Here is a 263008-nt window from a genome sequence, read left to right on the forward strand (position 1 = left end):
TCTTAAATCTCCTAGTTGCATGTGTAACGTGTGGTGTTTATTGTTCCTTCTGGAAAATGATGTAGTATTTTAAGATGGAGATTTAATGTCACAGTGAGTTTTGTGAATATGTTAAGAGAAACAGTTCCAAAGAAAATTGCTATAATTTTCCTAATTAAATTTCTATGCTAAACTTGGGTTTAGGATCAATATATTCAGAAAAAAAAATATTATTTGATGGTGTAGGTTCCTCTGAAATACGGCAGTCCAGTTGCACCACTAGATGGTAGCCTTGCTTATTTCATGGTCACCTCTTGGCTGCTTTCCTCTGCAGCGAGAAACCATTTCTGAAGAGGTGGGATGATTGCAGACTTTAACTGTCCCCCTACATGGGCTAACACTCAAGTAAAAAGCTGGACTAGAGAAGAAATCAGGGGGAGAAACTATTAACTTATCCGCAGAGAGCTTTGAAGGGCACACTCGGTCCCGAAGCTGTCCTGAGGAAGGTCGGGTGCAGAGGGTGACTGGCTGGTTTCAGACTCCTATGGGCAGTCATTCCTTGTTGCTAAGTTGGGTGGACTTTGACCAAAATAAATTTGCAGTCATAGTTCAAACATAGAAACAGCAAGATGATGATGACATTGTTTTGGTATGTGCTGATAATATAGAAAGCCCTCTTTTTTTTTCCCCCTGTTCTGTTTATAAACACTGTTTCAGATGTTATGTCTTATGTACAGAGGCAGTTAAGTGCTCTGCATCAGTTCCTGAAGGGCACAACTGCAGGAACTATTTCATTGTACTTGGAAAGTTAACACATCGGATCTCTCTAAACCAAGAGATCTGTATTTGATGAGACTGGCTGAGCATATGCAAGCAGTACATCCACCTGGAAATGTTTCTGAGAAGTCTTGAGTGTATTGAGTGGCTCTCCATTTAGGATGTATATGAAATTCCTTATTTAGTTTCCCCAACACTTCATTTTTATGACTCTGTTTACTACACTGCAATCTAAAGTGCATTATATAGACTATGTAACTAAATATTAATCATAATTTTAACCGCATAGCAAAAACCACAATGCAGTGCTTTTACACTTCTCATCAAAGGAACATGAATGTAGGAGTATCTCACCTGGCCATTTCTGTCAGGGAAGTATATTAATAGGCTATTCACTAATAATCTTGGGTAACCTGATAGTTGTCTTGCATGTCTCCAATAGATAAAGTGCAAATTCCAGTGAGAGTTCTCCTCCAGTATATGATCCAAGCGTAAAAGCTTTCCCTCCTGCTGGATGATGTGCTTTGTTGAAGAGAGAAGCACCCTGATTTGCAAACGCTGGAATTCAATGAATCACCTTTGGATGTCTCAGAAGGTCCTTGGTCCTTTTGGAACTGAACGTGATGACACATTTCTATTAGAGATCATTAGAACTATTTAGAGGCTTTTTTTTGGAGCTTCATCGTAGTTCTGGATCTAAAAATATCAATTAAAATGTGAGTTTTAGCTTACAAAAGTGTTGCTCTTTTTAAACAAATCAGACAATTAAATGACATCCAATTTCAGGACAAATGGAAAAATGTGTGTTCCACCACAAACAAGAACAATACATTTAAGAGTAAGTTATTAAGTATTAAAGTGTAATTTTCAGGTACTTTGCTCTGAGTTATTACATCTTTGCCTAATTGTTGCTTCTTCTTGTTCATCACTGTTATAACTGCAATTTTTTTTTTCTGTTCTTTAGGCTGCGGGATGTCAATATGATCTTCTAAAACCTTAAATATGTCTAATTAAAGATGCTATATTCCTATTCATTTTAATGACCTCTTTAATTGTGCTCAGTTCATGAGCATTCTGCTGTTATCAGGAGCATAGTTGTAAAGCCAGGCAACAAAGTACTGAAGAAGGTTCTGGAATGCATAGGAAAAATCATCCCTTCCAAATAAACAGATTTGTCATTTTAAATGGTGCGATAAATTTTAAGTAAACTTGGGCACTTGAACAGGATTGCTAAATGTGGTTTTGTTTCTGAGAAAATGAGACTGGCTGTTTCATTATTGTAATAGTAGTCTTTCACCTTCTTGTGTCTTTGGTCGCTCCAATACAGCACTGTATTTTACTGCTGATTGTTTTGCATCAGTTGTTCTGTGAACTTTGGAAGATTGTTAAAAGGTGTAGGAGTAAAAGGTCCGTTGGCAGTTACATGCTTTCCCCCAAGCTACTATCCCATGTTAAATTTTTTGCTTTAGCAATGAGCAGTTTCTTCCCCTGTCAAAAGCCTGTCTTGGGAGAACAAAATCCCACAAATTTGGAAGACTTTAAGCAGAAGGAGCTTCCCATGGGTGCGTTCTTTTAACCCTCACTACTGTCTGGGATGTTGCTGTGATTCTCCAGTCATCCATCTCAAGACCTGCCTGAAGATTCACTCTCAACCTTGCTCTATGGTACTGCAATGGGGAGGTTTCCAGGGCCGGTCTCTTTACTTGTTGGTTTTTGAGAACACCCCCTGTATCTTTCCATCCATGCTGGCTACATAACTTTTGAGACCCACCGGAACACAGCTGCCTGGAGCGCTATACTCGCATTAAGCACCCCCAGTTAGCCCACAACTGGAGGGGTTCACTGATGTTCATCAGCCATCTGGGTGTTTAACCCACCCCCATGTTCCTACCGGAGGTCACATCCAATGTGAAAACCAACCCATCCCTGTGGTGGGCTCCCAAACCTGCTTGGCTATCTGCCTCTCTGGCTCTCCTCACTGCTGGAGGAGTGCTGGGATACAGCAGGTCGCATTTTGGGAACATAATTGCTACTGCCTCACCTTGATCAGGGTGCTATTACATTTGCCAACACGAGCCTGGCTCTTCCCCACCCCTCCCAAAGGAGAAAAAAACGATTTTTTTTTTTCCATTTTTTTCGAGGGTACACCTGCCTCCACGCATAAACCCTACCCCCCACGGAAGGAGATCTGTTCTGGGAGCTACCCACGAGCTGCTGACTAGAAGCCCCCCATGGCTGCAGCGCTGACGGGGCACCGGCCGCGGCCCGGGGCGGGAGCGCAGGCTGGGCCCGCACCTCGCACCTCGGCCTGGTGGCGGGCACACAACATGGCGGCGCCACGACCCCACCGTCGCCTCGCCTCGCCCCGCCCGGGCCCCTGCGGGCCGCGGTTCTGGGTGGCGGCCGGGGCGGAGGGAGAGGAGGGGCGGTGACGGCCGGCGGCCGGAATCGTTTCCTGGGTAAGCGCAGCGGGCTGGGAAGCGTTTCCGGAAGGCTGGCCGCATCCCGCAGCGGGCTTCGGGCGCCGCCGGAGCGGGAGTGAGCGGCGCGGCGGGCAGGTGCGCTCCGCGGCCGGGGAGGGAGGGAAGGAAGGGCGGGCAGAACGGCGCAGCGTGCCCGGCGGCGGGGCTCCCAATGCGCTGCCGCTTCGCCTTGCCGCCGCTGCTGCGGGCAGCCGGCCCGCTCGCTCGCTGCCGGGGGAAGAGTCCCGCTGCCCTTGCCCGGGGCGGCCCCGGCGCATCCCGGCCTCGGGCGTGCGGGGCCAGGGGCGGCCCGCGGCTGCCGGTGCGGCCGCCGCCCCGCTGCCGCTGCTTCCCCTCCGCCCCCGTCGCGCAGTGGTGCCGCGGTGCTGCCGCAGGGAGCCGGCCGGTGCGAGCGTGGGCTTTCCTCCCGCGGGTGGGAACGGCGGCGGGTGTTATGCTGGGAGTGGGGGGAGTGTAGGGTGAAAAAGCTTGAAAAGTGGCCGAAGTGCCTGTAGAAGTGGTCTTTTTTTTTCCATTGTTTTTTTTTGTGATTATTAGAGTGGGGTTTGCGAGTTCAGCTCTGCGATTAAATCCTACTTGAGGGTTGCACACGGGGATGCAAGCGGGAGTGTGTGGAAAATACAGCATTGGGAACAAAACGTGGACCCCATTTAACCCACTTGGAAGTTCTCAGGAATCCACTTGGGTCCCATGACAGCAACAGAGCCGCTTCTGGTTGTGGCTAGACAGAGAATGAGTTCTGACAGATAAATTGGAAGTCTAATGGTTTGTATTTGCTCTTCATTGCTTGTTTGCAATGTTTTATAATTCTTGGTTGGGCTCCTGCTTGCTAGGGAGGATAAGTACAGTTCTGTGCTTTAGACACAAAATAATAAAAACCAAGGCAAAAAAAAAACCAAAAACCAAACCCTGCACTGGTGATGGACTGGTAGGATTTGCATGTTGTGGATGCTGTTGGTCGCGGTACAGGATAACGTTATCTGCAGTAATTTGTGCAGGATAGCAGTATCTGCAGCAAGTTACAGTGGTTCGCCTGAGATCTGCTATGTTGCCCCAGAAGCTGAGGTACGCGTTGCTGCTGAGCTGCTGCAGGCTCGCTGTGTCCTCTGGCTCGCCGGTGTGTTTCTCCAATTAGTTCTAGATCTGGCATGTCACCATCCTGCCATCTCATGCTCTGGTACTTTCTGAAAGCTTCAACGAGTCATCTGTCTTGTGTTTAAAACTATTTTGTGCCCACATAAGTGTGTTTGGTCAAAATAAGTGTGCAGATGTCCTAGCACTTAAAGGGAGAGACATCCTTTTACAGTGACCTTGGGACAAAATCTTGGCTGATAAACTTCCTTCCCTGGAACAGCCATACTGAGTGTGGGTATTTTTGTTTTTCCTTTACAGTGGTGAGTGTTTGATGGAATACTTTCTGGCTTATATTTTTGATTTTTTTTGGCCACGTAAGGGAAATGGAGGTATGGAGAGGACTCTTCGGGGGGAAGAATAGTTTTATAGTGTGTTATGAGGAATACATGACTTGGTTGTAACAAGGAGGAAGATTCTTGGCCCTGAAGCAGAACGAGTGAATGTGCCCTTCCTGGTGAAGGAGGCTTCTAAGCAGTAGATCACAACAGTGTGGGAATCATTTCCTAGGAGAGGGGATGCGTGACTTTGGAAACCTGGATTATTTCTTTTGTTTTTCAGTTCTACAGCTATGCTGGGAACAGTGACAAAAATGGTTATTTTTGGTGGGACATTGGGTGGACTCTGCTGTGTGCTTGGTCAGGAGGGATGGTGACTTCCCTAGAAATAGCCTTAGGAGCTTAGAGAGGTCTGCTGCAGGGTTTGAGCTGAAGAGAGTGGTGACTTCAGGAGCTAGTTAGGAATGAATTTGAGGAATTGAGACTGCCTACTATAAGGATTTTTTTTTTTTTTTTTAGCAGAGGCTGTGAAAAACTAAAATGAATCCTGATAGTTGGTAGGTAATCAATTGATGACATCTCTGTTACCTGTTAGATGGCAGATCTAGGCACTATGGAAACTCTGACCTAGGATGTGCAGTCACACATGAACAAATCATCCGTGCTGAAAACGAACTATACCGTATGTATATCCCTTGCTAGTAGAAAATGAGGTCTAACCTTTGTTCCCAGCTGTGAGCAAGGAGCCCCACTGCTGGGAACAGCAGAGCAGGAGATGTGCTGGGTGCATTAGCTTGTCCTCAACCAAGCTGCTGCTGTCCTGCTGTCATGGAGAAAGTAAAGGTGATCGTGGAGTGTGTTAGGCCAGGATACTGGCAGGAGGGGTGGTGGGATGGGGAGTGCGAGGCACCATGCTGTGGGTGGGACAGGTGCAGAGAGGGCCTATGGGAAAGAAATGCCAATGTTTCCGGAGAAGACAAGGAAAACCTGGCTTGTTCAGCACTGCAAATGAGGCCTTAGAGAAGAAATGATTGCGATCTGCAAATACAGCAGGGATATAAACACTAGAAAGGGAGAGGAGCTATTTAAGCTAAAGAACAATGTTGGCACGAGAACAGACAGATGTAAACTAGCATGGATAAACTTAAGCTGGAATTCAGACAGTTTCTTCCCTAAATGGAGTGAGATTCCAGAACAACCTTCAAATGGGAGAAGTGGGAGCAAGCCCCCTAACTGGCTCTTGAGGATGTACAGAGGAAGTTAATATTGTGTGCTTGGCTGTGGCTGTCGGAGATGAGGCTTTGTGACTCAGGAAAAGCTTTTCCCTACATCTGAGTTAACTGAATATAGATTTTCTACACTAGTGTTTCTTATTTTTAAAATCTGACATTCAAAACTGGCGTAAAAATAAAATGCTTGCTTTACAATTTGTATCACTACTTAGAAAGGGTTGTGATGTGCTTAGTGGCTGCTTTCTGAAATATTTTGCAAGTTAGTTTTTTTCTCCTCCAAAACAATGTGTTGCCTTACAGCTGCGTCTAATTGTGTAGAAACTCCTTTTTCTCTAGGTCAAAACTGTGCAAAAGGAGACTATATGTTACTGTGAATGTGAGTTGTTTGAGCTTATTATCCTTCAGGTTAAAAAATGAACTGCAGAAAACCCTTTTTCTTTTTTTTTTCCCTCCTCTATTGAGGTAATTCATAAGTCCTCTCAAAAAAGGAGTTTTTGGGAGGCTGTACAGCAGACCCAGATGGTGTGAACAGAGACCAGTGCTCCAAGCTACACTGTGACTGGAGGGCTGGAGTAGAGGAAGTTTAAAGCAAATTTGAAAACAAGTTTAGTTGAGCTACTTGTGCAGAGGGTTTGTCTCATTTGCTGTTATGCAGAACAGCTGGGAGTTGTCTAGTGTGGTGGCTGCAGTAGTTGAACTCCTATGGAAGCCTGTAGTCAGTTCCAAAAATACTGTGTGGGCAACGCAGCACACAACCAGCCGCAGATGCTATGGAATGGGTCCTGTGACTGTCAACAGTACCTGACTGCTTCTGGGAGATGTAATAAGTATAGAAGTGAAAGAGCAGCTGTGATGAGCCAAAGAAAGGGTTCATCTCTGTAGCCCAGTTTGCCACACGGGACTTGAGCAAGCCACACGGCCGCTGGTTTCACCTCCAAGCAGCACCTTGGAGATGCGTCTAAGTTTGTGCATTGTTTCCTTGCCCTGTGACAGAAAGTGGTCCCTTGCTGTCAGGAGGGATGAGGAGCTCTTGCAAGCTGACTAATTGTTTAGGCTAATCTGTTGCCCACTGAAATCGAATGTGAGAAAACTGATAGAGGAGAGGTGAAAATGGATGCATTTATGATGTGCTTCATTGACTCTGTGACTCACATCCCTTTTGCAGGGAAAAGGAGACCTTGGGACATGCATATCTAACGCATGAGGCTACAGTTCCTCTTCTGGCTCCTCTAAAGTCTCTTCCTGAGCTTATGGGTGTTTTTTTTTTTTTTTTTTTTTTATTTTTAGCTTTCCTATCTGCCACGCTATGAAGGAATGGGATCTTCTTGCCTCCTCCCACCCCTGTCTGAACTGGCCACAGCTCCATGGGCTGATGGGCTCCAGACTTGATGGGCAGGATCCCAGCACCTCTCTGCCTGTTTCTCTTCCCTTGTCTCATTATGGAGCTGGGCAGAGGAGTAATTGCTGCTGTCCCCAGAGCTTTAAGGAGCAGAGGATGCTGTTGGGATGCTCCGTGTGGTGTCCTACTTTAGTTTCCTATTTTTTTTAACCCTTCACCTTCAGCCTGCTCCCCTTTTGATCTGTTGTCTTCTGCAACCTTTTTTTTTGTGTGTGTGTTTTTTTCCTCCCTCTCCTTGCAAGCAGATGCCCAAGGAAAAATAAGAACAGGATGACCTTATTCAAAACATCCCCTATAGATGCTCTCTGAGCATCTGGCTGTTCTCAGCTTGGGGTTCCAGAGCTAGATACAACCTTTCCCTCTTTCAAAATGTTTTGTAGCTTTTGGTTCCAAGTGCTAATCTGGTCTGTCCCCAGCCCCCTGGGACCTCATTGCACCCTCCACGGCCTTTGGCCAGGAGTGCTGCTTGTCTGTGTGTCTGCTTCTGGTTGTGTAAAGAATTCCCTCCTCCTGCTTGCGCTCAGCTGGCTTCCTTCATCTGGCAGAGACAGGTAGTGATCCTGCTTTATGCCACTCATGATTTTGTAGGCCTCTCTCTTCCTCATCAAGTTGGCTTTTGACCTGCCTGAAGAGTTTCCCAGCCAGATATTCTTTGTGCGGAAGCCATTCCTGACCGTGAGCATCCCTTTCCAGGAGTCTTTCCCAGTTGTACTTATCCTTTTATGATGGGAGGATCAAGGCCGTATACAGTTTTCAACATGCAGGTGAGCTTTGGGGCTATATAGTGGCATAACCATGGGGTTTTTTTTTCTTTTCTTAATGATTTGTAATGTTTGACTTCCTTTTTGGACTGCTAGTGAGTTAATTTCATGAATCTGTGAAACTGTAACGTCAAGATGTTGCTCAGGAGTATGGTCAGTTTTGAATCCCTCGGTTATGTGTAGCCATGGTTGTGTCTTTCCAATGTGCATCTTCTTACATTTCTTGTGTTTATTTGCATTAGCTTTCCTCTGCAGTGTTGTTGACTCAGTCTCCCGTGATTGTCTGGAATTCCTCACATCCTGGCCTTGCTACCACAATAGATTTTTTTTTAATCATCAGCAAACTTCCTCAACTTGCTGCTCATTCCCCTTTTGGTGGCTCTTTGACACGTTCATACGAGACAAAGTCTGAGCATGGGTCTCTGCCAGACTTCATTGGTGACTTCTGTTTGCTCCAAGAAGAGATAATTTCCTCTTATCCTTACCCTTTTTCTATTTTTCAACCACCTGTCTCTCCACATAGGACCTTTCCTCTTACCTCTGTCTGTCTAGTTTCCTTAAGAAAGCGCTTGGTTTTTGGTAAGGGACTTAGCTGAAGTCCTTTTGGAAATTTAGGTAGGTCAGAATGAATGGATGTACCTTGTCCATTTTTGGCACCTTTGAAGAACTCAGGTTTGTTAGGCAGGGTTTCTCTCCGTACAAACTGTATTGACTCTTCTGCAGCAGACTATTTATCCAGGTGATCACATTCTCTCCTTTTATCATTAGCATCAGTTAATTATTAGCCCTGTTAGGCTTTGCACCTCTATACTTCTCTGGATCCCTGCTGAGATTGTGGTCTCTTTTGCCACTTCCCATTCACCTTCTGCAGAGGATGCTTCCAGCGGGAGGTTGCAGAGCTCTGGCAGAAGAATTTGACCGAAGCGTTGCGGAGATTGCCCTGGGGATTGCTAACGGACGCTGGTTTAGCGGTGCCTTGTCTGAGAGGACCTGGTTGCGGAAGCCTGTTGCCAAGGGTAGAAGGGCAAACCCTGCGGCGGTGTGGCTGGAAATGAGTGTAGCAGTCCGCTCTGACCAAGACAGCGGGCACTTGGCCTCGCTGACCTCTAAGTTCTGTCTCCTACCGTTAAATGCATTTTCTTTTCTTTAACTAAAAAGTGCTGAGCTTCTGTCTTGCCTGAAGATGTGATATTTGTTTGGGTAAGCGTTTAGATGGTGATTTTCACTGCTGAACAAACTTTGCATCTGTGTATAACACTGATTAGTGCCTTTTAAAGTGGTCTGCATAACAATTAGGATGATTAACTAGATGCAGATTTCTGCCTTTATCGGTAAGTAGTCTGCGCTGTGTTTGGTACTGCACACTGATCTCGGATTAATGAAGTCAGTGCGGTTTACTCTAGGATATTCATAAATGTAAACTACTAACTTCAGTAGTAGTGCATTAGGAGTAATAACGTGTGACAGCAGGAAGGTTTGCTACAAAATAAAATACGTACATTTTTGCTTCTGATCTCAGTACGAGATAGCCAGTGTTTGTAATTCTGGTTTGTTTTACCTTATGAATAGTGCTGCTACTCTAAAGTACTTTAAGCAAGATTTATACTTGACAGTTTAATCTTTTGGACTTCACAATTTAAAATCCTTTGCTAAAATCTCCATGATGTCCTCCTGTAGCTATGTCAAAATAGAGTTGTAACCCTCCGATTTAGTCATCTAGTTCTTCTGGTTTGGCTGTCCTCTTTTTTTTTTTTTTCCTGCAGAAATCTAGCAGAAATCTTTCCATCTTTCCTTTGTCTTCCTTGCCGGATTATATTGCACTCCAGGTAATATATCCCGTCAGACAAGCATCAGCTCTGCCTGCCCTTGGGAAAACTCCCCTGGAAGCACTAGACATGCTTTGCTACCATATGCTTTTAAGCAGTTTTGCAACGTGTTTAGTTCTTTTGTTGAAGGTTGTTTTTTGTTTGTTTGTTTGTTTTGTGGTTTTGTTTTTTTTTTCCTTTGGTGAAGTGCAGTTTAATTTTCAAAGGCACCAAAATGAACATTTCTAAACTACTTCTGCAGATTTTAAGTGTAGAATATGTTTTAAAAAATCCTGTTGTTTTTGCTATCAGTGCTAAAATGTGTTTCGTGCAGGACTCTTAGTCACAACCCATTTATTTCTTATGTCTATTAGCTGATTATGGAGGGAGGTTTCCTGGTATAATTATTGTGTGTAAAGGACAAATTCCAAAGGGAAGGAAGCTGGCAGGCACTAAATGTTCCCTACCTTTATGAATTATCTTGTTTGAACAGAAGAAACTACCATAAAGTTTGCATACTTTGTTGTTGTTTGTTGGAGAAACATGTCATTCCTTTTCAGTGTTCTTGGGGTAGAAAGCCCACCGAACAGTTATTAAATGACAATAATTTGGTGTGACTAATATTGGCACAAATTAGTTAAGCCTTTATCGGAAGCCTCATAAGTATAATTTCTCAGGTGGGTTGGAGTGAGATGCTGCAGGGTGCTTACTGGCCGGCTGCCTAATTCAGCAAATGAGGAGCTTGACATTAAGCCATCCTATGTATTTAATATAGAATTTCACTATAAGGAACTGGAAGCAGTAGTTTGGGTAAATATGACAAGTAATTCATTGCTCCCATGCTTGCATTTGTCTTGTTAATTCTATTTGCAAAGAGGATTATTTTCAGGAAGGGATGTTTCCTAGCAAAGTATTGAACTGTGTGGCTATGGAGAAAGCTGTGCAGAGAACCAGCATGCAAGATGAAAGGGAATTGCAGGGAAGAGAAATAACGAGGAGGGTTGCTCTCACACGGAGAATTCAGCACTTGCTGGATTATATTGGGATTTAAATGCAGCATAATGGAAAGATAGTTTAATGAGGTTGTTTAAATGAGTTGAAGATATGTGTATATATAGGGCACAATCTATCCACTTAGGGAGAAATTGGTCTGGAAGTAAATACAGTAGGGAACCTGGGTTTTTGTGATACAAGTAGTGTTAAGGAAACCCTCAGCACAACGTGATGACCTTGTCTTGTTAGCATCCTGTGTGCCTTGTATGTGAGCAGGAGAGGCAGCATCTCCATGTCGTCATTTCTCTGATGCCCATCTGGGTGTAAAACAACACTCTTTGGGGAGTGTGTGGTCTCACCAGGCTGGGCACGCTGGGGGTGTCCCAGTGGTTTTGTCATGGGAAACTTCTGTTTGCCTGTGAAATGGCTGGCACTGGATCCGTGCTGTCTAAATTGCTGTAGTGATGCTGGTCAGCGGAAAGAGGCACAAGGGTAAAAAGTATTAAGATTGAGTTAAATTTTGGTAACTTCCCTCAATAGAAACATGTCAAGTATTTCAAAGGAATGAAGGTAATCTATGCTGAACTTTCTTGCTGTTTTTTTCTTCCCTCTTGAAAGCTTAAATGTCCCTTTTCCCTGGGTGTATAAAGCCATTTTCCTCTGACACAGGGAAATGTAGGAGATGGGCAACAGGCAAAGTCTGTGTTGCTGCACCAGGAAAGTTTGAGGTCTGTTGTAATGTCTTAAAACACTCGGGTAGAAGCCCTGCTGCTAGGATGGAGTGAGTACCTGATCTCTGGGGAGACAGAGGGGCTGTGTGGAGGTGATGTGGCTTGGAAAAGGAAATCCAGTGCTAGTAGGGGGATGGTACCATAGCACTAGCCCTCGTCCTGCCTTTGTCTCCTCCTTCTTGCTGCAGCTCTGCCCTCTCCTCTGCCATACTGCAGAGACCTGCATCCACTGGTGTTTACCACCCATAACGGTTCCGTGTTGCTTCAGTCTTGTTGCTAACGGAGAGTGCCACAGGCTGGGAGACCAGCGTTTGCCCCAGGTGTGGAGGAAGCCTGTTACAAATGTTGGTAGATGAAAACTCCATCTCGATGATCTATAATTTCACAAGATAGCAGTGTGCAGTGAGTGTGTGCTTGTGTAAAATGCCCAATATCCCACCCAGTTTTTCTGACTAACAAAACAGCATTGTACTCTCTGTTACTTACTCTTAAATTCTTATTATGGTGTGAAATTTTTAGAAGTTGAAATTATAAAAAAAACTTTACCCTTTACAAAATTAAGTTTACGCTGATATTATTTCTTCACAAACGTATAGATGTAAAAGCTTAAAAATACAGCAGAAATGGAATATATATGGATAGATAAAGAGAAAGGGAAAGGTTGTAAAGATAATTTCACTTGAATCTGAAAGATAGTGAGTGGGAAATAACTCTCATTTTTAGAGTCCTGTGGGAACTTGCTTGTCTCCCCCCGCCCCCAACCACACTTCAAGAAAACAGTGAAACAACATGAGAACCATCAGTAAAGAGAGTGGTTTAACTATGCAAAGCTACATGTATTCAGGCAAATAAGATTTTTTTTTTTAAAGATTTGTTAGCTTAAAAAGTTATCAAATGTAAGAAAAATGCTTGATGATACCTATACATATGAAAATAGAAGCAATAAGAAGAAAAATGTTTTTAACTATTTGATGTTTACTTCTCAGAAATGTTTGAGATTGGACTTACTGTTAGATTAATTTGTAGGCTGATGACTACCCAAGGATATTGAAATAACTTGGTGACAAAGCAATGCTGGTTTAAAATACATGCTGTTATTTAAGCATGTGCAAGAGCTGCTAGGAAACCATACTTGACTATACGAATGTGTTTTAAGCATATTTTTGTAATCTTTGCATGCTGTTACATCAGAATTCCTCTAACTACATTTTTTGCCAATTCTTGGCATGTCTAAACCTTTTCAGTAAAATACCCTATATGTGTTCCTTTGGTGCAAGTACAGATTTAAACTTGGATAAGCATAATGGTCAATAACAATATGCCAAAATATAGGAGGTTTTCTGGTAGAGGCATATGGGTGTTTAGGGACGAGTAAGTCTTTTCTGAAAACCAGTACAGATATGTCCTAATGTGAATAAAGATGGTGCTGTTTGTTGGGAAAGCTGTAGAAGTGGTCCCTGGGAAATGTGTCTTTGCAGCCTAACAGCATGTTGATAATAGTGATGCCCTTACACTGAAGTGTAACTCTAATGGAAGACCGCAGAAAACTCAGGTATTCTCGGTGAGGGGTCTGTGCGGGGAAGGGTCATCAAGAGGGACAATTGGGAGGCTGCCAGGGACATCGGTGAGGCTTGATGCCAAGGAAGTCCTGGAGTGATGGGACCCTCAGAACATCCTTAAAGGTTTGTACCTCAGGAGAGAGTCACGTTTCAGTTGTTTCCCAGGCTGCTTTGGGCTAAAAATAAGCCAACACTACTGCATGCTGGTTCTGAAACGCAGTCTCCACATTCTGGTTTTGGCCAGCCGGTGTGGAGCAACAGTTGCAATGGTGTGATGTAGTTTTACTTACTCATTTTGTAGCAGAAAAAGAGGAATCCCTCAGTACTTCCCCAGTCCAGCCAGCAAATCAGGAGGTGATGTTCTTTTTCCTCTCTGCTTTCTGACATGTGTGCACGTGCGGCCATGATGGGAATGACTGACAGGCAGGATATGGCAAGGTAGATCCCTACATTTGCAACAGACCTTGGTGCTAAGAATTGTATGAAAGTGTTTCCCTGGTAGCAGTGGCTCTGGTGACACCGTGAGCCCCAGAGATGCGGCAGCCAAGAGCTGCCTCCGTCCTTGCCTTGCAGTAACCTTTAATGAGCAGAGCTACCCTCCTAGTCTCTGAAGAGGCATGGGAGTTGGTGGCTGGCCGCTTGCCATCCTGCAGCACAGTGCTTCAGTCTGCTGCTGTTAAACCAGCAGGTAGGAGCACTAGCTGGGTGGAAAACATTTTGTGGGATTTATCCAAAATAAATAGCTGATTTTACATGGGCGAGGCTGAAATTCTTTGGCTGCACCTCCTTCCATGGTAGAAGAGAAACCTACCTTCCTCGCAATGCTTGTCCACGTTTTTGTGCATGTGCAGGGTAAAATAATCATTTTCCTAAACTGAAAAGCTTAGATCCTCCTTCTTTGAGTTCTCATGAATGTCTAGATCTATACTGCTTTGAAAACCCATGTGAAGACAGATAACCCAAACTTCTCTGAACCTTCCCCAAAAGGTTTATGTTGAGGCATTTGACCGTCTTCTCTGCTTCTGCTCTGTGCTTCTGCATAATCGTTGAAGTGTAAATATAGAGCTGGAAAAAATAACACTTGATCTGGTTGACTGTATTCCAGCTTGCACCAGTACTTAAGAAATATGAGCTTTGACTATAAATGAGAAATTTGAGTTTGAAACCTCTTAATTTTTGGCCCAATAAATCCTATTACTCCCAGAAAGCTGTTGAGGTTCATCTTTATAAGTCCTGAGGATGTTTTAAATCTGTGGATTATTTAAGTAACGCATGTGCCAAGGTTTAAAATAAGACTGCTAGCCCACACAACACGCCAGCGGTAAAACCAGGAGTGGACGATGTGGAGCTGATTCAGGAGATGCTGAGTGACTGATCCAACTTCAAACCTAACTAGTGTTGAGCTTTAGCTTCTGCTGCCTATGTTGCTTTTGCTGCTGTACAGGGATGGAAAATTCACAGGTGCTGATGTTTTCACTAGTATCATTAGTTCTCCCAAACTGATGGGGCACTGCAGCATTGGTATCTCATAGGGTGTTCTTGCTTGGCATGTTGTATTAGCACATCCCAAGTCTTCCCTGCTGCTGAATGTGAATGCTTGAGAACTTCCTCAAGCAGCCGGTGTTCACGCAGGGAACTGGGCTTTCCACTTTTTGGGGTTGCTCTTTGAACTGAGATTGCAAGCAAATGTTTTTGGCACGGGTAAATGCAGTGTGCTGTTATGGCAGGATATGAAGCCTCCTTGCAGATGGTGAGCTCAAAAGGAGGTGTTTAAATTCTAGATCTGTCGTGGTAGAGGATTGAGCTGAACTTGCTTAGATTTTTAAAACTGACAGAGGAGATGCTCTAAGGAGGGTAACGCACATACCCTGTGACTCACAATGAAGATACTGATGCTCCTAAAGGCTGGCTCAGGAAAGGCACTTGCTAGAGGGCTCAGGTGGAGGCAGGAGCTAGCACATAAATAGATCAAGAGAAATTTTAATTACACAGAGGAGTTAGATGATGAAATGGGCTGCAAAATGTAGTAGTAAAATAAGCCTAAATAATTTGCATGGAATTAGGCACTAACCTTGAAATAAAACTCCTCTGTGGAGCAGTGGGGAGGCATACTCTATACTAAGTCAATATAAACCCACTTAAAAATATTTTCTAGATTTCTTTCATTCCTCCCCTTGTCTGTTTTAAGGACAGGTCTGGATTTTCCCTAAAAGATTCTAGAAGTACCTAAATTGAGAATAAATGTGTTTTGTTTCACAGAAACTGAAGTTTGATACTAGGAGTTTCACACACAAGTTATGTTCTTTTGCATTTTCTTGGCCATGCCTAGTGTAGTAGTGTCTGTAACTTTTATTACTTCTAATTCAGAAGCATGAGCCAACTCACATGCTTTCACAGCACAACAGGAAGTTTTAAAAGGCCTTGAGAGACTCCGTGCAAAGCTGGTTGAATGGCCACAGCTGGTTGGTAAAAATGGACGATTAAAAATGACTATTTTCCAAAGGTGTGGCAGGCTCATGGATGAGCTGTGTTTCTGCCTCTATCAAAAGCTGTGGGTGAAAGAACGTTTTGTTCCAAGCAGAGCAGTGCACATGGATGCTTGGCTCTTCTGGAGGCTGGTGCAGTCTGAAGTAGAAAGTGCCTGCTGCATACCGTATGGAAAACCGTACAAAAATTATTAGTGCTTTTGAAACGGATGTTTTCATAGTTGTTAGCCATAACTAGAAAGTACCACAGTATCTTAAGCTCAGTAAAATTCCAAAACTTAAAGCAAAACAGTTCCTGTAAAAGACCCTCAATTGCAGAGAACCTCTCAGTTTTGCAAGGTGAGAGTAATGCAGCTGGAGCAGATCGGTTTTACTAAGTGGCTACTGAAGATTGACGGAGGCAAAGCATTGTAGTGAAAAAGATGTGGGTTTGATCCCTTCTGATGGGGAGCAGGTTGGTTTTTTTTTTTTTAATTTTTTCTTTTAAATATCTCTGTTGAGAAGTCTGACTCTAGCACTGTTATCTTAAGAGGCACCAGAGATGGCTTCAGAGATTGAACTGTTACTGTAGAAAGGAAGCTCATTGTAAGAATCCAGATCAGGAAACTTGCTTTCTTGCTTCTGAAGAAGGCTGGTCTTAGGAGACTTTTACGTGCTTATTTTCTTCGTGTGCTCATTGCTATTTCATGGTATAACAATTTCTGTGTTTAAAACCACCTTTTTCTTAAACCCAAAGATAAAAACTAGAGTATTTGTAATGTTAGCATGGAGCTGGCAGCTTTTAACTAGATGCTTTAAATACAAAGTTGAGAAATGGCATACTAATGGGAATTTTTAGATCTACTGGTTTTCCTGTTGTCACATGGATAACTCTATGTTAATCTGACTTTTGATAATTGCTGCCCTGACCCAGTTACTCTTTTTATACTGTCCTTTCCATATCAGGTCAGGCAAGCATAAACATCTCCTGTATGTTAGAAATGAGAAGTTATGTCTACGTGATGTCTTCAACTCCCTTGTCTCTTAAGGTGCCTCGTGCTGTCATGAGATAGCTGGCGTGTGATGTTAGACCTGCTCCTTGGCCTTGTAGGTGAAGTCATGCCGTCTGCTCTGGTGAGGAGGTGTCCTCAGGTGAGACCAAGGCTGGCTTTATGTCTGAGGAAACCCTGCATGAGAGGCGCAAAGGACAGGCAACGTGACAGGGAATGTCCCTCTAAAATAGTGATTCTGAGACGTGAATTTCTTTAACCGTATTAATTTTTTGAACTGAAAACTTTGGATGCAAGTTGCACATTGGTAATGATCATGTTGCCAGAGGAGACCTGTTGTTGTCACCATTCAGGCAAGCGGCATGTTTTCGATTTTACTGTTTTGAGATGGTGATTGACAGCTGGCCCGTGTTGTGAGGGCGGAAAAAGGTATTTCAGTGAAACCTGTGCTAGGCGTGTTTCAGCTGGGATGCCTGGCCTTTGGGGCATGGAAGTATGCAGCTTATTTGCTTCCATTAGTCTCTGATGCCCCTTCTGAAACAAAAGAATTGTCACCCAAGAATGATTTAAAAAGAAAAGTGAGAAATGCGATGTTTCCAGTTGTTGATTTCCCCCCCACATACCCCTTAAAAAGAAGACCGTTTTTTTTTTTAGTGAGGAATAATTACCATTTTCATTTTCTGAGTAGGGCCATTGATGATACAGAAATCACTAGTTAATTAGATTTTTTTTTTTTTTTTTTTTAGGATTAAAAGTAGGAGTAAGGAGTGATGATAGTATGCCAGACTCTTCTAGGTTGCTTTTATCAGAAGGGATCTGTTTGCCTGAGTATTCACTGGTAATCGTTATCTTTTAGGTTCTTCTGTCTTTTTCTCCAGAGGAAATAAATCCTACTTTTACCCTGCATCCTGATTTTGTATCAATCACTAATTGCTCTTCTGTTTCAGTTGGCTGTGACGAGCCACCACATTTGGGATCATAGTAGTATTGTTATTATTAAGGAACTCTATTGGCGTTTTAATTACATGTGCCATGCTTCTGAGCGGTATGAAAGAGATGTTACACACTGCCTGGGCATCCCAGTAGGCACAGGGAGAATAATACTTGGGATTTTTTTCTGTGAGTTTTTGAGTGACTGCTATTAAGACTGGCATGTGTAAGAAATAGCATGCAGAGCATTAGTGGCTGCTCCAAATGAACTTGGAATGTATAACCAGTACTGCTTTACTCCGCTAAATTCATTCTCATATGAAAATTGGCTTAAATGTGGTGGCTTAATTTCATGTCAGTGACCCCTTTGTACAAAGGTACCTTGCGTGACTCAGGACAGCTGCATGGGGTGCCTGAGGAAGAGCACTGCATGCCGCCAACCGAGCTGGAAGGTCTCTCGTGTCCCTTCCCTGGCACAGAGCGGCTTAACGCCTCCTCGCAAGGCTTGTGGCACAGTCGCGCTTCCCTGGAATTAGTCACTTGGCTAATTCTCAGCATTGGTGGGTGCTGGTGTTGATAACAGAGATAGAAATGCCATTGCTCTGGATAAGAGACTGTATAAAGAAGAGAAAATAACAGGTATATTTTGGTATGGAAAATGTGGGTTTTCTTGGGGTTGTTTTTCCTATTGGGAGGGAAAACCCAAACTTTGAAATGCTGTTTCTCAGCAGACTGCTCCTTCTTGGAGTGAGTGGACTAGAAGCTGTAGGAAAAGCTTTTATTTTCTTGGGTGATTAAATGTATTGTTTATTCTCCACATACGCATCAGACCTGTTTGTAATGAAAGAGAACTTCATGGGTTTTGAGGTGGGTTTGTTTTGTTGTGGTGTTTTTTTTTTTTTTTCTTTAAAAACAGATTTTAAACTTCTGCTCTGAGGAGTGTTTTCATTCTTTGCATATTTCTTGGGTTTGATTCTAAGAGAATATGAACATGTGCAAAAGTTACTTATTTTCCTAACTGGTAACAGCCCTGGTGTGTTTGAAGCACGGTGTTGTGTGTTTACAGAAGAAACAGTCAGTCTTTTGATATGTGAAGTTTTAAAACATATATTAAAGGAAAGAGTAATTAAAACCATGAATGGAAAATTGGACAAAATGCAGCATAAGTTTATCCGTACGTAGACTGTGCCAGAGTAAATGGCCCATTTTTTTTTTCCAGCTTAAAATGCAAGAGAAGATAGATATATTGATTTTTATCTAGTCTTTACTAAAACATTTATTATGGCATGAAGTGGGAAACTCTAAACTAGAGGAGCAGATCATTAGAGTTACAAAACAGTTAGTGGTCTGGCTAAAGGGGATGTCATAGAAGAGCAAAGGAGACCTATAGGCTGGAGAAGACTGGTGATGGGACATTGCCACAAAAACTTTGGCAACTAGAAGTTAGGAATGCGCAAAGGATGCGTTGATTTTGCTGGTATTAAATTAGATGTTGTAGACATGTAGATGTATCAAGCCATTAGGTAGTGCACTCCTTGCAGAGCCGCGTCGTAAATGAAGGCGGCTCTGTAAGTAGAGAGTGAAGATACTAGCGCAAGGATGAGGGATGGCCTCCCTAAATACTCTAGTGTATTTAAAATCTTCATGGCAGCAATTTGAGATTTTATGTATAAATCATTGGAGAACCTTTTATTCAAGTAGTAAGCTCTGTCCTATTTTAGACTCAAATAACAGTGTAGGAAATATGTTTTTCTTCTCTAAAAGAAGGCATTTGCCACCCTTGCTAATGATGTATGCTCCTTCTGAGTAACCCGTTGGAATTGGGGTGAGTAAGATCGACTGACTGTGAGGAGGAGTGCTAACCTTGGATCACTCAAGGTCAGCACTTAAATATAGCATTATGCATGCTTAATTCCATAAAAGATGTTGTTTCCAGCACCCTCAAAGACCTTTGGATCTGAATGGCTTGGGATGCTGCTATGAAGTTACGACAGGGATTTTGATGTTCTGGGAGAGCACTTTTACCTGCCAGAAAAATATTTGGTCCATTTTGCTTAGCAATGTCTGATTCTTCGGCTTTGCTTTTGGTTTTTTTAGTAGTACTTTAATGCCTGCTTAAACTTTGTTTTTGGCCCACTGATGCTGTTGGGACAGATGGACAGAAGTACTTCCCTCTGATGTAAGCGGCACCTGAATCGTGTTTGAAAGGCATGGCACTTTGTTCATATGAATTTATGCTGTCTCCCTCCCCAAATATCTTGCCATAGAGTTACTTGCTTCATGAAGAGCAGAAGCCAGACTCGTCTTTGTTTCTGCTTGAAGTATCTGGCTCTCAGCTGGTTTGGCTCTAGGCTGACAGCATCGAAGGATCAGCCAAGTTGGAGCGCATTTTTCATGCTCTTTCCTGGCAGACAGTGTGACCTTTCTACTTTTGGGATATTGTTTTTCAGATGTGCACCTTTAGTCCTAATGGTGCAGCTGGTACTCCTTTAAAATTGATAAATGTCCAAGAACCAAGAGAAACTACTTCTCTGATGAGAGGAAACTGAAGACTGAATGAGACTGGTGAAATGTTGAGATCAAGGTATTCTTTAGTTGAAAATATTCTCTCTTCACAAATAGCATGCCTTTATAGCAAGAATACAATTCTTACTATAAAGAAGCAGCAAAACGTGAGGCAAAATTACCCAAAGCTAAAGATTTATTGACTTTGCTATTTTTTTTTCTCTTCCCAAAGCAGATTGCAGTATGTTGTGAAGGAGGGTAGCTGTGTTTGGACTCAAAAGTGTTTAGCTGTTGCTTACTGACTGCAACGGGTTTGATACAGAGCAACGTTTAGAAAATGCATGGCTTTGTGTTGAAGGCAGGAGCATGGCAATGGAAGATTACTGATGGGGTTTGTACGTGATTAAGCGGGGGTAGAGGCAGGGAAGCTGTGGCACAGAGCAGAGGAGGTGTAAGCACGTGTGCTGTTTGGCCCTATTTCAGTCTGCCTTGGTGGACTGGGCCGTAAACATCTCTCCTCCTTCTCCCTTCGTGTGTTTTGCCAAGGAAAACGTAAACTTGCAGTGTTATTTAAGGTTTTTCTGTACAGGCATACCTTTTAACTGCAATCAGGACAGAACACTTCCCTCTGGTAACCTGTAGTAGCATTGCTTGTGTCCCGATGTGACCAGAAAATATAAAGAATAATATAACCTTTCCTGCTGTACAGCTTTTTCCTCCAAGTTCAAATGGATGGGAAAGTTCAACGTGGCAGCTGAGTTCAGATTTTTTTTTTTTCTTTTGTCAAAACAAATAATTAAAGGTTGCTGTTAATGTCTCATAATTTTTTTTATTTTTTTTTTTAAATACTCTGGTCATGTCAAATTGCCTGACTTCAGTAGTGGTTTTAGTGTTGTTTGGGAAAAGCATTATATTTAGAAAAACACTTTATTGTGGAACAGTTTTAACATTATATAGAAAAATAGTATTTAATGACCAGTAAGATGATTTATGTTGCTAAGGCAACCGTGTTGCAAGACATCAGAAGAAAGGAGTATGGGTATTGTGGATTTGTGCTGCAAAGGTGCCTGCCTTCAGTTCCCTACGTAGCCACATTGTTCTTAATCGCAAATGGATCTGTCTGCATTGGCAGCGCTGGGGAATTTAAGATGTGCTCTGATGTCTATTTATGTAAGGATCCCTGCATATATTAAATATTTGGTAACTGTCATAGTGTGTTTTGGGGGAAAAAGTGGAGGGAGGTGGCTTGAGTAATGTACAATTGACAGTAAAATAGATACGCATCAGTCTTTTCTAACTGAGTCATAGATTGGAGGCATAGGTGTCCCTGAGGCGTCACTTTCCACAGCCCCTGGGGAGGTTTCTCCACCTCGGTTGTTGGCTTTGAGGTTATGAGCTGTAAACCAGCTGCAAGCTAGTGTTTGGTCATGTAGATAGTAACTAATACGGTAGTTGCATCTGTAGAGATCGTGTGACATCCAGGAACTGGCACGAGGGAAATTCATCTCACTTGTTCGTTTACTTGTGGCTCAGCTCTTGTTTTATTATAGATGGTTAAGACAAGAAAAGACTTCATAAATGACCTCGAGTCAGTGCCAGGCTGTTTCTCCTTGAAAGACTAGCCAACAGATTGTTTAAAAACTTACAAACAACAAGAATTAGCAGCCTGGCAGCCTAAACTGGCACAGGCTTTGAATAGCACGTGCTTGGGAGCATTTCTCCTTTGTCTTGTCAGGATAGTAACATTCTATAAAGGACATAATGCTCCTGGCAGGATTTGCAAAGGCATCCAGTTGTGTTGGACTCCTGCTGCTGGGGTGTTTTGTTTTTCCAGAGTGCCTTTAGCTGCCTTCAACACCTTTTATCAATTTCACCTTACCACGGCATGGAAACTAGAAAGAGTTACATGGAAAGTAGCTGTCTAGACCCCGATTGAAGTTGCTTATGTATTTCCTCATCCTCTTCTCCCAGCAGGGACCTCTTTGGGCAGCAAGGAGGGGAAAGCCCACCAGCTCATCTGCAGCACGAGAGGTTGCGCTGTGCTGGAGAAGCATTCCTTGGTGCTGAGTGGGGGCTCTTTCAGTTGAAATGAGGAGACTTTCTTGAAAATGTAAGTTTCTGGGTATTACTGAGTAAAAAGAGATGATTTATTTTCTAAACTTACCTGATGCTCTGAAATATGCACAGTTAGAAGTTTAGTCAAAGTTGTAATACATCAGTACATTTAAATAAAAACCAACAAATGTTCATGGCTTTTTGTGAATTTCCTGTTCAGCTCTTTGAAAGAGTTAATATTGACATATTCTGTTCCAAACTCTTTCTTTTCCTTAATGTAGAAGTTCTTCTTTTTATACTGTGGTTTTTTGCGCCTTGAAAACTGCACTCTTAATTTTAAACTAACTTTCAGTAAGACAGGTCAAACCAAAAAGCTGAAAGCTTCCTTTCAGTGGTTTTTTTTTTTTTCCTGTTCCATTTTTTCCCAAACTTCCCCCCCGCTGCTTCTGAGGATTTAAGACAGAGAAGCTGGTGAAGGTTATAGAGTGAGGTTTGGGGATTAGCTGTAGGCATAGCCATTGCATCTGCAAGGATACAAGAAAGATGCTGCTGTGAGCTCTTGCACGAGCTAGTTGTTGAATCCAAAACAAGTGTGACTTGGAAACCTTCAAAGACTCCATTCAGGCTAAATGCAGTATGTAGTTTTGTGCTCATTTTCAGGAGCTTCAGGCCCACATCACTGAGAGCTAGCAGTACGAATACGTGGAGAAGTCAAATGAAGGATAATGTGCATCTTGCAGGAGCCAGTCGTGCTGTAACGTGGTGCTATTTCTTACCATTACAAAAGCAGTGTGTGGCAATCCTTGGTTGTAGAAGCTGGTTGTGGAGGAGGACTCTGTTCTGGTTAGTGTTTCTAATTGAGGACCCGCATATTTAATAGTTAAAAGAGTAATTTGGGAAAGGTGTCACTTATATGGTTTCGATATTGTGCAGTGTTGTGGCAGCTGTGTTTTATCTGTCTCTGACGTGAAGATGGTAATAGCCTTCTTAACTCAAGTAGAAGTTGTATAAATTAGTACTTCAGAAATTCTTATCAACTCTTAAGATAAAAGATACACTGTGGGTAATATGAATTACTGCTGAAGGAATAATGATGAGATGAAAAATGGAATATCAGACACTTTTAACTTAACAGCTGTGGTTTTTATGATAAAGACACGTAAATCCCTTCACATGAAACAAACTGCAGTTTAGGAATTCTTTTAAATATTTTAGCCTGTTTTGAATATATATTTATATTTTAAAATACTTTAAAATCTGAGAGGAAGTTTTCTTCAGGCTCTGTGAAATCCTTTGCGGAAGATGAGAGGGAGTGCTTAGAAAGCTATTTCTGACATTAAATGGCTTCTGAAAAGCTAAGCTGGTAACACCCTGAGTTTGGGTTTTGGGAGTTAGCATTCACAGGGTGGGAAAAGTTCTACTGAAAAGCGGCTGATTGCGCAGGGCCGGAGGTCAGCTGCTCTGGGGTGCCCTTTGGGCTCTGGCATCGGTCCCCAAGCGTGCTCTGCTGCTGGAGATGGGGCTGGCGGGATGCTGCCATCCCGGCTCGGGGCCAGCCACTCAGCAGGGCTGCTGGTGCTGCTGAAGCCCCTCCTCGGTGCCTCCCTCCTAACTAGCATGCCATGAAGCTGAACAAATTCCAGTGCTAGCCAAGCTTGTAATCAATTAGGCACAAGGTGAAAAGGATAAGGAAGAAAAACAGAAAACAATAGCTGGGTGTGAAACATCAGCAGGGCTTCATTAAGGGCCATGTGATTGACAGCTACTTGGCGTTTTCATTTGTGTGTACGCAAGCTGGACCAAACCTTCCACTGCATCTGCTGCAAAGGCTAACTTGATTGATTCCCCACGTCTAACCATTTTGACACATCTGAGGGTGTCCTCTGCTTCTAAAATAACTGATCCTGTATCACTGCCTTATCCAGTGTGGATACTTGCCTCCCCCTCGCCCCCAAAGAGCCTCTGGTCTAAACATTCAGACTAAACCTGACTTATTCAGGTCCTTTAACTTTGTTCTTATTTGGTTTATATCAGCAATTTTATACAGCTTTCTGAGGAGTTGTGAACTCTTCTCACAGTTTGTACTCAGCATGCCTTTTTTTCTTTTAAATAAGTTAATGCAAGGGACTTGAATCAGAGTTCAGAAACTCCTCCAGCCCTTGCTGTGGCTCAGTGTGAGAAGGGAAACCGAAGTCTGGAGGGAAAAACTGTTGTTACGGCAGAAGTAGTAATTTCTAATTAAGCCTTGCTATTCGGATGCTGCCTTCATGTTTCCTGTTTCAATCTCAAAAGAAGTCTGTGTATTATATGATGAATTAAATGGCTTTTTAATAAGTACGTAACTAGTATCTCCCAAACTCTGTAATTTAGGCACTTATGTGAATAATAGCACATAATATATAATAGCATGTTGCCTTCATTTTTCCAGACTGTAATAGAGAGGGCAGTGATGCACAAACGTATAACTAAATTAGGTCTTAATTTTTAGTACTTTGCAGCCGACTTTATATAGATATCTTTGTTTGTATTGCAGTGCAGTTGAATCACTGGAATAATACTCTGAGCAGTTAGGCTGCCCAATTATGATTGCAGTGAGTCTGCAGAGGTTAATAAATGAAACAACTCTAGATTTTAGTTTTCTTTCCATTGAGCAAAGTGTGCAAGAAGGCACAGTTAGGAAAAATCATCTGGTTTTAACTTACTGGGTTAATATACATTTGCATACTAACACCTAAAGCAATCTCTGCCTTTTAACCTTCTCTGATGGAGCCCTGCCTACACAACACAGCTCATGTCTGAAGGGAAGCATTGGCACCTGGTGTCTGCAGAAAACAACTGCCTCATGGCTGGGGCTTTCCTCTGAGAGGTTGGGCTCTGAGCATCTTCGTGCAAGGGAGCAAATGGTCCCAGTTCCTTCCACTTCCTGTGCCAGCACTGCCGCCACAGAGTTGTTGCGTGAAGGGGACTTTTATCCCTTTGTAATGGAGAGAGCAAGCTTCTGGAAAGGACTAACCAGGCACCTCCATGGAGTGTGTTTGGCCTGGGGTCTGTGAACATCTTGGGTCCTTGCAGTGGGTGGGATTTCAGGCAAGTCCAGATATTCTAATTTTCAGTACTTTTCCCCCCCTTTCTCCTTCTTCGTCCCACCTCCTGGCCCAGGATGCTGTCCACAGTTAAATGTTGAATATGATGATATACAGTTTGCTGTAGAAGTCAGGTACTTGTTTTCCCATTGGTGTCCTGCTCAGTTTGGCATCACCCCGATTCTTGCAGGAATGTCCTTTTGTTACAGCTGAAGTACAGCTTTTGTGCTTAGACTATGTCGTGCTTTCCCATCCTTAATTTCAGAGTACTTGTTCTTTGTTTCAGGCTATGTAAAAGTCCACAGACACCTGAATGACATCCTGAAAAATATGGACAGCTTTAGCTGTTCTGGAAGAATTGAAATTAAATTGGAAGGGTTACTATTTTCATCAGGAGACCACTAGTCTTAGGCTTACTTGACAAGCAACTCCATTGGTTTGTTTGAGTGTAGACAGCTGTTTTTGGGGAACTTGTCTTTTTATACATGCACTGTGCCCTTCAGGTATTTATTCTGCTCTGATCTTTGTAGGTCTTAAGTGGTCATCTTCAGTATATCTATGAAACTCTTAGATCTGGACAAGCTGTCTTTTTGTACAAGCGGTTGACTGAAGTGAGTTGGTGTACTAGAGAGTAAAACCTAAGGCAGCCCAGAGGTGAACGTAGACGGGAGCAGCAAGCAGTGAAACGTGATTTCTGTGACTGGAGTTGATGAGTTTCTAGGGGAAAAAGCAGAGGACTTTCAATTGCGTCTTCTTCACTGATGACAGTCATACCTTCCAACTAGACAGAGTTGTTAAGTGTTGGTAATTCACTATTCTGTGGGAAGAGGTAAGAAAGAAGGAAGGAAATTACAAACTACATCTCTAAGTATTTTACATTATGTGTATGCGCAGCTCAGTCGTTGATGTGGCACTACTGTAACACCTTTACTGAAATAATAATTGATGAGTTATTGTAACTACTGATATTCCATCCCTCACTGGGGGTTATCTGAGCATGGTTTGGTGGATAATTGGAAGGTGACCAATGAACTTTTTCCCAAGTGTAGAGTGACTTTCATTACATGTAAGGACTTAATTTCAATGATATTGGTATCAGGAGAGTGAGAAAACCTCGTCCTCATCTTCCATTTGGGAAGCAATGATGACTGAACCTTCAGTAGGGAGAGAAAGTGAATGGGCCCGCACAGACTAGAATGGGTTACATTACCTGGGCCTGTGTCTTAGGCCAGAGAGGCTTTTAAAAGGAAACCCTGTGGAGAAGATGGGATTTGGATGAGCTGGAAGAGATTACCCACTGGAGAATCTAACATCCTGGAAAAGCAATGACTTGTACAACAATTGGTGGATGAAAAGCTGGACATGAGCTGACAATGTGTGCTCGTAGCCTGGAAGGCTGACCATATCCTCGACTGCATGAAAGAAACGTGGCCAGCAGGTCGAGGGAGGTGATTCTGCCCCTCTATTCCACTCTTGTGAGACCCCACCTGGAGTACTGCGTCCAGTTCCGGAGCCCCCAACATAAGAAGGACATGGACCAGTTGGAGAAGGTCCAGAGGAGGGCCACAAAGATGATAAAAGGGCTGGAGCACCTCTCCTATGAAGAAAGGTTGAGAAAAGTAGGACTATTCAGCCTGGAGAAGAGGAGGCTCTGGAGAGATGTTATAGCGGTCTTCCAGTACCTCAAGGGGGCCTACAGGAAAGATGGGGAGAAACTCTTCAGTAGGGCCTGTTGTGACAGGACTAGGGGTAATGGTTTTAAAATAGAGGGAGGTAGATTTAGATTAGGTATTAGGAAAAAATTTTTTACACTGAGAGTCTTGGAAGACTGGAACAGGTTGCCCAGAGAGGTGGTGGATGCCCCATCCGTGGAAAAGTTCAAGGCCAGGCTGGATGAGGCTCTGAGCAACCTGATCTAGTTGAGGATGTCCCTGCTCCTTGCAGAGGAATTGGACTAGATGACCTTTAAAGGTCCCTTCCAACCCAAACTATTCTGTGATTTTATACTGGTTACTCTCCTAGCACAAAAAGGCAGATGACATGACAAATCTTGGTGGTCTGCAAAGACCACTTAAGTAACTCTGAACACAAAGAAATTGATCACTTTTGCTTGGCTTATGAAGTGCCAGAAAAAGACATAAAACTTATTTTTCTTCAGTTCAGAAGAAATTCTTCTGGGTTTGTCTTGAGGGCAGCAAGATGCTTTAATCTAAGGGCTATTGATTTATCTAAGCTTCAAGCCAGGGCATTAGTTCTCTGAGAAAATAGATCTTTGCCCACATATGACTCTAAATATATGCTTCCTGAGGTGAAGGGGTTGAAAAGGCTTTAGCAGCATGTGCAGTACTGAGAAAAATTATTATGGAATGTGTATGTTCCCAGATGCTGAGTATGCAATTTCTGAAACAATTTAAACTTTGCGCAATTTATGTAGAGACTCCTGTTGTGTCTGTTGTGTGTGGAGTGATGAGAGGAGGAGGAGAGCTTTGTGGCTGGGGTAGATGGCTTCCAAAAAGATCTGACAGATCTCCAGATGGAAAATGCACCAAAGTGTTGTCAGTGTTCTAGAGTGATGTAAGAAGTGGGTCTGAGATCAGTGAGTGTTCAAAGGAGAGGTTCTCTCTCTTCCTGAGTGGTAGCCAGCTCTGCAAAAGTCAAGCCTTTCCCTAGAGACCCTTGTGTACTGTTCATGTGGGGCTGCCATTCCCACTTGCATGAGGATCAGAGGCTCCGGTGTGCTGGGCCTTGTGACTGTCTGTATGGTCATCTTTCTGGATCTTGCATCTTTTTGGGTCTTGGTACTATGTGGTTGGTGCTTCCTTTTTTTTCTCAACCCAGGTGGCTTTGTGTGAGTGAGAGTCGGGAAAGGCAGAGATGAGATTATAGGGCAGGTAGAATCATGAAATCGTAGCATGGTTTGGATTAGATTGGAAGGGACCTTTAAAGATCATCTAGTCTAACAACCCCCCTACCGTGAGCAGGAGTATCTTTCACTAGATCAGGTTGCTTAAAGCTCCATTGAACTCTTCCAATGATGAGGCATCCACAGCTTCTCTAGGCAGCCTGTTCCAGTGTCTCACCACCCTCATCATAAAAATTTCTTCCTTATGTCCAGTCTAGGTCTACCCTCTTTCAGGTTAAAGCCTGGTCTAGTTTCAGCAAGTACTGCTACTCCTCTGCAGGGCTTTTTTTTTGCCAGGCCTGCTGTGGAGTGAGCTTCATCTGTGCCAGATAGATGGTGTGCTGCATGCTGTTTGAGACTGTGGGGATTGTCAGAGTGAATCAGACCCTGTGTCCCTCTCTTTCCAATGTCTTGTCTACAAGGTGTCAGTGCTGTATCTTTCCAGAGGAGACAGGAGGACCATCTCTGGTTTTTATAGGGTAATCTCTCCCATTGTTGTTTTATCGTGGTCTGTAATGGTTAGAGGTAGACCCACACCTTCAAGGTTGTTGATAAGTGAGTCTTAGTAATAAACCTTGTGTAGATGGAACAACGGTGCCTGGTCTCGGTCCTCACATAAAATGTGCCATGCTTTGCTTCCGTGACTTCCTGCAGGAATTAATTTTAGTTTGTGTTTATACACACACACATTCTTGTACAGGCAAACAGAAACTGCCAGACTTCCTTTTCCAAATAATTTTCTGTCTTATCATACTTGGGTGTATTTCAGCAGATTGGGATTGTTCAGGAAGACAGTCTGTTCTGAGGGGTTTCTGTTCCCAGGGCTAGGTATGTTACCTCTTTCTGAAACAGCTGTGACTCTGGCTGGTTTTGCAGCCTCTTTTAGGATGACGAGTACAGCATGTTATCTAGAGGAGTCTGCACTATTGTCTTCTAGAAGACGTGTTAGACTAACGTTATTCATCATCTCAATTCTGTTTGTGCAACACTATGGAATTCATGGTTCTGGTTTTGTGCTTTTTAAGCCATGGCTGTATCTTGAGCACAGACTTTGGCTCAGCTGTTCCAAGTCCCTTCCTAGAGCCTTTAATTAATGGTTTAATTAAAAATCCTTTGAGGTTTTATAACTAGCATAAAAGCTTGCATTCAGTATGCATTTGTTAACACTGAATTATGTTTTATATTTCTTGTCCATCCATGTCACTTATTTCTCTCTGCAGACTCCGCATGCTCCTGATCATCCTGATCACAGAATCATGTGGGTTGGAAGGGGCCTTAAAAACTGCCTAGTTCTAACTCCCTTGCCATGGGTTAGTGAAACTTTCCACTAGATCAGGTTGCTCAAAGCCCCATCCAACCTGCGCGTGAACACTTCCAAAGTTGGGGCATCCACAACTTCCCTGGCAACCTTTTCCAGTGTCTCACCATCCTCGTCATAAAAAAATATATTGCTTTACAGCAGAAATTGTAATCTGCTGATGTTCCTACTTTACATCTCCCCCTCCTGCAGCCTTCCTTTCCGTTTGTTGGACTATGAAATACTTTAAAACGCAAGGATGTGGGAGACAGGCTGCTGCTCATCTTTGCTGTTACGCACGCTGAGCCCTTATTCTCACCCTTGCTGTTGGTCTCCCAGCCAGGGTTTGGTACGTGTGCATTCCACCACCTGCCCATCACCTGCTTATCTCAGCAAGCAAGCCTGTGCTGCCCGGGGAAGTGCGCATGGCAGTCCTTTTTTCCCTCCTCCTTGGTTGGGTGGGCAACACAAGGCCTGCTTCATTCGAAAGTCTTCACAAACTACTGAATGTCAAAGCTGCTCTCAGACACTGGTGTGAGTGTCATGGTTGGCCGGGGTTACTTTGCATGGTGATTGGAGAAATTCAGGCTTGTGTGGGAGTTACTGGTGGCCTTCACACTGCAGTCTGATACGGGTTCTTTTCTGCATTGAATTCGTTTTGTAAAATACATCCACATTGATAGTCTTATGTGTGATGGACTTGTTTGAAGAATGAAGAGTAGTTTGAATGAATAAGACAGTGTCTTGCCTCAGTAATTACAGCGATTTAAGAATTAGGAAGAAAATTTAAAAATTTGCTTTGGCTGAAATTGTCTGAAGTATTTTCTTCATTGGCCAGTAAATGTCAGTTGCTTTAGAAGCATTAACAATTTGGATGTGTTCCAGCCTCATCTTCCAGCATTTCTTGTTCCTTTACCCTCCTTATTTAGCTTCATGCCAAGAAACACACCAGCTCTAATGACTCAGACAGGCGAACTCTATTTCCTTTCAGTTTTTTAGCCCACATGTATATTTTATATACACATGCATATCCTATTAACTTTTAAAAAGCCACTGTTTGGGATTAACGCTAAGCAGTAATGATGAAATTGGGTGTTTGATTCCACTGTGTAAAAACTTATAGTAGTTGAAACTTTTGGAAAGGGGGTTGTGTGTGCAGCGAGCTGTGGGTGCACAGCTGGGCAGCTGGCAGATGCTATTGAGCGTTCAGAACTATGAAAGGAGGGGGCTCATCTCAGGTTTCCAGCTGATTTCCACCACCTCACATCCAAAATTGATTGTTATGACTTTGGTTTCTCTGGGTACATGACCAAAAAGCATAAGCTTTGAAATACGGCTTTCCAGGTATTTTTCTGTAGGAGTCAAACTTTTTGTGAGCACTAAGGGGATAGTTCAGTATTAATTTTTAATGGCCCATGATGGCTTTTTAAAATCAAAATATGTAGTCCCTGTCCTGAGCTATTAAGGCTTTATCACTTTATTAAATAAAACATCACGCCAGAGTCCATGTACGTGGTAGACTTTGTGTAATGATGGTTAAAGTTCAATTTGATAACAGCACCCATTCATGTGTTGCTCTAGTTTTGCTGCACATGAACTTTAATTTTTAGAGATTCATATCTGTTCTGTATTCAAATGTTAAAAGAAATGTTGGGGTAGCTTCCGGCAATAAAACTAAACTGACCAGCTTTCCTGTGAAACTTCCAGTACTTCCTGCTTCTGTTCTGGCTTAAAAGTAATGGTGTTAAAAAACCACACTTTCTTCTGTCATTTCCACTTCGGATTTTAGCCAAAATGCGAAAGCAAGGAAGCGTTGTAACATAAAAATTTAGAAATTCATCGTGATCACTTTGTTTTCACATGACAACGGTCAGAGCTTGAGGTTTGTCATTGCTTTTATGTAAAAGATGCTTGTGTGCCTGCCTATACTTCCACGTATTAAGATCTCAGTGCGTGCATGTACAGATATATAGAGAGAGAGAGGAAAAAATGAATTTGTAGGAAAAAAACAAGCAGCCAAATAAAGACAAGTTCTCTGTAAAAATTGCTTGTCTTGAGGAACAATTGGAAGATTAGATGAGATAACGGCGTGTATGTTACTTTGGGGAAATTTATCAGGCAGCGTGTGAATGCTGCCTTGCTGTTCCTAATGGAAGCCCAGCTGCCAAGACCAAATGGTGACTGAGCGTTAGTCAATAATTCTATATGTGTGGGTCAAATATTTTCCAGCTCTTAATTGGTTTCTGTATATAGTGTGCTGATGGTACCCATTATTTCTCTTGTCCAAGATTGTAGCTGCTTTCTTCTTGTCTCTTTTTTTTTTTTTGTGACAAAAATGTCAATTACTTTAGAAGTATTGAGAGCTTGATGTGTTGCATCTAATTAATTGCGTCTTGTGTTTGTGATCCTCCCGTACATCTGAGGTGCAGAGGTGTTCAAGTGGTGTTCATTTAAGATAGTATAGTTATTTCTTTCCTTTATAGTGCTTGAGAAATTTGCCACATCACGTTTGGCATTTAGTGCTAGACTGCGGCGAAAATGAAGGTGTCTGGAAAAAGAGGATCGCTTCAATTTTGCGTTGTAATAGTATTTGCTAAATGAGAAAAAGTGGTGTCCTGCAAGCAAACCCTTGCTCTGCAGGATGTTTAGTCTGAATTTTCAGATCTGAAGTCCAGCTTGTGCTGTGCTCTTGAAAAGAAGTAGCTCAACTTCACCACACACAAGGCTACAATTTTATGGTAGGACACATTTCTATGAAACTGCAAGCAACTGGCAGCAGAAGCACGAGAATGGAAGAAATTTAAACCCAAGTTTTAACAGCAGTTAAGGAATAAGGAAAGGGTTAAAAAAAACAAAGTGGTCATTAGTATTGTCTATGTAAATGAGTATAGTATCTCAAATAGGTTTTATTTGTTGAGTTTAAAACTTGGAAGCAAGCTGACTTCAGACAGTGGTGTTTATGGCAAAGTAAAAATGCAATAATGCAAACAAATGGTTTTACTGACTGTTTTTAAATCTGGATACAAGCAAGCATAGCAATAATCCCCCTGAGTGAGATTATTACTGAGTTATACAACATTTCAAAATAGCATTTTGAATTTTACCCCACTGGAAGCAAGAACGATTACTCCAGTCCTGTGTCTGCATATTGTAGAAAAAAAAAAAATCCCTAATATCCAATCTAAATATACCTCGCTCTATTTTGAAACCGTTACCCCTTGTCCTGTCACGACAGGCCCTACAACAGCCTCTCCCCATCTTTCTTGTAGGCCCCCTTGAGGTACTGGAAGACCTCTGTAAGGTCTCCCTGGAGCCTCCTCTTCTCCAGGCTGAACAGCCCCAACTCTCTCAGCCTGTCCTCATAGGAAAGGTGCTCCAGCCCTTTTATCATCTTTGTGGCCCTCCTCTGGACCTTCTCCAACTGGTCCTTGTCCTTCTTATGTTGGGGGCTCCAGAACTGGACGCAGTACTCCAGGTGGGGTCTCACCAGGACAGAGTAGAGGGGGAGAATCACCTCCCTTGACCTGCTGGCCACGCTCCTCTTGATGCAGCCCAGGATGCGGTTGGCCTTCTGGGCCGCAAGGGCGCATTGCCTGCTCATGTTGAGCTTCTCGTCGAGCAGCACTCCCAAGTCCTTCTCCTCAGGGCTGCTCTCGATCCATTCTCCGCCCAGCCTGTATTTGTGCCTGGGATTGCCATGACCCAGGTGCAGGACCTTGCACTTGGCCTGGTTGAACTTCATGAGGTTGGCACGGGCCCACCTCTCCAGCCTGTCAAGGTCCCTCTGGATGGCATCAGATCATATGCCTGATCTGAGTCTGATCCAGTATCTTCTCTTGAGGTCAGGGTTTCAGGGAGCAGTTCTTCTGTTTCCTTTAAAGCTAGTGCTCTGGCAGGTGTTGTTTTAAAGGTTTTTTAAATGCAAGAATTGAAGAGCAGGGTGATGCAGTAAGTAGAGAACTAGGTTAGGACACTTGAGTTGGTGAAACCCTGTCTGTGCTTTACTGAATTCCAGCTGATTTCAGTGGAGTCAGGTTTTACCACGGGACTTCCACTCATGGTCAGCAATGCTGGGCAGGTGATGCTGCTTATATGATCTTTCTTCCTTTGCCTTGCTAAAGGATATGTTTTATTTAATGAAGCTGGTATACTGAACTAAGAATGAGGAATTTAGAACTTTCTTTTGCTGAAGTGATACCCAGTATCTCCCCAAGCAGAATGTTTCAGGTCAGCATTGCACATGCTACTTGACTGCTCTGTCTTGTTCAGTCAAGCTCTGGTGGAATTTAGTCCCCCTGCACTTGGTTATCATAGGAGGATTATCTGCATTGCACGTAAATGTGCTGTGGCTGCAGAGGAGATCTGGACTGGTCTCAGGCAATCTAGCTCGGGGCCAGAAGCAATGTGGTTCAGCTTGGGCAGCCTTGGCACTTTGGGCTGGTGCCACCTCAGGGATGGATCTCTGTGTTTTAGAATCAGCACCACTGGTGTTTCTTATGTGCTTTTGTACCTTAGTTGATGTAACTTGTGTTACTCTTGTTTTTACATTTGCAAGACTATATTTAAAGGAAAAGACTTTATAGGTTAAAAAAAAACCAAACCAACAGCTTGTTACAACAGTCATCTGTCCAGGCATTCTGGCCTTTGCATCTTTACTTTGTAATATGAATAAAGTTATAATATGTAAACAACACTTGGACTGTACTGTAATGCTATTTTATAGCACTGTAACTGAAAGTCTTTAAGCCTTACTGTTCTATAAATTGGCTTTGGGTTTCTGTGGGGAAAACAGTGCTGATGTATTCATCAAATTTAAGGGATTAAGATGAGGAGGCAGTTAAACACTGTGAAAAGTGTGTTTGAATTGCAGAAACACAAACAGAGTTGTATGAAAGATGTTAGGAAACAATCTGTTCTCTGTTACAGTTTTAGAGATCCACAGGGAAAGAGAGGACTTTTTTGTTTTTGCACACCCTGAGGAATGCGCTCTCTTGTAGGTGGGGTACCTTTGAATGCTTTTAACAGCCTAATCAACACATAAACAAAACCACCCCAAGGGCTGCTTTGTTAGTGGAAGAACTGTGCTTGTGCGGTATGCATTTCTGGCTGGATCCAAGTAGGGGTTTTTTGGAGGCCTTTTGCATTTTTTGTGGTAACCCTATGAACAAAATATTTGGAGAACGCACCCATGTGGTGTGTTCCTAGGTCTTCTCTCTTTTGTCACTGATCAATTGTTTGAAAACTGTGTTTAGAAAAAAAGTACCTGACTACCTTTTCAAACTGTATCTTTGACATATTTCTATGCTCTGCAGTTTTTAATATAAAGAAAAATACTACTGCAGTATGCTCTTAAGGTGCTGTTCAATGGCGGTGTAAGCCAGTGTAAGCTGGTAAGTTTGACAGTGATGCCTTTGTAGGCAAGCTTCAAGTATTAACGGTACGGGTTGCTGTGTAGTCGAACTTTTATATTAGAAGCAACTGGATGTGTTTCATGATTTCTAGAGAAAGTAAGCATTCAGTTCCCTGGGGTGAATTTCCTTGATTTTCTGTCAGACTCTTTCAAGTTTCCAAAAGGCAGCTTTTGTCTTGTAATAGAAAATAGTGCCTGACTGTTCAGGTTGGTGCTGAGAAGCAGGGAAGGCTCCCTGTTCCCCCTTGTGCCTTGAAGAGGCTGAGCACCTCGGATATGTGGCTTGTGCGGTGCTGCTGAGCGTCTTCTCCTCAGCTCAGTCTGCTTCCCTGAAGAGGACCAGACTGAGTGACTGGCCTTGGACTTGTCGCTGCATTTCCCAACTGGCCCTTCCCTGGTCATGGATATATATTTCTCTCTAGCTAGCTTATAGTACTGCAGGGATGCTGACAGAAGTAGTTCACAAAAGCAGAAGAGTAATGCTTTAAAGATAGTTCAAATTGTAGAAGAATTGAAATTTCCGTCATGCTAATATATAACTGTAGTACCTTCACTCTACCTTCAACTGATTGTTGGTTGGTTGGTTGTTTTTAAAGCCAGCCCAAGCACAGAGGGACCATTGCTGGTGTTCCGTTCCACTTTCATCAGGTTATATACGGCCTCAAAATGCAAACCCTTAGTGTAGAACAATACAGCAAAGCATTCTTATGCTCTTCCTTATGAATAGCTATGTTCATGTGGATTTTGGTTTTTTTATTGGTGTGGGGTTTTTTTTTTGTTTTGTTTTGGTTTTGGTGGTTTTTTTTTTTTTTCCTGTCCTAGTTCCAACCTGAGTTTTCTGTGGTTAATTAAATGTGGCTTTACTCCTTTTTCACTTACAGAAGCCTATCGTTTGTTAGCTGGGTCAGCTAAACTGTATGCACATGTGCTCTCCTTTCACTGTACCTGGAAACTAGATGTGTTTTTCTGCGGACTTTTTTGGCCTTTTGTGGTGTGGAGCCATTGGAACTGCACAGGGATTTTTGGTGTGTCTAATATAGTTTCTGTGCAGTTTAAGCAACTGATTGTCAGTGATACATTAACCCCATGTTAGAAGGAGTACTGAGCAGTTCAGATATCGAGTTGTTGGACTACTTGAGTGATCAGTAGAAACACCAACTTGATCACAACAAGCAAAAACGTTAGCTAAAATATGCTGCAAATGGAAGGAAAGGAAGCGAGTTGTTTTAAGGGACATAGTAGTTCTAGAAACATTTAGAGCAAAAGCCATCCAGAGTCCTCCCTCCTTGTTCCCGTGGTCTTCCAAGCATTTTCCTCTGCAGCTAGCTGTATTTCTTTCAGTAGCAGCCCCTGTGCTAGCTACCAGCATGGCAGAACTTCTCAAGGTGGACAGAATGGCAGCACTTCTGTTGTGCATGTGCAGTGTTTCCTTTCATGGACATCTCTGTTTCTGTACTGTAATATGTGGAAAGGAAGTATCATAGATCTGTGGTTTGATTCCTCTCCCCCACTCCCCCATTGCCTCTTGTGTTCAAAAGCAGTGCCCTTGCACAGGAGTATCACACAGAAAGTGTGATAGTGCGAACAGAAATGTGAGTGTATGAACAGAAATGAATTGGCGTTTTTCTGCCCTCTGTATGTATGTGACGATGGACTGCTAAAGGCACTTCACTGACACTCATGTCTTTCAGTTAGCAAGGGAAACTGGTCATGAAGACTGGAGCAAGGGCTGAAAGCAGGGAGATCCTGTCCTGGCTGTTGTGGTTGCTGATGGTGACCTTTATACTGCTGTGATTCTGGGAGACCCAGCAGCCATCTACAACTGGGTTAAGGCTGCTCTGCTTGATTGGAGCAAGACAGTGTTAACTTTCTTGGACCTACCCAGACAGCGTACCGTAGCTGAACAGTGTGCTATTTTGGGTAGGTACACTGAGAGGATGATTCGCCTTATCTGTTAATGGGAAGGGTGCTATTGCTCTGGAGGATTCTTGTCATTCTTGTGATAGAAGTTGGTCTGGGCTTTCACAAAACAGAGCCTTGATGTTTCTAGCAAAAAACCAAAGGTGTGAGGTACTAGTGTGGCCTCTTGTCCCACTGTGCAGTAGCTCTCCAAACTGCTTCTCTGGGTTATTGTCCTTGGGACTGTTGTTGCTGCAGTAATATATCAGCTGTCTAGAAGAAACTGCTTTCTACACTGTGGAGTGACTGCTGGCGTGTGCGTTTTGGATCAAAATATGATTAGACATTTGGATAGATCTCTTTCTTTTTTTAAAGCTGCTGGATGCCTCTTTCAGTTCTTCATCTCCCTGTTACTCCTGCCTTTTCTGAGCTCCAGCAGTGACAGTCTGGATCAAGCCATCAAGTATGGGGTGGGTAGATGACATTTTTCTTGAGGATGCTGTGGCCAAGGTTGGTGAGAGGCTGAGAATCACTCAGTGAGTGCAAAAAGGAGTTGACTGGATATAATGACTATCTCTCCCTACAGATGTTTGTCGAAGTATTTATAAAGTGCTTGTGAACTGAAGTTTGCTATTGCTTCAAAACCTTTGTCGGTGTGCAGCATGGTGAGTGCACAAGAGGTGCATTTTTAAGCTGGCATAACCGAGCAGAGAAGTAGTTTGAGTACAAGGAGGTGCCTCAGGGTAACCTCTCTGGAGGGATGCAGTAAAGTGTACCACCTAAATGGTGGATGATTGTGGTTCTTTCAGACATGACTTAACATGTCCAAGGGCGGGAGGAGTAAATATTTGAGTGTTGCAGTGTGCTTTTCAGAAGATAGTGTAGTTATTTCAGCAAAGCTCATTCTAGGTAGTTTCTAAGGAGAGATTTGCTATGAAGAGCATTCCAGGAGGCTTTGTTTGGTGGTGCAGAGGTGAACGTGCTGCAGGTTCGTTTGCAAGGAGCATGCCTCTGACTGACACACATCTGATGGTGGCCGTTTGTGATTTCTCCCTGTTTAAACAAGTTTAGTTGCATTAGATTGGCAGGGAGGAAGTTGAAGTACTCTGTTTTCCTTCGGTAATGTTGAAATTAATTGGATTTAAGACATCAAGGGAGGAATATAAGCCACACGTAGAAAAAATATTCTGGTTTTGCTGTATCTAACAAGCTTTTATTTTTCAAATTTATTACACTGTGTAATGTTATGCTTTACTAACCTGAAGTAAGCATTTTGGTGAAATTGAGTGCTCATTCACTGGCTTACCTATATCCCTTAAACTCAGTGCTTTGCAAGTGCTTTCTGTTCCACAGAATCTTTGTTTTCTTTATTTTTTTGGACTGTTGCCTAGTGTTGCCTTTTCATGCTCTTGCCCTAAAGTGGTGCGTTAAAACAGGACGGCTTTGTTCGTGCTCAGGCGCCGCCGTTTTGAGGGGAGGGAGTTGGTGGGAGGGAGTGGGTGGCTGGTGCTTATAGGCTCCTGGAGGAATCGGGCAAAATGGTGTCTATTCATGAAGCCCTAGTAGTAAAGTGTACCCTCCCTGGTGTTTCTCCACTGTTTTACTTGGCTCTGTGAATTGCCTGAGCCGCAAAGAGCTCCTGGCTCCGGGTACTCAAGGTTATTTTGGGTAGTTGAAGGTGGAGTGCCTCCGCCGTATTCTCTGTGGTCTCTGGGTACCAATGAGGGCATGGAGATCCTGTGCTGTGGGGCTGCTGATGAAGTCCTGCTTGTCCCGTTGCAAGTGTTGCTGAATTCAGCCTGACCCTCTGCTGATCAAGTTTTTGTGGTAGGAGTCTTGTGTCCAGTGGGAAATAGGTTTAGCAAAAGATGACTACTAAGACCGAGCGGTCCTTGGCCGTGACTCTAGGTAGGCACAGCACAGTTGCCTCAGCTGTCTTCTGCTGTGTCTCACTTCTGGGAAGGGGAACGTGGCAGTGGGGCTCTCTTTATGCTGCATTCAGTGTTTGCTTCCCTCTCGCTGTTTTTGGGCTGTCTCACTACTAAACCCCCAGTAGTCCTGCTGGAATGCGGTAGTTCTTGAAGTCCTGTGCAGTTTCACTTGGGAACTGTGGATGTATGATAAAAGTTGCAACAGATGGGAGGAGGATTTCCTCTCTCATTGACAAAAATAGTTTTTGGCTAAGGAGGAGTCACAGTTCCCAGAGACTTAACTTGAGCACTGGGCAAAAACTGACCTGTTGGGAAGCGCTTGCTGCGGACTTGCTCAGGAGGGTAGGTGTGTGATACCGTCTCTGACAGCCAAAAGGCTGAAAGGAGGGTGGCCGTATGTGGGATGTGGGAGAGGAATATTCCACAGAAATCAGTTGTCATTGGCTGTGGATTAATTTGTCTGAGAGTTTTGGAAAATAGTCTTGGATATTTGGAGCTGAAGACTATCTAACTGGAATCTGCGGCTGGTGTCCTCTTTAGAAATGAAGACTAGCAAAAGGAGGGAAGTGAGTACCGGAGATTACATGTATTTCTCATGTTAAAATGGATATATTTTGTACATAATGGAGGAGGTAGATTTTTGTTCTGCTTTGCTGTTCTCTCTTAAAAAAAAATAATTACACTTTCTTTAAACTCTGATTATGTGTTTGCAAAACTGAGCAATTATGTTGTTCTTTCTGATGTTGTATTATCTCAAAATGAGTCCAGAGACACGTATGTATGAGGACTTGATGGGAAAACCCATAAACAGGCAGTGTGGATGAGGGCGCTGGCACTGCTCACGCTAGCCCTGTAGTGTTTACAGCAAGCAGAAGTTGCAGTGGAACCAGCCCGGCTGTAGGCTGTTCTGGAGGGGTAGGGTGACTCTGTACTGCAGTATGCTATCTGATGCTCTTTTCAAATTAATTGATGGGGTTTGATAATGAACAATGCTTCCTCCTGTGGTAACAGTACCGTACCCATAGCACGTACTGATTGTCACAACATGTTTGGTCCCTGATTCCTTATGGGTCAGAGGGAAAACAAAATTGTCCCCGTTTCCTCTGTGCAAGTTGTATTTGACAGGTAAGATGATGTAACAGCAGAAACATAATTTTAACAAGTTTTGCCTCATGGGTAATGCATACCAGACTGGTCTTTTTACTAATTCACATTAAACAGGGTAACTTAAATGAATGTATTGCTGCTCTGTTGGAGAGGAACTCCATGTCAAGTTAATCAGTAGAGATGCGGTTCTGTTTAACTCAGTAATATGCTTGCTTATCGCTTCTTCGTACTTAAAAAAGAGTTGTAGTGATTCTACTGTTTCAGACCATGGAGAATTAAAATATTCAAAATATGAACTGTGGTCCTCTTACCAGTTGCCATAGAAATCTAAATAAAGAATGCTCTGCAAATAGTGTAAATATAGCGCTTAACTTTCACAGCTCTCACTTTCTTAAAAAGACATGCCATTGCTCAGATTTCTGTAGTAACTGATCAGTATGGGCTACTGCACATACTCTGAATAAAATTGCTGTAAAAGTGCTGTATTTACACTATTTGCAAAGTATTCTCAGTATCAGAGAACTTTTCCATTAATGATTTTTTTTTTTAACATCAACTTGTTGAGACTGTGTTAAATGAGACCAGAAAAAACTGCTTTGCATTCTTTATAAGAGCTGCAAAATGATCAAATTTTTATGGATTAGGAATGAGTTGCTTACAGAACTGTTTCCGCAGTTCCAGTGGGAAGTGAAGCCTAGTGACAGGCAGAAAAGCCAGCTTAAAGCTGTAGCTAGAAATTCAGGAAGCAAAAAGATATCTTGTCTGGAAACATGCCGCTCTTTTGGGGACCATGCAGACTCTCCTCTGGTCCAGACTTCTTGCTCGACTTGTTGCGTAGCCCAAGAATAGGGAATGGAGGCGATCTGGCTTTTGGGTGGCTTTGGCCTCTGCGAGTGGCATGGTCTGATGTACGGCAAATTGGTTTGTGACCTAGTATCTTTTTAGGAGCTGAGAGTTGTTGCAGAGTAAAGCTGCTCCAAGTTTCCCCAGCTGTCCTTAAGACCACATATTATGCATGTCTTATCTGGTGGGACCTGATGGTATGTTGACCACTTTTCATTGTTTTCAAAGTAAAAATTAAGGCTTTTTTTAAAAAAAAAAAAAAAAAGCAGTCACTGTGGTTTCATCAGTTTTCATCTGTTTCCAGTCATCTCCTATAATGTAAATCACTTTCATATTCTGTTGAATTTTTTATTCTTTTTTTTTTTCCTAGGGCTGTCTGGCTGGTAGTAGTAACCTCCTTGCAGAAAGAGAGCTAAGCATGTAAGAATTTTAAATAAGTTTCCATCTGGTGTTGGTTTTGGCTTGGTAACAGGAATAAAAATGTTTTGCATTTTTACAAAGTAGAGGATTTTTTTTTTCTCCTGGTAATTAAAAACGGAATCTAAAAAGCAAAATGGGAACGTACAGATTTCCAGAGCCAGGTCACTGAGCTGTGCCCTTAATCAGCACTCAGCTGAGGTAAATCAAAAAGCTTTTGCACTGTGTGATAGATGGGCAAACTCAGGATTTTTAGAGGCAAATCTGAGCTGGTATGGCTTCCCAACAGCTTTCTAAGCAATGTAGCTGTATTCCGGAGATGCTGTGTTCTTGGAATCTTCTAAGTTAACTCTACCAGTCATCTCTAGTTAAACCAAATACAGTCCCCGTGTCTAGCTCACGTTCAGGTAGTAGACTGGATAATTCTGTGCAGTACTTCTGTGGACATTAGGACTCCGATAGCTGCTTAACACCCTGGTGCAGGTTTGGAGAAAACCAGGCAGCAATTTTGGATGGAGAGGTTAATGCCATTTTCTTGAGTTGTTTTTTTTTTTTTTCCTCACTGCTCCCACTTCTCACCTTGCCCCAGTGGCTCTGGCTGGGTGAGGTGATTGGAACTCCTTGTGAGGGGAGCACTGAGGCTTTTGCAGATATTGTTGATTGTGCTGCATTTGTCCAGAAAACGCACTGGGTAATGTTGCATGAGGACAGTGTTGGGGCGTCTAGTTGTCTTTCTCATAACTGTGTTGTTATGTGGTGGGGTTGGTTCTAGTCTGTTACTGTCCATTGTCTCCGCCCTGTGCACACTGCAGAAATGGCCATGGAGGGTGCTTCACCTTTGTGTCCCACTAGTCTGATCTGCCCAACGTGCCCAGCTCGAGGTGCCTCCGTAGGGAAATCAGATCCCTTCCCCTGGAGGGCTGGTGCCTCAATGTACCTCTGAGAGCAAGGAGGCGTCGTTCACCATGGCCGAGACCATTTCTTTTTGAGGTCAAAAGGATCTGGGGGACATATTTATTATTTAAAGGATATTTGATGATTTTTCAAGTCTGTTTTCTTGATGTCCTGCCAAAAGAGAAATAGTTATTCCAGTAGCAATTTTACCAGACTTCTTTGATAAGAAACTGATCTGAACTCAAAGTGTTTTTTTTTATGGATTTGCAATTTTGCTCTGTTTTTTTTTTCTCCACGTCCCGCCTTCTAAAAAGCATACTCAGCAAATCTGACAACTATTGTATCAGTTGACTATTGGCTATGTTTTTAGATGCTTGCAAAAATAGTAGATGGAATTTTAGCTAAGCAATCCTCTTAGATCTGTGCTAATATGGTGTTGCATTTCTTTCCCTCCACTAAGTCATCAAAATTGAACGCAGTTCTCAGTAAGGCATAATACGATAAAGAAAAGTTGAGTTTAGATACAACACTGCCAAGTAATTGTAGTCTAGTGCACTAATATAAATGTAGCTTGGAATACACTTAGTTGCATTTGAAGCAATTTCAGGTGCAAACCGGTAGTGGTGAGTTTGGGGTTTTTTTTTCACTTCTGTTTTATACAATGTGTTTGGCTGTTTGTGGCAATTGCCTCTTTTTCTTTCTGTCCTCACAGTAAATATATAATTTAATATTTAATTATTTAATAAACTTGTCTGTTTTTCAGTTTCTTCTACAATCGAATGTTTGATTTAGGTCAAAGACTCTTCTGTGTTCACCTCTTCAAAGAACTGACATTCACAAAACAGCACAGAATTGTTAAACCAAAGCTTAGGAAATAAAAGTGAAAATTTTACAAGTCCCTGGTTTCTGACTTGAGTGACAGCCTGGAGGTCAATGCAAGATCTACCTGCAAAACTCATGAGCCATGTCCAGGTACAGCGCAGTGCTTTAGTGTAGCGATGAATGTGGAAGTGGTGTTCTGCTTTTAGAGACACAATACTGGGGGCTTTTTTCTGTATTTGTTTTTTTTTTTTAATGATCATAACTTGGAGTGCCAAGTGAAATCATCAAACTTTGCAGCCCCATGGTTTTAAGAACTGCATGTAGGTGTGTAAGTCATTCAGTTTTGAGTGCTGCAGAAATAAGAGCTTCAGCTGAATTGCTTCAGTTATCATTGAAACTGAGAGAGCATGAGTGCATATGGGTACAGGAGGTTTTCTCGGAGAGGAGTTCTCACAGAATGGAAAGCATCCTTTTAGCTAAATGGCTTTGAGTAGAAAGAGAATTAATATTACAGCTAAGCTACTGAGTTACTGCTGGGAGGGGCTATACTTCTTTTTTTTTTTCACACATTGGGTGATGTGGCCCTGCACCCTTGCTTTGGCCAGCTCTGAAGCTTTTTTATATCCATCACTGGGAGTTAAATACACCATCTGGATTCATCCTACTCCCTCTTGCCCCTTCCATGTTCTCCTGGGTTAATGCCCTGTATAGGCACCTGCCCAATTAAATGGGTGCCAGAATGGGCACAGGAGGATTGGGAGGTCTGTGAAGGGAGGTTCAGGGCATGCTGAACCCACCAGGTAAGTGGGAATACCGCTGAACAGGAGTGCTCTGGAAATCTAAGTTAAAGCATTTCTTGTGAAAGGAGAGAAGGACTTGTTGCAAAGAAGCAAAACTGTTGCAGAGTTCTGTCGTTTCACAGGACACAGTGGTGTTGGATTTTTGGGTGCTTTGGGTTTTAATTTTTCAGAAATTTCACAAGTTTCATGAGATGGGGAAAGGTGATCTGTCAGGGCTCTTGAAAACAGGAATTACTCGAATTGAACACAGACATTTAAATGCAGTGGGTATTCATCTCCATTCAGCTCTTTACAGTAGGCAAAAATACAGCTTTCTGCTCTTGAATCCTTGGTAACTTGCTGTATGTTGCTGTTGCTGCTGTTTCCTCATCAGCTGGTAATCCTGTTTGCTTCTTTTATGCCTGTGTTGCAGGTGTGAATTGCCAGAGGTTTTAGTCTCTTGAGTTTCCTTTCAGGTGTGATGAGGATGAGACTGGCCTCTGTTGCACGCTCACGAGAAGCAGCACTGTGAGAAATGGCGTCTTGCCTGTACAGAACCTGGCTTCTCCTCCAGCAGCAGAGCCGTTACCGAGCCTTTTTTACTCACCCTGTTTGTCTTCCTCTGACAAAGTAAATATACACCAATTATCATCTTGATTACATGGTGCAATTTCCTTGTTTATTTTAAATTGCAGCAGTTCTGTGACACTGCCAGCTTAAGGACCTTTGACACCAGTTTGGCCTTGAGTTTCGCAGACATCAGATGTGTACCATATACTGCAGTAATCTTCAGAAGAGAAAGTGCTGCAAAACATGAATGGATTTTAAGAATAAATGTTTCTAATACTTCTCTCGTGTAAGCATCGGCAGTAAAGAGCTTTTGTGCTGTGGAAAACTGCTGCAGCTGCTATCAGATTTAAATCACTCATTGTGTTTGACAGCTATTCTGGCCGCCAGTTTTCACAGTTGGGTATGCTGCCGTAGGATCATCTCTGGGGAGAGCTGAGATGTTGTGCAGGAGCTCAGGACTCTCACCATGGAAGATTTATCCTTTTGTGCAACTTTGTATCAGTGTTAGATGCCTTGGAAAAGCCTGTATAAGTGGACGCATTTTGATAATGTTATCTGATTTTTGTAGATGTTGTCCTGTAAGGGTCTGGTTATATCCTGTGAGACCCTGAGTGTCATAATCTGTTATTGCTAAGGAAAAAATGTAGTTCATGACATCTTAACAACTGAACAGTCTTGAGCTGTTTTTTACTGTTTCTTGATCTAAAGCAAAAAGGAGACTTAATTTGCTGCATGTTTGCTCACTACTCCACCATAGCACTGTAAAATGGATGAGGATCAAAACTACCCTGTATTGAGATGTCTTGCTGTTGGAAATTGCTTCTGTGGATTGCAGTGTTGATCACTAGTGAGCTGGTGCAGTAGTTACTCGAAAGATTAGTTCTGCTAGGGAGGCCATAGCTCCTTACATGCTCCAGTCACGGGCTCAGAGATTTACATTATCCCATAGCTTGTAAATTGTTCAGTCTCATATTTAATGTTGATCACAGTTGCATTCCAACATACAGAGGAACTAAATTGATTAATTTATAAGAAATTCTGTTGTGTCAGGACCATTTATAGACCATTGGGTTTTCTACAGGTTAAGATTAATCCAACAGTTAGCTTTGTGCTTCACTGAGATGTGGGTATTTATTACCTGTTTATTCATATCCCTTGGAAGGTTGAACTGATGCAGTAGATTTGTCTTGTTATTAGCTAGCCTAAATTGCTGCTTTGTCTATCGTGTAAAACAAATGATCTTTATATGGCTTGGTTTTGTTGTTGTTTTTGTTGTAAAGTGCCTTACCTTTATCTGAAATGAAGGAAACCGTAAGAGCACAAAATAACAGTATAGCTTAGATCTACTGATGATAATGTGTACTGGCATATTACATTTGGTCAGTGGCTCGGGAGATGTTTTGCAGACTTTCAGCAAGCCTCTACTGTCCTGAAAATTAGGAGTTAAGAATATCAGAAGATGTTAGATTCCAGGCAGCAAGTTGCATTACAGCAATAGGTGACAGTGGGCTCTTCACTCATCTTGCCTGCCTTGTGTGGGCAGGTTTGGCTGAATTCCTGAAGATCCATCTTACCTTGCAGGGGCTTTGGTGTAAGAATCATAGAATCATAGAATAGTTAGAGTTGGAAGGGACCTTCAACGGTCATCTAGTCCAACCCCCCTGCAAGAAGCAGGGACATCCCCGACTAGATCAGGTTGCTCAGAGCCTCATCCAGCCTGGCCTTGAACGATTCCAGGGATGGGGCATCCACCACCTCTCTGGGCAACCTGTTCCAGTGCTCTACAACTCTCATTGTAAAAAAATTTTTTTCTAATATCTAATCTAAACCTACCTCCTTCTAATTTAAACCCATTACCCCTTGTTCTATCACAACAGGCCCTACTGAACAGCTTCTCCCCATCTTTCCTGTAGGCCCCCTTGAGGTATTGGAAAACCGCTATCAGGTCTCCCCGGAGCCTCCTCTTCTCCAGGCTGAACAGCCCCAACTCTCTCAGCCTGTCCTCATAGGAGAGGTGCTCCAGCCCTCTTATCATCTTTGTGGCCCTCCTCTGGACGCTTTCCAACTGGTCCATGTCCTTCTTATGTTGGGGACTCCAGAACTGGACGCAGTACTCCAGGTGGGGTCTCACCAGGGCAGAGTAGAGGGGGAGAATCACCTCCCTCGACCTGCTGGCCACGCTTCTCTTGATGCAGCCCAGGATGCGGTTGGCCTTCTGGGCTGCAAGGGCGCATTGCCCACTCATGTTGAACCTCTCGTCTACCAACACTCCGAGGTCTTTCTCCTCAGGGCTGCAATGGTTAGTCTGAGTCTCCTCTGACTGTTGAGATATTCTTATTTGTAAGTAATATGCAACTTCAGTTTTGTATGGCTCTTATCATGCCTCATTTACTGGTTTATCACTTTCTTGTAGTTTGCTATCATTCTCTCATTTGGAATTTGTGGAGAGGAGAACTCCTCTGACTCTGTGTTTTGTGCACAGGATATACCTAAATGGAGGGACTCTAAGTAGTGTCAAAATGAGTTATTAATACACTTGTAAAGGATGTTACAGGTTATCTCTTCCACCTTATTTTAACACACCTGTCAAGAAGCCATGGGTACTACTTGTGGTGGTTGTTGTTTTTAGTAGGTTTGTAAACCATCCTACAGTGAGCTTAAGCAATGTGTACAAGGCTTCTCACTATTAATAGTAAAATCCTTGATCTTCCATTGTCTGAGCTGTCACTCTGTTTAGCCTCATCTGTGATTTTTCATTAGCTTAACATTTAAAGAAATCTTGTAAGCGATACTGCTTCGACTGATACCTTAAAAAGATTAAGTACAGATGCCTGTGAGTGCTAGATAAGAACTCACACAGCTGCATAGTTGCAAGTATTTATCTTTTATGGTACTTGAGAGGGTGGTTCAGCCTAAGGAAGTCTGAGGTTTACTGGAATTCCACGTGTGCTCTCTTACTGTGCAAATAAAGGAAACACTGTCCTTGGTAAACTGCATCTCTGAGGAAGAGATGGAGGCTTGAGAAACAAGTTTTAAGTGCAAAAGAAGAATCTGATCTTTTAGCACTATCAGATGAAATGAAATAGTTTGTTTAAAACCTCTATGGTGTCTGTCTTTTCTCAGACTGTAATCACTGTTCTTATGTTTCATTAGATCCAGTAATTGCCACCACTTTTTTTTTCTTTTTGCATAAAGCTTGATTGCCACCTTTACTCTGAACAGGGCCCTGTTGTATTTGTGTACGGGTGAATAAGCCACATTCTGTGTCTTGGGCAAGGTCTGCAGTGAAAAGGTATGTGTGTGATTTCTTTAGGTTCAATTTCTAGCTGTTCTTTAGTAAAATTTAGAGAAAGCTTTGCTTGTGTAATAGGTGACTTCGAAGAAAAGTGTTTTCAGCAGTTATTTTTAAAGGAGTTGCATTTGTTGTAAATATGAGAAGGCAGTACAGTATTTTAAACTTTTATGGTGCCTTGTATCTTCATCAGGAGAAGACAGGCTTTGTCTAAGTTGGGTTAAATCATACCGTCGGTCGTGTTTCGTGCATTGGAAAATTGACATTAATTTCAAAGCAACAGTTGTGCTTTTTAAAGGAAAAATTGTAAACAACAGAATTTTTGGTCACAGTTTAAAACCAAACTTTTCCTCACAGCTGGAGAGAAAATGCAGTGTATATTTGGAGAAGGCAGACTGCTATACTGTGTATTTACAGACAGATGCCCTCTGTTTCGGTGTGGTGTGTTGGTTAAACTCTAAGAATAAAGTTTGGAAGTAGTTTGTTAGATTATCTGGAGTATAAGCACAGTTTGACTCACAACTTGTTGATTGGCGCTGGAGTTCAGAAAAGGCAAGTGTGGCGCTGGCTGCAGCCTGGGCCGCTGGGGAGGCCTGGGGGCACCTCGGCCTAACAGGCCTCTGAGACGGTTTTGGGTTTGTGTGGCAAAGTTTTTGGATGTTTAAGAAGGGGAAAAAGCTGCTGTGCGACAGCGATTGTAGCTGGAGAGAGAAGTGAGAATATGTGAGAGAAACAACTCTGCAGACACCAGTGTCAGTGGAGGAGAAGGAGGAGGAGGTGGTCCAGGTGCTGGAGCAGGGATTCCCCTGCAGCCCGTGGTGCAGCCCATGGTGAAGCAGGCTGTGGCTCTCCCCCTGCAGCCCACGGAGGCCCATGGAGGAGCAGAGATCCACCTGCAGCCTGTGGAGGACCCCACATCAGAGCAGGTGCATGCCCAAAGGAGGCTGTGGCCCCATGGGAAGCTTGCAATGGAGCAGGCTCCTGGCAGGAGCCCACACTGGAGCAGGTTTGCTGGAAGGTCTTGTGACCTCATGGGGGACCCATGCTCTAGCAGTCTGTTCCTGAGGGACTACACCCCGTGGAAGGGACCCATGCTGTGGAGCAGTTTGTGAAGAACTGCAGCCCGTGGGAAGGAGTCACACTGGAGAAGTTAATGGAGGACTGTCCCCTGTGGGAGGGACTGGAGCGGGAATGAGAGCAAGTTGGAAGGAGGGGCAGATACGAGGTGTAATGGACTGACCACAACCCCCATTCCCATACTGCTGCATCACTTGGGAGGCATGAGGTAGAGAAACTGGGAAGAAAGTTGCGCCCGGGAAGAAGGGAGGGATGGGGAAAGGTGTTTTAAGATCTGGTTTTATTTCTTGTTATCCTGCTCTGATTGATTGTTAATAAATTAAACTAATTTCCCCAAGTTGAGTCTGTTTTGCCCATGAGTGTAACCGCTGAGTGATCTGCCTGTCCATAGCTCGACCCATGAGCCTTTCGTTATATCTTCTCTCCACTGCCCAGCTGAGGAGAGGAGTGATAGAGCGGCTTTGGTGGGCAGCACTTGGTGTCTAGCCAGGGTCAAAGCACCACAGTGACCTGGCTTTGGGAAAAAAAACATGCTAATTTGAAGGAAGGGAGGATTGTCATCATCTCTAAAAAATATCCCTTTGGGAGTCTTTTTGTCCATTTTAATATCGGTGAAGTTAGATGGCCTGGGGTAATTTTTTTTTTTTTTTTTTTACCTGCATACCCTCTTTTTTTTTTTTTTTTGAGAAGCATAAGCAATTACAATTAAGCTATCAGAACCTACATGGCAGAATTGAAATTACTTTAAAGTATTCTTTACCAAGAGGGGACCCTGGCAAGGAAATGCTGTCCCCAGTCTGGAAAGGTTGGTGTCTGTTGCAGTTGAGATGAGGGAAGATGCCAGATTACTTGGGTAGCATTTATTTCCTCTCTTGGAGTCCACTTTATTTAAGCCATCATAATAGAAATCTTTGCTTGGCTTATACAAAGCAGAGTCACTTCCTTTCCTGATTGTCAGGATTCACAGAATTAGCCTGGTTACATTTTTTTGAGGATTCATGGGATTTTTGAAAGCCTTGTGAAAAAGGCAGCAGCTGCCTGTGGGTTTTAAACTGTTCTCTTCTTCCTTATTGCCGATTTCTTCTACAGAAGTGGGACAAGAAGCTACTGCTGCTGCTTTTGGTCTGTCAGCCCTCTGGAAATGCCTTTTCAGGTTGTGTGGCCAATCTTCATTAGATCTGAGGTGGATTAACCCATTCTCAGCTAATGCAGCGCTGTAGGCACGTAATGTGCTCTCGCCATAACTTAACTACCTCAGGCCATTAGATTTGAAAGCTCTGCTTTTGCTGACTGTCCCAACCACACAGGGAGTAGTGTTAAATTTAAACATAAGTCTTCATGTGCCTGTGTGATGACCAACTCGGAAGGATGTAGTTTATAATCTAGTGGTCCATTGCCAGTTAGTGTCCCCCGCAGTGTATGTTTTGCATACAAATATCTCTAAGTGGGACTTTATCTTCTAGAGCAGTAGTTCATTAGGTATGGTGAGCTTTTAAAGGTATTACATATTTTCTGTTGGTTTGATACGATGATCTTGCAAAAAGGTGAGCAGCAAAGCTTGTCTCCTAGGAATAGTTACTGAATGGCAGTAACTGGGATTTTTAATAATACTCTGTGTTAAGATTTAAACACTAAATATGGACTTTTTTTTTCTTTGGTAACTAGAAATAGATTTGATTTTCCTTTCTTCCCCCCTCCCCCTCCCCCTCCCCCCTTTTTTTAATAGACTGTCTTTAGGTGAGTTCAAAAGGTGCTTCTTAGAAGTACACACAGAATCAGAATTAGTTGGGAAGGTGATCAGTAAACTGTAGGAGGTCAGGTGGCAGATGACGACTGGCACAAATGTGCTGAGAATTTTGAGATGTCCTCTCAAATCAGGTTTTTACACACACATCTGTTTTGGTATGTTATGTGGAAGATGTGTGATCGTTTAAAAAAAAATTATTGAATACATTGATTTATCTAAAGATTTGCTAGAGAGCTGGCCAAATGCATATGTAATTGAAAAGGTGTTAATTATGGAAACAGGGTGCAGAATCCTAGCCCCACTGATTAACTGGTAACAGCTTCTGTCTGCTAATTGCTGCTATGAACAAGGTTCTCCCCTCACACCAAAGTATTCTCCATTGATTTAAGACAATGCTTAAATTACTGTGACTGAAAGTACCTTTGCCTATGGCATTGTCTGTCTCCCTTAGGAAGAGATGCAGAAGGCTTCTCTGGTTTCTGTTACATTTTCTAAACTTAGGCTGCCTTTGAACTATAGCGTTGGTGCTTTCTCAAGCTTTTTTTTTTTTTTTTACTGTAATACTATTGTGACTTTGCATAAACTGTTTGACTTGCAGGAGCATTGGCATCTGTTTTTCAGGTAAATATTCCTCTGACCGGGTATCCAGTGTATAGGGACTCTCATGATGTAAATGAAACCCCATTGCTGCTTGTTGCACTCTGCCTCCTGCATCTGCTGAAGCTCACAGGGCTTCTGGGTATGGCCCAGCCTATCTGATTTTTCTGACAAAAAGCATCTCTTTAAAAATGCTTGTTACTGTGGGCAGTGTACACCAGATACCTCTAGATTATTTTGGGAGGCTTTTGCTTGACTGATAGCGGTTGGGGTTACCTTTCCCTTCCTTTCCCAGGTGGCAAAGAGTGAGCAGGGCTCTTCCTATGTCAACTTCTGCATCTTCTTTCTGGATTTCAGAGAAGGAGGAGGATCTATTTGTGCTGGAATTAGATCAGGCTCCCATCTGAAATTTTTACAAACCCACGTGTGGATTTCTGTAAGCTTCAGACAAGACCCCAGTGAGATGATATTTTTTTATTATTATTTTTTTTATTTTTATTTTTTTCCCAGTCCTATTTTTAAACAACACTGAAAACACAGAGTGGGCAGGATAAGAGTTGAGCACGCATGCTAAGGTTGTGTTTGTCATCTGAGCTGTTACTACTGGCGGTGCTCCTGGCATGTTGCATGTGCCAGATGTGACATCTTTCAGTGAAGTTTAAGAGTATGATGAAAGATTATGGGCATGGCCTCACATCACTTTGGACTGCTCCAAAATTACTGTTTTAAAAGCTGTTGGTGACAACAACTGTTAAAGGGTGTCTGTCCATCTTCTTCAAGCTGTTACAACGTACCTTTTCCTCCTCCCTCGTACCCTTGTGGTCCCCTGTCCAAGCTGATCATTTTGAGGACCCAGCTGAAAACTAACCCCTCAAAGAAGATGCACGCTTTTGACAGTGTCACCGACTGATCCAATCTAAAAGCCAACTGCTGCTGAAAGGGGCAGTTTGTTTAAATCAATGTAGACGCAAAACTCTTACCGTTACATTAAGCATTTCACTCTGCCAGCTGTGGAACAGCGACTTTTGACTTTTACTTTCTGCAGTTGAATGTACATCAAATGATTCCCTAAGCTGAGGTGAGCACTGCCTGTTCTTACTCAGAGTTTAACCTGTTGAGTCCAGGATACTCTATTCCATTTAATTTCTGCCTGCATGAAGTTAAAGACGGTTCCAGCTCGTTTATGCTTATTTCAAGTTTATAGTGTGCTTAATAGCAATACTAAATTTCACTGTTGCTTTTGACTGTGGGAGTAAGTTCCTCTTAAAAGAAGACTCTGAGTTGGTGGCCTTACAGGCATCTAAAATGTGTGCCTGTGTCCATCCACATGCATACTTACACAGACACACACACTCTGGTATCTCTAACGTGAAGTCTTGGAGCCACTAGTTCTCCCCCAGTAGCTCTGAGCACAGTCAGCTTCCTGGGTGGGTAAAGGGGAAAGAATGGGAATTCTTGCTCTTGGCTTCTGTGAACTTCAGCTGAGGTTGTAGGTCCTCGTTTCTCAGAGTGCTTTTTAGCAACTTCCGTCATCATTCGGTTTTGAGGGACCTGGTAGAGTTTCATTGTTTTGATTTTCAGGAGCTCTCACTTCAGCCATCTGTGTTCAGCATTGGTGTGACTGGTCGGGGATTTTGTTTCTGTAGAGTACAAGTGCAGAGCTGTAACTCTGCGCTTGTACTCTAACAGATTCTGAGACCTCTTGGAGTTGGCATGTGTGAGGAAAAAATACTGGTAAGCACTGAAAGAGTTTTGAATTTTATTTTTCAGTTGTGACAGACCTCAGTCTAGGTTCTGTGAAGTTAATGGCTGAATTCCCGTTGACTTACTCAGAGGCTTCCTTAAGACCTCTCTGTCACTACTTCAGCTCAGTTTGTTCTGTCATGTGCTTTGCTTCTTGTTGTACAGCACCTTCTTTTTAATTTTTTATTTCATAATATTTTGCATCCTTTGTTGCAGTTTGGCCAGAGAGGTTCAATACACAGCTCCAGAACTTTCCTCTCCAAGTCGGCATCGCTCTCATGCTTCTAGTCATTATCAGTATTCATTTAAGAAGCTCTTTTTTTTTTTTTTTTTTTTTTTTTAAATGTATTGATTAACCTAACTGTTTTGAGTAAATTTGACCAGCTCTGGTTACTCGCTGACCCTAAATTCCTGCAGTACCTCCAAGCAAAATGCTAAACATAGCTGGCATTCTTGGTACAACACGAGTGGGCGTGCTGGGAATTTGGGGGCGTTAGGACAAAACATTGCAGTGCGTATGCAGGGCAATCTTTTTTTTCCCCTTTTTCTCTCCCACCCGCCCCCTCCCCCCATACAATAAATATTGTATTTATTAGAATAAAACTGTAATACAGTTTTATTCTGTATTACATTCAGTTTAGGAGTGCAGTGTTGAGAGATGAGATCCCTCTCGCTGTGGTTATGTGTGATGTCCCTCTGTTTCTTACTAGTGTGGATGGTTCTGCATGAATTGGAAAAAATTCAGTGTGCTGTGAGGAAAAAAAAAAATCCATGTAATTCTCTGGAATTGAGGCCTTAGTTAAAACAGTGAGATGGCAGGAGGTTTTAATTTATAGCCGGAAGCAATACGGATGGATATAAGTGAGCTAGAGTGAGAGAACTTTATTAGGGTGAATTTTGTTGCATCCTTGTGGAGCATCTGGTAACAGCTACTGTCAGGTCTGCTCCGAGATTGTATTTCCTGTGTTTTAATGGAAGTGGCTGTAGCGGCGTACAGGATATTTCACTGTAGACTCGGCAATATTGTAGCAACGTACTAATTTCTGTAGTTTGGTTCTTTGGTATTGACATGAAATGTAAATATAATAATTTGGCAGTGTAATTAAGTATATTTGACATCCTGTAGGAAAATGTCCTTCCAGTTCAAGAGGAAATTAATTTAGAAACTTTTTTTATTTAATACAGACATAGCTGCCTCTAGTGTGTATGTGTGTGAGCTTATTTAAAAAAAAAGGGCACAACACTTGCTAATAAAAATCTGAGTCTTAAAACCTGAGAAATAGATAACTTAGAATCTATATGAGCATATTTTGAGCATAACAATATTAATTTTATTAAATTAATTAAAATATTAATTAATCTGCAGCCTTATTGTTGTTATTTTGTTAAATAAAACAATTTTAAAGTGATTGTATTTTGAAAGAGCTTCCTAATAGCAAGTTTATTTATTTATTTATTTTAAAATATTGGCTATTTATTTTATGAATAATTGCCACATTGGAGCATGTATTGTATTTCTTGTCTGCGTAATCGTACATGAGCAGAAGTTATTACTGAGAAATGCACAAGAAATGCACTCTTTTGTACAAAGTGGAAATAATGAGTACATCCTACAGTGTGTAGTTCTTCAGATGTGATGTTTTGTCTGCAATTTCAGAAAATATTTTTCAAATTAATCAAGCAACCATCCTTGGAGTCTGCTCTTCAGGTAGTGCATCTTGTGACCCTTCTGTAGCTGATGATTTTGTATCTTCCATCTTCCTAATTTCTCTTCTGTGGAAAGCATATTTTTTCCTGTTGTTGCTAGAATAGTTAATCAGGTAATAGGTAAGAGGTTTTAGCCTCATAGCAGATTTTATGACACAGTACGAAGATGTATGTTTGGTTTTTTGAAGATGATCAGAAAATTAATCTCATTCTTTTCATCAGGTTATTGCACCGTTAATAGATCTCCCTGTCAGAGGTAGGGAATTGGGAAAATACTGCATAACACTAGAACTGCAGTCTTAAGTTAAAAAAAATGGTCTAAATATCTTTCTTTTGGTGAGAATTGTGAGACCACAGATGCTGTATTTTTTCATCAGCTTTACTTCCTCAAGAGATCAACCCTAGATGGTGAGTCAGCTAGCCAGCAAAGATGATTAATAAAGGAATAAGCTAAATAAGGGTTTTCTTTATTAACTACTGGCCATTCTGAGCAAGAAATATTCCAAGTACTTGCTGACTCTGTTTTGTTAAAAAAAAACAGAAAACGAACCACCAAATTTAAAAAAACAAACAATTGTTATGTTTGAGGTGATGGAGGTGAGACAGGTCAGATCGTTACTTCTAACTGGTTCTGCTTTAATTCTACTCAACGTGTCTGTAATGATCAATTCGAAACTTTTCATAGGCTTGTATAAGGTCTTTTAGCGCAGGGAAAAAGTGTGCTGTAATAGTTTTTTAACTTTATTCCCTGCCCCCTCCCCCTGGACCAGAATGACAGGAGCTTGTACGGTAGAGGAGATAATCCCTTGTTACAGCTAAGCAGCTATCATGCAGAAAGTTCTGAGTATGTTGTCCCAGTGTGCAGAATCAGTATGATTTCTCTTAGTACATGTTGCCTAAGTTAAAGGTTTTTCATTGTCTTCTAGCTGGCTTTGAAGCGAAAATTATGAGGGCTTAAAAACAGCATCATTAAAATTGATCATGAGTGAAAATGGAGAGAGACTTGAGCCTTTCATTCTGCCTTTTTTTAGTGCACTCATTTTAAGCGTGCGGTCTGAGAGTCTGCTGGAGCTCTTATGAATGCAATTTGGTCTCCTGCAGAACAAATTTTCCTATATAGATTTTCTTGTGTAAATGAAAATAATGTAAAATAAATAGTATGAAGCAACGCAGATGCGAGACAAAGACACCCTTCTAATGGCATAATAAATCTGCAGTGCGAGTGGCTGCCTAGGCTAATGTGAAAGCAGTGTGAAGGCCAGCAGTGCTGGCAGAGTGGTTGGCTAAGCAGGATGCTGAACGGCAGAGTGCCGGGGAAGCCAAGCTGGCATCGCTGAGTGCCTTGTACCGTGATGCCGTAAGCTCTGTGCCCTGCCCTGGCATGGCGGGTATCAAGGATGCTCTAAGATGGAGCACCCTGTTGCAGCGTGAGCTGGAAAATACTGGAGAATATCAAGAGGATTGAGGAGAGTTGTACAGCGATAATAGTACTCAGAATAGGAATTAATAACTGAAGTCAGTTACTGGGAGAGTTTGTACTTAGAGCACAGGTGATAATGCCTTTTTAAAAAGGTGCTGACTCACAAATTCAGATTGCACTTCAGTTGTGCAGTGCACTTTTAATAACCTGCCTTCGTTCAGACAAGGTTACGAGCTAAGGCTGAGTGTGGCTCCATTTTAATTTATCCTGGTTTAGCTAATGCTTTGTGAAATTGTCTTAACGGTGGGAAAGTACATCTCTTTGGAAATATGAACAAAGGACTACCTTGTTGGGAAGACCATCTCTGGTTTGTGGAGCTCTTGAGTTAAGCAGATGATGTCATACTTTAACATCATCTTGTGAGAGGGTGTATTGTGTTTCTGTTTGTGTCCCTCTTTCTTGTGCAGCAAGTCAACAGGAGGTGGAGAGAAAATAACTAAAGAGCTTGCTTGCGTCCTGGAGGGGGAAGGATGACTTGAGCTAAAATGCTGCCTCCATATCCCATGGGTATATTATGTGGTAGAGTGACTGGATCTCCTGCATTATTCATTGCCACTGGCTTCTGCTGTGAGGTGGGTGTTTATCACATGAATAGTAGTGCTGTGGGTTGCTGCAGAAAAGGTGTGTGTGACCTGAATACTCATCGCTCACAGGTCTTTCTCTTAAGTGACAGATAAAACCTAGTCTCAAGTATGGTGTGTCTGCTAAGAAGTCATATCATTTGGAGATGTTTTTCTCTCAGACCACTTGCGGATGAGCATCTTTAGTTGCTTCTCACCCTCATGGTTGATCTCTGTCACATGTATCTGCGTGAATTCCCAGGCTTTCAATTCCTTCCTTAAAATTTGATGCCTGTGTGAAAGTAACTTTTATTCTTATATATTTGGGAAATTGTTCAGCTGGCAAAGTTGCACCCCATTGTGCTAAGAATAAGATTTTTTTTTAAGAGAAATTCCAGGCTGCCTTGTTTTCAAATATTGATTCAAGTACACTTTTAATTTTTTTAATTTTTTTTTTTTTAATTCAGCTGCTTGAGCGTTTTCAAAGCACGCTTGTTCTACTGCTGAAGTGCTAACTGCAAATTGCGCGTTGGGTTTTTGTGAGGTCCAAAGCTTGGGTCGGGAGGGATGAGCAAAAAGAATATACAACTTGATTGCCATCCACTGGGGGGAAAAGCATGCAGCAGTGGCATTCTGTGCTTGAAGAGTTGCTGTTACATACATATGTTGCATACATAACCCTATGTTGATTGTGCTGTGCTTTTGCCACAATAACCCAGAAACTATCAACCTCAACCCAGATGTTTGCTCAAACAGTTTCGTAACAGCAGCTACTTGTCTGGCTCTTGTTGCAAGTCATGATAGCAGTGATGCTGAAACCTGGAGAGAAGGGGTGAGCTTAGGGACAGCAAGGGAGGGACACAAAGTTGTGCTGCAAACTGCCTGCCCTGGAGTGTGGGAGCTGCGTTCAGGATGTTTCTGTGCTCTCCTCCTCTTCCATTGGCACATTGGATGGATGTGTGCTGAGACCTAGCACCAGAAAACCACCTGTCTGTCTGGAACAGCTCCTTGCCCTGGCTTGCTGAATTACTTGCTAGTGGAAATACCAGCTCCCTCAGGCTATAAGGGTGGGGTATTTCCATAGAAGTTTTTATTGGTAGGCTATTATGATTTATGGGTAACTGTAGAAGCAGAACTCAAATTGAAGCGGGGTTTTTGGGTTGCACAGTCTAACGGGACCAGGTGAGCTGGAGCCAGTGTTGTGCAGCGGGAAATGTCAGCCTCTCCAAGGCGGAAGATGAATTCTGCTTCAGTGTCAACCCAGCACTTTCTTCTGTTTTGGCGTCTGTGCAGCACAGCTCATTGAGAAAAGTAGTAAATCACACAGCCAGAGGACTAAAGTAACACCCTGCTGTTTGGGGAGGAGTCACTGGCAACATGGAGGTCTGTGTAAATGATTTAGGGGTTGTGGTGGGGAGAATTTGCTAAAATGAAAATACAGATTTGGTCTAGAGTGACGTGAAAGGGAAGTTTCTTAGATCTCCTCTTTGCCCTGCCCCTGTCCCCTTCTGTGCAAATATTGAAAAACAAAAAACACCTAAACACTTTCCATTATACACTTTTGGCATTTTCGATGAAAAAGAATCACAAAAATGAAGGAGACAGACTTGGGTATCATTCATAAATATCAAGACTTTCTCTCCTCGCAATCTCTTCCGTAGTCACCCTTTAGTGAGTGCGCATTGTGGGGAGGCATACAACCTATGCCCACATTCCGTCTTAGACAAAAGGAGGACCCAGCCCATCTTCTGCCCTTTCCAGGAAGGTGTCCAGAACATGTTTTTTAACCTGGAAGGGGAAGAGTGGAACTCCTGCTGCAAATAATGGGTAACTAAATCTTCTTGGTTTTGTTGGACTTCTCAGAGTTTATACATAAAACAGTGCCATGTGCATTTCAGTGTTTTAGCCACGAATTGTGAAAGAAATACTTCTTCCTGACCTTCAAAAAACTGTGCTTCAAAAATTTGGGAAGGTAAAATACCATTTAAGTGATGCTGTTTTCCTTTTGGCCCTCTAGGGCCCTAAGTGAATGAATGTGCAAGATCCTTCTTTCTCTGGATTTGGCAAAAACTTCTGTCAAAGAAGTTAAGGTGCAGACAAAGAAAGGCAGATGCTAAAAATGTCAGGAAATTCTTGAGGCAGTGACAGCAGCCTTCTCCCCCACCCCATCTTTGAGTCTTTTTTTATCCGTCATTATGTTATGAGAGTCCTCTATGGCTGTCAGATTGAAGTGCAACTTGTTAATACACCTGGCAGATTTATTTTTTTTTTTAAGAAAACCGGAATTTGTTTGTTTGATTTTGTTTTTTTCCTTTAAACTATTTCCAAACCAAGGCTGTTAGAAACCTCAGAACAACACTCAGCTCTTCCTTTTCTCCTCCTGTTGAAAACAAACCCTGTCAGCCTGGGTTCTCAGGGTGGGTTGCATGAGGCTCACCGGGAAACTATCTGATGGACTGGAGTTAGAAACTGGTAATGTGCTTTCTAGAAGGAAAGAGAAAAATTTATCCCTAAAATAGATGACCATGTTGTACTTATTAATTATTGATATTACACTGGTCGTCCTCTTTCTTCTGTTTTTAAGCAGGGGGAAGATGTAGAAATTTTAATGGAGGGGTAGGTGAGATCCTGTGACTCCTATTTAAAAGATAATTTAAGGCAGAGTCCCCAGTCTGATAATGTCACTGCAGTATGCCTGCCTGTCTGTGCGCACCTGGAGAAAACTGCAGTATGAAAACTGGCACCAGTTTGGTACAGTTATCAGTTCACTCATCTCTATATGATGAGTATGTCATCTCTGTATGATGAGTATGTAATAGCCTCAACCTCATGCATTAAGTTCATAGCTGTACTTCAATTCTAAAAGCACAGAAATTGGGAAATCTATGGTTATTTTCCCCAGAGCAACTAGACCTCTGCTAATTTGCATGTTAGTGATTTTACACCCTTCCATATTTCTGCCAAACGCAGGCAGGTTTGCAGTCTGTTAGCAATATAAAGAAGAAGATAAAGGAAGAGTGCTCCAGGGTGATGTAGTCCTTAGAAATTGTATTCCTTGGTGCAAATAGGTGGGTTTATTTTCCTACCAAACAAGGTTTTGAGGTGAACAAGTAGCAGGCTATCTGTTGCTCACCATGGAGAAACATGCCACCCCCAAGCCCAGGCTGGCTGCTCTCTGCTGAGGCCATCCAAGAAGCGACTGCCCAGCAAGGAAGGGGGAAGAGCTGGTGAATGGTTTTATATTTTGGTGTTTGTTTTTAGATTAAGTGGATTTATATCACAGTAGCTCAATTTAAGTCAACAGAATTACTTGAGAATCTCACTGGTGCAGGTTTTTTTTTTTTGTAATTTAAAGGCAAGAGTGAAAATGCAATGCTGTTGCTGAGGAACACACCATTTATACAGTGTGTGCTTCAGCAAAAAAGTTACTGAAGTATAAAACCTGTTTTGTTACCGAATGACTCCAGTTGAAATTTGGCAACTGGAAACCTGCCTCTTTTGACCTAAACTTTAAGGTTCCTTACCAGGAGCAAGGAGGTTGGAAAGGAGAGCAGTCCAACCTGCTAACCTTCTTAGCCCTTGGCAGGAAGCCACCAGGCGCGGGTGCAGTCTGCAGTGAAGAGGGAGCAGGAAAGCTGCAGTGATTCCTAGCTCAGTAAATTCCTGCTAAACCTCAGTAAAGTAGCTTTGGTCTGAGTTTAGACATTACAAATCGGTGGGGAATCTCTCTCAGGTAGATGTCTCTCTGTTCTGAGAGATCTACAAAAGTAAGTTTTGTTCTAGCATCTCAGCAGGGGCGGTAACTCCCAAATTTCTTCTTTGCTGGCTGATGTTTTCTGTACAGTTTTATTATTTCTAACTGAAATTCTGACATGTGCCCAAGATCACGTTGCATTCTGGCACCCGTGAGATCACTTTGTTCCTGAGTCTAGCTGAGGACTGGATCGCAGGTCTACGTCCCATGGAAATCCAAGTACGCAGGAGTATCTAATCCCATTTTATGTATATGTAGCTGTCGCCCAGTCTTTGCAAAAGAAGGAAATGGGGATTATTTAATTCTTTAAACTTGTACCTAGTATTACCTCAGCCAGCCAGTTGTTTATTTCATTAATTGTAACAGTATGTTCCTATTTTGTCATCTGTGGGCGTTAAACATTTGCTAATTCATTTTCTAAGAAGAAGGGTGTTAGCGTCTGCATGCTATCTGCCTTCCAATTTACTGTTTTCAGTGAAGTCCTAAATTAATTATTCTAGCTTGCATAGGTCTGGGAGACTGACCTTGCTGCACTGTTGGCTGGCTGAGCTTTTCTTTGAAATATTAAGATTTATAAACAAGAAAAAAAAATACATATCTTAATCCTTGACTTGCTGTTTTCAAGTCCGCCAATTTTCAAAGCAGGCAACATTGTAAAAATGTGGGTGGGGAGGTGGATGTGTTCAGCAGGATATAGAGAAAAGGGAACGACACACAGGGTGGGGAGGAGGTTCTCAAATGGGAAATACAGAATATTGGGTGTGCGGTAGCACAGTTTCAGGAATTTATGTCATCATTGGTAATATCCCTTTGCATCTGAGGTCAGATGTCTCTTGTTGAAACTTTGCTTTGCAATTTCCTAGCTGCTGTCTTGTTGAAGGGCTTGGTCATTCCTACCTTCAAGAGCTGTATTGTGTATTTCAGGCTTTTCTCTGATCTCAGAACGAGCAGCTGTCCCTGTCTTAGTTTGGATCAAAAAGTTGTCTTGTTCCAGACATGAAATGCTTTTTGAGCTGTTGCCTATTTCTTATGGAATTAACCGCTGTTTCTCTTGCAGTTACACTAGGCTTGGCCTAGAGCAAGTTAGGTTTCATATATCGGACAAAGAGGTTTAATTATAAAAATGCCCCTGCCGGCACAGGTGGATGCATCTGTTTGTTTATCTCAGGAAGAAAGCCCTTAAAATTATGTGGGGAAAAAAGCTGGCATGTATGCCCAGTCTCTGGAGGAGTTTGGGGTTTCAGCACCTCACCCAGGAAGTTTTGTTTGTATAAAACCTGTGAATCTCAAACAGAAGGAAATAGCGAGTTTCTTGGCTTTACTGGTATGAAGGTGTTAACACAACGTGCGTTTTCTTTCTCTCCCTCTTTTTTTTCTCTCTTGGATACTGATGTCTGATATAAAAGTCTTCAACTGTGCCTGATAAATTGGACTAGAATATTAGGTTAATGAGCATTGTTCTATTTTCTTCTTGTCCTCTTGAAAAGTTTTTTAAAACTGCAATTTCATTATTGAAATGAAAATGAGTATATTTTCTTGAATTCTTCAAAAAGCTTTAGATATTAAAATTATTTTTAATCTGGCTTATAAAAGGGTCCATTTTCAAGTTTTCAAATGACAAATACAATTTGTAATGAGAACATTTTTAGCTCTCTTAAAGTACTGAGACGGAACAGATAATTTCTAGGATTTTTAGTTCTTGGATTTTTGTTAGAACAAGGACAGGAAAAAATAAATCTCTTTTTAAAATGGGACATAATCTGACTTGATTTAGCCTGGCTTTTGCTTTAACAAAGAAAACAATTTTTTAAAGCTCTACAGCAGATGAGATTTGTGTATTTGGTCATGCATATTTCTTTTCCCAAAATAGGATAACAAATATAAAGTTGAATAATACCTTGAATCCAGAACATGGTTTGACTGACAGGTCTGCTGCCACTGACAGGGTATCTTTTGATGACGAGATGACCTCGCTTCTGTCACTGTGTGGCAACAATCTCAATGTATGTTTCAGTACCAAACCCCATAGCATTGATGTAATTATTTACCAGAGGGCAGAACGGTTGGGGACTGACTGTGATACAGCATATAGACTTTGCAAAAATAAGTTATATACTTGATGTCTACTGAACACAAGCGTAATTGAAAAGATGGTTTTTTACTTTAATTTCTAAATTAAGTTAGGAATGTGCTGTTTAGTGAGGACTTTTTGCTTTTTTTTCTAGCTTAGGGCTCATTTCTATCATCTAAATTAATTTTCTTTGCGATATTCAGTATTTGTGCATGGGGAGAACTGCAGGTCTGTAATGCAGTGCAGAGACAGAATTCAAAGCATGCTTTGCAGCTTCTCTCACGTGCCTGAGCTGTCGTACTCTGGCAGCAGCTTGCGACACCTGCCGGGTTTGAGAAGATCCCTGCACTGTAATATACGGATCCTCTGTTCTACTTCTCCTGCAAGTGTGTTGTGCAATGCAGATGGGTTTTAAGGATTTAAACTGAAGGTGGCTGTTTGGGTTATTCAGTCCCTTGTACTGCTTGTCTGATGCCCAGGCTCCCGCTGCCTTGCTGGCTTCCACTGCCAGGGAGAGGGGCTGTGTTGGTTTCTTCTGGTAACCTGCCTCTTTGCAAGCTCAGTACTTTTCATTAATACCCCCTTGACTCTTCATAAAACTCTAATATGTGACTTGATTTTGTATTGCAGCTTTCCTGATTTCTCCAGCGACCTGAGGGGCTGCTGGTGCCCAGGACTCCAGGACTTGGTGCTCTGGTGCAGGCTCTCCACCATTGAGCTGGGGAGAGTAAGTAACCTGCTCCGTGTCTGGGGATCCTCTGGGGCAGGGGGACTCTTCTGCACTTTTCTTGTTGCACATCTCAAACACTGAAGTCTCAGATGTCTCTCAGCACAGAGACCAGAGGTACATGTGTTTCTGTGCAGTATTTAGGTGATTCATCATTATGTTTGTTAACAAAGATGCTCCAGGTCTCCTAGTACTCCAGCAAGAGCAGTTCTTGGTTTGTCAGTTCTTGCAGATTAGCTGTATTTGTGCTGTGGCTTTCCCTAGTGTCTTGTAACTGTAGCACACAGGACGCTGGGCTAGTGATGCAATTTTTCTTTACAAGTTGTTTCTCTTTAGTATGTGTATCTACTTGACAGAGCCTCAATTCTTACATGGGAACCGAACAGTATTCTAAAACAGAGAGCTGGCATGCAAATTATTAATTTGTATCATATAGTAGGTAATTCTCATGTCGGTTTTCTTTTTTCTTTTTTTCTCTTGGTTCTCTCTCCATTTCACTAGAAGAGCCTGTAATTCCTCTTGCTGTCCTGAGTCATTTTATGTATCAGTAAGGAGGTTTTGTAGTTTCCCTTAAACAAGATTCCAGTCTTTTCCCTACTGAAGAAGCTATTTGGTTGAGCACCTTCACCTTAATAGGTGAACCTTCATCTTGCTTCTCGTTGCAGCCATGTCTAGTTTGCCAAGGGGCTGTCAATCAGAGCATTTTTAGGTGAACTGATCACTGTGTGATGCTTGGCTGGCCTCGGTTTTACTGTCGGGAAGCACTCTGCCAGGCCGTGGTGCAGCCCTTGGCCTGGCGTTAGCTAGATGTCTTGCAGGCAGCTTTGCGAGACCACCCGTGCTAATCTTTAATCAGCATTATGTGCTCCTCATGGCAGAATGCTTTGATGCCAAGCTGAGGGGACTAGCACTTCAGTCATTGTTTAATGCTGTTGAAACTCCTCACCCCAGCTGCTCAGGGAAGAGACAGCTTGCTAGATCCTAGCTTTTCAAATTAAAAGGAAAGCTTACTCATTTTGTCATAACTGTGGGGTTTGGAGGTAACGGAGTTGGTGTGGATTCATGTCTGAGCAACTATCACTGCTTTTCAGAGTCTTTTAGCAAGCCCTGCAGAAAAGGCATGAGTGTCATGCTCATAGTGGAGCTGGTACTCACCACATTGTCTCTGAGATCACAGATGCTGTAGTGTACACTGATTCTTTTCCAGACTTCACTGGATTAACACTTACATGTTTAACATGTCTACAGAATACATTTTAAAGGTGGAACTCCATAGAATCATAGAATGGTTAGGGTTGGAAGGGACCTTCAAAGGTCATCTAGTCCAACCCCCCTGCAAGGAGCAGGGACATCTCCAACTAGATCAGGTTGCTCAGAGCCTCATCCAGCCTGGCCTTGAACGTTTCCAGGGATGGGGCCTCCACCACCTTTCTGGGCAACCTGTTCCAGTGTTCTGTAACTCGCATCGTAAAATTTTTTTTCCTCATTTCCAATCTAAATCTACCCCCCTCTATTTTAAAACCATTACCTCTCGTCCTATTGCAACAGGCCCTACTAAACAGCCTTTCCCCATCTTTCTTGTAGGCCCCCTTGAGGTACTGGAAGACCGCTATCAGGTCTCCCTGGAGCCTCCTCTTCTCCAGGCTGAACAGCCCCGACTCTCTCAGCCTGTCCTCATAAGAGAGGTGCTCCAGCCCTTTTATCATCTTTGTGGCCCTCCTCTGGACCTTCTCCAACTGGTCCATGTCCTTCTTGCGTTGGGGGCTCCAGAACTGGACACAGTACTCCAGCTGGGGTCTCACCAGGGCAGAGTAGAGGGGGAGAATCACCTTCCTCGACCTGCTGGCCACGCTCCTCTTGATGCAGCCCAGGATGCGGTTGGCCTTCTGGGCCGCAAGGGCGCATTGCCTGCTCATGTTAAGCTTCTCATCCACCAGCACTCCCAAGTCCTTCTCCTCAGGACTGCTCTCGATCCATTTTCCGCCCAGCCTGTATTTGTGCCTGGGATTGCCATGACCCAGGTGCAGGACCTTGCATTTGGCCTGGTTGAACTTCATGAGGTTGGCACGGGCCCACCTCTCCAGCCTGTCAAGGTCCCTCTGGATGGCATCCCTCCCTTCCAGCGTGTCGACGGCACCACACAACTTGGTGTCATCGGCGAACTTGCTGAGGGTGCACTCTATCCTGCTGTCCATGTCGCCGACAAAGATGTTGAACAGGGCCGGGCCCAGCACGGACCCCTGAGGGATGCCACTCGTGACCGGTCTCCACATGGACATTGAGCCGTTGACCACCACTCTCTGAGTGCGGCCATTCAGCCAACTCCTTATCCACCGAGTGGTCTGTCCCTCAAACCCATGTCTCTCTAGTTTAGAGAGAAGGATGTCATGCGGGACAGTGTCAAAAGCTTTGCACAAGTCCAGGTAGATGATGTCCGTTGCTCGTCCCTTGTCCACCGATGCTGTCACCCCATCATAGAAGGCCACCAAATTGGTCAGGCACAATCTGCCCTTGATGAAGCCATGTTGGCTGTCACCAACCACCTCCTTGCTCTCCATGTGACTTAGCATGGTTTCCAGGAGAATCTGCTCCGTAACCTTGCCAGGCACAGAGGTGAGGCTGACCGGCCTGTAGTTACCCGGGTCTTCCTTATTCCCCTTTTTAAAAATTGGGGTTATGTTCCCTCTCTTCCAGTCATCGGGGACCTCACCGGACCGCCACGACTTCTCAAATACGATAGCCAGTGGCTTGGCAACTTCATCCGCCAGTTCCCTGAGGACCCGCAGATGCATCTCATCAGGTCCCATGGACTTGTGCACCTTTAGGTTCCTCAGATGATCCTGAACCTGCTCTTCGAGTACAATGGGCGGTTCTTCATCCATGCCAAGAGCAAACTCTTGTGCAGATGCAGCAGTAGCCCAGGATGTCCTTCAGGCCACATCCGCACCCCAGTGAGGTCTCTGCTGCTAATAACAAGAGTTCAGTTTTCACAGCTGTTCCAGTATTTCTGCTGAGACAGTAATTTCTGTAGTGTGTATGCCTCTCTGGTTCAACCTGTAACCTCTGTTAAGGGTTGAACCAGAATCAACAATTTGTTTCGTAGGCTAGTAGAAAATCCGTGGTTACTCTCACCTCAGCATGTGCTTGTATTGGTGACCCCTCTTTAGTTAAACAGTTTCTTACTAAGAGCCATTTAAAACTGTTGTCTACAAAGCAATGAGGCTGGTTGAACCTGAACTTTAGGTCCAAGTGTGTCCCAAAAGGGAGCCTGTAGAAGACGAGTTTATTGGGTCCCATTCTAATTGACTCAGGCTCAGTTCAGCCTCTTTTGGCACTCTCAGTAAAGGAGCTAAAATAATGTGAGATGATCTGTAGTACTCATTGCTTGGCAAATATGATTGCAGTGCCTCCATGGTAGTTCCCCAGTAGTGTGCTGCACACCCTCTTCTTTGGCTCAGCAGGGGCTATCAGAAAGTTCCTGCTACGTTATTGTCACTTAGGACTGGAGAGAATAACTGCTTGTTTGTGGAAGATGTTATTCACAAAATCAAGCTAATTCTCTGGTGCCTGATTTGGCCAATAATAGTAATGGGTTGTGAAGGAAACCCTGGGGGAACTTCTCAAATTGCAGCAGGTGAATGGAATAGCCTGTGCTTGTGCTCCCAGTGTTGTCATTCATCATCACCTTTTGCCACTGCTAACAGCAGCAAAAGATACAGTAGTGGGTAGTGCAGAACATGTTTCAGCCTTTTTTACTACCTTACTATATCATACTTTCAAAAAGAAATAAATTTCTTGTTATGTTGATAGCAATTGTCCTTGCAAACCAAGGACGCAGCTCTTGCCTTGGGGGAAGGTGTTGTGGAGAGGACAGAGCTGAGGAGAAATAATTGAATCTTAGCTGGTTGTTTGTCTTGGGTTGGTAGTCTATTGTCCCTAGACTCATCTTATTTGTCAAAAGAAAATGGAAAATGATACCATGAGGTAGGAATCAACTGTATTGTAGAAAATGTTAAATAAAATTGCTTTTTTAATGGAATATTGCAATATTTAATGTGATTATTCGTGGCTCAGATAGGATTAGGAAGCATCACTGACAACATGAAACTCTATTCTGGTTATTCTGACATGTTTAATTATTTAAAAAAATGTGGTTTTTTTCCTAAGAATAAGTTCTTCCATCAAAAAAGGTGGAACTCTTATGTGATAACTGCAGATAATGAGCCATATCTTGACTTGTGACTCAATTAATATTTTTTTCTTTTTGGATGCTGAGAATGCTTTCCACCCCATTGTTGCAGAAAAAAACATGGCACGTGGCATGTCAGCTTAGGAAAAATTTGTGCTGTGTTGCAGCATTTCTCAGTAAAATATCTAAAATATTGGTTGCGAATGGAGAGGGAAGGAGGTAGCCAGGCTTATGCTTATATTGTTCTAAATGCATGTTGTCAGTAGCTTTGAAGAAAGAATTGAAGAGCCCTCAATGAGAGCCTGTCTCACAACTACTCTTCTGTCTTTCGTGCAAGTAGTTTTGGTGACTGACACCAGTATAAAACTGCATTCAAATGCAGGGTGGATCATGTCCGTACATCATTCAACACCCAAGAAGGCTGACTAAAGTTTTGTCTCTGTATGCTAGACATGAGTTTCAAATACTCTTTTAGTTAAATTAAACCGCGAATCCTACTTTATTGGATTTGGCTGTCTCTTGTAGCCGTTATATTTGAGGGAGGGTGAGGCTAAACAAGTACTTTGACCAAAATTCCAATATGATTTTCAGTGTAATTACTACTTTGTTAACTTTTTCAGAAGTATTCCAGTACAGCACTGATACATTAATCATGAGGTTTTGTTATACAGCTGTAGAGGTGGTTTGTGTAGCTTCCTTCTAGAAAGACTTAAAAAACCCCTGGATTTTATTTCCTTATTTCGTTAACTGTTCTTAAAGTAATATTGTTTTCCTATGATGCTGCAGAAATTACTCTTTCCAACATTTCTTTATTTACTGAAATGCTGAGGGGTTTGTTATGGCTGGTGAAATGGTCGATAGAGGTGCAGTATGAGAGTTCTCTGTGTTGAATGACTGATGTAAAACCTCTCAAAACTGGAAACAAAGGAGAGAGAGGTTTGTGTACTTCGTTTAGCTATTACAGCATTGTTGTCCGTATGAGTTCCTCATGACTTTCAATTTATTTTTCCTTCGCATCCCTGTGGGTTAAAAAAACCAAACCAAAACAACAACAAAACAACCCCAGAGGGCTGAACTGTTTTTCTTGTCAAAACTATAAATGAGTTGCTTGCATCCTACTAAGACTCTAGTTCTTCCTTCAGTTCAGCAGCAAAAGAAATGTCCTGCTTTTGTTGCTAGAGCTGTAGCTGTTGTCCAGTTTACGGCAAGTTGAGACATTCAGGCATGTGCTGGGTAACGGCACCTAGAAAAAGGGGCTATTTAAGGGGGAGAAAAAAAAAAGGTGTAGAAATCAAAATCCTGAATCATGCATCAGAAATAGTTCATCTGCTTTCAGTTACTCCTGGTTTCAGCTGCTTCAGAGAAGTAAGAAAGCCAAGAAATTGCCCATAAGGCAAAGTGAAAAATCTGTTCACAAAGCCATCTTATCCTGTGAAGCTTGATACCCCAAATTCTAAATGTTTCTTGGGGTTTTTTACTGGTTTATTTACTTTGTTGTTGGTTTTTTTTTTTTTTTTTTTAAAAACCCCCACCTTATATTCTGTATATTCTTGTTATTCACTAACCATGCAGTTTTACAACCCTGCTGGATTTTTGTCCAGAGCTGGTTGCTTATATTCTCATTAACCTCTTGGTAAATTACACAGAAAATTTGTCAGTGCTCTTCTAATTAAAAAAAAAAAAATAAATCAGAGCAGAGTATCTCCCATTCAGATGATTAATCTCATCATATTACATGATTCATAACTTTTAAGGTGCTTCTGTTAGATGATTTTATACCCTTTTGGAAGGCTGTTCTTGGACCACCCTTCTCTGATGTTAGATATTTCCAGCCTAAATTTAGCAAAGACTGCTTTACCTGCACTTGTTTCTTGTGCCAACATTACACTTTAAAGTTTTTGTTGTTTCTTTTAGCCTTCATTTTGCTCTAAGCCAAACCCTTAATTTCCTTGTACAAGACAGAAATCTGGTATCTTGATTATCTTCCAATTTCCTGTGTTTTCCATTAATCCCTGGTGCGTGAGGGACCAGATGCTACCGGGTTGTTTCAGATGAGGTCTGGGCATTTTCTCGCATGATGGTGTCAGTGTTTTCCTAGCTCTGCAGCACAGGCTGTAACCAGAGAATGTGTTCGCCTTCGCCTTCCCTGTGTATGCATTGCACTGGAAGCTCAGAGGAGGTCAGTGCCCTGATGGTCATAGCTGGGTCTCTTTTCTCCGTCACTTCTAAACATTTGCATTCCAGCCCAACACTGACAGCAGAATTTCTTAGTCATTCCCTGAATGAATGACCTTGTGCTCTGTGTGACTTTACTTCATTACATTTCTACTATGCTCCTTCTCAGCATCTAGTTTTCCTTTTGGTGTTTTCATCTTTCTCCTTGCAGCAGAGCATCCAAATTTTGTGTCACCAGCAGATTTCACTAACGCTTTTTGTGACACTATCATTAATTATAATATTTGTTGCAATTTCCTTTTACCATCCAATATTTTCTACTGTTTTTGGTTAATTTGTATTTTCCCTTCTCCTCTTCTTGTGTCAAAAAAGAGAAGTTCCTAGTTTGCTCCCACTGAACCATTTATTTGGAGCTTTCTTTTTGTTCCCTCTTGTTAGCTCTGCTGAGGTAAACATTTCATGCTTCCCTCAGTGCATCAAAGCTCCTGAACAATAGCTTTGATAATTGTGTGTTCCCTAAGTCTTCCTGGGTTTACAGTCCCTGAAAAATACTCAAGGATGCTTGGGCTTGTCTGAGCTGCTGAAGATTGTATACTGTGTCTGAGATCAAAATCAAGCATGGAGGAAGCCTGTGTTAGTGTCTTACAGCCTTTCATTGCCACAGGTAAAATAACATTTTGTTAAAGTAACATTTTACTTCAGCATCGTTCCTCTGCTGTGAATTGTAAATTGTATTTTAGCTGTTTGCCCAGTGATCAGGAAGCAATTACACACACACACACAGAAAAATATATATAAAGCTTAATATATTTTTATAAAATATACATATTATACATTTATTTTAGAAATATTTTTGTATATATTAAAAAGTGATAAGGTTAACTTTTTTAGAAGAATCTCTACCTTGAAGTTTCAAAATACAACCCTCACTACATTTGTTACTGCATTTGCTGCCACCAGATCGCCAAGGAGCAGCAGCAGCTAAGGCTGTGACTGTTGCATTGCAGACTGGGGATATAATGTGCCTGGATTAAATAAAAATAGGAAACTGATGGCAGGAGGAATGAGTAATAAGATATGAACAGAATTGTTGTGATTTTGTTTTGGTATTTTCCTTTCAAGATAGAAAGAGTGGAGGTTGTTTGGGACAGTGATGAGGAAAGTCACAGAAGGTATCTGCTGGTGGTGGAACAACTGTTCCAGAAGGAACTGTTTGAAGAAATACCAGTGCAGGTGGTTTTGTATTGCTTTACAATTCTCCTGTCCTTGCACCCTGGAAACCAGCTGAGTTGAGCTTTATCTTATGCTCAGCTTGTCTTCTGAGGGCTTTCTAGTAACCATGGGAGTTAGAAACAGCCTTGGCTTGAAATCGTGGTCTTCTGGCAGTAGGTGGGTTCTGCTGTGCTCACTGCTCCTGTGGTCAAACACAGGGACTGCAGTTTAGATCATTTAAATGCAAATAGGCAAGATGGGTAAGCTGGGAATTTTTGTCTTGAATAATAAAATGAAGTAATTCTTTAAAATTTCATTTCAGTATTTAATGGAGGATACCAGCAAGATGAAGAAGGCGGTGGCTTTATTTTTGTTTTGCTATCTGAACAGTTGATGAACGTTTTTGGTTTAGCAGATACATCATTTTGGAGAAAGAAGCTGTAGCCCATCCCAGTAGTTGATTGAGAGCTGTGCAGCACAGGAATTATGACATTTTTCTGGAGTTTCTGGTTCTGTTTTGTTTTAGCTTCCAAGTTTTGCATCCGTTCTTGGAAGGACAGCAGCAACATTGTTTTCATTCCTACAAGATACAGAGGAGGAAAAGTGGAAAGTAGTGATGAAATGCTGTAACAGAAAACCTAGCTGTGCTTTAAAAGCTTCCCACAGAAAACGAAAGCACAGTGGCATCTTTAACTTCATAAGAAATAAGCACCTTCTTTAGAATTACTGCTGTTACCTGACAATCGGCTTTGAAGAATGCTTTTTGCTGATCTTGGTGTAAATGAGATCCAAAATGCATTACTGCAAACCAAAATGTCACCCTCTTGGTTTTGGCTTTATGGGAAGATCTGCGTTACTGGGCAGTGATTGCTTTGATCGTGTAACATCTTTGCACTCCAGCACAGCTCCGTGGCTTGCCAGGCTTCCCTCTGGCACGCAGCTCGACCTTGCTGCAACCCCAGCGGCTCGAAGCACGGCAATAGTCTTTCAGCCTTAACCCTGAACTTTTTTTTTTTTTTTTCCTCCCCCTTTATGCAACTTTACTTCTAACTTAACATATAGCCCCCAAAGAGCAAGTAAAATAGAAATCGCTAGCTGATATCAGTTCAGATAGTTGTACCAGAGCAAATGAAGTTGCCTTAGTTTATAACAATCTGCCAATATTATACACAGAGTTTTCATTTGTATTAAAATATATATGGACTGTATAGTTGCACATAAATTGTCCTGGTGCTTTCTTTTACAGTTTGTTGAACAAAATCTGCATTAAGAGAACTTAATGTAGAATAAATAAATAAATATAAAAAGCAGGTGTATTGAGAAAGTCTGTATCATCTGTGCAGAGGACTAGGGTCAGGGGACCATGAATGACTTGAATTCAGCTTGCTGTACATGATCTGGCTGCAAAACTACTGAGACGCGAAATTTCAGAAAAACACATTTTTGTTGAGTTGAGTCTGTGACAAAGCCTCAAATATGAATTAGGGACACCGTAGGAGTTACATCCAAGTGACTGACACTGATGATATCCCTCAGAACAGTGTGTGAAATCATAACATCCATCTTCACATGGCATATGGGAACCTCAACTAAGTGGGCAGGTGGCACAGTACCTGGAAAAGATGACCAAGAATAAGAAAAACCCTCATGAAGGACTTCTAAAAAATTGAGAAGAGGGAAAGCATCGGGATAGGTTAGGGGGGAAGTTAGAAGCACAAAGGCAGCCAAAAAGTTTACGACACAGAGAATTGCAAGCAAAAATTATTGCAAGAAACAAAGATTTGAGTACTGTGAATTTCTTGGAAGGAGAAATGGTGGAGTTGCCAGGCTTTTTGGGCAGGACAGGACTTTCCAGGTCTGTGAGCAGGTCTGGTATCTGGATTGTACTGAGTGCTATACAGGTCCATGGCGAGTGCAGCAGGACTGGAGTGCAGGCAGGACATCCTCTCAGCTGTGGGGTTGTGTTTGTCTTTCTGGCTCCCAGAAGGGCTTTGTCCTGTACCAATGAGCAGGGATGAGGGGAGCAAGTCCTTCGGTAAGCAGGGCAGCTTCCTGCCTCTTGGCAAAGCTGGCTGGTGGAAAAGTGTAACCTCCTGGATGCGAGCGATCTCAGTTAAAACTGGAAAGGTGGATAGGTCTCTTGGGTAAGAGAATACTTTGGGGGAGGGGGGGGGGAAATCCCTGAAATGAAAATACCTTTTTTAAAAAAGGTGGTAGTTATTAAATAAAGAATAATGGATATGAATCATTAATGAGCTCAGAAAAGGTCAGGTCACATGCACGGTGATGGAAGATATTTGGCTAGTAGACAACATTATACTTTCTCTAGTAGGCAGTTTGGCTTGAGAGATCTGTGTCTGATAGCTGTTCCCAGCACAGAAAATGAATGCGCTGTCTTTGTATGTGCCTCCAGAAATCGGCAGCACAATTTCCTAATGGCCTGGCTCCATTGTTTAGATTGTGTTTTGCTAATGTTGTCCTACAGGTGATGCTCCAAGCAGCTGCTTTGAATATAGACAAAGTGAGAAGTTTGTTGACTATGGGAAGCATATTTGCATTATATATGCAAATATGTACATACGTATATAAAATTTATATGTATATACAAGTACGCTTTCTTATGTCAAAATGAGCCATCCACTACCCTTACAGACTGGTGGTTTTATTTTTTTGTTTGTTTGTTTGGGTGGGGTTTTTTTGTTGTTGTTGTTTTTTTAAATTTTGTTTTTAAAATCTACCTCTTTCAGTGTCCGAACCCTTTGCTATAAGGGACCCATTGGCATAGGACCTGTGGCCCTGGTGTGTTTTTAAAACAATTAAGGCATTCCTTTTATCCATTCCCTAGCAGGGCTGTTTCCTGGTATTCAAAGCAGCACTTTAAAGGTGAGATTGTGTTGTTTGTCAGAATCTCACCCAGGGAGTACTGGAATGTATTTCTTGAGTAGGTGTCCCTTGAGAAACTTCATGCAGTAGCCTTTTTTTTTTCTCTGCACTGTGTATAGCTGTTCTTTGTGAGCACTGAATGATGTAGTCAGTCACACTTGGATGATTTCTGTAGGTAATTTGCAGTCATCTCTCTTTTTCATATCCTTTTTCTTGGGTGTGTGAGGATAGGTCTGCTGGCAATGCATTGTATGAGGTTATAGCAGGCAGTATGTATACACTTATATTTGTGTCTGAATGCACACATATTTATAGCAAAACGTTACTTGTAGAGAACCAGGGAAGGTCAAGGAGTCAGCTGGCCATTTAATACCCTCTTAAGCAGTAGCACACATGAACAAATAAATGTGGATGAAACCCAGAAAAGGTTTAATGTCCATTAGAAGATTGGAGGCTGGCCTATGAGTTGTTTGTCTTCAAACAAAAGATAATGGAATTAATTCAAGCAGACATGATCTTATGTGCCTGCTGTATCAACATAACTCTTGGTTTGACTCTCATTTAAAAAAAAAATTAAAAAAGGCACCAGAATTGAGGTTTTGTTTTTTTTTTTTTTTACTAGTGTCAAAAGATTAGTACAAGTAAAATGAAACTTATATGTAGCAGTTATAAAAACTAAGACCTGCAACAAAAGAAGCTCTGTAAAGAAAATAGCTTAGGAAGATGACAGCCTCAGCTGGAAGTTACGACAGGCCTCTCTGCAGGATGATTTATGCCCTCGTTATGTGTGATCTTGAGTAGCTTGTAGCTCTGTCACTACAGCTCCTAGAGAAGACTTGGCATGAGGTGATGTGGAGAGTGCTTTCAGGTGCTTCCCTGCGTGGCAGGTATGCAGTGATACTGCTCAGGTTCTGGTTTCTGTGGTTGTCTTTAACTGCTTGCGGTGTGGGCCTGGTCACCTGAAACAAATTAGGGAAGATCATCAAGAAAGGACATATATTTCTTAAAGGGAAACCATAAGGCTATATCTGTGTTTGTGTATATATAATTAATTTAACTATAAAGATGTAAAATCACTATAAAACATCTTTAAAGCAATTTTGCAGTAGAATAATAGTCAAAAACCGCAGAAAGCTGTTACAAAACACATTTGTTACAAAACAAATGTGAGTAAGGTTAAAAGCTAATACTAAGAAGACCTGGTCTGACATATTAGGTATGTTCAGGTTTAACTCGGATTCATGTGCAGTTGTGGCTTTCTTAAGTTGCATACATTTAAAAACAAAACAAAACCCAAACCTGTATGTACATTGTACTTGGATCTCTTGAAAGGAATATTTGAGACCTCCTTCTATTTTGTTTATTTTCCGTATACATCCATGAGAGTAGTAAGTGCTAGTTTTCAGAAGCTTTAGGTATGGCATTTGGATACGAACAAGGTCACTGACATTTCTGTGGGAATGTCCTGAGTTCTTAAAAAAAAAAAAAAAAGAAAACAAACAAACCCAAGTGGCATCTTCATTTGTCTTGATCTGAGTATGTCCCTGCTGGTACATACAATCTAGTATCACCATTGTTTTGCAGGGTAGTTTAACTTCACTTATTGTGCGGCACTTGCTTCTAAATTGGCTTCTGATAGTTACCTTTAATCCAGATTCTCATTTTACAGAGTAACTGATGAAACCTTTGCTGTAATGAGAATATATCTTTGTGTTGTCTTTTCCACTGAGATTTCTCGGGTTTTAAAATGTGGTATTTAACATGGTTGTACCTTTGGGTCCCTGCCTGTCTTTTCCTAAGGGTTGTTTATTCCCAGGGTGGACATACTTCTTTAGGAAAGCTGTATTCTAGTTTAATACAACTGTTTGAGAGTCTGTTAGGTGTTTTATTATGGTGTGGTGCAGAAGGCCCCCTCTAATGCTGTGCTGTTAGGAAGGGAAGGAATAGCATATCTCAAGTGTAGACATTTCATATAATTAGGGAGTGTTATGCCATAAGAACAGTGTACACCATCTAGAAATAGAAGAATGCGTTTATGAAAAATGAGTTATCTTGCAGCTCATACATACTGATCAAATTCTTTCACAAGCTGGGAAAAGAATTGTAAATACTGTCAGCTGGTTACAATTTTTTTTTTTTTTTAATGCTTGCACAGCTAAGGACTGTTCTGTTATATTCTGCTATGAATTATGAACTTTGTGCATAGGTGTTTGAGGGGAATAAGAATGTTAATGAATTTGAAGTGAGGGAGACTTAATTTTTTCTACTATTTTTTTTTTTTAATTCATATAGATCAGGAAAGGGGAAGCAGCCATCTGCAACATTTTCCTTGCCTTATGATGCATTGCATTAGTAGGCCACCACAGAAGTTTGAAAAGGTGTGTTCGGGCCATGGCCAGGAGTTGTTCCCTATTGTCCTGCAAAAAAAATGCAGTGTTTTTTTATCAAATGTTAATTTTGCTGTTTACCACTCACTTTTCATCTTGGCAGCCAGAATTCTCCTTTTTGTTGCAAGAGAGTACAGTCTCATTGATTCACTGAACCTTCTCTGTTGAGCAGAGCTGAACAGGACACGCTCTGCCAGCACTGATTTAGGAAATAATGGAGATCTTTACCTGTTTTTGGTACTGTCAGATATGCAGCCATGTAGATGTCTGTATTTCAGAAATAATCCACAGAGGCTGTAGCAATGTTATGTGATTGCATTTTAAGTCATTTTAAGCACAAGCTTAAAAGACTGTGCCATGCTAAAAGGCAGGCCATGGTCCTATTCTTTCCACTTGCCGTTGCTAGTTACTGATACCAGTGCAACCACCGTGAGGCAGTTCAGGAGCCCAATCTGGCTGAAAATACATCTTTATATGGAGTTTTCAGCTATCTTGGCTCCCAGACCAACTCAACAGAGAATTGCATGGATATCAATATAGGTAAGGCTTATCTATTTCAGGAGTTAGCTGGCATTCTGCTCAACCAGGGAACTGACGTATCTGAAGATTTGTGGAAATCTCCCGGTTTCCATGCAGTGCTATGTCATCTGTCCTGACATTTCTCTCTCTTTCCTGGATAGAACAAGCTTGTGCTTGTAGCTGCAGCCTGAGACAGTAAAAATCCATAATGAATTAGGAAAAACACTCCCCAGAATTCCTTGCTTTTTTGGCCCTTCCAGCAAGGCACAGAATGAAATAAAAGGAAATGTGTCTTTAAAAACTGTGTGGTTGACATGCAGTGTGTATTGGAAGACATCTGGGAACACGAAGGCTATTCAGATAGACCAAGAAAAAGATAAAGCTGAAAATCAGCTGAAAGCTGTGTTTTAGTGCAAAATCTTACACCGAAGAAAGGAACAGTGGGACTTGTTTTTAGATTAAAAGATTTTACACTAGTTATTTGACAGGTTCAGTAGCATTTCAGTTAAGATTTTGGATTTGTGATTTGTTATTCCAAACTGACAGTGAGATGTGCGATGCATTTCTTGTTTGCTTGGATTTTTTTGATACTTCAAGAAAACTGATACGCTGGTAAATAGCCTGCATTCCTGTAAAGACATTTTGGTTTTTAGGGACAGATTCAAAGCGATTAATGTTATATAGCATCGATAAGTTTTGCTTCTCTAGCAAACTGTTTGTAAACTTGTTGCTTAGTGATTGCTTCACAAAATTTAAGACAACATTGTTATTAAATGTCACTTCCTGACTAACTGTGTTTAAAGCCAAAAGCAAACTCTTTCTTGCAATGTTTGTTGTTCTGTCTGTATCATTGGGCCAAAAGAAGCTACTGTATGACCTGAGACTTCTTTGTGCCTTAATTTATGTAAGCTTATTAATGGAGGCCAACCACTACTAATAAATTTGTGCTGCGTATATAGCACAACAGTTCATCTCCTCTGACAACATGACTATGAATAATTTATAGATGTAGTTATCCTGAAATTTGTAGGAGTCATTAGCATTTTAATGAAAAAGATACAGCTGTTGTACTAAATCTTAATTTCTTTTTTTTTTTCCTTCTCCCTCAGTTAAGCATTTCGATCTGTACTTTGAAAGCAGCTGACAGCGTGCGGTAATGTGCTGACTGGCACTATGGGCAGGCGGTACCCAGGGGCTCACTATCGGCCAAGCAGCTCATGTATGTATGCAATTGCTCTAATTTATTTGTCGCTTTATTACTTTTGAAGGCTGCTAAGTTTATAAATTTTGAAATAGTGTTTATAAAGGATGCTGACATATTCTAATCGATGCCAGCTCTCCTGTGTGTGTGTACCCGAATGGTAAGTATATTGATTTGTGTTTAAACTGTAAAGGTGTTTTCTAGAACTTCAAAAAGTGTCTTGCGGTCTACTGCAGTGTGCTGTTTTGTGCTGTGTTTTGTGTTCAAGGTCTCCAACTTCATTTATTATAGGGTTCAAAAGTTTAGCTGCTATTCCTCTTTGCTCCCATTCCAAGTTTTTAGTGCTAGATACCTTCAAATTAACAAACTACTTAAGCTGATCCTAAAATGTCAGTGTGCACTATTGCTTTAATTACTTACAACTGCAACTAACATCTCGAGTCCAGATTATTTATATGCTTTTTTCTATATTATTCACATTGCTTTTTCTTCTGAATTATATCCTATTGGATTTTATTACATTATCTCTTACTGAAAGTTGTCATCTTTAAAAGTGCAAAGGCAACTCCTAAAATTTATCACCTGCACCTTCCATTGCGTAAGCAGACGTGTCTCATGCTAGTGCAGATGGCAGCCATCACACCACAGTGGTTTTGCAGTGCAGGCTGTATGAAATGAGCTGACATGACCTTCTCTGGAGAGCTGTGTGGAGTAGCACCCCGACCCCAGAAGGCTGCTGCCGGTCCTTGCGTGCTTTCTGTTGATCCCTCAGGCTGCTGAGGTGAAGCTGTGGTAGGTTAACTTCTGTGTTCTCTCTTCTTTCTGCTGTAGCAGAAGAACATGATCTCATGTGGCTTTTCTTGGCATCAAAACCAGCTTAAGAAGCTCTTAATTCTGTACCATTCTTTCTGTTCCTTTAAAGACCTCCTTAAAAGCCTTGAGTGTTTCAGGCATCCAACTCCACACATAGTGGCATGGGCTGATGCAAGTAGAGCTTACACCTGTGGCAGGAAAGGGACTTCCTACAGGTGGCTTTGTCATCAGACATGAGGAACTGCATGGTGAGGTCTTGTATTCAGAACTTGACTTTGTGGGGTTTTCCCTAACCCTGAGGCTAAATCCTAGGAAAGCAGTAAAGCATGTTTACTCTCTATTGCAGACTAGTCATAGATGTGAAGATGTGAATTAAAATTGTGCATTAGAGCCAACTTAGATACTGCTTTTCCAAAGAGTTTGTCTTGGGTGTTAATGTCAGAATAGTGTCAATAGAAGAATGGAGGAAATAAATCTTTGTTGCAGTTTTGACAGGTCTCTGGTGGTCGAGTGCTGAAGTACAGAATTGGACTGATTTGTTAGAATCACTTGATGTTAAATCTGGACATTAGCCTTCCAACATGTCTTTGACGTGCTGCAGGGCATGATATTCACATCTCGTGCCAAGGCTTGAAGCTCAGAGCTTTAAAATGATCTAGTGTAGAGGTAGGTAATCAAGTCTTTCCTGTTCCTTCCTACTTAGAGAGAACAAGTAATGGGCATTCAGTTCCTACCAGAAGAGCCTACGATGTTTTTTCTGTTGTTTAGTTGAGCAGTTGCAGACAATGAAGAAGTGGAATTGTTTGCTTGGGGAAACACTGAGGTTCCCATCGTCTGCCAGGGCTGAAACTTGTGTCAGAATCAATTGGCACCGGAACTTCCTCTGTTTGACGACAGAGATATCAAAATATCTACTTCATGATCGCTTTATGCTTTTGTTAAGCCAAGTTTTCCCTTTCCTTAACCTGACAGGGTTTCTAAGCCAGGAAACTTGCTTTAGTTTTTGATTTTGTTACTCTATGATTTGTGCAACTTCCCGGTGCCTGACATAATAAGTGCTTTGGACATCCAACAATAATGGCATTGAAATTACCCAGTCTTTGGGAAACACAAATCATAATGAAATCTCTGATAGCAGATTAGATCACAATGAAAGCACTGGTAAAATACATGATTTTGCTTTTGTTTTCTTTGCATAAATAATGAGTAATTGCACCATCTCAGCTGTTGTATTTCACATTCACAGTTGTTGCAGTCTTAATATTGTACCATTAAGGACTTGGTGCAGCCTGTAAGCCTTAGTACCTGACTTTTATCTTCTGTCTGTACATAGGTATATACCTAAATAAAGTCTGTGAAGGGAAAAATCAGGTCTGTGTGGAGTATGGCAGTTGTATTACTTCTTTGGTGGTTAGATAGTATTTCATCCGTTTATGACATGGACTGTTTTGTTGAATGATTTCATAAATGTAACGAGTACAATAGGGCATGGTCTTAGGAGAGTAACGAAAGGTTTTATATTCAAGGAAACTCATAACAATTTTCAAATAGGCAATCCAGTGGTAGGAAATTATTTGAAATACATGTGCTGAAGATACAAGAAACAGCAAGGTGTGTAAAATTGAAAGCTGTGACTTTGACAAATGCATGCTAGTTTTAGGCTTTTAAAAAAGTGTAATTAAAAAGCAACGATCTCTCTTGATTACTGACAATAAGCAAAGCAGTCTTGGGTGTATCCCTGGCTCTGTCTAGAACTGCTTGTCTGGATTTAACACTCCCTCGTGTGCTGTTTTGTTGGTTTTTATTTTTTACTTTCTGTGCTTTTCTTATGAAAAATACAGGCTAAAGATGTACGGTCCAGCTACTGAGAAGCTAGGTTTTGCAAAAAGACTTCTTTCATTAATTTCTGCTGGGCTTCATTTGTGTTTATATTTTTCTAATATTTGCTCATAAAACCCACTTTTCTGCATCAGCTGCAGCAGCTTTCCTGAAAACATGGTACTGTTCGTGGTGTTTAGACAGCCTCAGATTTTCTTTCATACTGAAATTTTTTTTTCTGTGCACAGAGTAAAAGGATTTTGTATATCTAGAAAAAACTTTAACAGATTGTCCATGCATATCCTGTCCCCAGCATAATATTTTTTTTTTAATTTTAGTTGTAGTGTTTTGCATAATATTGAAATCTGACCAAAGTGCTTTAGAGGAAGAGAAAATGGAACTGGTTCCAGTGCCATTCTACTGGCAATAAATGCTCAGGAAGGGTTTAGACAATAATAACAATAGTAATAAAATACACAGTTTTGTGAGAGTGCTTTTTAAAAACTAAAAGCCCTTTTTTTTCAGAAGACATTGTAAGTGAGGAAATGTAGGAATTTGTGGGTGGTAGTTTTTGACACTTGACCTTTGGAGTGTGCCAGGGCAGAGGTGCAGTGCTGTGGTGGCACGTCACCATTCACCAGGAGGAAGGGACCCACTTGCAGCTGGAGCTCCATGACCAGGCATCGCTGCCCACAGGAGATGGTGCCACATCTCCCATCCTTAAGTCACTCTCTTGATTTGTGGCAGGCAGAGGGTGACTTTTATTTCTTTTTTGAACTATTAGACATCTCTTATTTAAAAATGACTCAGACTAGGGCCCATGTGGAATGAATTATTTATATAATTCTGCCAATATAATTATTAGTGCTGACTGGAGTTTAATTTCAGAAACTTCTGATGGAGGGTGGGTTTTTTTGCAAGAAAACCTTTTTTGGGAAAATACTATTTTGGAGAAATGTTCATAAATCAAGGATGAAGATGACAGGAAATATCCCTCGCAGGAAGGCATTCCCCTGGGCTGCGCAGGGGAGAGGTTTGAGTCTCTGTTCTTCCTGATCGTCTCCTGTACTAGGTACTAGAGCTGCTCTTATAAATAATGCAATGTACTCGAGGGCAGAGAGAGCAGGGTTGGTTTTATAAACTTGGGATTTGATTTCACTCCAGGAACATTCAAATTCCTGCTCTGCTTGTGTCTCTTCAGCTTCTTAAGGAGTGCCCAGCTGTGACCACCTTTGTGCTGAGGCAATCCCGCACTGCTGGTCTTGCAAGGGGGCTGTTGCTTAGTAAAGCTGCTGGGAAGTCTTAGCTTCATTGCAGTGAAGTAAGGAAATGAATGGGAGAATGGTGACATTATAAATAACAGCAAAACCCTGAAAAAAATCCCCAAATATCCAGTCTTGCAGCCAGTGCCAGTAATTATATTGCTGTCGTTAACCCAAGATGAGTTGGTGTGAAAACATACTGTGGAGTGGGTCTGTGGGCTTGGCTTGGAGCCGCTTCCAGAGTAAAAGAAAACTCGCCCAAAGATGCACCCTGACTCCCAGGGAGGAGTATATCCACTGTGTAACTCCTGGTAAAAGCATCACAGTAAAATTATACATCTGCAAAATCCTGCCTTTTATCTCCTCATCTTTTCTTTCCAGAGAAAGATATTTTGGTGTAAATGAGACTCGAGCTTTAGCACGGCTCAGATCATGCTCAGGGGGGACAGTTTTCTGTAAAGTTGCTCAAAAGCTCCACCTAAACATTGCTTAGCTGAGGAAAAGGTGGGAATACAAAAGATTCATGGAGTGAAAATTACACAAGCACCCAAAGACACATAAGTTTTTCTCCCTGTTAAAGCCGCTCTTGTTTAGGCTTCTGCCTTTCCTAGGAAGCTATGTGGAGACTTGGACAGCACTTTCATTGAGGGCTTCTTGGGTGATACTAGTGAAGCCCCAAAACACATGCTGGTTTCCACAGAAAGGAGCTGACTCAGAGGCTGCAGATAAAAACTTTCTTTAAGAACTGTGTACTCTGAATGCGTATTGTCACTTCTGGTGTATTTCTTGGCATGGTTAAATAGTACCCCTATCCCAGGACCTTGACAGGTCCATTTCTTCTTCATGGTGAAACCAGAGGTAGAGCGCTTTGAAGCTGAAGGTTTCCTGGTAGCTCCACTTGGGGTTGTGTGTGTTCATGGAGAAACACCACGGTACTGGATTTGCATCACGTGTTTGTCCCGTTTCATAGGAACCCCAGCTCCTTTGGTGTTCAATTGTGAAGATCTATGTGTTTGCGGGTAAGAAAAAGGAGCAGATGATTTTGGTGAGCACACCAAGGACTTAAGACTCCTTGTTGAAATTCAGACCAGTAATACTGCTAGCTTGCTCTTTTCCGTTTATTCACTGTCTTCTACCAGCCAAGTTTGTTGCTTGTTGAAATGGAGCCCGCTGTTAGCCACACTTCAGTGTAATATAAATGCCAGTAAGTGCAGTCACTTTTTTGTTATGCTCTCCTTCCACTTTATTATGGATTGATCTGTTTAGTTTATGGGGACCATAAAGCAAATACGATAGTTTGATTTTATTTATGAGCATGTGGTTTTGTTTTATGTATGAGCACTAGGAGTAGAAGTTTCTTAGCGTAGTACAGCAGTGTTCTCAAGGAGCCCTGCTTGCTGCAGCAGGCCAAGATTAAGGTTATTCCTGTGTTCTGGTACCTTAGTTGGGAGATTTACTGTAGGGTATGGCCATTTTAGTCATCTCTCTGCATTCTGTCAGCTTAAGCAGTACTGCAACAGTTGGTTTATAAACTGTTTGTATGTTTTGAAGTATTTCTGATTTGTCCCATTAAAGTTTGGTTAAAGACAATATGTAGCTTTGCTGGCAACTTTCAGCCTTGCTGAGATGTAGCTCTGTGTAATGAACATTATTTTAGTTCAGCTTTTAGTGGAAAAATAGACTAGAAATCTGGAGACCTTTTATGGTTTGATGCATCCTTTGCTCTGAAACACATCCTGTACTGTTCCTGGGAGCAAGGGGTATGTGGGTAGGACATGTGAGTCAAACTTCAGGACAGTTTTAGCAGATGTTGTTAAAAGTGCACATGTAATAGCCTTACCTAGGTGAGATACAGAATGTTTTTAATGTATGTGGAACAGAAGCAATCTTGTCAATGTCAAAATCTTAATTTCCTCTTCTTGAGAGCCCTGATAGTCTCATTTTGCAAGACATGGCAATCAACCTGATACTCTGTTCTGTGACTAAGACTTGGACTTTTTAATTTTTGCTCACAGATCTTGACTTACTGTTGGAATTATTTGCAAACACTTACAGATTAATGAAATTAGAGGTTTTCATTCTTTATATTGAGACTTTTGATACACACATATTTTCATTCTTTATTTCTTTTCATATAGAGTTGTAGAGAGTCTACTGAAAGATTATTCCTTGTTTATTTAACTTTCAGATTTTTGTCTCTAGAGCCCAATTTGACACTAAGTACAGTGTTATAGTAAGTAACAAGAAAACAGTTTTGGTGTACCATGGTCTTTCAAATGCATTTTAAGATCTCAGCTATGAGTTAGTGATAATAGGTGGCTCAAAACTGTTACTACCGGTCTGGGTAATTTGAGGGTAAAACCATTTCTGGATAACCTTGATAAGAGCTTAATGTGTAACTAACCATAAGTTTATTATACGTAATTCAGAGGACAGATGAAGTTGTAGCAGGTGAAATCATGATGCCAGGCCGTCAGAAGTTTAACTGTTAAAATCTGTGAGTTTAAAAAGAGAAGCTGAAATGTCTGTATTTCTGTGCATGCCGTTAGTTATTCTCGGGGAAGGAGATTGTGCTCAGAAGTATGCAGTGTTGTTTCTAGGCTTTGCGGGAACAGTTGAGTGTTGCAAGCTGCACATAGCAGGGCCATGGACAAAGTGTGTGGGAGGTGGCTAATGGTAATTATCTATGTTTTTTTTTTTTTTCTTTGTCCAGCACAGATGCTGTGTTGGAACTTAACTCATCCATTGCTTCTGACAGGGGCTTACTTAACATTTTTGCACCTTCTGTTAATAATGCTGTGGCCTGTGCTTCATCTCTTTCCTACTTTTGCTGCCTGTGTCTGCTGATCAAAGAGCTTGGTATTGGGCTGGTGCCATTACGAACAGCTGGAAAGCTGGTGCTGGACCCTGCAGGTTTCTTTAACCCTGTTCAGCAATTGATCATCTTTTGAATCGTTCTACTTCCTGATTCAGGAGCTGTCACATGATCTAAGTTAAATTTATGTGGGGCTGAAAAATCCCTGCTCTGAACTCAGTCTGAATCTATCTAAGTCATTTTATGTGCCAAGTCCATGGCAATTGATTCCTTTCTATTGCTTTATTAAGCATAGGGATAGGCTGCCTGTCCTACAAAGCATTTTTTTTTTTCCCTGAGACAGCTTATCCTAGCTTTTTTTTTTATACAGCATCATGCTGTGATTTTGGTGATTCTGATCAGATTTGATTATACATTGTTTTCCTTCAGACTTGGTAAGAGTTATTTCTGGATGACACTTGAGATTGAAGTTGCAGGACATGGAAGAGCAAGTTCTCCTTGCTTTATTGGTCATCACAGTTAATTTAAGTTAAAATTTCTGAGTTTGTGTCTCTGTAAAAGAAAATTAAGTTAATGTTTGTGCCCTATATTAGCATGTGCATTTAAAGTAGAGTTTTTTATAATTAACAAATAAGTCTGAGGTGTGATCTTCATTGTAGAGATAAGTAATTTATACATAGGTTAAAAAACCTCACAAAGTTAAGACTCAGGTGTTTAATTTACACAAACAGATTAGATAAGAATGACTGAAGTTTACTTAACGAATGTTGCTGTGGATAGATCCCATGACAGAAGGTCTTACTATCTGTGCTTGCAAGTAGCCAATAGATAAAATACACTCCATCTTCTTGCCGTGACAACACTGTTTTTGCCTGGCAGACTGTTCTATTCCGCACAGAGGAGAAAATCTAATTAAAGAGAGAAAATTGAATTTGGAAAAGACTTAGTATGCTGTCTTAGTTATGATTGCATGTCATGGTTATGTCTTATGTAAATGAAAGAATTGCTCTTTATTTCTACAAGTGATCACTTGATTTAAGAATACTCTGGTAGCATAAGATGACCCAGGTTGTCTGCAAGATAAAGTTTCAGTCAGATGGTCAAATATACACTGATTATTTAGATGTATCTGTCTTAATAAAATTATAAATAAAGGAGCAATAGATTTAGTCTCTTTTTTTCACTTTTATTTTTATTGTTTTTCCTTTGTAGCTGTTAGAATCTCATTCTGAGAGCTGTCTTGTCTCTAGATTTTTGCTGGGTGAGAAATTTGACTGACTGTGTAAGAAGAGGGAGGTAAAAAATGGCAAATGGGAAGGCATATGCCACTTGAGTGACAGAACTCATTGCAGGATCTGAAGTTGTTTTTTCCTTAATAACATTATTTAAAGACAGATCAGCATTATTAATTTCCATTAATAAGACCAGAGACAGCACTGCTGCTAAGCTGTTGCAGTTGGTTGGCAGCATGTTTAGCTCCAAAAGGAAAAATGTCATTATTGTGGCAGCGGGAGCTGGCAGGCTGCCTCGCGGGGAAGGAGGAGCTAGGACAGAAAGCTGGTTACTGGATGGTCATTTCAGAACGAGTAGGTGAAGCAGAAATACCTGGAAATGGGAGAAGCTGCATTTAGCAAGCAGGTCGAAGTAGTGGTTTCCTTCTGATGTGAGGACATAGCCAAGGGGGAGTGGAGAGGGCAGCAGTGATTCACTGCTTGGACGGGGGGTTGGACTAGACGATCTGGAGGGGTCCTTCCCGTCCTCTGCAACTCTGAGATTTGCGTGGAGGAGTCTGCAGATGGGTTTGAGAGCGCATGTGCAAGCTGCTTGCAGCCCTGCTCCTTTCCTGCTCTTGCATTCCCAAAACTGCCATCGGAATTTGCTTTCCTGGCTCTGCTGAGCTTTCTCTCTCCAGTTTCCAAGCTCAGTCCAGCAGAGATGTTATTGCTGGAGGCAGTAGCGAGAAGAAAACCACTGTCTATAGGAATGTCACTGGTTTCTCTGATCTACCACAGAACTTCATTCAAGTGTTTTCCTTCTTTTTCCCTTCCGAAAGCATTTAGTGTCCCCTGGAATTTGTGTAGATAGGTAGGCAAGAAAGAGCATGATGACACTCAACACTAAGAAAGCTTCTGGTCTCAATTCTGATTTCAGCTACATTTATATAAATCTAGATTCTATTAGGATGCTTTTGGCTGACATGTGTTTCGCTATTACCATTTAGCTGGTCCTAGTTGAATAATGAATGCAGATGTGAGAAGACTGTGTTAGGCTTCTTAATTAAGAATTAATGTTTTAATATTGAAATTCACCCTTTGAAGCGGAAGGAGTTAGCTACTGTTGAGTTGCAATCATTGTGTAACAGAGGCATTCTCTCCACTTATTTGGGCTTTAACTGGGGCTGAAGGAACTGAGGCTGTAGCCCCATGGCATGAGTTTGTCATTAAACATTTTGTACTCTACAGATATCCTTGCAGAAAATAAATCTGCTTTATGAAAAGTTTATATTATTTCTTTCCTACGTTTCCTACATACAATCGCAGAAGTAGTCCTAAGTGCATAGAAATACCTTGGCTCCCAGTGTGTGTGTCATTCACATCCAAACCAGAGCCTTTAAGGCAAAATGGTTTACTTATGAGGAGATGGCCAGGAAAGGGTCCTGTACAGAAGCTTGCTGCCTAGTTTGCTTTTTATGATTCCCTCCTAAGGGATCAACCCTGCAGACTATGCTTCTTAGTTTCATATGCTGGATCTCATTCTGCAAATCTGAGCATGCCTTACTACTGTGTTTATTTTTACCAGTGCCGCTGTAGTTTCCTGAGTAAGCTGTAGTTGGGTAATTGGGGAAAAACTCAGATTTTCTGATGTCATGAGATTTTTGCTGCAGTAAGTTGGTTAAAACTGGAGAATATTGTTGAACTTGTGCTTCTAGTAAAGTATACATTAAGAAAAATGTCATAGTTATTTTTAATTGTTCTGGTTGCTGTAGACTAGCCTCTCCCCATACTTTAATGATTGTCAAATATCATTGAAAGCTCAAGAGATCCTCACTGTTATGTTTTGGGGTTTGTTTAGAATGCTTAATGTCTCTCAGGAACTTCTGAAATGTGGTATTTTTATTTTGTGTTCTCCTTTGGTTTTAATTTTTAAATGATCCCTCTTTTCAGATTTCAAATTATAATCTATTTCCTGATGCATTGCTGACGCCTCGTGAGCCATGTCAGAAGTACTTCCAGGTCAGATGTCCTTTAAAAGATTCTGCTATGCAAATATATGAAACTCTCTTCTTTTCCTCCTTCTTCTTCCCAGGCCCGTATTTTGCTTTCATTTTGCACTTAAACATGAAAAAAGCAAGCACTTTATTTTCTTTTTAACAGTGCCCTTTTGAATAAATTCTCTCTTCAGCTTTTTAAGAACTATTCCTATAGACAATACAATGCAAAAAAGTCTTTTTCGAGGCAAAGACAGATCAGTCATGCATTGTTTGCGATGGCATTTTCTCTCTCCTTCTTCTAGCTTTCTAAGTTTTATGACAAGATCAAAAAACATCAGTAAAAGCCATTCAAGCAGTAGCATTATTTATACTATACGATGCTTAGAAAACCGGGACTACTTTGTGTTAAACACATTATAATGTTGAAAGTCCATTAATCTGTACCTGTAGGTATGTTTCTAAATGTTAGAAGTATGCAACTGAGACTGTGATTTGTTTTAAAAAGCAAGCTAAAGTCATTAATAAATCGCTATGACAGATCTTCTGCCTGCTTAAGTGCTGTCTTTAAGCACCAACATTTTAATATGTTACTATTCCCAGTAATGATAACATCCTAATTATTCTTGGTTTTTCACCAGAGTCCAATAGTTTTTATTATAATATGCTATTTTTACTCACTTATAGCTTACCACTGTTCACCTGCTTTAGCTGAGATACACATACCGACTTAGTGATTGTGGGATTAGTCTGCTTGTCCGTTTATGTTTGCTTTTCAGTAGAAAGCAGAGGAGTTGAAAACAGGGTGCCCTGTGCCAGTAGCATTGTCCTTGCTGGTGAACAGGCAGCGCAAGGAGCTGCCCGAGCAGGGGGATGGGGCATGCCTGTGATGGGGTGCCTGGGGCACGACCCCTGGCACAGGGTGTTGGGTAGCTGGTGTGGGGCACAGCACCAGTGTACATTAGGTACTCCTGCGGCAAGGGAAGCAGGGCCGGTGAGAGAGACAAAATAAAAGATACGGGAAGTCAGCGACTGGAATTTCTGTCTTGAAATTACAGGCACAGGAAGAAGTTGCATTTCCTTGAAGTTTTTAATTAGAAAGTTGGGATGTGCTTCCTCTGGGGAGAAGTGACGTGTTTTGAGCATCACTGTGTCCTGTATAAAGGAGGAGGGACAGGCTATTGTTCTTCTTCCTTATGCTGTTCTGCTATGCAATCTAGCTTTTCTTCAGTGCACTTAAGCATTGCCTTGCATTCAGACGTTTTCCTGCACTTTACTTAGTCCTCATCTAGTAGCAACTTCTGCCCTTGAGGCGCAAGACCTACCTTTTCCCATCTGTATTTCTTATTCTCTTTTTTCCTCTTTTGTTGCTTCCCTTTTTCCCACCTTTACATCTTTTTCCAAGAATGAAGGGATGCCGGCTGCGCATATCCCGGAGCCTGACTGGGAGTGGAGGGTGATGGCCAGTGGGCACACGCCTGTCCTTTGAGAGGACAGCCTGTTCCTCTCTGCGTCTGCCTTGTGGTGCTTTTTGCATCTTCATTGATCATTTGATCATGATGATTTGATCAACGGATCATTTGAAAAGAGGGTCAGGAGGGGAGATGGTGTCTAGTGAAAGGTTCACTTCGACATTTTTCTGCTTATGATCATACAGTAACCCAACTTAGCACCCAGCTTTGAAACACTGCTTGGGTCACAAAGACTTTGGGAGGCTTTGGCTCAGTCGTTGAGCAATGTGTCAGTGTTCATCATAAATTAATGGGGGAGCTTCATCAAGTGTATTAGTGAAACATAATACATTTTGTTTCAGTGTTTCTATATGTTTATTCTTAAAATATTTTTGATAACTGAAATGCTAACGGCAGGATACTGGCTAGGGATAACCTGTCAGGCAGATACTTAAGCTTTATCTAGGAAGATTATTTTTTAAGAAATTTGTTCAGTGGTAAAAATAGTGGCAAACATTACATGAAGCAACTCATTTGTAACACAGGACACGAATAAATTTCAGTCTTCTTCCAGATTGTGGGAGTTGTGTTTCTTGATTAAAAAAAAAGAAGCTTGTTTTAATTTGCTGAAGCATAAAGTAAAATATAATCTAGTGAAATCCGTGGATACTGTGCGATTCCATAAATTCTAAAGGTCAGGCAGTGGGTTAAAATTATCCTGCCCTATTCATTTATTATTTTAATGTGACTTCCAGATTGTCAAACTTTTAACCAATTCAGAAAAAATTATAAAGCACTCAGTCCATAAACACAGGCCATTTCATGTTTTTAGATTAAAACATGTGCTTTGGTAACATGTAGAATCAGGTGTGACTTTGCTTTGCCTTGGACTTGGTTGTTTTTAGGCAAGATGCAGAAAGCAGCCTTTATTGATGTATTTATACCAGAAGGATATTTATGAAGTTTCTTTAAATTATGTGATGGTTGTGTTTTAGAAGTCTTTTGTGGCTAAAGCTGAAATTGTCTATAAGATTTTTGTTACCTAAGCTGATGGCTTTTACGCAGTGTGTGGGATGATCCATCTTCTGAAGAGTTCACAGTTGGTCTAGACTGACTGATTGCTGCTTGAGGAAATGGCAGACATGAAAATTCATAAAATTTACTTTAAATTCTGTTTTGAGCAAGTTTTAGAAGTTGTTCTATGTGAGTGATTCTGTGAACAAAGAGTATACTTGGTCTGCTTGGTTTTAAATGAACTGGAGTGATGGTTGAAAGTGTGCAGGTTTGACAGCACATCAAAGAGGAGGGAACACTAGCAACTGTGTGTATGTTTAGGTAATGTTGTGAAGTGCTCCTTTTCACTCTGTGTTTATGTATATGTTATTTTAAAACCCATGTATTTAATCTCCTGTAAATCTGTACAGCAGTCAGTTCTGTCATACATCAAACATACAAGGATGCAGCACAACTCAGCTGGAATGATCTGTCATCGGCTAGCTCAAATTATAGCTTTGCATTCCTGGATAAGCCCCAGACACATTTTTATGTGCAATATAAGGAGTCAGTGATATCTGAGAATTAGTAACAACAGAAAGGGTGGTTTATGCTGTGGCGGTGGGAGTGATTTGTTAATTGACCCCTAATTTGGTTGCCAGGTGTCAAACAACAGTGACTACTGCAGTACGCAAATTGAGGTGTTCATGGAGTATTTGTGAAGATTAGCAGGAGCCATAAATAGACAATACAGGAACAAATTACAGTTTTTAATAAATATTTTTTAATAATTTTTCATAGTCTAAAAATCTGTTCCCTCAACAAACTTAATATTTTTTTTCAAAATGTGAGCTTGCCCCTGGCTAGCAAAAACCAGAAACTTGTCTACAAGTAGACAAAAGAATGGCTTCATTTAACGGTGGAATACGGGTACTCTGCCCTAGGATGTACATTTTATCCCTAAGTTGGAACTTTGTGAGCTGTAGAAATAGTGAGCCATCTTAATCTCTGGAGCAGCCATTCTGAAAAAGAGTTTTTTAGTGAAAAAAAACCTGCCCTAAAACCGCCTTGTATAGGGTTAAGCTTTCTGCTTTTTCTCAGCTTTGTGGTCCTGATGATCTCTGTATTTTTTTCTGCCTCTGTTTTTCCTTATTTAATAAACTAAGCTTTTGTCTGTTCTCTTACCCACTTAAGTTGTGGGAATTTTCTTACTGTAAAACAATTATGTGAAGTGCCACATCCTTTTACCAGGAGCCCCAGCAAAATAGCGTATATAATGAATGTGTCTCATGATTGTGTCTTTTGCTTTTCTAGTCGATTCTGGCGTGGACGCGTTGGCAGTGTTTATGGCAAGCAGCAGTACGACGGACGTTGTGAACCGCAACAACCCCGCCACCCCACCGAACACCCTTAACCTGCGGTCCTCTCATAATGAACTTCTGAATGCGGAAATCAGGCACACGGAGACCAAAAGCAGCACTCCTCCGAAATGCAGGAAAAAATATGCGCTGACTAACATTCAGACAGCCATGGGTCTTTCCGACCCAGCAGCACAGCCCCTTCTGGGGAACAGCTCTGCCAATATAAAGCTGGTGAAGAATGGAGAAAACCAGCTCAGGAAAGCCGCTGAACAGGGACAGCAGGATCCCAACAGAAACCTCAGTACCACTGCGAGCATGAATGTAACTTCTGAGAAGTCTGAAGGCAAAGAGCCAATCCCGCAGGATTCCTCTGGCTGTGACATATTACCTTTGCAGCCAAGGAGGACCAAGAGCTTCCTAAATTACTATGCGGATCTAGAGACATCTACTAGAGAGCTAGAACAGAGTTTTGTTGCGATGGAAGACAAATCTGCACAAAGCAACAGCCAGGCTTCTGCTGTTATTGTCAATGGGGAAGTCTTGCCCCGGAAACAAAACAAGCAGTCAAGCCCAGAGGATGGCCAAGTTGCCACAGTGTCATCAAGCCCTGAGACTAAGAAAGACCACCCAAAAACTGGGGCCAAAACAGATTGTGCCCTCCATAGGATTCAAAACCTGGCCCCAAGCGATGAGGACTCCAGCTGGACTACTCTGTCCCAGGACAGCGCCTCGCCGAGCTCACCTGATGAAACAGGTACGCAAGTAAAGTCTGCTCGCTGCTGCTGTTTTAGAAACGTGTTGCTTAACTCCTCTCAGCTGCCGGTTGGAAGGAGAGAGATGATTTAGCCATGCTCTCGGTAGGGAAGTGGATTGCATTGAAACACAGGCAGTAGGCTTGCACACAGCTCCATGTCCATTTGGGAATGCTTGGCAGCCTCCTGCTCGGTCCTAGCAGCTTTACTGCTGCTTTAGGAAAGGCACTAGTAAGTGCTATAGGCAGGTCCTAAAAATATGCTAACTGCACCTTTTCCTAGTTTATAAATAATTGCTCTTCACTAATCAATGGGTGCATGTTATGAGAAGTACATGATTGTCTGCAGATGCTAAACTAGTGATAGGTACCTACACACAACAAACAAACTTCTCTGAGCAAAAATTTCTTGGTTCAGTAAAGATTTTTACTTTTCTGATTCACATCTTTGTGAGCGTCCCCCCTCTGGCCCCAGTAATTTGATTATATTCTTTTATTTTTAAAAAAGTCCTCCCAAACCTTGTCTCATTTAATTTCTGTGGTTTGTTTTCTTTGTGCAGCAGTTCCATACAGGAGCTCAGAGACTGAAACCATGGCATTTCATATGTTAGAAGCCTGAGTTCATTAATTATTTGAACAGTAATGATGAATTGTACACTGTCTCGGTTGTGATTTACATGTCTGTATTATTTCTAAAATTCTACAGATCTTATTTATTTTAGCTAATGGACTTTGTCTTTTTTTTTTTATATTCAAGCCAATGTAAAAAGGTACAACTTTGTCAAAATAAGGAGACACAATCTGATTCTTGGGGGTTACATGGGGCTAACAAAGTTCATTGTATAAGTTATTTCATGATTACAACCCAGAGATTATATACTGTTTGGAGGCCAGCATGGTCGAAATCCACAACTGTATTACATGTCAGTCGTGCATGATTACGTCAATAGTGATTTTTATTTTAATGTGTAGGGTTTTTTAAAATCACAACCAGAAAACCCCACTATGTGGCATATAATAATGGGTCTTCTGATCTTCTTTTTGATGTGTAACAAACATTTATTGTTAAGAGAGAAAATTTTTGTGAAGTCATCTCTTCACATGTGAAATGAAAAAGTTTCCAGTTTACTAAAATTGTTGTTTGAGTTAATATTATTTCTTGGTATACTTGATATAATGTGTGTGACATCGCTGATAACGCTTTCTGGAGATGCTATTAATAGAAGGTATTTAGATAACTTAATGCTGAGCTTGTTGGCTCCTTCTGTCTTTGTACTTGCCTCAGGTTTAGCAATGAGAAACCACGGGTAGACAATTTATGTTCATTGAAAACTAAATTAGAGTAATTCTACGTAGTCAGATTAAGTAAGGGTGGCCTGAGATGCTAAGAGCTAGCTAAGTTTTTATTTCTTTCTAAATAATATGTTTAAAATTTTCTTCCCACGTGTGTATAGCCGTTGTATGGTGTATGAGCTCTTTCAGCACTCGGGAACGGGAATTTTCTGAGCTGCCTTGAGGTGTCGGCAAGTTTGCTTATTTAAGTAATCAAGTGTTAGCTGAGAGGTGGTTTGTTTGCACTGTGGAAATAAAGGGGAACTTCTCCCTGTTGAGTATGGCAGATTTCCTTGTTTAGGTGTTGTTTTTATTTTTGTTGGGGTTTTTTTTTGTTTTTTGTTTTTTTTTTTGTTGGTTGGTTGTTTTTTTTTTTTAAATATTTAAAAATATCGATTAACAAAGCCCTCAGAGGTCACTCCTCTCCTAAAGCAGAATAAAGGACTTTTAAAAAAGTCTCTGCTACCTTTACCATAGTAGCAACCAATGTATTGTAAACAAACAGTTCTAGAAAAGCGGATATCCAGATATTGGAGTTCAGTCTCTATAAGAAGAGTTAAAAATAAACAGAAAGCCTTAGAAAACCTCAAAATTGCCTTTCAAAGTGGACGAGGTGTCTCTTCTCATCACATCAAAGTGGTAGAGGTGTTTCTTTCTCATCCCCGTGGTCATTGTCAGAGAGCATGGAGTAGGACATAGGACCTGTCAATACTGGATTGGATTGCTGGTTTTAAGACGCCTGTGTACGTAAGTATTAATGGACTCTAAAAACATTCAACTGTTGCAACTTGCAACTTATAGATATCTGTTTCTTAGGATGATAGGCTGTCTTGAATTTACCTCCTCTCTGGGAAAATTGTTTTAACTGTTTCCAGTTTCTTTCCAAACTGGACTATCAATTGATACAACAGAAGAGAGCTAAGAAATAAAATGTCCAGTTGCCGTGGATGCCAGGATGGCTTTTGGGCTTGATAAAACCGTCCGGTTTCTCAGGCTCCCCTGCAGCTCCTTCTGGGAGGCTGAAAAAGGGGATGCAAAAAACAATGGTGTTGGTGTAGAAAAAAAAAGCAGAAATTGCAACTGCTGCAAATATCTCCAGACTTACTCACGTGGGGGCAGATTTCCTGGTGTTCTCAAGGGGTTGCAGTCTTTTAGATTTCAGTGATGTGCCATCCCTAAGCAAGTTCATGTATCTCCAAGGATGTTTGAAGGGTACTAAAATAAGAGGTGAAATGAAAGTTGAGTAAATGAACTAAACTTCCTTTTTTGAGGCAAAGTCAAAAACGGTTCGGTGTTTTGCGTTGTAAGCACCTGTGCCTTCTCCATTTCCTTCCCAAGAGCTGCTTGAGTTACTGTGGTGCTGATCAACAAGCATTTGCCTGTCACCATGCCAGGTCAAGCTACTGGAGTTACCTCACTTGCCAGATAACTCGGGTGCTACAGCAGTGGGTGGAGTTGGAAGTGCTTAAGGAAATAAAGTAACACTTCTGCTTCCCGAAACCCCTTGTGCCCTTCTGCCGTTTTAGGGACAGAGAAGTAGTTTCCCACAAGCAGAAAATACATCCAATGCACTTATGTCAGTGATGGTTGACCAAAAAGCCAAGAGATTCCAAGGGAGCAGTATCTATCCCCTCTGAGGTCATGGAGTAGATGTGAGAGCCTACATTTAGAAGCAGGCAAGAAGAAGCAGCCTCAGAAAGCAAGGATTGGTGGTATCTCAACTCTCTTGTGATTGTCTGATCCAGTTTTAAACATCCCTTCAGTGGAAGTGTTGCCCCAACCTGCTCGGGCCGTCTGCTCCAGAGGCATGTGGTGCTTTCCCCTGCGGTAGATTTTTCCAGTCTTTTTAGTGTAATCTTTCATTCCTCATTGTCCCTATGTGCCAGCATGGGGAAAGGGAAGCCCTCCTGTCTGGGCAGTCGTGCAGTGAACCCCGATGGTGCCCACCCTGGAGGTCTGAGATTTTGGGGCACGGCCAGGGCTCCTCACTGCCACTGCATCTAGGTGGGAGGAGTGCATCATGTGGGGTCTTCACAGCTCAGTGCTCTCAAACTCTTGTGTTTATGCTCCAGTAAGTGTTAGGGACCAAAGGGAGGATGGCATCTGGGAGAAAAATAGGCAGAAGTAGACAGTTTTGGTCATATGACTTCTGGGAAGTAGGGGGAAAAAAAACCAGTTTTGAGAACAGTTAATCCTTTAAAGAGTGTAGTCCAGCAGATACCTGGAGAATTATTAATGTTCAATCCATAGATTATATTTAGCGCTTTAATATACTTAGGAATACGATAGAAATACTATTTTCCTGAGAGTACACTGTTGAAAATAAGTCTGCTTCTTTCAGGGCGTCTGAATTGTTTTGTCTTCCTCGTCCCTCTGTTAACACAATTCATTATTCAAATCCTGGAAAACTGAATTTTGTTTTGTGAGGGTTTGTTTGTTTTGTTTTGATGTATTTTGGACTTATGTAATTCAAAGACTCTCTTAATTACTTACTTACTTACTCTTAATTGTTTGCACTGAGGATGCATAATTATTTAGACAAAGTCTTTCTGAACTCTTCTTATAGCAGGATACTTTTACTTGTGGTCTAATGAGAAGGTGTTCTCAAGAGGCTTGACCCTCTCAATGAGGAGGCAAAAATAAGACAACCCAATTTAAAGATGCAAAACAACTGGCTGGTTATTAAACAGATGCAAATGTTACTGATTAGTAATGTTGCTAAACAAATATAATAGAGTACATTAATAATGGGGCACTGAACACCACAAGCACAGTACCGTGTAAGAATGGTTTTGAGGAAACTGTTATTTCTCCTCCAAATAAATTGTCTGTATCTGTTTCTTGACAAGAACTACATTGACTTGGACTTTCTGAGGATTTATGAGCACTTTTAGCTTTCTAACCTTCTTTCTGAGATTCAGTGCTTCAAAAAAGAAAGAGTCCAGGGTGATTTGAGAAGAAGAAAGGACTTATGGACAGCAAGCTACAGGGTGTTGTCGCTTAGCATGTGTCAAGCCATAATGGGTTTCAGGCAGCTGTTCCTGGAGGCAGGCAGGGGCTTGCTGCTGGAGCTGGCTGACACCCAGCACTACAGGTGGTCCTCTCCAAACAAGCAAGCTTGCCTCTGTTGGCCTCAGGCACTGCATCTTCTCTGGGACCTACTGCATCCATCCAGCTGAATCTTCTGTGTACCAAATGCCTGTCTGGTGCTGGTCCCTGAGCAAATCCAAGAGAGCAGTTTAATAGCTGGTTACGAAGAAACGGGTTCAACCCAGTGCAGAAATGACAGTGATGAGAATGGCCCTTAGGGATCAGGAGTGTCACTCTTGTAAATAGAGCCTGGTACTCTGAAATAACAGTATGTCTGGATAGAATTGCCCTCTAATACAATAAAAATTAGAGCAAATCATGAACTAGTCAGAAAGATTTATACCAATGATCAAGTTCTGCCTCTGATTTTAACCAGCATCTTTTACAAAATTAAAATGAATGTCCTTTTAAAAGCACTATTTTTCCTTTGCACTACCTATCTGATAAGACAGCAGGTATGTTATTTACTAGAGAACGTTTTCTCTGTTCCTGAGTGTGGAAAAAGATTTATGATAGTAGAAATACATTCAATTACATTGTGGATAAACACAAGTCCTGTAATACTAGAGAAATAATATATTATCATCTGTACAATTATAGGGTTCTAGGTAAACATCCAGTTTTCAGATCTTCAGGAATAAGAGTCTCAAGTTCACACCTGCTATACATCCTAACAGCCTGTCAACTTTTTATGTTAAGAGCTGCATTTTTTTAATCCTGCATGTTACTGATAGCCATGTATCAAGAACAGTGCACATTTTACCGTCTCAGACTTGACTTGACCATTTGCTGACTGCTTATAAAATAGGAAAAGTGACTGACAATTCCTGTTTATCCCCAGTGTCTGTGTGGGTAACATTCTGTATGTGGAGTGGCTAACTCCATGTTTATCTTCCTTTTAGGTACCCCTATAAGAGAATTTTAGGGAAGAAAAGTAAGCCAGTTTAAAAGAAATTAAACCTAAAAGGCCACGCAGTTACAGTGTTCACAGTAATGATCCAGCATTCAAGGTCTGCTGGTAGAATGCCGTAAAATAAATTGAACTTGATTGTAAATCGAACTTGAAAGGTGACTCTGGAGTGCACGCTACTGCTATCAGTTGCACAGGGAGGCCGCTTGCTGGGTTTGGGCAGTGAGGTTGGTTTTACCCTGTGGCTCTCAGCAGAGCTACCTAAGTCTATATCTTGATTGCTCAGAAGTGCTCTGACTTGAAATGCAAAGTTTCTTAATAAAAACAGGTATGTAAAAGTGAATTAACATGCTTAAGTTCAGGAATGAGAGGATGTATGCTTTATACAGTAGTGATTAGCATCCTCTCCCAAGCTCTGGTTTGACATTAGCAGAATTTGGGACTATAAAGAGTCTTTCCAGGACGTGTTGTATGGTCACAGTTGCAGTGTCATACTTACTGTTTACCAAAAAGATAAAGAATGATTCTTTATTTCATCAGAGTCCTTCATTTTCCTGCCTAGTGAGGGCTTGATTCAGCTGCCTGCCTGGTGTCCCTTGAGGTGCCTGGTGGTGTCCCAAGACAGGCAGCAGGCAGGAGGCAAAAACCAGGGCTTGTGTCCTGGAGGAGCAAACACAGGCTAAGCGGGACACACATCAGGTAACACTCACAAATGAATTCACCAGCTGGACAGAGCCTGCAATGTCTATCCTGCAGCACAGAAACAAAATTTATTACTTTTCTGGGTCTGACTTTGTCTTAAAAATCACTCCTTGGTTAATATCTGCTGTATTGTGCCTAAAGGGTCTGGGATGGTTTGTCATTCTCTTTCCAAACACAGTGCTCTCCCAGTGTGACATCTCTCCATCCCTGGGTGCTCAAGGGCTCAATGAGATCCAGTTCAAAGACAGTCACCTTCTAGTGACTGTGCTTGGATTACCAAAGCATTGCTGTGCCTAGCTCAGTGCTTTGGCTAAAGTAGTGTCAAATGTGTCCCTGTCCTACCTGACATATCTTCATTAATTTTGATGTTATTCCAGCTGAACTTCTGGCCACTTGATGGGAGTTTAACAAACGGCCTTATTTAGCCCTTGATATTTCATGTCTTGTTTGGTGCTTGTCTTTTCAGGGACACTTTCCTTGATAGCGTAATAAAGCATGTAATTCCTAATCCGGACAAAATCAGAGTGCTGCTTTGTTTAAGTGCAGTGTTATGATTTTGAGTGTTCTAAAAATGAGTATTTTCTACTCAGTAAAATGTATAGTTGTGCAGTAAACAAATGCCTGCAGGCCTGGCTGCTGGAACATGTGAAGTACTGGTGGGGGAAAGTGAAAGGCGTCAACAGGGAACAGAGGTTGTGGCGAGACAGCGCAGGAAAGTGGGTGTCAGTATTGTACTACTGCCTGAGTGGAAGCTATAGAGTAATTCACAGGATATTCAGAGCACCACCGCTTTTCTCTTAACTCCATAGTGCAGTTTACCTTGAGTGTCATGTTAAGTGATATTAGGATGTGCTTTTTATACAGGGCTTGTTTTGTGTTGTAGTAAAGTGGAAGACTCTTCTGAGCAGCTGTAGGTAAAATTCGAGTTTCAGAAGTGCTGAATAACTTACTCATGTCTGGTACTTAACTTGACAAGGTATTTCTGGAAGGTTTTCAAGCCTCTGTTGTTTCAGGGATGGACAGGTGTAATTCTGGATCCTGCATGTTGAATGCATCTTGATGAAAAAGCTCGTCTGTGCCTAGGTTTGTATGTCTTCACAGGTCTCTCCTGAGACCATGGAAAGAGTTCAGGTCCAGTCAGACACAGAAATAAGCAAAGAGGAAGGGAAAACAAACCACAGAGAGAAACCAGAGAAAGGTCATGGGGAAAAGTCAGGGTCCTGATAGCTCTTTCAGGGGAATGGTAAGGCAGGAAGTTGCACAGAAGAAAAGCTGTCGTCAACTAGCATCAGACTAAACGCCCCTCAAAAAAAAAAAAAAAAAAAAAAAAGAGTTCTCAGTTCTTCTTAAAGCTGTGCAAGTAATAACAAATTGCGAACAAAATTGATCCAGTAAACCTCTGCCTCAGCACTTTTGTGTGCTGCATAGAACTCAGGCCAAACTTCAATCCACCTAATTGATGCTTTGAAATGGGTATAGAAATCTCTGGGGAAGGGAAGGAAAAAACAATGTTACCTTTGGGAGGACTCCTAACCTGCAGGCCCCTGTTTGTTAAGGCAAGCTGAGAGCACGGGTATGTTCTGCTAAAGGGGTTCTTTGTGCTCTGGAGCTCTTTGCAGCCTGACTGGGTGTTTGTTTGTTGTCTTCTGTGCTCCTATAGCTCAGCTGCAGGAAGTGTTGAATTGCTGCTCAGGAGAATGAATCTCTAATCTTTACAGTGGCTCCTGAACTTCTGGAGGATCTAACGGTTGCTGGGGTAGCAGCAATTCACCTAGGTGTGCGATGCTGGGGATGGCTGGTACAGTTTTGGGAGTTTCCTGCTTGGAAGTGATTCCTGTCTCTTTGCAGCTGAATTCCCTGCAGAGTGGAAACCCGGAGCCTGGGCGACTGCCGTTGTTTCTCTAAGCATATGCAGCAGTAGAGGGGGCAGAGGAGAAAGCTTATAGGGGTAACAAGAAGAGTTGTGGGGTGGGGAGGAAGGTAGGAAGGGTTGGAAAATGGGAATGTGACCTGGAGGCTTGTTGAGAGGAGGGACCCACTGGACAGGGAAGCAAAACCAGAGTAACTTCAGCTCTGGAGATAGATGAGAAGTTGGCACAAACTGAGGGGAAGCTGGAATAAGCAGGAGCTATAAGTAAGCAGAGGTGTTCACAGTCGGTAGGTTAGGCAGGTGGGACTAGCACAAAGACAGTGACAATAAATACAGTGGACTAAGACTGAGAGTAAAGCAGAAGTGAGTATTGGGGAATTTGCATGTTCTTGATGCTGGGACATTATTTCACAGAGGTTCTGAAAACTTAAACAGGCAAAAACAGGGGAGCTCTGAATGAAAGTAAAATCCTAGCTCAGGACTGAATTAAGGCCCTGGTAGAAGGAGTTTGATGTGCAGTGAGGGGCACAGACCTAAATTCCCCTCAAGTTCCTGCCCTGGTAAGTTTGCATCTGTAGGTAGGTATTTCTTTTAATCTCCCCAAGTTAGCAGCTCCTTTAGACCCCAGTCCCTCAGTGCACTGATTCCTCATGTGCTTAACTCTCACACAAGTCAGCTTTAGCTGATTGAATTTTAATTCAGCTTTAATTAACAATAGAGGATTGGCTGTACTGGGGTCATGGGTCCCTTGAGTCACAACTGTGCTATTGCAAGCAGTGGTATTAAACACACAGAAGCCTATCGCGTGTAGCACCAAGACATGAACTAGATGGTGCCGCCTTGGGTTCGTTGCTGCTGCATCAAGAGAAGGTGGGCAGATTCAGGGCAGTACCAAGCCATCTCCGTGGGCCAGGAGAAGTCTTACGTGATGGGACTTGGCACACTGCAGAGACCTTGCTATGAACTCAGTCTTTGCTTGAGAGTGGATGCATGGTCTCTGCCTTAAGGGACGTGAAGCCTTTTTTAAGCAATCCCATGAAAGCACATACATTTGCCATTAAGGCTCAATTGCTTCATTTTGAGATGTATGGAGCCCCTGGGTACTAAGCATTAGGCCGTAAATGTCCAATATCAGGATGCCACAGAGCTCAAGATAATGACGTTAAGTGGGTTTCTTGTAGTGTCTAAAGCCTGGCAATGCGTGTCCTTAGGTTCGCACAGTAGATTTATCCATGATACTTCAGTGATGAGAAGTCCTTGGGGGAAGAGGGGGAGGACCAACTTCAAATTTGAAGCGTATATTTTTGTTCCCTGTTCATAGTGTCTCTGAGGCATTTTTATTGATTTTTGTATGATGTTGTGTTACAGGGATTGTTTTTAATTACCATTTGTTATGTTGATCACTTTACGTGTACATCATTTGATACACTGAACTAATTTATTACCAAATATGATTTTCAAGCAAAAGCCTTGAAGTAGTCACTCTCAGAACTATTCATGAAACTGTTTCTTAATGAAACTATTTTTTCATAAACAGTGACATAATTTAATATTAACTAAATCCATTTTTCCTGTTATTTTGGTTTTAATTGCTTTTCAGTTGAGATTCTGCAGGGCTAAATGTAAATATTAAACACTTCTTCAGTTATTAACTCAGAGATAGTTGCAGTGCTCTGAGAGATAGGTATAGTAGCACTGTCATAATGCTCAAGTAAAAGTTGTAACTCTGTAGAGCACGTTTCTTGTTTGTGCATAACTGATAAAATACTCTAAATCTAAGGTTACGGCTTCTTTTACTTTTTAGAAGTGGATTTTTGGCTCTTTCCTGAACCTGAGATGTTTTCAGTGAGGAACAAAGGAGCCTGTTCCTCCTCCTCTTCTCAAAATGAAAGCCAAAATGCACAACTCAGATTGGCCAAATTAATTTTTAAATTAGAATACATTCCCATTCAGACTTTAATTTAATTTTACTTCTACTCTGCAAGAAAAAGACAGTCAGTTATCCTGGTCATTTTGGCTGACATGATTCTTGGCTTTGCTTAAATTATTGATTATAGCAAGGGGAGGGACTTTGCGAGGGAGAACAGCGCTCTCACTAGTAGAAGCCTTCCACTAAATCAATTTTTACCATTGCTGCAGTGCACCTTCAGGGAGCCGGAGGTTAGCAGTCTTAAGAAGAATTTTGTCTTCGAAGAGTGGATCTTTGCCATACGTTTTTCTAAGCCTTTTATTTTTTATGTTTATACAGGTAGCTAAGGAGAAAAAAGACAACATAAATATATTTCCAGGGGTTTATTTGCAGGGTGAGGGGCTGTTCTGGTCCAAAGTTGAGCTGATTAAATCTTGATGTGATTGATATCTAAAGGCTTGTCGGCTGACAGTACTGTTTCAAAAGCTCGTCTCCTGAGCAGAGTCAGTCAGAAAATACATCAATGTTTTGCAAGCTGAAATCAGTTCAGTAGAGAATGCACTGTATGTACACGCTGCTGTAATTCCTGAATAGCCATCCCTCTCATTTTTTCCTGGCTTATTAGAAAACGCAGTCATTTATATGGTCAACATGGGGTGTTTCCTCTGCTACATCTATCAGCAGTTGAATAGGGGTGGCTTTTCTTTTCTCCCACCCAAAGCACCATTCCTCATTAGCCTAATTAAGTAAGTGTCCGTTTAAACATAGCAGTGTATTTCCTTTATTTGAGTTGGAGATACTACACAGAAGGAGAATATGAAGCTGTTGGGACACGTGTATAGCAAACTTAAAGGATGCTGGTAGCAGATCAGTACGTCTTGAACTATACAGGAGCATCTAGTAACTGTAAGTAACACTTTTCTATTTTATTGTTCCGTAGCTCTGGTTGACAATGTTGTTTAGCTCTGGATATTGAATAAAATTATTTTATCTGTTAAAAAGTCTGCTCAGTGGAAGATCAGCTGGTATCTGACAGCTTAAGTTTCAGAGTACATGGTATGCAGTTAGTAGTGTAAAGGTATCTTTCTGAATGCTCATCATTTCAGTAGTGAATTGACAAGCAGTCTTTTAGACTTGTGATCCTTAGAGCTTGAAGGTTTTTACACAGGTTTAAAATACATCATGAACTGGACTTGTAGTTTCTCCTTCACACGTCACATATTCCTCCCCTAGGAATGCTTTATTTTCCTTGCAGTCACAGGGAAGAAAGAAGTCTGTCTAATATAAGAGCAGTACTCCTAGTCATTCCCTGAAGTTTGAGGTAGAGCAACTTTTGATATACTGAGTGAGGTTTTGGAGGTTAGAAATGTGAGATAGTTTATAGCCAGTATTTGATTGGGATCTATCAAAGGATGGTGACTTGTATCTTGGACATTATTTTCTGCATTTTGTCAGCCCTAAATCAATCAGTTTGGCCAGGTCAGAAAAACGATCTTTTGTCAGAAAGCTAGTTCACACAAAACCTTTACAGAGCGTTTTGTCTTCATTTATGGGATTGTAATTAAATAGCACAACTGTATTTGCTCCTTACAAAAAAAAAAAAAAAAAAACTAGTAATAAGAAATAGTGATCTGGTTTGGCTTTTCTAAATTTTTTTTTGAAAATTAGTTTGTTTTCTTTTTGTTGTTGTGGGTTTTTTTGTTTGTTTGTTTTTTGGGTGGGTTTTTTTGTTTTGGTTTTTTTTTTTTTTTGTCTTTAGGCAAGCCAGCAGGATTTGTCACATTCTAGCTGTAGCAGACTTTCAAGATCACATTTGGTGTTAAACTCAAATTACCTTATTTTCTTCCATCCTTAACTAAACTGGAATAATGAGTCTCCCTTCTTGCCACTGGAGTCTGTCAGCATATTGACAAAAGAACTTTGTAGTCTCCTGACTCAATTAATCTCCCATAGTTAATTGTGCTGAAACACAGGCAACACTTTTTTAACAAAGAGATCTGAAAAGTAGGAAGACGACATTGGAAAAATAGAGATTTTTGGGCTAAGCTTCACTGGCATAGAATAGGAAGTTTATTTGATTTTTCATACAGAATTGTTTTTTTCCCCTAAAATGGGGGGGTGTTGGGCTTTGTAAGATTATATTGCCTATGCGTATTCAGGATACATATAAAAATAAGGCCCTTATGCAACTAGCAAAATGAATGTGTGGTCATTAACAGAAGATTGGTTTTCTGTATTTCTCTTAATTTCATGTCATAGTTGGATTCGCACTTTCACAGCTATACTCCAGATTTCTGTACTTTAAATACAGCAAGTGTACTTCTTTATGGCAAACTCCTCTTTCCTAAGATGATCTAATCCTACAATTACTTCACAGAGAAAATGCAGCTTCTTAAAATAAGCTGCTTTGGGAGTAGGGTGGACATGGAAGTTGCCTCATTCTCTGTTCCTCCCAGTGGCTTCTGTCCACATCCACTTTGTTTTTAGTTTCAGGGTGCTGGTCCAGAAAACAGTGGTGCATGGTCCAGAGTGCTTAACACTTCCCAGATGAAACCTGCCTTTTTGGGGTGGTCAGGTGTCTCTGATTTGAGAGAGACTGTTGTTAATCTGGGACGAGCTTCAGCTGTCCCAACATAAAACCGGTTGAGCAGTGACTCAGGAAGAGTTGTGGTTTTCCAGGAATGATGTGGAGGGGTGGATTGTCTCTCGGGTCTCTCTGCCAGAATTAGATAGAGATACTACCAGTGTTTCAGGTTCACTACTTCAAAATGTTACTAACATCAGTGCAATATTCGACAACTATTTGACAGTATTTTAAACAAACAAACAAACAAAACACCAAAAAAACAGACAGATAAAATCTACTGATATAAAAGTTGCTCTAGTAATAGTTATTACTGGTCATATTTTTTTAACTTTTCTTTTTATGTGACCAGGTATTCAACAGAAGCTTTACTATAGGAGAGGGAATATCTAGCATTCCCTCTACTGTAGGAGAGGGAAAATCTAGCATTTGCACAGTGGATCTCTTCTGTTTTCTTCTGCTAAACCACCCTGTCTGCAGATGGCGCAAGTGGACGGACTGAGCACTGGAAGCAGAAAGGCTCTTCAGAAGGGAGGGGAGGGAGTTTTCAGATGTCGCTCTTTTATTATTAACCCATTTGTTTTACATCCTCTTTAGTTACACAAGAATGCTTATAGATACCATGCATTTATAAAGCCTGTCATACTGATGAATAAGAATTAATGCTTCAGTTTACACCAAGAAACCAATTAAAAAATAAATGAAAACAAAGTTATAAATTTTTCTTTAAATAAATACACCTTGTCCCTAAATAGGCATCTAAAAAGAATGTATCTTCAAAAATAAGAATTAATTTTAGGTCATTGTTTATCTTTTAGAGTTACGCTTTCATTCTAATTATATTTTTTCAGCTTTTTTTTTGGAGAGGGAGACATGGGAGCTTCTGTAGATTGTAGTCAGAGGTTTTTTAATTGTTTCTTTTGTTTTGGTTTTTTTTTAATGGACAAGCTGCAGTTTTCTCATGCTTCCAGGAGCTAGGGATTTAAATAGTACCAGGCATCACAACACAAAATTATAAAAACCTCTGTCAAAAATGCTGAAAACAAGCATAAATTCACAAGAGTAGTATTTCATTTATTGAGTGTTTTAAAATAAACTTTTTGAAAGGAATGAGACTTGAAGCTTGAATTTTGCAGTGATGAAGAAATCTCCTACCTCATTTGGTAATACGCTAAAGGTCTTTTGGTGGGACATGCTTTGTTGTTTTATGACTTGGTGATGGGTAAGATGGTGGTCAAATTTTAGAAAAGAGAGAAAACTCTCTTTGTTTTCTTCTTCTGGTAACGTTATTGCAAAAGGTCAGTGTAAAGGCCACTAGATCAGGTTATTTCGACTTAGGTTTTTTTTCACTTATTTTATGACTTTACAGATACTATGTCAGGATTGTATGCTGTGCTGGCCACAGTCTTTTATCTGGGTTAATTCTGTTTTCAGAAGGTAGCAGGATTCACTGGGAATTCATTACCAGTGTAGAATCTGAATTTCTAACTAGCATCTTGCATCCAGTGTGTTGCTGTCATCTCTCCTTTCTATTTCTGAATTTTTCTGGAATGCAAATAATGTAAGGGAAGCAAGACTGTAAACATCTATTGACATAAGAGCTCTTTTGAACTGTAATAGTTGTTGTATGTAAAAGCCTGTAGTCTAAGCAGTGTTAATTACCTCTAAAGAGCAGTCGGCTCTGCAGTAATCACTAGATGAGATCTGCTTTCAGTTACTGCTCTTTGTGGTAGTTTGAATATGTTCCCCTTTCCTTATTCATAGAGATATTTAAGCCTGACCAATGTATTTGCCTATAAAGAATTTTTTTATCTTAGATGGCTCTGTAGAATTTAGTGTAACAGTAGTAACATCTTCCTTTTAGATATAAGTTAATATAAAATTGAAGGTGACAAATGTGTAAGGATAATAATATTCAATCCCATAACTCCTGCGTTGCTGTTGTCATATGAGGTTATTGTGTATCTCAGTGTAGGAAACTGTGTACCTTTGTACTTAGGAGAAGCAATTTATTGTAGATTTTCCTTCTGGGGATATACATATATATATATATATCTCCCTTAGAGGAAGGTTGGATATATCGGTTTGAGGGTTCTCAGGTCAGATGTGGCTTTTAAATCTGACCCAGTATAATTGTAGTTACTTTTATCAAAGTCTTTCAATAATGTTGTGAGATATGTTCACCTGATGCGTGTTAATGTGAAGCAATACTAGGGTTGCATGGTGCAATGTGACCCTCTTTGTATATGGAATCTTTAATTATCCTGTTTGTTCTTACATAGCCACAGGCTTAGGGGAAACAGGAAGATATGTACATAGTTCTATAAGTTTTGTTTAAAGTTATAAATGTATTTGGGAGGTTTATTTAAGTTATTAAAAATGTGTTTGGCAGGATTCACTCCTGCCTTAGTAGTTTGACATAATTAAGGATTTTACCTGCTTAACAGCGCTGTTTGCATAGGAAGGACACTTGACAATGGAGCGAACAAAAGGCGGGAAAGGCGGGCTGGGGGCTGATGACCACGGGCACCTAAACAACCCCAAATATGGGACCAGCCGCTTCTGTACTTTTAGCCAATTAACACCTGTGTAGAGGCTAGTGATACGCTCTTGGCCAATCAGTACCTGCCGCGAACGGTGTGAGTAACCAATGGAGTGTAGATTGTGAGCTCCCCCAAAAAAAGGAGACAGGCACGATGGGGGGGACCGGAGAGGTTATAAATACTGTAACTGTAAACAAAGGGGTGTCCGTCTTGGTGGAGCGCAGACTCCCTGCGCACCCAGCGCTGTTTGCTTGTTTCTATTCAATAAATTGGAAACTATAATTGGAATCCTGTTTTGGGACTCAACTAATTTATAACAATGTTAATTCCACTATTTCCAATGCAAACTAATATACTGACTGGAAGCTAAAGCTCACTTTTACAAGAGTTACAGAGGCTACAGTTCCATTTTTTTAACATCACCGGATAGTGCATCAACTTATAAGAATGGCTGTATCCAGCAGACCTTAGGCTCGTGCAGTTCCTTACAGGTTGCCTCTGACAGTGGTCAGTGGCAGAAACTTAAGAGAGCAATAAAAGCAAAAAAAAACAGGGCTAGCAAAAAGTGGTTCTCCCCCTATTATATATTTTTCATTTTCAGCCATTGGTGGTTTCAGGACTTTCAGACTTGGTATGTCATTCATGTTATCTTCTCTAATTGCTCTTGATAGACTTTTCTAACGTGAATTTGTTTAATAATTTTTGGTCTCATTTGTATTTCTGGCATCCACAGCATCCTGTTACCATGAGCCCTGTAATTTAATTATGTGTTGTATGAAAAAGTACTTCCCTTTGTTATAAAATTGCTCTCCAATAATTTCATTAGGTGTCCATTTCTTTTCTGTTATAGGAAGCAGTAAATAACAGTGAATTATCATTTCCTTTTCATCCTTCCCTTCTTCCCACCGTTCGTGATTTTATAGATTTCTATGACATCCTTCCCTCTTCCCTGTCATTTGTCTTCCAGGCTCAAGAGTCCTGCTACACTGAATGTCTCTGCCTGCAGAAGCAGTTTTATCTGTCTTTGTCTTTTCTAGTTCTGCTACATCCGTTTTTATAATAGGACACGTGGAAGCACACACACTAGTTCTGTGATAGTTCAACTCTACATTAAAACAGTATGGATAAGGATTTTTATCTTGATCTTAGTGCCTAACATAACTTTTTCAACTGCCATTGAAGCTGCTGTTTTCAAAGAACTCTGTGACCTTAATCCTTCCAGAGTGGCAAAAAGTAGTTAAATGCCTGCCATTGTACATGAGGATTTTAAGTAGCAGATCAGTAAAGTAACAGTAAAGGAACTTTAAGAAATTAATAAAAACCAGGAGGTGGACATCTGTGTGGTGAAGGAAACTGGAAAGGGAAGGCTTGCAGTAGAAAAAACAGCTTTTGAAACCGTATGTCCTAATCTTGCAGGCCCTATTTGCGGTCTTTTGTTTTTGCACAGCAGCAAAGGTAAACAGAAACCCAGAAAGAGAAATCTTCTCATTCTATGTAACTGCGGGTTTCCTGCTTCCCAAGACCAGCTGCAGCTCTTTGGCATGTCCACAAATTACAATGTTTTCACCAAATATTAGATACTGTTTTCAGCTGGACGAAGGACCATGCTGTTGCTTTTGCATCTCTTGTTTTACTCTTTGGAAGAACTTCTGATGACAATCAACTGTGTCTTTTCCATAGTGCTAATAGATCCTGATGGCTTATGGTACATCATATGCTGAAGATCTTCTGTGTATTGTCTTACTGTGCTTTGGCACGTTCACATTCTTACCAGGCAGGCGTTTGTTTTGAGGGAGATTCTAGCTCAGGTTTCACAATAAATGAATGTTTTGAAGTGTTATATTCTGGGCTTAGGCAGCTTTGAGGAGAGTTTGTCCTCAAGTTCTCAAAGCAAATAGCTATTTTGCTAATATGCTTCGAATTGAATGCGGTGCTAATTGCAGGTGGAATTCTGTTGCGGTTCTGCAGAATTGTGAAATTAATCCCTCCCTTTTTCTCTCTCAAATGCGTGCCTGGAATAGGACTGCAGTTGTTGTGTGTTAGGTCTATTTCTGACTACTGTTTGCTAAGTTAGACTTACCAGGATAATCAGTGATGTGGTTGTTTTTCTGAATTTTCTTCTAATTCTTGTTAGTGGTTATGTCAGAGATAGCATTTGTGTCGTCTTAGATGGAGATTTCGGTTCTTCAGTTATGTGTATGAATCAATCTCTGTGAAAAATAAATATAAATTTTTTAGTAGTGGAGTGCCATGAAGTACATATGAAAATAATGATATTTCTAATGCTGTATGGATGCTTTCAAAGATGGTGAACATCTCTGAGTTTCTTTAATACCAAAAGATATATGGATGGTATGAATAAAGATTTAATAGAAAGTTTATACCAATGTAGCAATGTGAAATACTTAACCTTCCAGGCTAAGAGAGCGAGCCCCCTGTGCACTACCCCTTGCCCATGGGGGGGTGAAATACAACCATCTCCCCTGATGCTTGTGTCTGCTGTCAGAAACCCCTGTTCATAAAGCCTTCCCATTGTAGATGCTATACGTTGCGTTTCATATATGGCTCTACGCATTGTGCAGGAGAAGACTTAGTTCAACTGAAGTGAAGCAAGATTGCTTTTGAAAAGGTTAAAGTTGTTTTTGTGGTTTTGTTTTGTTTTGTTTTGTTTTTAAAGAGTCTCAAAGCTTGAAGGTTGGGAGGTGGAATTGGGTTCACATCTTACAAGGCCTCAACTCAGCCTTTAGCTACCTGATGTGCCCAAGGTTCTCTCTTAACATCCTTTCTTTGCAAGCGACCTGTAGGCCCTGAGGGCCAGTGTGTTCCTTCCTATGCTTGTGCAATATTTCGTGCTTATGCACCTTTAGTGGTAAAAGGAGAGGATTTTTTTGCCACAGTAACTTCTCCCTTCCCTTCAGTACTATAGCAACATGAAATGAATTTGGAGGTGGGGAAACATCAGGTCTTCAGCTTCTGTCTTCAAAAAAAAAAGGAGCCTTCAGTTTGTTTTCTAATGCACGTTTGACTGCAGATTTAATGTGGCAAACTAATCCTTTATATAGATTATTAAAAGTAACATTCTGGCTTTTACTTATGGTACTAAGCTGACTACATGGAGTAGGATGGGGTAGGAATTATTTTTTTGCCACATCAGGAAGAGCAGCCCTTTGTGTGGGACAGGAGACTCCGGCACAGGGACACACCAGAGGACGATGGCTGATCTCTGTGTACCTTGGTCTGATTGTTGGTGTTTGGGTGCAGGATCCCTGCACGGTATCCCAGGGAGTATGCAGAGTCTGGGCATGACTCCGGGCAAGTTGTTTAATGCATCTCAGACCTCTCCTCCTACCTCTGCCCAGCTTTGTTTAAAACACAACTCACACTCTCCCACTGGACAAGGTTGATGTGAGGATAAAGTCCTTATTTTCATGGCATCCTAGAGCATCTGCCATGCTGTGTGTGGAGCCATGCATCCACATGGATTGAGGGATGAGCAGAACTTGCATCTGAGACGGGAAATGGCTTTCTTGCAGGTTTTGCTTTTTATTGAAGTACAACATTTAACTTTAGAGCATAACTCCGCTGTAATTCAATTTTATGTTCTATTTTCATTGAATCATTAAATTCAGAGAAAGGTTTTTCTAATGCATTCGCACAGTGCTGTAAATGAAACTGTCAAAGAAAAGCCATTTTAGTCAAGCTGCCATTTGAATTGTGTCTGTGCCACTGGCCAACTTCACTGGCTTTTAATTAACCAATCATATGCACAAAACTCACTAATGAGCACTGTAAAATTTCAGACTATATCAATATATTTATGCAGTATGTTCTCCAGAGAAGTACAGTCCTTCCTCTCTGCTTTGTTCTCTCCTGAAGTCAGGAGGTTTCATCTGATTTCAGATGGAGAAAATTATCATTTGCCCAGTACCTGACTTTTTATGCAAATTTCTTTTTTCTGAAGTTCCTGTTCTAAAGGGAGAAGAGAATAGTGCCTGCTGGTCAGATTCCTTCTTCTATGCTCGAGCTTACTGCTTCTGTCACTCAGATTAGAGACATTCACTAACGTCACCAAATTTAAACTATTGAGACTCTTTCTATTCCTCTGTTGAAACAAATCTGAAAGAAAGTGCGGAATCCAAGCCTGTTGCTTTGGATTAGTTCCTGGACTTTGACAGCAAGTGTATCGTAGCAAAATAGGGGAATAGGATCTGCCCATCTGTCTCTCATGGCGTGTGTCAGGTGAAGTAGCACCAGCTCCTGGCAAAGGTCTGAGGGAGATGGGACTCACTTGTGTCTACAGCCAGTCCCAGCAAAGCGGAGAGTTACAGATCGGGAGATATTGGCCCCTGTAATGTTTCATGCTGGTAAAACAGAGTTTTACTTGGAAATAAAGCATTATGGCACAGCAGTTCCTGCGTGGAGAGTTGAGGCGGTTGAGGTGACTGTGCTGCTATATGCTGTACATTGGCGCAGTGTCTTCTCCTGCTCTGCAGGCTTCTTGCATCTTGAAGTCAGAAAGAGATCTCTGTGTTTAGCTGCTTTTTGTGTCAGTATTTATAGACTGAATCATTCCGTTTTGTGTGATTATTCCAGATTATATTTGTTCATTGCCTGAAATGAAATCATTAACGATCTCTTCTGTGGGTGATTTGACACTGAAGTATCGATTTACTTTGAGGGGACAGGAGAGTCAGTCTCTATATTTTAGTAGAGAAATACATAAATTCAGAGCTGCCACCAAGTTGATTTTCCCTGTTTTTCTGCCAAATGGCTGGCTGCTGTTGCTGAGACAGATAAATTTTGTGGGGGTAAGGAAGGCTGGACCCTGCACATGTGCAGATTGCTTTTCCTGGGTGTGCTATGCAGTGTGCCTACTGGTGCAGCAGTGCACATGCAGGGTTTGCTGCGCGAGTCCAGCAGTCCCTTGGCTGAGTTTGCAGTTCAGTTTTATTCTTTAGACTAGATAAGACCCTCTTTCTAAAACAATACAAAGTAGTTAAATAGGATATGAACCCAGAACACAAGATCATGTGCCACAGTCCTGCTCTCTGTGAGGAAAGGCGTGGGAGGAAGAGATACTATGCCAAAAAATATCAGAAAAGCAAGTGCAGGTTGTTGCTGGACTGTTTGAGCCATGAAAGGAAACTCACAGGACCGCTTTTAGTGATTTGCTGGTGAGGAAGAAGATACTGCTGTAGATGAATTATTTGTTGCTTAGAGGCTCCATGCTGAGCAGATCCCTTGGGGTGCAGTCTCACAATGCGCAGTTACCGTAGATTTAGAGGTAGACTCTGTGTTAGATTATTGTTATTTTTAATTAAAAGCTTTTGCCACCTAGTGGAAAGAATAGGGAACTTGCATTTCAAATAAGCAAGAAACCCACTAGCACTGGTCTTATACGAAGTGTATGTGGAGTAACTCACTTGCTAGAATGGTAGCAAATTATTCTGATTTCCTGTGGAAGTTAGATGGTAGAAATCTTCCAAGGTAATGATGCATTTTGTTCACATAGTATTTGAGGCTATGTATCATTTAAGCACAAAGCTGGTGAACAGAGGAGGCACTGCTCACCAACAGCTAAACCACCGGTGTGTTTTCAACACTTGTTTTGGCCACAAATGTAAAACATAGCACCTTACAGGCTGCTATGAAGAAAATTTAACTTCATCCCAACTGGACGCAGTGCAGCCTTAGTTGCCCAGCTCTCCTAATGTTCATCAACCCTCTAATCAAGAGATGGGGATCCCATTGCACCATCCTCATTGTAAAAAAACCTTTTCCTTGTGTTCCGAAAGCTTTCTCCTTCTATTTTAAAACCATTATGCCTCGTTCTATCACAACAGGCCCTGCTAAAGAGTTTCTCCACATCTTTCCTATAAGCCCCCTTTAGGTACTGGAAGGCTGCTATGAGGTTTGTACAACAGCTGTAGTATATGCCTCCACTACAGCAGTTTCAGGTGGTGATTTGTCAACCTTTGCTTCCGCTGACGTGGTCCTTCCTCTGTGTCTGTCATTTCATGTTGCCACCTCTGCTCCACCTGGCTCAGCAGCTACCCTCCTCTAGGTGGGACGGGTCTTCCCAGAGCCTGGCTTCTTCCTGGTCCACAGCTTCTGCCACGACAGACCCTTTGAGACAACAGTTCAGGTCATCTCCAAGTCTTCCTTCCTTTGCTGAACTCTTCTTGTTTTGTGGCTGGAAGTTTTTGCTTGGTGAACAGGCTAGTTCTCTTGTTCTTACCTATTTTTGTCTCATTTTTGGAAGGAACACATGGACCTTTCCTCACGGTCTTCCTGTGGTACTTTCCCCAGCTGCTGCTGCTATTAGTATCAACTCCTGTAAACACAAGCTGTGGTGCTGGTTTCTCATGGCTTTACCTCCGGACCTCAGGCTGTATTGCCCCTGAGCAGACACCTTGCAGAGCCCCAGAATTCTCACACTTAAGCAGGATGGGTAGTATCATCTCCCTGCTCCTGGCAGGGGCGTTGGACTAGATGACCTTTGAAGGACCCTTCCAACCCTAACCATTCTATGATTCTGTCATCCTGAGTATTCATCCAGGGCTGTCATCAACAGTTCTTCTCAACCTCTCTCCTGAAGTCACTTGCTCTTGGTTTTTCTTCGTTTATTCTGCTAGTACTTTGGTCCTTATGTCAACAGCTTGGGATTTGGTGGTTGAAAGGGAGAAGAAGCCAGGACATCAAAACAAGTGGGTGTACTAGTGTGGTTTTTCTCCTGAATGTTGACAAATCTGCTTTTATGTCTCTTTCTTAAGATTAGTCATCTCTACTTGAATGCCTTGTATTCCTGTAGTAACTCACGGTTTATATTGCAGGATGAAGTTCACATCACATGAAAAAAAAAATAGTACAGGAGATTAATTACAAGCTTGTTTAGGATTTTTTTAGAAGTCAGTTTTCTTCTGATTATGATTTATGTTACAGGTGATTAAAATGACAATTCATTTTGGCACAGATTGTGTCTGGTTACATGTATGCCTGTAAATCTCATATTTCAGCTTGTTTTACTGGAACCTGTTTGGAATCTTCCTCTCCCCAAATGCATGTGGCTGGCGTTCAGCAATTCGGCAAGGAGGATGACAGGGTTGTCATGACAACCACTTGCATGCTGTGAGAAAAGATGATGCCAGATGACCAGCTTCTGGCTGTTTATCACTCCTCGTTGAGTAATGCTTCCCAAATTAGACAGGCTTGTCTAATTTATAATTACTTATCCTAGTGGCTTGCATTTTTGCTGCATTTGTTTCTGAGATAGCATTCATGCTTCTTGCAATGATGCCTAGGCGAGACTACCTGCTGACCATCATTATTGTGAATTATGAGAGCAGATGTTGCCATTGACTATGCTGTAGTGCATGCAAAGTGAGGACAAAATTTGGTTTGGGGGTCTTTTTTGGTAAAACCCAAGCAAATTAAACTTGCACATTGAGCCCACTACAGGAAATAAATGGGATAAAAACATTCAGGGCCTGTGTTCTTTCTATTGTGCTGTTTAATGGAGAGTGGCCCGTTAGTTGTGCTTGCCTTCACTTATCAATACAACATGACTTTCCCTCCCTTCCAGTGCCTGCCTTGATCTTCACTGTGCGTATGGGGTGGGGCAGGAATATGCTGCCTTTAGGATCAAATCTTGGATCTGCTGAAGTCATTGGCATCTTCTCAAGAAGACTTAAATTTCTGTGGCTTTCTCTTCCTTTGATTTTGCTTTTATTTAGGCCCAGAAGGCCAAAAAAAAAATTATTTCAAGATTTTGGAAGTTCAGAAGAGGAAGAAAAGACTTTCCCTGAGCCCTTTCATTTTTAATAAAACCTTTTTATACCCTCCTGTCTACCAGCTCCTTTCTTATGTTTCCCCTCGTGTGCTCAGAAGGATGGCATCTGTAACATACACATGTCATTGTGGGCCAGCTCACTCTTTATGCTTCGTTCCAGCAATGAAGAAGGCCATCAGATTTGAGGCTAGTGGTTGCCCATTGTTGTCCAAACACCAGGGCAACATCCAATGTTGTTGGATTGTTTCACCCTCCCATTCTTTGCAATTTTTTACCTAGAAAACTTTACTCGAGATCTCTTATTTACAAATAAGGCACTTTGCAATTTGAAATCCTTCATTTACATTATGCACCCGCTGCTTGAATGTTGATCAGTGGGAGTGCCAGAGACTGACAAGTGGATTTGCAGATTTATTATTGGCCAGATTACTTTTCGAGATTTGGAAAACTCTGAATATGCCCCTCTCTGGACCATCGTGCTTCCAGCCTGGACACTGAATACTCCTTTTCAGTTAACTTTTCACTGTGGACTTATACTCTTGAGACTGTGGTAGATAATCAAAGTCTAGATCAAATCCTGTGTTTGGATGGTATCACTTTTCTTCAGAGGATCTGAAGAAACAAGAGAAAAATTGTTAAAAAACTGTCCTAAGAATTGAGATAACTAAGCTAGAAGTACAAAATGTGCGTTCTCTCCTCTTTATCTCTGTAGAGTATGGGTATTTTATTTCCTAACCTATTTAGATAATGTAGATCAAGTGCCTCACAACTATTGTTGAGCCTTGCAGACAGGTAATCTCACTTGGTCATTCTACCACCATGCAGTGGAAGGAGTCCTCCTTAGCTGGAAAGGCTGACTGAAAACCAGGCTCCACTCCAGTGGAGCTGCATTTGCATCAGCCGGAGACTGCTGCTGCTGCTGCCAAGTAGGGGAAATGAAGCCCATATGTGGAAATTAATCCCTTAAAAAGCAACGTATGTATGTCCCTTTGTTGTGGTTTAGCACATATGTGCTAAACAACACCCCTTAATGATGCAGAGATACCTCTCGAATTTCCCTGAATGTATTTTGTCTTAGTCTGCCTTGTTGCTTTTTCCCAATTTAAGAAATTAAGTTACTGAAGTAACACAGTTAGAATTGTCCTGTGGCATAAGTTATATTCCTGTGCACCTGCCAGGTACAGAATTCCCAGCATTCTGATGGCTCTGTACAGCACTTTTACAGTCTCTGTTTTGAATTCACCTGTGCTGCCAACCTCGAACCGTTTGTGTTGAAGTGTATTCTTCTATTTGAGAGTACTCTTGGCCGTAATTTGATGCTCTAGCCATGTGGCTTTGTGGGATTTGTTTTTACCTAAAGAAGAGCTGTGCATCCAAAATACATGGGTTTTTTTCCAAGTAAATCTCTCGGTTCAATACAAAATGTATTGCATTAGACCTGTTGCCTTGCTTGAGAGTATTTTGTTCAGGGAGCAGGTCTGCTTAGCCTTTAGTGAACTCTGTTTGAGGCTTTTTCGTTCCCTCATGCACAAGATCTTAAACAGAGAGGCACTGACAGTTCAGTCTCCATCCCCAGCACCTTGCTTATGATCACCACCAAGTTCTCTTTGAAGTGGAAATAACACCTTGTTGCTGCTTTTTTCAATTTTTGTTTAGTTTATCTAAAGGAAAGCAGGAAGTTTGTTTATTACAGTCTATTTTAAATTATATTTTTTGTTCCCATACAGTTTCCTTGCTGGTGCATTTTTCCTTGAGGTATCTGTTCCTGAGGTATTTAGCTTTTGTTTCTATCACATAGGATGGAAGAAAAATACCAACTTAAGTAATGTGTAGATATGCTAGTCATCTTCCACTGCCTTACCTAAATAAAGGGAAGGAGCTAGATTATGTTCCTTCTGGACAGGAGTGTTGAGATTTGTAATTGAAATTATATGGTACGTTTCTAGTCTTTATCAAGAGAAGATCCCGATTTATTTAATTTAGCACAAGCACAATGTCATACAGCCAGATTTTAGCACTAGATTGGTGATAAGCCAACTTATGACAATGGTAGGTGGAGTATTTGGTTTGTTTTGTGCTGAAACATACAGGTTTTGCTAAGGATGGTGGAGAAACCAGTTTCCTAGATAACAGAATTTGGTCCATAGGAAATCAAGCATCTTGCCAATATTCTTCTATTCCACCTTTGTTATAACACCAAATCATCCCTCATTGAACATTTTACCTCAGTGTAGCTCTTTCTAAAAAAAAAAAGGTGAGTAATTATTGTCTCAAAACTTTTAACACAACCTGTTGTTAAATTAAAGTATATTGTGCTGTACCATTGCATTCCTACTTTCCAGAAAGTGCCTCCTGAGCTCCTATCATTCTCTTTCCATCTGTATTTATTTCTGAATGACTGCTTTTGCTCTTCAGTGAAAGGGATTTATAGCTGCGCCTGCAGAAGAAAGTGAGAACTAGTTAAGAGCTGCTTCAGCTTCATGGCATTTAGTCTCTCTAGTTATGAAATACTCACAAATTAATTACATCAGCAGAGAATGGTGCCAACGTATTCAGGAACAGCAGCTGGAAAGCTGCACTGTTTTTAGATGCAGAGCGTACTGTTTGCATCTGTTGTGATGCCAGCGATATGAGCTGTGCTTGGTGAGTGGTGATCTTGCCTTACACAGGTTGCCTGTTATGAGGAAACAGTTTGTGGCATTGCAAAATGATAGAAAAATAAATTATTTCCATTTACTGCTCAAGTTTATCTGCTCTGAAAGATCCTGCTAAATGCTGTAGTTTCAATTTCTATTTAATTGAACAAGGTCTAAAGAGTGATTCATAATGGCAGTATTTTGATTACTAACCTTTCCCCTGAAACAGCAATAAAATAAGTGATCAAAGTACTAGTTTTGCCAAAGAGCTTGGTCACCAGTTACATGTGCTCTTCAGTGAATTATTTATATTGTTTATAGAATCATAGAATGGTTAGGGTTGGAAGGGACCTTCAAAGGTCATCTAGTCCAACCCCCCTGCAAGGAGCAGGGACATCCCCAACTAGATCAGGTTGCTCAGAGCCTCATCCAGCCTGGCCTTGAACGTTTCCAGGGATGGGGCTTCCACCACCTTTCTGGGCAACCTGTTCCAGTGTTCTACAACTTGCATTGTAAAAAATTTTTTCCTCATTTCCAATCTAAATCTACTCCCCACTATTTTAAAACCATTACTCCTTGTCCTATTGCAACAGGCCCTACTAAACGGCCTCTCCCCATCTTTCTTGTAGGCCCCCTTGAGGTACTGGAAGACCGCTATCAGGTCTCCCCGAGGCCTCCTCTTCTCCAGGCTGAACAGCCCCAACTCTCTCAGCCTGTCCTCATAGGAGAGGTGCTCCAGCCCTCTTATCATCTTTGTGGCCCTCCTCTGGACCTTCTCCAACTGGCCCTTGTCCTTCTTATGTTGGGGGCTCCAGAACTGGACACAGTACTCCAGGTGGGGTCTCACCAGGGCAGAGTAGAGGGGCAGAATCACCTCCCTCAACCTGCTGGCCACGCTTCTCTTGATGCAGCCCAGGATGCGGTTGGCCTTCTGGGCCGCAAGGGCGCATTGCCTGCTCATGTTGAGCTTCTCATCCACCAGCACTCCCAAGTCCTTCTCCTCAGGCCTGCAACATTATTACAACTTATTTTCAGTATCATAACACTGGTTTCATAGATCAGTCTCAGAACGTAAAATAATTATAACTTGAAATAAAAATTAATGACTGAAATTTCTAATTATTACACCAAACTTAATATCTGAACTATAGCTAGAGCATGGAATTTATTACTGCTCTATATCAGGCAACTGGCAGAGGCCAACATTTGGAGAGGGGAGTTAAAACGGCAATATATTACATTATATGGGCTTTATCCTATCTTCTTTAGAATACAAAATGTGTTCATAAATCTCTCCTAGACAGAAGTTCCAGTTAAATATGTCTGTGTTTATGGTTTTGTGGAGGTACATCTCTGTTCCTTGTTGTTTCAAAAGAGTGAATTAATAGTTTCATTTTGTGTAACAGACTTCATTTTTCCAGTATTTTTGAAGGGAATGGTAAGGCACTGTAGGCCCTGCCCTCCCCTTGGGCTCTCACTTCTGATTATTTCATTTTTTTCATCATTTTCTCATCTTTTAAAAATGTTCCTGTCATCACTGTATTGCTGAGTCTCTGAAGAAATGAAGCGGAGACTGTGTGGTGGGGTGCAACAAATGGATTCTTCTCTCTGAGTTCTACAGAGACCAATGTTGGAGGTTTTCAGGGAGCAGCCCTGTGCCCCGTTGTGTTGGACCCTATAAGAAATGACTATGGCACCGACTCTATGTAAGCTTTAGGTAGAGGGGAAAGATCTCATTTCCCAAGGGACTTGTCAGGTCCTGGTGCAGGAAGGTGGTGGAGGCAGGAAAGCCCAGTGAAATCCACTCTGTGTTTTTCAGTTTTCCTCAAATGAAGTTAGCTTCTTGTTTTAGATCATATCTTTCATGTGTTTATCTACTCTTCCATTTTCATCCTCAAAATACTCTGCCACATCTCTTTTACTGACAAGTCTTTTCGCCAGAATTGTCCCATGCTTCTTCCATAATAATGTGCCCGTGAATAGCTGGTTTGGGGATCATCATGTGTATGGACCAGGCTTTAACCGTCTGTCTTTAGTGAGACAAAACTCCAACTGAAAAGTATCAGTCCTCTCTCTGCAACCTGTCCTTTCACGTGAATCTGCCTGCAGGAGACCAGTTCTGAACTTCTGACTATGTTGACCTTTAAGCTGGCAGCACTGCATTTCAGAAGTCGAGCGGTGACAGCTCACACTTATCTTAGGCAGATTTCCAGGTAGAAGCTCGCTGACGAGGACTGGCCGGTGTGTTCCAGCCAGCATGGGCAGCTCTGGGATCAGAAGGCAAGGTGAAGGATCAGCTGCAAGCTGAGTGCCCAGTCTCCTGCAGTGAGCTTCTCTGGGGTGTGTGTAGGCAGTGGAGCCACACTGTTCAGTAAGGTCTTTTTCCAGAAAAAGAGACAGCTTTCAAAGGTCTGCAGTGCTGTGTGAATCTGCGCGATGCCTGGGTAGAGATGTACCTCGTTCCTGTGCAGAGTTTTAAATCAGTTACATCTTAAAATAGTCTTTCTACTGGTAAGAATTTGACTCTCTCTCGCTGTAGAAAGACAAGTCATACAGATAGTATGAATCCAGGTTTCTTAAAAAAAAAAACAACAAAACAGTGTCTACTTTAGAATCATAGAATCACAGAATAGTTTGGGTTGGAAGGGACCTTTAAAGATCATCTAGTCCAACCCCTCTGCAAGGAGCAGGGACATCTCCAACCAGATCAGGTTGCTCAGAGCCCTGTCCAACCTGGCCTTGAATGTTTCCAGGGACAGGGCATCCACCACCTCTCTGGGCAACCTGTTCCAGTGTTCCATCACCCTCATTGGAAAAAAATTATTTCTTATGTCCAGTCTGAATCTACCTTCTTGTATTTTGAAACTATGACCCCTTGTCTTATCACAACGGGTCCTACCAAAGAGTTTTTCCCCACCTTTCTTGTAAGCCTCCTTTAGGTACTGGAAGGCTGCTATAAGGTCTCCCCAGAGCCTTCTCTTCTCCAGGCTGAACAGCCCCAACTCTCTCAGCCTGTCCTCATAGAGGTGCTCATGAGAGGTGCTCCAGCCCTCTCATCATCTTTATGGCCCTCCTCTGGACCCTATCCACCAGGTCCGTGTCCTCTTCTTCTTTTCTTGTACAGCTTAGCTACAGTGGGTCTCTTTTATTCTAGTTCACTGTTGTTTTTCTTACTCCTGTTGCTTTATGCATTTTATATCTGTTCTGGTTTTGTTTGGTGAGGGGGTGCCTAAGGTGGTAGCTTCTGTAGGAAACTGCTAGAAGTCGCTCCCCTTTGTTCAGTGGACTCAGCCGGGCGTAGGGCGGACCTGTTGCTGGCCAAGGCCAAGCCAATTGGTAGGAGAATGTCCCGTGGTAACGCCTCTGTGATAACATATTTAAGAAGGGGAGAACAGGAAAAAAAAAAAAAAAGGGAGATGTGAAGCAGCTGAGCAAGTTGTGAGAAGTTCTTCCCCCGACGACGAAGTAGCGACGTAAAACATCGCATGATGAACTGACCGCGACCCCCATTCCCTCTTCCCTCCCTGTGCTGCTCAGGAGGGGAAGGTAGTAAAGAAAATGTTAAGCCTGGGAAGAGGGAGGGGTGTGGGGAGGTTATCTTGTTCCCTGCCTCATTCTCCTGCTAGTTTTAGAAATAAATGAATAGTTTTCCCCAAGTCGAGTCTGTTTTGCCTGTGACGGTAACTTTAAGGATTTCTCCCTGTCCTTATCTCAAACCTGGAGCCATTTTTCCTTATATCATCTCCCCCTATTCTCTCGGAGGGTGGGGGGAGCGAGAGAAAGACTGTGTATAATCTGGTCGCAATCAGGGCTGAACTACAACAATATCAGAAACATCTTAGAGTATAGCATTTCAGGAGATCATGGTTTACTGTAATACACATGGTAGGTAAACCAACCCTGATACAAAAGGATAGATTCTTTTTGTGAATCATGCTCTAATTTTGTGTATTAAGCCATACTTCCCGTATTATTGGAGCAATAATACTTTACAAACCAGAAGCTTTTTGAGCAACCACATGGTCCTGGTTCATTGACCTTTCAGCAACAAATCGGTAAAGAACACAGAAAAGGCCGGGAGATGCCAGGTAAAACTTCATATCCTGGGGATGACTGGGAGGGAAACAGAGAAAAGTTTGTTGTAACTCATCTACCACTAAGGAAGCATGAAGGACTTAATAATCCACAGACCAGAAGGAACCATTTTCATGTAATATTTTAACCTCTAAAACCTTGCAGGCTTAAGAGAAGCTCTCAGTTTCAGATGAAGAAGTCAGATGTGTTCAGTTGTATTTCCTGTTATGTTTGTTCCATGCAAGTTGTTTGATACCGTATCAACAGGATTGGATTGATGTACAGATATCTGCTTCTTTTGCCCCCGTTTTATGGCAGTGACTTTTTCTCCTACAAGGGGATTGGAATTGAAAAGGCCTGAATGTAACAGGATATATATACCAGCCTGGTGCCTTCACTTTGTTCTAGGCACCAAACACTGCCCTGATAAGAGACCATTCTTACACTGACACGTGCAACAAAAATTAGATGCTTTGACTCAGTGTCATGCCATTGAATGGGTCTTTCAAATTCAGAGGATAATTATTTTACTACCCGTAATGCCGTATTCAAGTAAAGAAAAGCCACTGGTGTCCTGTCACAGGTCTCTGATGCCACAAGCATATTAATCTGTCCTATCAGATTTTGAGTGTTGGCTCACTTTTTTTATCGTTCTTGTGCTGATATCTCTTGCGATGGTTCATTACCTTTGACTTGCATGCTGAGTGCTTTAATCTATTACGACAGTCAGTGAACTAGGGAGGTGTTCCAGTTCGTGCCAGTAGAAAATCACAGCTTCTGAAAAGTTGTCTCTGATAGTTGTCAAGTCCTGAGGTGTGTTTGCAAATAGGCTGGGGAACACACAGGTTTTGGTTTTTGTTTCAAGTACATTTACATAGCTGACACAAGGAATGGTGTTTCGGAACACGTGGGATCTGATGCTGCCTGTTCAGCCACGCTTATCGGATGGTCTGAGGTCAGCACCTCTGTGCAAGGAGTACCTGGACACCAGCAACGTGCGTCTCCTGCACAGATGGAAATAATAGTAGTTTTGTGTAGAAAATGCAGCTCTTTGAAAGTCTGGAGCTGTATTGATGGGGCGTGGGGGGGAAAACCACCACCTAAATTTACTTCCTATTTTATCTCTGAGCATATGGAAACATATTTTCATGTATTTATTTTTTTCTAATGGATAAGTTTTCAATTAATATTACCAAGCTGGGTGATATTTTCTTATCCCGGAGTGCTCCCAGGTGTTTTGTGTGATTTCCTTCCAAGTATTCATTCACATACAAGATAATTTCTTTGTTTCTAACTAGTACAGAAATGTGGTAGTTTTAAGTCTCTGGGTTAACAATTTTTTCTGCTGTGTTTTTTGTTTGATTTTACTTCAAAGGCAGTTCTGTTTAGGTCTTTCTGGTACTGCGTGTCCTTACAACAATAAATAACAGTATGTTGGTTCCTCTGCATCTTTGGTTGATTAGTTTGAAAGGAACAATTTAATGCAACCATAGGATAACTTTGCTAGCTGTATATTTAAATACATGTCTACACATGCATGTGTATGTATAGCAAGGACAGAAGCAGTGCCTGTCATAAAGTGAATAACATTTCGTGTCCTGGCAGTGCTGAAGTATGGTGGTTTAATAATGTAAACTGTGTGAACCTGAACTGGTCTGAAGCTTTGCCTCTCTGCATAACGAAAGCTTATTGTTTTCCTATTCCCACATGCTTTGAAAGGCCCAATATTTAAGTTTATGAACACTGACATTATTGTCAGTTTATGAACTAGTTATTTAAATTTACTCATATGTATCTTGTATGCGTGGCAACATCTGCAAGTCTTCAGTGTGATGTTTACATATTTGATCTTTGTATGTCACTTTTTGGATTATGTGGTCAAGTTATTGAAAGTGTTTTATTTTCCTTTTATACGGTTGAGAAGAGTGCAATTGAGTTGTTCAATAGGAAAATAAAAATGGGCAAGATTGAAGATGAATGGACTTTAAAACATGTAAGACCTTACGAGTCAGGAACTATGTACACTTGAATGCAGTAGAGGCTACAGCAGGGGACATTTAGAGACAGGTGTTTAAAATACTTGGGAATTTCTGGAACTGATTATGTGAATGTTGCTGATTTCAGATATTGGGCCATGGGTGAGACTCATTACTGAATTTAGGTGTAATGATATTGTCTAATTTTTCTTCTGCAGAATTTGCTCAGATTAGTCCTCAATTGGTACATCAGTAACTTAAGAACTCTAAGTGATTTCGGGGAAGAAATAGTCTGGTTTGTGCCACGGAGTGTAAAAGTTACCTCAAGTTATTCTGCCATTTGTGTGCCTGTATGCGCATAAATGTGGGTAGCAGAAATGAGAGGGATTGAGAAGTAAGCAACCCTGATAGAACTCCTAGCAAGAAGGTTGATGATAGATTAACAAGAAACTTTTAGTTCAAAAAAAAGAGATCAAGAGCAGCAATATAACAACAGGTTATTCATCTGTCATCCACTGAAGGTGTTTTGAGGGCTATCTTTGAAGGCTGGAAATCACTTGTTAGGCTGGATGAACCATAGCTCATTGGTACGGTGCTTCCTGTATTCTTGGGGTGTTTTCTCCCTTGCTCAGTTCACCATGCTGGTGTCAGCCTTCGTCATGTCTGCTCAAGTGCTGGTGGAAGTGTCAGTCCAGGAGGTTACTTGTTTCTCCCTGTAGCTTGACAGTCCTTGGAGTAGACGTTGATAGCACGTACCATAATGACACCACCAAAGCAGTTCAGCTGGGAAGTGTAGAAGAGCACTGGCTCCCTTCACAGCCTCTGGAAAGCACGTGTCCAGCCAAAGGTAACTGTCCCTCCCAGAGTACAGCTGGCTTGCACGAGTGGTGCCCCGCCTTTCTAAATAGCACTGCGTGCTCTTCCCTGGTGCCATCTCTTATATGCATGTATAATCCCAGGTAAATCTGGAAATGTCTTTAATTAGAATATGAATTACTGGCACATTCTTAAGTTAGTAGGAGATTTGTCAGTAGAGCCGGTATTTTTCTCTGTGTTGGCACTGTGGATGAGGTTTTGATTATTTTTTTTTCCTCCTCCATTATAAAACCAGCTGAAAACAGTGTATTTGTGATGACTGAGGAGTATATCAAATGATTGCTCAGTTCTTTTGTTCTCATTGTTTTCAACAAGCAGTCTTTTGGATGTTGTAAGCAAACCCAATGTGGGTTGTTTGACTGGGGGCGGTGGTGTTCTTTTTTGAAAAGCTGACTTTGATTAGCATACATATAGGCTGCCATGCATTGAGAAGGGAAGGTGCTGTGATGAAGAGGATGGAGTACATCACAACTCCCAAATATTTCTTTATATTACTTGAAGCTGAACCTTATTAGGAGAGCTAGTTTATCTGATGGTATTAGCTGCCATATTAGAACAGTTCTTTGGTGAGCAGTGTATTTTTTTTTCCCCTCTTTATAGGCCAAGTCAAACCAGGCTTTGTCACCTGGTTTGAGGTCAGGTGACAAAGCCTGTTTGAGCTCAATAATTCACTACATTGAGCCTCAATAATTCACTACATTTTTCTGGTGTTCATTTACACAGGAACTATACAACAGCAGTACCAGCTGTGCGTCACTTGCATCAGGAGCAGACCCATGAAGAACTGTTTGTGTCTTAGTAACATTGATTCATTTTCTTTTTTTTTTTTTTTTTTTTCTTTCCTGTTCCCAGCAGATATATGGAGTGATCATTCATTTCAGACAGACCCAGACTTACCACCTGGCTGGAAAAAAATCAATGACATTGCTGGGATCTACTACTGGCACATACCAACAGGAACAACTCAATGGCAACGTCCCGTGTCCATCCCGGCAGATCTCCAGGGCTCCCGAAAAGGATCACTTGGTTCCATTACTCCGTCTCCTACTCCAGAAACTGAGGTAATATACCATGTCTTCTTGTGGGCTGCATTGTGTAAAGAAAATGGAAATAACTTTTTTGAGCTTTCAGGTTTATCTGTTAGCAAAACTGAGCTTTAGAATAAGGAGCCTGATAATATCCCAAAGTGTAACTATTTGTTGATAATATAAGTAAGTATCTGTTTTCTATGTGCATTTTCTAATGGTTATGCCTCATGAAACATCCTAAACTTTGGATGTGTAGGATGAAATCAGACGTATCTCAGATAGATTAGACAGTCAGTGCCTGATGAATGTGAAACTACTGCAGTTCTGCAGCATGCACTGAAGCATTGCTGCATTGTATGGATACAGGATACCTAAAATTTTTGCACATTATAGCCCTCTGTTGGCTGGACTCTTTGTATCTTCTTTCTTTTTGGTTCCCTTGGTAGGAGTATCACAAAAAGACATATGAGTCTTCATTTGAGACACTTCTTATACAGCGTAGTTTCTGTTGAATAAACATCAAGTATTCTCAAGTGTAAGTCTCTTAACATCCTGCCAGTACAAAATATCTGCACAAGTGGATGACTGTGTTGCTGTCAGTCTTTAACCAGAAACAGAAAGAAATGCACTCTCTTTTCCACATGTGCTGAAAGAGCAATATGTGATACTGCCTTTTAAAATCATCCTTTCAGGCACAATCCAGGGGGTTGATTGATGTTGTATAAGTAGAAAAATAAAATAAATTATCAGAAAGAAGACTATGCTTAAAAAAAAAGGCAATCACTTTGTTTTGGTATGCTGGGAGGACTTCTATGGAATTAAATACTAATATAAAATAAAATTGTTTTAAAATTAATTATTTTTCATACTAACTTTTCAGAAGAAGGTCCACGGTTTTAGGAAATCAAGAGAAGTCTTTGTACTAGCTTTGAGTTTTGAGTCAGACAATCCTTAGGTTTTATTTATTTATTTTTTTAAGAATAGTATTTAGGTATGACATTTCTTCTGTTCTTGATTTTGTTGATATATGCACCAAAATAACTTAAATTAAAGTTAAGAGGAGTTAAGGACATTCAAATATGTATTACCAGCTTGACCCTGGAACTCTTATCCTGTATAGGCTTAAACATGCACATTCTTGTTCATTATTGTAGAAAGATTGCTCCCACATGTTCATAAATGCTAGCCATAAAGTTTGCAGGCTTGACCACAACATTTTAGTTATGGTTTACATCAGTCAAGCTCCTGTGGAATGTACTGTGCGCCAAGCATGTTGGAAACTGTTTCTGAGAGGGTTCATGGAGAAAGGACAGCAACTGTTATCATTCAGGTAGAAAACAAGAACAAAAAAAATCAGAAATTAGTAATGTAAAGTGCTGCACTTGCTTACAGTGTAAAGTCCTGTAATGTACACGAGTGATATAACTTCACCATTAAGTATTTTTCTTACTCTAAAATATGGATAACAGGGCTTTAATTAGAAAGCTATAGATGTCTTTCACAAAAACCCAGAAATCAGTATGGTTGGGAAGATGCTTATAGTCGTTTCAGATATTTTTCCATCTCTGTTTAAAATGTCTTTGGGATGAAAATTTCAGACCTGCTGGTAATGTGGCAGATGTACCTTTAACCTTTCACAATTTTGTTTGCTTTAAATGAATAGTTTGTGGTTATAAACAATGATTATTAATTCTCAGCAGCATCATGGAGCATACAAGATGTATGAATTATAACAACATAGATTTTAATACAATGGAGATGTATTAAATAAGACATTTGAGAAGTCCCTTTAAATGCGATGTATGAGTTCGTAGTAGCCTCATCTAGGTTTTGATATGGCAGTTCTAATTCAGCAAGGAATTTGATCCAGCAAAGATTTATGCGTATACAGTTCTGTGGCAGCATCAAGACCATGTACTGTAGTGTAACAGATGATACAGAAAAAAAGCAAGTTTCCAAAATTTATATTAGTATGATACATATGGTTATTTTAATTGTAGGTATAGACAAAAGCATTTGTCTCTTGAAGGTTTCTGCATTCATTGATAAGCATCTTACATACCATTATTGAAACAATACTGATTTTTTGACTCAGTGGTGATTAAGATAGCATGGCAATACCATACCAGCAGACTTACAGTAATGGAGCTCAAAACGAGAGTGGGTTGTGCTCAGGACTTTGTACACTGCCATTTTCTGAAACTGCTAACAAAGAAGGGATGTAGCTGTAGTTATAATGAGGACTGTTAGGAAAAGTCTTGCATTTTTTTGAGACTACAGATGTTGAGCTTTATTAAGAGGGAACTTGAAAAAGAATCCTTTGGGATTCATCTGGTTCTGAGCAGAACCCTGCTGCAGAGCCGTAAGAGGGAAATAAGCCATGGTGTGGGGTTGAGAGAGAGCAGTAGGTAATGAAATAATTTATAATCTAGATTTAACAATCTCAACTATTGTGACTCTTTGGTTTTTCATCTCTCCACAATCGATACTTGCCAGCACTTAATCATTTCCAGGTCACTTGCCGCTGACACTGATTTCAGTCCCTGTTAACTCCACTGCAGCCTACCCTAAGTGCTGCCCCTCTCCTTTCCCGAGAAGGATTAACCTGGACATCTGTGATATGGTCAATCTGACAAATACTGGTCAATCAGATAAAATATATGGTATTTGATCTAGAATAGGGCTTCCCAAATGCCTTTATCCCAGTGCTACCATTGGCAGCAGCAGTTGTGCTGGACAGCTTCCAGCTCCAAGTTGGACCACATACGAGCTGTGTACTGCTGGAAGCCTGTGCTCTGAGATAATCTGGTTTCGGAGGGCTGGTTTAGCTCGTTCCCACATGCTGGAATTTGTATTGCTTTCTTCTGAGAAGCCTTGGGGATATATAGGTTTTAAGCAGATGAAAGAGTATAATTGAGGATTGGAGACTGGCATGGCTAGCATTTCACATCTGTCCCAATAGGCTTCCATGAATCCAGAAAAATATACTTTTATCTTTGTCACATTTGTCTGTGAAGCATCGTGTGTTAGTCTTGAGATGAGTTTACTTGGGCTCTTTCAGCTTTTGAGTTTGTAAAATAAATATTTAGAAACATCTTTCTTTTTTTTTTTTCCCACAGAGTAAATGCCTTTTTACCCTTTGTCTTGTTTCCTTTTTTTCTTTTTCTTTCTTTTTTTTTAATTTAAATTATTTTGTGTACCTGTCTCTTAAATGATGTAATTTACAGGAGCTTTGCTTCATTTGGTAGAATGTGGCTCACAGCTGAGGGCAGTCAACAAAGAACAAATCAAGTCAGCCATTTTCCTGTTGTCACTTACACTGGATATTTAGCATAAAGAAAAGCAGTTACTATTGCTGAACAGAGAATCAGGAAAAAAAAATGGGTAGGGAGGAATGATGCTGGAATGCATACAAATGGCAAAAAGAGTTTTAAAAAGGAAAAAAATGTGAAAATGTCTTACTTCTGCACAGGCTGCAAGGCAATTTTTCTTTCACAAGATAATCAGTAAATTTCCATCCAGAGCAGTTATGGGTTAAGCATTATGTGAAAATCCTGCTAAATATGAGTAAGCTGGAGCATTCCTTCCATTCCTCCACCTCAAAAGCATTAAAATATGTTTTGGTTTTGCACAGCTGATTAAATTTTACTTAATTTTAGATGGGTCTCTTCTCCTGTGTGTTGCCAAATGACTTCCTTTGTGAATCCTTGTCTTTTGTGATGCTCTGTTCCAAATTTTAGAGATTTTGCTGCCTCTTTCCTGTTTTCTGTGCAGAGAAAAAGCCGTAGGGTTTAATTTTCAATAAGAACTTATTTGAGATCATGGTAGAATTTAGTAATGGTCATTGTGTCTTCTTATGGCTAAAGAGAAAAGACTTAGCAGGAAAAGCTAACAAGTTAATTCAGAGGCATGTTAGGGAAGAGTTACTCCTGGGAGTTGTTTCTCACAAGTAATTCCTCAATGAGGACATCTTGCATACTTCTGAGGTGAGAGATCCACTCTGCAATTTAGTGCATTGGGCTGTATTAATAGGTACCACTTCATTTTAGGGCTGAGCTGGACAACTTAGGAGAGCTCATCTTGAAAGGGGCCACTAATTACAGGAATACTTGATATGGTGAAGCTACAAAGAGGTGGCCCTGGGTCTCTCAACATCCGAATCTCCTGTCCCACCTGTCTTTTTTTCAGGACTGGGATTTTTGTCCTCATGGAGAAGAAGAAAGGGACAACTCCAAATCAGTTGGAGCCTCACAGGCTTTAGAGAAGGATGCACCTTGGGTTGCTGTAGTGCTAAATGCACTGCTGCTTGCTTGATTGTACCAGTGAATGCCTCTGAAATTTTTGAGAAATTTGAATGGAAATAAGAGAATGAGTGGTTTGTTTGGAGGTTTGGTCTTCTTTTTTCTGTTTTTTAAAAAACCTGCTAGACTTTACAAAACTACTTTTTCAGTAAGAAACTTCTCTGTACTCCTTAGTAATCCTCCTTTCCTTAGCTGTCCTTTTCTTGTGCTTTCTCTCTAGAATTATTTGATTTTTATCTTGTATGTATCTCATCCTTGTATATATTGTTGTGTTTCAGTATTTCTAGTTCCAATAGTGTTTAGGGACTTTTAACAAAAGTGCCAATCAAATGGAAATCCTAATGTTTCCCCTTAATTGCTGTTTATCAAAGACTGTAGCAGCTGTGGCCAACATTCATATTCAGATTCATTTTGCTTGCTTTTAAGATCATAGTTAAAGAGTAATTTCATTGTCTGTTCCTAATTTATATTAACTTTCCTTGTTTCAATCATTTGTTTTGGTAAGTAACTGTTAGAGCATGTCTTCTCTCCCCTTTCCTCCAAATGCCATGGTATAGTGGAGTAATTAGTTGAAGTTTGAGGTGATCTGTTCCCTAACCCATCCTGTAAATATCAATGCTAACAACAGTGTCTTGTGTTTTTTTTCTTTTCTTTTTCTTTTTTTTTTTTTTTTTTTTTATCAATGTGCTTCTTCCTGTGTGAATAATTATGTGTCTAGAAACAGCCATGGAGTGATTTTGCTGTACTGAATGGGGGAAAGATTAATAGTGACATTTGGAAGGCAAGTATATTGTCAGATTTTAGAACCTTTGATACTATTACCCTTGTTTTTTGCATGGCAGTGGCTGCTTTTTTCCCCTTTTATTTTTCCATGAATGTCATTCATAACCTAGGCCAAAGTAAATGGGGGTACTGCTAGGGATGTCTAGCTCACAAACATGCTGCCTTTTCTGATCTTTCCACTTGGAATGGATTCAGCCTAAACTAGCAGGGCAACTGCCATGACATAACGAGCAAGATGCCTGCACTAAATGAAATGCAGCTTGAGAATATATGCATGCCTCTTTTCAACTGCAGCCAGAAATACTATCGCTTATTTGCAGGGAGGATTTAATTTCCCTTTGAAATAAGAAATAACATGGTGGTATACTTAATACTATATTAATAGCATGTAATACTATACTAATTGCACTGCCTTTGTCTCTAGGATCTGCATGCAGCCACTGTGAACCCAGACCCAAGTCTGAAAGAGTTTGAAGGAGCAACGTTACGCTATGCCTCTTTGAAGCTCAGGTACAGTGACTTCAGAAGTCTCCATGGAAAGCTCAGCTCCATTTTGTGCTGTGCTGTAGTTTTTATATGATTTTAAGATTGATTGTTGTCCTTTTTTTTTTTTTTTTTTCCCTGTAACAGAAATGGTCCACAGTCTGATGATGATGATTCCTGTAGCATCAACAGTGATCCAGAAGCCAAGGTCTGTAAGAAGATCCACAATGGGATAACAATTAGATATTTGCAATTGTAAACATAACTTGCAAGATGCAGAATGTCTCATAAGTTTTGAAATCAATTGTGCTTCTCTTCCTCTTGGCACAATGTACATTGACCATGCAAGACTAATTCCATCAAAGGAATTTGCAGATTTAAAATGTTATCCAATTTGGTCAGGAAAGTGTGACTCATTTTAAAATGTCACATAAGCCAAGAAATTGAATGTCACAGCTCAAGATTCTACTGTTCAACTGTAATAACTGACCCCATGCACAACTAAGTGAGTTTTCTGTCCTGAGTAAGGGAGGGCTTTGTTGTTAGTCATGGCTGGACAGCATCCTGAGGCATTTGGTCACAGAATTTGCTCTTTATTCTCGAGTTTGTCTCTTTTTTTAAAGTACTCTTGCTTCTTTATGTGGCTGCTTGAACTCACAGCTAGTAACTAGGGAGTTACTTTTTAGAAGAAGGAATTTTGTATTTTAGAACAGAAAGTGTAACCTATATTGAGGATAAAATTTAGAGAGAAAAATGAGACCATTATGTGAACAAGCACCATAATTAACTCAGAGCCTTTACATATCTCCAGATTTATCTCGTCGATGTTTTGCCTTGTGCTTGCATCCATTTTTAAGGATGTATGTGAATCTCTATAATTGGAAATCCAAGTAATTTAAATTCATAACCTAATTCATATGGCTGTGCCATACACCTGCAGTAACTGACAGGATCAGAAGCTGCTTACATGCAGGAAGACAGTATGTAACAGAGTTAATAATTGTAATAGCCCTAATGATATATTTTGTGAGAGAAAACAGACTGATCAGGGTACTTAAACTTCTTTGTCATCTTGATTATTTGGCTTGTGATGTTTAAATCACATGTGAATAAATGTGTTTTGCTTGGCAGGCTGGCAGTTAAAAAGCAAGGGTTTCAGCTGCACTCGTTACAATGACAAGCACTGAATTCTGAGCACAGTAAATGGAGGTGGAGGAGTGATGAGCATTAGGTACCCATCCTCAGAACCAGAAAGCTGTTCCTTTCAAGATAAGCCTTAGGAAAAGAATTATGGGGAGGTGGTATTTTGATATGTCTGACTCTTTACCACGCAATTTGCACTGGGTTAGCATTAGGAGCCCTTCCTACATGGAGAACCATGGCAGTATTTGTGTGGACAAATAACTCGTGTGTCATCATCTCCCTTCCCTCTCTAACTTGCTGTTTAAACTTCAAAATTTATGGAACTGATACTCATCTGGTGTCTGTAAAATGGGTCAATGCCAAAAACTTGTCCTCTTCCGTCTGTCACATCTGGTTTTGTTTCTCCTGTTTAGGCAAAACCATGCTGATGACGCTTAAACGGGTAGTCAGAACTGAGCACTGAAACATTCACAGAACTGACTAAGAGGAGCAAGACAAGAAAGGGAGAAGAAACTATACATGTTTATTTTTTTTGTTTTGTTTTTTAGATCACTTAAGTCAAAGCACCTTACTGTCTGTCTCTGCCTAATGGGCATGGTGTGCGGGGCCAGTAGTGACCATGTGCGTGGTCCTGGGGGTGAAGCTCAGCAGTGCTGATGTTGCTCTGCAGTGAGAGAGGCCATCGGTAGAGCTGTTCAGCATATCTGCCTCTGCCTCGAGGACAGGACAAGCAGCTGCTGAATGGCCCTACCTCACAGGGACAGGAAGCGGTCCACAAATAGCAGGGAAAATCTTCACCTGTGGAAAATGCTCTGGGATCTTTTAATTCTCATGTGGATGGGATGCTAGCCCATTTTACCCAAAATATTGAGAGACTGAAAGAAGTCTGATAGGATTTGAAACTGATGACCTGAGATTGGGAAAATGAGATCGTTTAGCCCCTTAGGCTCTTCTCTGACACATGACTTGCCTTAACTATATTTGATTGAAACTTGCTTTTGCGGGGCAGCAAGCACAGATACTTTTTCTTCATTTCAGCATAAGAGAAGGAAGCTTTTTTTCCAACTCCTGAAACTCTCTATTGGAAGAATTTGTTAAAATGAACCTTGTTAGAGATATTTTAAAGATCTTAAATCTGTTTAAACCTATTTATGACCGTGGACAGTGCATTTGAAATAAAATTATAATTAAAAAATTAAATTTCCTCAGTGGCACAAAGTAATACTGTCTTTCAGCAAAGGAAACCATGCCACCTTGTGGAAAGCTGAAGTAGTTGTTTTCCCCCAGAGTCTGTCAACTTCTGCAAAGATTGTAGCACTGCAGAAATATCACTTTTGGAAAAAATGTATTGTATAATTCATATAATTCTTGTAAGAAAAGTGATTTATGCAGCAACACAGTTAAGCATTCAAAATTGTCATTAAACAACAGATGTTTCTCTATACATCATGTGCTTAAGATGCAGATCCTTGGCATCTTGGTGCAAGTTGTCTGCACAAGGCCATAAAAGAGAATGGGAAGCGGGAGAAAGGGGATAATGATTGATTACATCCAGCTTCTTGATTTCAGAAATTTATTTTGTTAGGAATTTCTTGAAGAGATGGCTCATTGTGCTTGACAAGGATCCTAATTCTGCATGTGAAGCATGCACAACTGGAAATGAGTTTTGAATTGGTACTTCCCAGGAGATGGTTCATAACCTTCCTGGTTAATTTATAGAGCAACCTGTGCCTTTATAATTGAGTTTCAAGGGAGATGATAAGATGCTTTTACCAATCCTGGACTGTAAATTCCTGTGGGCTGTCTCTTTTTACATTGTTGTAAAATATGACAGCTGTGTGTAAAAAGCATAGAAAGATGCTAAATTTTTTCCTTATTGTGCAAAGAAACTGAGTCTCCTGGAAAACCTGTCTCTGTCCCTAGGAATGGGGAGAAGAATGGAAAACTCTGTGACTCAGTTTCTCAAAAATCTTTTCAGAATTGCCCTGTTTGGCCTGACATTTGGGCTTACCTTTATTCTCTGCTTTTAAATGTGGTTTTCTCCTAAGACTTAATATAGTCTTTCTGTTAAGCATGGATTTTCGAGTTCCCTGTCCACATTAGCTTGTTCAGCAGAACTTCACTTTCCAGTCTTGCCATTTTAGAGTGGTTTCATGTCTAAGAATGAGAAGAATGTATTTATATCTGTGGAAGTATTAGGCAGTTGCTCCAAAAGTCTGTTTTCTAATTTAGAAAGCAGTACATGATCAGGATCTTGAAGGAATAGCAGGAGAGTGTTTCCAAGAGAGACAGAAGTAGGAGATGCTGATACCAGGTATTTAAATTTAACGATTTACCTGTAGGTGAATGGAAACACAGTTGGAGATGTGGTAAGTGGGTTGGTGATGAACTCCTGCAGATTACCTGGATTTTAGAGATTAACCAGTTGAGGTTTTTGGAGTGATGAGAGGGATGTTTCTGACAAGCTGATTTGTTAGGCCACTTGTGGCTGTAATTAAAGTGGCCTGTAAATAGCACTGTCAAAATAATTTTACATTTTATTATGTGCCCCTCAAAGAGTTAATATCCATATCTCTGCTGCTTTTCTTGTTATGGAGGCGAGTGTATGTGTTTTGGAGACGTACTATATTTGCTTGTTTCTGGTCTTCTTCCGAAGCAGATCTCCTAGCTAGACACAGGACCATTTGAAAGAATCAGCATGTCTCCTTGGTAATGGAGATTAGTTTGATTTCTGATGCAAATAAAGACTTAACCAGAAAGGAGGAGTTTGGATCATCTTTTCACACTGGAGGCTATAATTCTCTGTCAGAGTAGTTTCTAAAATTATTGGTGCAAACAGGGATTATTCAATATTTTCTAGCAGTTTCACAATCTGCCTTGTGCTGTGTAAAATCTTCTCATGAGCATGTGAAACACCACAAAAAGCCTTAGTTAAATTCGTTTCAGTTAATGGACTCAATTTGATTAATTGAATTTGAGGAGTTTATTCCATCTGAAGTCTCCTTACAAAAAAAAAAATCTAATAGAAAAAATAGTTTTTCTTCTAAAATGGTACTTCTGCTTGTTTTTGGAGTAGGAATTTGTTTCTTTCAGAAAAAAAAAAAAATCCTTGGTTTTCATTCCCTAGGAAATAGGACCTGTTACAGAGCAGAGGATGAGAATAAATCTTGAACCCATTCCTTTACCCTTCTAGGGAACCACAATATATAATCCCATGTATTAATTTCAAGTTTCTTCTTTAACATTTGTGGGAAATTTTTTGTCTGGCCTAGTCTTACTGACAAACTGATTCAAATATTACCTTCCTTTGATGGTTAAAAACCTTTTAACCTAAACTTTTTGAGGCCATTTTTTATCCTCTTATTCTATGTTCAACCATCTTCTAGAGCCTTTATAGCATCTCGATTGCTATAGCATAGCGATTGCATCTCTTCTTCAGCTTAGTTTTATTAAACAAGCCAAGTGTTTTTAATTATTCATGAGGCTAGGAGGATTGCAGTCTTCTTAGGAGTCCCTGTTTCCCTGGCTGTTGTAGCAGCTTTGTATTTTTTGGGTGATGAGATTTGTTACTTTGGTTGGGGTTTTTCCAGGGTCTTGTGGGGTAGCTTTAAAATGTCCATATTCTCTACTGGAAAGTTTTTGACACATAATTTAATTTACTTTTTCAACTCCTGAGTAGCTAACCATTTTAGTTGCAACTTAAGCCATTATTATAACCACTGTTTGTAAGTTTATAAGACTGAATGGAAGAAAAGGTCTGGTCTTCATCTCACCAATAAGAATAGCACCTTGGTCAGGAAGAGGGAGTTGGTTGTTTTGGTTTGTTTTGTTTTTTCAAAGAATCTTATTGCCGATAGCTGAAAGTTTCTTGTGAACAGCAGAATTTTGTATTTTGGGGATTAAACAGTGTGTATGTAATTTTTTTAACACTAAGCTACTGCCAATAGAAAACAAAGTGTGTCTTTGGAGATACTGATTTTTGTGTTGATGAGATGGTGTGGAAATGCAGGAAAGCAGATTATGCTCCGTGCTCATAGATCTTCCTTAAATGATGTTCTTATGTATTTTAAATAAAATTAGACTAATAGTATAGTAGTTAAAAAAAAAAAGTTACCTTTTCATATTGGCTTACCTTAGGCTTTCAGAAGAAAGAATTACAATCTGGGAATAAAATCTTTAAAAAAACAACCAAACAAACTCCAACCTAAACCCAAAGTAGGCATTGTAGTGGAGTTTGGGGTTAGGGATTTTTCCTTGTTTCTTTCAAAAACAAAAAGGTGCCCTTAGTTTCTTCCCCCTCTCACCATCCCAGCAGTAATTTTAGTAGCTTTCAAAACTGAGTCAAAACACAGATCTTCTGTTTGAACCATCCAGTGCATAATCAAGAAGAGGTCAGTCTTGACAATTACTATAGTATAGTTTATCCCTCTTTCCATCCTTACAGCTTCACAGTAGCAGTGGTGAGTGATGAGGATGGCAGTTTCTAAACCGGTTGGTTGTTTCTGAATTTGATTATTTGCTGTTAGCAGCGTTAAGGTGCCCTCCCAGCTATGCAGATGCTGCAGGTAAATGATGCAGGTGCTCGAAAACATTCTGCTTCAAAAGCAGTTTTAGAAATAGCAGACTAAAGCACTGAAATACATCTCCTCAACAATTTTTTTTTTAAATGGTGTGGTTTTCATTTTCTGCATTAGAACTTCTGGACAGAGTGTTTGCTCATTCATTATCTCTGTGATTGATACTTATTACTGTTGACATCTACTGTGTCATTAGATGATGTTGTAAGCGATAATGCCGTGATGTAAGGTACATCATAATACAAATTTCCATCTAGAGGATATTTGCTTCCACTTTGTCCCTAAATGGAGTCTTGTTTAATCACATACGAAGATTAGTCCAGGGCAGAGGAAGACATAGTGTTTTCCCAAATCTAAGTGACTTACTTTTTTAGTGGTATACAGAGGTACAATATGTTTAATTGTTATAATATATGTATACTATAAATACCTGGGATAATGTAGTTTAATTTCTTGAGCTCTTCAAGATTTATAATGAGATCCTGCAAAATGTTACATGTCTTTCACTCTTAGAAATCCCACATATCTCTGGGATCTCATTAGATGCAAACCTATTGTGCAGGATCAGGACATGGGTGACTGAGTAGCAGGAGAGATGCAGAGATTTTACTCATAGCCTTCCTTAGAAAAATATATCACAAAGCCATCCCTCATGTGAAAGAGAGTGGAAACTGTTTTAAAATTTACCATTATTTTTTTTTTAACAAAAAAAACCCACAGAGTATTTACTTATGCGTGTGTATATATATATTATATATTTATGCAATATATATTATATATAAATATATGTATAATATATATAGTACATAATCTGCACTATAGTATAGATAATAGTATAGTATATGTAGTATACTATGTCTAGTGTGTGCATACATATACTACATATATATATATATATATCTCTATAAAAATATATATACACAGTTTGAAAACAGCATGGTACAACCTTGGAGGGTTATTTGTCCGTTGTGGACCTGCTGAAAGGTACATTTATGGAGGAAGTTAATTTAAAAATCAATTAAGATGGAACATTGTGTTGAATGACAGAGCAATATTTAGATAGCTCTAGCTAGCATGTATATTTATCTTGGTAGAGTTCTAGCTCTGAATTTCACTTCAAAGGAACAGAGTTCTTCCTTAGTAAAACTTCCTGCATTTCCTCAAAGAGAAAATGGAGGGGGAGGTACTATTTACCTCATAAGAGATCTAAAAACATGAGATATGCAGTACATTGTAATGTCACGTGGCACCTACGTGGGTATGCATTATTCCATATGCTTGAGGATGATCACTGTGGTGCTGCGAGGAGACAGCGTGACACTAAGTGGGTCCTCAAATGTGGGAGGCCCACCAGGGCTCAAGATTTCTGAGCTTGGGATTCCTGTTCATTTCTGTCTTTTTCAAAGCATAGGAATCAATGAAAAGTGATTTAACTTAATTGACTTTGAATCCTGTCGTAAACATAATGTCTCTAGAAAACAAATTACTCTTAACAATGTTGCTTCTAAAGAGATATGAAATCCTGGCTCTAGTGAAGACAGAAGGTTTTTCCTCCATTGATTCAGTAAGGTCGAGAGTTCACCAAAAGGTTTTTTTTTGTTGTTGTGTTTTTTTTTTTTAAATTATTTTTGAAGTTTGATGTCATGCATATTACCTTTGAAGTTACGCACCACAATACTAAATAAAGTGCTGCTGGTTGCATTAGGACCACTTACATCTATCAGCCTGCAGAAGAGCCCCCATCAGGAAAATACAACATTTAAGGTTAAAGATAGTAAGTGCAGAGCATTAGTTTTAAGAAATGATTGCACACATTCTTTCATGCCCTGTAAACTCCTGCAGGGCTTATCTTTACTGACAAAGCATATGTGTGTGTGTTTGGGTCATTTTTGTGTGTTGCAGAATAATGAAACCTCCTTGAGTTATCCTAACAGACCCTAATTTGAGCATCATTGCAACAATCATCCTTTATTATTGGTGAAAAAAATTACTGCCTCTTCTTCACTGAGGAAGCGTGGTTTTTTATTTCACTGTATTAAAATGAAACCCAAAACACTCTTAGTAGCGCAAAGTAAAGTCCCCAAACTGATCCTTTTAGCATGTGCAGTCAAGGTATCTGCAAAGGATGCAAAATCAAACCTGTTCTTTACTGAGAATACTGGAGAAAAGAATAAAGTGATCATAATTTCTTCTTCAGAACCACGTATAGCAAAAGGATATTAGTAGAGAATAATAGTGTCCATTCAATTTTTGCTCAACTGGCTAGATTTTTACTTGATTCAGAAATACAGTAATGAATAAGAAATTGGGATTAAAAACATCTTGAACCAGCACAATGGTCGTGCAACATTTTCTTGCCTTGATAGCGCACATTTGACCTTTGGCTGTGAGACAGCAGGAACCACAGTGACAGAAGTATTAAACTTAAAAAAAGAGAGGGACTTTTGTCATCCTACATGTTGGAGTCTGTGAGTTTGGAAAACATGAGACTGTAGCATCTTGGAGAATAAAGTAAGGGACTGTGAGAACAGAAAGTTCATTGTTGACCTGCTCTAGAGAAGTAATTTATTATAAGGGTTATTTTCAGTATTTGTAAAGCCCTTGTATTTTATTCCACAGAAGTTTAGTTATAAACATCTGCTTGAATTATCAATTATTAGTGGATTTCTGAATTCTGTTGTGACCTGAATATCTGTGTGCTTATTTTTGTATTGCATACACATTTTCAGCAATTCAAATAATAAAACATGAACTGCAACAGAAAACTGGAAATGTTGAAAAACCTTATTAGTATGTTTTTGATTCTGCATTTCAATTTTTTTTTTGTAATTAAGAATTTTAATGTCACAACTGTCAGTATTTCTCTGAGAAAATGGATGGATTGCAGTCTATTCATGTCAATTAAATGAAGGTGTTTGCTTGTTCATTAATTGCGTAAGATCACCTTATTCTTTTGTTACTCAGTTTTGCTTTGATCATCTCCAATATTTTCTGGAATCAATGCAAGCTTTCTTGAGGTGTAGCAGGCAGACAAACTGGAACATACTTCTTTCTCAGAACAGAGTGACTGTATTTTATGATACTTGATCTTCCAAAGCATAAAATAATATGATAGTTTGTTCTATTTTAAAACTGTTAATGAAAATGTAAGTGGAATTTCCAAGATTGTGTTGGCTGCATATGAAACAGTTAATGATATGACCTACATGCTGTGTCTCAGTCACAAGCCTGCTCAGCGGTTTGCGATAAAAAGGCCTTATTAAATACTGTAATGATTTACGTATGTCTGCAGACAGATACAACCTTTGAAAAGGAAAAACATAAAGAGAAACAAAAGAAAACTGCTCAAATCCAAGTCAGTAGGCTCAGAAGTAGAGGAGAAATTAGTAGCACAGATTTGAATTGTCAAGGCAAACATACTCTGATGTTCACAGTAGCTACTAACAACCGTGTGATCTAAAGAAAAATCAGTTTTGTAATGTACATTAGTTTGTTTTTCTCAAACTGATGGTCTAATCAATTTTCTCCCTGTAATGCGATCTTTTCTACTTATGCCCTTATGATCCATCCAGTTTCTAATACCACTCTGCCATCAGTCATGTGTAACTGATCTCTTGTCCCCTATCTCGTAGGGGACAAGTGTGTATTTGCTTTGGCTTTCTTGGGGTTTTTTTTGTTGTTTTTTTTTTTTTAAACATACGTGCTTAGCACTACATGAGGCAACAGCTAGAGTCTGTTATTTGCTTACGTGCAGAAATTTGTCATGGTTCTGTGTTCCTGTCAAAGCTCCTTCCAGAGTTCCTCTTCGAAAAGCTGCTGCAGAGCAGAACCTTACCCTGTGGTGAAGGTTTTGGAATGCCAAAGAGCAAAACTGTGATCCACAGTTCATTCACTCCTTCATAGCTAAGGCTCCCCAGCTTTACCCAATGTCTTAGAGCAGAACTGCACTGCGAGGCAGGTTTACAGCTTTTTACAGAGTCTAGATTACCACATTTATGAGTTTGGTTCTTTGGCTACTGATCATTAACCCTGAAACATTAATTGGATTTGCAGCCATGCAAACATATGTTCCCCAGACTGTAAAACTGAGCAGTGATACTCGTGTTTTCATTTCTGTTCACCTGTCTTTTCAGGGGCAATGTGTGATAAGGTGGCCTATTTTCCCTATGTATTTTCTTTGCACAATGTCCTGTGCGGCCTAGCAGGAAATGTGAAGTCTCCAGTCAAGATGAAAATACAAGATTATTGACATACCATGGTTTAAATGACATTTTTTCATTCACTTCTGTCAGACATGCAGTGTTCATGGTAGTGTCTTTGATCTTACCACAAAAAGGAAAATAATGTTTCACTTACCTCCATTCATATATAGTTATTTAAATCATCCTTTTTAGAGTTTTGATTTTAAGATAGAGAATCTGACAAGGCACAGAAAACCATAAGATTTTATTTTTTAAGTTAATACTAATGATGTCTAATGTGATACAAGGGTTATTTGTTTATCCTCTAACAGAGGAAATAAATTAGGTAGACTACTGTAAGTACTGTAAACCAAAAACTGACATCTAGATTACTTTGAAATTATGATGGGCCGATAACTATAATTTGCCAGTAATTATCTGTGAGCCTCAAGTAGAGGTACTTAACCAACCGGCATCACCAGGAATGTCTGTTGTACTGAGCTCATAGACTCTTAGTCAAGGAGGGCAGCACTCTGGGTTTCAGCTTGGCTTCTTTTGACTCGATGTCAGTTCCAGGAGAAAAGAGGATGCATTAGCAAAGCTCTTTCAGGTCAAAGGAAGCACTTTGTCTCTTGGCTAGTAAGTATCGTTGGTGAGACCCAGGGAACCATGATACTGTATTATTGTGCTGGAGAACTAAGCAATTCTGCTGTCGTGGCTAACTCAGCTAGCCCTGGTTGAAGAATTAGGTCATACCTGATTGGAGACACTAGGTGGTTTGTTTCTGCTGGGTTTTGTGCTCTTTTGTTTTGAAGAGAACATCTGAGTCAAATAATTAAGAGTGTAAAAACCCACTGTCATAGTTCAGCCCCGATCGGGACCAGACTACGCAGTCTCGCTCTCGCTCCCCCCACCCTCTGAGAGAATAGGGGGAGATAATATAAGGAAAAATGGCTCGAGGTTTGAGATAAGGACAGGAAGAAAAATCCTTAAAATCCCTTACCGTTACGGGCAAAACAGACTCGACTTGGGGAAAACTATTCATTTATTTCTAAAACTAGCAGGAGAATGAGACAGGGAACAAGATAACCTCCCCCCGCCCCTCCCTCTTCCCAAGCTTAACATTATCTCTACTACCTTCCCCTCCCGAGCGGCACAGGGGGGAAGAGGGAATGGGGGTTGCGGTCAGTTCATCACACATTGTTTTATGCTGTTGCTTTGTGGTCGGGGGAAGAACTCCTCAGATTCCTCCCCTGCTTCTTCGTGGGGTCCCACCCATATGCCACAGTCCTTCGTGGAACTGCTCTGGTGTGGGTCATCTATTCCACAGGGTGCAGTCCCTCCAGAATAGCTGCCCCAGCAGGCCCTCCACGGGCCACAGCTGCCTTCAGGCATCCACCTCCCCCGATGTGGGGTCCTTCACAGGCTCCAAGTGGATCTCTGCTCCTCCGTGGACCTCCATGGGCTGCAGGGGGACAACCTGCTCCACCATGGTCTTCACCACAGGCTGCAGGGGAATCTTGGCCAGGAGCCGCATTACTCCTCCACCTCCTTCTTCACTGACCTTGACATCTGCAGCCGTTCCTCACAAGAGGCTGGCAGACACCTCTCAGGATCCTTTTCACATCTTATTCACTTCTCATCTCCTCTCCACTTCTTGCAGCTGGGCTGGGCCGAGTTGGGCACAGTCGGCTGCCCAGTGGGAGGCCAGAGGGTGAGGCCTGCAAGGCCCACAAGGCTTGCGCCTCCCCCTCTCTGCCCCTGCTCAGCTGCTTCACATCTTCTCTCCTTTTTTTTTTTTTCTGTTTTCCCCTTCTTAAATATGTTATCGCAGAGGTGTTATCATGGGACATTCTGCTACCAGTTGGCTCGGCCTTGGCCAGCAGCGGGTCCGCCCTAGGCCCGGCTGAGTCCACTGAACAAAGGGGAGTGACTTCTAGCAGTTTCCTACAGAAGCTGCCACCTTAGGCCCCCCCCTCACCAAACAAAACCAGAACACCCACCAACAGTAAAACCTGAAGTGGATCTTTTATAATACAGTTACTGGCAATATGCAGAGAGAGACAGACACGCAGGCATGCGTGTACACCCACCGCTCTCCCACCCCATAGATGTGTATATGTATATTTCTGTTGTACTGGTGATGAATGAACTGTGGTATGGATCACATTATTCTGAATCCTCGTATTTTCTAGTGCTAAAATCTGCATGAAGGTCTGTCATCAGTTCTGAGTCATGCCAGCACGTGCATTCAGTTAAGCAAGAAGTAGAAGGTTTTGGTCTTTACATGTATTTTGAGCAAAAGAATATTTCGTGTGTGTGTATACGCCTCAGGTACATAGATTGCCTTGTGAGTCGGATGTCAAGTCTTTATGGGTTTTATTGAGAGATTTTTTGTTTGAAGTGAGTCTTTGGGAAATTGATTTGTTTTGATGAAGCTGTTATGAAGTATTTTATTTGGGTTATAAAATCGTAGAATCATAGAATAGTTTGGGTTGGAAGGGCCCTTTAGAGGTCACCTAGTCCAACCCCCCTGCAAGGAGCAGGGACGTCTCCAACCAGATCAGGTTGCTCAGAGCCACATCCAACCTGGCCTTGAATGTTTCCAGGGATGGGGCATCCACCATCTCTCTGGGCAACCTGTTCCAGTGTTCCATCACCATCACTGTAAAAAAATTTTTTCTTATATCCACTCTGAATCTACCTCCTTGTATTTTAATACCTTTATCCCTTGTCCTATCACACCAGACCCTGCTAAAGAGTTTCTCCCCATCTTTCTTAAAAGCCTCCTTTAGGTACTTAAAGGCCACTATAAAGTATTCCTGGAGCCTTCTCTTCTCTTCTCCAGGCTAAACAGCCCCATCTCTCTCAGCCTGTTGTGGTAAGGCTGTCTCTCAGCCTGTTATGGTAACAGTTTCTTGTAAAACACACACACAAAAACTTGCCAGGTGCCAGAAGCAAACGAGGTTTCTCTCGTGTACCTAGCTTGGAAGCACAGAGAGGGAACCGAAAGAAGGAAGGAAACCAAACCCATCACACAGAGGGGAATATGTGGGATGGACGAGAGTGTCCCATTCAGCTCATTCTACTGTCGTGGGAAGGGAAAGAAATACAGTGGATGCCACCACTGGGGAATTCTAAACATAGAATAAAAGCTGTCAGGAGAAAAAACCAAAACAGTTCACCATCTTTAGTAATAAGAGATTTTACCTGCTGCGAACTTGAACTGATAGTCTTTTGACACTTTTTGGCATTCTTAAGATATACTCTGTTCAGTGCAATGACTATATTTATCTTTCTGTTCAGAAAACAGCTAACAAATTGCAACTGTGGTTGAGATATGAAGAGTAATGAGGAAACAATATGCTTATTGTATATATTTAGCTCTTTACCTCTCTTAAGATGATTTAGAAAGTGTTTCTCTCTGCTAGTATTCTGTTGTAAAAAAAAAAAACCTTTCTTCTGGCACAGTAAAAATCTATATTTTAAAAGCTTGCAAAGATAAATATTTAATACCCCAGTGGGCATCACAGCACTTTCAGCAAGATTCATGAGTATCTGATGTGCCAAAACTAATTCTGCACTCTTGAGATTGAATGACCTTAATAATTGCTAAAAAATGGATATTTTAGTATCTCGTGTAGCCCTGAAGTGAAGAGCACCCCTGAGTGGTAACCCCTCCTTTGTTTCCTCTTTCACCTTCTCCGTCATCTCCCTTTAAAATCTGAAAGTCAGCGCTTTTGTGGGATTCCAGCAGAGTGGGTTAGGAAGAAGCAGCATAGGAGAATTTGCATATTGGTTTCCTTGTTTGTGAAGAAAAACAACAAAAAAAAAACAATAAAAAACCTGGAGACGTTGAGAGGCTTTAATTTTTCACCCACCCTCACTAAAGGGTTTCACACCATTTCCAGAGTGTGTTTGCTGTCTGGTGCCTTAGATGAGATGCAGCATTAGTGACTCTTGGGAGTAGGTACCAGAGGCAGACTCTTAGGCTGGGATTTCTGCTTGTCGAAGCAGGCTGTGCAAGCTGAAAGAAAGCTGAAGGAGAAGTTTTAAAGGGAAGGAGGGGGAAAGTCATTAATCTTTTTACCCATTGGTGCATTTTATTCATCCCTTAGTTTGCCAAAGTTGACATATCATGCATATTTAAAATACCTTGGTGTTTTGGGGTCTTTTTTTGAGGACAGTGGTTGCCAAATGGCACACCCAGTAATGGTGGGTGAGCTTGATCTACTCACTGACTTGACAACAATTTTTGGAAGGCAGCAAATTAATATTCAGTGTCTGCTTTTAAACTCTGAAACCAATTTATTTACTGGGTCTCAAGAAGAGGGATTAATTGGTAATTCCAGGATGGACCTGCTACTGCAGCTCCTTGGGCTGCATGCCCGGGTGGGCAGGGTCCTCTTGGAAGCAGCTGTGCTCTCCAGGGGTCACCAGTACCGGCTTTGTTCAAGCAGTTCCGAGGATCATTGCCCGCTTTCCCAAGGACCCATGGGATGTTGCTAACAGCAAAGCAAGGCGGCAGCTCTGGACAATGTGCGTTGGTCTTTGCAAGGTCAAAATTGCACTGGCTACCTAGCAAGGAACTGGATTGACTGAAACAAACACAAGTCCATTCACCAAAACAACATAGCATTTCAGCATAACATTTTGGAGGAAACATGAGTAACACTGAAGCAAGCAGGGAACCAAGGACTGAGTATTAACTGATGTCAATAATTGATCCGTGTTAGAAAATGGGGCTTTGGGGTGAAAGGATAGAGATTTTATACCATGGCAAATTTTCAGTTATTTATTGTAAATTTTCTCACTTTTGCTTTTGATACTTCTGCCTACTGAATCCTGCAGTTCTGTAGAAGAAGGCGTCATAGGTAGCAAAGAGGATTTGGGTGCAAGAAGTGAGTGCAACTTCATGTCAGTGCTGGTGCACTATCTAATCACTGACTCAGGCAGTGTTTCTCCATATTATTCGGGGAGACTGGAGCTCAGAGATGGGATGGCATTTGATTTGGCATGGCATTTGATCTGGCAGTGTTCCGTGGTTGTGTCTGCTGCCATATTAAATACCTAGAAGACAACAGGAATTAGGTATGGGGTTGTTAAGGAACTATTATTGCTGAACCTTTAGGGACCATCATAAATGTCTGGTGTGCCCATTAAGGAGGTACACCAGTAAGTCTGTTGCACATCTGTCACCGCCAGTGCGTTGCTATTTGAGAATGAGATATACCCATAATGTTCTCTGGAGAAAATCTTGGTCTCATAGATCAACTCTCATTGACTTAGTTATGAGGTCTGCATTTCACCCACTGTAACGCCTGAGAGCAAAGGCATGGTGTTTTTTTTCAGAATTAAAGTTTTTTATTCTTTTCTCTAGTAAATGTAGGGTAGGGATGGTGCCGTTCAATTTCTCCCATTTTGTTTTGTTTGCAAAAAGCACCGTATGTGCAAAGTAATGTCGTCTTAGCTTGTTCTGCCAACTGAGTGCTCTGGTTGGTTAAACATCCTTCTGCTAAAGAACTGTATAATTAGATTGTTTTATTTTAAAGGCCATTTTTAATTTCTTCTAGGAAAAAAAAAAAACCTGCTTTCCTCTTAGGGTAGCTTATCTTTATTTTAGTGCTTCGAATTTGTTATTGTTTGCTACCTTAGTTAATCTCACTGTAGAAATGATTGCTGTAATCCACAAAAAAAAATTTCTTTTTATGGTTAAAAGCCAGGCAGTGAGATATATCGTGAGTATGAATCTCACAATAGTCATAATCCAATAGTATATTCTTTCTTTTCAATTCAAGCTCCAGATATTAGCTAAAATTCCCGTTCTGCTCTGTCTGTAGTTGTGCTTTTTCCTTCATTTCTCTGTGTTTTTATGTCCTACTATTTACTGCTCCCTTGTTTCCTCCTTTATATTAGCAAAAATATTTTATTATAAAGCATTACTGTTACTTCCACAGCTACCTTTCCTGGCAAGTCATGTATTCTTCTTTGTTCATTCAAATGTTTTCACTTTGCTATTTTCAAATAATTTATTTATCCTTATGCATAACCTCATGTACAAGGCCTTGATTCTGTTCTCCTCCTAGCCAAGGATCTTTAACCTTAACTAACTAGTTTCTGTTCCATGACAAGGTTTCCTTAGGTGGACACAACAGCATGTTGTGTACTCTGATACACGTTCAAATATTTTCTGCTTTCTTTTCAGTGCTTTGCTGTGCGCTCTCTGGGCTGGGTAGAAATGGCGGAAGAAGATCTTGCTCCTGGAAAAAGTAGTGTTGCTGTGAACAATTGCATCAGACAACTCTCTTACTGTAAGAACGACATCAGAGACACTGTCGGCATTTGGGGAGAGGTAAGAACAGAATGAACTTCTCCTCCTCTTGGAACATGTCTCTTGTGTCATAAAACGTCTCGAAAGAACAAATCTGTAGGCAAATAAGTCCATGCTGTGTGTTTGGGACTTCAATATCTCAGCTGACACTGCTACAACATTCAAAAGGGTTCAAAGAAAGTGCTGATAGCTTTGTTCCAAACTTTTCAGGACAGCAGGTTCCACAAAGACATCATCTTCGTGTTTACGCCTATACTAGTACGCACCAGTGCAACAGTGTTGGGACAAACTGTTGAAATCAGTAGAAGTCTTTCTCCTGACCAGAGGTTTGAGAGTGGTGCTTTGGAGCAGCATTTTCACATGTTTCCTAGTGCCAAAAGTGCTTCAGGGAAGTCTAGACTGGTATGACCCCTGCTTCTAAAATGTATGAGAAGATTTAGACTGATGGACAGATGGCTTATTTAAGATTATTATTTTATCAGAGTTTCAGAAGGAAATTAATTTTATGTCATCAGTCTGTCTGTTGGTTCTTGTCCAATAATTCTTGAATATCTGTTCGCCACTGTCATCCAGTTTTGAAGGATGCCAAATTTCCACATACTGAGGGGAAAACAGAGAGCCCAGCTCTCTGCTTTCTTGGTTTGGTGTTGGGTCAGGACACCTTCATCAACTGTGCTTCTTTCTGAATTGGCAGCAGACAGGATAATGCTGTGAGAGCGCAGAGAGAGACATGAAGGAAACTAGAGGTATTGTGGTGTGGAAAAGAGATGTGCTGGGGACCTTCACTGATATCCGTGTTATCTGAGAGAAGCAGCACTGCTGAAGAGAAGAGAAATTGAAAGAAAAACTTGTCTGTTTCAGTTAAAATTTTAGGAAAAATATCCTTCATTCTCCCAAGTTATTGTTACAGCCTAAGGCTTGTGTCCAGTGTCCTGGCTATGACCACAACAATGCAGAGACACTTCAGAGGAGCAGTTGGGAGAAAATGCCTGTTTAAAAATGAAAGTGATGTTCCAAGGGATGCAATTAGAGTGCCCTATCTATTTAAAGTAATTTCAGAAGAGTTTTTTTAATGTAAGAAGTGTATATTGTAATTATAAATGAACAAGGTAACATTGGTCTCCTTTTTCATTACTTCTGGGAACAGTTTTATTTAGTTAATATGGCTAGACAAGCAATTAGAGTGCCAGTCATGGACTTTGAAATGTATTGTTTACTTTGAAACGTATGTATCGTTTACTTTATTTTGGTTTAAGAGTTAATGCTCACGTTCTTCCCTATTTCTCTTTGTCAGTCCCATTGCTCTTTGTTGGAAACCCTTACAAGTTTTCAAGCCAAACAGGTGAAAAGTTTTGGTCCTCTTAAATGGAGGTTTTAATTAAGAATGCTGTTCATAAAAACTATTTTAAAAAACAATAGAGAGACTGCTTGAATAGGTGGACCCTGAAGTAAATTGTCTTCTTGATTTTAAAAGAAATCATTACAACCACATTTTTCTGCTGGCATTGTGATGCTTCAAGAGTGATTGGAAGAGGCACGTTTTGGAGAGGAATCTGAAAAAAGTATGTTAGTCACTGACATATCAGATGGAGCACACACAGCAGAAATCTATTATGAAGCTAGAACTGATGAGTGCAGATAGAGGTTTTGAGATTGCCTAAAGATTTATTTTAGCTAGAATGTAATGAAAGTGAAATTGGGAATAGGACCATCCCCAAGTTTTCATTATTTAAAAAAGCAAAACAAAACACAAAAAACCTACACACTTTGGGTAAAATCCTGACCCTGCAGAAACTTTGTCACTGGCTTTAATGTGGGATTTCACGCCCTCCACTCCCCTCCAAAATAAATTCTCTGTAAATTTCTAACTTCCACAGTTCTGTAAAATCTAAGAAGAAAACCACGATTCATCTGTTTGTGTTGCTATCTTGCCATGCATTGTATTCCTGCACATTACATAATCATGAAAAAGAAAAAGAAATATTGTTGCTATTGACCTATATACCACAGTATATAACACTTCCCTGAGAGACTGCTGAGATCGAGCCTTTCTTTCCTTTATTCACTTTCCCTGCATGGCTCTTCCAGTGAGAGCCTTCTTCATCTTGGACCATCAGATCTCTGCAGCTCTTCAGCAGCCTGAGACAGTGATGTCTGTGTTCAAGATCTTAGTCTAACTCATTTCTTCTTGCCCTATGCAGTGTTTTCATCTCTAAAATAGCTTTTGTATAATAAGGCAACAAAACTTAGCAAAAGATATTGCTTCTAGCTGTGGCCAAGCTATCCCTTGAACATTGCAAGGATAATTTTTTTGTGACTTATGTTGCTTCTCTGCCCTTTCTCCAATCTTTTCCAGCTAATTTGGATTCAGTTTTGTTACCCCAATCCCAGTCTGTTTTGCATGATGAACAGATTTTACCTTCTTGTAATAAGTTCCTTCTGGAGTAAATATAGAAGTAGAAAATGGGTCCAAAAAGCAATCTTCGTGACACTTGGTAACATTCTTCACATAGTCTGTTTATTGCTTCTGACCTCCAAGCAAATTTCTCACCCTTTTTCTTTATGGTGACTCTTTTTTCTGTTTGTATTCCTTCATCATCCTGGTCTGCCTGTGTTTTACTTCCCTGTCTGCCATCCTGGCTTCTGTGTTTTATTTCCCATGTTTCTTTTTCTGCATGCCATAAGAAGTTCAAAGCTGCTGATTTGCCCCATTGACATGCATGATTATTGCAGCTGCGTCTGTTTCTGCTTCTCTCAGAGCAGCCTATATATCCAGCCTTGCTTCTTGGCCACAGCTGTACTTCTTCCATCAGGCAAAACGTTCTTGTGTTGGTATCTCGTATACCAGCCTGCGTCCCCTTCCTCTCCCACAACCCTCTCGGCACTTGAGCTGCCAGATCTGCCACAGTTCCCATTTGAATCCCTGTGATCTGGGAGTGGGAGAGGTGATCAGCGATGCCTGCCCCTTGCTCCCTTGCCTGGAAACCCTGGAAGCAGGCCCTCCCAGGGTGACATGAATGTGTGTCTTGCACAGACACAAAATTAGACATCGTTAAGACTTGAGCCACTGTAACCAAGCGGGAAGAAGGTTTCTGTGTCACTGAAGTGACAGAAAAGATCGTTTTTGAAACATCTGCCAGTAGGAAGTCAGACCCTTTCCATTCTTTCTGTTCATTTATAGATTCTGGCACAGTAGAGAGGAAACAAATTACTCTATATTTAGCTGATAGCTCCGACCTTCTTTTTCTTTTTATCAGCAGGAGCTTGTCTTACCTCTCGGCAATAGGTCCAGGATCATTTCTGTGGGATCTCACAGTCCACAGAGTAGATGTACAGCCTCTGAGAAGAAAGCTATTAGATGTGATAGAAGAGGCAGCAGACCTTTTGCAAATGGTAGCCATAGGAGGAAGATTAACATTTGTGAATTAGCATCAAAAGGAAAACTGCTTGTAAATTTCTTTCCTCTAAGGGGAAAAAGCGTTCTCTTTGTTCTGACTTGCCAGAAGAATTAGGGAGAAATCCTGGCTCCGGGATTCTGCCGTCACCAGCAGAATTCACATTCATGCCTTAATGCTAGGTTTTGCCCTTTAATTAATCTTTCTTCAAAGAGCATCCTATACATCCTTTGACATGTACAAATTGCTGTCTGTTCCCATGACCCATTGGTTAAAGTTTATGGAAACAAAGCATATTGTTTGAAGGAAGAAACTCTGCCTTAAGACTACAGGTTTTGATGTAAGCTTTTACTATTAAGACAATTCTTGACTTCTCATATATTAGGAAGAATTTACTGGACAAAAGATAAATACATCATTTGTTGAATAACTCAGTAGCTTGGAGTTGAATGAGTCAAACAATTGCTTTTAAAAGACATCAAAGCTTTTTGTGATTGGGATTGTTTAAAAATACAGTAGCAGCAAGATACTATCTCAGATCTTTTTTGCACCAGAAGTAAATGAACTTATTTTCAGTTGCTTTTGGAACAAACTGAAACTTTGAGTAAATTAAGAGCATGCCAGTCTAAACAGCATAGGCATAACTGCTTGATCTCAGTCGGTCTGAGAAGGGGACGTAGTGTAACTGTATTTTGTTTGGAGTTGCAGGGCAAAGACATGTACCTTATACTGGAAAATGATATGCTGAACCTGATTGACCCCATGGACCGCACAGTTCTTCATTCGCAGCCCATTGTGAGCATCAGAGTCTGGGGAGTGGGTCGTGACAACGGCCGGTGAGTCTTCACTCCCCTTATCCCTCTTGACTTGGTGCCATTTCTGTCTGCTGATACAGAGTATACATACAGCTGGAGTAAGTTAAATATCAAACCTATTCATTTGATTGAGTAATTGTGTGCCGGGGCCTATGATAGGATGAGTAAATTCTTTTTCTTGCCGGTGTTACTTTTAAAAATCTCTGCTTTTCATAGGTCATCACTTATATGCTGTTTTGCTAAACCTATGCTGAGCAAACCTTTCAGATTAATTCAGCCAGATGCATAAAACTGCTCACGCAACACTGTTTTGGTTCAGATGTATATACACTTTTTAACATAAAACCATGTTTTCAAATATGTCCCATAGTATGGTTCTCCTGGCTATGTGAAAGCATGTCTTCCTCCTGGTCTGAGTTGAATGTGCTGTTTACACTCTGACTGTATGCATGTATTTCCATTTTCTTGAGATATTTGATTTGATGGAGAAAAAAGTTTGGCTGATGGAGAAGTAATGGTTTTAAGCCTTTGCTATTAGTTAAAGATCTTAATGCAAGAAAATTCCTAATTTTGTGAAACTTCTCTAATCCCCTCCAAAGTTTCTCATTATTTCTGGCTAAATTTCCAAAAGGAAAGGTGGTAAGTGTTTCTATGACCCAATGCCATCTTTCTAAATTGTTTTACTTTTAAAAATGATTGATGGTTGATTTTTTTTTTATTTTTTTAACTGTTTTTCACTTCCATTGGTGCAGAGTTTTGAGAGATCTGAAAGGTGCAAATCTAGTTTGAAATGTAGAAAGTAGAGAGGTTTTAACTTCTTATGAATAAACCATTACAATGCTGTGCTTGACTCAGAAAATGAGTGCATTGCACATTTCCCTTCAAGTCAGATTTTTTGTAGCAGGTCAGAAAATAAATAGAGCATCTTAAGGGGCACCTACATGTAGGGCACCTACAGAGTAAAGGAAGCCAGCTTTGTGTTTTGGGTTTTTTTGGTTTTTTAAAGCATTTATAGTTCTTTTTTCAAATATTTACATATCTTTTGAAAAGAAAATCATTCCATTATGTTGTTTATAAAATAAGATAATGAGTCACATTTCTCCAGACTGGATACATACTTCTTCTAAAGACAGAACTGATGCTAGACAAGTGGATGTTGAAAGGGGATATTTAAGAGAAATGTGCTTTTTGGGATCATGTGGCACCAAGAACGTCATAAGCTTTTGGTGAAACCTGTCCAGGGATGAGAGGCAATAGCAAACTCTCCTATATGAGTATAAGCCCCATGAGCAGGACAGGAGTTGGTAGAAAGCTTGTGTATGCGCAGGTCATTCTGTCTGTTCAGACCTGCCATGGTATGCCGTAACATTTACCAAAAGCTATGTACAAGACACAGGAAATACCATCCCTGATCCTGCTCCTGCCCAATTTCATGCTATATCTGAGGACCAAAGTTGAATTCCTGTTCTGTTGAGACCTCTGCAGAAACTTACGTGTCTATTAAGAAAAATATTGTAGTTGTAGAGTATGTGGGTGAAGTACATGTCAAAGTTTAAAAACAAAGCAAACTCAGTGATCTCTCTCTTGGTCATGAAAGATAGAAACTTCCTCTGCTCTTTGCCTGAAAAGAGATCTTATTTGTGACATTGATAATAAAGAGAACCTAGTAGAGCAAATAAACTAATTTCTTCTCATGTTTCTACTATCAAAAGAGGGAATTGGCCTTTCTGTGTCAAAAATGAACATTTCTTGTTTCTAGAGAGCATGACTTTTCCTGATTGGTTGCTCTAAACAACAGCAAGAAATAGTTTATTGAAGATTTAGTATATAAACATAGAATCAAAACCAGCCTTGATATTTCACTTGCCATCACAGTAATGTTCTTAGCCACTTCTATTGGAATCTGTTTTTTTTTCATCATAAGACGTTTGATTTCTGAGCTTTCCTATTCTTAGCCCTTCATAAGAATTTTGATAGATGCTTCTACAGAAGTCTCCTGTCCAGTATGGCTTTCAGGACTGGAGCCTATTCTTTTTTAGATTTAGTTTGTTTATTGACCCATTTTAAAAAATGAGATTGTAGGTAAAACAGTGTAGCCATTATTTGTAAGTAAAGTCAGACTGCATGTGGTGTTAAATAGCAGATAAAGATCCAAAAGACAAGCAGGAAAAACGTACTTATTACTGAGTAGTCAGATGCGCAATGTGTTTTCAGCATAGAGAGGTTCAGTATAGGAAACAGGCTTTGAAGGGTGACATAAATGATGTAGAATTTTCTGAAGAAGCACCAAAATACAGGAAGAAGGCACTTGGTAACAAGAGAACCTGAGCTGAGAAAACCATATTGTTGAGCTGGAAATTGCACTATATCTCTCTTAGGATATACATTAGCATGCAGTCCTTGGGCTTACCATGGTAATATTACCTGTCGGTCCTGATGTGAGAAGCACCAGAGGCATTCACTGATTGCAAAAGCAGCTTTCCCTGTTTGTGATTTTGCCATCAACAGAAAAGAGTGAGGGGAACACATTGCTGCTGTGGTGGATTAATTGTTCAGAAAGCTGATGAAATCCTAGTTTCTGGGATGAAGCTTTCCCAGAAGTGTTGTACATAAGTGTTGTTATTTATCTTAAATCTTCTAGTCCAAGAGGCTGTGTAATAAAATATATTGAGTTTGTTGTGAAAGGCAGTGTTTAAATTTTAAAATACTGTAGGATTGTACATTTTGCTCTATTTTGAGCTATTCAAACCCCATAACGATCTTGCAGGCCCTCCTTTTTAACTGTATTTTGCTTGTAGTAATTTATTTGGGTAGATTTTGCTTTGGAAGATGAAAAGGTTTTCTAATGACACCTGACCAGATGATTTTCTAAGCTATGCCATAATAAAAGATTGATGAAATACAGAGATCTGCTGATGAAAGTTTAATCTGAGGATGTGTCTGCTAACTCACCTCAGGCAGAAATGTTTTTTAGGATGCTGTAATGACTCTCTCCATACCTTACACTATTATCTTGACCTGTAGAGTTACTTCATTTAAAACAGTTCTGTGATAAGCAGAGGCGTCATAATTTTGTTGACTTAGGCTGTGTGGTGATTTTGTGTTTTGAAAGGTAGCATCCCTTGTTTTCAATTAATCAATCAGTAAAATATATTTGACTTTAAGAAAGGCCAGAATGCCTCAGTAAAATTGTGAACAAAAGCAGGTTCCCCCAAGAGAAGTTGGTGGGTATGTGTATTTGTACATGTATGTGTAGCCTCCAAGCACCTATGTTTTATATGTATATATGGACATTAAAGGAAAATACACGTACTGTATCTGTCCATCCTTTTGGCAGACTCTGTTTCTTAAGTGATGTCCTGTAGGTTTTTTAACAGTAAAAGCCACTGTACTCTGTACAGTCTTCCTCTCCTGCTGTACTGAAACCGGAGCCATGACAATTCATTTAACATTTGTTAGTAAGAAAAATCCTTGTACTTGGTTAAACAGTTTGATTTCAAGATCAGTAAGGTCATTGTCATATGGAGGATTTGTGGCACCACAGGTACACAGTGAGTAATTGTCAGTGCTATATTTGCTTCTTAACAAGCAGCCCATGACATGTTTTTTCTGGGCTCTAAAAGCATGTTGGAAAATATTAGCCTACTGAAGCTATAAAAGGGTTGTTCTTTTCACTTGCAAGCTGCAGTACATTAATCATCCCTCAGGTTGGGTTTTTTCTCCCCTTCTCAACTGCTGGTGCATGCCCTTTGCTTTCTGGGCAGCTTGCTAACAAGGAAGAGAGAAAAGGTAACGTGGCCCATCAATTTTGCAAAAGAGTTTCCGATAGCACATTTTCCTGAATCCTCCTTTATCTTTGTTGGTCTTCCACCAGTCCAAAGCCCACCTCAACCTCTGTGGGACCTTAATTGCCTGAAAGATCACAGTTCCTTCTGTCATGGTGTCTCCATACAACAGCAGTATATTCCAGCTGAAAAAATAAACCGTTAGCTGGCCAAGAGGGCTGCAAGTGAGTTCAGGTGACAGCTTTGATGGGACTGAATGTGCAACCAGTTGCTGAATGGCATGGGCACCTGGCATATTGGACAAAACACATAGCATCTTTGTTTATCCACTAAATTTGTCATCACATAGTCCAGATTTGTTTTCTCTGGCAGGCTGAGAAGGGAAGGCGGTTACTCTTGTGTTCTGGTTTTGTTAGTGAGGGGGGGCCTAAGGTGGTAGCTTCTGTAGGAAACTGCTAGAAGTCGCTCCCCTTTGTTCAGTGGACTCGGCCGGGCCTAGGGCGGACCCGCTGCTGGCCAAGGCCGAGCCAATTGGTAGCAGAATGTCCCGTGATAACGCCTCTGCGATAACGTATTTAAGTAGGGGAAAACAGGAAAAAGAGGAGGAGAAGATGTGAAGCAGCTGAGCGGGGGGCAGAGAGGGGGAGGCGCGAGCCTCATGGGCCTTGCAGGCCTCACCCTCTGGCCTCCCGCCGGGCAGCCGACTGTGCCCAACTCGGCCCGGCCCGGCTGCAAGAAGTGGAGAGGAGATGAGAAGTGAATAAGATGTAAAAAGGATCCTGAGAGGCGTCTGCCAGCCTGTTGTGAGGAACGGCTGCAGATGCCAAGGTCAGTTCAGAAGGAGGGGGAGGAGTAATATGGCTCCTGGCCAAGATTCCTCTGCAACTCGTGGTGAAGACCATGGTGGAGCGGGTTGTCCCCCTGCAGCCCATGGAGGTCCACGGAGGGGCAGAGATCCACCTGCAGCTCGTGGAGGACCCCACGCCAGAGCAGGTGGAGGCCTGAAGGAGGCTGTGGCCCGTGGAGGGCCCGCTGGGACAGCTGTTCTAGAGGGACTGCACCCCGTGGAAGAGATGACCCACGCCGGAGCAGTTTCACGGAGGACTGTGGCCCGTGGGAGGGACCCCACGCTGGAGCAGAGGAGGAATGCGAGGAGTTCTTCCCCTGACGATGATACAGCGGCGTAAAACAACGCGTGATGAACTGACCGCGACCCCCATTCCCTTTTCCCCCCCCGTGCCGCTCGGGAGGGGAAGGTAGTAGAGATAATGTTAAGCCCGGGAAGAGGGAGGGGTGGGGGAGGTTATCTTGTTCCCTGTCTCATTCTCCTGCTAATTTTAGAAAATAAATGAATAGTTTTCCCCAAGTCGAGTCTGTTTTGCCCGTGACGGTAACTTTAAGGATTTCTCCCCGTCCTTATCTCAAACCTTGAGCCGTTTTTCTTATATCATCTCCCCCTGTTCTCTCGGAGGGTGGGGGGAGCGGGAGAGGGACTGCGTAGTCTGGTCCTGATCAGGGCTGAACTACGACATCTTGCTTCCGAAGTGGTGGAGAGGCAGATTCTCTGGTATTGGAGTTTTCTGACCATAGGCTCTGTGACTAGATAGCATGAAAGCATTGCACTCCCTCCTCTGCCCTAATAATGCCCATTTTGGCAGGAGGTAGTGAGGGATCTCTTGGTCTCTGTGGATTGTCCATTGCTCTGCTTCTTTGAACCTCTGCTGTTTTTCGGCTGCTTTGATACCAGGAAATAAAATGAGGCTGGGAATCAAAAAGGGGAGAAGCATGGAGAGGAAGAGAGTAGGATGATGCACACACTAAAGATGAGATTCAAGCTGCCTCCAAAAGGAAGGGCAGACTGCTAAACAGATAGATGACCCAAGTCAGATGGACGTAATCCTGTAAGGCTGGAAGAGAAGAAAGTCGTAACAACAAAAGAGAAATTACCTGAGCTCTGTTATCTCAGGAGTTAGGGCAAGAGCTGAGAAAACAGGACAAATTTGTGTAAAGATGAGGAGGAAATGGCATAAAGTGATGGCTCAGATTCCTAAAAATACAGGGAATTAAAATTAGTATCCTATCTTGCTGTTTCAACAGCTAAATAAAAATGATCTGGTTCCAGAGGTGTTTAACACCTGCACTGTCCACTGACTTCAATCTCTGTATATTCAATGTCTTTTGAAAATCAAATGTCTAAATACACATTTAGGAACCTTTCTCTAGACATACAAAATTGGAAGTTTTCATCTGAGCAACAGTGCTACAGCAGGTTAAATGTTTTGTTCTGAGTTTTGAGTGTGTCTCAGGCTAAGAGGGGTAGGGACTTGTCTGAGCATGATCTGGTTTGTTAGAGGACAGAAAAGCAGTGAGTGGGGAGTGTGGAAGCTGTGCTGCAGGTCAAGTGCCTGTCTCATGGGGTTATGATCTGTATTTCCTAGCCAAGACTGCGTATTTACAGATACTACCTGGCTTGAGTTCCAGTGCACGTCTGTCATATGGATATGAGATTTTAGGAGGGAAACCTGGCCTTAATTAAACAATTAAAAGCTAAGAGAATAAGAGACAATAAATACAAGTTTAGTGTGGTTGGGGTATCCTGTTGTATCTGTAGTTTATAGTTCCCCCTTTCAGAAAATACAAGCAATACAACATCAGGCTTCAGTGATGCAGCGTGGCTTACAGCTGCGTTGCTCAGAGAAGTGTTTATGGTCTTCTGGGTTTGACTTCTCTTCGAGGTGATGATCAAATGTGCTGTGAGACTGAGTCTTTCTCCGATTCCGTGAGAGAAGCTTATCAAGCTGTGCAGGATAATGAATAATAAACTTTCTCTTCTGCATTAAGGAGACGTGGTCAAGAAAAGCAAATAAAATAAAATAAATTAAAACTGAGATGGTGTTTGCACCTGCTCTTCTGAAAAGATAACACCCTTCAAAGACTGTGTAATTCCAGCTGAACTCCTCGAACTCGGAGACACTATTAATCAATATTGCCTATTCCCCTTGGTCCCCATAACCTTGGAATAAGGGCAAAGCGTACTGTGAGGAATCACGTAAATAGGCCATAGGTGAGGGATTATACTGGAGGAAAAGGATTTTACTGGCTTTTCTGACCCATGTTCTTAGCTGGGTTTTTTTAGAGTAATCTTTTCCTTTCTCCTTTCCTCTAAGCCAACTGCATCTGAATATCCTCTTCTGTATGCTTTGATAGCATTTTCCCCTCTCACTAAGAAACAGTTTAGGTGATTATTTATACAAAACTTCCCATTTATATCCATAAGGCCTGACATGATTGTTTGCAAGTGCAGCGTGTTCTAGGAGGGGGTAATGAAACAAAACAGCTGTGAAAGGGGAAATCCAGTCAAGCTTACTGAATTAATGTGTTTTCAAACAAATATTGTTAAGTGGGTGCAAAAAGCTGTATGGTGCATTCTTACTTTGATTAATGAAACTGGTTTACTTTAGTTTCAGGGTTTAACATGAAAAACATGGTAGACTGAAGATGCATTGAAATAGGCCCATATTACCTTGAAATAAGCAGCCATAGTTTTACCCCAGTGGGTGGTTTTGTATCAGTGGTGGCTTCAGCTGTGTTAGGGCAGCATCCCTCTATCCTTTCTGCTTAATGCCACTAATGAGATGAAAAATTATTACACGTGACAGTGAGGGATTTTTCAGTTTTACAGATGAGGCTTGTGAGCAGCTCAGGTGCTTCCAAATGATTCACCTTTTGAGAGCAGCTGAGAAAAAAGGATATGCCTAGGGAGAATCATGTTCATGGAGCTATAGATATTTGGTAACCTTTGAAAAGCTTAAATGCAGAAACAGCAGCAGAGAAGCATGGTAGCAGTCGATTAGCACAAGTGTGGAAAAGTCTCATGGAGGGGAGACTTTGTTGAGACAAACACAGAAGGGAATAATTATAAGGAGAGGGGTACAGGAATGGAGAAGTCCCTGAAGGAGAGCTCAGGGTAGTGCTGTGGCATTTGCTTGTAAAGAAGTGGGGAAAATGGCAGGAGGCTTCCCTTCTTATTAGGAAAAACAACCAGACAATAATTTAAAATGTCACTTGTTGTGCTAGTGGCTTGAGCATGGCATTAAACGCTTAGTCACCTTAAACAGAACCCTGTTTAAGTATTTTATTGTAGATGTCTTTACTATTCTATATTTGTTTTTAATAAATAATGGAAAATATTGCATATAATTTGGGAATTGTATCTAATGTTTCCTCTGGGAGGCAGGCTTTTTAAATAGCACTTGGAATTGTTCAACTGTAAAGCTTTCAGGTAAGACAAATTATTTCTAAACCTGGATTACAAATAACCACTGCGATGTAGTCAGGTTGTCTCAATTAATAAAAAAGATGCTATATTGATTGACTCCCTGGCTTAAAGCCTTTCTACATATTTGTGCTAGAAAATCTCCACACATTCCCTATGATTCGATCTATTAGACTCCAGCGCTTTAGGATACAACTAGGGTAATCGGTGAACTTCAGCGGCTGTCACAAAGGTCCCTCAAGAATAGCCTGAGCTGCCTGTGAGAGCTACTGACTGCCAGTTTGGGGTGGAAATCTGATGCTTTCTTCTATTATTCTTTTCACTGTATGTTAATTAAGCAGATGCTACGTCCAGGCTGGATTCCTGTATTTGACTGCTGCTTTAACTCTGTGGCAAAACAGCGATGCTAGTGATGCAAAAGGCAGTTGCTGTCCGGCTCCGTAGCTGTGAACAGAAAACATCCCGCTCCTAGCCCCTCTCCACAGCCCGCCTTGTTTTCAACACCCAGTTAGAAATGTTGGTCTTAAGTGATGATCAAAGGTAGTTTAAACTTACCTTATTTGCTTTGCCTGGTCATGCACTTGGATGCATACACAATCTGTTGCTTCCTCTCAGCAGAGGCTATGCTAACAAAAAATAGCATCCTCCTTCCCACACCAGTTGGAGTCTATTGAAGGCACCTGCTTTTCACCCCCTTCATCTTCAGAGGCACTGAAGTTAGACTCTTCGTTACGCATCTCAGATGATCTGTCAACAGTAGGAACTGTGTATAGAGGGAGCCACCTATGGAACAAATTTTCACAAGAGAATTAGGTTTTGATAGCCTTGTGAAGGCTGTCAATATCTAATTCAATAACATTTTTCTTCAAGAAAAAAAAAAACAACCAAAAATATATCACTGTATTCTTTTGTTCTTATCTCAAGACCTTGTCTAGTCTAAGGTCTCTGTGGCAGATGTGAGAGAACCAAATTAGTCCACTAGTGATTTAATTTTGCTAGTCTAATTTATATTGAAGCTGTTCAGTTACTAATAAGGTGGGCATATAAAAAACCTGAGGAGAAAAGCCACAGGGAATGTAGACCACTGAAGAAAAGAGGAATGTTTTATGAAAAATTGTGCTAAAAATACTTACAAGCACGACACTGACTGAGATGCTCGATACAGCTCTTTGTTACCTTGATTATAGTATCTTTGTATGAGCAGCAACGGACTTTTCTCTCACATGATGGCTTATTTGAAAAGGTCGGCCTTTTTCAAGACACGCATTTACCAAGCTTATTGTTTTCTGTTTCAGGCAAACATTTGACTTCCTAAAAATTGTTACTATACTGGGCAAATAATTTCTGAAAAAGTTATTCAGAGAAGAAAATTTACTGTGCAGTGGAAAGGATTTCATTCAATCATCTCTGCGTTATGCCGGTTAATGAAATGTGGGACATTCACAACTTCCTAATACAGCAAATTAAAAAGCAAAAGTACAGCCAGAAAATGACCTGTCTCTAGTACTTCTTCCTATCCAAGGAGTTTATGCCTGCACTGTACTGGTGGGTTAGAGAGAGGTAGGATGTTTCTGTATAGGCCTTTACTGTGTAAATATTTATATCCACCTACATAAACACACTTTTCATGTTTGCATCAGTGTTATACTTCTGATATCAAGGGAATTTGTGACATGCCTCTGTATTTGCAGACCACTGAAGGTCTTCTGGAATTTGGTACGTGCTACAGTTAAATAAGGTCCAAATTTTGTCCTGTACGTGTCTCTAAGCACAGTCACAAACTTGACTGAACTGCATTGGTATAATAATTTGGAACATGCCTCTTTTATAGGAAGAGCATCCTCTTCTATTTACTTACCATTTTAATTATTTAAATGTCGCATCTGCCTCGGGATGCTTTTTCTACGTTTGCTACTAGCTGGTTGCAATTCAAATATTTATATGCAATACATCTTTATGTAAATTATAGCATATACCGTCTTATCCATTGCGTGTATTTAGAAAACATTTTCACTTCAGTCTTTTAATTCTGAGGATGGTATGTTGGCTTATTTCCTAACATTGGCTCCACCAGGGAAAAGGGCCTTTGTCAGTGGTATTCAGCACAATTTGCCCTCTGGCAATGGAGGTAGATTGCCTACTAAAGTCTCTTTGATGCTTGCAGATTCATTAGCAGAAACTTAAACACTAATTTGAGCAAACTAAAAGATTTTTTTCAACAGATAATTCAAGTGTCTTAAACATTTTGGGTTTTTCTTACTGATTGACTTGTTTTTGTATTTAGAAACTGTGTTACATGAACATTGTATTTTTGTGAGAGGAAATTTGTGCATAATGACATTGAAAAATCCGTGTGCATTATATCTCTTGTGATGATGGTCTGCTTCTCATAAATGCTATTCATCTTCATGCCATAAAAATAATTTCAATTTATAATTTGAATGATGCATTAAATATAGAACTCAATTGTCTTTAAAATGTCCATATTCTACTGCTTGAAGTTCCCGTCTTCCCGCCTTGATTAATTTAAAAGCTGGCTGGATGTACACTTGTGTGCCACCTGAGTCTGACCAAATTGCTCTTATAATTGATGGGAAGTTTTTTATTAACTTCAAAAGGAGTTGGATTGGTCCATAACTTACAAATGTGGACCTGGAAAACCTGGATACTGCTTAGCAAAATCAATGTTAATACCTCTGGGAGCAGCAGAATCAGTTAGATGTTATTTCTTTAGCAGAGGTAGGGTGGTTCTTGTAGAAGAACAAAACAGCAGGTGGAAAAGTAAGGAGCCTGCTATGAATCTTAGAAGAGAATGAAAGAGGCTGAGGTCTGCAGGATGGCTGGCTTCAGCATTTGACCTGGTATTCTGCTGATCTTATATTTAACATCAATGAAATAAGTGAATTTTTCCACTTCAGACAAGCACCTGTGAAAGTGAGCTTGCCCATGCTCTGGGATGCCTGTTACTGACACGTGGCAGAGCTTGGGATGATGCTGGATTTGTCAAGAAGATGCAGAAAGAGGAACTGCAGATTACTGAATAATTGTTCAGCAGCTCAGACTGGAAGGTTCCACCAGGGTCCTTATGGCCTGTCCTCTGCAATTGCAGACAATCTCATAGCAGTTAAGGTTCCTTCTTTTGGCAAGCTGATTGCAGCTGTAGTTCAGTTTGCTAAGGAGTATTGAATTGCTTTTGTTTTTTAGTTGTATATCATCAGTGTTTCTTCACTGATTAAGAACTTTATTTTCTGCCTATTTCTTTTGGTTTTGTCTGAAGAGTATAAATAAACTTTACATGTCTATCTCCAACGGTGTAGATGTACATTTAAGATAAAATGCACCCATACCCAACAAGAAAACAGATGCACTAAGGAAAATTCTTTTTTTTCTTTTCTTTTCTTTTCTGGGGGACACTCCCGTGTATTTTATTAGGAAAATTGCTTTTCGTCTCTGCTTTTGCTCAGCTACCATCAGGAACATAATGAGATGAATTAGACAAAGCAAACTGAGCAATTGCTCGTGCCCTCTATTCGTTTATGAAGTACATATGTGGCTTCAAGGTCTTTAGTTTAAAAAAGAAACAAAGCCCTTCTGGGATATTGCCAACCCAGGCATTCATAAACTGTATAGTAATTTTGTCACACTTGAGCCTTTAGGATTCAAGGTAGTATTTCAAACTTTCTTCATCCATCCATGGATGCTGGAAACTTGTTTTGTGGTGTGTATGGAGATTCTCATATACCTGTGTGAATCCAGGATTTAACCTTCATGAAATGTTTCTTCACTCATCCCTCATCTTCTCTGCTCTTTTTTTTTTAAAGTAATATGAAATTTCAGATAAATTTGAAGATCTGGTGCTGCTGTTGCTGCTTGATAAGTTATGATGAAAGTAGATGATCACAGTGATGGGAGGTGTTAAGTTTCTAGGTTGTTGAAGACTAAACAAAATTGTTGAGTTTTGCAAAACATCAACATGTTTTGCTTCAAGATAGGATGGGTGCCTCAGAATAGCAAAAGGCAGAGCAAGTTTGGGAAACCTTTGTTTCTCTTCCTCTAAGGCAGAAGTGGAGCTTTGAATGCTGCAGATGCAGGAGCTGGGATGCAAACCTGTTTCTGCTTTTATCTCAAGTGTAGGATTACAAGTCTGTAGCTTACGAGTGTGAGCCAACAGCGTGAGTGCAGCTGCTAGGGCTAGCTACCTCTCTGCCTGCAAAAATACCCTCTCAGCCTCACAACATGAATTTGTTGCTACACTATCACTTTCCTCATGTTCAAACTGAAATAAACTGCAACCTGAATCCAGGTTCCTTACTCATAATTTTTGTTTTTCCTCAACATTTTCACAAATGTGAAACCCTTGGATCTAGTCTTTGCACATGCACAAGGTGGGTCTGAGGATCTCAGCCGCTGATCGTGTTTTTGTTTCTTAAATCCAGCCATGGCTATGCTGGCATTACCAGGGCTGTGTGTGATGGTTTACTCAGTGTTTTACTCTGAGGTAGAGAGCTTCTGGCCATGCAATAGGAATATTTGATCAATTTGGGGAGAACACGGTCCCATCTCTGTGCCTAGAGTATAACTAATTTCAATTACTCCGATGCCCTGCTGTTCACTGGCAGTTTAACCAGAGAGCTGGGGACATCATCACTGCCAAGTGCATGGAGATCTGCCCACATTCTTTACTGGGCATATCTGAATATCCACTCCCTGATTATGAGTTTGGCTGAACCTTATCTCCAGTGAGGAACACGGCGCTTGAGGACATATAACCCAGCTGGGGACCCATGAGAGGGCCGCATGTGATAGCTGGGAGAAGCTGGAACAGCATGTGCTGTATTTACAACAGGCACTCCCCAAAACACCCCTGCTGCCCTGAATTTGGCACTTTTTGGCAATGGAGGAGTTGTATTTGTTGTATCTTAGGTAGCTGAGAGCTCTGCCGGGCAGTTTTCACCTTGCCAGAGCTGGCTGCTTGTGATCTTTTTGGCACTGTAAATTTGACCCATTACCTGCTGCAAGCTCATTTCTTTTGCAGCCTTTAGGTAAAGTGCAGTAGGAAGGTTCCTCCTGCCCAGCAATTTGGCTGCACGCTCACAGTGCTGGCTGGCAGTGGGAAATCAGACCCACTGCAGTGTTTGCGCATGAAATTTTTTCACATGGTTCATTGTAGCAGTTGTTCCTGGGGAGAGCCTCTCAGCCAAACTTGGCAGCTGATGCAACCTCCATGACTTGTTTCAAAACTTGAGTAATTGATGATGATTCTTTAAAACCCGGTTCATGAAAGAAGACTTCTGTGTGAGTTTCACCTTTCATCTTCAGAATACGTATATTTGGCCAAGTAAGCTTGAAGGAATCAGAAATCAGACATACCACCCTCCCCTCAAAAGCCTGTATCTAAAATTTAAATTCATGTTTAAATTCACATTTTTGGGAGGGATTGAGGGTTGGTAAAGCTAAGTTTTGCCAGAACGACAGACACAAGGCAAGGTTGTAGTTACTAAGCAAATTGCATGTGCCCAAACGAGAAGATATTGGGCCCAAATTGTTTTTCATTTTCAGAAACTGCCTGTTGGCCAAGCCCTGGGAGATTTTCCTGTTGCTGGTGGCAGAAGTAAATCTGTTGCCCTTTCCATAGTCAGCAACTAGAAGCAACCAACTTAGAGGAGCAGGGTGTGTGGGGCAAGGGAAAGGGAAGCTGAAATGCTGATATGAAGATGAGTTATTTCTCAGCAACGAGCAAGCATGTTTGTATCTAGTCTAGCCATATCATTACTGAAAGGTGCACAGGCAGTAAGTATCGCATCTATCACATACCAAAATATCAGAACCAACACAGGATTAGAATTCAGTCCCAGTTCATTTTACTGGATAGCTAGCTAAAAACGTGAAGACTGGGACCTAGTTTTAATTATAGTTATTTTTACAGGTTTCCAAAGTTCTGCTGAATCTTTTTTCTTGTACTAAAGAGAAGGTTCAGGGAAGAGTGGTTCTCTCCCACAAACTGTTCCAGCATATTAAAATGGCAAAGTCTGGCTTCCCTCCTTAGAAGCCTTTTTAAGTCAAAGTCGGTCATTGTTCTCACGAGTGCTGTTGTTTGGCCAGCTGGAAGGCTACCATATCCTGTTGTGTGCTGCTTGCTGAGAGTAAAAGAGGAGAATAGCAATAGAAGGGGTAGTTGTCATAGTTATGAGATTAAGTCTGTCTTCATTTGCAAGTTTAAACATGTTGTGTTGAATGCATATTGGAACCTGGATCAAAAGTGTAGGGCATGTGTATTTTACTGCATTTAACCAGTTAAAGGTGTCATTTTGCTTGTCCATAAAAATGCCTCTTTCTTTCCCCAGAAGTGAGTTCCATATTTGCATCAAGACTTTCCAGAACTTACTTGTTTGCTTCAGTGCAAACACTGTTATGTGGCCTTGAATTCTTATTAGTGCTGGGCATCCAGCATATCCAAGAAAGAAAGAGTTGGATCTGTTTCTTCTTAGGCAGCATCAACAGATTTGTTTATTAAATTCCAACCTGTTACTCCTGTGGAAATCAGCGGAAAGCTCTCTGGATGGCACAGGTTGTTGCTTGAGCGTAACTGGTCCTGCCAAACCTTGTTGATGATACACAGGAGGGAAGGAAGGAAGGAACCTTACTAGACTCTCGGTATATTTAGGCAGTGAGCAAACATCCTGCTCCCAGTGCATCTCTGCAGCTGGAAGAAGTGACTGCTTTCCACCCTCTCAGATCTGCTGGTGGAAATATCCACGGTCACGTTCCCTGCCCTGCTTTTGCTCACATTTTGCTCAGCGAGTTTAAAGAGGCTGCTTGGTGGACGTTTGCCATGTTGGCTCATTTTCCTTGAAAAGGGCAGGATGCAATCCCACGAGCAGCTCTGCTGGCACGTTTGAAGGTGCGAGTCCTTTGGTTGGAGAAGAGTGAATCCAGGGTGGCGACCCGTGTCCCTTCTCCATTGTGGTTGTTCCTCGGTTGGCATTTGCCTCCCCCTAGGCCTCCCCTGAATCCAAGAGGAGTCGTGCAATGCCGCAGGTAGCTGTGAAAGCTGAATGCCCCAGGATGGGGATTAAGCCCCACCACGTTGGGAGTGCACTCTTTGTTGCTGGTTGAGCGTGTTTGATGGGGAGTTTTGCTGAATAAAAACTGGAGCTCCAGGAGTGTTGTGTTTACTGTCACCTTTAGTGCAAGCAACACCTCTAAATTACATTTATTGTTATTGCTTGTGCCAGTTCTGGAAAATCAAATTATTTGGTGTGTTTGTTTTTACATCTGCAGGATAAATCTCACTTCTAGCATAAGCAGGTGTAATTTCAGTGAAGTAAATGCAGTTGTAGTTCTGTCTGAAATTTTGGATTGGGCCATAACTCTTTGCTGCCTTTTGAAGATACTTTCTTTCTCTGTTGCATTCAGTTCAGAGTCACACTGTGAAAGCTTTGCATTGGCTTTGGAACATTGGGAGGGGAAGACTCCCTGTGCACTTCAGCTTTCCCCAAAAGATTGCTTCTGTCACAGCAGATTAATCTTGGAAGTTTACAGGCTAGAAACAAGGCGTAGCAGTGAAGCCTCGTTAAAGGGGGAGGAGAGAGGCCTCTTCTGGGGGTCAGAGCATGGGGAGCGCGCAAATGGTAAAAGCGATGGGAAGGGAGGAAAAGACACACCCCTGATGGAGCAGTGCCTTTCAGGGAGAAGCACCCACTCGCTCCCAGCTGGAGCCGGCAAACACAGTGCACAGTCCGTGAGGAGCGTGGGAGCTGACATGATGTGCTTTAACTCGATGCAAAATGAATGAGCTGCTGTTCTCGGGGGGATTCGGCCCCCGTCGTTGAAGTACAAGTACACGGCTGCATCAAGTGTACTTTGCATCATCTGATGCCTTGATGCACGCTAGCGGAGACGGGGACCAGGAAGAGCGTTGAGTTGGGTGTTTGCGTATGACGTGCTTGGCATTAAATTCCTGGTTGCTGCAACAAAAAGGTAAGAAACTTAAGAAGTGACAAGAAAAAAATCCTCAGCCTCCCCCCTAGACAACAGTCTTACATCAGGAGTAGCCTTTGTCTGGAGCTGTATTTTCAAAGCTGTGGTCTATTAGTCTAAAGCTTCTGTTTGGATGCCTGCAAGGCAAATTACAGCTTCTGGTGTGACAAAGGCAAGTCAGATTTCTTTTCTCCAAGAGGCTGACACTTAACAACCTTCAGGAGAGCACTGTAGCAGAAATGCTGGACTGTGCGCTGAGCGGTAAGTATTTGATGCTGTTCTCCCTCTCCTTTATCCCTTCAAATGCTGCTCATTTGAGCAGTGAGCTAACTAATGGATCCTGGTGATTAATAGGTTTGGGGGTCTGTGTTCAGCTCAGAATTACATGTTCCTAACTGGCTGCTGTTACTGGCTGCATATTCCCCAGCCTGATTCTGTGGAGGATTATCATAATTTGTTTTTACTGATAATGCTGTGTTAATGGATAAAAAGATGCTGTAGATAAGAACAGCAGAAACCTCATTTACTGAAGAGAAGAAACCTCCCTGTGTTTTCCCCCAAGCGTACAGTGTATAATTATTTATGTGTAATTCCCAGCTAACTTCTAGCTACCCAGTCTGGGCTTTCTTCTTCCAGCTCATAATTGACAATGGAGATTGTGCAATTTGAAATCTTTGTAGAGCTCCAAAAGAAGTAAATGTGCTTAAAGACAGAAGTGTTACACTGTTTGAGGGGATACATGCATATAAAAATATATTTAGTTGAAGTGAAATGGTTAATGACTTTTTTGACAGAAGGGGAAACTTCATGATTTAAATGTAATATATTGCCTTGAGGTCTCTGTGCTTGCCTAATCCTATCTGTATTCATAAAGAATTTGCAGCAAGAGAAATTCCATTGATTTGTTAATTGATACATAGCTTTGAATCCTCATTACACCGGGTGCAGAGGGGAGGGAAGAGAGACAAGCACGTTTATCTTTTTCTTTAAACTCAGCAGCTTCACTCTTAAATTAGGTGTCTCGCATGTTGTGGAACCTCATTGCTCTCCCTGTTGAGTGCAGTAATTTTTGCTTTCTTAAAGGATAGCAAGGATTGCTGAGTCTTGATCTCTATCAGGGAAATTTATGAAGTGTTTCATCTCTTAAAAATAGAGCTTTAATTATGTTTTTGTAGCTGTTGTCTTGCAGTTAATGTAATTATAACAACTTGTGAGCAAGGAAAAGGATATTATTTATCCCTGGAGCATTTATCAGTAAAAATTGGCTTATTTTCATAAGGACTTAAAAGAGAAAAAGAGAAAGGTAATGGGGTTTTATTATGTAATAGCAGTTAGAATTTGGTTGGGTTTTTTTGTTTGTTTTTTTTTTTTTTTAATACAGGTTAGTTTTCCCATCTACAACGGGAGATGTATATAAATAAATAACTGTATCTGTTAAGGTATCTTAAACACTGATCAGTTGGAGTACACGAGGATCAAACAGTGTGATTTTAGATAATTAAGGTGTGTAGGTCCGTGGTGTTCCTTGTATTGTTACAGTCCATTGGGTATCCTGTTGGGGCAAGGCTTCCCTGTGTTTTGTGATGTGAAGTAAAACTCTGTTACTGGGGACAAAATTCCGATCTAATGGGTATTACAGAGCTGCTATTGATTCAACTGCTCTCTATAGCTTTAATTTGTGTTAGTGTGCAGGCTTTGCTCCAGTGTGGTTTGAGATAAGCTGAGATAACCTTATTCTCTGGGTGAAGTTAATCCAGGTCAAAAACTGAAATGTAACAATTCTAAATCAGGGAATATCAAGCCAGTAAGAAGCATTCAGTTTCATTTCCTCCTGTTAGAATATAACACCCAAATTTGGCTTGGTATCTGTAAAAGAAAACAATATCCTCTATTTTTTTTGTTGTTGTTGTTTTTTTGATGTGATATTAAAGCCTTCTCTATGTTTTAAGAAGTTTCCAAATTGAAAATATCTTTATGGCTGAATTTTAAAATTCTTTTAAAAATTAAAACAGAAAGTCTCATATCCAACTGGTCCATCTAAAATGATGGTGTAGTGATTTGAGGAAAAGGCAGCCTGCTGTTCGAAGTTCTTTTCATGCTTCCAGAAATGTGTTTTCCCTAACAAGCCAAACATAGCATTTCCTAAGAAGAGGGAAATGGTCTGCAGTGGGTTATGAAAGATGCCTCTGGCTTGCATCGGGAGAGGGGGTGCCTGGTGGGCCATGTGCTTCAGGGAGCTGTAAGTGCACCTACTCTTTCATCTCAGGTCTTCAGTCACTGTCATTTAGCATGTGCAGATGAGGGAAACCCTGGAGAAACGGTAAAGTGACCTGAGGTTGCTTATTTATGGAGAGGACTTGAGGAATAACAAGAAACTAGCTTGCCTGTCAGATACCAATGTGATGTCTAGCACCCAAACTATCAGAGGGACTTACTGATTCAAAGACTCTGGTCTTAAGAGTGCAATTTAGTCTTTAGAAAATGTGGATTCTTATAATGTTTCAGGCTGCCTCATATTTTCTTTTTGTTTTAAAAATAGAATCTGACTTGGTTATAGTAGTCTTCATAATGTATGATTAGCAACAGAAGGCTAGATCAAGCCATCAATTTTTAAGCAGAAATCTTCTTTGCTACCAGTGGAGGATTGCTTAAAAATTGATGGCACAATCTGGCCCACAGTGAACTGGGATTTCTGCAGAAAGCATTAGTTGTACTTCTACTCAGTCTCCATCCTGGTGGTGGCAGGGACCCAGAAACTCAAGGCCAGTCTACTGGAATAGTCTGATACTTGTTGGAAAACAAAAGACTTAAGGAATATTTAAAATAAAAAAAAAAAAAAAAAAAGGTTAAAAAGCTTCCAAACCCAATACAAACCACAGCTATTTTCTTTTCAGAAAAAGCAGCTGTATTTCTCTAATGGCATACGGAAGTGAAGGACACAATCATTCTCTAAGCAACAGAGAAACTTCCAAATGCACCGAAATGAAGATTGCTTCCTTTATTTGTCCGTGTTATGTTGTTGAGGTGTAAATACATTTTACACAAACATTTTGCTGCATTAAGTGCTACTCGACTTCGTAATTACATATTAGAAAACCAGAGTAGGGCCTCTTCTGTGCCTCAGAGGATATGCTTGGGCAAGTACTTGTAGCTGTTAATAAAGGCAAAAAGTCCGTGCTATGCATCATTATTTTTAATCAAGTAAAATGTGCTTTGCTCCACTGAAACTCTACAGTAATTGAAAGCAAAAACATTTCTGCTGGTCCTTATCTCTTAGGAAGAGAGATGGTCTGGGCTGCTGCCTGATGGGTGTAGTCCCATGTGAAAATGTTTAAGGACCACGGAGCTTGGAGGGCAGACCTCTGTACTTGCTCAGGGTGTAGATGACGCACAGCTGCCTTATTTTTTTTTTAACCTATTCAGGAAAGAGACCTGGGGAAGTTTCAGTCAGCCAGGTTCCAGGGGAAGCTACAGGAACGAAGAGGTGTGAATTGTCACCCTCTTCACCCTGTTAGCTGAATGCATGAGTCACAAAAATGGTTGGGCTGTAGACTTAATTTAACTCTGCCAAGTACAGAGTAGACTCCTAATGCTTTTGCAGGCTTATGTGCACTGTGGTGCCCCACTAAAACATTAGTTAAGCATGGGAGCATCACCTTGATCCTTAAATACCTTGTCAGAGACTCCAACAAGAACAAAATCTGTGGGGTTCTTTGGTGTGGTTTGCTCTCCATCACATTATACTCTTACAGTGGCCCATGTTGAAGCAGAAGACACAACAGTACCAGCCATGGAGTGTTCAGAGTCATAGAATCATAGAATGGTTAGGGTTGGAAGGGACCTTTAAAGGTCATCTAGTCCAACCCCCTTGCAAAGAACAGGGACATCTCCAACCAGATCAGGTTGCTCAGAGCCCCATCCAATCTGGTGTTGAATGTTTCCAGGGATGGGGCATCCACCACCTCTCTGGGCAACCTGTGCCAGTGTTCCACCACCCTCATTGATATAAGTGAAAAATTTTTTATAAGTCTTTTTATAAGTTATAAATTTTTATAGAGCCAAAATTTTTATAAGTTCCGTCAGTTTTAAAACCATTACCCCTTGTCCTATCACAACAGGCCCTGCTGAAGAGTTTGTCCCTGTATGTCTTATAAGCCCCCCTTGAGGTACTGAAAGGCTGCAGTAAGGTCTCCCGGGAGCCTTCTGTTCTCCAGACTGAAAAACCCTCCCATGAGTCAGTATGAGATGCTAATGAGATCCTCCTGCTGTTACCGCATCCCTAGGCTAAACAAGCCCACCTCAAGGCTAAACAAGTGTGGTTCCTGCAGCCTTGGTGGTCCTCGGCTGGAGTGGTGCCAGTTTGTCACTCCTTCCTATGTACTGGTGGGCCCAAATCTGGATGCAGAAGTCCAGATACAGCCTTGCAAGTGCCACGTGGAGGGTGTTTTTAGGGAACAGGAGTGTTACCACTACACCTCTCAGTTTATTTACCTCCCAGTGAAATCTCCAGCTTGTGGGGTGGACATTGTATATCAACAATCAGCCTCCAGGATGCAACTGGCATCAGACGCTGATCTACAAAACCGGGGCTGGAAGGAGAAATTGTTTTCTACTCCAGCACTGTCACATACTGTGCAGTCCTCTCCCACAAGACAGTGCTCCATCGATAATATCGCTCTCTGCAACTTGTCTTGCCTCCGCTGTGTCCCTGGGCCAAGTGTGACTCTGTGACAGGAGGGCAGGTGAAAGGGGGTGATCAGGGAGGCAGCAGGCACCCTCGGCAGTACCGTAATGCGCCGCCTCCAAAGGTGCTAATTGGAAAACAACCTGGCATAAATGGGCCTGGCAGAACTGGTGGGGAGGAGAAGACTGTCTCCCCCGTTTTACAGAGGCAGCGTCCCGTCAGGGCTCACTTTGGAAGTGGAGCTCCGTTCTCATACCTCTGCAGACTGGAAGGTCGCTGGCTGTTTTCCTTGGAGGTCTTGGCCTTTTCCCCTCAGAAATGAGTGTCAGCCGTGACACAATTTCTAGGTATTGTCTTCCCACGTTATTGGCAGGCTCTGGCTTGACCCCTTTTAGCTCAGTCAGCTTGGAAAAGGATATATAGAGCACCATACTGAAGCACTTGCACAGCTGCTCTTGCAGCATTTCTGGCACTTAGAGCCATCAACAAAATCTGCCATTTGAGCTGAAACTTTCCATGTCTGCTTTTTAGCCTTGGGGTGATTTATTTGTTTACTTTAAGTTTGAAGGTAAATCATTCAACCCTATTTGAGCTACCAGAATGTGAAGGGAATGCAGGCAAATAGTCTTCTGTGTGAAACTAATTCATAAATTACGAGACACTCTATGTGGAGTTACTGAGTTAATTGGAAGGCATCTGTAGCAGCAGGATGCAGCCCCTTTTGATTCACGTGCATCCCACGGTGTGGGAGTCCCTCGGCCGTAGCCCCACTCGTTCCTTGCTGCCAGGGGAAGTCCAGCAGCCCAACCACTTGTATTTTTCTCTTACCTTTCTGAATTTCCTCCTGTGCTTTTTTCTTTGTCTGTGCTGGCAGCTGCAATGGTGATTGTTCTGTACAATTTTATCTTGCGTAACAATAGGGGAATTAACACATCTCCCTTTAAGAGTTTATACCAACAGGTCATTTTTTTGCATCTAATTTTACTGTGTTCAAAATCTGCTAGATCCAAGACGCTTCTTCCCCCCTCCCCTTTTTTTTTTCCCCCTAGTACATTGTGTCTAAATTGCTGGAAGATGTTTCCAATATTAAGCTTTTTCTGAGAGATAATATCTGTTTATCCACTTCATATAAAGCTAGTGATTAATGCGTGAAGAAAATTATATGTATTTTGTGTCTCATAATAGTTAGAAACATTGACTGTTTTCTGGGAAAGTAGAAATGATATTGCTTTTTCAATTCTGATTTTCAAATTGACACTGAAATACAGAATCAAGGACTGTTTAGGCTTGAAAAACTTCCAGTATTTGCAATACTGAGATCTAATTTTAACCTCTTGATTTATAAAATGTTAGCAATAGGCATGGTGAAGTCTTTGCTGATTCTGCAAAGCCCAGCAGAAAGCCCTTGTAGCTGAAGCGAAGTAATGAGTGAGGTTTCGGATGGGGAGCTCCACACAGGTCATCACTGGATGTTGAAAAGGGGAAACTCCCAGTTCACTGCATGGAAGGAAGTGGAACAGAGAGCCCTGTGTTTCTTCTTTATGATAAGGCTAAATCTCACACCTCCATTGTAAAGTTTCTGGGAATGTCCATTACATTTGTAAATACGGATCTTCTTTCCAACTTGGCTGCTTTCATAGAACAGCCCAGATCAGAGGGAACATCAAAAGACCACCTGATCCAAACTTCCATGGGAAGAGAGCCTACCTGAGATTTCTAGTACCCTGTCCAGTCACATCTTGAAAACCTCCTGTGATGGCAACTCTGCCAGGTCCCTGGAGAGGTTGTTCTGGTGAATTATTGTTCTTCACAAGGAGCCACATGGAGATTACAAGGGGCAGTGGGTACAAGTTGTGCCAGAAGGCTTTCCTCTCGACGTGAGAAAGTTAAACCTCTGGCTATGTACGTATGCATGTACTTGGGACTTGCACTCCAGTGTGGGATGGATGCGTGAGCTAACCATATCCACATTTAGTTAAAACCTAGTTTAGAAAGCCTCTGTTTTTTCCAGATCTACTCACTAAGCCATTTCTAAGCAACAGATCAGTCCCTGTAACCTTTGCAAGATTGCTAAAGTGAGATGTCTAATGGAATTGGATCCCCTCCCTTCACTGTGCTCTGTCTTTAATCCTACCCTTATTGTTTGAGATGGGATTATTTTTCCACTCCGCTACTTTTTTGTCAGAGTCAATTACAAACTAGGATGATGTAGGGTCCCACATTTTGAGTGGTGCAGTTGACATGCCTGAGGGATGGGATACTATCCAGAGGGACCTGGACAAGCTGGAGAAGTGGGCCCATGTAAACCTCATGAGGTTCAATAAGACCAAGTGCAGGGTCCTGCCCCTGGGTCGGGGCAAACCCTAGTATCAGTACAGGCTGGAGGATAAGAGCAGGGATTGAGAGCAGCCCTGCTGAGAAAGACTTGGGGGTACTGGTGGATTAAAAGCTGGACATGAGCCATCAATGTGTGCTCTCAGCCCAGAAGGCCAATCATATCCTGGGCTACATCAAGAGAAGCGTGGCCAGCAGGTTAAGGGAGATTCTCCCCCTCTGTTCCGCTGTCATGAGACCCCACCTGCAGTACTGTGTCCAGGTCTGGAGCCCTCAACACAGGAAAGACATGGACCTGTTGGAGCGAGTCCAGAGGAGGGCCACAAAGATCGTAGAATCATAGAATGGTTAGGGTTGGAAGGGACCTTCAAAGGTCATCTAGTCCAACGCCCCTGCAAGGAGCAGGGACATCCCCAACTAGATCAGGTTGCTCAGAGCCTCATCCAGCCTGGCCTTGAACGTTTCCAGGGATGGGGCCTCCACCACCTTTCTGGGCAACCTGTTCAGTGTTCTATAACTTGCATTGTGAAAAATTTTTTCCTAATTTCCAATCTAAATCTACCCCCCACTATTTTAAAACCATTACTCCTTGTCTTATTGCAACAGGCCCTACTGAACAGCCTCTCCCCATCTTTCTTGTAGGCCCCCTTGAGACCGCTGTAAGGTCTCCCCGAAGCCTCCTCTTCTCCAGGCTGAACAGCCCCAACTCTCTCAGCCTGTCCTCATAGGAGAGGTGCTCCAGCCCTGGAGCAGATGATCAGAGGACTGGAGCACCTCTCCTATGAGGACAGGCTGAGAGAGTTGGGATTGTTCAGCCTGGAGACAAGGCTCTGGGGAGACCTTACAGTGGCCTTCCAGTACCTAAAGGGGGCTTATAAGAAAGGTGGGGAGGAACTTTTTAGCAGGGCCTGTTGTGATAGGACATGGGGTAATGGTTTTAAACTAAAAGAGGGTAAATTTAGACAAGGCATAAGGAAAAAAAAATTATGATAAGGGTACTGAAGCACTGAAACAGGTTGCCCAGAGAGGCAGTTGATGCTTCATCCCTGGAAACATTCAAGGCCAGGCTGGACGGGGCTCTGAGCAACCTGATCTGGTTGGAGATGTCCCTGCTCCTTGCAGGGGGGTTGGACTAGATGACCTTTGAAGGTCCCTTCCAACCCAAACTATTCTATGATTTTTGTGCACAGTGTATGAACCTTATTCAGATGCTCACTGGAGATGAGCCCTTCTTAAGAGAGGGGCATTGAGGTGTATGCAGGAGGCAGGGGCAGGAGAGCAGGACTAAGCAGCTGTCTTCTGGAAAATGGTTATTATCCCTGTAGAGACACTATACATTGCATAAAGTGGTGCCCTGTTTTTAAGGGAGGAGTGATCAGAAGCAGGCAGCAACCTGTTCCCCAGCACAGCTAACCCTTTGTGGTGTTTCGTGGTGGCTGGCGTGACCCAGAAAGCAGGCAGCTGTGGTGGGAGCCGGGGACCCGCGGCAAGCTCTGCCTGGGGCTCAGGCAGGCAGCAGGGCAGAGGGAGAAGAGCAGCCCCCAGCCAGGGAAGCTTGTGCCTCTCCTGCCTGCCTTTGCCTTTGGAAAAGGGATGTTAAGTCCTACCAAGAGTTAGTGGTTGGTGAGGTGCTTCAGAAGTGAAGGTGTGCAGTGATTTTGTATGTCCTGGCTTCAGCTCAGTGCTTGTGTGAGGTTGTTACCCAGGCTGTCACTTCTTTAGGGTGCAACTTTCAGAGGAACCCAGGTGTCCCTGGAGCATGAGCTTTTGGAAAAGGCATTAAAAAAAAAGTTACAATTTTTCTATTATTTCAGCTTAAACAAAGTAAAGTTTTCACTGTTTCAAGAATTATTCTTATTTGTTTTGTCAGTGTCAGCTTTAGATAGTGTCATTTTGGAAGAAGGAAGGTCCATGCACTTTGTGTGTCTATTTATGCTTTCTGGATATACTTTCCGGACTTGTGTGTGGTATTTTAAGCTTAATTACCTCCCAGTGTTGATATGTCTGTGCTGCCTCTCTAAATTCAGCTGATGCCTGTTGGCTTCTTTGCGTGTTTCCAAAAATACAAACTTCAGAGCAACAGGATTCAACCAAAATAAGTGTTGAAAGGAAATAGTGGCGGTATGCTTAGATACACCGTGCTACAAACAAACAGCAAACGTTAAATGTGTAGCGCTTCTTTCAGCTACCCTGTCTCATCGTACGCTGGAGCTCTGTCTGCGTGACTGCTTTCTAACTTCCTCTTTCTGTTTCTTCATGCTTCCCTGGATTCAGAGAGAGGTAAATGATTTTTGTTTCTCCGTTGTTGTCTGTGTTTGTCCTTCTGGCATGCATCAAATAATGCTTGTACCAGTTTGCTTGTATCAGTGTACAGAAGCTAAACTTCAGTGAGTAAATTCATACTTCTCTGCCACCTTTCCACCTTGCTGTTAACAGTATTTGTAAAGTTGATGTTGCCTGTTGGTTGTTTTTTTTCCAGGTCTCAAACCCTCAAGTACTAGGACGGTTTAAAATCATGCGATGCAGTGATTTGATATTTGCTTCCGGTGTTTTGAGTTTAAAATTTAGACATTGTTGTTTTCTGTAGTCTGAAATGCAGGAAAATGGTATTAAAATCCCACCTTTTAGTTTCAAAAATTTCAAAAATTTAAAAATTTAAGAGCTAAGTTGAGCAAGAGTTGGAAACAATGTTTACTTCCTATTTTTAGTATTTGTTTCGGATCCAGCTGGGTTGGTCGGTTGTCTTTAAGGTTCGAAGAAAAGTTGTCCCCAGTATGTTTGGTTGGTTTGGATGTACAAAGGGATTGTTTGGGATTCTCTACAATGCTTCCCTTTTCATGGAAGCGCAGACAGTGGGGCATTGTAGTCAGATGCTTTGCAGCACAAGGGCTGCAGCCACTCCAAAGGCTCTTACTGATAGAATTGCATCCCTCAGATGAGACTTGGGGTTTGTTTGCTCTTCTAAATTGCAAGGACTTGATACTGGGACTGGGTGGAAGGAATGTGGTTTGGAGATGGGGACCGTTCCTCATGTTTGCTTTGTGGAATATAATGAGAATGGTTTGCAGGCTTCACTGGTTTTTAATCAATTCTTTAGGCAGCGCTGGCCTAGGGAAATGTTTGAACTTTCTTGATTATGGCTTTGCAATCTAATGTAGATTTCATGCGTATGGGAAGCAGTGATCCTCCCAGACTAACACTGGCAAAAGTGTGCTGCAAGCAGATTCGTGGGTAGCGTCTGCGTGCGATTGCCATGTTCTCCGTCTGAATAACAAAGAGCAAAGGAGAACGAGCAAGCACTGCTTATAAAACAAATCACACTGAAGAGATTAGTTGTTCTGGTGTAGTCTGCTGTCTTTTTCAATTAAATCTCTAGTAGTGCTTTGAGCATCTTAACTTGATGTATTTCTTTATTAAATCTTTAAATATTCTGTATAAACAAAGGCTCATATCTTCCAATTAGAACTGGAAGATAGAAGCATTGTCAAAAATATCTAAATACTAATTTAGCAAAATCAAATTTACAGGATCTGCTGTAAAGAGGCTGTTCAGAGGTTCACAGGCATAACAACACATTCATTTACTTAAAGGAAATTCAGCATTGATCAAAAATGCTAGTCTGGCCATCCCGAGGAGTTAAACCACCACTTTGTGATGCTACAAAGCAGCAACTACAATGGCCTTGGCAACCTACCTCATTTGTGTGTCTTTTCCTTGAAAACTGCTGCACAGTGTAACAAGGCAGACCCTTGCCCATGCACGTTGCATAAATGCTGTGAAGTAATTAAGCAGAAAAAAAAAAAAAAAACCAGCAAAACCACCATGAAAAAAGTGTGGCAGTAAAGTCAGTGGTCAGTGATTTTCGTAGGATCTGTCATGGAAGTTCTGTTTTCCTTTAAGTCCATTTGTAAAACAAGCTGAGGTCTAAGCTGCTGCCTGACTTTTCAACTTGCCATGACTGTCTAGCGGTTAGCGAGCAGCAGTAAGCCCCGTCTGACCCTCAAGCACCAGCTGGACTGGCAAAGTTAGCTGGGTCCTCCTCGTGCTGCCAGTGCTACAAGAGCACAGTCTCCAGGGCAGTCGTGGTGGTGACCATGGTACATGTGAGACTGTCCTTACCCTGATAGTAGCACCTCAGCCATGCAATCATGCCATGAGGCTGGGAATGAGGAACCAGCATGGAACAGAAATCTTGGCTGTTCAATCTGTACTGTTGTCACTATGTTAACACAGCTCATGGATCTGGAGAACTTAGATATTGAGTTGCACTTGGACGTGACTCTGTCTATGTAGATCTGTGGCCCTTTGCAGGCATGGAATATAGCCCTTGGTAGTAGAAAGGGAAATTATTTGTAACATCTCAGAGCCATCTTTCTAGCTAGCAAGGCAGTGGTGGCAAGGCTGACAGAAGTCCTGTCCCTTCCCCTGCAAGAGGAGGTGGTGGGCACGTTGAGACGTGGGAAGCACGTCAGGGAGAATGGCCTCTGCGGCTTTGCGAGGATCAGCCTGCAGGAGGGAAATTGGAGTGAAAGTCGTACAAATGCCTTCAGGCTTGGAAGCGCTGGACTCGGAAAGGCTGAGCTGGGTATCGGACGTATCAGCTCTGTGAGGGTTTTAACAAATTTTGGAAGCATGCAGAACTGTGGCAATGATAAGACATCAAAGAAAAACCAGCAGGCTGTGTGTTTTAGGGCTGCCAGATTAAAGCCTCTGAGTATCGCACAAAGTAGCCGTAGCTCCTCCTTGAGAGTTAGCAAGTGACGTTATCAAGGAATGAAGCAAACAGCCTTTCAGCAGGGGATAATTTGCCCTACAAACTTTATACATGAATTAGAAAAACAAGCTATGCTGTGTCAGTGCCAGACCTTTCGAGGAGAATTTAATAAATGCAGAATTGATGTTTTGCTGCAAGGAAACCCATTTTCAAGTTGTGCGATAGCTGAAATTAAAAAAGGCTCTCAGAAGTCTCCGCTTGGGAGGACATCTTAACTGCTTAACTACTTGGATCAGAAATTAACGACCAGGGTAACGTACTGGTGGCCAAGTATGCCATTCTAGGGAGCAGCCAAAGAGGTGCAGGAGCTCTGTAGGGTGAAGCACTTGGAGTGAAGAAAAATTGCAGGGCTTTCATATGTTTTTAGGATTGCCAGCAACTGTCAGGAATGTAGGAAAAAGTCATTCTCTCCCACATCTCTTCCAACTCTAATCACTGAGGAGAGAGGAGTGCATGTGGTTAAATACACCATGACTATCTGGGGGAAATGGGAAGGAGAAGACTCATGGGAGCAGTCATTTTTCTTCCTCCTCCTGCAGGATTTGATTCCAAAGTGGTTGGTATAGTCTTGGAGAAGGGGCTGTGGATTTCCTTTGGAGAGTGTGGAAGGGAAGCAGTGGTTTCATTCAGTGTCTGTCTGGGATCTGGTAGGTGAAATGGAAGTTGAAAGGTCCTCAGTAAATCTTCTACAAACAGATTTTGGAGCTTATGTGAATCTTCTTTGTTTTGTCTAGTTTTAGTTTCTTTTCTTTGGGTTTTTCTCCCTGACTTCGCAAACTCCTTGACGTGAACCTAATAAAAAGACAAGTGAACTGAACAGTGTCCCAGACTCTAAATCAGTTCCCTTCCTCCTATGTGAAAGAACAGTCTTCTTAAAAGATTTTAAATGTTAATCCAGAAGATCTGTATTTTTTATCATATGTATTACTGCAGAATTTCTTGCACCTCATCATCTCTGCTCGTGGTCTTGTTGGTGCTCTGTTTATCTGCTTTTCTTTCTGTGTGGCTCCTCTCACTTGCCTTGCTCTTCTCCGCTTGTTTGCTCTGCTCCCTCAGATGTCCATGTCTCACTGGTGAATGGCAGCCTCCCACCGGCTGCCTTCTGACTGTGCTCTGCCATCGCAGTGGTTGCTCTCCCGTTTCTTCTCCCTGCTTTCACAAATCGTTGGTCAGCTGTTTGCAGGAAAGCAAAGTAAAGCCTGAGGGTTGTAGACTCAGGAGATGGTTTCCCCACAGCCCAGCACTGACCTCACAGTTGCGGGAATCTGTACAGTCACACCAGTATGTAGAAATCACCAGTGATCTTCTGTAGGCTGTTCAAGATTAATTTCAATTACGTTTAAGCCAAGCCTAGAGGATATCATTTTCTGGTTTGAGGATTCTTGTTACAATTTGTAATACATAAATCTGTAAAGCAATTTACATTTTCCTGCATATGTATCACTTTAATATAGTTGTTTTATATAGCAGCAATTTAATTTTGATTGATAAGAGTAAAAATTCTTATTTCAGACTTCAAGGCTAGGGTGTTGTTTTTTTTAACAACAAAAAAAAAGGATTATGCTCCTTTGAAAAAGTAAATGTATAGTGAGAAGGTAATAGAGGATGTGCTGCTGTTTCAGGCAGTGCTTAATTGGGATGTCTCCTAGGACTCTAGCCTAATAGTGCCAAATGGCCATGGCTGCTACTCAAACAGGGCGGCATTAGCATAAATTGCATTTAATGTGATTATATTCATCCAAGGTTGAGCAGCTAAGTGATGCTTAGCCAGGTGTTAAATAGGTATGGCTATCTAAGGTTTAGTCAATTACTGTAGACATTTGCCAATTAAAGAGGGTAAAAGAGCAAATAAAAATGAAATTCTTTTCTACTTAGCACCTTACATTGTCTTTGCAATTTTCTAAATCACTTTTTAAAATGTCTCTCTGTATTCCTGTACTCTTTCAAAATCAAGACATTTCTACTGAATTTTCAGGAAAATAATTTTCTTACCTATTTTTCTGATTTTCTGGCTTTTTTCCAGAGTACTGATTTATATCCAGTTCTTATATCCAGAAAGATACTAGTGGATCATGTGGTACATGCACAAATTATTTTTTTTAAAAAAAGAAAGCTCTCTTATGCAGTACCCCATTTCTATAATCCTATATCAACAGAAGTGATGCACTTGTGTTGTAAAGTTTAAGAATATACAGCTTTTTTTCTGCAGTGAAATACATTATTCTCCCACTAAGCACCTTGCTGCTCTCCCCACTGATATGGAGGGGAGTTTTACCAGGAGGTGTAGCTCAAATTCCATGTATTTCATGTGCATACACACCTTACTGAGACAGAGAAGACTCCAGCTGGAAGAGATGTCATCTATTAACTCTGCATTAGCTCAGTGACAAGCCATGGGCTTTGTAACGGGTTTTGACTTTCTTTTTTCCCTTGTTTTCCCAGCAAGCTATAAAGACAGGAGAATGGTAAGAGGAGGTGTTTACCCTTTTCCATCATCTTCTATTGCAAACACGTTACTCGACACTTCCTCATTATCGAAGGAGCTGGTTGCACATAAATCTCACTTAAATGTTAATCAGCTTCAAGTGAACTGCCGTGGAATGAAGGCTTACCGATGAAGTGACCCAGAAGGGATCCAAAGTGCAAGAAGAATCAGAGAGCTATCTTTGGGCTTATTTGGTATTGAAGGCTTTGGACAAACAAGAAGCTATTGCCTCCTGGTACTGTGTAGGGAAACACAAAACCTTTCCCTAGTGTCACTCTGTTATTGATGCTGCAGGGAGCAGATACTCTAGAATCTTTTTTTTTTTTTTCTCCAAGAGGGAGCGCAGAGCTGGGTTTTGTTTTCCCAGTGCCTAGAAATGCCTGAAGCAAGGCTGCAAGGCTCCCGCTGGCGCTGCAGGAGCCGACTGCCACCAGCCTGTACTGCCATCTCCAGGTCCTGGCTACCGGGCTGCCATTTAGGACTGCTCGTGGGAGTGTGGCATCGAGGTGACTTCATGAATTAATGAAATCAATTGTATTGTTTGCACACTGTTAGAAGGGAGAAGGACAGTTCGTGTGCTAATTTTGATTGATGATTTGAAAACAGATGGTGCTGGCAGGGTTGCGTGTGATGCAGCACCACAGGTTTTGAAGAACTCAGATTTCCTCCTATGTCTCAGCAGATTTACAGATGCAGGCCCTGATCATCTCAAGGTTTATGCATATTCAGAATCCACGCATGTTATTAGCTGATTTACTTTGTTCAAGCTGTTCAGGTACTTAATGTGAAACATTGGTGTGTGAGTCTGAAACACCACTGCAAGGGTTTTATTAGCTCTCAGAAGTTAAAACTGATGGACTAGCTGGTGTTTCATTTTCTCCCGTAGTTGTGCTATACTGCCTTGCTTATGAATGCATACCGGTACGCACATAAGCTGCAGAACCAAGAGCCAGAGAAGCTCAATAGAAGTGTTATGTGCACTGCTGCTGTACTGAGGCAGCTCTTGCTGAGCTGAGGTGCAGGTCAAGTGTCTCTAACAGTGCCTTTCTGGTACCCACCAACACCCCGTGAGGGGCGGGAAGTGGCATTTCTGGCTCTTCTTCAAGGTGACTTAATGTGAGTGGAATTTCAGGGACAAAGACAAGACATTTCTCATGGCCGCAGTAGTTTTCCAGGCAACACACTGGAGACTTGCTGCAAACAGTAGAGGTGTCAACATTTCTTCAAGAAGAACCGCCAGTATCAATACCAGCTGGGGGATGAAGGGATTGAGAGCAGCCCTGCCGAGAAGGACTTGGGGGTACTGGTGGATGAAAAGCTGGATGTGAGCCGTCAGTGTGCCCTCGCAGTCCACAGGGCAAATCATATCTTGGGCTGCATCAAAAGGAGCATGGCCAGCAGGTCGAGGGTGGTGATTCTGCCCCTCTACTCTGCTATCATGAGACCCTACATGCAGTACTTTATCCAGCTTTGGAGCCCCCATTATAAGAAGGACGTGGACCTGTTGGAGCGAGTCCAGAGGGGGCCACAAAGAGGATCAGAGGGCTGGAGCACCTTTCCTATGAGGACAGGCTGAGAGAGTTGGGGCTGTTCAGCCTGGAGAAGAGGAGGCTCCAGGAAGACTTCATAGCAGCCTTCCAGTACCTCAAGGGGGCCTACAGGAAAGATGGGGAGAAACTTTTTAGCAGGGCCTGTAGCAATAGGACAAGGGGAATGGTTTTAAAGTAAATTAGACATAAGGAAGAAATTATTTCCTGTGAGGGGAGTGAAGCACTGAAACAGGTTGCCCAGAGAGGTGGTGGATGCCCCATCCCTAGAAACATTCAAGGCCAGGCTGGATGGGGCTCTGAGCAACCTGATCTGGTTGGAGATGTCCCTGCTCCTTGCAGAGGGGTTGGACTAGACGACTTCTAAGGGTTCCTTCCAGCCTTCCACCAGCAGTCTGTGGAGGAGAGCGTTAGGTGGTCTATATGTAGGGTCACTACCAGCTGCATCAGAAAATCAACACGTTGCATTTTAACTAAAAATTACATCTTTGTGTGCAGTATCTGCCCTTTGGCAAGTGCAGAGCAGGTCTGTCTCATCAAGACTGTTGACATCCTCCTCTTGCGGGGGCAAAAGTGTTGCAGGCATTTCTGTGGCAGATGAGCCCCCTAGTCACCTGGAGCATCCCATTACAGGTACCAGATCCATAACACTTATCAGACTCCTCCTCCCTGCCCTCACCACAGGTCTTGCCATTCAGAGAGGTTACTGAGCTGGCCTCTGCACGGTGTCTCGGTCATTTCATTTGGCTATTAGCCTTGCAGGAACAAAGAAATGTTCTTACAGAAAAGTGCATGAGCTCATTAAATGTCAATGTTGCCCTTCACATTGGTCTCCTTTGATCAGAAAAGTAAATTTATGCTTGTGAAAGAAATGAGACTCAGCAGGCCTCCAGTCCACCTCTCTGCCTTTACAATGGTGTTGAAAATACTCTCATCTAAAGTGTTTCCCAGTTATGGGGCATAATTATGGGTTGTGTTCCTTTATGATCAAAATCTTTGATCCTGACAGAATTCAGTCTTTAGTTTAACACAATTTTAATTGTTTGCCTCACTTTTATCTCTGCAGTCCTTTGAGTCCTACCTCCACTGGGAGATAAGGTGCTGACTAAACACGTTTAGTGTTATCTTACAGGTTCCTTTAAGGCTGGTAGTCCTTGCAGTTGAGCTTGGGTCTCAGCTAAACTCTCTGCAAGGTGAGATTTAATGTGGCCTCAGGGGTTGTCCATGCTTCAGTGGCAGCGCAGTGGAGGTGCCCTGCCTGACTATGGTCTCCTGCAAAAAAGCACCGTGGTTTATTGGGGCAGCTGTGGTGTGCAGGGCATTGCCAGAGCTACTGATCAAAGGCTGAACCATAATTTCTTGGGCTGTTACAAACTGGCAACACATTTTGCTGGCAACACGTTATGTCCTCCAAGCCCCAATGACTTGCTTTGGTGGCTTTGTTTCATCTTAGTTTTTGTTAAGGATAAAAGAAGGTTGTAACAGATAGCTGTATGGCTAACAGAGGGGACAAGTTATCTTCTGTGTTTGTGCAACTCCTTGAAGGTGGTGGCCTTAGAATTAGAAATCCTGGTATTGTGCAGTGCTGCTTGGGCGGTGCAGATTTCTGTTTATCCAGACAGGCTTCTGTGTAGTGCAGGCAACTTGGCAAAACAGCGCAGGTTGCTCATCCTAGGATCGTCTTGTAAATGAATGCATAAATCACTTGTTCACAAATCCTCACAGGGATAATATCAATCAGAGCTAAATGCTTCTAAATGGTAATAAATAGCCAAGTAATGTCACATAGATGGCTTTCAGTGTTATTTTAAGTTAACGCAAACACAGCTTTCAGCTGTTAAGTTTGCTCTCTGAAGGAACACACCTTGATCCAACAGCGAGGTGTGCGCAGCAGTCTGCTTGTTTATGCGTCTTTGCTACCGTGCGGTGATGGTCACTGCTAGCAAGTTTTTCTGGCATGTGAAGGGAGGGGAATCTTAATGAAGTTCAGTCCATATCTGTTAAGTGAACAATGTTTTCATATTGCAGTTAAAATATTTGTAAGGGAGGGTATTTGGACTCAAAAATGTGAAGTCTGAAACTTAGGGCATTAAAAGGTGGCAGCTAAAGTCAAACACATAGAAACAAAAATCTCAAATGCTTAGGATGTCTGGAAGCTCCTCACTTACAGCTCTCAAATCAGGCAAGGTCTCTTCAGAGCTCAGGATATTCTATGTGGGACTTCTGTGAGCCTGAGCATTTCCAAATAGCTGCTCTGCAGATCTTTCAGGAGCATCAGTAATGTTGAAAGCTTACTTCAAAAGGCAAAAATCTCCAAGTTTTTTTTTTATGCAGTATTTGGTTTCAGTTTTGTTCCCCATAGCTGCTAATTTTTCTTACCTCATAGCTGAGCCATACCCCGTTCTGTTAGCCTTATTACTAGAGTCCAGCTAGGAGACTTCAATTTGCCTTTGAAACATCAAGCTAGGAGGAAACCCTTCCAAAGCAAGGCTTGCCATGTGTAGAGATGAGCCAAAAAGCATCAGCTTTTTTCCAGGAGCAAGATTCCAGCTGGAACTCAGCATCTCCATGAACTTGCAGTGCAGCAAAAGGGAATGACGTGCTAGGAGGCTCTTGCAGGTGGTGACCACTGTGCTTGGGGGTCAGACTGGAGCTAGGAAACCTCAGGGCATCTTCTGTAATAGCCAGAGCTGGAAGTCCAGCTGTCTGTCTGCCACAGTCTCTGGTTCTCCCTGGATCAGTTCAGTACAAAATTATTCAGTTCACTAAGCATCTACAATGAACGAAGAAACTGGCAATCCATGCTACACTAAACCCTTCTCAGGATACTTAGAGACTTTAGTATAAACTGAAGTATTCCTGTATACAAAATCTGTGGTTTAGAAGGAGAGGGACAATATGGGGTTTTGTCCACCTGGAGTATCCCTCCTATCAGTTGGGATCTTGCTGGTAATTAGTTACACGTGAAGAGGAAAGGCACTTAAAAGAGACTTCAGGCATAACTGTCAACAGGTTAATGATGTCTTTCTCCAAGAGGGTCAGGAAGGCAAATTAGCTCATGGTGATGGGCTCCCGGAGAAGGGACAGTTCTTAACTTGATAGCCAAAAAAATAGGGGTGTATCCAAGCTCTGATGCTTTCTTTACACCATGGGCCCACTTTGACTTTTTCAGAAGAGCTCCAAATCTTAAACACCCCAAGAGCAAATAAACAATCCTGGCATTTCCATCAGCCATGCTAGAAAGCTATGCAATGTCATGGTGGCTAGCCAATATGGTGCAAAAATCTCTTTTGTAGGGCAGCTTTATTTAACTTTTGAAAAAATAAGGTCAGGAATTTAGGTCAATTAGTGTGAGCAAAGCTCAGCAGGTTCACATCTCCCTTATGCAACCAGATCTCTAATTACTATCTGCATATTTTAAACACTTCATACAGTCCTTTGAAATATGATTTTTCTCTAACTAGAGTCTTGTATGCTGTTTCTCAGATTTTTTTAGCATTTAAGAGATGCTTGTGTTTTCTGTCTTAATCTGTAATTTTCTTCCCACTTCATCTTCAATAAAATATTTGAGTAAATTTTCCCATGTATTTACAATTGCAGTTAGAATTACAAGTTGTAAGTTCAGTAAGTTGCCAGGGTTAGGAAACTGTAATGAGCTCTTTAATTATGTAGGTTAAGCACCAAACTTTACAGATGTGCTTCATGGGTATGGAGTTTATTACATCTGCAGATCTGCTTTGTCTAAGGCTTGTGTTTTCTTCTCTGACAGCTGAGACATGTATCTGTTAAATTGAAGTAGGACCTGCTCTTTTGGAGATAGTACTCATTCTAATGCCTTGATTCGTTTTGCTTGTTTCTAACATGTCAATTCCTTTTGTTTACACAGAGACTTTGCTTATGTGGCAAGAGACAAAGACACAAGAATTCTGAAATGTCATGTGTTTCGATGTGACACACCTGCAAAAGCCATCGCCACAAGTTTACACGAAATCTGCTCAAAGGCAAGTGGATTTAAAGTCAGCTGTGTTCATCTGTTTAGAGGCCCCTGAGCCTAATACAGGCAATCAGCAATTGTACGCAGTGGTAGTTTAGTTTCTGTCACTGGCAATGAGAAACAGTGTAGAAAATTTGTAAAGCAAAGGACACAAATGTGTGGAGTAATGTGAGGGTGAGCGTTCAGATTTGGGGAGGATGATGTATGCTTTTGATTCGACAACTGTGTATAGAGACTGAAGGTTTTCTTCAATAATAAAAAAGCTGCGGCTTCAAAATAGAAAAAGAACACACAGCTTCAGTTAATAATAAATGGTGATATTAAACTCTGTAAATAAATCAGACCTTGTTTGAATGGTACTATTCAATGGAATTGTCCTGCAGGACAGACAGGAAAATAGTTACTAATGTTACTCTGCCCACTTAAAAAAAAAAAGGCAGGGAGAAGAGGGGATTTAAGCTACTCTAGTTACAAATATTAAAGGATCTTAGCTCCTGCTTGTGGCAGTGTTGTCTGTGGTACTGGTCTGTGATACTGGAGAGGACTGTTCTGTTCAGTGGTTTTACGTTACAGATTTGTCACCATTCCCTGGTTATTAATTTTGACTTTCTTTCATGACCGGTTCATGAGTATCCTCTGTACGGTCATTTCATGCAGCGGTAGCAAGGCAGCACATCCTTTATGGCAGGAAAATATGATTGAAACGCTTTACAGAGAGGCAGTTAAATCAATCTACTTGAAACTTTTTTATTATTTTATTGAATTGAGGTGGATTTGAGGCTGCATCCCCCTTTTTAAAAATATTATGCTGCTCATTTTGATTGTCCTTAAAACATCAGTTTGCACCACAGGAAAAGTGGGCCATGGGATGAGTAACCTTATCAGTTCTCCCTGTATAACTTGTCCCTCCTCGTGAGTCACAGCTCTTCTAGAAAAGCTTGTTAGGAAACCTTTAGGTTTTAAAAGTATACTGATTTATTGTATGCCCGTCATTTGCTTTTTACATTGTGTCTTCATGTTAGCGAATGGAAACAAACAGTGATGTGGAATTCCCCTCTGTAGCCAGTTGTATAGTCTAAAAAGTCTTCATTTTTGCAACACTGCAGACACAGCTACTGAACTTGTGATCTTTCATGCAAACAAGGAGAGCATTTGCACAGTGTGCATCACTGTAACCTGGGCAGCAGCGTTTTGCCAGAGGCAGAGGCAAAGTAGCCCAGCAATTGTGCAAAGCCTGGCAGGTCCGTGGGGCTTGGGTGCTGAAGGAAATGCAGGTGGCAGGACTCAGGGAGCTGCTTGGGTTGGCCGGGGAGCTGCAGGATGTGCTTGGTGAAGTTTCACACAGGGGACTGCAGCAGTGGCTGGCTGGAGAAGCCTAGACCCTCAACTTTCTCCTCTAACTCTCAGTTCTCACAGATGTTTCCAGCAAGTTTAGCAGGGAAAAATACGCTATAGAAGCCCTACCACAGCCGCTTATATCCAGTAAGGTCAACATCCAGTAAATGCCATGGTAGCTATACACAGGGGTATCAGAAAGGCAGTAGAGCTGTCACATGTTTAACTGTGACATGAAACTCCTGGCATAAATTTTGGATAAGAGAGCAACTAAGCATTTAAAACCATAGCTAAGAGTAACACAATAAAACAGGATAGTGTTGTTAAGTAGAGCATATTCCTTCGTAATTCAGCAACAGATGTAATCCTGATTCAGGGAAGCACTTGGCATGTGCTAACTGACACGCTGGACCTCTTTGCTGAGCCAGAGATTCTTCCTAAGCTGGCGTGTATTGGTTTTCATCTGCTAGCGGGAATATTATCATGTGTCCCTGTAACAGAAAATACTATCAAAATATAAAACCTAAAAAAAAAAGGGGAGAGAAATTTGCTAGAAGCATCTTCAGCAGCGTTTAGTCATGTAGCCCCTGACTTATTTCAGATTTCAGAAACTAGGGCTGTAATGGGAGTAAATTTGTACTTGTAGCTGCTACTGTACTATTTTTTTTTTAATGCTGTATTATCACCATCCTCTTCAGATTATGGCTGAACGGAAGAATGCTAAAGCTATGGCTTGCAGCTCATTGCAAGACAGGACAAATGTCACCCTTGATGTTCCTCTGCAAGGTACTGTGTGTTACAGCTAGTATCTGTGGGATGGTCCTACTTTAGATAGGTTTCGTTTCTGGTGCTGCGTCTGACCACAATGCAGCATGCTGGGTGGAGAGATCAGGAGTGTAATCTGCTCTTTTAGTTACTGTATCTGACTGTAACTGGCTACCGACTACATTAAACATTTTTGCTGGTTGTGTTGACAGTTGTCAGTTGTGTCAACTTGTGCATTTCCTCTTTTATTTTGAAATACAGATTTTGTAAATGCAGTCTTACTTATTTGTATCTACTTGCACATATTGTCTACTTCACATCAAAATACCTCATGACTTGAGACTGCACAAATTGGCCAAATCTTCCTTAAACCCAGAATATTCTCCAGTTATTCTCTTGGATTCAGGGGAGCTCTAGGAGGGCTCTTCCAAGTTTTCAGCATCAATTTTATCAGCTCCCAAGGCAAGAGGTGCAAGAGGATTGTCATCCGACTAAAGGGTCTTTTGCACACTCTGCTGCATGGTAAAAGGTTGCCTTTGCATGTCTTTATTAGTCATAGCTTAATAGTTGCTGTTCTTGAAAGCATTCCAGGAGAACAAACATACTCTGGGTTAGCTTTACAGGAAATTACATGCTTTAGATCCACCAGTCTATACTGAATATCTTACTCCTAATCCATACATCAACTTGTGTAATTGTCTGCTTGGACAGCAGGATTGATTACTGCTAGACTCTGTTAACATATTAACAGGGATGCTATTAAAAACAGATTCCAAATTTTATGTAGTTATGCAATGAAATTTAGGTCTGTATGTCTCAGAGACACATTCATCTACATTTTCTGGTTTTTAATATGACAGCAATATAACGTGACCTTATTCTTAGCTTAGATCAAGAATAAGGTGATGCAGTTATTCCTAATTCCTTTAGAAATTATTGAGCACTGTGCTTGTCAGAGGGAGTGAAAATTTCTTTTAATCAATACAATACCTTCAGAGTACAATTTCTGGGTAAACTGTTTTATATTATTGATTAAATAAAAGGGATTTTCCCTGCTGTGAATGCTGATAAACAGAAATTGATTTTTGTTCCCATGCAGTAGATTTCCCAACACCAAAGACAGAACTGGTACAGAAGTTCCACGTCCAGTACCTGGGCATGCTACCTGTCGCTAAACCCGTGGGTATGTAACACTTGTTCTTAAGTGACTTCCAAAGCACCCTGCATAAACTCTCAGGGCTGGACTTTGCTAGCCAAGTGTAAATGCCTGGTTTTCGAAGGATAAGGCATGAAGACATCTGGTATTCGGGGCCTCATTTGAACATATATTTTACAAACAGAGTATTTTGGGAGCTGTCAAGAAGGCAGAGTTTCTTTCTACTGCTTTCTCCGAATATGAGCTCTGCTATGAATGAGAAAGGCCCTAGAGAACCAAAACGGTGCAGCAGCTGAACAAGATGTGAGCCTGTTTTTTCTAAGCCAGAGGCACTTGTTTTCTTTCTGCAGTTGAAGAAAACCAACTTCACAACCCTTCCTTCCATCATCAAATTTCTTTCAATAAGGAGTCCAAAACAATGTGTTTTCTGTACTATTATGTGACAACAAATATTTTCTTATTGTTTACTTATGTATTTGTTTTTCATTACCATGTTTTCTTCTGTTTTAGGAATGGATACTCTGAATAATGCCATTGAAAGTCTAATGGCTTCCTCGAGCAAAGAAGACTGGATGCCAGTTACCATGAATGTTGCTGATGCTACTGTCACAGTCATCAACGAAAGAGTATGTCAGACTGTCTTGTTTAGAACACGTTTAACATAACTGGAGTGTTGAAAACCAGGAACACATAAACACTAGTAGAAAGAGTTCCTTTGTACTAGAATTCATTTGCTTATCTTGCATTTTATTTTTTTCCAGGGCTGTGAATCTGCAGAGGCTCCTACTGTTTGTATCAGCTTCAGCTTTATTTACCATTCCAAGCATGTTCTCAAAAATATAAATTATTATAAGTATTGATTAGATACTTAAAACAAATTCAGTCTTATCCTTTCTAGGAATTTTGAGCCTAAAATGTTGTAGGTTAAGCCCTAAGTAGCAATCCTAAATTCTGAACTGTATTTATTTTATTCTTGGTATGGAAGCCAAGAGTAAGATTAAAATCTGTGTTTCACATCACTGTCCTTTTGGAGAGCATTTTCTGTAGAGATTAATACAATGAAACTTTCCAAGAATGTCTTTTCTATGTATGTCTGTTGATGAGGTCTTACACCAGCGCCTCTAACACACCAGTGACAGGGCAGTATCCTTTGGAGTCATACATTTTGTCACAAAAGAAGCACTGCTTGAAATGCACAGTATGCTTGGTGCAAACGCTCAAAGCCTTGGTCTTCTGGTGACAGCCTAGAAGGGGAGATCCAGCCCGGGCCTGAGCACAGTGGGCATATGCACCCAGATGAAAAGGAATTGGAATTCCACAATACTGCATCAGTCTCTCCCCGTTTTAGTCTACTTAAACTTGAAAGTTCTACAGAATAGCCAATAGTAATGATTAATCATTTGATTCATAACCAGAATGAAGAGGAAATCATGGTGGAGTGTCGTGTGCGGTTCCTGTCTTTCATGGGAGTAGGCAAGGACATTCACACGTTCGCCTTCATTATGGATACGGGAAACCAGCATTTTGAGTGCCACGTTTTTTGGTGTGAACCAAATGCAGGCAATGTATCAGAAGCTGTTCAGGCTGCTTGTATGGTAAGTAACCTTCAAAGGCACCTCATAGCACTTAGGTTTTTCACTGCCTCCATAAATAATTGTCTTTCCAAATTTGCAGTTATATTAATTGAAATTAATACAGACAGAAAAAGAAAGAAGAGATTAAAGTAGGAATTGGGAGTCTGATCTAGTTAATCAATTAAATTCCAACATTTTTAAAGTCTGAAATGTCGATTTAGTGAACAATGCCCCTTTAATCATCTTCCCTCCCAACCTCTGCAACATCTGTGTAAGTTAGAAATCTTCTGTCACTACACAAGTTATCGAATGCTGCCAAAACATTTTACTCGGAGTTGTGTTATACAACCCGGTGACAACGTGTTGAAAATCATCCTTGTTCAAGAATAGCTGAACCCAGAAAACTTATTTTTCAGTTTTCAAAAGGCTGTTTATTTCATTTGATATCTGTCATGTGCTAATGATAAGTTTCTGCCCATAGATTGACAGACCAGTGTCCCATTAGCTTCAGTTGGGCTGTTTGTCACTGCCAAAATGGAGGCTTGACTATATTTCATGAGAAAGTATTAAAAGTGTATTTAAAGTGCTCTGTGAAAGTGTTGGATGCAGTAAGGATTGCAGGATGCTTTTGCTTTGTTGCAGTTACGGTATCAGAAGTGCTTGGTAGCCAGACCTCCTTCCCAGAAAGTTCGACCGCCCCCACCTCCTGCAGACTCGGTGACTAGAAGAGTTACAACTAATGTAAAAAGAGGAGTGTTGTCCCTCATTGACACTTTGAAACAGAAACGCCCCGTTACTGAGATGCCATAGCTGCGTAAGAGAGAAGATTCTCCTAACGTTTAACTGAAGATAACAGTAGCTACACTAAGGAAAATGAACTGATGATGTCTGGCCTTCCATTTCCAGTTGCTGATGCTTTGTCTTCAGAGAATTTACCCTTATCAAAACAATGTTAGACAAGCATGTTCTCTCATTCTTGCCACCATCGTGTGATATGAAAAGAAGCATGAGTAATTTTTTTGCTGTCAGTGAGTTACATCATGAGCAATGGAAGGTCTGTTTGATTGTAAATACATGAACATTACCTAAACCCACACAAAAAAAAAGAATATGGCCACGTCCCTCCCAGTGAACTCGTGCTAAAGTCCTTGGAGTGAATGATGCCTGAGTTGGTAGTTTCACCGTCTTGAGCTGGATTTGTCACAAACCAATCTTAAATCCTACAGCACCTTGCTCTGTTTTCAACACTGGAGTAGGTACCAAGTATTAGCTACCGTTGAATTACTGTAGATTAAATACCAAGTTGTTTTTTTTCTACAGAACTGCACCTGTTAGTTTTAAATTTTTTGTCAGCATTGGCCCAGCAACCACTTTAACATCTCTCTGATGTGCTTTTCAATCACGGTGTCATTATTTCAGCTCCTGGTTATACATTATGGTCTTAGAGAAGAATGTTTAATACGAAACTGATGCTGAAAAATCCAGAAGTGTTTTCAGTAGTTGAGTTGCAGGGTGATCCACTGAAGCTTTTTGGCTTTAAACATACAAATGCAACTGTTGGCTGTTAAATTTATTCTCCTAAATCTATCAGTAAATCATCAGAAATACCATTTGTTTCCTGCAGGGCTCAAACCAATCAGAGTCAGAAAGACCTGGTCAGTAATTTTATTGTCTTACAAACCTCACAGAGACTAAAATATCCCATACCTTTTCAATACAAGCGTTTGATGAAACGTTCAGTTCAGTGACTCATTGCACAATTTCCCCTTCCCCTCAGAGTTTGTTGCTGAATACTTAACACGCCACAAAAAGAACAATTATGTTTCTTGTTATTTACAAAATTCTGTGAAATTTCTTTTAGTGCTCTTGTGACAAAACAGGAAGAGAGTTGTTTTCTAACGGGATAGTGCTTCAGGTGATAGAACTTGATTTGAATGCTTTTGCTCCAAAGGCTTCATATGATTGCTTTGATTTGTATACGACTGCACACCCTGACAAAGCCCAGTATTGCCCCCTAAAATTGGACCTCAGCCTCATTTTCAAATGCAGTTCTGCATCTTGAGCCTCTCCCTTCTGTTTAGACCTGCAGGTTGGTACAAATTTTGGAAATGGAACATTAGAGATATTTTTAACTAGTGTTAAAAATGTTTTGCCGCTATTTATAGTTAATTTCCAAACTGTAACTGTCTCCCAAGTCTGCAAATCTGGTCATACTGTAATTTTAAAAGAACATTGGCAAGGTTGTTATTACAATAACTTTTTTTTATTCTTTTACTATGCAAGGGACTGTTAGAAACAAACTATTTTCTTTTTATTTCATTGTTTAAAGAAATTAATGGCAACACCTGGGCAAAGCAACTTAGGAACACAAGGGGAAAAGAATGATGATTCAAGATATTTCTGCATTGAAAAATGCAGAAAAATCATTAAGCTAAAGTCAGCGTGATATATGAGCAAGCGTCAGGTGAAGGCTAGCTAGGCAACTATTGTAATTAAATGTAGCTCTCTAGAATGCCCTCTGAAGACCTGATCTTCCTCCGATCTCAAATCTCTTTATGACCCTGATTCTGCACCCCAGGCACTGCAGCAATTGTTTCCCCTCCCGAGGCTCACGTTCCTGCTGCCTCCTTTGCAGCAGCTCTATTGCTTGTGCAGCTGGAGGAGACGTTGCTTATGCCAGGTGGGCAGGGAGAACTGGAGGTGAGGGGACGCAAACCAACCCACTCCTTTTACAGGAGCAGTGGTGTGAACTGACCGTGAAGCCAGATCCCAAAGCACGGGGATGGCAGCTTCCGTATGTGCTTGTTCAGTTTCTCACATGGATCCCAGTGACATCTGCTAGGAGCAGCGTCAAAACTCACTACCTGCCATGACTGGTATCAAAATGTGGTGGCTAACAACGTACCTTTAGGTAGAATCATGAAGTTAAGAGATAAATTTCCTTATTTGTCATCATGTGACTTTATTTTAAATTACAGAAAATACTTTGACAGTATCTTTTTAAAGTTCCAGCTGGAAACGCCAGGATTTGGGATTTACAACTGTTCTACAACAGGGCATTTTAAACAGCATCATTAAATTTTGTAGTTGCATCTGCACAGTGCTGATTCTCCCCAAGAGAGATCCGGACTCTCTTTAAACTAAACCCACGCTTGGCAAACAGCAGCGTAAAGGTTCTCCTGCGTGGGTGTTGTCAAGGCTGTGAACACCTGGTTAGCTCTCACCAGCAAAGCGTGCAGTTGCAGGGAGGCTGAGAAGAAGACAGAAAGGTATTTGAGAAGCCGTAGGTCACTTGCCAATAAATGTTTTAAGAGTTTTGTGTCTGTTTCCAAAATGTTGTTGATTTTGCCGACACTTAAGTAGCGTGCTTTATGGTCTGACTATACGTGGCCTTTTTGCTTCAGTAGAGCTCTTTATTCTCCAAAAGATTAAATGTGCACCCAGGTGTTTGCAGAATCAGAGCCTAATATTGCAAAGCCAATTATCCTTCGGGAAACAGAACGTTAAGACACTCTTTTTACCATGGCCAAAAAGTATGTATGGGGTACGTGTGTTTGAGCAACTGTCACTGTTCTAGTTGATGTTGTAGAACCCTTCAGTTACTTATGCATTTTTTTATAATTCCTAGTGTTTCTGTAGGCAGGCAGCCATGTTCACCATGCCTTGTATGTTGGATGTCATGTTTTAAATTAACCTGTTAAATACAGCTTAAATATTTTTATTTTATTTATTCTATTTTTACTGAAATATCCTGCATTATTATGTTGATGTACTGTCCTTACTGGACGCGCGCTTGTAACATTCTCCACTCTGTATACTGTAGGTTGCCTTCAAAAAGGCAGGCTTTGTAATTATTTGTAGTCACATTTTTATTGAAGTCTGTAGAAAACTCATGTAAAGCAACGCTAATTTCTTATTTTCTTTTCAATTCAAGTAGTGAGTTAGAGGTAAGTATCACATGTCAGTCATGTCATTAATACGCTCCCTTGCAGAAGCAAGGAGATTTATATTCACAGTCAACACCTAGAGATAAAAGCCTTTCTTTTGAAATCTGCAGTGCTGGCTGTAGGTTTTAATTAAGCCACGTACTATTTCATTTGAAGGGGAGCAAGGGGGTGCGGGAGATGTAAGGCTACAGAGGCCACCCCCAGGGTGGTGAAACAGGAATAGCAAAAATTGTGCGGAAGGGCACAGAATCCATTCACAGGGAAATGAGTTCTTAGTCACACGCTTGGTGTGCAGAGTCACCTGGACCGACTGAAACAGTGCCCTTTCCTGACAGAAGAGGAAAAGCTGTGGAGCGTCTACCAGCTTGTGCCACTTCTGGGCCACTAAGAGTTCTACATCCCTTTTCTTTGAATTTTATCAAGCATTTCATAGGTGACTTAACTAGGGATCTAAAGTTGTTAGTCAGTCACCCACGGAAAGGAGAACTTTCTTATTTCAACAGCCAATATGGGCTCAGCCTTTACAGCCTTACCATTAACCCCATTACTCCTTTCTTGGGCAGGTTAATTAGTACATTGCTACAACTTGTGCTGTACAGTCAGCAAAAGCAGGTTTGATTGATTTTAACAGCAGTGAGAAAGAAGGAAACAAACCCACTGTTTATTAGCAGAGCTCAGTCTTACGTAAAGCACCCGATGGACATGGAAAAGGACAGTTCTCCCTGCTGTTGACCACTTTTCCACACTTAAATGTAATCTGTTCTGAGAATAAATTTAGCTGCGTAAAATTATTGTCTCAACTGTTACTGGTCCATGAAACTGGAAAATTATTTCTTTTGTTCCAAATTGTGGTTGAGGGGAGGGAAGAGCATACTGGTTGTTTAGAGGCAGTAGCAGTACAATGGACACCTCTGCATCTGGAAAGCTGAATGAACAGTTTCTAGTTGAAAATTACACATACGTAACTGCTCTAAAGAGAATCAGTTACATAAGAGACAGTTTTACTGTAAAAAGTAATCACGTGTTCAACTGAGCGTACAGGCTTCTACCTGCAAGCCAGCTGAAGTCAGTCCCAGATGTTGCCAGCGTGTGATGTTCGGTGTGTACAAAGTAAGCTGGTGACCTGCAGAGTCAAAATCTTCACTACCAGCTCTTCGATGCTCTCAGTGAGACATCAAGACTCTAACAGGTTTAGCCTCCCTAACATTTCAGAAACCTAAACTCCTGAAAGCAAGATGAGGCCAACTGTGGGACATCATGTTGCGTATTGCATAAGTAGCCCAGAAATTCTATTGTCAGACACGCGTATGTTACTTTTCAAGTAATTTTAATTATGTTTAATAAATGAATGATACAGATTTTGATTTTAAAAAATAGTTTAGTTCTTTAACTGCAGAATCTCTACATTTACTTTTAGCATTTAACAACCATATTGAAAAAATCTCAGATCTCCGTACTGTACATTCCTTTTATCTAACATGTAGAATCTCTCCTCCTGCAAGCTGGTTTTGAAATAAAATAGGGATTTTTTTTTTCAGTTCTACACATTGCATGCACACAGGTCTGGATCTGTCCTTACAGATCTGTTCAGAAGAGAGCACAGTTCATCCTTTTATTGGAACAGGTCAGGAGCATGGGTTACTCACGGGGATATAAAGCAGGTGAGTGATGCCTTTGAATAGGACAAGTGGCTGAGATTAAAATGCAAAAATACATTTTTACAGATTCAATGAAGCAATGATATTTATCTGATGAACAAGAGCCTGCTGTCTACACTGCTGCTGTAGTATCATTCACATCCTTTCTTCTAGAGGTAGAGCTGATCCAACTGTATTGACTGGTGTGAGTGGAGAAAAATAGAGCTGTTAAAACATTTTCTCTGGATGAGTCTAAATCCACTCAGGTGTGCATCACGTAGGTTAAGATTCCATACCGTATTGTCAACACTACTGGCACCACTCTTACCAAACCCATTAAATGATTGCCTAGGAGAAAACTTCTCTTAAGGGCCACAGATACCTTTGCCCTTCTATGTTGCTGTGCTGTCTTTGTTTCATTTCTGCAACAGCATAACCTAAATAAATACAACTGTTGAGGTTCGTCTTACAGTCATTCCATCGTTGTTCGCCATTTTCCTTCTGTATGCTGTCAATGTTTAATACTACATCAGATTGTTTTAAAAGTATCTCTGCATCCCTTTTTTCCTCTGCTCAGATTGTAAAACAATTACAGATATTTTACAGTTATTTTATTTTATATTTACTAGCAAGAGGGAGCGGGTTGGAAGCCCACAGCTGTTTTCAAAGAAAGACAAACTACTGTGTGTTCAGTCATTATTCAGCTGCCTAGCAGTAACATTCATAAAAATAACTTATTTTGACAGTAGCAGCACTTTTCAACTAAGAACTGCTTGGGTTAAGAAAGCTGGTGAAACGCAGTTACGAGCCATGACATCAGGATGACAATTCAATAATTTTATAGTTAAAATATCTAGTTTTCATTGTTAATATTTTGGAGCACACCTGAGTAGAAGCCAAGGGAGTAAGTACTAGAAAGCTTGTGCATGGGCTTTAGTGTACTTTGCCAGTTGCCCATACAAAAGTTCCCATCTACTTTTAGAAATGAAGGTGAACAAACTGGCTCACTGTGCAAGACTTAGTTTCCACGTGTCACAGTCTGAACGCTTAACTCACAAAAACAGTACCTAGCAGTTGTGAAGAAGTCACTTACAAAATGCAGTCTCAATTTAAATAAATTAATTTGAAATTGAGTATTCCTGCAGATCCATCCAGGTCATGGGGCTGGGGGGGAAATGTATGTTTTTAACTTGTCGCTGCAAAGCAGACAGCAAGAAGCTACAGTTTTTCCACCTCACTGCCCCCACAGTGTATCAGCATTATGCAGCTGAGCTCAATTCACTTTAAAGTGTGATTACTGGTTTAAAAATTATCATCTAACGTGGACATTTCTATGCAAATATCCCATAATAGATCTCTTCCCCACAGCAAGATTATACTGCATAAAGGTATATGGAAATCTAAGTGTATTGATTAATACAGACAGGCATCTTTGCCTTCTTTATAAAGGCAGGGAGAGAGTTTGAAGATTCTTACAGCCAAGGTTGAGGCTGCCTAAGCACAGCTGGTTTGCCCGCTTTAGCCCGTAGTGGTGGAACCCTTTGCTCCAGTCCAACGATTTGACGACATCCAGGGTTTGTTTCCTTCCGAACTTAGAGATGCTGTTTCCACTTGAGGCAAAATAATTTCTGCAGGCTTCAATACAACCCTCTTACATTCTGCACGTGCCTTTCTAGCCCACGGCTGTCTGTCACACGCCTTACCCGCAGCTGACAGAGCAGATCTGTGCCTCTGCTTGGGCAGAGTTCTTGGGCCTGAAACAGGGTGGATGGGTTTCTTCAACTGAACACGCCTCTTTGCTCGGTTCACGTTCTTTTGCTGTATGTTACCGACTGCTTTAGATGTGGAAACTTCAGCCTTAATGGTTGATACAGTTTGATGGCGAAGGAACCCTGCAGTCTTTGGCTCTGTGCCACTACCAGTAACGTTACGTCTGCGTTGTGTCACTTTCTGCTTTTTCTTCTCTTCCTTTGGTTTTTCTGCAACAGTGCTGTCTAGCAGTCCTTTTGCTGCAGCACGAGCCAAAATGCCTTTAGCAGACACATTTTCAGAAGAATCTTTCTGAAAATTTCAAAGAAGACAACAATGACTCTAAGCCACAACACAAAGCTGCAAACTCAACGCTTTAATCTCAGCTTCCTCAGAACTTACTCCACAATAAAACTATGGCTGAATCTAGCAGAAAGACTTAAGTCACGTGTGATAAATGTTAACCAAACTATTTATTCCAGAAATTAAGAATGTGACTGTTGTGACAAGTGGTATCGGCATTTGCTCTTCAGAGACTTTGCCCTCAACAGGCACAAAGAGGGGAAACCGAATTCTGGATCTTGTACTACACCTTGCCCACAGTGACTTCTCTGTAACATGTCTGTAATAACACACATATATATACATATATATAAAAGTGTGTGTATCAGAAATAGTTTAGATTATACTTATAAGTACAATTTTTCTGCCTTGCAGAAAATGTTTACTCCAGAATCACCTAAAAATTGGCCGCAGGAATAACTGCTTCAGTGTATTAGAATCTGACTGCAAAATGATTCAAATCAACTACCTGAAACAAAAATGTTTCTTTCTCTGCAAGGAGACAATATGGTAGACAGATGTACACAGTATGATTAGCTAAAACTTATTAGCTCAGGGAGCCAAGTTAAAAAAATATTTTACACTGAAAAGGAAGAGTTTGGTAACAGATAACTTGAAAGGCTTTTCATGTATGATTCTCTTACTTTTAGTGAAATCTTCTCATTTCCCCCAGGACACAAGCTGCTTTCAAGCACTGTAATTGCAGTATGACAGAAAGTGGTACAAATAACCAAATAAGATGTCATATCTTTAATTTTCAATGAAATTCTAATTAACTCCCTCCTTCCTCTTTTGGTGAAAAAAGTCCTACTTTTCTCAGACACAAGAGGAAAATGTTGATGCTCAGAGATACAAACTAGCCCTTTAAGGCCTCTCCTCAGGAATCATGCCAAGACTTTTCCATTTACTCAGCAAAAGCCCCCTGCCTTTCAAGCCAGATTTGCATATGCCTTAGTTTTGGAAGAAAAAATATTCATACCTATTTTACTCAAATTATAATTAAGTCTTAATCCCTACGGGTAACACTAGATACTGGAAAATCTTAGTGACGTATATAGACATAACAAATAACTTTACCAGATGCCATTTATCATGACTCTAATCGAGCTGTGATAGTTCATTCCAAGGTGTGACAGCAACAACGTGCTTCCTCTAGATGTTCCTAGCACAGACTGTAGATCAAGAGACTTCTCCAGAAGAAAAGGCACAAGTTGGAAAACTGTGCTCAGCACAGAACTCTACAAGTGGCACATTTTAACTGCTCACCAATTCTTTGTTCTTAAGACAACTAAAAAACAGCCAAGAAGTTTTTCTAAATGTTCCATTTCATATATTATTTTGGGAAAATGGCAATAATCTTTTTCTGTGAAGTGTTTTTAAATGGTAGTTTTCTAGGCTTACCTCTTTTGCTAGAATAGCTAGAAAGCAGCCACTGGAAATTTCTGATGGCTCAATTTTGAAAAAAAGTTCAGTGAAAGCCTCTGAATTGGAGCAAGCAGAAAAAGCAGGAGGAATAAGCCTGTAAAAAAAAAAAACAAATTACCAGAAAATAATATTTAAGGATATAAAATGAAATAAACAAGGATGTATGAAAATTAACTTCCAACTTATGTATTTCAATGACAGTCTTATAGACTAGTATCGTCATTTTTTAAAAAATGTGACTCAAAAAGACATGAGGAATCATCTTTTTAGAATTGTTTTTTTCATTTTTTCCAACAATTCCCATTTAATTTTTTCCAATAACTAAGCATATTAACCACCAGATAATAAATACCTATGAACATAATAACTATGTTCTTTCTCAGGTCTGCAATCAGTGGATTATCAAGTTGTCCGTGAAGCTGGGGGATGCTCTGAAAACACTAAGAACTACACACAAATTGCAGACGTGTTGGCTTTGAGTTATTAAGTATATGCTTCTAATAAATATATATGCTAAAAATCTTAGGTTAGAAAAATCCGCCTGTTTGTAACAACTGAGTGCTGTTTTTTCAAACTGACAGTTTTGCAATGCATCAGTGAGCAAGGAAGAACAAGCCTTTTCTCTTGTTCTCCCTGTGTTCCAGAGATCCCTAGCTGTCACAAACAGCTCTCAAGGACCTGGATCAAAAGGCTGCTAAACTAGTACTAAGGTGGTTCAGCACAGAAAAATGCTATCAAGATGTCCATATGCAGCTATCACCCTCTCCTCTTTGCGCTGCTGAGGACTGTAAGATACAGCCTCTCCTCAGGGCTCCACTGATCCTGACACAGAGCTTTTTCAAAGACAGTTACGGAGAAATGCATTCAATATTTGTAAGCAGTATCTTGATTTGGCTGGCTGGTGCATTTCTAATGGGAAGTCTGCAAAACTGTTTGTTCCCAAGTCTTCAGTATGTCCCTTGGAACTTGGTAAAACAGGCTCACAGCCTCCTTGCATTACTTGCATTACTAAATAAGACTATGTCCTCTGACACATTGGAGATTTTTCCTTTTAGATCTAGTCATTCAATGCAAAAAAAAAAGTTACCATCTTTATTTTTATTAATATATACAGATGACTGTTACCAAAAATTCCTTTAACAGATGGTCTGACTCTGAAAGTCGATGCAGAAATTAACTCAAATGTGATAGGCCAAGGGGAAATGCATGAAGGGTTTAGCGTCTCCTCTGTACGCACCTGTTCCCAGTGTGTACCCTTGCGTAAGGTAAAGCCGTTGTGATGAACTGTCACATCGTTAAGGTAAGCTCAGCTTAGACAGCGGGTACATGATTGAAATCACCTTTACAATTTTACAGCCCCAAGACCCATCTGCATGACCCCCAAACTCCAGCACAGTCTTGTTTTTGTTCAGCACCACAACAGCACTGCACAGCAATTCCAAAAGGTATAATACATATGCATATATGTATACATATGTACATATGTACATATGTATACATATGTAACAGTTTCCTGAAAGCTCTCCATTTTCTTGGAAAAGGAAATTCATATTAAGTAGATCTGTGATGATCACACAGGTTGTTTTATCAGTATAACTTGCCTCTCACAGCACTACTGTGCTGTGAACACAGGCTAGTAATTCTGCCACAGAAGTCTTCATCCTGTCCTGTGTTCTTTCAGTCAAATAAGTCAGCTAGTTAATTGTAAGGGAAGTGTGTACAAGGAACTGTCATAAGCAGTACCTGTATCTTAAACGGCTTAAGCTTTCATCTTAAGACAAGCATAATCACACTGTGTATTTTATCTATGGTGCTCTGTTACTGCTCTGTTCATGCTGGTTACCAGCAGCTTTACTGTAGCAAGAACTATGCATGAGAACATCCAAGACACATGCATGACAGTGAAGGAGGAACCAATTCTGGAATTGTCATTTATGAAGTTTAATCAGGCTTCAGTTATAAATTTGCTCAGGTCTGCAAAAATCCTAATGTCATTTTATTCTCCCTTTCTTACCATCTGAGATTGCCTTGTATTTTGAAAGTAAAAGTGTAATTTGGTGGTGTGACAAGTTTCATGATGTTTCTGCAAAACACTGAATAGATTTTGTTTTGGCTTTAGGGGAAGAGGGGTGTTTTAGAGAAGGGGGAATTTTTTTCTGGAAAAACTAAAGCTCTGAAAAAAAAATCAGAATTTTTAAAATATAAATTCTGTTTTATATATATCATGAATTTATGTATTATTTGTGTTCAAATAATTCAGAGACCATTATGTTCCAAGGTCCGCCTCATTCTCCCCATAGAGTAATAGCTGCACAGAGGTCAAGACATGACAGACTTCACAAAACTCCAAATCACAAAGGAAAACACAGTTTACAGCCAGAGTCCATAAATGCTTTTGGACTAGCATAGCATCACTGGCAAGACATACCCTGATTTCATCCTATTTAGCGAAAAATTTCAACCAGGCCGCTCTCTTCTATCAGTGATTTGCAAGAAAGATGCATTTTGCTGTACTGTATCTTAGCATTATGCATAATATACCTCTTTTTAAAATTCTTTAGACTGGCCCCAGTTAACATTTACCATTTAATTATGCTAAATTTCAATATACTGAATGATATCTTGAACCACAGTCCCTCTCCCCATGATCATCTAAGATAATGCAAAAATCTAAAAATACTGTATAACTCTCCTGTGCTTTTGGCAACATAAACTCTTCTAACCTGCATCCTGTAATCAGCTATTACATCTACGTGCAAGCAAGTGCCAACTGTTTGTATCAATCTACTGTCGCTGAAAGGATAAATCCAGAAAGCACCCATCAGTCTTTCAAAAATTGTTCCAGCTGACAGGGGTGACAGCTGACAGGTTTTGACTACACACAAAGCATACAACGCACACACTTTTTCATGTATGTATTTCTGTTTGTTATGATTGCACAGGATGTTCTCTATCTGTAACCTGAGCCCTCAGAAATCATTCATCTGAATACAGGGATAAGCACTCCTGCACCAGAGGTTCTTACTCTTCTATATTATTCTCACATTTTAAGACTTGCTTTCTTCTTCCTTTGAGACTGCAGCGGGAAGCTAAGAGTGTGCTAGCAAGTCCCCTGACTTCTAGTCTCTATTTTATCTTAAAGTAGCTTCATTCTCTGAATACCGACAGGACGGAAGCAATAGCTCTATCTGAAGCTCATCACAATGTTATTTCCGACCAGTCATGCTTTCCTTCCATCTCGATTTCAGTCGGGAACAAAACTACCAGATGAAAAAGTCAAGAGGATGCTACTTAGTACTCTCACAACATCAAAAGGAATGGAATGAGAGGCAGCAAAAAACTATTTTAAATATTAATCTAATGCAAGACACAGATTAGTTTAGGATAAGAATTATGCTACAATTTAAAGTCACACAAATCTACTCATCCCATACCTATATGGTTGTACTTTATTTCCTTCCACTCCAGATTCCAGTGCTTTTTTCACTACTAGTTCATTTTCTTCTGAGTAAATTGAACAAGTGCAGTAAACAATAGCTTGTACTTCGTTAACTACAAAACAGACAAACAAAGTTTTTCTACTGTTCAAATTCTTCATATACACAGTGGTTTACTAAGGACTGAAATCAGCATAAAAATAATGCTTGGATGTCATTTTTACCAATAAAATACATCCTCCTGCACACATTAGTATTCAATCTCTAGTGGTTTTCAATAATTAAAATATTTTAAAATATTTGCAGTTTTCAGTAGAAATTCAGGGCTGCATCCAATCTTTTCACACAGCTACCAAAGGAGGGGGGCAGAAAGTGGCAGCATGCAGATGGAGTCAGACTGCGTTTACAACTTTTCCGAAGTTGTAAAGTATGACCAAACCAGTGAGCCAGTTCTCTACAAAATGCTGAAGATTATTGTATTAATGGCTGGTGAATACTAGAACACAGATACAATTTTAAACTTAGGGGGGTTGGTTACACACTTACTGTTAAGTAATAGAGTAATCAGCGTATTTTTATTGATAGAAAAACTAACGGCAGTACAATGGAATTGATAGTACAAGGTGTTCCCGAAATCCAAGAGCTAGCACACTTACATTTCATTGCATGCATCAACTCATTCAGCTGCCTCTCAACAAGAACACACAGTTTATCCTCAGACACAGACCCTTCGAAAATGTCTCTCAGCAATCCTGCATCTAAATGCAAAGAGTTGTAAAGTTAGTAATGCAACTTGTGTTAGTGTCTTAAAATTCAGCTGTTTGCAGAAAATGCTTTGGTAACAGATCCAGTTATTACTAGTGCAGTGGGAAGGCAGGTTTTACAAATTACAGTACCAAGGAATACCTAAATGATTCTTCTTTCTCTCTTTTCTTGTAATTACTACTACCTCTTATTTGCTTCTATGTAATTAAAATTGTACAGTGAATAAACTTATACAAACTGTTACCAAAGCAATGTAATCAAGGGAAAATTGTATATACTCATTTGTATCTTGAAATACATTGTCTACCTATAGTCTTTTTACTTTAAAGGAAAGGCTATATACACTCTGTTCCCCAGAATAACCCTCAAACTTTCTACTATCGACTTGAAATTACCTTTACAAAATGCTCTTAATCCTGCGGTGCCACCTAGAAAGATTTTGTTTTCTTGTTGAGAATCCTAAGCTAGGCCAAATACATTCTTGCTCACTTTGTGTGGAAAAATCATCTGTGTAATTTATTTATACTCTTTTGTATTTCCATAGTAGCCTCCATGTATATTACACATTCAGAATTATGCAGGTTGTTTAATATACAAGCTTTATAGTAGTTAAAATAAAAATCTAACAGGAAGGGTATTTTATAAAGTGATACAATTCACTGAAGCAGCTACAACGTCCAGACCACAATACTTGAATACGATTTCTACCAGAAAGCATGAGCTAGCTATTGTGTCAAAGGTTACCTCCGTGTTCATTTACAATAAAGTCTATTGGATTGCCAACACCCAGCCCAGAACATTGTGGTAGCAGCAAAATAACTTTTGCCTTTTGAAGTCTCGGATCTGTTGGTCCAATCTCAGTAAAGTCTTCATGTAACAACTGAATATCTGAAAAAAGGGAAAAACTCAACACTTTTACATGCAAGCAAGCCTGCCTAATTTTACTGTGATAAAGGTGAAGAGAGAGTGGTGTTACAGAGACTTCTATAGACCTAGAGCCCGCCAGACCCAGGTCCTCCAAAGCTTGTCCCACTGATTTCAAGCAGACTGAAGGATTAGCTAGACCTTAGCTCTTCCACTGAAAAGATCAACAATGCGGTTCCAGAGTCTTGTTGCATTCTGTTCTGATCGTGTCCTCCAAGTAAACTCGACAAGTGCATGGGGTTTGGATTAACACTCTCAAAACAGCTGAAAATCAGCATGAAAGCAACAGCCAAGGCACCAAATAAATGGACCCCAAAGCTCCCAGCTACCAGCTATACCAATTGCTCTACAGGAACTACTTATACGGAAAAATTCACCCTGATATTTCAGGAGCCTTACATGTATGACATGGTTAATCTGAAACCTTTGATTAACTTGATTGTAGCTAAAAAGTTGTCAGTTCACCTTGTGACAAAAAAAAATAAGTTGTCACTGCCCTCCTCAAGTCCTACAAAAAGGGATCTCTGAATTCTGATAGAATTGTGCTATATTTATAGCTTTCACAAACATCTACATTACAATAGTTTATGCATACCAACTGTTTAAATACCTACTTTTACATTGCATGTGACTGAACAAGTTCCTCAGTTCTGCTGCTTTTGCTGAAGATTTCACGCCACAAACAAAAATTTGGGATATGCTGTCATTTATCAGCACTGACATATGGGCAATGGTCAGATGGGAACCCACGTGAGCCACTAAAATGTCGTCACCTGCACTCAACAGTGCCTGTGCAGAGTGTGCAGCAAGGCTGCGAGACTTATCCTACAAAATAACAGCACAAAAATTAAGTATGACCAACTAATTTGGTTTCTATGAATGCTAACCTTCTTTTACAAATCAGGAAAGTATTCAATTGTTTTCATGACAAGGGGGAAAGAAAGGAGGATAAAAACTACTCAAGGACAGCTGCTAATATAGAATTAAATAAAGTACAAACCCAAACATCTTATTAAGTCACTTAATAAATTTACATAATTCTAACTAATGCATAAGAAAGCGTAATACCTATATGCAAAAAGAATGCACGTGTGTATCATCCCCATATGGAAGAACTCTTAGCAAAAGCCAGCTCCAGAAAAGACAAACATAGGCCACAATATGCAAAACTATTCACATAGTTCTTGACAATAATTATAGGCGAAATGAAGCCCTTACAGATCAAAGACCAAGATTTTGCTGAAATTCAAATAACACAGAGGCCGATTTGAGTGCAGAAAGTACAGGGATCTCTCAACAAGAGTAAATGCTCTCATACTACAGTTGATGAAGAAAAAAAGAGATACATCAAACAGTATGTCCATCAAATTACTTTACAAGGCAAAGACTGAAGATATGGACCACAGGTACCATGCTTTGCACCAAATCTGGCAAGCACTGATGATGAAGGGACAGGGATATAAAAAAAAAAAACGCTAAACCTTTAAGTTTGCATCAATGTCTACGTATCCACAGCATTCAAGTACCACCCTACCCACCAGAGGGAGATGGGAGTTTTTGAGGGCTTTGTTTCGTCACTTTGAATATTCTTAAGTACCAATACTCAGCATTTGTTCCCATAACCTATGGGGCTGTCACATGTAGTTCTTTTCTGTAAGTCTTTGTCGTAGTTCAGCCTCAGTCGGGGCCAGACTACGCATTCTCACTCCCTCCACCTTCCAAGAGAACAGGGAGAGATAATACAAGAAAAAGGCTCGAGGCTGGAGATAAAGACAGGGAGAAATCCTTAAAGTTACCGTGATGGGCAAAACAGACTCGACTTCGGAAAAAACTATTCATTTATTACTAAAAACAGCAGGATGATGAGACAGAGAACAAGATAACCTCCCCTCACCCTTCCCTCTTCCTGGGCTTAACATTATCTCTACTACCTTCCCCGCCCGAGCGGCACAGGAGGGAAGAGGGAACGGCGGTTGCGGTCAGTCGTTGTTTTACACTGCTGCTTCATGGTCAGGGGAAGAACTCCTCACATTCCTCCCCTGCTCCAGCATGGGGTCCCTCCCACGGGCTGCACTCCTTCGTGAACTGCTCTGGCGTGGGTCATCTCTTCCACGGGGTGCAGTCCCTCCAGAACAGCTGCCCCAGCAGCTCCATGGGCCACAGCCTCCTTCAGGCATCTGCCTGCCCCAGTGTGGGGTCCTCCACGGGCTGCAGGTGGATCTCTGCTCCTCCACGGACTGCAGGGGGACAACCTGCTCCACCATGGTCATCACCACAGGCTGCAGGGGAATCTTGGCCAGGAGCCGCACTACTCCTCCCCCTCCTTCTTCACTGACCTTGGTGTCTGCAGCCGTTCCTCTCACAAGAAAAATTCTTCACAACAGACTGGCAGATACCTCTCAGGATCTCTTTACATCTCATTCATCTCTCATCTCCTCTCCACTTCTTGCAGCCAGGCTGGGCCAAGTTGGGCCCAGTCGGTCACCTGGCGAGAGGCCAGAGGGTGAGGCCTGCAAGGCCCATGAGGCCTGTGCCTCCCCCTCTCTGCCCCTGCTCAGCTCCTTCACATCTTCTCTTCCTTTTTCTTTTTTTCCTGTTTTCCCCTTCTTAAATACATTATCGCAGAGGCGTTATCACGGAACATTCTGCTACCAATTGGCTCGGCCTTGGCCAGCAGCAGGTCCACCCTAGGCCCAGCCAAGTCCACTGAACAAAGGAGAGTGACTTCTAGCAGTTTCCTACAGAAGCTGCCACCTTAGGCCCCCCCTCACTAAACAAAACCAGAACAGTCTTCCATTCAAAATATATATACTGAAACTGAATATTAAATTACTTTGTAAATTGGGTAAATAAATTTTGAGGCTAAAATTGCTAGAAAATACTAAGCATCAAGTGAAAATGCCCTTTAAAATGTTTCTGCTAAGCACTCAAGAATCATCAGACACTTCAGGTAATTTGTGGCTGTGTGGTGTTGCACAATTACTCCAATCCACTGCTCTACAACAGGAACCTCTGACTAATCTTGCCCAGAGAGCCTAATGACAGCAAGTCAGGAAAAAGACCAGTGGGACTTCTGGAGATTTAGGAACCACACTGCACAAAATACAACAAAATAAACTGCCATCACAAATACGCAGTTGAAAAGTAAGAGATATTCTAATATTAGCATACCATTATCTACTAACTGGAGGTAATGCCTATAGAGTTACACTGAAACTTTCCTCGCATTTTCAGAAGTGAGACTGCCTCTTTGACCCTTTTTTGTTTCAACAGTTTTAAGATTAAATTTAACATATTCTACTAACTTAATCATAGCTATCAATTATAAGCATTAACATTTACATGCTGAATTTAGTAAGTGAAACAGTTTCTAACCTTCTGATTATTAGAAATGTCCAAAACCTTATGCCAGTATGTTGCTGCCTGACTGATTCGATAGGACAGTGACATAACACATGACCTCATTCTAATGCAAAGTATTATCTCAGTTTGCGTGTCCTGTTACTCAAGGGTTATATCAACTCACCTGCAGTAAGAGTTTGCAATCTGCAAAAAGGTCTAAATTAAGCAGTTCTTCTTTCAGAGAGGAAGGAAAAACCAATACATCGTGGCAATGTCGGTCCATACAGTACGTATAACGGTTGAAGTCTGACACAGATTCAACTCTTGTGAATCCCTTCTGCTTCAAATCCCTGAAAACATCTTGAAGGCTGTTAACACACAACTCTGGCCATTAAATATACAAGTTACTTAAGCAATATAGTTCACATTGATTATATGGACTCTTGTCTTTCATTTTTTTAAAGATGTGTGTGTATATATAGATATATATTAAAAAAATAAATATGCAATATTCTCTAATGCAGGAGGGGAATTAACTCTATTTTAGGTATGTAAGTTCTGGTTTGAAACAATTAAGCTAGTAAGTCTGATAAAATAAATTAAGCAAGAGCTATGTCTCTCCAGAGGATGATTCAAAGCATCAAAACATAAATGTCCATGTGCTCAGGAGACACCGTAGCAAATTTACTGCTGGAATAGTTTTGTTCTTTCAATTGCTTTCAATTTAGCTCAGCTCAACAATGAATTTAATAGTTGATATCTGAAATAATCCTTGTGTAAATGTAATAAAGGCATAAATGCTGAGGTTTGCAATTCAAATATCATAAAGACTTAAAGGTATATACATCAAGACTGTTTAGTTGAAATGCAGTTTCAGACAGTGCAATAAGCTTATGTGGTACATTAAATGTAGGGTCAACGCAGCAGCTTTCAGGTCACTCTTAGTTAAGGGCTACAAAATCACAACCAGAGTAAGACACCTTCTCTATCTTGAAGAGCCTATAACCTAAGCACAGAACATTGGTCTAAGACAAGACTATGAAAACAAAATTATTGAAAACATGATAAAACAGATTACCTGTCTAACAAAAGAGACAATAAGATAACCTGGTATGGTTCATGTATCAGTTAGCACAGAACTGGGAACACCTCTGTTACATACATAGTAGCCCATCGAATATCAGGATTTGAAAAAGTGTATTTTTGTTTCAAGTCTACGCTGTCCTTACAGAACTAACACCAGCTTTAAGTATCGTATCTGTCTTAACACCCTTTGCCAAGGTTATGGCTTACACTAACATACTCACTGTTTAAGAAGTTTTCTCTTTCGCTATTTTTCACCACAGAGTTTACTCACCTATATAGATTTTCTAATTTTATTTCCTTATTTATTTGGTGAAAGACCCACACAAGCAATGGAATAGTAAGGTGAACTGTTTCACAACTTTGTTACAGTTTATGAACATTATTACTGCAATATATAAAAACTAAAACCAAACATAAGACAAAATCACTGGACTAAGCAGAATTTACTTATAAGAAACTTAAATTACTGGTAATAATATAACCTGGAAATTCTAAGACAAGTGTGTAGCAAACTATATCACTTAATATATCAAAACATCAATATTAGATGATACTTTAAAGATTTTACCTGATTTTAAATGTGTTTATCCAAACATATAAAGGTAAAGCAGAAGCCCTTTGTTCCTGCTTCCGTATGGTTTCTGGTAGAATGTATTCAATCGAACAAGCATCATGTTTGATGCGACACCTTGCTAGTGCAGCTGCCAACTTGGTCCTAAAACTACAAAATCATAACCAAAATTTAATAAGTTTTATAAATGTTTGCACTAGCCATTAACATGCAGTATTTCTATTACAATACTATCTTGCTCAGAAACTAAAACCAAAAGTGAGGTCTTATTTTGCAAGCTACTACGGAAAATACAGGTATAGGACATTTTCTTCTCAGACAAGGGTAGATGCACAGTACAGGAAAATGTCAGAGGAAATATTCCCAGTCTTTTCTTCTTACAAGCCTTATGCATAATCTTGATATGTGATAATTCAAAGAAAAAAAAACATTGCTCTGAGCTACTTCAGATGTCAAGATATATTACTTACTGCCCTCTAGGAATACCTTGCACTTATGATATTCGTAAACTCTTTGGGCTATTCTAAATCCAGCAGCAACACAATTTTGTCCAACAAATGCTTCTTGAGTTCATCTACAGACTGACAAAAGAAATACTTGAAGACTACTTAAAATATGTTTTACATATCCTCTTCTTTTGTTCTAATTGCTTACAATAATAAATATTTAACCAAGTTCCATAATAGAAGTATATAGAATATAAATAAATGGCTGTTATTCCACTCCATGACCTCTTGACTCTGATACACTCATATTTATGAACATTTACTGAGTATTTCACTTCTTTTCTAAAATTGGATGAAAAAAGTTTCAACAACTCCAAAATAAGATACCCTTTTCTAGCAAAATAATCCACAATATAAAGATGGTTTGTTAGCTGTATTTCTCTTAACTATAGGAATATGAAGGTTTCCCTTCACAGTAGGTTCTTATTAAAAACAAAAACAAAGCCCACAAAATTTGAAGCTGAAAGACATCTGTAGTATTGACAATTATTAAAAAAGGCACCGTATTTCTGCTAAAACATATCAACAAAAAAGTTCTTAGCATGTATACCTGTACAGATAACGCTCTATTTTCTGAACTTCTGCTACAGGTTCCTCGTCATCAAAAATATCTCGTGCTCGAAATTTTCGGTCTTGTAGGTCATAGAGCATCACAACAAGCAAACTGGTTAAATCATCTGGCTGCAACAGAAAAGCAATTGGATGGAGAAAGTAACACAAAGCATGCCTTACTTCTGCAAAAAGACGCATGCCAAACAGCAGTCTTCCATCTAACGGGCATTAAAACCTCCAATGAAATACTTATTTGTGAGAATATGAAAATAATTCCTCATGGAGAGTTAGTAAAGCACTGAAGAATCCTTTAAAAACTCAAACTATCTGGACTTGTGCAAAGCATTTGACACTGTCCTGCACCAAATCCTCGTCTCTAAACTGAGGAGACGTAGATTTGATGGACGAACCAGTCCGTGGATAAGGATTTGGCTGGATAGTCACACTCAAAGAATTGCAGTCAACAGCTCAATGTCCAAGTGGAGATCGGTGACAAGTAGCGTTCCTCAGGTGTTGCTGTTTAACATCTTTTGTCAGCGACGTGGGCAGTAGGATGGAGTGCACCCTCAGCAAGTTTGCCAACGACACCAAGCTGTGTGGTAGGGTCAACACACTGGAGGGGAGGGATGCCATCCAGAGGGACCCTGATAGGCTTGAGAGGTGGGTCCATGTAAACCTCATGAAGTTCAACCAGGCCAAGTGCAAGGTGCTGCACCTGGGTTGCGGCAATTCCAGGCACAAATACAGGCTGGGGAGAAAATGGATTGAGAGCAGCCCTGAGGAGAAGGACTTGGGAGTACTGGTGGATGAGAAGCTCAACATGAGTGGACAATGTGTGCTTGCAGCCCAGAAAGCCAACCGCATCCTGGGCTGCATCAAAAGAAGCGTGGCCAGCAGGTCGAAGGAAGTGATTCTGCCCATCTACTCCACTCTTGTGAGACCCCACCTGGAGTACTGCGTCCAGCTTTGGGGCTCCCAACATAAGAAGGACATGGACCTATTGGAGTGAGTCCAGAGGAGGGCCATGAAGGTGATCAGAGGGCTAGAGCACCTCTCCTATGAGGACAGGCTGAGAGAGTTGGAGCTGTTCAACCTGAAGAAGAGAAGGCTCCAGGGAGTCTTCCCGTACCTAAAGAAAGCCAGAGAGGGACTTTTGACAAGGGCATGTAGTGATAGGGCAAGGATAGGGCAGCCAGGCTTTAAACTGGAAGAGAGCAGACTTAGGTTAGATATAAGGAAGAAATTCTTTCCTATGAGGGTGCTGAGGTACTGGAATAGGCTGCCCAGAGAAGTTGTGGATGCCCCATCCCTGGAAGTGTTCAAGGCCACATTGGACGGGGCTTCAAGCAACCTGGTCTAGTGGAAGGTGCCCCTGTTCATTGCAAGGGTGTTGGAACTAGATGATCTTTAAGGTCCCTTCCAACCCAAACCACTCTATGATTCTATGAAATACACCACTTAAAGTTACTTAGCTTATCAAAATTAAAAACATTCCTCATAAACACAGATAATATACTACATCTTAAGAACTTATAATGTTACTAGAATTTAAACTTTTATTTTCTCTTCATAAAGTATTCCTTGAATAGCTAGCTATCAATTTGTCTCTTGTGGGATTCTTCAGTATGCAACAACCGATTAGCTCAGTTATAATAACAATTCCACAGTTGGGACATATGTAAAATCTCCTTCTCCTGTCTAAATGTTTAAAACAGGGAGCATCTCCTTCTTAGGGACAGTAACTAACAGCACTTCAGTTATTCTTGTCTATCTCTTTTCATTAAATTCTTACAGTTCTTATGTCTTTAAAAATTCTAACATTCTCAGAAATATGACTGAAATTTGCTAGAAAACTGAAGTTATTAGGGAAATACAACCAAACACAAAAAGTTACCACATAAGTCTCATTTCCTTACAAAAACAACAAAACATGGGTTCAATGCATTCTTTTGCCTGATGGGGTTCACTCCACACTTTCCAACTCCCAGAGACAAGAAGGGAACATTACTTTTTTCCCCACTCATAAGGGGACACAGCAGGGAAGGAAAGCTCATGAACATGGACTGGCTCATGGAGAACATCACTGAGCAAGTATTACACTGCAGTAAGCATTATAGTTCACTCTCCTACCTTCTTTCTTTAAAGATTTTGATTCCCAGCCGTAAGATGCAACAGGAATCTCATAAACAGCTTATCTGGTACCCTGGAGATTGATGCTTTAGAGAACTAACTAAAAAGAATAACAATATTTCAGTCTCGGGCTACCATATAGTTCAAAACAACAAAAGTTGTTTAGAAGAATGTTGCAGAATCCTCAGAAAAGATTCTAACTACATCAACTCAGGAAATATAAAATTCATTTCCTCACTAAAATGTTCACTTACTATTGACTGGCATGGGTAAACACAACTATCTAACAATATTTCTTCCAGAAGATCTTGATCTGCAAAAAAATAAAATATTGACATGTTATGCTATGAAATCTACAAGATTCTATGGACGAGAAAGAAAAACTTCTAAATCACTAAAAGGAAAAAACTGAAAGTTTAAAGGTAATGAAAATTAAGGGCAAATTCAATCACAAACAGTAGCAACTCTAAATAAGTATAATTCCTTTACATGAAAAAGCATAAAGTTTAAATGTTTCATTTCACAAAATGCTAACACTTAGATATATTTAAATAATTTGAGGGATATGAGCAGTCTAGTAGAGGTTTCCCAGATCTCTCCCGTCAGGCAGAAACTAAACACTTTGGTTTTCCATACTTCCTCTGCTGCAACATTTCTGTTGGCAATTCCTGGAAAAGTTTTGTACTTACATTTTAGAGCATTGAAAGCCAGTTCATAAGATACACGCTGGGAATGCTCGTCTTTAAAAGTCAGCATGGGAGATACTGAGTCATCACCATACCGCACCAACATTCTATCAGTACGCTTTTCAGAATGAATGCCTTGAAAAATCTTAGCTGCGTTTATGTATACGGAGTCGTGATAGCCATTCTTCTCAATCAGAGTCCTTGTTCTTTTTTCAACAGATTCCTTTCCAGCTGAAATCATTTCACTCAAGTCTGAAATATCATCTATAACATCCTCATGTAAAGACACCAAGTTACTTTTAGAACTCTGCATTTTTCCAGTTGGTGATTGTGTCAGTGCAAGTCACAATCCTGCTGCCTCTGCAAAAAACCAAAGTTTGTACTGAATTATGAAATTTTCTTTCACTAGAATACATCTTCCCCTTCATTTTCAGGTTTCCAATATAATTTATTTTCTTTTTTAGGCTCTAATCCTGCAAATACATATATCATCTATACTCCTACACATCTATCATCTTACATACAGTAGAAAAGAATTTATAATAGTTTTCTTACCTTATTTATTTTCACTAACGCAGATACAAAGACTGGTTACTTGTTTCAAAGGCCAATGCTTTACAATAAATGATCCTAAACAGACTATATGCAGCGATTTGATTCTCTGTGTCTAATAAGAAGGATTTTCATTGCAGACAGAACAGTATCTCTTACTAGGAATTCTCCTTTAATAAAAAGACACTAAAGAAATTTCAAATCAGCCATTGTCTCTTCCATACAAGAACCATCTTGAAAAGAGTTGCAGTGAATTCCACATTCTTGTCCACTGAACTGCATATCTGTTCCTAAAAATGGATAACAGAGATCACCTAAGTGTTACTGTATTTAATATATTACCTAAGCAGCACAATTTTAAATGCAGGAAATACATTCTGACAGTCTCTGAAGATATTATCCAACTCTTCATAAGCCCCTGTGCATTTCTTAAATTTTCTATACACCTTACATAAACAATAAAAGAAAAATTATCTTCCCCAGAGGTGGAATAGGGCTTCAAGAAAAAGAAAAGTAAAAAGCTCCAGTGTTAGCTGAATCCAAAAATATGCTTAAGTTCCACATAAAACCTAGTTAAAGTTTATCTATCACAGTGCTTGGATTTACCCTACTTGCTTTGGTTGCTATAACGTGCATCTATGACAATGCCTGGAGGCTAAGTCAGGTTAAATGTTCAGAAGAGGGCTAAGCCAAGGCAAATTTAGTCACAGAGGAAAGATTAAAAAAAAAACCCCAAAACCAAAACCCAAATATTCTTCCTGTCTGAGGAAGAATAATAGAAGAGAACTGTGAGGAATTTAGCAGCTTTAGCACAGAAAGCCAGTCATAGATCCAACGCTGACAAACAGTTCTGGGTATTTTAGGATTAACAGCACAGAAGAGCAGAATTTGTTCTTTTGCCAATCTAAAAGAAAAAAAAAAAAAAGAAGGTGATACTCTCACCAAATATAAAGGATCTTCTCTTTTGCTACATAATTTAGTTCAGTACAACCATTCTCAAGCTTTTTCCTGGCACTCTCCACATTACTCAGGATAAATTATATACCTCTTCTCCCCGAGTCAGACATACTTGCTCAGTATCCTTTTTTCCCTCTCCCCTTTCCTGCCCGCATCACAAAAAAAACATAATGGAGAACTAGGATGGCAGCACAGAGGGTTGGAGGGGAAAGGAGGAACACAAGCTGTTACTTCTCCAGCAGGCAGCCAGGAAAAGCCCCATGCTGAGCCAGTATGCCCCCATTCAAACTCTCTTTCCCCAACACAAGTGACACTAAGCCCATTCCTCCCCTCTCCAAGATCAGCACAAGCCAGTATCCACCCAGCCCAGCATGCTCCAGACAACCGGCTAGTGTTGCTTCCTGAATTCTGACAGCTCATCTGGAGGAGGGCACATCTCATTCTCCTTTGCCAAGATCTGCTCCCCAAAACTGAGAGCTGCTAACCCTGTAGAAGCAATTCTTACTGTCTCTTTAGAGAGGTCAGGGGCCTCAGATAAATAGCTTCTTCTGGTGGGAGTTAAGCTCCAGCATCTCTTAAGCTGTTAGATGCAGCACTGATGGATCCATGGAGCAAATACAGATTTATTTTATGAAGCCATACTGAAACAGAATGAGCAGTGCTCTCAAAGAAAGCACTGTTCTTCACTAGAATAAAGTACCAGATCACCTAAACCAAATTGAAACACTTATGCTTACAAAGGGAAAAAAAATCATAAATGCTTTCAGGATGTTTTACTCTAATTGGACCAGAAGGCACGTATATGACTTCACAGAAAGGAGGACAGCATCTAATAGGGACCTGGAGCTCAAACCCTTTCTCCAGCTGAACACAAAATATTCTTTTTTTTATAATATGTAGCAAGTGAACTAATGTTTGTGGTGTCAGGACTTTCAAGATTTGTAGGGTTCCCAATTCCTGTTTGTGACTTCTTTGCCATAGCTGTTTTTGCTGACCCGCAAGACACGCTCCTATTAAGATGATCTGATGCATATACTTTCCCCAAAGACAAATGTCATTTTAGTAAGGATGAGATGCCAGTGCTCTGCCCTTTACAGACACACTGCATGGTTGCAACCCTGTGAACCATAGCTTGGATTACTGAAATCTGAGCCAAGCAGAGAACACCAAGCTTGACTGATATGAAGCTCAGCTGGGAAGAACTAGAAAAAAAGATAAAATATCCTGGCTTTCTCTACGGAGGAAATGAGCTGAATATAAAGTAGATTACTCGGTTGAAGCGAAAAAAAATCCTCAAGGTCCCAAGGAGGCCATCACTCTCCTAAAAGACAGAATAGCCCCCAAAGTTCAGAAATATTTTTTTCCCATTGTTAAGAAAATCTTCAAATGAAACAAGAATTTGTTGTGTTAGAGGTGTCACTGAAGAGATGAAGAAAGAATGTGAGGACAGAAAAAAATAAAATCAAAGTTTATAATACGCCCGAGTCTTACAAACACTACAACAATCTGATTTGGACCCAAATCCAGCATCTCTCCATACAGCCTTAGCGCAGTGATTCAGTGTTAAAAATACAAACACACTCTCGGTGATCTGGCTGACTAGAGGTACAACTGCCTCATCTGCAAAGGAGAAACTTGCTGTTACAATGAAGTTTCCAAGTTCTTGCCAATATACTTCCACACTGTTTTCCTTAAGCTTGATCAGATTTGCAAGTTATAATAGTAACAGGGTATGGAGAACACGGGAACTTAAAAGACACTTGTCACTAAAATTTAACAGAGAGTTACTGGATGGGTGTTCTCTGTGACACCAGGAGTTTGTGTTGTAAACAGCAAACACCTATCTCAGGACAATACGGACTGTGATAGCACAGAAAACAGACAAGAAACTTTCTCCCCACTTCTACTTCCAGGTCATAATCCACTAAACTGATGATAATGGTCAGGACAACTCGCTGTTAGGACAACAGTTCAATGAGCAACACCAGCAGCATCACAAGGCAAAGGGGTTGCTTCTCGTGTCCGTTATCTGCACAAAGGGATGTACAAACCTGTCTCCTGAAAACACCTGTATTACGGATACAGACAGACTCCCATGACACAAGTTATTGTTACCCAAGTACAAACAATAGCAATAAGGATAAGAAGATTGCAGGTTTCACATAGCAGAGTGGGAACTAGAGAGGCGGCTGGGGAACTAAATCAGACTGTATTTCCTTACAGCCAGTGTGACGTAGGAGGCCTGGAGGCGTTCACAACATTTTTTCCTATCTTTTTTTTTGCAAAGCCTGAGTGGAGCTCTCAGCTGCTCTGGAAGGCTCTATATTTGAAGCGTTCAACACATCTAAGACTAAGCCCACAGGAAAGCCACTGGGAGACCACCTGAAGGGAACAAGAGTGAGAGAGAACAAAGACTTTATGCTCATGGTTTGAGGAAGCTCTTGAACAAGACATTTAACAGAATATTTTTCTCATTCCCTAAACCGTTTTGGAGTAGCACATCAGATACCCTCACAGGATGTCCACCAAACAGAACTGTCTCAAGACCAGCAAGTTTAAATATGTAAGAGAGTTTTAATCATTGACTCCCAATACCAGAGATACACTACCCTTTAAGTCAAGGCAGTATGCCTGCCAATGGAAATGAAGAAAAATTGGATTAATTTATTTGAAAGTTCTCAGTTTCAAGTGAGGCTGTCCATAGACCATACAGTTTTGCACTTATGAACTAGCAGCACTAGACAAATACACTATTTGTGGCACACAATATAGATCCACATGAATAGCAAATTAAAAAAAAATGTTTTCAGTTTACATGTAACTTCACTTGAAGTGGAAGTTAACAAGTGTGTCATAAACACTCAGCTTGAAAGATGGCTCCTGCTTTGACTTAATGAACTCAAGCGAATGGAATTACGACATTATTCACTACACAGCATGGTAAAGTATTTCCACACACACCCATCAAAGTCATTAATCTGTTTATATACTAATACATCTAGTTTTCCTATCTCTTCAGTTATCACCTTTTTCAGTAGCCTCTACAATTCAGGAAAAGAGATAAACAATAAGCAACCCGCAACATTTGTGTTGTATCAAGTATGGCAGGCAGCCTGGCCCCCCAGTACTGGTTCACATTAACAGGAATTCATGAAGAGGGGCTCTGTGAGCATGGACATGGTTCCTCATACACCAACAAACAGCAGATCCTTGACAGCCATATACAGTAGTTTTAGTCTTACCAGTTTTATGGGTATACATGACTGTATTTGTTTTCTAACATCAGCTGTGACTGTCTGATACAGCTTCAATGGATCGTAAAGCTTCTACTGCCCCAACTTCAGTTAACTAAGCTGGAGGGCAGATTAGTAAACTGGAGAATAAGCCAGTCACGAGACCACTCCCCAACTCTGCTTTATTTATAACAGTCCATGTCAACTCACAGTACAGCCATACAAAAAAAAAATATATACTTTTTTGTACAAAGACACAAAGGGTTTCTTGAAACACCGGGCAGAAGGGCCTTAAAAAAACAAAGAGCCTCCCCAAAACCACACAGGCGCCGACGAGAGGACTCCTAAGCCCCTTCCCCTCAGCAGTAACCCAAGGAGCCTTTTGTGCCTGACAGGGTTTCTCCCGCTCGCTTCTCCCCGCGGTGATGGCGGCGCCCCGCCGTGCGCTGCCGCCGGGCCTAAGGGGCTCCCCCGGCCTGGAGCCCCGCTGCCGCGGCTGGAATTACCCCCGCCCCACGCCGGGCAGGGGAACGAGACCCCCACCTCGACCACCCCCGTTAGCCCTTACCCGGCAGCCGGTGGTGCTCCCCCGCCCAGCCGAGCCGCGCCGCGGCCGTAGGCGGGACGGGAGCGGCGCCCTCAGGCCCCACCTGCCAAGCCGGGCCGGGGCTGGGGACCGCGGGCCTCGGGAGGGGGCGCCGCCACCCGCTGTCCTCCGGCGAGGGGGATCAATTGCCTGGCTCCCCCGCCTGACGGCGCCGCCCGCCAGCGGCCCCCCTCCGGCATTGCTTCGGGCCGTGGCGGGCCCGAGGGTGCGGTGCCGTGAGGCGGCAGGCCAGGTCCCCCCTAGCCGCAGACCAAGGCCTGGGAGGCAGAGGCTCCATCTCCGAGAGCCAGGCCGAGCCCTTCCCCCCAGAGATTCTCCGAGGGTCACATAAGTAATTAAGAAGCCACAACAAAATGCCAAGGTCCACCCTGGCAACCGCATGTGTGTGTATGAGGTGTGTTTGCCAGGGGTTGCCATGACTAGGCCTTTGCAAAAATCCCAGGCTCCCAGGAGGAGAAGCTGCTTCCCTTTTGCGCTTTGTTATGTTTTGTTTCTTTAAAAATTTGATTAATTCCCCAAACAGCATTAATTCTTGTAAATGCCGTGACTACTTTAAAGAATAACGCTTACATACACTCACATTTCTAACTGCATTGAAACACCATCAGTTACAGGACTGAAAATCCTGAAAATACACAAATAACCCCAGACGAGGTGCTGGGTTTTCATCTGCAGTTAAAATTAGCAGGGCACTACTACCATACACCATGCTCCCATAATGTTTTAGCTGTCTCAACCTCAGCTGTTATCCAGAGGCTCGAAACACCTCGTTGCATCAGGCTTTTAAGTTGCTTCCAGACTTTTTATAAAAATCTTTTTAAAATTATTGAAATTACTCCAATAATCAATAAATCAGCCATAACCCTGTCAGAGATCTACTTTTTCCCCATAAACCTTGATGCTGCTACATCAGTGCTGTTATGGGCAATCTTTAAATTCCCCTTAATAAGGGAAAATGGTAAAAAACTCCCATCATTCAGTGAAAATCTGTGATGACCTTCAGTGTGTCTTTTCTCCAATACGATCCTGCCTGGCACCTCACACAAGCGTCTGCCACAGGTATGAGTGCTCTTACATGGAAAAGTCAGAAGTCCAGACTCGCTTCTGCAGTAGGACTACACAAAAACGAAGTAACAGGGGTTTGATCTAGACTGACTGTACACTTAGTGAAAATCAGTACAAATCTTAGCACATCTGGATTTTTACAAACTGGAAGGTCCCAGAATTTTGGGGGGAACAAGCTCCATTGAAGCACACAAGCCAACGCTTGTTATCCCTGCCAAAACTTGGACATTAGCCAGATCCCTTTCTGATAACAAGATTATCAGATATCTAATCAAACCAAGCTGCAATCCCAAGTGGACAGTTTTAAAAACAATATTTAGTTTGCCGATAGGTCAAAGACAACTTTCTGGTTTGGATCTGCTACATGCTCCAGCAATGCTGCTGCAATTGCAACAGCAGCAATTAATTACAAACCAAGCCAAGCAGGATGGGTAAATTTTGCGCATAGTAGTTCAAACAAATCTTGAGTCCTTTCTGATGAAGGGAGGAATACGTGATTAATAGGTTGCATAGATCAATAGGGCACTATACTAGCTACAACATAGATGGAAAGGAGTTTTTTGTGCTGTTTATTTCATTTTTTTCCAAATAGATATGCAGATCTTTTTAAAAGACCCTACTGGGAATTACTGCCCAATGTCATTGTCGTTTCTGTGTACTACTCTTTCACCTTCAAAGTGAAGGTGAGTATTATTTCACCTTCAGGTGAATACTATTCAGGTGAATGTTATTTGACTGCTGAAGATTGGGGGGGAAAAAAATCTGTTCTTCTTATCAGGCTTTATGAATTCAGCTTCTTCCTGCAGTTATATTTGGATCTTGGCACTGAGAACCAGAAAGTAATGAGAGAATTCAGATCCAGCAGATTAGTTGCAGACACGACTGGCTTGAAGAGGAAGGTGATGGAAATCAAGTCACGCTTTTAAAGGCTTTAGGCAATAGGATTTCTTGTACGAGAAGTAAAGGATTGAGCACTTCCAGTACAGACTGGAGTGTGTCTGAATTCATCAAAAGCAGGCTTTTAAACTGAGACACCAAATCATTCACAAGTGTCTGAATGGATTAAATATTAAAATAATTTCCTCACATGCATTTGAATAGAAGCTTGAAAAAAGGCGTAGGGAAGATGAGTAGTTTACCTATTCAAATGCCCGATGATGATATGAAATCATTACAGATTTTCAAATTAAATCATAATGAAGGAGGGCATGGCAGAAGCAGCAGCGAGATGCTGATGAGGATTTTAAAATTCTCTTTTTTTAGGTTATCTAAACTCCATATTGTAAAGCACTACTCTGCTGGTGTAGGCAGAGGAAGATGTTTTAAAGTTGCAGTCTTCAGGCTCCTCGTTACCTGAGCATAAGAACTGTTTGGAGCAGTGCTGCTTCTGATGGTAGACTCCGGAGCCAGATTTAAAGAGGTGTGATGGGAAGTTGTCTGTATCCTAAACTTGAATGCACACCGTTTCTGAGTATCGAGCACCCACTGAAGAGTGTGTCTGGCTATTCTTTTCTTTGCTCCAAGTATGTGATTTAAGATTCTCTAGAATTAAGAGAAAGTGTCTTTTCATATTTGACACTGCTGAACTCATAGTATCATGTACCTCTATACACAGAGCACAAGTATTAATGAAGCATCTTGGTTTAGAAAATGAGATATAGTTTGGATGGATTTGCTGCTTCTAACAGCTCATCACTTGGACTAGTAAATTAAAAAAATACACAAGAAAGATTCAAGAAACATCTATTAAAATAAATAAAAACATGAATATAAAGGCAGTTTTGAGTTTTAGTAACAAACCACTGTTGAATCAACTGAATCCACAGTAAACTGTGTCTGTAAAGTTTTCAAGAAAAACATGGAAAATGAGAGGTCTTGCAACAAGAATTTCACCTGTGCACACTACTTGAATAAATGCTGCCATTCTGAAATGTCTTGCTTTAGTGATTTTATTTTACATTTGCTAGACTGTAATATTACTGAATTTTATTTCCTTTGTATTAGTATGGATTAGTCCATCTTAATTTTGTTTGACTGTGTTAGAAGTCAGAATTGAGAGGCCACACACATTGAAGCCCCCTGAATATGGACAAAGAGGAACAAAAGGGTCAGGAAGTCTCTTTTCCCTCTTTTGCAGAAAATAACATTCCTCAGAAACCCACTTAAGTATTTTCTAGATTGCTATTAGCATTTGAAAATAATTTGAAAAATCAATAGTATTGATTGATAGGACTGTCCATCCTGCATGGTAACATTCTCCTCTTTCTGGTGGCCTCTGCGTTTGTCAGGTCGTGGGAGTGCAGAAACCTGCCAGGGGAAGCTGCCCACTGAAACAATCCTTGCATAGAACCAAAAAAAAAACCCAGACCCTGGAAAGTTCTCTTCATTTCATTCATTTGCAAATGCAGAAACTCTGTCTATTTTGCTAAGAGTTCTGTTAAGAATGTTTAGTACTTGAAACTATTTGGTTTTTTAAAATATATATATATATATATTAGCACCACTATCTCATCTCCTTTTTTGTCTCTGACATTTTCAGCTACTTTTCTCTCACTGAAATCTCCTTTAAAACTCCTTCATATTGTAAGACAGACTCTTTAGCCTGTATACTTTCAACTGATTCATGGAAGGCGAAAAATAAAGGAAATACTAAACTATTTCTTCTGGGCCCTTTCTTCACGAAGCTTAGCATGTCCTGGAAGCTGAGTCATCTCATTAGGGTTTATCTGGTGGGAGCTGAAGTGGCTCACCAGCTTGCAGGCTCAGCCCCCTAAGCGATGCATGAATGAACTACTGACAGAGTTAAAGTGGAACATTAAGAATCAGAATAAAAGGTTAAATCTCATTTCCTTCCTGAATAAGTTGTAATACTTGAGTGTGTTTGTTAGGCTAAATCATGTCCAATTTGGTAGATGAATTTGTTTAATTCAAGATGAGTATTAGGAAACCATTAGGCTTTCTTACGTAAGCTAGTGATTTAAACTGTATATAGTGCTACTCAAGGACTGGATGTGGTAAAACCTGAACTTGGTGGCTCAAAGATCGTACAGTGCACTGAGGTGATACTTTTATAGAACTTTTTGTGATGGGTACGAGATCTTGCTGTATATTTTATACCTGCCTATATTTGAAGCCAGGTCTCTTTTTTTTCCCATGTATGTCAATTATCTGATTTTTATCTGCCATGTTATTGACCACTCACTCAGTCTTTCTGACCTAATTTCTAACACCTTTCCTCGTCCTCACTGCTCTGGATACTTTCATATATCAGCAAACTATCACATCTCATTGCTCCCCTCCCTTTCCAGGTTGTTGCTGGACCAAAAAAAAACCCAATATGAATTACTACAGAACTTCACTGATTACTTCCCTTCACACTTTCCTTTCCTGTCTTTTCACCAATTATTCTTTCATGCAAGAGCATTCTTTCTTATCCCTGTTATTTTGAAATTACAATCCAAGTATAATAATTTCTGCAAAGGCAAAAAGACCAAAATCTGCCAAACTTTTCATGCCACAAACATCTTACCTGCTGATATTGTCAGTATTGATTTCTGAAATGCTGAATTTCTCAAAGAAATCAAGAAGCACCAAATATTTGATTTTTCAGATGAAATGGCAGGTGCTGACAAGGTATTTCAAAACCTAGTTGATAGTTCATGAGAGTTTGAATTCATCCTTCACCTTGTAGAAGTTTTCAGTACTCATTTCATCCACAGGAACTTGAGTTTACTAGCCTGTGAAGTTCTTCATGACGGAAGACCAGCAAACAATTTACTTAAAGTAAATAAGAAGTCATCAATATTATCTACCAGGATCCCATGTGTAACAGACATGGCTGTATCCAGCATCATGTTGTTCTTGGTGGCTATGGAACCTGACCTTTTGTGTTGTTGCTCTGTTTTGATAGCTCTTTCAGACATACTAGATTAAATGTATGAGGAAGGATGTCCTTTTTATTTGACCCAACACAAGTTGCAAAATTAATGTGTAAACAGATCGATGATATAGCAACTGGGAGTTGGTAACAGAACAAAGACTTTGACGGTTTTGTTTCCTTTAAGTGCTCCGAGTAACTGTCTTTTAAGTCAAACTGAAAATAAGTTTTGTTGCAGAAATTTTCAGAGATTTGGTGGTTCCAAACCAAGAGTCAGTGTAATTTTTTTTTTTTTACACAAAGACATCTCTCTTTTTTTTTTGCTTTTCAAACCATTTAACAAGTACCATATCTTAAATGTAAAACCTTTAGGGAGCTATTGTGGTGACAGACATGAGATCTTACCCTACATTCTTTTTTTCTTTTATGGCATTCTTTCTTGTTGAAGTGTTAAACTTACCATAAAATTTCTGAAATATTTGTAGGTATCCTGGTTAGGGTCAGCTCTCCTACCTCAGAAGTGGAAGATCTAAGTTCTAGAGCAGAGACCCTTTCATTACTGTTAGAAGTTAATCTAAATGCAGTGTAATAACTTTAACCTTAAATACTGTTAAGCATACACAAACTGCTTCCTGGACTCTAATGTAAGCTGAGAGCATAGGACTGAGGAAATAAAGGTGATTGATAAACGAAATCTTCCTCCTTTGTTTTTCTGGTCTAACTTGCAAATCCAGCCAAAAATGTAAAGGGTTCATTCAAAAAACCAATTTTTGATGTTTAGTTTTTCTGGATTTTTTTTTAATTTTTAAAGTTAATGGCCAATTGAGTCCGAAAATTGCTAATAGCTTCAGAATGATCAACTGTTCACTGGAAAGGATGCCCAGATATGTTCTTTAATCAACAACTGTGCTTTTATTTCATTTTCCTTTATAACAATTACAAGAAATCTTGGATTATGCTTTATAATAAGGAAAAAAAAAAGTTTGGTTTGATCTGGAATGTTATAATTTTCCCCCATTCACTCTTCTGACAATTATTTTACAACGTGGAGGACCATGACTGTAACTTCTACAATAGCACAGAACAACTAACAGGAATTGGCTTGAGGCTCATAAACACTCTGGTAGAAAACAGTAGGATACATAAAGCATTCTGTTAGCAATCTGAAGCGTGGAGGACAAAGGAAAGCTGACTGTGAGTTCTGAGGAAGAAATCTGGACATCAGATGCCAGAATAGTTGTTGTTAAGAATATGAGTAGAGCCTTGTAAAAGGACTGGAGGAAAGTGAGCTGCTTCAGGGATAATAGGAGCAAGAGACAGAGGAAACAGACCCAAAGTTTCCAGCCAGAGGCTATCAGAGAAGAAGGAGCAAAGAAGAGTATTGGAGCTTCCAGTCACACTGGAAAACTACCATCATTAGAGCAGTAATTCACATTTTTTTGGCACTTGTGACCTTAGGTTTCCAAGTCTTCAAGTAGTATGATTAAGATTTTTTATACAAACACAGCAGTCACGGTATTAATAAAACATTCCTCTTCAGTTTCATTGGTTTATAGGTTATGTATGAGAAAAATGCAAGGCTGAGTTCCTTGTTTCTGATCGTTCTGACCTTTAGCTAATATAGGAGTCATTGCTTGCTAACATTAGGATTCAACAGTGATTTTCCATTCAGAAATACTTTTCATAGACATTTCTGTCACAGACAAAAATTCTTGTTGGCATAAATGGACAATTATTAAAATAATATTGTTTAGGAAATCTAAAGTTTGACATATCCATACAAAAAAAAACCTTTCAGATGTTCTTAAAATAAATGTACATACATTTATAATATTACTCCTTGAAGTTAAGAACAGGAGAACAACTATCAGTACAAATATTTCCGTGTCATCTAATTACAACTCAAATGTAAGGATTTAACATATAAGTCACCTCAGTTGCCAGTGTTTATAGTTTATCAAGAAAAACAAAAGTACTGCATACATTCCACAGAAACCATTTGTGCAAGACGATGTTGATTTACGTATATACTAATAAAATTGCAAAGATGGCTACCAGAAGGATAAAGGAGATACAGTACAGAGAGGTAAAGCACAGTCAGGTAATTTGACAGCAAAAAGCAATAGTCATGCAGTTTGGCAAGGTGTGAGAAAGAACATTCTTTCGCCTGTCGGGGACAACATGTTCAGGTTTTAGTGACATAAACAACTCACTTAATTTTCATCTTGTACAAAGGTAAGCACATCTATACAGAATGGAAAGTCCTTAAGCTATGAATGCATAATGAACTGAAGCTCAAAAGATCTGTTCATGTCACTACAGTTGCAAATAAAACTATAACCTGCCTTGTTAGTACATTTTTTGTGAAACGTTGAAAGTGGTGCACAACACCTTCTCTGTCTATTTTCCTACTTTCTCCTATAGCTTCGGTTCAGAGGCAATTTGAACATCTAGGACAACTTGAGCAGCTGTGAAGAAGTGAGAGCCTCTGTTCTTCTCCAGCACACCTGCAGAGGTAACACTAGACATCAGAACAGATTTAGGCTTATATTTACACACTCTTGCTGAGTTCAGTGATGCAGGATCAGGCTTTGTTACCCCATGCTTCTGCTCAGGTAATATCCACCAGTGGTGTCAGCTTTGAGATCCTTAGTTCATTAAGCCAGTTGTTCCAAAGTATTTCATTCCATTCACAAGGAAATTGTAAGTATCCAGTTGCACGGGAGGACTGGTGGTGTGGGGTTGTGTGTGTTCCCTTCCCCACTCTGGCTTTCCACTCTGTTGCTGCTATCCCTCTTACTATGATGGCAAAGTTTCAGTTACAGAGACCACCAATGTGTGCATGCTGGTTCTATGTTAAATCCAAGTTCACTGTGGTCCGTGTCTCTGCTCTGATCTTGCTTCTTGTGTAAGAGTCACATGTCAAGGCCAAGATAAACTCTGAATGAGATACTAAGATATCTATGTGTCTAAACCAGGTGAACACACATGCTGCTACTGCCCACAAGCACCCACTTTACTCTGTTTAGTTTTACTGTTAGCACAATCAATGATATGCCAAAGAATCCTCCTGAGCTTGGTTAAATTATCCTACTTTTTATGGAGGGGAATTCCAGGTTTCAGATTTGTTCCACCTCCAACTGAGGCTCCAGCCCCTTACTTATAAAACCAAGAATATGTGTCTGCCAGATCAAACAGCTCTTACAGCTCTGCCTGTTTATACAGGGTACCCACGCCTGATGTCGGGGTGATTTAGCAGATGGGCCTTGCATTCCAGTTGTCTTTCCTGTGACTCACTGTCATCTAACAGCAAGCTTTTCAGCCAAGGCTATTTCCATGTGTCTCTTAAAAGTCTGTAATATGTGTTAGGCAGAGTTATTAAAAAAAATATAAAGCTTAAATAGAGGGGAGATTTGTATCAACAACGAGATACATATTGTAAGAAAACCTATTACAACCCCGTAGATTTTACAGGATCAGACTGTCAACTACAAATTAAGGCAGAAAATTAACATCTTTGTTGTGATTTTCCTGCTTTATTTGCCTGCTATAAATTATTCATCTAAGAGCTAAGTCTCGATTGAATGTCAACATGCTGACTTTGCAACTTAAGATACCCCTGTTTGTTACAGGACATCTTTCTGATTAAGAGCATTCATCACAGTGCCTGTACATATTTTTCTCTGCTGATGAAGCTGAGTCCTGTTTCAGAAATCTCTGGCACTGCTCTGCAGATAAGAGTATTGTAGAGAAAGCCACAAGTCTAACTCTCCTTGAAATGCCACCAAGCATTTTAAGTCTCAAAATTAACTTCTCAGCCCTATTGACAAGATCAATCAGTTCCCACTCAAATATATTTTACGTGAAACAGATTTGTGATAAGTGTTTCTTAAGCAATGCAATTTCAATGCAGCTATTATGGCAGTGCATATGCATCATCAAATTGTTGGCTGGGGATGAGGTTGCTTGATCTATTATGCAGTCATAGGAATAAGAAACATGCTGTGCTTATTTATTGCTTTTTACCATTTGCAACTCACTTGATAAGTGCCTTTGCATGAAATTGTCCATTTTTCCATTCTGAATACTTTGTCGCAATTTTTCAGCAATAATGACAAAAGAATCTGTTAATAACATGAATTGATGAGTTTTTTAGTATGACCATTGCATTCTCACCGGTACCTAGCAAACAGAGATAATGAAAAGGCACATTCTTTGTCCTGACAAGTCATATTCTTGAACAAACAGAAATGAAATAGTTCTCACAACCAGAGATTAAAAGAATTTAATTCACTCAACAAGCAGAGGCAACGTAAGAGTATTCATCAAAGCTGGGAGGATAAAGAGGAGGCATAGTGGTTTTGATTCGCAGTTTATGCTCCAGTCTTTTGCTGGAGTTAAGTGTTGTTCAGGACATAACCTGAAATGAGAAGCAGCTTGTTATTGGGTGCCTTCTGACACATCTCAGATTAGTGGCTCCTTTTCATAAAATGATTTGGGTTGGAAAAGACCTTTTAGATTGTGGAGACCTATTGTCTGTGAAACAGGTCACCTGCATACCCCGATGACTTTCAAACGTGGCTTTTTGTTGTGTAATGGGGCAGATACTGCTAAGGCTTGGAGCCTGTCCTCACAGTGCCTATCTTTTCCTCTTTGTATTCTTCACTGTAAGCGCAGTTTCTTTCATGGAGTGAAGAACAGCAGTGACCTGATATCAAGTCTGGCACTTCCCTAGCCTGTATCCTGCAGTGTTTAAGTACTCTATAAAATGGGGTAGACTTTATAAAACACAGCTTTCCAACTGATTTCATGCATCTAATAATAGCCTCTTAGGTGAGAAACAGTGCGTGTGCCTCATGTAAGCGATTATACTGTCAAAGCAGACAGAGACATACAAGGTACAAGCTCAGATAAACAGTTTTACAAGCTCCTGATAGGTTTTGGTTCTTTCCATGCAGGCCAAAGGCATCAATTCAACACTGGGATGGCCAAGATGGAGTGAAGAAGGCAATTTTCTTCCCTCTGATTTTAGCATAAAAGGATTTATGCAGTTCTCACTGTTCTCATTGAAGACTGGCCTGAGTGTATCCTGCACTTGACTTCATGGCTTATTTGCTTTTTAGCATTGCTCAATGGATGTTGGTGATAAGGTTGCATTTTCTGAGTGGTTAAATACATTAACATTAATAGGTAGAGCTGCTGAATGCCGATGCACAGCGCTGTGATCCTATTGCCTCTCCGAGCAAAACTTTCCTGAACAAAAACAGCAGCGTGCTTATCTGTCCTAAATCAAAACAGCCATCAGGCTTCCATTTAAAATTTCACTGATTCTGCATCTACATGCTGGTCTGGTTCAAGCCAAAGAACACTGTGTACATTAGCATTTCATAACTTAGTAATCAATCTCAAACATTATGGGTTCCCGTTGGAATTAGATGCGATGCTCTTCATAGAAGACAATACAATTCTATTCAAAATACTGCAAGGAAACCAATAGGAAAATACTAAGAAAAGAAGGAGAAAATAAAAGATGGAGCATATTTTCACAATTACCATCCATCTCCTTTTTCCAAATCTTTACATCTACTAAATTCTTTGTGAAGCACTCATTCTTAACATTAAGGTTGTTGCTGCTCTATTCTTTCATTTGTTAAAAACTTCAGTGATAGTATTAATCATAATAGAAAGACTGCAGGGCCCTGACTTTTCATCTTGTTATATAGATAAATGAAACACTGATTGCTTGATATCAACATATTGGCAATTTGGAGGTTTTGTTCTTCCTGACAGTGGTTTTGTATGTGCCTCTGAATTTCCTTTCGTCTGTAGAAGTATCAATGAAAGGAAAATAAAGGGATACAACTCTAAGCACCTTTTGTTTCTGAAACAAGATCTCAAATAGGTTTATATTCGTTACAGGAAGAATCCTCAATTATTTAATCTTTCTTTTCTAATCTATTAAATCCCTGTCTTGTTCATTCAGATCAACTCCCCTTGGTTTCAGCAGTGTATTACTGATCATTGCAAGCCCTGGACGGGCAAAATACTACATTAGCTCACCCAGTTTGAATTAATCATGTCCTTGTTACACAGAGTTGCATCTTTTCTTAATTTACACATTCCGGTGACTGGCACTTAGGAAAACTAATAAAGGTTGCTAGAATAAATGAAAAGTGTTTTACTTTTGCCTGAGGATATTCACCCAGCAGTTGCATGCCACTTAATTAGCGAAACTTTTGCCTGAGGTGTACCAGTGAAAATGATAAATAATTACAACAATATTAATTTCAGTGATATTCTAATGATAAACCTGAACCTTACCTTCTAAACAGGCATCAGGTTACTTTTGAGAAGCTTTCCAGATTTAGTCTCTCAAGTTTGTTTTTCAAGTTCACAGCATGAAGTCCAACGACACATTCAGAACTTATGGCAAAAATCTCTTATTTCTTATACAGAAGAAGGGTTACTTTCCTGATCTGTAGGATTTATAGTAGTGAGTTGTCCTATAATTTCACTACAACCAAGAGAACAGTTAATGGTAGTTAAAACCTGATCTGATTCTGGTGCTGAATTTCCTACATTTCTAGTGGTTCCTGGCAGTGTTCAGGCTCTTTACACTTACCTTGCAGAACTCAGGCCACAGATGTATCCCGATGCCTGAATTGAATCATTTGCGAATGGAAATTCACTACCTGCTATTTCTCAACATAAGAAGAAATTCCAGAGAAAATACAATGTTCCCAAACTGAACTTTGCCAGAATAATACAGTTGGATTTTTTTGATTCAATGTTACAGTAAGATTTTGTAACATTGCACTAAATTTGCTACAGAAAATATGTATATAAATTCAAGAGATGACATGGTCAATTTGGCAGTGTTTTATCAGACAGCTCAGTTATCTGATTGCATTAACGCTACATATCCAAATTCTCCTTGTTCTGTCTTTATATCCCTCCTTGTTGGAATCCAAGCCCTGGAGTCAAATAAGAAAATTTCCCCATCTCTTTGAAAGTCTTGGATCAAAGGAATGAGTGACAGCTGTGATCTCTGAGAATAGAAGAGTACACACTTCGGTAAGATCTTGCTCACTGTTAAGAAACTGTAAGAAACCATGTGCTTTAAGCAGTGCATGGTTAAAGCAGAGTTAGGGCCAACACATGAAGTTCAGAGCTCAAACTTCATCTACAACTGAATGAACGTCGTGATTCCTGCTGGTAGTGTTCAGATTCAACCCCACACTGCAAATCACAGATCCAACTTTTTCATGCTTGGAGTATAGTTTTTAAATATGATAAAAAGCGTTAAGATTCTCTCTAACTAAAATTAATCAAAGCCTCCCCAAGCCCCCACATGCCAATTTACTTTTTTTTTTTCTTTTGGATTTCTGATCCATTGCCATCACTTCAATTGCTATGAAAAAAAAATATGACCTGTACTCAAATGGAACAGCATCGTTAGCTGGTTCAGAAAACTCCTCAGGTATTAAAGAAACCACTGCGTAGCTAAATGCTCAGCATTAGCTGCTTCAGTCAGACTCTCGTGAAGAAGAAAAAAAACAAAAAGGTGTCATCTACAGCATCATACACCACTAAATGAAAAGAATAAATCACTCTACATATATTTGGGTGTTCAGGAGCTGTCATCAGCTGTCATCCATGTAAGGAAAGCTCTGTCCTGTTCTCAGGAGCATGCATGGGCTGGAGACCCAGTTCTGCATTGCCACCTCCCGGCCAAGTCCCAGCACACCTTAGCGAGAGGCCTGGGCTTGTGCTCGTACAGCCATTCCCTCATCATTTCCAAACCAGCCCCAGTTTGGGCAAGGTAACAGGCATTTCGAGTCTCCCCGGGGTGTTGCTGTGGGGTTTTTTTGCCTTACTCTGGCTCTGTAGGGAAGAGTGGTGAACAACGAAAGATGGGGCACAAGGGCACTGGCGTCACTGCTTGCATTGTATGTAAACCCATGTGCGACAAGGTAAAGGTGTTGCCATGTACATGATGTGTGTGGATTGGAAGCAGGACACTGCAGGTCCTCACTGCGTTTTCAAGTTCTAAGCTAGGCTGAGAAGCTGTCATTGCATGAGATGTCCTCATCCATCCACCTTGTTGACTCTACATGTTGCCAACTTGTTTTAGGGCAAAGTTCAGTATTTCTTTACTAGTACCCAGGACAAATGGGAAAGTGGTCTACAGCCTCATTTTTCTTGCCCTTGCTCCTCCATTTATCTCACTCTCCTATATAACCAATAGTTGGTAGGGACACACAACATATGTCCATCACAAAACTAAAGCTAGGCTTAGACATACAGTCACTTAACAAGTGAGTTAGAGCTAATGCCTTCTTACCGCACCTCCCACCCTAGGATTTGTTATCGCCTCTCTGCCAGATATCACTGGTACTGTGGCACACCACACACACCTCAGCCACGTCAGTGCAAAGTCTGATGGCTTAACTTAAGCTGCTGTGCAAGGCAGTCTGAGCTAAGCTGTGGGGTTTTGCATGGGCCATAGAAAATGTCCATATATTCTCCTCCATCAGCAGAGCTGAGAGGGGCACATGTTTAGAGAGGGCAGCATACAACTGGGAGCTGTAGCATTGTGAATCTCTGGTATTTTTTCCTTTGAGTATTTTGCGTCTGATTTCTACTGTGTCTTTCACTGGGGGCTTATAACAAAAGTGTACATAGAGCTTGGTCTTATTTAGAGTGAAACACTCATCATTTTGTTTAAGTATTCCTCAACTTGCTGAGTATGAAACATTCTAACATTAAATTTAGAAAATATTACCCCCTTATAGTTTCACAGATGCATGTTCTATTTAAATCTCAGAAACTATCGAAACATTAAATTGCTGAGTGGTTAATAAATACAACAAAACCAGCAGAAAAATAATATGCTTAGCATTATATAGCCTTTCTTCTGTGCCTCTGGTGGGATGAATATGGCCAGCTTTACAGCAGCAGAAAAACCATTTTAATTAGATTTTTAAATTAGATTTAGATTAGATGTGAAGAAGAAGGCAGCGCATATGGGCAAAAAGATACCACTGACTGCAGAGAAACTAATCATGCACCAGCAGCATCCCGGTAAAGCAGATGATGTTCTCTAGCCTGGCCACACTGGAGGAAGAAAGCGTTGCAAGCTCTATCACAGAAAGAGTGCTTACATGAGGATTTCAAACTAGCAGGTGTGCAGAGGGTCTCTACATGTTTGAACACCTCAGGAAAACACACCAGGATAGAGGGAGACAGGAACTGATGGCAGCGGTTCAGAATTCCTGCATCGGTAACTTTATATGCAGTTTTCCAAAGGAAAAACTAATTTGCTGAAGGTTTTGTGTTGTAGTTTGGCAAAGCTAAGGCTAGGTTTTGGATGCTTTTTTTCCTCTGGGTAAATAATACATGCCAGTCTTCAGGACTGGCAGCTTAGCACAGTTTATCACCTTTCCATTAAGAGCACTTTGATGTATAAAAAAAAAAAAAAAAAAGCCCATGGGTCTGCTATTTCTGAAACAGAGCAGAAATCACAATGCTAATTGAGAGGGAAATTTCTCAGACATTGTTTCTTCCTCGATGAGGGCCATGAAGTGAAATGTAACTAGATTCAAAGAGCTGACTGGGTAAAAGGTCAACATTCGGGGTCCCGCTGATCATTGTGAGGTCAATGGCTGTAATACCAATGCTGACTTTTGAGTTGTTTTTTTTTTCAACTAGTCATCTGAGTACTGTGAAACGAAATGTCTGGGCTGGCACTAACTGATGTGTGTATCACTGCAATTATCAGTGCGTTGTGGTATTTTTTTTCTCGCTGTAGGATCATCTCAGAGTACTTAACAAGCATGCAAGCCAGAAGGTGACAGTTTTTCTTCCATAAGGACTGGTGGCACATAACTGCACTATTTTAGTTCTCCGTTATGGCTGCGGATATTTTCAGACATTTCACTTTATTAAATGATGAAAGGTTTCATTCAGCTTGGGAAAATGACTGGTCTTGGCAATTCCTTACAGCACAGAGAGCAAGGCGTGACTCTTCTGCTTTTTTTTTTCCCTGCATCTCTACCGCTTCTCCAGCAAGGGGAGTTGTAGGAACAATGCAGGCAATTTCTCTCAAACTTAAGCATAAAGAAGAATACTTGTGATCATCAGTAAGGCAAGTTCCCCTTTGCCTACGCTGCTGTACAGCAGGTCAAATATAAGACGTTTATGAGACACTCATTTACTATCTACCGATTTATTCTTAATTTTGCAGAGGAGTAAAAGGTCTATCAAGTAACTCTGATGTGGGGTACTCGTCAATACTGAATTTTTTTGGTTTTGGCTGCCAGTCATTAGCAACTGCCTACATGACAGCTGTGCAGTCCAGCTAGAAGAGACATGAATAGGGTTGAAAGGGAAAGTATAGGTTTGTTTAGCTTTTAATTATTTGTTGCAGTATTTTTAAACAAGCTGAATAGTGCAACTTAAGCAAAGGAAATTAAAATGGCCTAAATTCATTGACTATGCATGATAATAGATATTTAACTATGGATAAAAGGAAGTTTATACATCTATTCAGCATATAATTTTTCCCCTACCTTGCCTGTTTATTGGTACATTTAATTACTAAAATGTATTCACCCTACTATCGTATCTTGGTCTATACCCTTGCACTTTATCATGGAAGTTTGTTTCGTACTGTTCATTTATCTTACTATAGCACTCTATCAGGATTAGATCCTGTGGCAAATTGTCTGGGGGAGTTTGATTTCATTCCTACCCCTGTGTCCATGAACACTTTTGTACTTTTAGGGTAGCAGGAATGCAAGTAGGCCCAGGGAACAACAGCAGCAAATAGACAACTTGCATGCTTTAAGTTAAGCAAGTGCAAAGCTCTTTGTAGGATCTAGGCCTTATTCTTATCAGGTGCGTCTGGTTAGGTTCATCCCTCTGGTTAGGTTTTGTTGACTGGTTTGGTTATTATCTTTGGTCTTCATGACTCTCTCCAGCTATGCAGTGTCACAGTGATCGTTTTCCTTCTCTCATTAAGCATTTGTTAGGCCAAGACACACTATCTTTCATTCACCAAGCTAGGAACCATAATAAACAGGAGAATAACTGTCCAAATTCTAAAAGCACTTGGCATTCATGCACAACAAATTAATATAAATTGATTTGGGGCCCACTATAACTGAATCCTTATACTGTGGGTTTTGCCTTAATGCCTTTTATAAACATGCTACACGTGCAGCTCTGGTAGAGCTTCCATTCTGGGATAGGCTGTTACACCAAGACCTCTTTCATTAGGTGTACATCTAAACTGTAGAGCAGAAGCAGCCTCCAGGCCAGGTATAAAATACACAAATCTATGCTTTAATGAAGTTTGGGTTTAGATATGGATCCAGATATTCGCAGCTAGCGCTGTCTCTGAAATAGGCCTTTCAGGTGGTTTGCTCAACATTTCCCCAAATCTCCAGGGCCATGGTCATAAAAGTCAACACGACAGTTGTAGAATATATTGATTTCCAGCCATGCTCTCCTTCTACTCTTCTATCTACTGATTGTATCAGCCTGACATGCTACTAAATCCAAACTTTAAAGTAGCAGTATTCTACTGAGATTAAATTTGTCTGCCTTCTTCATCACATGGTCAAAGGACCACTTCACCGGGGATAAATTTATGTTATTCTTTCCACACACAGGGTTGTTACTGTCAGGAATTGTTTCAGTTAGATTGGGACAAGGAAATCTCCTTTTCAAAGACTGGGTGAGGCAAAGCCAGAGCTTATTCTGGTAGCTTTCTGTGCCAGACTAGGTAATACCATCAGATCTTCTTCCTTTAATCAAAAGGATGAACTTTCAGCATGTGTCACTATGAACATGTTTATTTGTTTAAAGCTACTTGATCAAGTGGAAATGGGGCACAGTCACACGGGATAGCCACAGAGGAGCCAGCCTCAGAGCAGTCCCTATGGAGCTGCGCAAGTCTTGAACTGAAAAGGAAGAAAATAGGAGGCTGTGCTGTCTCTGCCTCACCAGGCAGGGTGAGAGGGTGAGGCACCACGCGTTGTACAAGGAGATGATGTAAGGAGGCTGTGGCTGCACATATGGCCATGCGGCAGGGGGTTCTAGTTCCCTCAGGTCTGCCTGCCTGAGATCCTGATGAATGTAAAATATTGTGAAACTGTTGTGGATATTTGTGTTTAAGTAGGAAACTGAGGATCCAGTGGGTTTGGCATCTGTTGTTCATCACTTTTCTGATAACCTTCATGCGAGAATGTTGGGCTGGAAACAGAAAGGTGGAGCTTGAGGGGTAAATCTGGCGCAGCTGCACCCTGATAACTGCATGCACACACACAGGCTGTGCATTGAAATGCAGGTATTTGAAAATATGAAGAAAAAAAAATGTGGATCTACATTTGATACTATTGGAAAGGAATTGCACTGCTTCTGAAGATCACCTTTTATCTGCACTTTTTTAAAGTCAAGGCAACTCGACTTTTTCAAGGTGCTCTGCCGTGGATAATGTGCCATCAGGAAATGCAGGGACTCAGTCCTACTTCAAAGTCCAGTTGAGACCCAGGGATGAAGGTGTACCATTATCCTCCTCACACTTATTTTTTCTGGGAGCTCTTCCTTTGTTCACTCACTCCTGAAACAAAACTTATCTGCCACCCTGTTCAGACTACAAAGAAAGTGATTTTCCTTCCCCTTTCATCAATTGTATTTTTTTAACTACCACCTTATCTCCAGCCTGAAAGGTGGGATAAGTTGTGTCTTCATTTGAGTATAGCTCCAGGCTTCCACTTAACACCTTACAGATTATGCTCTATCATCTATTAAGAGCAGTGATCTTGTTCCATGGATTTAGTTTAAATATATGTAGGTTTGAAAGGTCTGCAATCAGTAATTGTCCATCTCTGTAACATAATTATTTGTTAGGTTCTAATCAAGAATAAGGATTGCTCTCTAAATCTGTCTAGGGCTTGGACAAATATTTTCGTCACAGATGTTCTAAAACTATAAATTAGATGTGGATGCAAATAGAGAGCAATTTTTTTTTCATGGCTAATAAAAATATAAATAGATATAAATAAGTATAATGTGGTGTTTGATTTTAAAATATAAAAAAGTATCATCGAATGTCAGACAAACTCTGAGTTTGGCTTGATTCTAGCTCCATTTCACAAATTAAAGGCAATAAAATGTATGTTCACAGACTAACATTTTCAATTAGCATTGTTGATGGATAATGTCATTAAGCAAATAATCCCTCTATCTTCTTATGCTAGAGCTGGAGTGGGAGAATTTACAGTCCACTGCATCAAATTTCTGAAGAAATATTGCCTCAAATATCTATCTGTTGTTATGTTCCCCAAGCTTGTAACAACTGGGTAGATCTAACAAATCAGAACTGCTTAGTTTTAATACTGACCGAAAGACTAGCAGAAGTATTCTGTTTTGACACAGATTCTTTTAGTGAATGGGTATCTCCATCTGGAGTGGAGTCTGATTCTGGCATTTCTTGCTAGAATAAGACAGATTAGTATATTTTAATGGAACACCTCCATACAATGGTCTACTCAATGGTAGAGAGTCCCTAATCCTTTTTTCCCCCCTGAAAATGATAAATTACTGCTGTGTATTTACTACAGTTTTTCATTATCTTCATTTACTATGTGCCCTTTAGCTCCCTGATAGGTAATTAATAATATATTTGGGCTTCAGGTTATTTTTATTTATAACATTACTCTTGGGGAATCATAACCAATCTGGACTGTACCTGACCTCATTTTTCAAGTTTTTCTTAAGAGCAAACTTATTACTCTTCAGATTTCTCAAGCCGAGTCACGCATTAATGTTTCAAAGTAACAACCACAATTACAATCCCTGCTAGCATTTTTTTTTAATTGTGTTTGAGTGGGTACCCAAGTAGCTAACCAAGAAAAGGCGTTTCATGATTTGGCCTCGTAACCTTTTGCCCTTGCATTCCTGCTCTGACATCATGAGCAGTACAATGCTGGCTTTGTCAAAAACATACTCATGTCCTTGAAAACTATTAAAATCGCTTATGCATTCCTTAAATCATGACAGACACACATGCATGCACACACGCCCGCATTCATGAGGGTAAAGACTTTGCTGGTTTAGCAGGAGTCATTGAAATGCCGCTTGTTATTAAGTAAAAATTAAAATGCACCTAACAATAACCTCTACTGAACTTCCAGCAGCATTTTTTGCTCATCATTTGTATTGGCATGCCTTCTCATTTTTTTCTGCCACAAAACTAGCAAACCACTCCTTTCTAACATGAAGGGAAGGCAGGGCGTTAATTGTTTGGGTGGAACATGGGGATAACAATTCCAACAACTCCCAGGATGCTTTTAGTGATCCAGAAAGCTGAGCATCAAAGCATTTCCCTTTGTTTCACTTTCTCAAAAAGCAAATCCATAGAGATATTTGATATATATTGAAGGGTTTTTTTCCCCCCTTTTGTGCTGCACTGTTGTTCTGGCTTCCTGCTATTGTCCCTGTTCTGTTTTTCTCTCCATGCCACAGGGCCTGCCCCTGCCACTGATTGCTTTTGTTTACAGGTAACATGTGCTGCATGTTGCTGCGCAACTCCTGGCCTTTGGAAAATCCTTTAACTCCCCTTTCTCCTCTGCTAGTAAGGCACTGTGGCAGCAGCTCCTCACTTTTCATATTCAAACCATCTCGGTTGTGTAAGAGGCATGATGTCACACACCACTGTTTTGGAGGCTTCTTTGTGGTGGCTTTTAGTATAGGAGAGCGCAACTTGGATGTGGCAGAAGAGGCAGGGTTCAGAGCTGTTTTCCAGAGCAGTCATTAGCCGTGAGTAAAACATACATTCCACTCTGTGCCTGTCACCGCAAAAATATACCAGTGTACAGATGGTCCCATTAGCATCACTGCTTTAGCCCAAATTGGGGCTTTTAACTTTGGAGGTCCCCAGTGATAGTGGCATTACAGGTGGCGGTTTCCATAGGTGCAAATCCTCCCCCAAATTCCTCAGAGGCAGAGAAAGCCCACCTTCCTAATCTCTTCCTTTCCAGTTCAAGAGGAGGCAGTTAGAAATTACTCAGAAGTTGCAAAACTGTAAAGCAGATATAACTCCCATCTGCTGAGAGCAGAGGATTCAGGAAACTGTTGGCAGTGGCCAGAGCCACCCACGGTTTGTGAGAAGAAAAGCAAAAAAAAAAAAAAAAGATCCATATTTATCTCCTCCGGAACTGCCCAAGCAGCTATATACCCCCTTTTGCGGCCACACACAATCAAATTGGCAGGAGCAACAAGCTCAGCACTTTCAGAGCTGAAAGTCTCATGGGCCAGCAGAGGCTTGGCTGGTAGAAGACGCGATGTTTGTGCTTCCTTGGCTGGCTTCATTGACTCCAGCACTTCGCTGCTTGCAATGTTCAGGCAATCTAGATCTTGTTCTGTTCTCCAGACCTTCATTCCATGAGAAATTAATGGAAGTTGTGCCTTGGGACCTTTTTCTGCCTCAATGTATGATGAATTGGAAACTATCACTAAAGTAGACCAAGGAACATCTGTGTTACTTCATCTTAATTAATTAATAAATATATCTGCCTCCTCCTATGCATGCAGTGGAATATCAGAAAACTAAACTGTATTCCTGTGTTTACCTATAGCTGTAGGGAAGGGAAGGGAAGGGAAGGGAAGGGAAGGGAAGGGAAGGGAAGGGAAGGGAAGGGAAGGGAAGGGAAGGCAGAAGGGAAGGGAAGGGGAGGCAGAAGGGAAAGGAAGGGAAGGGAAGGGAAGGGAAGGGAAGGGAAGGGAAGGGAAGGGAAGGGAAGGGAAGGGAAGGGAAGGGAAGGGAAGGGAAGGGAAGGGAAGGGAAGGGAAGGGAAGGGAAGGGAAGGGAAGGGAAGGGAAGGGAAGGGAAGGGAAGGGAAGGGAAGGGAAGGGGAGGGGAGGGGAGGGGAGGGGAGGGGAGGGGAGGGGAGGGGAGGGGAGGGGAGGGGAGGGGAGGGGAGGGGAGGGGAGGGGAGGGGAGGGGAGGGGAGGGGAGGGGAGGGGAGGGGAGGGGAGGGGAGGGGAGGGGAGGGGAGGGGAGGGGAGGGGAGGGGAGGGGAGGGGAGGGGAGGGGAGGGGAGGGGAGGGGAGGGGAGGGGAGGGGAGGGGAGGGGAGGGGAGGGGAGGGGAGGGGAGGGGAGGGGAGGGGAGGGGAGGGGAGGGGAGGGGAGGGGAGGGGAGGGGAGGGGAGGGGAGGGGAGGGGAGGGGAGGGGAGGGGAGGGGAGGGGAGGGGAGGGGAGGGGAGGGGAGGGGAGGGGAGGGGAGGGGAGGGGAGGGGAGGGAAGGGAAGGGAAGGGAAGGGAAGGGAAGGGAAGGGGAGGGGAGGGGAGGGAAGGGAAGGGAAGGGAAGGGAAGGGAAGGGAAGGGAAGGGAAGGGAAGGGAAGGGAAGGGAAGGGAAGGGAAGGGAAGGGAAGGGAAGGGAAGGGAAGGGAAGGGAAGGGAAGGGAAGGGAAGGGAAGGGAAGGGAAGGGAAGGGAAGGGAAGGGAAGGGAAGGGAAGGGAAGGGAAGGGAAGGGAAGGGAAGGGAAGGGAAGGGAAGGGAAGGGAAGGGAAGGGAAGGGAAGGGAAGGGAAGGGAAGGGAAGGGAAGGGAAGGGAAGGGAAGGGAAGGGAAGGGAAGGGAAGGGAAGGGAAGGGAAGGGAAGGGAAGGGAAGGGAAGGGAAGGGAAGGGAAGGGAAGGGAAGGGAAGGGAAGGGAAGGGAAGGGAAGGGAAGGGAAGGGAAGGGAAGGGAAGGGAAGGGAAGGGAAGGGAAGGGAAGGGAAGGGAAGGGAAGGGAAGGGAAGGGAAGGGAAGGGAAGGGAAGGGAAGGGAAGGGAAGGGAAGGGAAGGGAAGGGAAGGGAAGGGAAGGGAAGGGAAGGGAAGGGAAGGGAAGGGAAGGGAAGGGAAGGGAAGGGAAGGGAAGGGAAGGGAAGGGAAGGGAAGGGAAGGGAAGGGAAGGGAAGGGAAGGGAAGGGAAGGGAAGGGAAGGGAAGGGAAGGGAAGGGAAGGGAAGGGAAGGGAAGGGAAGGGAAGGGAAGGGAAGGGAAGGGAAGGGAAGGGAAGGGAAGGGAAGGGAAGGGAAGGGAAGGGAAGGGAAGGGAAGGGAAGGGAAGGGAAGGGAAGGGGAGGCAGAAGGGGAGGCAGAAGGGAAAGGTACAGAATAGAGTATTCCAGTTGGAAGGGACCTACAATGGTTGTCTAGTCCAACTGCCTGACCAATTCATGGCTGACCAAGTTAAAGCATGTTATTAAGTGCATTGTCCAAATGCCTTTTAAACACTGAGAGGATTGGGGCATCAACCACCTCTCTAGGAACCCTGTCATAGTGTTGGACCACCCTCTCAGTAAATAAATGGTTTCCAATGTCCGGTCTAAACCTTCCCTGATGCAGCTTTGAAGCATTGCCATGTGTCCTATCACTGGATAACAGGGAAATGAGATCAGCACCTCTCTCTTCACTTCCACTCCTCAGGAAGCTGTAGAGAGCAATGAGGTCACCTCCTCATCCTCCATTGCTCCAAAACAGACAAACCCAAAGTCCTTAGCCACTCCTTATAGGACATTCCTTTCAGTTATTGGGGTCCCAAATAACTTCATATTAATTCCTTGTGCATGAATATTTGGCTGCCTCTTCCAGATGATTTCCTGACTGTTTTACACCATTTCAGGAACACAATTACGCAAATTTGAAGCCCCAGACAAGTCTTTCACATAACACTCAGAAATGCTCAAGTACATGGTACTTTATAGCTCATCAAAATCTGGCCAGTTCTTGAAAATAATTAAGCCACTTTAAATAAAAATTCAGGAATATTCTGTCCACATTATAATATGAGAGAATTTTGCCATGTCGGATCACGTAACAGCTCCCTAAGCAAGGAAAGACTGTTATATTACTAATTAATGTACTATTATGCTCGTATATAGATGAGAAAACAAGAAATGGTAGCTTACTTGACTCACTCAAGGATCTGTGGAGGGATTTATTTAGCAAAGCTCCCACTGACTGTGTGTGACTACAAGTGATACCTTGAGAGAGGGAAGGACTCTCTCCTCTTTATCTAAATTTGGTGTGTTTACACATTGTTTTCTAAAATTGGTCTCACCTCCAAGATGGGGCTTAGCAGGAGAATCCGCGTGGCCTCTGCAATGGGCTGTAATGTCCAACAGGGGCAGTGCTGAAGTTCTGGGTCACTGTGGAGGCTCCCCCAGCGCTCGGTTTCTGTCTTTTTTGGAGGGTGTCCCCTCCTCTGTCAGGACATCTCCTCTGGCAGGTAGCAGCAGCTGAGCTGCCAAAGCTGACTGACAGCTGTGGCCCAAACTAGAACCAAAGCAAAAATTTCCAGGGAAAGCATCCTATTCAGATTCCAAAGTTCACAAAGAATTATGTGTGAGACCCTCACACTGTGACATATGCCATTTTTGGGTTACCAACATGTTTTTCTGCCACTCAAGACTTCTAAAACCTTCAATTTTATGGCTTAGCTATTTTACTATATTTGTGGAGGAAAGGCATAGAATTTCTGGACCTGTTTCATCCAACATTGATAGACTCAGCACATGCTCTTTTTCCATCAGACTACAATACTAGCTTTATTTACCTTTTCAACTTTTGTATAGGATGTTGAAGAATTTTTTGTGAGGCCTTTGCTACTCTGCTGGATCTGTGGAATCCATACAGGAGATGACTTTGAATAGCTCACTTGTCCACATTCACAATCCATCTTTCAACAACCAGCACAAAAGAAAAGAAGCCGAGTAATGCTGCTAGTTAGAAGTTTCCCCTATTGTTCATCAAAAATAAGCACACCATTAGCTTAAAGCTAGCTTAGACTTCTGAGGAGAGTGGATACAGTCTGCAAAACCCCAGCTTCAAAAAAAAAAAGAAAAGAAAAAAAAGCTCTAACAGGTAATTTTTACAGATCTCAGAAGTAATTTAAGAGAGGTGCCCTAGGTCTTGTACATCTTGTGTTTTTCTTTCACTGAAGTTTCCACAAATACTTTACAAATGCTTGCTCTAGCTGCTGAATTTGACACTATTGTTTAATACAATGGTGTGTTTGCAACACTGGAAAGTAATGTTTTTCTGCAATGAGGGATTTTTTTGCATACCTGTGTTTCCATTCTTTGATGTGGGTGAGGTGATCTATACCCAGTCAATGCTTTGGAATGCTTTAAAAATGGGTTTTTTAAAAAGAAATAAAACTCCATCTTCTAGATTTCCTATATATTAGATGCCTTTTATTCCCTTGCAAAATGCCAAGAACCTAAACAAAAGCCTGTCTATCTATGAAGAGAGCTATCAGGGCAAAGAGGGTCTTACTGAGCTTTTGTTCACCTGTTTGGTTTGTCTGAAGCCTTTCATGAGAGCCATATTTCTGAATTCTGTTGTTCGTGTATTTTATGGGAATGGCTAGCTGGTTGTACTGAATATATGTAGTGGGCTATACAGAAAAGCAAACTTGCAGAAAAAAAGCAAAAAAAAAAAAAAGAATATTTTTGAGACTTTTGTAAAAGAAATACTAAGCTTTTTTTTTTTTTTTTTTTTTTTTTCCCCCTAAGATCTAGTCCTAGTTTGTGGCATTCGAAGCCTGAGGCTCAGTGTGTCCTGTGCTGTTCCTGAGGCATCCAGGGAAGGCACAAAGGCTGGAGCACCCGTAGTTCCCTCTGTTCCACCCTCGCTCCCAGGGATCAGCATTTCCCAGCAGTATCTGAACGCAGAGGTGTTGCGGAGAAGCCGAACCCTGTAAGCACAATTTGCATATACAGCACAACACCTGCAGTGGCAAAGGAGCGCAGCGCTCTTGGTTTCGTTGCCGTGTCACCCAAATGAGTTATCACACTATTATACGCTATGACTCATTATGAGGAAGACGAGGTTATTTCCCTGTAACCTGAAGTCTGTGAGTTATATTGTTTCTATTAAGTCCCATTTAATAGGCTTGCCTGAAATAGCCATGCAAATAGGGGGTTTTGAACAGGTTTCTGTTAAATGCAAAGGGTTTAAATTCGAAGGGTGTTCTCTGGCCTTGGCGTTACATTGTCGGAGTTCGTATTTTGCTGAAGAGTTCACATTCAAAGGCAGCTGCTGCTTCTGGGCAGCTCTGCATTGCCATCAAGGTAGTAACACAGTGCTTGGTGGTCACTCTCAAAATCAGATGGGGCAGGAGGTAGGAAAAGAGAGCTTTTAGCTTTGTATCTACTTCTTCCAGTCCTTCCCAGACTGCTTTTTCCAACTCGGAGCAGGAAAACAGCCACACTGCAGAGTTCATGGGATGACACCACAGGGGTTCACCTGGGATAACCCCGGGGCAGAAGGGCTACTGCATGGCCTGCCAAAGGGTTTGAAGGGATAGGCCCTTAATAACAAAGAAAAGCTTCTTCATCCTGCTGTAAGGGATAAGCGACAACAGTACCTGCCAGCAGTAGTTCCACAGGAGCTCCTCTTCAGCACTCCCCAGCCCTGGCCAGGCTAGTCACACGTGTCACCAGGAGGAGGAAGCTGCGTAGGGCACCTTGGTGGCTGAGGGCCTGTGCCCACACCTTGTCTTCTCACGTCCCTGAGCAGAGCACCCCTGGGTGGTGTTTGCTGCCTCTCTGGACAGCTTCAGGGAGAGGTGGGTGCTCTCAGGGGTGCTCTGCTTGGTGTCTCCCTCCAGTCCTCCATGGATCCATTTTCAAGCTAGCACCTTTTGCACCCTTTCCCTTTTTTTTCTTTTGTGTGTCATCCCCTGTAATCAGTTGGTTTTCTTCTCAAATTTCTTTTTTTTTTTTTTCTTTCCCTTTTTTTTTTTTTTAAGGCCTTTCCCTTCTGGGAAGGGCTTGAGGGTTTCGTTAGAGCCAGGAGCAGACAGAGTGAGTTGCCATTCTGAGTGCAGTGTTGGTTCCTTGGAGAACTTGGGAGCTTGGCCATGACCCAGGAGATCTGACTCATGCGGAGATACAGTGCTGGGCTCCCCGAGGGTGGCAAGAGACCCGGTTGTGGTAAAAAGCTCAACTGTCCCATCAGGTTGGAGGGGTGGGACCTCTACTTGCTCTGATGGAGAGGGAAGAAAATGGCTGGACTGTGCCTGCCGTTCCCCCTTCACTAGAGTGAATTGGAGGCCTGACCTCACTTAGCGTGCCACCAGGAAGGTGACATGTAGAATAAGAGGATTCCCAGGCCTTTATTTTCCTCCTAAAGCCATGCTTTTCTCTTTCTCTTGATTTTACCAGTTTCTGCTTTTTTTGAAAATAATTATTTCTGTCTGTCAGAAGTTTTACACCCCAATGCAAGTGTGATATGTGTCTGCTAGGAACTGTTTGGTGAGCAGTGTGGGAAAGAATGTAGGAATTTTCACACAGACAGCGGTTTTTTGGGTTTTCCTGACAGTGGTAATGGCTGGGATTTGGCCCGTGATTTCAAAACTCCAGGCTGGAGCACATGAAAGAAAATCCTAGCACCATTTTTTTTCCCAGAATGTCTTTCTCTTTAGGTCATACAAGTGAGGTCAGCTTCTAGACATGAGGTTTGTATAAGCAGAGGTCAGCTGGCCCAGTTGAGGAGTTTGTGTCAGAGATATCAAGTTCAGCTAGAAGGAGTTTATATGTGGACATTTTCAGTCAGCTGAAACTCAGGAAGACAATTTCCCAGTAAGAAGGCTTTGAGGCTCTTAACCTCTGACAGTAATGCTGGATCTTGCTATTCTTCAGGACACCTGAAACTACTTGGGGTTGGAGAATATACCTGCAAATTGCAGGCAGTCCCATTTGACTGCACGGGGGTTTCAGTTCTCCTAACAGCCACCCATACAAGTGGAGTATAACTTGTACCAGTGCTGCACACTGGAGTTTGATTGGTACATGTCTTTTGCAAGACCTCACAGTGAAATGTATGCCTAACTTTACATTATTATGATGTTCTTTAAATATAGGATGGCATTATATAAATGAACAGCTTTACTCAGCAGTTTTCTGCAAATAATAGGCACTTTATTAAGAAAATTCCAAATCAGCTTACAGCTTAACCCCAGCCATTGACAACCATCTTTAACAACAAACCTCTGCTTTTCAAGGAATGGGACTCATGCAAAATATTGAAAGATCAAGCCTGTGACTGACATACTTTTTAAAGATCTTAAAAATTAGGTACCTCAAATATCCTTGTGGAGTGACAGTTTAAACAGCTCCCTGCTTGCATTTGGAAGGCGTCATTTGTTGAGTGGCAGAGCCTCTTACTGAGGTAGTTTGTAGCAGTTTATATTTCTTTACTAGCATAGTTTATAATAGTAGCACCTAAGGAAAATAGTGTCTTGATAGTATATGATCTAACAGAGAGCAAAGAATTATTTTGCCAGTCTAATTGCTAAGCCACTGGCTTTTTCTTGCACAGGCTAAGTCATTAATTTTGCACCTCTTACAACATAGCTAGGCTGGCAAGAGCTTTAAGCACCATCTGTGCCTATGCTTACTTAAACAGATAAAGTAGAAGCATCAGCAAATTCTGAGAATCTGAAAAAAAAAAGGCAAACCAAAGCAGTGCATGTACGAATCAAAATATCTAATAGCTCTTCCCATGCCTTTCACCTCAAAATCAGCCTTTCTTCCAAGCATCTTTATGCAAAATGTGGGTGCATGGGCCTCATTTTCTCATTAAAGTAGATGGTTTGGCTGAAACAGGTGGTAGGATGGCCATGTTTTGGATAATCCAGATATAAAAGGTCTTTTAATCCTTCTACAACAGGGCCATACTAGCAGGGGGACCATGGCTTGGCCAGGCTGGGGAGACCTGTGTCCCCTCTACACTTTAGAGCCCAGGGTGGCGGCCCACATGCAGAGGGATGGGAGGTTGTTGTCATGTAGACATCAATTCACTGGTGCAAGGTGCTCGTCTGAGCAATGACAGATGGAGAAAAGCCTGAAGATCACTCTTCCTCCACCATCCTCCACCTCCCAAAGAAATCTTTTGGCAGGTCTGGTTATTTCATCCAGACATTTAAAAGCTTTGCTTTATCATCTTCCCATTGCTGCCAAAAGCTCTGAATATTCTTGTGTGTCAAAAACCAACTTTGCTTCAGACCTCATGTAATTATAATAAAACATAAATTGTTACAACTTTTTTTTTAAAAAGAGTTAAAACTTGTGGGCTGAAGATAAGCTGGGGACATATTCATTTAAAAAAATGGCTTCTCCAGTTGACAGGAGTTTAGAAATCTTGTGTATTTATACAGGTACCTACAATCTCTCCATCCCTTCACCAAGCATTGATGTAAATAAATGGAGTGATCGCAAAATTAGCAGGAGTGTTTTTTTCTGGCATCACAAAACAAAGCCAGCCATCCACATTAGCTCAGCATCCTGGCCGCACTTTATAGTCTGTTTTCCAGCAAGGTTAATTCCTGGAAACAGCTGGTTCTTGGAATAATCCTGACAGTCAAAGAGAGAAAAATGTCCATTTTGTGGCTGCTTTTCTCCGACGGTCTTAAGCTTAGCAGGTTGCTAGTGCTACCAGGCCTTCTCCAAAGGGACTTGGCAGTGGGTCTGCTGTTGGTAACTGCAGAGGTTTGAATCCATCATTTTCTTCTGAAATTTTCAAACAGGAAAAATATTCTCCTAGGTTTTCCTCCTGAAGTCTATGGAAAATTAGAAGTTCACAAATGTAGCTCTTCCATAGTGAACAACAAAAAAACCTTCTAGAATAGAACTTGAAACCATGTTGATATTGCTGTATTGAATCCTTCAGACTGCTTCTGCTAAATATTAAGCAGTTTTAAGAAACTTTACTTCAAAATGTAGATACTAGGTTATTACAGTGCCTGTGTATTCCAGGCTTGTATGCTAAAGCTAAAATATACTTTTAATCGTACTCTGTAGTGAGTGTATCAGGCCTGCCATGTTTCTTTTCCGAGTTCCTTCTTAAGAAATTCTAACATTAGGTCTCAGCATAGGTGCTACTTCTAAGCCTTATGGACATAATCTTCCATTTTGCTTCTAAATCAATAATAATAATGATGGGTTTTATTTTTAATTTTCTTTGTTCTCCCATTTTAGAACTATGACAGCAGGCAAGTGTGCAAGTACCTGAGTGAAGCCTAGCTCCATCTCGGGCTCTTTGTTCGGAAAGGACGGTATATGCTGACAAAATACATGCTGTGACCTTCCCTGTGCATTTCTCATGTATAAGGTTTCCAGAGAAGCACTCTAAAGATACATTTCTTATTTTGAAAAAACTAAAAGTTTTATTCAAAGACCAAATGACCACTCTGAATATTTGCTTATTTGCAAAATGTACTTTTTCACTTAGGATCACAGGACCAGTCTGCTCCTAGAGAGCAGCAGCAAAGCAACCATTTTCCTATTAAATTGTTGCAATTCCTTTTGTCTCTTTATTATGAAGTCTTGTCCCTTGGTTTATGTATCACTTAACTTACAACCAAGCAGCTGAGAAAAGCCATGTTAAAAAAGAAAAAAAAAAGTGTGTTTATTTCAGTATTGTTTCAGCAGGAAATCAGTAGGATTTGTGTGTTTCTTCCACCTCTCCTCTCTCTGCAAGGGTGTAGTTTGTACAAGGTTTGCCATAAGTGAACTGCACGGGGAGTGGAGTGAAAGGGCAGTGACAGAGATGGGGTGTACTGTGGGTGAAACACCCTTCTTCCCATGTAACGAACCCATACCCAGGAGCAATTCTGGCAGTTAGGGAATTCGTGGTCCCCTCTGCTCCCAGGCAGGGCCCGGTGCATTCCCCAGATCTCCCACTCATCCCCAGGGGTGGCCATCCCTCCAGCTGGGCAGGACCATCTGACAGCTGGGGCTTTCTGAGCATGCTAAGGAAGCTGAAAGAGAAACATTTCCAGAAGATCACGGTGGGATGATTCACAGAGACGCAGTTCCAGTATGGCATTGATTGTCTCAGGTGATGCCCATGTCTCCTACATTTAGTATGGGATTTTATGCATTTTCTCCCCCTCCAAACAAGAGTTAAAAAAAAGGGCCAGTACAAGACAAAATAAATGAGCTCTCTAAATACTTCCGGAAAGCCAGACTCCTCTGCTGACACTTTAAAGCTTTAGCTCCGGCTGTGTCCTGGTGTATCTCCCCTCTACTTCTTTGCCTACGTCCTCCCTGGGTATATTTTCACCATCAACCAAAGATTGTCCTCCGAAAGGCACTGATGCTATATGCCAGTGCAGCATCCCTTGTGTGATCCACAACCTTGTGTCTGCAGCTCAACAGCCTCCTGTCTCCCCCAGATTTGCCTCTTGGTCTCTGTCGGGGCTGAATCCAGTTCTGTTTATCTCAGGGAATCAACACAAATCTCTTTGCTGTCTAGTAGCTTTGAGTTTCCCCGAGGTTACTCCCAACTGTGGGAGTTGTCCCAAAACATCTCTGCTGTGGTGACTGCCTTAGCCAGCATCTCTTTGAAATGCAGGCTCCAGGTGATTGACTTCCAAGTAAGAGGAGCTGAATGGGTTTAGACAGATTAACATTCTAGCAGTAAGTGGCAATCATTCCAAGGAGCTAAATCAAATTCTCAAGTCCTCATTAGCAAGGGGGGGGTGGGGGGGGTGGGGAAGAAAAAAACCAACTAGTTTGAGAACATAAAAAAGAATCAGCACATAATGGAGAGATTTGGTGGAAGTCTTTTTCTTCATTAGAGTTTTTCATTGATGGCCGTCTCACTAAAACACTGAGTCACGGGGTACTGCTGCCTAGCATTTGTTTATAACACAAAGTATGAAGTTGCAGTTGACCCAGGTTCACTTCAAGTTCAGAATCAGCCTGGTAAAGTTTGTCTGGCCAGACATGCGTTAACACTGCACTTCAGCAGCAGGGTAAAAACCACCACGGCTGCCATTTGCTGTCCTGTCTGGGAAAGGGCTCCTCTACACCCCTGAAAAACAAAACGCAAGGCTGCTGTGATGATTTCACTCAGGTCATCCAGGGCACTGCGTGTGCTCGCAGTAATTTGTCTGTTTGGAGTGTCCTGATAGCACAGAATTGCATAAATCGCTGTGTGGGGGAGGTAAAGAGGACATTCGCCACTTAGCAATCCAGACAAGAAATACAGCTCGGTCTCGGGGCATGCAGGGACAGTAGCTTCACCGCGGGTTCGGAAAGGTGCAGCCTGCCTTTCTCACCCACACTGGCCATTTCCAAAGAGCACGGTGAGGAGAAGGGCACAGGGTGGCCGTGCAGCCCCTGGTAAGGCCACGCCGTGTGGTGTCCCCCTCCTCTGGCAGCATGGTCTCCTGCCCTCCCTGGGCACCCACCGCGCCTTCCTCTCCCCACGCCGCCCTCATTGCTCACTTCAGGCTTAGGAGCAAGGGTGAAACATGGGCCTGAATCTTACTAGGGAGAAGAGTAGTTTACATTAATTAAAAATATTTACAGTTTTTTCTTGAGCTTGTTTTCCTAGGGTTCTGCAAATCATGCAAACAGATTTTTCCAGTTTAGGCAACTGCGCTGCAAAACTTCACCTGTTCTCACAAAAAAAAATGTAATAAAAGGCATAAAGAGGAAAGATTTGAAATTATTAACAACTAGTCCCATGAAAGTAAAATCAGCTCTACCTGAGTAGGATTTTCTATGCAGAGTGAAGTCCCTGTTTACCTCTCACATTTCAGAAAGAGCAGAGGCAAATCCTGCCCTGGGTGCCCCTTGCTGCTTGATTTACTCAAAGAAGTATTTTCACTGCCGTTTCACACGGCACTAAGGAGTTTAAAACCCTGTCAGTGCACCAGCAGCTGAGCAGGGGTGAGAGCACAACCCTGAACTTTAACCAGCTATGGACTGGGCTGGAGGAGAGGAATGAAACCCAAAAGCACCTTGCAGACTTGAATGCTTGAAGGAAAGCTGTCGAAGGGTTTGGTTTAAATCTGGCACCCATGACTGGCTTTCTGCGCGTGGGTGCTCCGGCTGCCAGCCCTCCCAGGCTCTGCCTGGCTGCTGGTTCATGCTGCTTCGTCCCCTGCCTTCTCCGCCTGCTCTGTGCAATGGGGCTTTGCCTGACTGAAGCTCACCTTCAGCACAGAGGAGCATCCCTGACAGAAAAGTACCTTGGCGCTCTGGTAACGGAGTCAGCATGGAGCCTGGAGACAGTTAAATACATTCCCTCGACTAGCACCCACATTTTTCAATGCCTTTTAGAGGCAGCAAAGAGATCAAGTTGTCAGGAAATGCTTCTACTGACTTGGTGCGAAGAAAATATTTTTCTTATCCAAAATGCTAGAAGAAGCTGAATAAGCCAGTTTACCTTCCTTCCTTTCCTCTCCTCCCTCTTCAGGCCTTCTGCCTCTGCAAAGGACATTTCTTCAGCCATTTGACATCCTGTCTATCATATTTATTTGTGATTTATTCTCTTGCATGATCGGCTCCTGGGACTATTCAGAACAGTGGACACCTCTTGGTTTGGCCTCTCTTTCGCACCAATGGGCATGGCAAAGCCTTCGGCTTGGATCCATCTCACACGCGTGGCGGTTATGGTTTTTACAGTGCCACAGAAACAGAAGCTGAGATGATAGCAAGCAAATTTTCTGTCTAGGATTCTGAATCTCTCTGCTGTAGTCTTGGTAGTTTACAAGCAGTAAATTTGTGGATCTAAGCCCATTACGCATGAAAGCACTGCACGCTGCAAAAATTCTTGCACGAATTTGAGTGATTTCTGTTAGGAAGTGTCATGCATTGCTCCCATGATCACTATTACAAAGTATGATCCTAATTAAAGAAAAAAAAAAAAAGACAATAAGTACTTTTGTGTTCAGAATCTTGGCTCTTTGCTAGCATAAATTATTATTTCCTTCCTCTCTCCTTCAAATTTCTTTGTTCCTCTAAGCCAACACAGGTAAGGAGCAGGGAGTTGGATCCTTTCCCTATGATAGCGTACACGAGGAGGAGCTTAATAAATCGTAGTCACATTGACCTGTACGGCCCCCACGGCAAGCACTGTGGGCACAACGTGGTCTCGAGGATCATTATTAGCAGTGATGATTAATGGACAAGCATCTGTCAGAAACGGCATCGGAAAACTTGATCATCCCTTTGGGCGGGGGGACGCACTGGGTGACCTCACACGTTCTCTTCCAGCACTGTGATTCTGTGATAACATGAGGAGAAAAGGACCCCAGCTTGATTTTCAAATAGTCAGGTGTTTGCAGGGCTGCAGCGATCAGCTAGGAAAACAAGCATCCCTCCATCTGCAAGCAGAGCTTGTTGATAGGTGTGCAAAATTCTCCATCCATCTAAAATTTTCAGGAATATTTGATTATTTTCTTCCAGGTATTACCACACTTTACTTGTGGTACTATGAGACTGCCTGCTAATGGCAGGCTCCCTGTTAAAAATGATGCTTTTTGGTGGTATCTGTAATGTATGAACCTGGAACTGGAGCCCGGAGGGCACTAGGTGTCCTGCTGCTTTGTTAGTTTAGAGAAAAAATCTTAGAATTTCTTAGAATTCAACCCCATGATGTGTCATAAAACTACTGTTTTGTTATCTGCTTCAACGGAAACAGATTTATGTTAGAGAAGAATGAATGAAAACAACATATCTCAGAGATTTAGCTTTTTGTAAAGCCATTGTCAGCATTGCTCTTCTTTCCATCATCCACAAGAGAACTAAGGGCAAGAGCACACTTTAATGACATTTTCATTTTTTTCATAAAGATCTTAATTTCTAAAGGGGAAAAATATTTCACCTGGTGAAATTTTGCTTGATGATGGTGCGAACAGAAGTGTGAGGGCGTGAAGCTGGTGCCATGGCAGCAGCTTGTGTGCATGATGAGGTTTGCTTCCAGGTGGGAGCTGTTCCATCATAGCTGGACAATGCCATCCCTGCTGCCCCCGGGAGCACCTCACTGGTAGCTGTTTATGTTGAGTTAGATGACTTGACCTGAACTACGTTTGGGAGCACTTATATCATTTTCCCGGTGAGCTCAACTTCAGGTTGTACTAAAGGAGCAATAGCAGATGGGAGGGAATAGGTACTTTTTTAAGAGCCCTCTGGGTTTTTGCGTGGTGTCGGCCTCCAATCTTTCCACAGGTGTTCAAAGCCTAGTTCTTGTTTTCTGCAGTTGCTCCTGCACACTGCCTGTGCCCATCTCACTGGAAAACAGTCTGTAATTTTTGCTACCTGCAAGTTAAACTGCTGAATTTTGAGATAAACTGAGACTGGATGAGTATGTCTGGGAAAAGGAGAAGAAAAATAGTAGTAAAGATTACAGAAGAAGAAGAAAAAAGAATTAGAGGAAACTAGAGTACTGGTCAGGAGAAAAAAAAAAATCAAAATAAAATCCAAAAAGCACCTTGGCCATCACAGTAGAACGTGCTGCTAAGAACACAGTGGTGTTGGCATTGGCTAGAGGAGAGGTGCTTCTGACTCAGTGCTCTGCATTCCTCTCCGTCTCTCCTGCTTAAAACAGTTCTGTCTATAATGCCAGTAGATATTTTGGCTTTGTCAAGGTTATTATTAACAAACCACTAATTACTAAGCTAATAGTATTTTTAAAAAAAGAACAATTAAGGCCTATAAAACTCATATAAACTCTCTGCTTTTGCAGGAGCAGTCTGGCAGGGATGGCAGAGTCCATGACAAGGCGCTGAAGGTAAATCCCGGCTGGCTTCCAGGCAGCATAAGTCATTGGGTCTGCAGCAACTTGTACTTCTCAGCAGTGATGGGAGGGCATCTGGAAAAGTTCTTATTGCAAGATAATAAAAGTTCACTTTGGATTTGTATTTGATTTCCTAGGTGAAGGAATGTTCAACTATTGATTACTTTGATTAGTATTAGATCTGCAATAATTAAGCTGAAACAATTCCTTCTGATCTAGGTTTCTTTCTGGTTAATTTAATTAACTGCCTTCTCCCACCTCCCTTTACTGTACTCCAGGTTAGCTATCCCCTTTGTCTTCTCAGCTGGGCAGGACACTTCTTCATCGTCCATTTGCCCCAAGCGTTCCTTGCTTCCTTCTTTTTTACCTTCCTGTTTAAAGCTTTATCTGCAGGAGAGACCTAGAATCACCCCACCATGGCTTCCAACCACCACTGCCCATGATGCTCCTCTAGTACGGCCAGGACCTGGAACATAATATATGAAACAACACTTCTGTCAAAGTGGCACTGCATTTCTTGGTAAGAGACTATTTTAGGGCACGCATATGTATTTGACCTTATCTTACAATGACCAGATTAAGCCATTAGTTTTTCTTCTAGTGAATCCCATTAATCATCCTGCCATATATTTCTTCAGAGTTCCTGATGGGAAAACCTGTGGAGGAGTTAATGGTTATTATGATCACTAATATAGCATATCTTACCGTAGTGCTGGAGGGACGTGGTCATGGATCAAGACCCTGTTGTTCTATGTGTTGCCAAATGTGGATCACATCCTGTGTTTTTCCCACAGAACTTATAATCTGAATAGACAATGCCTTTTACTTGGTTAACAGATCTTCCTCACCTGGACTGCAAATATTATGCAACAAGAATTACCTTTTTGTTATTATTTATACTTGTACAAAGGTCAAACCAACTGTGTCATGACCCTGTTTGTGATTGTGTCACAAATTCTTCTGGTTACTGTGTATGTGTAATCAAAAGTCGTGGCTTTATTTTGACCTTGTTCTTATTCTGTATGAATGGTATATGTAATCTTAAACATTGCTTCTAGGTTAATTTCTTAAGGAACTTAATTCTAAGTTAAGAATTTCTTAATTCTAAGTGAATTGCTTAGAATATTGCATCTAAGTCTAAAATAATGCATGAATATTAATGGACTGTGCCTTTTATTCACGTATATACAGTTTGCAGTTTTCACACTGGGTGAATTTCACTTTTGGAATGTATGTTTTAAATAAATTTCCAGGTGGGGAGGATTTAATTTCTCTTCAGAATTGTCTTGTTTGAACCCTCAAATTAAGCCGAAAAGATGCTGTGAAATACTGAAAAAGAGGAAAATCCAGAAATATACAGATGTTCATCGTTAGCTAACTGCAAGACACTACGAGTAAGTGAATTTAACTGATAAATACGTTTTTTGTACAAAATCACAAAGCTATGTTGTACTGTTTGTCTTGCTGCCATGAATCTACAGGGGCTCGTAAGGGTGGGGGTCCTCTTCAAATACTGGAGTAAGACACACTGGGCTGCTGTTATATAATTATCACCAGAATTTTTTCACATGCTCCATTGTAAAATAATTATCATAGAAACAATCAAAAACGGTGTATTGTGCACCTCAGAGTATTCCTGCCAGAGCGGGTCACTCCCTCTCAGTTTCAAGCTGGTTTGACAGGCAAGCAGAGTGGTTTTAACTTTGCGATACCTGATTTGGAACAGAACACTTATCCCATGCAAATCCATCTCTTATAATGGATTGCAGTGCAATCTGCTCTTCAGTGTAATGTGTACTCTTTTGGTAGTTCTTGGCTTTCAAAAAAAAAAAGAGAACAGAGAAAATATTGGAGAATTTCCCTGTCACATAGCCTTCTGTCCTTATTTACCAGCAAGATGTGTGGTTATTTTGTAATGTTTAATTCCTCCTTCCATCCCCGTTGCTGATGCTTGTCTCTCCTAGCAGTCTCCACCTTCTTTTTCCCTTGTGCATCGCCAGTTATTGAGTTCTGTGTCCTCTTTGGAGGGTGAGAGACACGCAGCCAGACACTGGCAATGCCCAGCCTAGGGGTCCGGGATTTCCTCACTGGTGGGAGGCAGGCAGCAGCTCCCCAAAGCCTGGGATGAGGAAAAATGCAAAGATAACTGTAATTTCCTGCTGAAATTCATCTTTGGGCTTAGGTCCTTCTAGGGTTAGAAGGTCAAGAACATTACTCTTGGGTAAGTGGGCAGACTGGAGACAACTCAGGGCTCAGAAGCTGTAAGCTAATGCACGGAACAGAGAAGCAGCGGGACAGTGGACAGCAGTGCAGGTGGAGAGTCTTACCAAAAGCCCACAGAGGAGCCTTTTGGTCTAGTGTTATCTGTTGCTGCAAATAAACTATTTCATGATTATTTAATTTCTCCTGTGTCCAAGAAATCACACACTTAACTATTTTTGCAAGTAATCTGAATTGCAATAAATGTTCCTGCTTTTGTTGCAAGTTGCTAATTAAAAAACAAAAAGCCTTTTAATTTTACCTAGCTGTTTAGGTCAAAAGGAACATCAGTGTTTATTAACATAAGGCTTATATGGGACAGAGGTCTCGCGTATCTGGGTGACCTTTCTGTTCAATGGGTTCCTTTTTCTGCGTTACAGTCCCGCAGCCCATTTCCCGTGCGCTGCTGGAGTACTTCTGTCCATTGGAGAGCGGAGGGGGTTCAGCTCTCACCATCATTTTCGAGTCACTGAGTCATTTGGGTACATTGTCTTCTGCTAGCCACCCATGACTATTATGGGATGTGTGTGAACACCCCTTCCCTCCCACAGGCACAAACCTTCCTAGCTGTCCCCCTGACCTCTACATGAGCTCACACCCAGCCGAGCATGCAAGTGTCTACATGCGCTGCGGGGGTATCTGATGTCTTGGGGGCCTCTCAGACCTTACTTCTTCTGTGTGCTGAGAGAGAGGAATAACGAATTTAGGCAACTTCTTTTGTTTTGTTTTCCCTTTTTACAAGGATTAACAAATAGTTGAATTCTGCTTGGCTTGATTTTTGTTCTGTTCTTAGAGCTTACTTTGGTACATAACGAAAATTTCCTGCCAAACTGCTTTCTTCTGCACTTTGCCTGTTTCACTTCCCTTCCAAGAGAAGTGACTTCAGAGTAAATAGCAAACCAGCATTCAGTGTGTTTTCTAGCCAGGGTTAAGTCTGACCACAGAGCCTTGTGATTTTACCCATCTCCTGATTTCACCAACGACGGCTTCCAGTTTTCAGCTAGAGAAATGTGTGTTGGCTATGAAGGGAGCACCCAGGCTTTCACCTGTGAGATCTCAACCTTCCACAAGGCAGAAGATGTCTCTGAGATCCCCTGTGGAAACTATCCACTCTTCTGAGATGAGAATTTAAGAGAGAGGAGCAATACTACATTCAGAGCATCTTCAGGTCCTCATTTTATTACAAGACTGGACTTCACATATGTGAGCGAGCTCAGCATAATAACAACAGAAAGTACATTAGTATTGTTATTTCTGTGCTGGAGGAGGTGCTGCCCATGGCTGGGTGACAGTGCAGAGCTCTCTTCCCTCCAGAGCTTTAATAAAGGCGAGAGGGAGGAAGAGCAGCAGCTTTCAGCAGCACCCTGCAAGTTGTGGACTTAGGTTGGAGTGCGGCAAGGGTTAATGAGGGCATGTTTACGTGCAGTCAAGGTGCATCGTGCAGACTCCCCTGAAGTAAAGCACCCCAATGTACCCCTCTGGCTCCAGGAGCCCCCAAGGGATATTTGCTGTCCAAACGGGCCAAGGGGAGCAGCCCGTGCAGCTGTTGTGGCTGTATCTCTGTGGCCAGGGGCTTCTGTGCACAGTGAATGCAAACCTCAAAATCAACACCCGGCTCCCACAGGTGTAACTGGCTGCACAGGGTGCACAGCGATGCAGATTTGGGCCTTAGAGGTCAAGGAGAGTTATTGCAAAGGGCAAAAAGAGGACAGCAAGCTGCAGTGCAGCCAGGCAGGCTACACAGCTTCTGCCAGTGCCTCCTTGGCATGTCATCTCTGTCCCAAAACGTAACACTGGGAATCTCTCACTGCTGTCACAACAGACCTCTGCTTTAATGAGGGACTCAAGGAAAAGGCACCGGTGGCTTTACCTGCTTCCTTTAGTTTGGGAATTGTATTTGGTGTGAGGGCAACATGGCAGAACACATGGGTTGCTTGTAGAACAGCAAATATTAGAGTGACCTGGACTGGCACTGCTGGAGTGATGGCAAGGCAGAGCCAAAGTGTTGAGATGGAGAAAAGAATGAGAAGGTCTGAGATATGAAGGGTTTAAATGAAAGCCTAACTCTGAAAACATGTAGATAGAAGGTGAGACTGTTGAGAGGGGTAGGATGGTCAAACCACCGAGTAGGAAAGCAAGACATACAGACTGGGGAGGGAGGGAGGGAAGTTGAACAGGGGTTGAACCACTCTCAGAAATTTTCTCTCCCCAAGCTTCAACTTTAACTGGGAAAAAATCAAACACTGTAAGATGACTGACTTAATTGCAGACTGTCTTTGCTTACTGAATTATATCCAAATATTTAAACTGTGCTAGGAAACACTCTGTGTTAGAAAGCTTAAACAAAAATTTAGAGTTGAAATAGAGGGTTTTTAACTTTTTACAGAAGTAACAAATATTCTACTTCTCCAATTAGTTTTCTGATATGTAGAAACATTTCATTCCTGGGTAACATACTCTCTCACTTGTGTTTTTCATAGTTTCCCAATTAGTGAAGAAAAAAAAAAAAAAAAGGGTTTTCCTAATCTCCTGAATGAAATGCAGTCGCAAAACTTTCAACATGCAGTCTCTTGCTGCAGTAAAGTCAGCTCTTAGCAGTAGTGACAAACTGTACAATAGGTATTACACAATTTACACCACAATATTCAGAAGGAAGTGTTATAAATCAGGAGACAGCCCCTGCTCAAAAAAAACTTCAACCCCCCAACACTGAATTTTCATAGCCAGACATTTTTTATTGCAATTTTAAAATCAGTTTTGGAGGACACCTTCCTTAATCAAATACTGTTGCCTTTAAAGATTAGTGTTCACAGTCTAATCATGCTGCACTTAGCTTAATTTGCTTTGCTATGGACTCATTAAAGTATTTTCTTTTGGTCAGAAACCCTACCATGGCTTGGCAGAGGAACAGGAAATCTCTGCTCGGTACTACAGGGTTGTGACTGCTCTTTCATTTTAACCCATAGACTGGAGAGTGCTGCAGCAGATTACAGCTGGGTGACTCTTTCCTTCCTATGTAAAGAGCTCACAACCCCTTAAAACACTTTGTCAGGTGAACAACTGGGATTTACAGAGGTAGAAAAATTATTCTGATGTCAAAAATGGCTGAGATTGCCATTAGATCAATTAGATCTAATGTTTAATTTTAGATGACCTGAACCTCCAACGGCAACAATCCCTATGGCTCATTATAAATTTCTGAAGATGCTTTCATTCCATCTCAGCTTGTGATAGATCCAGCATTTGGTGGTCAAGAAGAGACTTTTCTGAATTGCTACTGTCATCTGAATGGCTGCTGTATGCTGAGAAAGTAAGTGCACTTTAGGACCAACCTGTTATTTGAACTGGAATCTGTAAATCAGAGTACTGTAGGAAATACTCTGTTTATGGCCACAAGCAACGAGCAGTGGAGGTTTTGCATTACTATTGTACTGGCAGCTGTGCAGTGTAGAAATCGCTGTCCTTGCCAAAGCTGGGAAATGCATTAAAAAGCTATGAGCAGAGGTGTCATGTCCCTGTACCTGTAGGGATGTGCAGACAGATGTGGTACCTTGCAGTCTCACCTGGGTCCATGGAAAGTGTCATGGACTGCTCACAGACAGTGAGCAGTAACAGATGTTTTAATTGCTGGATGAGCTGTTGCCTGGCATTAGCTCTAACTGGACTCTCCACGCGCTGTAACACTCTTCACCTGCAGCTGAACTGACTGAGCTGAACTCTTTCCTGCCTTTAGTATCTTCAAACCTACTTGAATCCTCTACCAGAAAAGAAGGCATGAACTGGCTTTCAGAGAGGATGTCAAATCCAGTTTGACCAGCACTCACAGGGACGTCTGATGGTAGGATAACTGGTACGACTGTTACAATAAGAGGAATTTTTTGTTTTTCAAGGGTATGTCAGTCAGAGGTGAGTCCCACAAGTGCATGTAAAGAGTAAAACAGTAAAACAGGCAGAGCTACACTTTTAGCGGCATACCTTCAACCAGTTGGTTTCACCGCACCGGTGCAACCACAGTTCTTGATAGCATAGCTGTGTCCTGGACATGCAGGCCAGTATATTCATATGTCTTTCCATTTTCTATACTATTATTAATTATCTCGCAGAGACTCTCATTTAAAAGAAGTGATCTGTACATGTTGGCAAAGAAGTACCTCTGCCAGTAATGCCTATTTTGCTCCTCTGAACAGAGCCAATGGAGGATAAGCTCTCTCTCCATGAGATTGATTTCCTGGGGAATTAATTGGCAACCTTATCAGATGAAGACACTATGGAAAAGCCTTGCTTTAGGACAAATGGGTCGCGTTTTTAAGAAAGACAATGCTAGAGTACTTAGGAGATTTTTTTTTTTACCACTAAGACCCTCATTATTTGCTTTTCTGGACTATTTTTTCCTTCAAAAATTTAACTGCATAAAATGTTTGCAGCTAATTTTGAATTCTCATTTTAATTCAAGTATTTGATGATGATTTTCCCCATGATTATTTGCTCATTAATACTAGTAAGTTCTGAAATATTTTTTTTTTTTTTATGCACGATACATTTGCTAAAACCAGAATCACACCCCTTTATCAATGTTTGAATTAGGATCGTTTGGAGAGAGCATGCTGCTAACTTGAACTGTGCAATATTTGGCTGTGTGGCTTTACGTGTTATCCCAGTAGTAGTTTGATTCATCAGTTTCTGCCTGAAGCAAAACTCTCTTAGGAAGTCAAGGCGGATTTGCTTACATAAAACCTGTGGGATTTTTCTCTACTGGAAAAATGAATACAATTATATAAATTCATGTTTAGAAGGACAAACTGCTTTCAAAAAGCATAGGTAATGTAACAGTAACAAAGCAGCGTAGTGTGTATTGAACGCTGAATATTTATTTTAAAAATTAAGAAGAACTAAGATGAATTATTAGTTAAGAATTCCTACAGAATTAATTAAGAATAAAAAGAATTATTTTAAAAATTAGGAAGAATTATGAAGAATTAATTTCTGTCACTAGCTTTAACCTCCAATGTTATTTATTCTTTAAAGATTTAACTTGCAGGACTGCTAATCTACTGTTTGCTGGAGGTTTGCTTTGTCCAGCTATCCTAGATCTACCCATCAATTACAGATGTTAATTGGGAGGGTAGGGAGAACTGATCAGTTACAGAAACATCCTGCACAGCGAAACAAACAGATGAATAAGATCTTTAGATCACTACTAGTGGTAAATGTTGTTCTGTCAAATATTTGCATATATGTGATGAAACATTGCCTGTATTAAGTTTCCCAACAAAAAAAAAAGTGCATTTGAACACTAGTGATTGAAGGGAGAAGCTCAAATTTTTTTTTTACTTTTTTTCTTTTTTTTTTTTTTTTGTTGCTGTTACATGACAATGCAAGCAGGAATTACTACTTAAAAAAAAAATCTGCTGGTGTGTGCTTCCTGTTCCAGTTTGTTCAGTCACAAGTCTAAATTAGATCTCTCTGTTGGTTGGTTTCATTTACTATAAACAGGTCTTGTGCTTTGTTTCAATACATCAAAGCCCATAGCCAGGCACAGACAGGTAATGTAAAAGGAGGTGAGAAAGTTTACAGTCCTGCTTCATTGTTTCTTTAAGCCTTCCAGACAACGGTCAGAGGGATCACCCGGAGGTTAGAAGAAGGCTTGGCTGGTTTGTTGTGTTTTATTTTTTTTTAATAAACTGGTTTCTCTTTTGTTCCTTTTCTAGAAACCACATGTAAGTTTAGGTCAGAAAAGGGTAAAATGTGGCATTTCTTTAACCAGCGTTACCGCTGCCTTGGGGTAACTGGATCAGGCAAAGGTGCAGGCTCCTCTCCCTGCTATGCCAACGCCGGCGATGCTGTCCTTCAGGTGAGTACCAGCCGTTTATTTTCTTTCCAAATCTCCATCCACCTGAAGGATGCAGAT

General features: G+C 41.2%; 2 protein-coding genes across 20 annotated transcripts; one reads left to right on the forward strand and one right to left on the reverse strand.

The window, feature by feature from the left end:
- Positions 1–3244: 3244 nt before the first annotated feature.
- Positions 3245–197165, forward strand: APBB2 (amyloid beta precursor protein binding family B member 2). Of its 19 annotated transcripts, none has more exons than XM_086746723.1 (18): positions 3245–3314; positions 22010–22148; positions 62706–62802; positions 77277–77386; positions 87241–87309; positions 91043–91843; positions 124984–125192; positions 130179–130241; positions 130668–130753; positions 130874–130934; positions 146833–146979; positions 151062–151189; positions 186920–187034; positions 189061–189148; positions 190227–190310; positions 190794–190909; positions 191699–191878; positions 192500–197165. In XM_086746723.1, the coding sequence occupies exons 5-18, from the start codon at positions 87291–87293 to the stop codon at positions 192665–192667; spliced, it is 2265 nt and encodes a 754-aa protein (XP_086602849.1). In that variant the 5' UTR covers positions 3245–3314; positions 22010–22148; positions 62706–62802; positions 77277–77386; positions 87241–87290; the 3' UTR covers positions 192668–197165. The 19 variants fall into 19 exon arrangements, with proteins under 19 accessions (XP_086602849.1, XP_086602852.1, XP_086602855.1 ...); XM_086746726.1 differs by having other exon boundaries at positions 124987–125192; XM_086746729.1 differs by lacking the exon at positions 130179–130241.
- Positions 197166–198959: 1794 nt separating this feature from the next.
- Positions 198960–215269, reverse strand: NSUN7 (NOP2/Sun RNA methyltransferase family member 7). The gene is made up of 11 exons (XM_086747677.1): positions 214960–215269; positions 214525–214583; positions 212139–212269; positions 211080–211232; positions 209610–209793; positions 206698–206908; positions 205904–206047; positions 205051–205152; positions 204392–204509; positions 200934–201051; positions 198960–199502 (listed from the first exon to the last, which is right to left on the reverse strand). The coding sequence occupies exons 1-11, from the start codon at positions 215267–215269 to the stop codon at positions 198960–198962; spliced, it is 2073 nt and encodes a 690-aa protein (XP_086603803.1).
- Between the last annotated feature and the right edge of the window lie 47739 nt (positions 215270–263008).

The sequence above is a fragment of the Chlamydotis macqueenii genome, chromosome 4, assembly GCF_036417535.1.
Source record: "Chlamydotis macqueenii isolate bChlMac1 chromosome 4, bChlMac1.mat, whole genome shotgun sequence".
NCBI classification, from domain to species: Eukaryota; Metazoa; Chordata; class Aves; order Otidiformes; family Otididae; genus Chlamydotis; species Chlamydotis macqueenii.

Excerpts from the sequence above, each read along its gene's own strand:
- NSUN7 (XM_086747677.1), bottom strand. The coding sequence starts at position 215,269 with ATGCAGAGTTCTAAAAGTAACTTGGTGTCTTTACATGAGGATGTTATA. Across the intron at positions 209,794-211,079 it reads ATAAACACATTTAAAATCAG|CCTTCAAGATGTTTTCAGGG; the intron begins GTAAAATCTTTA and ends GTGTGTTAACAG. Across the intron at positions 206,909-209,609 it reads ATTGCAAACTCTTACTGCAG|GATAAGTCTCGCAGCCTTGC; the intron begins GTGAGTTGATAT and ends GTTATTTTGTAG.
- APBB2 (XM_086746715.1), top strand. The coding sequence starts at position 77,341 with ATGGGCAGGCGGTACCCAGGGGCTCACTATCGGCCAAGCAGCTCAT. Across the intron at positions 190,311-190,793 it reads ACCTGTCGCTAAACCCGTGG|GAATGGATACTCTGAATAAT; the intron begins GTATGTAACACT and ends CTTCTGTTTTAG. Across the intron at positions 190,910-191,698 it reads TCACAGTCATCAACGAAAGA|AATGAAGAGGAAATCATGGT; the intron begins GTATGTCAGACT and ends ATTCATAACCAG.